Here is a 248,402-nt window from a genome sequence, read left to right on the forward strand (position 1 = left end):
GAATGGTGCAAAATACACCATTTTGAAATAAACTTCAAGCTGGCTTGTACTCCTAGCTTTATAATAAGCATACCATATGGTTCATTTAGCCATATAACATAGCTTCGGATACCTCAGTGATAGGGAGCTTGAGATAAGTTGTTCTATGTTTGGACAAGTTTCATAGAGTGCTTTTTCCCTTCCTTTCTTCCCTTAACTGCAGGAAAATCTGTCTCTTTAAATAGTCCTGGTGCTAACCTTTCCAGACGTAGGTAATTGCTCCTTTTCGGGTGCTCAAGGACGGTTATCATGGCTGATCTCAGTTTGTTCCAAGATAAATAGCTCCAAGCATATGATATATGGTGCATAAGCTTTAAAGTCCAATGGATCTACATTCAAAATCTCAGCTCCTACCTTCCCCTAAAAGTTATGTGATCATGGAGAAGTTACTCAGTTGAATCTCATCTTTCTAAGGGGTAAAGTGGAGATCATTCCCTTTGTCATTTTTGTGCTATGTATTATCTGGCTGTCCCCCTGGTTGATTAACCAGAATGGGTACCTGACCCAATCTGGACTGTCAGGTTCCTTTCCATAGGTATTTGGAATCAGGACTGAGAGTCGGTCTTTTCTATGTAGTTATACCTGAAATATGTAAATATGAGGCACTGAGTGACCAAATGAAGGTTGGGGAGCAAAGGTCACCAGTAAACAGAATGATTGAAGTAACTACAAAGCAGACAGACTCTTTTTTTTTTTTTTTTTTTAATTTTTAAAAAATTTGTTTATTTTGAGAGAGACAGGGTGCGCACAGGGGAGGGGCAGAAAGAGGGAGACAAAGAATCCGAAGCAGGCCCCAGGCTCTGAGATGTCAGTGAAGAGCCTGATGTGGGACCCAAACTGAACCCAGGAACCGTGAGATCATGATCTGAGCGGAAGCCAGACGCTTACCCAACTGAGCCACCCAGGTGCCCCACACCACCCTTTTTAAATGTTGCTAGTATTAGTAACCTTCCAAATTTTTTCTGTGTATTTAACATATACACAGACTTGTACACCTATAGACACATATGTGTATGTGTGGATTTTGTAGGTTTTGTTTTGCTTTGTTCATAAATGGTACCATACTTCACGTATGGTTTTTTTTTTTTTCTGAAATTTATTGACAAATTGGTTTCCATACAACACCCAGTGCTCATCCCAAAAGGTGCCCTCCTCAATACCCATCACCCACCCTCTCCTCCCTCCCACCCCCCATCAACCCTCAGTTTGTTCTCAGTTTTTAACAGTCTCATGCTTTGGCTCTCTCCCATTCTAACCTCTTTTTTTTTTTTTTTTTTCCTTCCCCTCCCCCATGGGTTCCTGTTAAGTTTCTCAGGATCCACATAAGAGTGAAACCATATGGTATCTGTCTTTCTCTGTATGGCTTATTTCACTTAGCATCACACTTTCCAGTTCCATCCACGTTGCTACAAAAGGCCATATTTCATTTTTTCTCATTGCCACGTAATATTCCATTGTGTATATAAACCACAATTTCTTTATCCATTCATCAGTTGATGGACATTTAGGCTCTTTCCATAATTTGGCTATTGTTGAGAGTGCTGCTATGAACATTGGGGTACAAGTGGCCCTATGCATCAGTGCTCCTGTATCCCTTGGATAAATTCCTAGCAGTGCTATTGCTGGGTCATAGGGTAGGTCTATTTTTAATTTTCTGAGGAACCTCCACACTGCTTTCCAGAGCGGCTGCACCAATTTGCATTCCCACCAACAGTGCAAGAGGGTTCCCGTTTCTCCACATCCTCTCCAGCATCTATAGTCTCCTGATTTGTTCATTTTGGCCACTCTGACTGGCGTGAGGTGATACCTGAGTGTGGTTTTGATTTGTATTTCCCTGATAAGGAGCGACGCTGAACATCTTTTCATGTGCCTGTTGGCCATCCGGATGTCTTCTTTAGAGAAGTGTCTATTCATGTTTTCTGCCCATTTCTTCACTGGGTTATTTGTTTTTTGGGTGTGGAGTTTGGTGAGCTCTTTATAGATTTTGGATACTAGCCCTTTGTCCGATATGTCATTTGCGAATATCTTTTCCCATTCCGTTGGTTGCCTTTTAGTTTTGTTGGTTGTTTCCTTTGCTGTGCAGAAGCTTTTTATCTTCATAAGGTCCCAGTAATTCACTTTTGCTTTTAATTCCCTTGCCTTTGGGGATGTGTCGAGTAAGAGATTGCTACGGCTGAGGTCAGAGAGGTCTTTTCCTGCTTTCTCCTCTAAGGTTTTGATGGTTTCCTGTCTCACATTTAGGTCCTTTATCCATTTTGAGTTTATTTTTGTGAATGGTGTGAGAAAGTGGTCTAGTTTCAACCTTCTGCATGTTGCTGTCCAGTGCTCCCAGCACCCTTTGTTAAAGAGGCTGTCTTTTTTCCATTGGATGTTCTTTCCTGCTTTGTCAAAGATGAGTTGGCCATACGTTTGTGGGTCTAGTTCTGGGGTTTCTATTCTATTCCATTGGTCTATGTGTCTGTTTTGGTGCCAATACCATGCTGTCTTGATGATGACAGCTTTGTAGTAGAGGCTTCACGTATGGTTTTACAACTTGCTTTTTCTCTAATTCACTAAGTCATAAGGAATTTTTCATTGATCTAGATCAATGTAACATTAAGACTACATGGGAACTTTGTAACTCAGCTTTTGACACTGTTTACAGCTGCAAACAACATCTAACACTGAAGGGTCATGGTTAAGAATCAGACTTGAGGGGCACCCGGGTGGCTCAGTTGATTAAGTGTCTGACTCTTGATTTCAGCTCCGGTCATGCGTGAGTTTGAGCCCCGCATCAGGCTCTGTGCTGACAGTGCAGAGCCTGTTTGGAATTCTCTCTCTCTTTCACTGTCTCTCTCTCTCTCTCTCTCTCTCTCTCTCTCTCTCTCTCTGTCCCTCCCTGCTTGCGTGTGTGTATGCTCTCTCTCCAAATAAATAAACTTTAAAGAGAAAAGAATCAGACTTGAGTCATACCATACCGCTGGGGTTCTAATTCCAGTTTTACCACTTACTAGCTATGGGACCTGAGACAAAAAACCTCTCTCCGCTCCAGAGATAATAATTGTAACTTTAGGGGTGTTTTGGAGATTAAAATGAGTTGATAGCTAACACCCTTATCTAGTCCTATTCTAAACACTTCACATGTATTGGTTCACTTAAAACAATGCCTAGTACCTTGTATATGTTACCTATAGCAACATTTTATTTCCAATCACTACCCAGTTCAGAAGCTCCCCTGCCTGGGAGCCATAGTTTGGCAACAGCTATAGAGAAAAGGGGTCATATCTGTTGTATTTCCTCTTCCCCATGCTCACTAGTCTCTGCTCGCTGCTTGTTACAGGTTGAATTATATCACACCAAAAAAGTTATGTTGGAGTTTTAGCCCCCAGGACTTCAGAATGTGACCTTATTTGGAAATAGGGTCATTGCAGATGTAATTAATATGAGATAAGACTGGACTAGGGTTGGCTCCTAGTCTAATATGACTGGGAAGGTGATGTGAAGACACAGGGAAGAGACAGCATTTTACAAGCCAGAGAGGCCCAGAACAGGTCCCTCTCTGAGTCCTCAGCAAGAATCCTGCTGACACCTTTATTTTGGACACATAGGCTCCAGAACTGTAACAGGATACACTTTTGTGGTTTAAGCCACTCAGTTTGTGACACTTTGTTTTTGTTAGGGCAGCCCTAGAAAACTAATACATTCATGGAACAAGATAAAAGAGTCCTTTTCATGACTATTGACACAGGGCAAGAAAGAAAAGAGTTGGGCGGTTTTATGACTTTTGCCCCAGCGCTGTCATGAATATAAAGTGGTTGAGGTCTGTGCCTGTGGCTTGAACAGCATGAGCATTAATTAGTTCATGGAAACTAGTAGCATTCTGGGCATAGACATGTATAGTAGTTTTGTTTTTGTTTCTTTAATTGAAACCAACCAATGCAGATGTTGCAAATGTTGACCATTCAGAAAGAACATTTTACTCCAGAGACCCTGCTCTTATCTCTACATTATAGAATGATAGCATATTAACGCTGCCATATTATGGTGAACACGTTCAGCACAGACAAGTACAGACAGAAGTTGTTCTAATATGTATATATTCTAATACAGTGAAACCTTTGTTTGCAAGCATAATTTGTTCCAGAAACATGCTTGTAATCCAAAGCACTTGTATATCAAAATGAATTTCCCGTAAGAAATCATGGAAACTCAGATGGTTCGTTCCACAACCCAAAAATATTCATGTAAAAATGATAACAATACTGGGGGACCTGGGTGGTTCAGTTGGTTAACCATCTGACTTTGTCTCAGGTCATGATCTCGCTGTTCATGAGTTCAAGCCCCGCTTTGGGCTCTGTGCTGACAGCTCAGAGCCTGGAGCCTAATTCAGAGTCTGTGTCTTCCTCTCTCTCTCTGCTCCTCCCCCGCTCACGCTCTGTTTCTCTCTCAAAAAAATAAAAAAAAATTTTAATGATAACAAGATTGTAATATAATACAAAATAATAAAGAAAATACAAAATATAAAGAAAAATTAACTACACCTACCTTTGAAAACCTTCATGGCTGATGTGGGGAGACAACAAGAGAGGAGGGTTATTGTGTAGGACAATTTTCAATATCACTAACAGAATCACGGCTGTCTCTTGGCTCAATGGAATCTTTTTCTTTTTGTGCAGCTTTAACAAGGAACCTATCCAATGACCTAGAATGAAGCAAAGTGTTCCTAAGCTTACTCTTGTATGGAAAAACAAAGGACTGTCCATTGGTGCTTTGAAGTGACAAAAAATACACCAGTGCCAGTTGTGGGCACCTTCCAACATTCTGAAAAATCACTGATTTCTGCCAAACACAATGGGCTGAGACCCAGCATCAGAGCATGGGAGACATCACCCACAATCCCAGAGAGAGAGAGAGAGAGAGAGAGAGAGAGAGAGAGAGAGAGAGAAAGGAAGAATCTTTGGCTCGGTTGTGATCATGTGACTTTCAGCATCATGTACTACTCGTATTACAAGACTTAGCTCCTTTATCAAGTTAAAATTTATTAGAAATGTTTGCTCATCTTGCAGAACACTCACAGAACAAGTTACTCGCAATCCAAGGTTTCACCGTATACCCATTTTGATTTTCACACTACTCCTATGAGGCAGGTCCTATACTCATACACAGAGAGGTTTAATGACTTGCTGTATGAGTTTTCTAGACTTGCCCTTATAACAAATCACCACACAGTGGCTTAAAACGACACAAATGCATTCTCTTCTCCAAGTCAGAAGTCTGGATTAGATCTCACTGCACTAAAAACAAAGTATAGACAGGATTGTGTTTCTTCTGGAAGTTCAAGGGGGCGATTTGTTTCCTGGCCTTTTCCAGCTTCTTGAGTCCTCCTGCATCCCTTGGCTGATGGCCCCGACCTCCATCTTCAGATCTCTCTGACCACTACTCTGCCCCTGTCTTCCACTTTCCGGGGCCCTTGTGATCACACTGGGCCTGCCTGGAGAATCCAGTCATCTCCATATTTTAGAGTTAGTTGGTTAGCAACCTTAATTCCACCTGCAATCTTAACTGCCTTTACCATGGAACCTAACATCCACAACTTCCATGGAGAAGGATATGGGCATGGGGGGTGGGGTGACTGTTTCCCTCTCCACACTTGCCCAATGTCACTCAGCTAGTAAGGGGAATGCTGGGCCCAAGAAACTGGTCTACATGAGCTGTTCGCTTAAATTGGAGGCAAACCTCACGTTGCTGGAAGATTCTTTTCCCTCAATGTTACGGGCATTGTTCTAGAGCAACGTGGATCAACAATTTTTAAAACGCGCCCTTAGTAGGCCCGGCTACTCCGATAACAGCGCCTCCCGCCCAACCCGGGGACCTTCCTTCACCGGCAACCCGAGAGACGACCTGCTGGGCCCGCCCAGCGGAAACGCGCGGACGCAGAAGCCGGCTCGGGTCGCCGGGGAAGCTGGTAAGCGGTGCCGCCGCCAGGCACGGAGACTCTGGAAGAATGAGCGCGACCGCAGTGGCGGCCTGGGGCCCCTGGAGCGGGCGATGCCCTTGCGCGGCGGGTGCGAGCGGGAGACCGGCTCTCGGCGCTCGAGGATCCACACCCCCGCTCCGCCCCGGGCCTGGGCCGCTCGCCCGCAGGTCCCCTCCCCCCTCTCCCTCGCAGCCTTGGGTCCTTTGGGCGCCCGGCGCCGCGCAGGTGCACCGCAGGTGCAGGTGGAGGACTGCGAGGTGGCGCGGATTCTCCCGGAGGAAGGATTTGGGCGCGGCTGGCCTCCCGCATGGTGCGGTCACCGCACGCGACCCCTTCTAAACTTGAACGCCAAGGTTTTGCACCCGTGCTCCCATTTCTGGCCATTTGCAAATCACTTTTACTAGTTTTTGATTGGGAGAGGCATGCAAAGGGACTTTGTGACGCTCAGAGTATACACAGGTCTTTTACCGAAATATGGGTGTTAATATTGAGTAATGGGCAAATATGGGCAGAAAGGACCAAATAAATGCTGGTTTTCAGTTAAGAAAAATCAGTGGTTGCCCTTCCTCATCGGTTACTGTCTATTACATAAAATAAAGACCCTGAAGAATAAAAGAATAGGAACATGGGAAAACTTGGCCTCCTTGTTAAATCGGGTAGTACCAAGAGTCAATAGAATATGGCAAAGAACTTCTTTTCTTTCAGATCCCTGAATATACTGAAAACCTGACTGTTGCTGAAAAGAATTGGTTTTGAACACAATGCATCTAAGTTGGTCAATACAGAAATTTCTAGAGTTTCCTGGCCCTTCTATGACACGCATGAAAACAAATGGCATTTTACAGGTCCCTGTACTATGTAGGTTTTGGTTTGTGAGTTTTGCTTTACCTACGGTGCTCTCCGTGCCTCATAATTCTTTGTGGTGTGATTTTAAAACAAAAACAAAACTACAAGTAAGCTTTCTAAAAGCTAAGGTAATTCATTCTAGTGAGTTTTTTTTTCCTACAGTGAAAAAAATTGCATCATCTTTCTAAAATTGTAATAATAATAATAACAGCTGCCATTTATCCAGGGTCTCCTCTGTACCAGGCAGAGTGTTAGGAACTTTGTATTCTTTCTCCTTTACCTGTGATCCATCCAGCTAGCTGCTTCATCCTAGAAATAACAGAAAGGGACACTGAAGTTCAAAAGCTCTACGTATCTCTTCTTCTTCTTTTTTTAATGTTTCTTTAATTTTGAGAGAGAGAGACGGAGCGATCGAGGGAGGGGCAGAGAGAGAGGGAGGGGCATAGAGGGAGGGAAACACAGAATCCGAAACAGGCTGACAGCTCAACACAGAGCCCCACTCGGGGCTCGAACTCACCAGCCGAGAGATCATGACCTAAATCAGAGGCTTAACTGACTGAGCCACCCAGCTGCCCCACTACTTATCTTTCTTAATCCCAGGCATCTCCAACTCAACATGTCCTAAAATGAACATGTCTCCCTTCACCATGCCTTTCCCTGCCCCTGCCACACTCTCACTGCCAGAAACACACACACACACACACACACACACACACACACACACACACACACGTACACACACCACCACCACCACCATTGTGGTTTTCCTTTCTTTCAGGGAATGATGTCATTCACCCACTTTATACCAGAAACCTGGGAGTCTACCTTGTCCCCTTCTCCCAGCTTGTTCCCCATAAATGTATTGCTAAAACCCTTGCCAATTCTTTCTACATACTTCCTTCTTGTTTCTTCATCGCCATTGCCACCACCCTCTTCTACTCCATCATCATTTTTTTGCCTTTTTTATTGTTGGAGTCCCACTCCAGCCCTCAGGCCCCCTCCCCTCTGTGATCCATTCGCTCTGCAGCCAGAGTGAGTGAGTTTTCTAATATGCTCTCTTGATTAAAATCCTTCAGAGACAGCACATTCATTACCCCAAAGAGAAAATCCAGCTACCTGAGCTTGACATACAGTAGCTTTCATACAAGGCCCTGTCTGCCTCAGCAGCCTGTTACAGTTCTTTCACTTCCTTGAACTGAACAGAGTCTCTTTTGCTCTTAACATATGCCAGCCCCTCTGCCTACATCACTCTTCTCTCTTTTCCTGGCCAACTTCCATTCGTCCTTCAGACTTCAGTTAAATACCATTTTCCTAACTCCTCTGGATATTTCTGCCGTGTGCCAGCGTAACTCTGTGAGACTCACCACCCTGCATTTGTTGAGGTCGGAGGTCTCTGCTTTGGGGCACGTGCGATGGCAGGGACCATGAGAGACCAAAGTGCAGTGCTGTAAAACTGCATCTAGCACGGAAGTATGCAAACCACACTTGACCCTTGAACAACACGAGTTTGAACTGCTCAAGTTCACTTATGTATGGATGTTTTGATAAATGCAGTACAGTTCTGTAAATGTATTTTTAAAGTTTATTTATTTAGAGAGAGCAAGCATGATTGAAGGAGGAACAGAGAGAGAGGGAGAGAGAGAATCCCAAGCATGCTGTCGGTGTGGAGCCCAGTGTGGGGCTCCATGCAGGGCTCGAACTCAGGAGCTGTGAGATCATGACTGGAACCGAAATCAACTTGCTTAGCTGCCTGAGCCACCCAGGTGCCCCTGTAAATGGGGTTTTTATTCGGGATTATAAAAGCTGGCGTGAGTGTTCAGTGTCTACCTGTTCAATGGTAGACAAGGAATAAATTGCTGTCGTCCTATTAGGGTGATTAGAGCTACTTTGAATTGATTCTGCCTTCTGAAAATACATTTAGTTGTCAAAATTTCTGTTTTTGAATACAGGTTGGGAGAGACTGTGGTGACTGTGCGAGTGGAGGAGGGCTGTGGGGTGCCCCAGCATGGATGGCTACTTGGTCCTAAGAGTAATTGGAGAGGGCTCCTTCGGCAGAGCCCTTTTGGTTCAGCAAGAGAACAGTAATCAGACGTTTGCCATGAAGGAAATAAGGCTTCCCAAGGTACCTCCTGAAGCAATTAGCTCATGTCGAAAGTGTGCATGCAATTTGGCCAGGGAAATAAGTTCTTGAGATTTAACATGGAATTGCTTTTGTGAGCAAAAGATGTAATGAGTTTATTCGTTAGCTTTACAAGGTCTTGATATATCTGTATATATGCATGTATATATGCGGTATATATCATATATGTATATATATATCATATATATATGATATATACCCTATATATACATATATATGCATATATCATATATATATGATATATACCCTATATATACGTATATATATTTTTTTAAGTTGCATTTACTTAATACAACTTGTTAAATGTCTACACCCAACGTGGGGCTCAAACTCATGACCCCAAGATCAAGCGTCAGATGCTCTTTTGACTGAGCCAGCATGTCTTGATATATTTTATATGAATTTTTGGATATTGTAATTAACAATAAGGGAGAAAAATAGTCCAGGAGGCGATTGCTGTTGCTTTTATCTCAAGGAATAATTTGTAATAATTTCCAATTTTGCGTACCTAAGAGGGTAAGAATCTTTGCCAACAGCAGCTCAGGTGTCATATTAATGAAAATGGAGCATAAAAATGCCATGAAGAGCAAAAACCTAAAGTGCCAACCTTTGGTCTCAGGGAACGTATTCTGTGGCTCAGTTTTGGGTTTTATTTCCTTGTAAGATGAGGAAGGTGCTGACTTATCAGTGTTTATCATAGTTGTCAGAGAAACAATGTGTCATAGAAAAGAATGTGCCATGGAGGCAGCTTGATAATGTCTTGATCAAGTTTTTAAAAATACATTTTAATAAAATTCTCAGAATTGTATTTCCCCACTGCATTCTTGACCTCGTTTAGTGATTCTCAGCTGGGCTTCAGAGTCATCTGGAGGTGAAAACACAGATGGCTGCCCCCCCTTCTGGTTGAGTAGGTCCAGGTGGGCCTGTGAATTTGCATTTTTAAGGAGTTCCCAGATGGTGGCGGTGCTGCTCTGAGAACCCTTATGCTAGTATGTAGTCAATGGCAGTTTCTTAATTGAAAGATAAGTCATTCAGGATTTCGTCCTCGGAGAATAAGTGAGGGGACAAACAGCTTTGGAAGCTTCTTTTGTAAATCATCTCCTTCCATCCTTGCCACAGTAACGCATCAGTCTCCTTTTTCATCTGGGCCAGTGGTCTGGAAACGTAATGCAGACAGTAAAACATGACAGCCCCATGTTTTCTTTAAGGATAACTATTGTTAATGTCATCTTGGCTCCCCCAAAAATTTATGCTCAGGCTCATGTTAAAAAAAATGTTTTAGGGGCACCTGGGTGGTTCAGTCAGTTGAGCGTCCGACTTTGGCTCAGGTCATGATCTCACAGTTTGTGGGTTCAAGCCCCACGTTGGGCTCTGTGCTGCCAGCTTAGAGCCTGGAGCCTGCTTCGGATTCTGTGTCTCCCTCTCTCTGCCCCTCCCCCACATGTCTCTCATGTTTTTATTTATTTTTGACAGAGAGAGAGAGACAGAACGAGGGCAAGTTGGGGAGGGGCAGAGAGAGTGGGAGACACAGAATCCGAAGCAGGCCCCAGGCTCTGTGCCGTCAGCATAGAGCCCTAGGAGGACTTGAACCCATCAACTGTGAGGTCATGACCTGAGCAGAAGTCAGACCCTTAACCGACGGAGCCACCCAAGCACCCCTCTTAGACTGTATTAAAACTGGTTTATATTCTATGCTTGTAAGGATATAAGGGGTCAGCTTAAGCATAATACAGCCATAATTAAAAAAATCACCACATTTTCTCTTAAGAGTTTGATAAATATAAGTTGGGTCAAAGGGCAGTGCTTTAAAACTGCATCTAGCATTGAAGTATACAAAGCACACCTGACCCTTGAACAACACAGGTTTGAACTGCATGGGTCCACTTATATGAGTATTTTTTTGATAAACGCAGTATAGTAGTATAAATGTATTTTTTCTCCCTTGTGATTTTCTTAATAACATTTTCTTTTCTCTAGCTTTATTGTAAGAATACAGTATATAATACATAAAACATACAACGTGTGATAACTGTGCATGTTATTGGCAAGGCTATTAGTAGCTACATTTTTGGGGAGTCACATATCACATGTGGATTTTCAATTGCACGGGGGCCATTGCCCCTGACCCCCGTGTGGTTCAGAGGTCAACTGTATACTGTATTGTTGTAAAGCTATCTATTTTAACATGAAGTATTACATTTATGCTGTTTGAAATCTTTTTCTAGTCTTTCTCTGGTACACGGAATTCTAGGAAGGAGGCTGTTCTGTTAGCCAAAATGAAACACCCCAATATTGTTGCCTTTAAAGAATCATTTGAAGGTAAATATGAATTCCCCCAAATACATGCAATGTAGAATTTGATTTGTGGCCACCAGGCTTTCCTAAAGAGTCTTCTTTTTGTTTTAGCTGAGGGACACCTGTATATTGTGATGGAGTATTGTGACGGAGGGGACCTCATGCAAAAGATTAAGCATCAGAAAGGAAAGTTGTTTCCTGAAGATATGGTAAGAGACTGACTTATATAGTTTCTCTCAAGGTTTGGAAGCAAACTTTCCTTGTAAAATTTGTAGAAGTTCAAATAAAGGCATTGTACCTGTGATTACCTGATACACTTGTTAGATTCACACTTGTTAGAAACAACTCATTTCCAATATCAGTGCTACAGCTTTGTGTTCAAGATCTGGCTGCCTGAGATATCTTTAGGAAGTTAAATAGATATGTTGATAAAATATCAACATTAAAATTTTTTTTTTTAATTTTAAAGAGGGAGAGTGCAAGCAAGGGAGGGGCAGAGAAAGAGAGAGAGAATCTTTGGCAGGCTCCACACTCCTCGCAGAGGCCAACACAGGGCTTGAAGCCACAACCGAAATCAAGACCTGAGCTGAAATCAAGAGTTGGATGCTCAACAGACTGAGCTCCCCAGGCACCCTTGTTTATAAAATATCAAGGAATAAAACTTATGTGTTTAGAAGAATTTCAAAATTGTCTGATTCATATATTGCCCTATATATTTAAAATTCACAATTGTGTTATATTGAAATTTCAGAAGGTGGATGGATTTATTTTGCATTACAGGATCATCCAAAGAATGAAGCGTAAATTCCTTTTTCTTGAGAGTATGTATTCTCACTCTTTTTCCTTTTACAGATTAGCACATTCCTTTAAGTCTAGTACTTCCTGCCTTTTTAATGAAAACTTGTGTATTAAATACTATTGAAATGAATTGACGAAGGAAAATATTTAAATAAACAACCTTAATGAGATTTAGTTTGATTTAGGGAACAATGCATGTTATGAAAGTATATTGGTATAAATATTTTTCATTTAGAAGTTGTGGTATTAAAAATATGGGTTCCAGAGAAGGAAGTCAGCCTTGACTTCAAAGGAATGAATCTCCATAGCAAAAAAGAAAAAAAATCGGGGCGCCTTGGTGGCTCAGTCGGTTAAGCATCTGACTTCCGCTCAGGTCATGATCTCACAGCTGGTGAGTTTGAGCCCCATGTCAGGCTCTGTGCTGACAGCTCAGAGCCTGGAGCCTGCTTTGGATTCTGTGTCTCCTTCTGTCTCTCTGCCCTTCCCCCCAGTCTCACACTGTCTCTCTCTCAAAAATAAACATTTAAAAAACATTTTATTTTTTAAAAATTAAAAAAAGAAAAAAAAAGAAATCAGTTTGACATTTAAACATAGGCTTCCTAGGCACCTGGAGATTCTGAGTACTATTGACTAGGGATTTATGAGCAGAAAATGCTGACCTCACAGGATTGTTGACAATAGAATGAAATCCTTTAATGTTAACATATGAGCATTCTGACAAAGTAAATGAAAATCTGACATAATGATTACAAAAAGGAGTAGTATATTTATTCCTTAGTGATGAACTATCTTTATATACATATTTAAGAAATACTTTTATTTGGTTGAATTCAAGAAAACCATAGCGAGAGTTTTATTGAACTAAGTTGTTATTTAGATCATACATAAGATGATGAAACATGGGCTTCACGGTTTTTCTGAATTTCTCCAGGCAACATTGGATCTTAGTTGAACTATGTAATTTTTAGGAGTTCTGTATTTACATTATGGAAAACCCAGGTGAACTAAGGCCTAGAGACGATTCTTTGGGATTTGGGGTTAACATGAACCAGTTATTGCATTCCTGCAATTATTGCCTCCTTTTTCCTTCCAGATACTTAATTGGTTTACACAAATGTGCCTTGGAGTAAATCACATTCACAAGAAACGCGTGTTACACAGAGATATCAAGTCCAAGGTAAGTGGAATACCTTGTGGGGCCTAAAAGCAAAAACAGAAACAAAAACTGTTCCACTCAGTCTTCTTTCTGTGTTATTCTGTTTCCTTCTGGGACATTTTTATTTAGCTTAGAAATATTTGTCATCCTAATATTTATACAAGCCAGATAAGGTACTACCTGAAAAAGATCATTAAATCTCTTTAGTAGTATATGTTAATATGATCCATACTCTCTTTGTGACTGCTTACTGTGACCATATGATCTCTGATGGAAAATGGTCAAGACCTAAACCAGCCACATGGAGGCATCATGCTGACACAGGCTCCCAGGCGGTCCATCAGGCTCTGCTGATACAATCTTAAGCTCACTTGTTTGATTTCTAAGCAGGGATCCTGAATTTCAAAGCAGGGGAATATGTAGCTGTCAAGAGGGTATCTTGTCCTCTTGTGTTCCACTCAGGGACTCAGCTGTCAGCATCTCTCCCCTTAATCTCTGTCATCAGTGGGCTTTGAAAGACAGCTTCTCCGGAAATCTCTGCCTTATGTGTGAATGATGGAAGACATAATCTGAGGTCTTCTTTTTTAACGCAGAATATCTTCCTCACCCAAAATGGAAGAGTAAAACTGGGAGATTTTGGATCTGCCCGTCTTCTCTCCAGGTATGTACTTCTGTTCTGTAGCAATCAAAACCTCCATTCTTCAGGAATGCTCTATAATCATTCTTTGCCTTTTTATGGTTTCAGTCCTATGGCGTTTGCTTGTACATATGTGGGAACACCTTATTATGTGCCCCCAGAAATTTGGGAAAACATGCCTTATAACAATAAAAGGTAAGTAATGTATTTAATTCGATGCAAGCATGACCACTTGGCGACAGGCACTGCAGCCTTCAAGTGAAGTTTGATCTTTAAAATTACATATTTGAAAGCAATGTAGAATGCCCAGGCTTCTAAATGAAAGTCACAGTTTCCCAACTGTTTTAATCAGAGCTGAAAGGAGCCAAAGGTAAATGCTGAAGGAAAGGCTAGTCATGTCTAGGGACAGTGTGAATGATGACACTGCTTCTCACACTCTGCCGCTCCCACTTTTGAAAATCCCAAGGCACAGGTTACAGCTCTGCCCTTTACATCAGAATGTCTGGGGGTGGGAAGCAGGCATCGGTAATTTCCAGGATCCCCAAATGATTCCAATGTGCAGCAGAATTCGGGGACCGCTGGGTTATGTCAATGAGTTAACATTACAGGACTGGATAATGAGCACGTAACCGATAGGTTAATTAAATATAAGGAGAGAATATTAAGGCCTTATGGTTTAAAAAATAATATTTTTCTGAATACAAGTAATACGTGTCCATTGATGGAGTGGATGAGCAGGGAGAATTTTGGCAATAGAGAGATATATAAGAAAGGATATGACTGTCACTTTTTCCCTGCTATTAATAACATTTTGGTGTTTTTTCCATCCATTCACTTCCCCCCCAAACCTAGTTTATGTACTCTATTTGCATCTTGGCTTCCTGCTTTTTTTTTACTTTACATTATATCATATTCATTTCACTATGCATTTAAACTCTTCATAAATAGTGTTGTTGATCTAATGATAAATTTCCAATTTTCAGCATCACAAACAGTATTGTAATTAATATACCTGTTGTGCCTAAATATAGGTCATTATTTTCTACACATTCCTGGCATGAATTCCTAGAAGTAGAAACACCTCAAGGCTCTTGTTACCTTTTGTCGAGTTGATTTCTAGAAAGGCATGATAATCCATACTGAATAGGTTCCTTTAAGAGTAAAATTGAGTGGACGGGGCGCCTGTGTGGCGCAGTCGGTTGAGCGTCCGACTTCAGCCAGGTCACGATCTCGCGGTCCGTGAGTTCGAGCCCCGCGTCGGGCTCTGGGCTGATGGCTCAGAGCCTGGAGCCTGTTTCCGATTCTGTGTCTCCCTCTCTCTCTGCCCCTCCCCCGTTCATGCTCTGTCTCTCTCTGTCCCAAAAATAAATAAACGTTGAAAAAAAAATTTTTTTAAAAAAGAGTAAAATTGAGTGAATTGGGAATAGAACAGCTGTCCAGGAACTTATGGGGACAATTGGGGAAATTGGAGTTTGGACAAATATTCAATAATAGTACTGAATTAAGGTTACATTTCTTGGACATGATCATGGTTTTATGTTTATGAGGGAGAGTGTTCCTTGTTCTTAGGAGATACATGCCGACACGTTTAGGGGTAAAGGCTTTGCTGTCTGCAGTCTTTTTTATAAGAGGTTCAGATTTATATGGAAGAGGGTAATAGCCTGCAAACGTGGCAAATGTTAACATTGGGGAGTCTAAGAAAGAGCATGCGGGCATTTACTTTTCTGTAGGTTTGAAATTAAAAAAAAATAAAAAGTTGGGGGAAACGGTTGCTTAAAGCCATTAGTTAAAATGCAAAGAACATCACATAGAAAAAGTCTGGGGCATGGCAACCAGGCGGTGAGAGCGATGGAGGAAAAGGGGATGCTTCGTATGCAGAAGGGTGAGCGTGTGGAGCCAACTAGAGAAGTCAGTTTTCTGATTTTTGAAGAACTGTTTTGTGGAGGGATGAGTAGGCTTATTCTCTTTGTTTAGGTATGTGGAGCTAACACGGGGTGGTGAGGGTTCCCAAGAGACACATTTTAGCTTCTGATAAGGAAGACGGCCAGCCCACAGAGCCAGCCAGCAGGGGCGTGGGCCCCACCCGAGGTTGAGCGCTGTTCATCAGGGCCTGGGGCTGTACACAGGTCTGAGCGGGAGCTGCACTGCATGACTTCTAAAGTCCTTCCAACTATGCTAGTCTGAGTCCACAGATACACCCTCTTGTATCACATGCTGCTGAAATCATACCGGAACCACCCTGATTTGGGAGGGTAGGGGCTGGGGAACAGAGAGTTGTATTGTGAACATTCCTGTTAGTAAATATCTAAGTGTGAGACCAAACTTACCATATAGTTTATTTTATTTTTTTATTATTTTATCATATGTTTTATTTTATTTTATTTATTTATTTATTTATTTATTTTAATTTTTTTTTTTTCAACGTTTATTTATTTTTGGGACAGAGAGAGACAGAGCATGAACGGGGGAGGGACAGAGAGAGAGGGAGACACAGAATCGGAAACAGGCTCCAGGCTCTGAGCCATCAGCCCAGAGCCTGACGCGGGGCTCGAACTCCCGGACCGCGAGATCGTGACCTGGCTGAAGTCGGACGCTTAACCGACTGCGCCACCCAGGCGCCCCTATGTTTTATTTTAATAGCTAGGAATTACTTATGACACCTATTCTTATTAAAGGTAATATTTCATTTTTCTTTTTTTTTATATTTCACATATTCACTCATAACCCATTTGTCATTACGTTGCTTCTTTATGCTTCCAGTGACATCTGGTCCTTGGGATGCATTCTGTATGAACTCTGTACCCTTAAGCATCCAGTAAGTATGGTGTGCAAAATGGAAAAGGCAGCCTCTTGTCATGTCTGGCTATGTCCTCAGGAATGTACCAGATTCCACTTGGCAGTTGGCTTTCCTGAGTTAATGTAGGAGTGCTGACCGCATAGACTCCATCTTTGGCCTTCCGTCTTGTTCTTCCCTCTGGCTCACAGCTGGCACCACTTTAGATAACTGCCTTGTGGCCTCACCACCATGCCCCTCACTCCATAAAAGCTTGGGGTTAAGGTCAGCATAGCTGGGGAGAAGGGGTGAAGAATGGGGACAGAGAATAGTTGTGTGGTGCCTGGCTCTGCCTCCTGCCTCACCCGCCCGCCCATCGCCCCCGTCTGTAAGTTACCCTGCATAAAACTCGGTGTAAATGGTACCGAGTGACTTGCTTCGTTTTTCAGTACTAAAGTACCTTGTCAGTCTGGAGGATACATTACTGACCCTCCTCCAGCTTCTCGCGGATGAATTCATACACAAGTTTTCATTCCATTGGTATCACCTTTGCCTTGAGCCCCTTTTGTAGCATATACTAACAGGAAATTTCCAAGATTTAGTTTTTGTAGTTGTATATTTGGCTTGCCTGCTTGACTGCCTTCTTTCCTTCCTTCCCTCCTTCTCTTCTTCCCTTTTTCCGCTATTCTCAATTTTTTTTATGTTGGTAAAATATATGTAACATAAAATTTACCATGTTAACCATTTTAAGTGGCACCGATTACTTCACAATATTGTGCCGTCATTACTACTACCTATCTGCAGAACTTTTCCATGGCTCCAGACAGGAAACTCCGTACCCATTAAAGGATAACTTCTCATCCCTGTCCCTCCCCGCCAGCCCCTGGTGACCTTTAATCCACTTTTTGTCTCTGTGAATTTGCATATTCCAGATATTTCATGTAAGTGGTATTACACAGTACTTTTCCTTTGGGGTCAGAATTTCATACCTTTCTGTGACTGAATATTTCATTGTGTGTTTGTACGACGTTTTGTTTATCCATTTATCTGTTGTTGGACATTTGGGTTATTTTCACCTTTTGGCTATTGTGGAAAAAATTATTTTTATATTTATTTTTTCAAGATATTTTAAGAAATAATGTAGCAAAGAAGAGGTTAAATGACTTGCCCTGCTTATTGAGCACTTATTTATTAACACAGAACTAACAATACCAGTCCCTGTTAGGTCTTAGCCTTGCGTAGTAATAAATTCTGTTCTTGGGGCACAGATTGAAACGTGGCTCTAACCAAGCATTTTTTTTGATTTTTAATTTTTAAAATTTTAATTGAAATATGGTTGACATAGAGTCTTATATTAGTTTCAGGTGTACAACATAGTGATTCAACTGTTCTATACAATGGAAAATGCTCACCGTAAGTGTAGTTACCCTCTGTCATCACACAAAGTTATTACAATATTATCGACTATATGCCCCATGCTGTACTCTTCATCCCTGTGACTTATTTATTTCATACTTGGAAGTCTGTGCCTCTTAATCCCCTTCACCTATTTCACCCATCCCCATCCCCCTCTACCAAGCATCTTTACAGACGTGCTTGAGAACATATGAGAGTGAATGAAGGAGAAAAAGCCTTCACCACCATTAGGTGAGAGGAACTCACAGTGAAGGCACATGAGGTTAAGAGGCTGTCTTCCTTGAATATGTGTGGTTTATAACGCCAGCTGCATGATTAGAACAATTTGGGAAACCTTAAAAAATGGTGATGTCTGGGCCTATGCCAGACTAATTGAATTAAAATCCCTGATTGTGTCTTGGATGGTAGTGGTTCTAAAACAGTTAATTCTAATGTGTAGCTCAAGTGGAAAACCACTGTTGTATACAAATAATTTTTAAAATTCCAGTATCTTATTTAGGATTATATTCTTTATTCCCCTGATTTTGCCTTGTTTTTTTTTTTTTTTGTAGACTTTCATATACCTGTTCGTATTTTTTTCTAGCAAGAATAAGAATTCAGGAGTGTAGGGCCTCGATGTTCGGCACACCGTCTGTTCTCTCATCTGCTTTGAGGCAAAAGTAGTTCTCCAACCTTTAGGAAATGCAGAAACCTGGCGTAATGGTTCCAAGGCAGATTCACGCTTATGTTTCACTATCTGAATTTTTCTCTTGTAATATGTTGATTTTTTTCCTTTTTCGTATCTTCACCTGTATATTTCATCCATAGGGTAGCGCCCTTCCAAGGCAGAAGGCCAACATGTTCTTACTTGAGTATTACCGGGGCTAACCAACATCGAATCTTCATTCCAGTGTCTATTATGCAGTAGAGATTTTTTTAATGTTATTCTGGCATGTCATTTTGTATCCCATTCTATTGCTTATCAAATTTTAATAGCTACTTTGATGACATGAAAGGTAAAAGAGATTTGGCAGTAGAGGTCTAAAGCTGGAAAAGTCTGGAGTATGCATCACAGGGGGACAGGCCTGGGAGATTTTGAGGTTCAAAGGGATGTTACACTTATACTAAGGCTGTGAGTACCGTTGAGTTCTTAAAAAGCTACATGTATTTGATTTTTAAAATATGTTCAAAATGTGTATCTGCAAACACATTGATTATGAGTGAGAGCGTACCCAAAGCTGGCACTGATGCTAAGACTTTCTCTAGGTGGGGAAGTTTTGCACTATTTATGCTTACCTTTCTTCTGAACCCAACGTAAGATTTCGAATAGTACCTTAAGGAACCCCCTCCCCCAGGAAGAAAAATGACCAGGCAGCAGATACATTTATAAAATTAAAATGATTCATGAGAATTCAGTTGAGCTGGTAATTTCTTACTTCTCCTCTTCCCTCGTATCTGCTCTTATCGTTCGGTTTTACCTTTTAGTTTCAGGCAAATAGCTGGAAAAGTCTTATTCTCAAAATATGTCAGGGGTCCCTGAGGCCACTGCCATCTCAGTACTCCTGTGAGCTGCAGCATCTGATCAAGCAGATGTTTAAGAGGAACCCCTCACATCGCCCTTCTGCTACAACACTTCTCTCTAGAAGTTCCTTGGCTCGACTGGTCCGCCAGTGCTTACCCCCAGAGGTATGATACGTGTTGGATCCGCTGTGAGCAGTTTTCGAGTGTGGTAAAATGATTCGTTATCTTTTAAACACTGACGTGTTGTACATGCTTCTAAAGATGCAAATAATGCAGAACTGTATTAAAAAAATACACACTTCCTTTCCTTTCTTCTCTCCCTTCCGCAATGCTATTCCCTGAGAATAATCACAGAATCTGTCTGTGTAAGCTTTCAGATATTTTTCTAGACCTATAGAAACATCTACTTGTGTGCCTAAATGATATGTATTTTCTAAATGGCATTTTTACTTCCCTTTTTTTAATTAGAAAAGTTTTTTTAATGTTTATTTATTTTTGACATAGAGAAAGAGAGACAGAGTGAGTGGGGGAGGGCAGAGAGAGACACAGAATCTGAAGCAGGCTCCAGGCTCTGAGCTGTCAGCAGAGCCCGATGCGGGGCTCAAACTCACGAACCGTGAGATCATGACCTCAGCCAAAGTCAGATGCTCAAAATGACTGAGCCACCCAGGCACCCCAGTATTTTTACTTTTCAACTGTAAATATGATTGTGGGGAAGAATGTTGATAATTAAATGCCATTATGGCAATGTCTATAGAAAAGCATATTCCACATCTTTAAATTCTCTGCTTTAAATTTTCAGATCATCACGGAATATGGTGAACAGGTATTAGAAGAAACCAAAAATTCCAAGCATAGTACACCAAGAAAAAAAAGTAAGAATTTTGGACAGCTTATTTTTTGCTCGGTGTTCTTTTAAAATGTAGTATAACAAAAAATAAAAATATGATTTTCAAGTTACTGGAGACAATTTCAGACATACTCCTAAAAGTCAAATTTTTCTTATTGTATTTCTGATGTAATTCTGTACTGACTGTTATATATTTAGTTTGCTAGGAATCAGAAAGCCTAGTTTGGAGATTTTAGGGATGTGAAGATTGTTCTCTGTTTCATTATTAGTACCAAGTTTACTTTGGTCAGGTAGAAGGCTTCTGTGGGCTAGCCTAGGAATACAACCATGAAAATACAATGTTAATCTTCTAGGAAATTATCCCCAAGTTTCCAAAGAATCATCTGGTAACCAAAATTTTAAAAACAGCCTTTTTCGGAAGTTGGAACTGTGCACATAATGGCTGCACAGAATTTCCATACATGTTTAGTCAATCCTGAACAAATCTCAAATGTAATTTATTGTCTCTTTGGAAATTGTCATCTCTTAATTTTTGCAAAGCTATTATTGTCCCTTTTATTTAAAAAAAAAATTTTTTTTTAAGTAAACTCCATGCTCAATGTGAGGCTCGAACTTATGACTCTGAGATCAAGACTTGTTGTATGCTGTGCCCACTAAGCCAGTCAGGTGCCCCTGTTTTTGTTCCTTTTTATTTATCATCAGTGACTCAGACCTTCCATCTGATGAGATCCAACGGATGGTAGCTATGACCGGAATAAGAGAGGAGAGAAATAGAAATAGATCTTCCAGTCACTGTAGGGACATGTTGTAAAACCTCCATTGTTTGCTTCTCACTGTCTTCGCGTTGGATACTCCAAGAGAAACACTCAAAAACTGTGCTGTTTTCTGAAAGTTAAATTTTAAATGTTATTTTTGTAAGAATGTAATGTGAGCCCTTTGGTCTTGTAATTCAGCCTTTTCTCCATTCCTTCAGGGGTGGCCAGTGCCCTTTGTTTCAGCAGTTTGCTTTAGTGTTAATTGTACTTTACATACTATTTTGTGGCTTTTGTCCGCATCCCAGGGGAGTGGCAAATAGTTTTAAAATGCTGAGCAACAACAATAAAAAACAGTCTTAAGATAAGTTTCAAGATAGTTTGGCTAAGTGTAGTTTTACAACTTTCTTTCTTTCTTTCTTTCTTTCTTTCTTTCTTTCTTTCTTTCTTTCTTTCTTTCAAGTTTACTTACCTTGAGAGAGAGAGTGAGCAGGGGAGGGGCAGAGAGACACGGAGACAGAGAATCCCCAGCAGGCTCTGCACTGCCATCAGGGAGGCCGACGTGGGGCTCGTATACGTGAACCTTGAGATCACGACCTGAGCCAAAATCAAGAGCTGGACGCTCAACTGACTGAGCCACCCAAGCGCCCCTAGTTTTACAATTTCTAAAAAGAGGAATAAAGCAGTGGAGAAGTGCTGCCATGTCCGACCGTGTGTCTGGTGGCATCTCCACCCGATCAAGGGTCAGTGGCACCAGAACAGTGAACGCTATGTGAGGGCGGGGACTGGGTCTGATTTACTCACTGTCGTATCCTCGGCACCTGTCATCACAGATGCTCAATAGCAATTTTTTAAAATGTTGAATGAATGAGGAACATGGATGGCAGGGCTCTGCCAGGGAAAATCAGCCACTCTGACCGAAGGGACCTGGTGCCAGAGTTCTCCCTGACGGCTGCTAGTGCCTTGTGACGGAATAAGCAGCTCAATTTATTTTTCTCCAAATTTTAATTTAAATTCTAGTTAGTTAACATACAGTGTAATATTTGTTTCAGGAGTAGAATTTAGTGATTCATCACTTACATACAGCACCCAGTGCTCATCACAAGTGCCTGCCTTAATACCCATCACCTATTTTGCCCATCCCCCACCCACCTCTCTCCATCAACCCTCTGTTCTCTATAGTTAAGAGTCTCTCTCTTTTTAAAAAGAATTTTTTTGTTGTTAAAAATTTTTTTAATGTTTATTTTTGAGAGAGAGAGAGAGAGCGTGAGCAGGGGAGGGGCAGAGAGAGAGGGAGACACAGAATCTGAAGCGGGCTCCAGGCTCTGAGCTGTCAGCACAGAGACTGAGCGGGGCTCGAACCCACGAACCACAGATCATGACCTGAGCTGAAGTCAGATGCTCCTCACTGTCAGCACAGAGCCCGATGTGGGGCTTGTACTCACTAACTGCGAGATCATGAGCTGAGCCGAAATCAACAGTCAGACGCTTAACCCACTGAGCCACCAAAGTGTTCCAGTTAAGAGTCTCTTATGGTTTGCCTCTCTCTCTTTTTCTTTTCCCTTCCCATATGTTCATCTGTTTTGTTTCCTAAATTCTACATATGAATGTAATCATATGGTATTTGTCTCTGTCTGACTGACTTATTTAGCTTAGCATAATACTCTCTAGCTCCATTCGTGCCATTGCAGATGGCAAGATTTCATTCTTTTTGATGGCTGAGTAATATTCCATTGTATATGTATGCCAAATCTTCTTTCCATTCATCAATTGATGGACACTTGTGGGCTCTTTACATAGCTTGGCTATTGTAGGTAAGGGAGCAGCTCATTTCTTATGAGGGATACCTATTCCAGCTGCTATAATAGCAGGGAGAGCACAGACTGCATAGCTAGCCTGAGCTGAAGATGATAATGACCTTCCAGGTATGCAGAGTGTTTTACCTCCTAGTGCCTATATGGGCTGGCATAAGTGCGTACTGATGCCTTACCTTTAAGATGTTAACATTAGGAGTAAAACAGCAGAAATAGCCTCTTTTCTAATTACTAGGTGACTAAATCTTGATATCCCTATTCAGGCTAATGCTTTGGCCCTTTGACTTTAAAAACTTCATTTATCTTCACTTGTCTTTCAAGCTTTGTGCAAATCACATTAGGAACTTAAGAATGTGAGCCTGTACATGCTTTCTCTTCCTACCTTCTCTTTTCTTTTTTAGCAGACTCCAGCAGAATCAGGATAGCTTTGGAAAATGAGGCAACCACAATGGTAAGTGCTTTAAAATTACGTTTGTGAAACACCTGTCTACTGGGTACCATCCAGTGCCATGAGATGTTTATAAGACTGGGACCTGGTCCGTCCTGGCCGGTAGTTTTTCATCCTTTGGCACGTGAAGTAATTGGTGGCTGTTGTCCTGCACTGCCAGCTGAGCCACTTTAGGACATGAATCACTGGTTCATTTCCTTTGCTTTTTCTCTTTTCTTTGTTTCTTCTTTCTTCCTTCCTCCCTCCCTCCCTCCCTCCCTCCTTCCCTCTTTCTTTCTTTCTTTCTTTCTTTCTTTCTTTCTTCCTTCCTTCCTTCCTTCCTTCCTTCCTTCCTTCCTTCCTTTCTTTCTTTTCTTCTGCCCCAAACCCGTTTTTTTCATTTGAATTCTTGATGACAAGTGGTTTCAATATAGATGTAAGAGAACTTTGTTCTGCTTTCCATCATGAAAATTTTGTTTTAGTCTGGCTGTGGTTTGTTTTTCATTGTGGCAAAACATGTATGACATAGGATTTTACCATTCTAGCCATTTTTAAGCATGCGATTCAGCAGCATCAATTACAGTCACAGTGTTGTACAACCAGCAGCACACTCTGTTTCCAGGACCTTTTCATCCCCCATTACAGAAACTCTGCCCACTGTACAATAACTCCCCATTCCTCCCCGCTCTGCACAGCCACCCCAGCTCCTAGTGACCTCCATTCTACTTTCTGTCTCTATAAATGTGGCTGGTCTAGATACTTCCTAGGAGCGGAATCATACAATATTTGTCCTTTGTGTCTGGCTTCTTTTGCTTAGCATAGTGTTTTTAAAGTTCATCCATGTTATAGTCTGTATCAGAATATTCTCCTTTTTATGGCTAAATAATACTTACATCTCTGTTTTGATCTTGACATTTTTCTGTTCAGGAACTTTTAGTGCCTCCCCATTATCTGAGAAAGCAAGCTGACACTTTTCAGCCTGACATTCAGGGTTCTGTTTGTCTCGTTTTGCCCTGGGTGGCTGGGAGCTCTTTGATACTAAAACTGCAGTCAAGTCCTGAATAGGAACAGTGGGTCCGCTTCCTAGTGTTACCATACCCAACTCAGTAACTTGTGTCACACTGATGATTTTTTTCTTTCTTCAACATTTTAATCAACCTTTTAATTCCAAAAAGAAAAAAAATTAGCGCTAACAGCAAAATTTTCTATTTATGGAATGTACTAGTAATTAAACTTGTAAATTTTTGGAATGGAGATTTGGCTGTAAATAAATAACAGCATCCCACCGTTATGTGGCCAAATGGAATAGATCCTGCCCCTGTACTTTGTTTTTTAATTTGTGTGGGCATATCTATTTTTTTTCCCCAGCTTGATTGAGCCATGATTTATAGACAATAAAATTTACCCATTAATATAGAGTTTGATGAATTTGGAAATTTTATACAGTCCTATAACCACCACCACAATCAAGATCTAGACATCCCAGCCCCCTAAAAAGTTTTCTCTGGGCCCCTTGCAGACAATCCTGACTCCTCTTGTAGGTGACCACCACTGTCTATTTTATTTTATTGTATTTTGTTTTGTTTTTTGTTTTATTTTATTTTGTTTTGTTTCAATTTTTTTTTGAGTTTATTTTGAGAGAGAGAGAGAGAGCGCACGCACAAGTTGGGGAGGGGCAGAGAGAGAGAGGGAGAGAGAGAATCCCAAACATTGGTGTGGAGCCCAATGCGGGGCTCGAACCCACAAACTGTGAAATCATGACCTGAGCCAAAGTCAGATGCTTAACTAACTGAGTCACCAAGGTACCCCACCACTGTCATGTTAATACCTACCTATAGTGGACATATCCATGTGTTCTCGCAAGATGAAAAGGGGGCAAAATGTACGCAGATTGAAGAAAGAGCCAGAAAGTAAGCCGGCAAGATATGATGGCAGGAGGGCAGAGCTGAGTGGTGTGGAGCCACGAATGGTGTTGGAGGCTGCTGTCTGTGGAGCAGTGACTGTTAATGGGAATGGAACATCGGAATCCCCTCAAGGCTTTGTTTTTAAATATTTTATTAAGTTTATTTATTTATTGAGGGGGGGGAGGGGCAGAGTGAGCTAGAGAGAGAATCTCAAGCAGGCTCCATGCTGGCAGCACAGAGCCCAATGTGGGGCTCGAACTCAGTAAACCACCTGAGCCAAAACCAAGAGTCCCATGCTTAACTGACTGAGCCACCCAGGCGTCCCCCTCTCAAGGCTTTTAAAACTGCTCATCACCACTACCCAGCCGAGATTCTGACTTCTTTGTCTATTGGGGGTCCTTCGCCATATGGGGAGAGAAGTTTGAGAACCACCGTATAGAAATAAGGCACAGTGTGCCAGCTACAGCCTACTGTTTATTTATTCAACAGATCATTGAGAACCTATACGCTGGAAACTGTCGAGGCACAGGATATGTATTCCTTCTCAAATATATGCAGATTTAGTGGCACCTAGACAGTGTGTTGCTATACTTCATGAAATCAGAAGCTTAGATGATTTGGAAAAATACTGAAAAGTGGGAACATTTTATTTTTTTTTAATTTTTTTTTTAACGTTTATTTATTGTTGAGGCAGAGAGAGACAGAGCATGAACGGGGGAGGGTCAGAGAGAGGGAGACACAGAATCCGAAACAGGCTCCAGGCTCTGAGCTGTCAGCACAGAGCCCGACGCGGGGCTCGAACTCACGGACCGCGAGATCGTGACCTGAGCCGAAGTCGGCCGCTCAACCGACTGAGCCACCCAGGCACCCCGAAAAGTGGGAACATTTTGACTATATATAGCAACTTTATAAAAGATCTCACTTTGATATTCCAGCATGAAAAGCCCAATATAGCAAACCGTATTGAAAATTTTCATTCCTCATTGCTTCTGTGAAGGCCTCTCAAAGACGTCTGTCATTTTATATATCCTCCTCATAGTTGCAGCGATCAATATTAATGATTAGTAATGTGTATGACTTTAATATACATAAATAGGTATGTATGTGTTTTTTAACCTACATATGTATGATGTATATGGCTTCTACATACAGTTATATATGGGGTTCTATAGTTATTAATGTTTTTTTAATTCATTAATCTTTATTTAAAATTTAGGTAGCTGACTTTGCATACTTTACCTTGTTTATAGCAATTCAAGCATTGCTTCATCCTTATTTTTAATCTCTTTTCAAGCAAGGGGAAGAACAAAGTAGAAAGTACAGCGACACTGATTTAGAAAGCATTCATAAAAATTCAATTGAAAGTGCACTGAGGAGAGTAAATGAAGAGAAAGGTAAGTTATTCAAATTTGAGTCACTGTGTAAGTGAGGAACTGGGGAATATGGAAGGAATACTAACTTTCACCTTCCTTGGTTGTAGGTATCGTGAGCAAGTGGGCTGGCAGATTTTTGTTTGCTTATCTAGTGATTTATTTCTTGGTACAGGAATATTTTATTACTCACAAAAAAAGAGAATAGTGTTGATCAGTAAGAGCCTTTAGAAAAACAGTATTTGTTGCACTATCTACCATAGAAACCATGTCCAGAAGTATACAACCTCTCAGGGCTTCATTCTTTGTACATTGTATAATATATAAATATTTTTAAAAATTCACTTTAATGATTAGCTTTACTTTTTCATTTGGAGTTTTTTTTTTTTCCATTCCCTTTTCTACTTAGAAGAACATTGTTGTGAGTGGAGGTGAGTTTAAAGAGAAAAGAAAGACTTCCGTATAGTTGTTCAAGTATATGTGTGCATATAGATGAATAAATAATATGCTTAGCAGTCCTTTTTAACATTTTGAAATCAGATAAATCAGTCCATCCGAAGAAAGCCAGTTCACCAAGTCCTCTCAGGCGACAGTGGGAGAAAAATGTACCCGACACAGCTCTCACGGCTTTGGAAAATGCAGGCATCCTTGCCTCCAGTTTAGGGGCCGGGGATGATAGAGGTCAGTAGTCCGATCGAACAGTGTTATTGGAGAACATTTTCTAATGGTTGTTTAATGGGCTAGACGTCGTTCTTGTTGTTTTTATTATCACTCTGTAAAAGATCTTAGGTGTCATGCCTGAGAGCAGTGCTCATGGAGACAAGTGAAATAGATTTTAGTAGAGAGTAAAATATAATTAGCTTAAAATATGGTCTGGAAGATATATGCTGAACATCTTTTTTACGTGGCACTAACAGTTACCTTTTCACAACTAGGTGGTTCTGTAATAAAGTACAGTGAAAATAGCACCCGTAAGCAGTGGCTCAAAGAGACTCCAGAAACTTTGATGAACATCCTCAAGAATGCTGATCTCAGCCTGGCGTTTCAAACATACACAATATATAGACCAGGTGACTCAAGTCTATTACGTAACCGTGGAAACACTTTGATTTTTTTTTAAAGTGTGGTAAAATACGCATAAACTAAAATTTACCATGTAAGCCATTTTTAGGTGTGCAGTTCAGGGGCATTAAATACATATATGTTGTGCAGCCATCACCACCATCCATCTCTAGAATTTTTCCCATCTTCCGAATCTGAAATTACGTACCCATTAAATAATTCCCCATTTGCCCCTCCCAGAAACTTTGATTCTAAAGTTGTAAATGATTTTATTAAAAAAAATTTTTTTAATCTTTATTTTTGAGAGAGAGAGAGAGAGAGAGACAGAGAGAGAGTGTGAGTGGGGGAGGAACAGAGAGAGAGGGAGACACAGAATCCAGAGCAGGCTCCAGGCTCTGAGCTGTCAGCACAGAGCCCAACTTGGGGCTCCAACCTGTGAACCAGGAGTTCGTGACCTGAGCCGAAGGCAGACGCTTAACCGGCTCAGCCACCCAGGTGCCCCAGAAGTTATAACTGATTTTAAAGTTATGAAATGATTCAGAACATTGTATTTTTTAGGTTTTCTTGAGTTTTTTTTTTTAGCAAGTCTTGAGCTATAATTAAGATTTCCCATGGAGCTTCATTACTTTTATTTGGTTTTTATTTATTTTTTAAATGTTTGTTTTTGAGAGAGAGAGAGAGAGTGTGTGATAGCGGGGAAGGGCAAAGAGAGAGGGGGGCAGAGAATCTGAAGCAAGCTCCTCACACAGCACAGAGCCCGATGCAGGGCTCCAGCCCACAAACCATGATGAGATCCTGATCTGAGCCGAAGTCGGACACTTAAACTTGGACTAAGCCACCTAGGCGCCCCTTCATTACTTTTTATTTACTTGTTTGTTGGTTTTAACAAGGGTGGGACTACTTTGGAGGGTAGTCCGTTTTTACCATGCAGAATACACCACTGCTTTACTGACTTTAGTTCAGACTCCATCGTAGTAAACTTGGAGGAACTTCAAGATTTCTTTTGCTCTGTGCTTGAATTCTGCCGTATTGAATAGAGCTCAAGAAAGAGAAATCATTAGGATTTGATTTTCTTATTGTTTCTACAGACATTTTCACTAAAACTGCACGAAATCACCTTTTGTAATACTCTCTTTAGAAATCCAGGCCGAAGCAGTGCATTAAGGGTGTCTACATGTGTGTACATGTGTGTATAAGTTTGATTATTCAATTATTAAGCCACCTTGCTAGGTTAAGATCTAAGACAAATTATGCCAAGTAAAGCATGTAATGCTGTGGTAAGTCTCAACTGTGTTTACTGTAACAGATTTAGTTGTATTTGTTTATTTGGTCAGTGTTTATTGAGTGCCTAACTTATGCTAGGTTAAGATTTTAAAAAAAAAGAAGAAGAAAGAATAAAACACAGTTCCTTCCCTGAAAGAGTGTGGGGGGAACGTGGCCCTCACATCAGAGGTTTAGAGGAGTGTAGGTGAATTGTGGAGATGTGTCCTGATAGAACCGCCCCACTGTGTCACAGGAACCCTGGGTGCAGGTGGCTACACGGGACGGAGTGTTCAGGAAGGCTAACGGTTGTGAATTTTGTTTTAGCGATTGTAGGTCCTGGAGTTTGTTTTTGGTCCAATGATAAAGGTTTTGTCGTTTCAGGAAGGTCACTGTTCAGAAACTCTGCCATAGCTCTGTTTTGAAGGGTTTTATAAAGATTTAGCCCACATTGTTGTGTTAGGTTATTGTTGCGTGAGCAAAAAATAAAGCGATTGCCATCTGAAAAATTTCTTGAAGGGACGCTTGTGGTTGCCATTCCCTAATGTTCTTCTCCACCACTGGAAAAAGTTGGGGGTGGGGAGCTTAAAGGAAAAACAACTGTAATACAACCATCCAAAGGTAACTTTAATATAGGTTCTTATATTTGGAGGTTTTAAGTGTACTTTTCTGCATTCTTCTTTTGAAGAAAGTACTGCTTGTAAATTTAATAGTGATACTGATGCTTCATGGGCCTGTTTTGTGCCAGAAATCATGCTGTGTAATGTGGGGAGGCGCTACAGAAGAAATATAGGGCCTGGCATTGTCCTCAGTTAGCCAGCTGTCTTCTGGAGGATTTTAGTCCTATGTTCACTAAATAAGTAAATGCTGTTAAAATTGGCATAATTTCTGTTAATATTCCTCTTGAAGGCTCAGAAGAGTTCTTGAAGGGCCCCCTCTCTGAAGAAACAGAAGCATCAGACAGTGTGGATGGAGGCCACGATTCTGTCACTTTGGACCCAGAGAGACTGGAGCCTAGATTGGATGCAGAGGACACGTATGTTGGGATATACCTAGATGGTGTTAGTCGGTGCGCATGATGTCAATTATACCTTAATTTCAGGTTTAGCAGGAACTGGTTATATTACTTGACATCACAAATGAATATTTATATCTTGATCTTTTGTCTGGGATGGGTAATGTGTTTTACAGTATTATTACAGAATTCCTGACTGAGCGGTATTTTATGATCGTTTAGCTTGGACTTACTATTTTTTAATATGTTGGATTTTATTTGCAAATGTTGTAGAAACATGAAAGAAGCAATCCTGTGGAAGGGATAACAATGCTTTCCCTCCATTCGGTTGCCTCATGGAGCTCGTTTTCCAAAAATGTAAATATTGTGATGGTGGCGTTCTGTTTTGAGCCATCAAAAAAAATACTTGCTGTGCCCCTAATATGGAGGCTTAGTATCCAAATTGTTTCTTCACAGGGATTTTGAGGAGGACGACGACAGCCCTGACTGGGTGTCAGAACTGAAGCAGCGAGCTGGCTGGCCAGGAGTGTCTGATGGGTAACGCCCAAGAAGTGCTCTGTCGTTAATATCGCGTAGATGTTTAAAGTGAGGAATTAATGTTTGGATGGTACCAGCTCACAGGATGTGTATTTTTCTTTGGACACAGAATGAAGAGGGGGAAACTGAATATTTAAAACTGTTCCTGATGAGTGTCACAAGGTTTAAAATATCTGTAACTCTCGAGTTTTTGAACTCAAAGAGAAGGCGTGGAAGAATGGCTCTGAGCTTCAGGCTTGCACTCAGAACAGAAATGGGATGCCGCTGCTTACATTTTGTGTGATTGTGGGAGATTATTTAACCTCTTGGAGCCCCAGTGTCCAGAACTCTAAAACGAGGATAATAATGCCTTCCTCATAGGGATGCTGAACATAGACCATGGCAACGGCCCATAATGTTATTTCTGTGATTGTTATGATTTGTGTTTAATTGCTGCACAACTCTTTTTACATTTTGTAAAGGTTTGAGGATCAAAATAAATTTAATTAGACCATAATGATGTCGTCCAGTTTTCCAGTAAGACTTATTTCTGGGTAGTGATCCATGATCTTCAGTGATCTTCACCAACAATCCGCCATCTTTAAATACGGCCCCTCATGGCACCCAGGTCAGCGGATCAGCTGTGGGACGGGGTGAGGGGGCTACAGATCTTGTCTGCAGTTGGCAGTCCTGGGCAGGAGAAAGAAACAGGCCAGAGGCGGGACGTATTGGACACTAGAGTGTGCCGTGGAACTAAGGGGATGCCAGTATGTGTGGGGCATGACACACACGTGCTGGGGTCCCGTCATTCCATTGTCATTCCATACTGGGATGCTGTTGTGAGGTGACATATTTTACTATAGAAGAAAGAGGCTTCTCCCAGGGGATCTCCCCGAGCGAGTGTGCAACAGCAGAAGCCCGAGGCAGTACGGGGAGCAGTGCTCCAGTGAAGAATGGGAAAGCAGTTGAATCTACAGCAGGATGGTTTCTGAGCATCTCCTGAAAATGTGGAATACATGCATCTTGTAGATGTAAACCATTTTTTTTTTTAATTTTCAGGAACAAAAACCATGGTATAGCCCTTCACCCCACACATTTTATTCACCCTTAGACATCTAGTCAACCTGATTTGTTACTGCTGCTGTTAGCTTTGATTGCTTGACGGAGGTGATGTCTGCTACAAGGTTAAACTGTAAGGTTACTGGTTTTCGATTTCTGGGTCCTGTTCATTCCAAGTGAGTCACCAAGTCCAGCCCATACTCAGGTGCTGAGAAATTAAGCTGTACCTCCTGAAGGGGGCTGTCATCCAGAGCTAAGTCATTTGTATTTTTGCTTAAACTGTTCCAGCTTTGGCCATTGGGAGTTTTTCAGGTTACCTCTATGTTCCTTTGACATGCCCTCATTCTTTTGTGTTTTGGGAACACTTCCTGGTACTTTCTGGTACTACAAGAAGACGGTCTAGGCTCATCTTGAAGCGTCTCTGTCCCGACTTCAGAATCAGCCATGTCTCCGAGGAACCTTGGTTCCTGTCATGGTTTGAAAACCAGGATCGGGGTGCTGGGTGTGCTTGTTGCCACTGAAGTGTCACTGCTCCTAGGCCCTCTCAGCAGACAGAGCTAGGAAATCCATCTGTATTTACTGTCCTATGCACACGCACACAACTATAGTCTTTCTGTATCTCTCCATCTGTATGTATATTAAGCTAAGGGTGAGTTCATACTGATGTCCTTGCGTCTGATTTAGTACCAAAGGTTCACCCTGGCCTTTCCCCTCGCTCTTCTGTAGCTTCTCTCTCTGATAGTGAGAAACCTGGCCCGAACCATCCACTATCCACTTAACTGCTCAACCCCAGGATACAGATGTAAAGCAGTTTCCAAATAATTAGCCCATGCTCCCGTGAGAAGCAAATTTCCCAACTAGAGTACAGCATTTATGTGTTGTTCCTAGTGCTTTTAACCTTAGAGTTCCAGTTAAAACACCATTTCCCAGAGTTACTTAGGTTAGCTCCTTTTTAGCCGCTCTCTTGAAGACTTTTCAAGAATTAAGGTAGGCGGGGGTCACTTTAAGGATAGTTCCGGATACTCAGCTTCCATAAATAACAGTATTCAGTACCTCTTAGTCATCTCAAATTTTAGCATTGCCCCAGGGTGTAAATATTTCCAAACCACCAAACAAAGGGAACTTGGAATTATGTATAGTTATTGAGAGACTGAGTCTTGATTAGATGACAAATCTTTTCAAAAGTCAGATGGTTTGCAGAGTTTGCTTTTATTATTTAAAAATTTTTTTTTATTTTTGGGAGAGAGCAGGGGAGGGGCAAAGAGAGAGGGGGACAGAGGATCTGAAGTGGGCTCTGTGCTGATAGCAATCATCCCTGTGTGGGGCCTGAACTCATTAACTATGAGATCATGACCTGAGCCAAAGTCTGGACACTAACCGACTGAGCCACCCAGGTGCCCCAACAGAGTTTTGCTTTTGAGGTACACTTTTAACAAACCTTCCTATTATTTATTTAAATGAATGAGATTTCTTGATACTTTCATCTGGGAGGAAGGAAGGAAGGAAGGAAGGACGGAAGGAAAGAAGGAAGGAAAGAAGAAAGGAAAGAAAAAAGGACGGAGGGAAAGAAAAAAGGAAGGACGGGAGGGATGAAAGAAACGCAAGAGAATCATTGTTGAACCTTGTCGATTCTAGCAAAAAGTTAGCACTCATCTGTGGATACTAATTAGGAGGAAGAGAAAAATCCATTGACATCTTTAAGAGATGAATTTCCATAACAAATTTATTGTTTAATGATTATTTATCAGTGTGATTCATTTTATTTTTACCAGTTATATACTACTAGTAATGTTAATAATTCAATAAAAAAAATAAAAGCCTATGATCAGGAAATGTAAATTTCCATTTATATGATAAGGTGATCAATATAACTTTGAAGCAGAAAAACATTACCTATGGGGATATGAGTTTAAGGAGAGAGAAATGATGTACACTTTGTGATTCTCAAAAGAAGCTTACTTAAAAAAAAAGAATGATTGTTGGTTTCAAATTGCTGTAGTTTTTAGATTCCTTTGGATATGTCTTACTTGTGTCAATATTTATAATTGCTGGAAATTACATCCTTTTCAACTACTTAGACATGTAATGAAACGTTTTAGACAGCAGCTTGGTGTGCAATTGGGAATGGGGAATGGGGAGGAGGAGGAGGGGGCCTGTTTGCAGGCCTCAGGGCGGCATCCAGTTTTGTAAAAGAACCCGCATGGAGGCCGCCAGCTGTAGACAAAACAGTCTCCATTTCTTGACAGTATTTGAGACCTTGCACAAAAAACTCTCCTTGCCTCAGTTTAGCGGATTCTTAAAACTGGGAGACCACAACCTTGCTGGGTTGTTGCAAACAGAGATAAATATCAAAAACCACAAACCATGTGGTACGCAAGAAAGAGGCGCGGTGTGCTTGCGTGCTGGGATAGGCACTGAAGTCCCGACCTACGACAAAGTAACTCCAAACTCCCTGGCCCTGGACCCAACTTCTGGGTGGACTGCGTAGACCCCTCCTCTCGCAGCTTGCTCCCGGAGCCCCGCCTCCGTTTTCCCGGGCGGCTCCGCCCCAGCGGTCCGGAAGCGGGGCGGTCCGGGGACCCAGATTCCCCGGGACGCTTCCCAACCTGCGGAATCGGCTGAACAGGTATGCTGCGGGCGGGACGCCCCGGATCCTAATCCCGAGCTGTCCCCGGAGCTCCGGGAGCCGCGGGGAAAGGCACGAGCCCCTGCGGGGTAGATAGGGTCTGCAGGGGAGCCGTCCGAAGTCCTGGGCCCGCGTCAGTCTCCGTGGCAACGTGCGACACGCCGCGCTCCCGCCAGCGCGCAAACTCGGCGCAAGCTCGGCCGCCCACCCGGCGGCCGCCTCCTGGGGTGCTTCTAAGAGAGAAGGCTTGTCCCGAGAGCTGGGGGCTTCCACCCACTGGTGCTGTCTGGGCGGTGGGTCGCCGTCTCTCAGGTACGGGGCTGGTGCCCTCGAGTTCCGATTCCCCAGCCACCTTCCTCAAAACCCGATCCTCGGGTGTCTCAGGCCTCCCCTGGCAGCGGAGCTGGTTCCCAGCCCCATGCCACCCACGCAGTTGTCCCCCTTCCTACCCTGACACAAATTATCGAAAACATAACCTGCCTGCTCACGCAAGTTTTAAAAGTGGGCATGATGCCCTAATTGCAGTATAAAGAGGAAACGCAAGGGAACCGTTTACAACAAAGTCTGCATTTCAGTCTGCAAATGCTTGGGTTAGTCCACACTTGAAGACGTCGTGAAGTAGCCAAGTGCCCGCACCTGGGCAGGGAGGCACCTGACGGTGACTGCCGCCCGCTATTAGGTTTCGGCTACCAGGAGGAGCGCGGCCAGCGGGGGCGTGATTTTCCCCACCGGTGCACGGTTCTTGGTAATTTTCTAAACAAAAAGTGCAGTCAAGCCTTGATTTACACGCAGTTGCATTCCTCGAAAATTCAGTGTTTGTTAAAACTGCAAAAGAAAAAAAAATCTGTATTTACATGTAAAATGGAATTTGGTTCTAGCCGCAGGTAATTATAAACGGATTTTTCCACGCACCTGAATGTGTGTGGGGATTTGCTAAGGTTGTAAGGCCGCAGGATAATCCTTTAACTTCAGGACTGTTCCTCGCATCGCAGGACATTAGTATCTGAGGCCCAAGCCACTTCTAAATGCCAGAGTGCTTCTCCAACTCTGCCGAGAACAGGAAAACATCCACAAATACCCAAGATGTCCCCTAGGGGGCAGCACGTCCCCGGTGAGAAGGGCCGAACTGTAAAACTGCGCGAGCCTTGAAGACATTCCTGCTTTATAGAGATGCCAAGACCCGAGGTGGTGTATCTGATTCTCAGAACAATCTTGCACATATGGGAATTGTTATTTCCATTTTAGGAATTGGGAAAGTGAAGTTTTCAGAGATTAAGTGACTTCCCTAAGATTAAGTAATCTTCCCCAAGATTAAGTGACTACGCTGTATCAAAGCTGAGTCTGACCTGAGATTCTACCAAAAAGCAGTTTGATTTTGGTTGTCTCCTGTGGCCACAAGGAAAGTTATTTGACTGTCTTGGTGAGGTTGGTAGGAAAATTTTAGCAAAGTAAGTTCTTTTACGTTGAGTGATCAATTTTGTGACTTTATGAACAGTGTGTGATAAAATTTCATCGCTCTGATTTCAGGAGCCACCGTGCATTCGAGACAATGGATAAATACGATGTGATTAAGGCCATTGGGGAAGGTGCCTTCGGGAAAGCATTCTTGGCTAAAAGGACATCGGATAGCAAGCACTGTGTTATAAAGGAGATCGATTTTGCAAAGGTAAATTGAAGAAGTTCACATTCCTGTTCATTTTCAGTATTACATTCAACTGGCTTTTAATTAGGTATGAAAAGGAAACACATTTTTTTTTTGCTTGTTTGTTTTCATAGTATGAACTTTAAGCCTCAGTTAACTGGTTTACTCAAACTCCTAAGTCCGTGGTCCAAACAGCAACCAATGATTTTATTAGAAAAAGGAAAGGAGAGGAGAGGAGTGGGGAGGGGAGGGAAAAAGAGGAAAAGAAAAATAAGATTATAGCATCTGGCTCCTGTGGCACTTGAGGGTGGCCTGCAAGGCCTGTGAGATTTCTTCTGCTCTATTGCTTGACTTTTCTGTTTGGCCACAGGGTGGTCCTCTTCCTCTGGCTGTATCTCCATCATCAGGTCCCCTCCACAAAGACTCTTTCTCTAAACGTGCCAACTGAGGTAGCAACACACCCTCAATCGCTCCGTATTACACTGCCCCATTTTCTGAATGGCATTTATTTTATTTTTTTATTAAAAAAATTTTTTTTTTAATGTTTATTTATTTTTGGGACAGAGAGAAACAGAGCATGAATGGCGGAGGGTCAGAGAGAGAGGGAGACACAGAACCCAAAGCAGGCTCCAGGCTCTGAGCTGTCAGCACAGAGCCCGACGCGGGGCTCGAACTCACCGACAGCGAGATCATGACCTGAGCCGAAGTTGGACGCTCAACCGACTGAGCCACCCAGGCGCCCCTGAATGGCATTTATAATCAGGAATTACTTTGCTCACTTATTTCTTCATGCGTTTATGGTCTGTCTCCTTCAGCATGTAGGACAGTGCCTGGCACATGATAGGCGCTCAAAAACATTTATTGAATGCATTGAATGAATGGAGGAAACCATGGTACTTTTGTTAGCTTAACGATTTTGGAGACTAATGAAATATATTTCATTGAAAAGGAATCATTTTTGTGGAATTCCTCTCAGCATTTGTGTCACCCTCTCTAGTGATGTGTGCATTTCAAATGTTGGGACAACAATGCCCATCACATGCTAGAATTAATTTTTTTTTTAATTTTTTTTTTTCAACGTTTATTTATTTTTGGGACAGAGAGAGACAGAGCATGAACGGGGGAGGGGCAGAGAGAGAGGGAGACACAGGATCAGAAACAGGCTCCAGGCTCTGAGCCATCAGCCCTGAGCCTGACGTGGGGCTCGAACTCACGGACCGCGAGATCGTGACCTGGCTGAAGTCGGACGCTTAACCGACTGCGCCACCCAGGCGCCCCTGGAATTAATTTTAAGGCAAGTGTTGTTGGTTGTCTTCTGGAGGATTTATGATTGAGGGTAGCAGAAGACCTTCCATACAAAATGTCTGCAAAATGGGGCTTCTGGCTGGCTCAGTTGCTCAATCGGTAAAGCATGTGACTGTTATAAGTTCGAGCCCCACGTTGGGTGTAGAGATTACTTAAAAATAAAATCTTAAAAAAAAAACAAAAGCAAAATCCCCAGATGTGTGCAAAATGGACTTCATAAGTTGCACAGTGTGAGCGTACTTAATGCCACTGAATTTCTCATTTAAAACGGTATATATTTATGTTCTATATACTTTACCACAATTCTTAAAAGTTGCAAAGAAAAAAGGACTTCCCTTTCCCTTACGTGAAAGCTCAGATGTAAGTTTGCTGTATAAAACTCAGGGGCGCCTGAGTGGCTCAGTCAGTTAAGCATCTGACTTCGGCTCAGGTCATGATCTCACAGTTAGTGGGTTCGAGCCCTGCGTCGGGCTCTGCGTTGACAGTGTGGAGCCTGCTTGGGATTCTCTCCCCCTCTCTCTGCCTCTCCTTGACTCATGCTTTCTCTCTCTCTCTCTCTCTCTCTCTCTCTCTCAAAATAAATAAACAAAAGAAAGAAAGCTCTGGTGTAGATGGTTAGCCTCAGGGAGAAATGCTTTATTTACCAATATAAGTCCCTTTTCATGGCTCCGGTGGCATACTTCTACAAGTGTCCTATTATTCTAGAGGCCTGTCAGAGCTTCCATCTGCAACATTGTTCTGCTCACACTCTCTCGTTTATCTGACTGCTCTTTCTCAGGCCTCCCTGTTTCCTCATCCTCTGTCTGTCCCAACCATCTATTCTTGGCTGACACTCTTCTCTTTCCCTGGGCCATCGCCTCACTAAAGACCTCACCAGGTCGCAGGCCACACTTACAACTCTCTCTCCAATGCTGACACCTTCCAGCACCCTGGTTCTGCATTTCATCTGCTCTGTGCCACACTGTGCTCATGACATTAGTGTCCTTGTGATACCGAGGCTCAAGACTGAGGAGTCATCTCTGAGTTTTTTCTCTCTCTACATCCAATTACTTGCTAAATGCCATTGGCTCTTTCTCTCCCTCGAGTTTGTCTTATTCCTTTCACCAATTCCCTGGGTTACCCAGTAGCTTTGTCACGGCTCCAGCAACATTTTGATAATGCTCCAGTCATGTCCACAGACCTTCCCGTAGACAGAAGTCATAAAGGAAAAGATGGCTAGATGCATTGTCATCTTTGCGTAAAAACATCAAACTTCTGTATGACAAAACCCACCACGAATAAATTCAAAGTTGACAGAATGCCAAAAATATTTGCCAAGTATTGACCTAACGGTGCTAGCCTTTTGTAAATGAATAAAAAGAAAAAAAACCCATAACTGAAGAAGTAATCATACTTACTCCTTAGTAAACTAAGAAATAGAAGTCAAACAATTTCACTCTTTGGGTATGCATTTGGGAAGGATTAGAAGGAATATGAAAGTGGAGGAAGTGGGCACTGTCTCCCTCTACTGGGAGGAAGGTAAATTGGTATCACAATGAAGAGAACTCTGTACCAAAGCCTTGGGAGGATCCATGCTGTGTTTGTATTATAGGTCCGCAATATGTTGTGATGATGAAAACAAAATCAGGCCACCAGCACTTGTGTGTATGTGTGTGTGTGTGTATGTACTGTTAATGTTATACACACACACTAACTGATTATTGCTGAGTGATGGGATTTCACCCCCACCATTCCTTTCTGCAGTGTCAGAATTTTAAAATTTTTTTAACGTTTATTTGTTTTTGAGAGGGGAGGGGCATGCGTGGGGGAGGGACAGAGAGAGAGAGGGAGACACAGAATCCAAAACAGGCTCCAAGCTCTGAGCTGTCAGCATAGAGCCCAACACAGGGCTCGAACTTGGTTGGGAACAGGGAGATCATGACCTAGGCTGAAGTCAGATGCTCTACCGACTGAGCCACCCAGGTGCCCCGTGAATTGTATTATTTGTATAAGCAGGAAAGCTGTCTTCATTTTGAATTTTTTTAATGTTATTTATTTTTGAGAGGGAGAGAGAGAGACAGAGTATGAGCAGGGGAGGGGCAGAGAGGAAGACGAAGACACAGAATCTGAATCAGGCTTCAGGCTCTGAGCTTTCAGCATAGAACCCGGCATGGGGCTCAAACTCACAGGCCATGAGATCATGACCTAAGCCAAAGTCGGTTGCTTAACCTACTGAGCCACCTGGGCGTCCCTTCAAAAAGGAAAGGAAAAAAGTATACGTCCTAGGATCTAGTACATCTGCTTCTGGGGGTTTATTCAAAGGGAAATCTTCAGAGATGTACAGTTAGAAAGCAACTTAAATGTCCAACAGCTGGGGATTGGTTACATAATTTATGAAAAACAAAGCAGTTCTTAGAAATCATGTTGTAGGTGAAATATTGACATGAGAAATGTCATGGCTTCTGCTAATTGGGAAAACAGTATGTGCACAATGAGGCAATCTTTGTAAAAATACATATTATCTCTCTCTCCGTCTCAGTATTTATACACACACCCATATATTCACATACGTAAAAGGAAGATGTCCTAGATTGCTATCATGTAGGTGGAATGTGGGATTATACTGTACTTTTATATTCTTTCACTCTTCAGATTAGTTTTGACACTCTCGCTGATTTGTTCCCACATTCCATGTCCAGCATCCCTCCCCCGCATGCAAACCCTTTGCACCCTAGCCTCGGTGCTCACCCATGGGGCTCTTTCTTTCAAGAAAGTCTTTGCCCATCTCCAAGCATCAAAATCCCACTTGTTTAGGGCTGAGCTCCAGGAAACCTTCCAGGACCTTCCGACTCAAAATAATCTCTCTCTGTAAACTCCATAGATTTTTATCCATCATGTTGTTATGTGCTGATTGCCTTCTACTCTGATGTGCTTTGGCTGGTCTGTGTGTGCGTCTATGCCTTCTCCCCCTTATTAGACTGTGTTTTCTGTGCAGGCAGAATCCAGGCTTTATTCATCTTGGTATTCCACACAGCACTGGTAGGTGTTCAGTACGTTGTTATTGCATAAATAATTCAACTGATAGATACTTTCAGGCCTTCTAATTCTACCGTTAAGCTGGTACATACTTAGGGATTATAACACCATTTTAATTCTAAGTAAAGAAGAAACTATTTGGGAGGTGAACCCTCTTTAACAATGTATATTAATGCAGTTCATAGCATCTCTCCCATTCTTTAGTATACATAATAAAAAATTGACCATATTTTTCTAATACAGAACTGATTTTCTTTCATCCTTTTTCTCATGAACCACCCCGGTATCCATCCATCACTAAGGAGAATGTTATGTTAGGCCTCGTCCGTCTTGCTTTTTCATGTGTCTTTCTGTTATTAAATTTGCCTAGCAATGCCTGTGTCCCAGTATTAACATGTATTACTTCTTTCTCCCTTTTCTACCCTAATGTAGTTTTTCATCACTTCTCAGCTAAAGAAATCTATGTTTCTTTTCACATCTCCAATGCCTCTCCACGCGGTAAACTCTAAACACCAGAACGTGAATTGCTCATTTTCTTATAGGTACCAAAAATCTAGTATTTTTTTCTCTTATCATCCTACTATTACTAAGCATATTATTTTGATTCTTTTTTTTTTTTTTTTTTTTTTTTTTTTAAGTAAGCTCTATACCCAAGGTGGGGCTTGAACTCCTGAGATCAACCCTGAGATCAAGAGTCGCATGCTCTATTAACTGAGCCGGCCGGCCGCATTATTCTTTTGATTCTTGCTTCCAAATATGTGTTGTATATTTTCTTGATTATAAAATACAAATGTTCATTGTAGAAATTTTTGAAAAGAACCGAAGGGGAAATTAAGACCATTTAGGGGAAAATAAAAATCTTTTATAACCTTTCTCTTAATCACTATTAACATTATGGTGAATTTCTCTCCAGGCTATTTTAATTTTTTTTTTAGAGATTATTTATTTTGAGAGAGGGAGCACGTGTGAGCTGGGAGAGACAGAGGGAAAGAGAGAATCCCAAGCAGCCTCTGAGCTGTCAGCGCACAGCCTGATGCAGGGCTCAAACTCACAAACCCAGAGACCATGTCCTGAGCTGAAATCAAAAGTTGGACGCTTAACCAACTGAGCCACCCAGGCACCCCATCTCTGGGCTATTTTTTTTTTTTATTTTTAAAAATGTTTTTATTTATTTTTGAGAGAGACAGAGCACAAGTAGGGGGATGGGGTGCAGACAGAGAGGGAGACACACAGTTTAAAGAAATCTCCAGGTTCCAAGCTCTCAGCACAGAACCTGATGCGGGGCTCAAACCCATAAACCGTGAGATCATGACCTGAGCCAAAGTCAGACACTTAACCGACTGAGCCACCCAGGCATTACCCTGGGATATTTTTAATGCATAGATACTTTATAAGCTGTTGGAATGATTGGTGCCATGATGGATATACCCTTCTATTGCAGCTTTTTATTTTTAGCAATATATTGTATTTTCCCAAGTCATTCAATGTGTTCATATAAAATGTTCTCATAATATTAAATGTTCACAATAATAGTGATAATGGTTACCATTAACTGGGTGCCTATTAGACATTCTGCCATCCTGGGTACTTTACCTGTATCAACTTATTTAATCCTGACAACAACCCTGAAGGGAGATCTCTTGCTTCCCTGTATAGGTAAAAGAGCTGAGGCTCAAAGATGTTAAGTGATTTGCTTAACGATCTTTCCATTTCTTCCTCTGCTCTTTCTGCTCTAACACATTGCCTCCCTTGATTTGTGATGACTGCATAATACAACATCAGGTTAAAAACACTATCATTTAACTTCTTCTCTTTTTGGACATGTATGTTTGATTTTTGGGGTATGATTAAATACCATGTAATATGTAGAATAGGAGTCACTTCTTTTTTAATTTTATTTTTTATTTTTTTAAATTTACATCCAAGTTAGCATATAGTGCAGCAATGATTTCAGGAGCCCCGCACCCATTTAGCCCATCCCCCCTCCCACAACCCCTCCCGTAACCCTCAGTTTGTTCTCCATATTTAAGAGTCTCTTCTGTTTTGTCCCCCTCCCTGTTTTTATATTATTTTTGTTTCCCTTCCCTTATGTTTAGCTGTTTGAGTCACTTTTTACGTTTATTTATTTTATTTTAAGAGAGCGAGAGAGTGAGAGTGAGAGAGAGAGAGAGAGAGAGAACAAGTGGGGGAGGGGCAGAGAGAGAGGGAGAGAGAATCTGTGCTATCAGCACAGAGTCCAAGGCCGGGCTCGATCCCACAAACCGTGAGCTCATGACCTGGGCCAAAATCAAGAGTCAGACGCTTATCTGACTGAGCCACCCAGGCTCCCCTAATATGAGTCATTTTTATTAAACAGACTATGTGTGTTTACCTATATGTGCATTAAATAAAAAGGTTTAGCCTGGGTGGCTCAGTCAGTTAAGTGTCTGGCTCTTGGTTTCTGCTCAGGTCATGATCTCACAGTTATGAGTTCAAGTCCTGCATCAGGCTCTGCACTGATGTTGTGGAGCCTGCCTGGGATATTCATATTCTCTCTCTCTCTCTCTCTCTCTCTCTCTCTCCTCTGTGTACTCTGTCAAAATAAATAAATAAACTTAAAAAAATAAAATTAAAAGATTTATAGAAAGGTTTAGCAATTAACAGCAATTACTCCTACGGCATAAGAATTCGTGGAATGAGTGGGGTTGTGGACAAGGGGAAGTTTCATTTCCATTGCGCTCACTTCTGTCTGGCTTCAGATATTTTTTAAAATCACAAGTGTGTATTATGATAGTAATTAAAACACTAATAATAAGAGTGCCTGCTCAGTCACTTGAGAGTTGGACTCTTGGTTTCGGCTCAGGTGATGATCTTGCGGTTTTGTGGGTTCAAGCCCCTCATCGGGCTCTGTGCTGACAGTGCAGAGCCTGCCTGGGATTCTCTCTCTCTCTCTTGCACTCTCTGCCCCTCCCCCACTTGCACTCTGTCTCTCAAAATAAACAAAATCAACTTAAAAACTAAAATTAAAGAAATAAAAAACTAATAGTAAAACATGGTGATGAACGTTGTCATAGGAGAATGCTGAAGCACGTTTCTGATTATTTTCTTTGGATAAATTTCTTTTTTTTTTTTTTTTAATTTTTTTTCAACGTTTATTTATTTTTGCGACAGAGAGAGACAGAGCATGAACGGGGGAGGGGCAGAGAGAGAGGGAGACACAGAATCGGAAACAGGCTCCAGGCTCTGAGCCATCAGCCCAGAGCCTGACGCGGGGCTCGAACTCCCGGACCGTGAGATCGTGACCTGGCTGAAGTCGGACGCTTAACCGACTGCGCCACCCAGGCGCCCCTCTTTGGATAAATTTCTGGAAGAATTACTAAGTCAGACCCTGGAACATTTTTAAAGTTTCTTAGTACATCTTATAACACCTCCTTCCCAGAAAAATTTTACAGTTTATATACTTAACACCAGAAGTCTACGAGTGCCGTTTTGCTGCTGTTTGGATAACCCCGTGTACCAAAATTCTTTTTGTCTTTGACCATGTTTTTGATGAGACATGCATGATATCAAGTTTTGTTTTCATCCTTGCTCTTTTGATTATGGAGTGAGGTTGAATATTTTCTTTTCTCTTTATCAGTCATTTTTGTTTAGTTTTTGTGAGTTTCCCATTCGTGTATTTTCCCCTATTTCTATTGGCAGATTTGCCTTTCTTTTCTTGTTAATTTGCCAGGACTCCTTTATATAACTACAGAACTATTTGTCACATACATTGCCAATATTTTTACCTAACCATCAAAATGCAGTGACCTACCTGCATTTGCCTTTTGATTTTGTGTATAATGTCCTTTTGAAAAATAGCAGTTAAAGTAGTTGAGTAGCCAAGTCTATCAATCTGGTAAGAATACTTCAGTTTCTTTTTTTTTAATGTGTATTTATTTGGGGGGGGGAGAGAGAGAGAGAGAGAGCGGGAAAGGGGCAGAGAGAGAGGGTGAGAGAGAATCCCAAGCAGGCTTCACACTGTCAGTGCAGAGCCCAACACGGGGCTCAAACCCACGAACCACGGGATTACCTGTGCTGAAGTCGGATGCTTAACCGACTGAGCCACCCAGGTGCCCCAGTTCCTTTTGTTTTTGAAGCTCATTTGCACCAGCTGTGCAGTTTAATTGGGGTGGAAGGAACTGAAGCTGAGAAGCTTCAAAGGCCTTGCTGAAGGGCACACAGGTAGGAGGCAGTCAGGCTGGGATCGAGAACGTTAATTTTTACAAAATCCTTAAATCTCAGTGAGGATGAGAAATTTGGGAACTCCCACATCAAGTGTGGGCCAGTGTGGAAGAACATTACAGAGGGAGCAGTGAGAGGAACCGGGGACCTGCAGAGGCCAGAAGCCAGGGTGGAAATGACAGGGTGGAAATGATGGCAAAATGTGAGAAGGAGGAAGTAGAGGTGAAAGCGAAGGGTGGCCGCTGCCACTGACACCAACACCATTGAAAAATACTGGTCAGTAGATGATATATTGAATAGTAAGAAAGTACATCAAATCAGAAATGAAGTCACAAGAGACAGTTTTTATTTGCAAGTGAAAAATGTTGTCATCTTAACATAGAATTTTACTGGTCTGATTGATGTGATATATGACCTTCTTCTTAAGATTTCATTTGATTCTTCTCAGTAGCGATTGCTGCTGGAACATTGCATTTTTATAAAGAATGTCATTGCTGCAGAAAGATAAATATTCCAATAAGTTTCCTCTAGATGCCTGAATAATTAACACAATGCCACCAATGCAACTGAACCTTTTTTTTTTAATGTTTATTTATTTTTGAGATGGAAAGAGACAGAGCACGAGCAGGGGAGGGGCAGAGAGAGAGGGAGACACAGAACCTGAAGCAGGCTCCAGGCTCTGAGCGGTCAGCACTGAGCCCGACGCGGGGCTCGAACCCATGAACCGTGAGGTCATGACCTGAGCTGAAGTAGGACTCTCAACCTACTGAGCCTCTCAGGCGCCCCACAACTGAACCTTTAAGACAGCACACCTTCACCAGAAATATTTATTTTCTTGTTTACAATTGTCATAAACTATTGGTTAGATACAGATCTGCTCTAATTCTCAGGATGTCATTTCCTGCCACTGTCGATCAGTTTCAGAAGTGGAATTAGGAGCCAGTGAAATTCTGAAGAATTTCAGATGACAGTGAGCAGAAAGCATGTTCTCGAAAGCAAATTATCTCTACAGACTATTCTCTCTTAATATACTTTAGATGCCCACCCAAGAAAAAGAAGCATCAACGAAAGAAGTCGTTCTCCTGGCAAAGATGAAGCATCCCAACATCGTAACCTTCTTCAGTTCGTTTCAAGGTTTGACTTTCTAATGTGCTTCCAGGGTTTTAATAAAGTGTAGTCACGTAGACATCTATAAGGGATACGTTCCTGGGAACCGTGCATAAATTAGGTTTCGTAAACAGACTGGTTTTCCCGTTTACTTAAATGGTCATTTGAGACATTGACTTTACTTCTTCTCCAGTGAGTTTTCATAGACGACTTTTCCAAGTTTGCTCAAGTTTTCCTACCTGTCCTTGATTCTTACCATCTCAAATAGTTAATGATTGGTATGCTAATAACTCCTAGATTGTGGCCTCCAGTAATACACATGTATGTCTCACAATGCACGTTGGCTGTGAGTGGGCAGGGTCTTAAGTCTGGGGCCCAGGTGATGGAGCCGCCCAGGTATGGAGCACGCTGTTCTCCTGAGCCAGAGAAAAGGGCGAGACACAGGGTCCACCACGCCATCACCGTCAGAGCCCTGCTAGGATGTGGCCTGTTTCTCACGATCGTTCTGAGCTCACGGTCTTGTTGGCACAGCAGTCCCGATAACATGGTGACGAGGAATGGATATCCTGCCTCTGAGAGTCCTTGCATGCGCTGGGGCAACAGGTGGGCTGTCCAGTCCTCTTACAGAGAGGCGGCGAACAGCCACGCACCGTGGCCAAGCAAACAGCCAAAGCAGAGGGGGAGAAGCTTTAAGGAAGCAATTCCCTTCCTGTGGATGCCTGAATACAACATCTCTTCTGCCTTCATCCACCACTTGGCTCCAGAGGTAAAAATACAAAACACAACACGAAAGGAGCGTTGGTCAAAGACCATTCACTCACTTAACAAAGTTTTATTGAGTGCCCTCGATGCCAGGCGTTGTTCTGAGAGCCAGGAATATAACAGTGAACAAAACAGGCATAAGGTCCTGTCCTCATGGGGCCTCCATTCTAGGGGGAAGAGACAGACAATAAACACATATCCTGTATGTCAGGTGTGTGTAAGGCTGCACACGGTTCACCGTGGAGCATCCCTGTGCCAGCCCCCAGCACTGGGGTGGGTGCTTCAGTTCACACGTGCTGAGTAGTTAATGGAGCAGGAATGTTACCTAGATGCCTTAAAGCACCCTCAGGGGGTGTAAACATCAGTAAACAAATATACATAGTCCCTACTGTTTGAGCTTTTACACTGCGTAGGGCACTGTGTTTCTTACAATTTTTTAAATATTATTTTTAAAGGGGGGGGAGGGCAGAGAGAGAGGGAGACACAGAATCTGAAGCAGGCTCCAGGCTCTGAGCTTGTCAGCACAGAGCCTGACGCGGGGCCCGAACCTACGAACCGTGAGATCATGACCTGAGCGGAAGTCGGACGCTCAACTGACTGAGCCACCCAGGTGCCCCATGTTTCTTACAAATTAAAACCTCTGCATTCAGTGTGGCCCTCTTCAACTCCTGGGTATGAACAGGGTTCTTCTGAGCTCTACTTGGGACTTGAGCAGTACATCTGAGCAGGGAGTTGGGTTATTCTGAACAACTTCTAAGGGGCAGCCACTGAATAAGTCCCCTACATTTCTATTCATCGATGCCTAACAAGCCAGAAGACAATCTTTTCCTCATTCCTCGGGTTATTGCTGTTACTTCCTCTGTCTGGCTAACGCTCACGCTCAGGCCTTCTCCGAGATCACAGTTCCCGTCAGAGCCCCCTTCCTGACCTTGCACCGCACCTCTGCACTTGTGTGTGTGTGTGTGTGTGTGTGTGTGTGTGTTTACAGGTATGAACTGGTGTAAGATAGTCCCTGTAAGACAGTAGATCTATTGAATCCTTTTCACTGGATCCTCAGCATCTAACACATAGTAGGTGCTTAATATACGTTTACTGAATGAGTACACGGACTGGACCACTTTCACAGAGTGGAATATGTCTTTATGCAAGGTAGATATTTGAGGACCGTTGACATAGATACTGTTTTAAAATCAGAGGTCATTTGTACAGCAGAAATGACCTCTACTGAGTCTGTTTATATTGTAAGCTTAAACTTTCTTATGGCAGCTTTATTTTTTGTTTTTGAAGTGTGTGTTTAGGAAAACTAGAGCAATGAGGACAGTGGGTTTGCCTGCAGGTTGTTGGGACTTGAAACATGGAGCTTATCTGAAAGCCACAGAACCCTTTGTAGCCCGGGACAGCTCAGAGTCAAGATAAAGCCTTTGTTTACCCTCAACAGCTTGTCTCTGAACAGAACCGTGGCTCTAGTTCAGTAAATGTTTATCTATAAAAAGTATGAAGTTTTTGTAAGTTTGAAACAACATATGAATAATAAGGCGATGTAGTGAGATTTTTCCTGAAGCTAAGTTAATTCCATTTAAATTCTTTCAGTAAATATTTATCGAGTGCCTGTTATATGCTAGGCATGTTCTAAGTTTTAGGGATCATCGGTGAACAAAATTGGCCAGTGCCCCCCACACTGTTGTTTACACACTGTTGCTGTGTAACAGAACAAGTGACCACAAATTCGGTGGCTTGAACCAACACCCATTGATGTTTTCCTAACCTCTCTAGATCACAGGTCTGGGTTTGGTTCTCTGGATTCTCCGCTCAGGGTCTCTCTCTCCACTGGGTCTGCTGTCTCATCGGAGGCTCAGCATTCTCTTTCATGCTTATTCACGGTGCTGGCAGAATTCATCTACTTCACTGGGGTGGGTATGGGCTTCCAGAGGCCAGCTGCCCTTTTGTAGGCCTTCTCTCCCTTGGAATCTCTCACTTCCTCTGTCTCTGACCTCTAGACTTAGATTTGGATGGATGCTGTGTTTAGGTCAAGCCCACCGGTAAAATCTCCTTTTCTATTAACTCAAAGTCAACTGACTTCAGTTATATCTGCAAGATCCCCTTCGCTGTATGACATGACATAACCATGGGAGTGATAGCCCATCGTATTTACAGGTTGTACCCTCACTCTGGGGGAGGGAGTCCACAAGGTGTGTGCACTGAGGCCATCTTAGAATTCTGCCTGCTATCAACTGTGGAGTTTTATAGGCCCAGGGGAAAGGGGGGGGGGAGGGTTGGACAATAAATGTTAATTAATAAGCACATTGTGTCGTATACTAGAAGGTGATAAGTGCTGTGGCAAAATAAAATAGGGTGAGGCAGGAGTGAGGAAACAAGTTAGAATAGGGCAGTCATTTGAGCAAAGACTTGAAGAGCCATGCTAAACTCTGGGGAAGAGTTTCCTAGGACAGGGCAACAGCCACTGCAAAGGCAGGAGGCAAGAGCAGGCCTGATGGGTTAAAGGATTGGCCAGGAGGCTTTGGGGAGAGGCAATCTGCTATGGGCCCTGAGCATCTCACACACACTTGCTGGGTGTGCCAGGAACGCAGAGCCCTGACCGCTGTCTACCCAGCTACATATTGTGTTTGTAGTGAGCGACACTGACGGATGAGACACTTCCCCCAAGGCGGAGCTGGCTTGTTCACTGCTCACTAGAATGCAGCAGATTCCTCAAGGTCAGTGTTCCTTTCCTGTAACGTGGCCCACTGCAGTGCATGTGCTTGTCTAGGCTCACATGTTGTACCTCCGTGGAGTTTGGGGGACACAGAGAACGAGCGCTAACGTGAAGCTCTGACTCCTGCTTTTGCCAAGAGTAATAAAGTCCTTTGCCTCTGGCCCAGGAGTTGCATGTCCCGGCATCCGTGAAATAGTCACAGGCTTGTAAATAGTACAGAATCTCATACCTGGCACGGAGCCCACTGGGAAGTCAGTGTGAGTAGAGTACAATGAGCAAGGGAGAATAGCAGGAGGTATTTTTATTCTTTAGGCCGATTCTGTGTCCCTCCTTGATGTGGGGTGCTAAAATGCTTTTACTTATGGAATGATGGTGGTAATGGATGATATTTCATCAAATCTAGAGGCCATTAGTTACAAGATACACCATTCTGTGCTAATTACAAGAAACAATACTGTCAATTAGATTGTAACACACTGCTTTTTTATCACAATTTTGTATTTAATGTGTATTAAAAGAGCCTTTTTAGACTTATTTACTTTCTATTACTCTTGTGCATACATAAAAAGGCAACTATAAGCAAATTAAATCGGTTAAGGTGTAAAAGTTATGCAGGAGGTATAATAGCACCAAGACTGCTGGGCCCCCGGCAACCGATTAGAAGATGCCAATGTCTGTAAGATGCAATCCTAACTTTTTAAAAGTGCAGTTTAGAATGAATTAATTACAGCAGTTGTTTTTTAAGTGTTGGAATTTGACAACAGAAAAGTTGCTTAATGTCAGTCCCTACTATTAGTGTCCCTAAATAGTTTTGAAAGGTCAATGACCCATGAGCTCTATAGTTCCAGAAGTTGCTGCCCTACAGTATGTCTTGTACTTCCTTTTTAGAGAGCGTCCTTTTCCTCTTCTCTGCATTGTCAAATATTCTTTAAGACTAAATACAGTCTTAATATTTGCAGAAAGGGACCTCTGTCACCTCTGCTCTGAGCACCTCCAAACGCTTGCTCATGTGGCATATAATCTGCTGTATTATCGTGCCAGTGTATTGCATTCTTTATTTCCATCAATGGGATTGGAGGCCGTGAGAACAAAATCCTTTCTCATACCTCTTTCCCCTCCTACTGTGCTTATTCTTCTTAAACAGATGGAAAATTTGAGAACATAAATGATATTTCCAGACAGTTCTAACCCCATTTAAATATGAAATTAACAGTAGCTAGTGGGGAGGCCATGGATATTTAGAGCCAAATGATGCTCCTTGACCCAAATAGTTTTTTTTTAAGATGGCTCAGCCATGATTACTTCTGAACCAGCCAATTAATTTCTTTCACGGAAAGCCAGTGTAAGGCTGAGTGAATTGTAGGTTGGTGGAAAGTGAGTAAAATGGAACCCTTTGTCCTTAGCTTTCCTGACTTTGACTGTTCCGTGGTTTTGAGATTGTCATCCCTTCATCACTATGGCAGCCCTTTCAATGACTCAGCTATGAGAAACAGTAGCTCTCCTAAAAGTAATATGTTCCTGAAAATAACTGATCCCTAGGTTATTAGGTATGTCAGGAAATACCTTCTTAAGACCCTCGTAGACTCCCCAAGTCTGTCCTCGACTGGCTCTTGTCCCCTTTGCCCTCCAGGGCACAGACTTCCACTTAGCTCTTCACACGTGTACTCACTGATTTGCCAACTCTACGGTCCACGCCTTGTGCAGGAAGGATGGCTTATTTACCTTTTATTCTCAGCACCGCATTCCTTGGCATGTCCTCGGTAAAAGTCTGTGGATGAATGAATGGATCTGTCCCGTTTGAGGAGGGAGGTGGACATTGAAGTGTTATGTGAAAGGAGCACTGAGTTTGTGAATTAGGTGCAACCACAACCGAAAGCAGATGCTGTCAGGATGCTCGCGGCCACTTTAAAGTTGGTTTAAGCTACTTGGAAGAGAGAGGTAGCAAATGATAGCTATTTGGCAAGAGATTCTGGCATTTAGTGGATGTTCAGTCACTACAGGGCAAAACACTAGGGAGATTAACCCCTGATTTTGTGCCATGTTTTTGTGTTCCTTACATGTTTTATGAAACCACTTAACGAAACTTGATTAAGCCCCTTCCATGTGCCTTCTACTGTGCTAGGTGCAGGGAGTACAGAAGAGCAGAGTGTGGGCTCTGTCTGCAGGGAACCCACAAAATAGCAGGAGACGTGAATAACTGAGTAGGAGCCGTTTCCTAACAGGAGCCCCATTGGCAGCTGGCTGGTTAAGGGGAAAGGCTGGTTAAGCAGGAAATCATACAAACGTGTTTAATTTTCATCTATAAATGCACAATCACTTGCCAAACTTTTGACATAAGACCGAGGCCTCATCTTTGATTATGCGTTCATTGCATAGAGTTCTGAATATTCTTACATAGGCGACTCTCCTCCATTTCTTTTTAGAGCTTTTTAAAGCTTTCTTTTTAAAGCTCCAATCTTTTTAAAGCTTTCTTGGTTATTTTCCACTTGTCTTATCCAACGTTTAGGTCGATGGCATTTTTTTTTTTTAAAGCTACTCGCTTTTATTGAGTTCTCCACAGTATTCAACATAGGTTTTGTAGAAATAATCACATCTCTCTTTTTCCATTCGTATTTCATCAGTTCATGCAATAATTGTAATAACAAGTATAATTGGCCTAAGCAGATTTGGGAATGCACACGATGATGTTGGTGAGAATTAGTGGGAACAGAGGTAGTTGAGCAGGCTAGAGAGGCCAGTAGCCACGAGTGGAAACCCTGAGTGGGCAGCAGGAATGGAGAATGCCCATTACTCTAGAAAGTAGGTCAGGCAGAGGTCAATTGAGAAGAGTGCGTATTGTTCTCAACAACATAGCTGAGTAAGTGCCATATAAATAAAAGGTTATACTCAAGTTCAAAGGTCTATTAATTCTTCCTGGGGTTTTGGTTAAGATTCCTGGCTGCTATTTTACAGCAGATTTCTCACATCTTGCAGGAATGTGTTAATAACAATTGTTAACATTTATGGAACTCTCTTTATATGCGGGCATTGTTCTAAGCATCTGACATGGATTAACTTGTTTAACCTTTATGACAGTCCTGAGAGGAGTTTCTATATTATTATCTCCACCTTACAGATGAGATAATGATGCACAGAGAAATTTAAATAACTTGCCCGGAGTCACAGAGCTAAGAAATGTTAAGTGGTGAAGTGGGATGAGAACCCAGTCCATCATGATTCTACAGCCAGAGTTTTTAACAATTGCATACTGCATTTTTCTGTTATATTCTCCATCTTCGGGAACACGAAAGGTAATGAATGATGCCTTTTCTTACAGAGAACAATAGGCTGTTTATTGTGATGGAGTATTGTGACGGAGGGGATCTCATGAAAAGGATCTATAGACAACGGGGAGTGTTATTTAGCGAAGATCAGGTAAAAACACCTCCATTTTGCCTTTTAATTTGTATGAGGGGCAATTAGATTTATAGTGCTGTAAGTAATAGCCCATATTTATATACAGCATGATTGCTGGTAGAGAAAATTTAAATCATAAAACCGTGTATCAATATTCTTGATAGATTTAGTCCAGAGCGTGTTTGCAATTGAACTGAAATTGAATCTCTTTTTGAGAGTGAACTTTGAGAAACGATAGTGTATTTTTGGACAATCTCATGTAGGATGCCCTTGAGATAAATCTTCCTGGCTAAAAAAACGTGAATGTGGATGTTCCTCAGCCATTTCAAATGTGACATATTTATAGCTTTAGTCTTCTTCCTTTTACCATTTAGTATGCTGTTTTAAAATAGCTATCCCACTTTGCTAGGGAGCATGGAAGGCCTCCGTGGCAATTGGCTATTTAGTTTCATTGATTATGAAGAAAGAGGAGAGAAAAGGTGAAGAATAATGGCCTCAATTCCCATTCCCTCTTGGCACAAACACATTTTTCTTCCATACTCGGAGCTTCCTCTGGAACCCTCCTGGGAGCTGTACTCATGAAGGAGACAGCAAGTATGTGTGTGTGGAAGGGACTCTGAATCGGGCCTGTGTGATGGATAAGGCAGGCCACTGCCTGGAGCCATGCACAGGAATGGGCTGCCATCTTTCTTTCGGCCATTTGTTTCTTTGTTCTGTTTTACCATGTAAGAGCCTCATGCCTATATCATTTTCTACGGCACACAATAGAATAGTTTGAATAGACAGATGATTCAGGAATCAGGATCTCTAAAGTTTGCAAATTTAATCACGCATTCTTCCTATGTTCATTTACATTTTATATTAAATTCCGTATTTGTAGAAACCCTCCTTTCTTCCTATCCAGGTATTATTTTGCTTCATTTAATAAAAATACTTTTCTCTACAAAATTTTGAACTACATTTCCCTGTGTTGGAAAAGAATGAAAATTACAACTGAATCTTAGCATCTGGAGTATAGCTTTTTTTTCCTTTTGTTTTTCTTTTTCTGTGTAACCTGGCATCCAAAGAACCAATGAAATTTTAGAATAGTTTAAGGAAATCTTTACAGGCCTAGAACACATTTTTAAAAAGAGGCTCATGGCCAGCTACGAGAAAATAAAATCAAGACTAAGAAAGGAAATTGAGTTTTAAAAGTAAGATATTTCTTGTTTTTATATTAGATACATATATATTGATAATTCATTAAAGTTGTTAACAACCTCACAGATTCTCTGCCTCTTCTGCTTTCCCTCTCTGCCCTGGGCACCCTCTTTCCACTGAAAAGGAAACACTCATGGCACCAGGGTTATCAGGAAATGCTGCCTATCTACTGTCCCAGTGCAGTTAGCAGACCAGTGTTAAGAAAAAAGAAAATCATGAACTGCCTCCCTCTCTCCCCTGCTTCTACTTCTCTTTTTCTGTACTTTTTCTGTACTTTGATACCAGTGCATTCAAATTGCCTTTTGCAACCTCCATTTTTCTAGCTATAAAAAGAGAATAATGTGATAAGATGGTATTTCTAGTAGTTTCATTCATATAAGTTCGGACACACAAATGTGTCATTTCTCTCTTTTTGTACATTATCATGAAGACATTTCAATGACCACCAGACCACTGACCAGTTCCGTTTAATGTTCCCTCTACAGATTCTGAGTTGGTTTGTACAGATTTCTCTAGGACTAAAATATATTCACGACAGGAAGATCTTACACAGGGACATAAAAGCACAGGTAGGAGTTCAGAGAGAAGATCAAGACAGAAACCGATCTTCTTGTTTTCTTGAAATATCTCCCACAACATAGCCTTCTCTCTATTGATAGAACATTTTTCTTAGCAAGAATGGAATGGTTGCAAAGCTCGGGGACTTCGGGATAGCAAGAGTTCTGAACAAGTAAGTGCTTTTAAAAATCCTTTTTCTTTCTATTCATAACAGCCAAAATATGTATTTTTAGGTATCATGAATTAAGATATTAAAAGCTTGGTTTCCAGATAATTTGAGATAACTATTTCTATAAATGCCTTAAGTCATTCAGATGATACTTGGTCTGAGATTAAAATTTCCAAGATAAATCTCGGTATGATACAATGATGGTGGCAGTATTGTGTAGTGTGAGATAAGCCTATCACAGGAGATGTGACTGAATACGCACAAAGCTAGTGCATTTAGTGAAACAGGCAAATTCACACGTGCTCCGGGGAATGTATCGATGCAACTGCTTTGGAAGACAATTTAGTGGTAATAAGTATCAAGAGATTTTTAATCATTCTATTCCTGGGAATTTGTTCTCAGGGAATAGTTTGAAATTTGGAATAATTTAAATGCCTTATAATTGGGAAATAGGTAAATTTTATAAAACACGGCATAAGCGTGGACCTGAATATTATGTAGCCATTTATATTTATGATTTTGAAGACTTCTTGATGACATGGGAACAAACTTTGTCATATGAAGGCAAAAAATGGAATTCTGAATTTTAAATACTCTGTGATCACAGTCATATGAAAAATATGCCTGGAAAAAAGATGAGAAGGAAATATATCCAAATTTTAAATAATAGCTGTTTTGGGGTAGTGAGATTCTGGGTAATTTTTTTCTTCTTTATTCACTTTCGTGTTTTCCAAATTTTAAGCCATGAGATTGCATTACTTTGGTAATTGGAAAGGGGGAATTCTTTCTGCATGTAAGAGTTTTATAATATAACAATTGTACTTCTTTGTGGAGTCTTTGAGCCATAAATTTGTTTTATGTGTTGATTTGGGGGAGGTAAATTATAAACTTAAAAATCAACTAACTTCAAAAAAATCAACTAACTTTATTATTCTTGTTATTAGTATGCAATATGTTTGCTTTATTTCAGTATGTGCATTCATCAAATTTTGTGTTATCCATTTTTATACTTTTTTTCTTGCATGTCTGTGTCTTAAGCCTTTTCTTACTCCAGTAATAAACTGTGTTGTTTTATTATTTAATATGATTTGCTAGTTCCATGGAACTTGCTAGAACTTGTATTGGAACACCTTACTACCTGTCCCCAGAGATCTGTCAGAATAAACCCTACAACAATAAAACGTGAGTTACCGACTATTGGTTTGAAAGTCTCAGTACTAACGCCGGTAGGTTCTCTCTTTCTTATGGTACTTATGTAATTGCATTTTCTTCATGTGTGAAATGGGGACCCCAGTGACTATCTTGACCACTTCACTTAAAAATACAGGTGATAAAAGGAATATTGAAAATTGCAGTCACTGTGATGTCCGTCTTTCTATTTGCTCTTCATACCTTCTAAACGCTATTTAGCCAAATTCAGGAAAGTGTTGTGGATGGGTCAGATAGAAGGCAGGGAGGTCTGGTGGCAGAGCCCCGTCACCAACTCGACCAAGTCGGTTAACCTCTGTGGGCCTCAGTTCCCCTAGCAGTAACGGAGAGTGTGGGCCAGGTAATTGTTAAGGTATCTTCCAGCTTTAAAACCCAGCTAGTTTTATGCATACGATACTAAGCCCGCTGTTCAGGAGTAATATTGATATACGCAGTAGGAAAAGGTGAACATGAGGTAGTTTTTACTTCTATGTAAGAAGGGGAAAAAAAATCCACTTTTCAAAGCTGGCTGCCAGATGAACTTGTTGGCTTATCAGGAAGACTGAGTTCCTTCTGGGAGTTAATTTTCCATTTGTTTAGGAAAATCCCCAAGAGATGTTTGGCTGTTTGACTTTGCAAGAGATAAGTGGAGGGCAAAGCCCAGATGGCAGAGATTTCTAAAAAAGAATAGTAAACATTTCTCTGCATAGAAAAACAGGCTTTTTTTTTTTAATAGCCTCTAATACCAAGAGGGGGTTTGGCCTCAAGTTAAGCAGCAAGGCAGCTGGTGCAACCTGGGTGGGAGGGCAGACTGTCCTGAGAAGAGCCCTGGGTCAGCAGCATTGTTTTGTTTCCTTGTACTGCTTTTTAAGAATTTGAATCAACATTTAAGTAAACTGATTTGGTGCTTCTGATAATTGGAAATCTTAGCAAAAATCAGCTGGGTACCCCGCTTTAGCTCAGAAAACCAGTCCCTGGTTCACCATAGTCTGCACCACAAACAGGGTGGTGTAAGACTTGTAAATGTTCCCATCCGACCCGGTGGCTGCATTCCCTGTTGGACCACCCTGGCTATAGGGGGCACTCTGGGACAGGGGAGGCTGTGGACCTACAGATGACCCGGTGAAGACAAAATTCTGTGTGATCGTAGGAAGTGGGGCCAGTGAGTTTCTAGAAACTCTTAGAAAAATGCTAGGAAACAGCTGGAAGTTGTTTCCTACCTGTTCTATAATCATCACCCTTCATTTCCTCAAGCCGTTGGGATGTCTTTCTCGGCTCCTGCTGCACACAGAGGAAGTATTGCTAAGCAGTGGAACCCTTTTCCTCACTGTACTGAATCCTTGTTTTCACTTTTTTTTCACTTCTCATTATGTTTTCTTCAGTTTTTTAAGATTTAATGATGCTTTTTGTTCTATAAAGTAGCTCCTTATTAAACTAATCATATATAAGTACTAAAGAGCAAGTCTCCAGTCATGTATTGTTAGCACATTTTTCAGTTTATGGAGTGCCAACTGCTATGTCCTTACTTAGTAGAACTTTGGTTCTGTCAATAGGCTGGAGTAGAATATACCTTTGTAAATCAACCCGATTTTCCCCTTTGAATCAAAACAAATATGTGTTTCAGTCCTGCCTACTTCCTCTGAATTGTTCAAAATCCCATACATGCACACATTTTCTTTGAGCACATGAAGCTGAAGTAAACCCTGAGCCCTCAGACGGTAGCAAAGTTTGTGTATCTTTTCTCTGCTGGGATTCTGACCAACTACATATTGTTTTAATTTTACCTCTTAGGACTAAGAATAGATAACGTATCTGAACGCATTTGTAAAAAAAAAAAACTGGTCAACCTGTAAAATTGTAAAGATACACAAATACAAAGCACTGTAAGGATAAAGGCTTTAATTTGGAATTATGGATATTTCTTGGCGTGTGAACTCTTGTCTTCCCCAGGGATATTTGGTCTCTTGGCTGTGTCTTATATGAGCTTTGCACACTCAAGCATCCGGTGAGTATATTAATTGTCAAATTAATCTTGAATTATTGAAACTGTGTAAGTGAAATTAACTTTTGAGAGGAAAAAGGTTAATGTTTGGAGTTACTAGATTGTTAAAAATTATATGGACAAGATGTTAAGACAAATGGTCGACCTATACATACTGACATGGAAAGATGTCCAACTTAAATATCCAGGTTAGAGAATAGTATACATAGAATATTTTCATTAAAAATAAATCATGTGAGGGACACCTGGGTGGCTCATTTGATTAAGTGTCCGACTCTTGATTTCAGCTCCGGTCATGATCTCACGGTTTGTGAGTCTGAGCCCCACATGGGGCTCTGTGCTGGCAGTGTGCAGTCGGCTTGGGATTCTCCCTCTCCCTCTCTCTGCCCCTCCCCTGCTCACCTGCACGCTCTCTCCCTCTCTCAAAATAAATCAACGTAAAAAGTTAATTGTTAAAAAAATAAAAATAAATACATTGTGTGCGAATATAATCAGCAAAGGGGAAAGGTGCATGGGGTGAAGTCTATAGGAAACCAAGCACAAGCTTCTAAGAGCCTCTCCCAATGGAGTCACACAGGATACGCTAATTTCTCCAGCAACATGTTGTGACAGCACATGTGACATGTTGGCAACCAGAGAAGCTCTTTAGAGACCCAGTGCCCAAGGTTTTTATGTGGCACTGGTCATGTAGGCACCCTATATCTGGCATATACTAAGCTTCCAGAGTCCCAGGAAGAAAGCAGGTGTTCAGCGTAAACCATATTATTTGCACAAGTGGTATAGGCAAAGAAAGCCACTCTGAATATTTAGAGAGTGGTGGGAACTCTCCTGCCATGTGAGTTCCCAGATGCCAGCCAAGGTGCAATATAGTAAGCAGGTTCTTCTAAGGAGAGCAGTCCTTAACCTGCTGTGTTAACTCTTTTCTGCTGTTATTACTGTTATTATTAATTATTACTCTTATTGGCAATGGCCACACAGCTAGTAGGGGCCTGATCCAAACCGGATCTTTACAGCCACCCCAGGCTGCTGAGCATTATTATTATGTGTAAATAACCAATGACTTCACAAAATGGAAGGTTTTCTGGTTCATGAGGAATTTTTGAGGAAATGTTTATGTCATATTAATTTAGAAAGCAAGATGTAAAATTTCATGTTATTATGACCTCAACTCTGTAAACATTATTTTACTTTTTCTTTCTTTCTTTTTTTTTTTTTAACGTAAGCTCTATGCCCAACATGGGGCTTCAACTCACAACCCCGCACTGAGCCAGGCAGGCGCCCCAATAAACATTATTTTGAAAAAGACTAGAAGGAAATATACCGCTGGCCGGGAAAATCATATGTACTTGCCCTCTTTGTAGCTTCCTATACCTTCTCGTTTTTTAGAATGAATAAATATTATTTTGATAATAAGGAAAAATTAAAACTAAAAAAATCTTGTTTTACATAACATGACATCACATTGGGTAACTACCTATAATACCTACTCATGAAGTATTAGTTGATGACAACAATTTAGGGTGGACTATTGTGCTTCCAAATGAAGTTTAAAACATTGTTTTTTGTTTTTGCATTTTTTTTTAATTTTTTTTTTCAACGTTTATTTATTTTTGGGACAGAGAGAGACAGAGCATGAACGGGGGAGGGGCAGAGAGAGAGGGAGACACAGAATCGGAAGCAGGCTCCAGGCTCTGAGCCATCAGCCCAGAGCCTGATGCGGGGCTCGAACTCACGGACCGTGAGATCGTGACCTGGCTGAAGTCGGACGCTTAACCGACTGCGCCACCCAGGCGCCCCTGCATTTTTTTTTTTTTTTTGAGATTCAAATTCCACTTTGTTTATTTAAAAAGTCCGGATTGGGCAAAGGCAAAGGGACTGCTTTCACAAGGGCCCCTCAGCCAGAAAAGGGAAGGGCGGTCAGTTCTAGCACCCCCAGTTCTGGAGTGCAGGAATCTGAGGGCAACAGGCAGAGGGCCCCACCCCAAGTGTGAGAGTGTGTCCCTGCAGCGTGCCCGCCGATGGGGGCACAGGTGGTGAGCACCTGCTGGAAACTCTGTTTTGTTTCTTAGTATTACTTTACATGCAAGTACTGAATTCTTCTCTGACTTAGGATCGTTATTCCTTGTCCTTCCAGTTTGAGGGTAACAACTTACACCAGCTGGTTCTGAAGATTTGTCAAGCACATTTTGCCCCAATATCCCCGAGGTTTTCCCATGACCTGCAGGCCTTGATATCTCAGCTCTTCGAAGTATCTCCCCGAGATCGGCCATCTATTAATTCCATTTTGAAAAGGCCATTTTTAGAGAATTTTATTGCCAGACACTTGACTCCTGAGGTGAGCTCTGAGGTGATTCTGTGTGGGTTTTGACAGAGATTTTGGTTAGCAAGTCCTTGACACATGTGTTTCATCTTAGGTCATGCACGAGGAATTCAATCACAGCATCACTCATAAAGCAAGATCACTGGCTTCTCAACCTCCAGGGAAGAGGATCCAAGGTAAGAACGATTTGACCGTGTGATCAAAACACCTGTCTTATGTGCATCTCACACAGTGAGTTGGGATATATGGCTGGCAACATTAGTACGGAAATTCCACCAAATACACCGAATATGGATGTTTAAAGAATATGAGTAGTGGAAGCAGGAGAAAAATCATCTTGTTGAATGGTGACTAATGGTGGTGCCTGTATATCTAGCCAACGCGTGATCTGGATGACTTATGTCCTCTCTTCTCATTAGTTAGAAACTTCAAGAAGCAGTGGATTTACGAATAAAGAGACACTTGAAGAAGTAGAATCCTGGGGTGCCTGGGCGGTGCAGTCAGTTAAGCGTCTGACTCTTGATCTTGGCTTACGTCATGATCTCACAGTTTGTGAGTTCGAACCCCACACCGGGCTGTATGCTGATGGTGTAAAGCCTGCTTGAGATTCTGTCTCTCCTCCTTTCTGCCCCTCCCCAGCATGTTCTCTCTCTCTCTCTCTCTCTCTCTCTCTCTCTCTCTCTCTCTCTCAAAATAAATAAATAATTTTAAAAAAATTAAAAAAAAAAAAAAAGAAAGAAATAGAATCCTAACCTAACTTTTGCATAGGAAAGAGACAGTAAGAGAAGGTTCACAGACAGGCCTGGGACAATGAGATGAAGCTTATTTTTTAAAAACAGAGAGGATAGACTGGCGATTCGGAATTCTCTTGCAAAGGCCCCTTAGACCTGAAGTTAGTACCTCAAACATAATTGGTAATAGTGTGATCTTTATTATATGACCCCTGAAGGAAGCAGGTAATACTTTATGGTCATGATCAATAGAAAAACAATTTTAGTGGTGGTTTCAGGGGTCAGCTGATGATGTGCTCTGTGCATGTGTGTGTGTGTGTGTGTGTGTGTGTGTGTGTGTGTGTGTGAGAGAGAGAGAGAGAGAGAGAGAGAGAAAGACATTAAAGAAGACAAAATTACTAGTGTCATTGATGTTGTGAAATAAGAGCAGCATAGACTTAGTCATAACCAAATGTCTGAACGGAAAGGGTGAAGAGGAGGAGAAAATCTCCCCAAGGAGTCAGGGAAATCTATCTACTGTGATAGAGAAACTGAACTCGAGGAAAGTTGTCAAGGGAAGAAGAGTGAATGAGTCCCTCTGCCATGTGTAATTTGGTCTGGTGTAGTTATGTGTGGGCCTGGAATGAGGACATTTCAAAAGTGGATAAGTGGAGGGTGAGAAAAAGCATTCTGTCCACATTTCTAACATAAGAAAGAAAGGAAAACAGGAAAAAAGCCTGATGGTGACAAACACAGACATGTTAGAAACCTGCTCATACACTGAAAACGACAATGTGGCATGAGTGGTGTGGCCTATAACCCAAGCTGTGATGACTATATGTAATTACTTGTACATATCTAATTATTACTTGTACATGTCTGATTATTGTAAACATCTGGTTATTGTACATATCTGATGCGTGCTGTCTCTGTAAATGTTAGCATTAATCCCTAATTTTTTTAAAGTAGTGTTATATATTACTAGAAATATGTGAAGGAACCCTGGATAGAATGGTTTTCTCTGTTCAAAGAAAAAGCATGGTGTGGGGCGCCTGGGTGGCTCAGTCACTTAAGCGTCCAACTCTTAATCTGGGCTCAGGTCATGATCTCACAGTTCGTGGGATCAAGCCCCGTGTCGGGCTCTGCACTGACAGCGTGGAGCCTGCTTGGGATCCTCTCTCCCTTTCTGTGCCTCTCTCTCTCAAAAAAAAATAAGCATTTTTTTAAATGCATGGTGGTTTTCTATCAGCACTTCTCCCACTGGGTCTAAATATCTCTGGCTAAAGTGAGCTTACTGTGTTACGATATGTCCCTTATGTTTATACTCTCACAAGCATCGATACTAAAATGCAAACATTTTAAAGAAATTGAAGTTGTTTTATTTTGGTTAAATCAGATTCTAAAATACAGAAAGCGAGATTCCAGGGGAAGTGCCTACCAAGATCAAGGATATCAGTGCCTGTTAAAAGGAAGGAAATATTACATAGAAACGAATGGAGACCACCAGCGGGAGCCCAGAAGCCCATAGCCGTAAGTCGTACTAAACCCTTTCTCTAGTTTGTTAGCAGGTAGCGTGTTCTATGGATTTACTTGCACATGTTCGTGAAGTACAAGCTCATTACTTTGGAGTCTCCTTATTTTGTACTTTCAGTAAAATCATTCTGTAATGAGCATTCAAGTGGTATCTCATTAGATAACTTCTAGTTATTATATTTTTAAACACAATGCTGTAATTTCTTATAAGTAGTCTATGTACTAGTTTTAGTTTTCCTTTTACAACTCAAAAATCTTTAATTTATTTAAAGAAATAACATTTTTCTATATAAAACAAGTGAGTAGCATAACTGCAGAAAACATTATGCTTTTTTTTTTCTTTAAAGTAGGCTCCATGCCTGCGTGGAGCCCAGTGCAGGGCTTGAACTCATGACCCTGAGATCAAGACCTGACCTGAGATTAAGAGTCAGATACATTACCAACTGAGCCACCCAGGAGCCCCAGACATATGCATTTTGTTCTCTTAATTCTAACGTGTTATACATAATTGAGAAACTTTTATTATATAATCAGTGATTTTTTTCCTAGAGATTCTTTATGCTTATTTATCTGAATCCACATTAGCAGAGCATTGAATCTCTTAGTTGATGCTAGTGAAATGCTTCTGGTATATATATGATTAAATGGCTATTGTCTTTTAGTCGAAGAATTGTATTTTTAAAGAAGGCTTATGGTATAATTAGAGGACCATTTGGAAATACGTTTACTCAGGTTTACTTGCTATGTAGACATTTTAGAAAATGTGTGGTTTATAGATAGATTTTGAAACTATTTATGAAATTATTGTTCTTCATTTGATAGACCGTGGTTTAACTTTATTAAAGAAATTTAAAAGTCTCAGTCAGAAAAACACGTGACTCTTGATCTCAGAGTAATGAGTTCAAGCCCCACATTGGGTGTGGAGATTACTACAAAAATAAACAAATAAACTTAAAAAAAGAAATTTAAAAGTATGTTGTGATTTAGAATACTCTGTAGCAGACTCCTAGGAGAGAGAAAACATCTAAAAGATTCAAGGATGGATTAAGTTAGGAGAACAAGTTGATGTTTTTCTAATCAATCCATTGAAGGTTTCTGCTAATGCAATGGAATGAGTGGGTCTCCACAGGGACCACCTGTGGTGTTCTCATTACCATTGGGGTTTTAGACAAAACCCTAAAGAAGCTGTTAATTTTTCTCCCAATACTTGTCTCTATTTCTAGACATTTTTCAACAAGTCATTAGTAGGACCTTGTTTGGGGTTATATATAGGTAAAATTGCAAAACTAAGAAACGTAAGTCATACTTTAAAAGATTTTTAAAATGAATATATAATTTATGTTTAGACTAATAAACCAGATTTTATACACTTATTTTAATATCTAAATAAAACCATATGAAGTTGCCATTTTTTGTAAGTTAAAAATCGTCCAATATCTACAATTCGATGTGGTTCAATTAACATATATATGAACCACACAGCATTAAGAAGAACAGAGGAGGTAGTGTGTTACTTCTTCACAGTGAGGAAATTTCAGTTTAAACCATTTGTTTGGGTATTTATATTTCCAGCTACCAGTTCTAGTCCTTTCCAGTGGTTTGAACTTCTTTTACTCTTTTGTTATCATCTGTTCAGTAGGCAGAATTGTCCTGGTTAACGTTAAATTGACCCGAGTTTGCTGTTCAGCAACAGGGTCCTGACTGGTTTTCATGTGTTAATTTGGCCTTGTTCTTGTCTTATAGCTCAGTGGCCTTCACTTAACTCCAAGACAAACACTTGTTTCTGGTTCTCCTACCATTCTGTTTTGTTTGGGAAGGGTGGTGAGATGTAGTTGGGGTGATAATATGCCCGTGGCAGCTGTTACATGACTTTCCTTGTGTTTACTTGGGAAGAAGGACTGAATGATTCAGCATTTTCTTTCCTTCAAGTCATGATGACATTTTGTATTTAGTCAATTTATCAGAACCTAAAAATGTTGCGAATCCCCAAATTTGTGGGTGGCACAATACCATTTGTTCTCCCATAAAGTACAGCAAGATGTAAATAAGTTTATAAAAATATAAAGTAATAATTCTGAGTTTAGTTTCAGATCTTGGGTTGACTAGGCATACTCACTAGCTAAGTATTTTTGGTAGACCAATCATGACGTATGCAAGATTCCTATTCACACCTTAATAAAATGATAAACTACTGTGCTATAGTACTTAGACTTCTCAAGTATTTTCCAGTTCCAGGATTTGGGGATTCTAAGATTATTTACCTCTCAAAAGTAGTCTAGAGCAAAAAACCAAAAACATACCTTCAGTGCCTTGTCTTAGCTATGGTCACCATCAAACTGTCAATTATTAGAGATTTTAATTATGTGTCTTCAAAATCCTTCCTCTTCTTTTTGATCCTTCAGATAAAAATGGTAGAAAGGCCCAAACTTCCTGCACTCTGTGGTCATTATGATTATTATTATGCTCAACTTGACGTGTTGCGGAAGAGAACTCATGAACCAAGTTACCACTGTGTTCCTCCAAAAGATTCTGGAGTGGAGGAGAATTATAAACAGGAAGAAAGCCACAGTCCATCACCAGGTCAATGGTAATGTCAGAATCTTAGTTAAGCTTTGGTCCTCTGAAAATATCTTGATATATCAACATTTATTCTGAAGCCCTTCCAAATTTTCCTAAAACAAATAACCCAAGAGGAACTTCCAAACTCTTCATCTTGAATACTAGAGTCAGAGTTTCTTTTGCTCTTTCTCATCTCAAATCTGATGTAGCTTGTCTTCTTTTTCATGGAACCATGAACATGTATGTATATTATTTTCCAAAGAAATTATTAATATTAATCAATAACAATTGAATTGTAATCAGATTATCATTTGAGACATATTAAAAAGACATATTGAAAATTCAGCATGTATTTTCCTGGGATCTTTCATTTGTGCACCAGCATGAAGAGCCTTTAGAGGTACAGGAATGGCACACAACCATGGCGTCATGGAGCTCAGAGTGTAGTGCAGGAAATGGACAGGCAACTGGCAGTCAAATCAGGGGTGCAAGGCCATCAGTCAGATGCCTGCCCAAAGCGTGAGAATGTCATGGTATGGATTTTTCTTTTTCCCTCCAACATATTGTAGACCATGGATGGACTGATCCTGTCCTCAAGAAAAATCACTGCATCAGAATATGTTTCTGTTTTATCCTCTCCCGTATCCCCAATTGGTACAGTTCTCTTTGCTTCCTTTTCTTCCTGAGTCCACAGGATGCATTCTGTAACTCTGAACTACTTCTTGAACTCAGAACTTTAAGCCACAGGTGAACTGTGAATCGCATTCCTGAATTGAAAATCCACTCCTCAAATTGGTGCCTAAGTCTAGTAAAAGTTTCTACTCAAGCTGAACATTTTTATTTTCTAAGGCCTGCTGAATACCTTCAGAGGAGATTTGAAGCTCAACAGTATAAGCTGAAAGTGGAAAAGCAGTTGGTAAGTAAAATACCAATCGTCAGAGGCAATCAGGAACTTCCTGTTCACAGATATTCATGGGTCCTTATGTCCAAGTGCATTTTGCATAGAAGATGAAGACTACTCTCCACCTTCTCCAATTTTTATTTTTATTTTCTTTTTTTACTTTAGAGAGAGAGAGAGAGCGAGCAGGGGAGAGGGGCAGAGGGAGAGAGAAAGAGGATCTTTCACAGGCGCCATGCTCAGCATGGAGCCCTATGTGGGGCTTGATCCCACGACCCTGGGATCATGACCTGAGCTGAAATCAAGAGTTGGACCCTCAACTGACTGAGCCAACCAGGTGCCCCCTAATAGTTAAAGAAGAATAATGGGAATAGGCTTGAATCAGAGCTTGGGCGGCCTGGTTTCTTTCCTGGCTCTGTCCCTTGCTGTGTGACCTTAGGCAGGACATACAACTTCTCTGAGCCTCAGTTTCCTTTTTATAAGTGACAGTTTGGGAGTAGATGAGCTTTGAGGTCCCTTTCAGTGCTACAATTCTTTGATTCTATTTTATCAGAATACTACACATCTTTTAAAAAGTGACTATTGTATTTTATTTGAAATGAAAGTTAGCTTTTTAAAGTTTAACCTTTATTCTTTAGTGTCAGAGTTCCGGGGTGGAGGCTGGATACGCATTCTATTTCTATTACTCTTACTTTGAACTACTCAAAAGCTCTAGTTCTGTTCCCCTACCTAACCTGATGCTCCAGTGATGGCTCAACTTTTACAGAACTTTAATTTCACAATCATAGTTTACCAGTTCAGAAAATGAATCTGGGTGTCTCACATGGTAGCATAAAATATTGATTGCTTAGGATAACAACATAAGTGGCTTTATTAAATTTCTTTACTTTTTAAGTATTTCATATTTAAATTAAGAAAATTCTGCTCATCCCAAATAGTAAGTTTTATTCACAATATAATTCTTGTTTAAAGAAAAAGGTCAAATGAGAAGATGTTTCTAAGATGCAAATATGCTTTAAAATTATTTCATTTGAGGGGCACCTGGGTGGCTCAGTCGGTTAAGCGTCCGACTTCAGCTCAGGTCATGATATCATGGTCCGTGAGTTCGAGCCCCGCGTCGGGCTCTGTGCTGACAGCTCAGAGCCTGGAGCCTGTTTCAGATTCTGTGTCTCCCTCTCTCTCTGACCCTCCCCCGTTCATGCTCTGTCTCTCTCTGTCTCAAAAATAAATAAACGTTAAAAAAATTTTTTTAATAAAAAAAAAATAAATACAATTATTTCATTCGATTGATAGGGTCTTCGTCCATCTTCTGCTGAGCCAAATCACAACCAGAGACAAGAGCTAAGAAGTAATGGAGAAGAGTCTAGATTCCAGGAGCTGCAGATCAGGAGAAACAAAATGAAGGAACAGGTTAGAAGCAATCTAATTCCCGGGCTCCCACTGTACTTGCCATTGTCTTTTGTGCTGTTCTGTATATTACTTTTAGTGTCCCAACAGTACACCTGAAAGGCGGAGCTCCCTTGCCCAGTACTTGTTGGACACACTCCTGTGAACCTCCATGCTGGGAGTTCGAGGGGTTACCGAGACACATATTTCACCTCCTCGGAGAATGTGATGTGGTGAACTTCATAAGGCTTTTTACCTTGGATTGATAAAGTAACCACCCATCATTAACATTTTTGAAATATGTATTCGCTTTCTGGGGCTGCCTTCACAAAGTACAACAAACTGGATGGTGTAACACAACAGACATGTATTGTCTCCCAGTTCCGGAAGCTGGAAGTCCAAAGTCAAGATGGCGGCAGGGCCATGCTCCCTCTGAGAGCTGTGGGGGAATCCTTTGCTTCTTGCCCACTTCTGGTGGCTTGTCAGCAATCTTTGACATTCCTTGGCTTGCAGCCACATGACTCATTCTCTGCCGTCAACACATGGCATTCTCTTTCAGTGTCTCTGCCTTCACGTGGCTTTCTTCTTTAAAGGACCCCCCCCCCCCACCCATGTTGGGTTAGGGATCCGCTCTACTCCAGTATGACCACATCTTAGCTTAACCAGCTATATCTACAGTGACACTATTTCCAAATAAGGTCACATTCTGAGGTACTGGAGGTTAGGACCCAAAATAGCTTTTCTAGGGGGGTAAAACTCAACCCATAAAAGTGGATATATGAAGTAATTGTATGTCATGAGCACAGTTAGGGTTATATATAAAAGTGAGATCACCCCAAGCCACCCCATTGAAGTCACAGGGAGGGAAGTACCACAGCTAAGACATAGATTATCATCTTTAGGAACAATGGGTTTTCTGATTCTTACTGTTTGTCACACACTCTTTAAATCGTAGGCTGTATAAGAGATTACTTTGTTCAGTTGTTCACCAACATTTCAACCTTTTGAATTGGGATTGCTTTCCAGGAATATTGGAAGCAGCTAGAGGAAATACGCCAACAGTACCACAATGACATGAAGGAAATTAGAAAGAAGATGGGGAGTGAACTAGAGGTGAATACATTTTTCTCCTGAAGGAAATACGGTACTACTGATTTCGATCTACCTAAAGTGAGCAGGGTTTCAAAAGCAGCGTTCTCCTCATGGCAATTAGAAAATATTATCATGCAACCTTTTAATGGGAAAGCTAACAGATCTAACTGAAACTTTTAATATGGTTTACTTGAGACTACACACGATGGCGAGGGTATCTGAGATTCTCTGTTAGGAACGGCCATCCTTAAAAATACCTGTTCATTGTCTGCCTCGTGAATTAGTCAATACTGATTGACTTTACACCAGAACTAGGTTAGAAGCAGAAGGTAAGTCCAGGCCCATAAGATAGGAAAAAAGATGAGCACTTATTGAATTCAGCAATGCTGGAATAGCATATGCAGGGGGGAGGTTTGAAAGCCTGTATCAGGCCACATTTGAGTACAGTCAAGATGATTCTTGAAAATCTCTTAAAGGCGCCACTTTGGATCTCTCAGATCTCTGAGAGAGATCCATCTCTCAGATCTTCCATCTCTCAGATCACTGCTTTTTCAGTAGAGCTCCAGATGAGATAGCTAGCCTGTGTTTGTAGACCATGTTGCATGAAAAACACACGAATGTTTAACCAGTGAACCACCCTCACTGCCCTGGAATGCTGAGAGGCCTGAGGTTCTGAGGCCGGCTGAGCATACAGCTGGCCTCCGGCTCATGCTCATGAGCGGAACTGGCCACACTACTGGACTTGGTTTCTTTTGTCCCTCTCCCCCACCCCCGAGTGCATATAGATGAATTAATACAAATGAAGTGAGCATGTGGTACAATTCAGTTATACGTACGGGGCTCTGAACTGCAGTCTTCACACACTTTATCTCATTTTACTCCCCATAATAGAGAAGTTAAATAACTCACCCAAAGTCACTTAGATATTACCAGGCAGACTAAATATCTGATTCTGAAACCTCTACTCTTCTAACATACGTACTTCTCAAAAGAGTTGGAAAGATACGGCATGTATGAGCAGTGATCGAGTAAGACTGAATATAGTTAAGCCTTGTGCACAGGAGTAGATGAGCCCCGTGAGAGTTTTCATGGAAGAACGGAGGTGGGATCTAATCTGCTCTGAGAAGAGGAGCAGAGTTTGGAGAGACAGAGCTGACGGGGAGGGCATTCTGCAGGAACCACAAAGAGGTTCACGCAGGACTGGGGGAGCTGGAGCGGGGAGGGTTGGAGATGGTTCTTTCTAGAGCAGAGGCTTGGTTAATGGTGGGGAGTTTTGAGTCATCATCTGCCTTGTTTTTAAGGCAGGTCTGTGATGGGAAACCTGAGTCCAGGAAGACAGAGAGCAGACTTTTCTAGAAAGACCAGGAAAGATGCGTGTGGGGAAAGATGTTGGTGGGGGATGCCGAGGCGGCCACCGGGTGGGGGGATGGAGGAAGGGGGAAGGAGCGGGAAGGAGAGTGCTGTGCAGCCGTTCCCGCCGATGGTGCCTGCGCAGTGGGAGTGGAGCGTTTCCTCACTAGATCCCACTCAAAACTGGCCGCGATTCACAATGTGGACCTCAGAACTGACTGAGAACCACTCCGGTTGACTGTGTGTAATTTGTATTTTCAGGAGGACTCAAAAATAAGTTATAAAACCTATTTAGTGAAGAAAAGTGACCTGCCCGTCCCCCAAGAGGCACCTCAGGAAGAAGCTCCTGTACAGGTGATGGTTATTAGTAGGTGATAATGTGTTTCCCAGTGAGGTGGCTCTAGCCTGGGCGTTCTTTTTTTTTTTTTTTAAAGTTTATTTAATTTCGAGAGAGAGAGACAGAGCATGCGTGGGGGAAGGGCACAGAGAGATGGAGACACAGAATCCGGAGCAGGCTTCAGGCCCCGATTTGGGGCTCTAACCCACGAACCATGAGATCATGAACTGAGCCCAAACCAAGAGTCAGTGCTCAACTGACTGAGCCACCCAGGTGCTCCTCTAGGCCGGAAGTTCTTACCCCTCACTGTGCAGGAGAGCTGTGTGCGAAAGTTCTTAAAAACTCAACACCTAGGCTCTACCTCCAGATGGTCTGGGGTGGGGCCCAGGCATCCTGTTTTCAGAAGCCGGCTGGGTGATTTAGTGTGCAGCCATGTGTGAGAAGGACTCTCGTGTGTGTGTATAAGAGTTCAGCTTTCTGGATGGTGTTCGAATCGGTGTCTCAGACACCTTGGTCAGAAATCTGATGGTTAATGTCTTTACTTAAACCTTACGTTTTTGGTGGGAGGAGGGAACTGGGCAGAGATGAATTATCAAATGGCTCCCAAGAAGGTTTTTTTTTTCTTTCTGGGAGGTCTTTCACCTTTATCTTCAAGGTGCCACGAGGGCTTGGTTAAGGGTGGGTGAGGGGGGCCAGTGTTGGTGAAGACTGAAAGGCTCCCCGAGTGTTTTGCTTGGGACCTTCCACGACGTGATGCCGGGGAGCTCTAACATGAACCGACTCGGGGGGATGGGGCTCAGGAGTCTAAGATGGTTGTATTTTAAGGAAAATAAAGCCATAGGACACTTCTTGTACAAATGAGACAACCAGACCCCACAATCAAATCTAGACAGGCAGCTTCACAAAATCAGTAAGATACAAAAGTCACAGTCCTGTTTCAGAGTTCGTAATATTGCAAGGCAGAAACGTGCCCTTCCCAGGGCTGCAGGGGAAGCAGGGATTAATGATTCAAACTAACACCTGCTGTATGCAATGTACCTACAGATGAGGCAGCACTGAATTCTAAGGGAGAGATGATAGAGACCTCCTGTAACATGGCAGAGGGAAGAGAGCATTAAAACACACACACACACACACACACACACACACACACACACACACACACACCAAAAAGACTCCTGTGTTTCTGGCTTAAAAGTAAATATCATTAACTAAGATGGGGAAGAGTGGGGAGCAAGGTTGTGGCGGGGGGTTGTACTCTGGACATACTGAGTTGGAGAAAATCTGAGGGACTCCATGCCTGCTTCAGGGCTCCTCACACACGGAACGTGCTTTCCCCGGACCTTCATATATGCAAGGTGCAACATCATTCCAGGGATTCCATCACATGCCAGGACAGGCTTTTCCTGCATTACTCTCCTCCTCTCCTCTTTTTCTGTGCTGTCACCCTGTTTGATTTCCTTCATAGCGCATAGCACTTTCTGCAACGAGTTGCTAATTGAACTTACTTAGTACCTCTGTTATTGCAGTAAAATGGAAGTTCCATGTCATCAGGGATCTTTGGTCACATTCACCGCACTAACCCAACGTGTAGGACGGTGTCCGGCACATGGCGGGTTCTCTGTGTGAATGTGTGGAATGAATGTCAAGGTGAAGATGATGCTAAGTAGGCAGTTAAGTAGGTGAGCCTGCAGCTCAGAGGGGAGGAAAGAGCATCCCTGGAGGTGCACATTTCAGGGTCCTTGCATAAGGACCCTTAAATCCATAGCAACTGCTGACACCCTGCACTGAGGAAGAGAGGGGCAGAGGGCCCCGGACTGCCTCCCAAGAAAGCCCAGTACTTACAGTTCACCTCTCACCTGTTCCTTCGACAGTCTCGTCATCTACTTTCACAGTCATCTTCTCTTCTTTGAAATTGCCCAGCAATTTTTAGAGCCCTCTCCTTCCTTTTTACTATTGTGAGCAGTGCACTTGTTTTCCTGGTTACAGTCGTAAGCCTCTTAAGGGAGGGATCCTGTAGCCAAAATTATATTCTTGAATTAGATTAGTGGTACTGGACCAGAGTGATAAGCATTGTCACATTTTGGAATTTTTGCCATTGTAATGCCAGCATCCAATGTATTGCTATTTCAAGTTAATGGATGTTGTGTCCAAGTTTTTAGTGAATTATTATTAACTTTCCTTTACAAAGGCATGTTTTGATGCTCAAATTAATCATTGGATTCAATCCAGAAGTCAAGTAATGTAAACAGACCATGCTGTGAATTCAGGGGTTGTGCAACTATCATTGTTTGATCAATGTTAAATGCTAGATTTTAATTTTTCTCTAAACTTGCAGGATATTGAAAGAGACTTGAAACAAATTAGAGTTCAGACCATAAAGGAAAGTAACATTCCAGAACAGAACTGTAAAGCTAAGGTAATAAACATTTGGTCTTGTGGGTCATATTAAACAGCTTGCTGTTGGGGGGGGGGGGCCACACCTTGCAATCTGGGTTGCCTACAGGACTTTTCCCCCTACTATTTTATGGAATTGCCTTATTTTGTGATGTTCAGCTAACGGTTTTAAGTATCTGTAATGTCAAATAGGAGTTGTAATTTTAACACTTTTATTAGATTGCCAAACTAATATTATTTTCCTTGCTTCTAGAGAGGAGTGAAATTTGAAATTAGTTTAAACCAATGTATTTCTGATGAAAAAACCCTCCAAGAGGAAGAGGTATGCCATTAAGCATTTATTTACATTAATAGGTATGAGAAAAAAGAGTGTCTCAATAGCACATTTAATGAAGTTTTTCAATAGGCCATAGGGAGAATTTTCTTAAGTCTTCCTAGAAGGAACGCTGGTGTTCAAATGAGTCTTCCAAAAGGCTTTTTATCTTACCATTCTTTTTTTCATTGAGATTATTCCCTTAGACGGATTATTCCAATCTAATTTACTTTTCTCTTGTAAAGGAATTATTTTCTCATAATATTAACTGTTTGTCCTTGCCAAATTAAAATAGAAGACTTAATTATAGTCAACAACTAATATACTTACCTAAAACATTGAGCAGACATCCTGAAACAGTGCACATTTCTTTTAGGTCTTAATTAGTTATTGATAAGTTTCTGCTGGTCTTTGGATAAATCTCAGTTATGCACTTGGGCTCTCATTGACATAGTGATAAATGCACGAATACGGTGAACTCAAACTTCATTTTATTACTTGTATTCAACATCTTTTTTAATCCCACTTTTTACCAGACCTGTTCACAAAAATCAGAATCAACTGATTTGTGTCTCCATTTCACCTTCACTAACTCTGCCTTTTAAATTACCAAAAGTTACATGTAAACACATAGGAGCTATATCACGTCTGATACTATATTTCTTTCATTCATGTTCTTCATTAGCTGAAAAATTTTTAATGCTATCATTTCTTTTAGATTTTTTTGTTTTGAACAGACTTCATGTGTTAGAGCATTTTTGGGTCCATGGCAAAAATGAGCAGAAGGTACAGAGATTTCCCATCCATCCCTGGTTCCACACATGCACAGCCTGCCCCCCTCCCCGCCCCGGGGTGGAACATTTGTTATACCTGATAAACCTAGATGGGCACATCATAATCACCCAAAGTCCCTGGTTCACATTAGGGTTCACTCTTGGTTTTGTACATTCTGTGGGTTTTGTCAGACATATAGCGACACGTATCCATCATTATGGTACCATACGGAATAGTTTCCCTGCCCTAAAAATCCTCTGTGCTCCAATTACCTTTCAGATTTTTATTAGCATTTTGCCACATAGAGACTTCTTAGAGTGGTGATAGTTAATACTCACTTCTCTTTAACCACTAGGTGTCTTAGCGTCCCAGCCCTATGGGGACCAGAGGGGGCAGATCCGGGGACCTGTTTCAGGGCTGGAGTGGTACATCCACGGCAATTCTATGAAGCCAGGTGCCAAAGCTGGCCTGTTAGTATAAAGGAAGAGAGTAAAAAAAAAAAAAGTGTTATCTGTCAGGGTTCTTCACCCTTTGTTACTCGATGCTTTGATGTGCTTAAAACAGAGTGATCATTTTAGTATTGTTTGTGGAGTATTAGGAGCAGTTTTAGGGACCTGATTGGGAACATTGTGCACTTAAAGCAGGGCGTGGATGAGATAACCTTGAGAGTTCTATAGAATGGAACTGCAGGAGGATAGAATTCAAGGCAGGAAGTCTGGATAAAATCAAGTTGCCCTATGATTGGTGCTTGTCGCTGTTGAGAAAGAAGGAGAAGAAACAAAAACATTCCTGTTTCTATCTTGTTCCAACATAGTTCCAGTTTTAAAATGCTACTAACTTATTTGTTTAATATACATATGTTGAATATTTCTCACATGCCTTGGTAAATGTTATTACTGAGAACACACACAAAAAATTTTTAACGTATTTCTTTCCTAAAAATATGGCTTATTTGTCATGAAACACTGTGGAATTGCTTTAGGTAACGGATGTGCGAAATGAAACTTTGACCTTTGAGGATGACATGAAGCTTAAGGAGTATGAAGATTATACAGACAAAGCATTTGAAAAACTCTGTGGTCCAGAAGCAGGTACGTGTTGTGGCTCTTGAAAGCCGTAGATGAGAAAGAACGTTTCATTGGCGATCCATCACAGTCCCTCTCCTCGCTCACCTGCAACTCCGTGTCACCTTTCCTGCTCCATGGGCCCTAGCTGCCAGAGCCCTGGCTCCTCTGCCCCCAGAGACCCAGCCCTTTGTACCTGCTCTGTGCTGTCTCCTTGGGCACCTGCCCCCAGCCCGCAGCTCCACACCACCCACGTTCTCATTGTCTGCTGGAGTGTTCCTTGGACAAGTCCCACTAGCCTCTCGGATTCATCAGTTGTCACTTGAATTTCGGAGCTCTTCCTTCCCAGCCATCCTTTATTGTGGGGACTGCCAGCATCAGGCTGACCGTTCCTGCCGCACACCGCGGTGGGTTCTCCTCTGAGACATCTCTGGAGTTTCCCTCTTCCTTCAGCCCCTCGGCCACCGGTTTAGGGCCCGGTCGTCTCTCAGCAGTGTGGCGAGATAGTGAATGCGTGGAGTTTGGATCCAAGCTGCCACTGACACTTTCTGACTGTGTGACCTTTCACAAATGACTACAGTGCTCTGAACCTCAGCTTCCTCCTAGGAGCGGGGATAATAGTACTTGCCACACAGGCTTACTGTGAGGACAAAAGTGAAATGTGATATATCGAGTACCTGGCACATAGTAGGTGCTTCACAAATGCTATTTCTAACTTGTCTTTTTCCTGTGCCTCACTGCCCTGCCTTATTCTCTTATGTGTCCTTCTTTTCTCTAGTATTTTCCCCTTCATTCTCTAAATAGCTGCTGGAGTTACCTTGCTATATTACTCTTCTACTTAAACTTTTTCTGGATAATGCTTACAGGATTCCTCACAGTCCATTCCGCATAGTATCCTGTTTAACATTGTGGGACCGGAGCCTGTGCTCACCCACCTTTCCTGCCCCAGCACCCCTCTTTCCTACCACTGATGATGGGATGCACGCAGCCTCCTGGAGCACCCCTCTTCCCTTACAGCTGTGTGAGCATTTACGTGCCTTCGCGTGGCTTGGGGTCTTCTTCCTAGAATAATACACTTCACCTCATGTCCAGGTGATTCCAGAAAATAAACCTTTATTCAGTTCAGCAGGCATCTTACTGAGAATCTCCGTGTGCACAGACCGTGCGAGGTGGTAAGGAGCTCAGCGATGAATGAAAACGGAGTCTGCTCTTGACATCTCAGTAGCATCGAGCCAAAGAGAGGGGGGACAAAACATGTTTTCTGAGCCCGAATACTAATCATCATTATAGTGCCAGCTGGCTGGAGAGTCAGGGAGGTACCTGCTCCTACAGAGCTTGGCATGCTAAAGAGCTTGGGCTTTTCCTGCATGGTGACCTTCAACCAAAGGGAATTAAATGCTATTTGTGATGGAGAAAGACCAGGCTGGCTGCAGTGTAAGGATGGTGTGGATGTAAGTGGCCAGACTGCAGGCAGGAGACAAATAGCTCAGGTGTGAAATGACAGGTGCACAGGCCAGAGCGGTGTGGTGACAATAGACACCGAAGTGTGAACCCCTGAGTGTGGCGGTTGAGGAAGAGAAGGAGGTCAAGGATCCTCCCAGTTTTCCAATTCAGGTGGATGAAGCTGTTACCGGCCAAATAGGCACACACATCGCGCTGAGGGAGGTGAGCGGACATAGTATCACGCTCTAGATTTGGGACACATTGAGGTTTAGGTCTTTCTGAGCCTCGGCTGGAGATGCTTAGAAGATGCTAGCTGTGGAAGACTGAAGCTCTTGGACAAGTCAGGGTCTCCATAGTATACACACGGTATTATCATAATCACCTTAACGATGGTCGAAAATACCTAGGCAGAGGGACTAGAGTGAGAAGGAAGTAGAGCTTGGGACAGACCCTAACGATGTTTAGATAAGTTGTGGGAAAATCCAGAGAGAGTGAAGCCAAAAGAGGAAAGTTCTAGAAGGAGGTGCAGGGTTGGCAGCATCAACTGGAAAGGCTAAGGGAAGTGGGTTGAATAAGAACCTATAGGTTTGGCCGTCAGGATCTTATAGTGGCCTGAGCGAAAGTTGCAGAGGAAGGGACAAATTCCAAGGTTATTCTTTGCATTGCATAAATTTTCTGGAAAGAGGAGGCTGTAAGTTGTAGGTCTCACAAGATGTAGCTGCCTTTTTTTTTTAGATTAAAGAGATTTCACTTGGGTGGGTACAGAAAATGGTCTTTAAACTTCTCTGCATTCCTGTAATTATAATTCAGGTTGAAAATTTTTTCCATATGTTTTGATCATCCATATTTCTCTTGTGAATTATGTGCTTTCATCTTTCATTCATTTATCCACTGAAAATGGCATTTATTTTTCTCTTTATAAGACACTTGAAGTTAAAGCGTTACCTATAATATGTATCGCAAGTATTTTTCTCATTTAGTTTTCAGATCTCATTTCCAGTAACAACAGCAAGTGTGTGTGTGTGTGTGTACACATATATAATTTAGGAGTAAACTTTATAAGGGTTTTGCAGAGCATGTGAAGAACATTATAAAACCTTACTGAGGTAGTTAAAGATCACTTGAGTAAATGGGGAGAAATAACACTGTTCTATATTAGAAATATTCTTTCCAAATATACATATGGATTTTGTCAGTTTCAATCAAAACCACGAAAAGATGAGAACATCTTGGCAGTTTGGAGAATGTTGGAGATTCGAAGGGGCACATATGGCTTTCAAATGTCAAAATATATTCTATAAATTATAGTCATCGAAAGAATATGATACTAGCATCAGAATAGATAAAGCAGTGAAAAGAAGAAATAGTTTAGAAACAAATCTGAGTATGGATAATAACTTAGCATATGCTGAAAGTTATATCACAAGTTAGTGGGAAAGAAAGGCTCAATCAAATAAATGTTGCTAGGGCAATCAGTTAACAATTTAGGGGAAAGTTGTGAAGTCAGACCCTATATAATGATACAACAAAATGAAAATAAAAATTTAAAAAGCCAAAGAATTTATATGTAAAAAATGAAGATATATATTAGAAAGTTAATTAAAAGAACAATTGAAACTAAAGGAAAGCTATGGAATAGAGAAGATGTTTGCAAATAACATACCCGATAAAGGGTTAGTATCTGAAACATATAAAGAACTTGTAACACTCAGTAATCCAAAAATGAATAATCCAATTAAAAAATGGCAGAAGACATGAATAGACATTTTCCCAAAGAAGACAGACAGATGTCCAACAGACAAAGATGCTCAACATCACTGATCATCAGGGAAAAGCAGACCAAAACCACAATGAGATGTCACCTCACACCTGTCAGAACGGCTGGAATCAACAATACAAGAAACAACAGATGTTGGCGAGGATGTGAAAGAAAGGGGAACCCTTTGGTGGGAATGCAAACTGGTGAAGCCATTCTGGAAAACAGTATGGAGATTCCTCAAAAAGTGAAAAGTAGATCTAGTCCTATTAGATAGAAATATCCCAGCAATTGCACTACTAGGTATTTACCCAAACAATACAAAAATACTAATTCAAAGAGAGATATGCATCCCAATATTTATAGCAGCATTTTCTACAATAGCCAAACTATGGAAACAGCCCAAGTGTCCATCAACTGATGAATGGGTAAAGAAGATGTCACACACACACACACACACACACACACACACACACACACACACACAGTGGAATTTTACTCAGCCATCAAACAGAATGAAGTCTTGCCATTTGCAACAACATGGATACAGCTACAGAATATTATCCTAAGTGAAATAAATCAGAGAAAAACCAATATATGATTTCACTCATATGTGGAATTTAAGAAACAAATGAGCACTGGGAAAGTGAGAGAGAGAGAAAGGCAAACCATGAAGCAGACTCTTAACTATAGAGAACAAACTGATGGTTACCAGAGGTGAGGGGGCTGGGGGGAAGGGTTAAGTAGGTGACGGGGATTAAAGAGTGCACTTGTGATGGGCACTGGGTGATGTATGGAAGTGTTGAATCACTACATTGTATACCTGAAACTAATATTACACTGTAAACTAACTAGAATTTAAAACAACAACAAAAAAAGAAAAAGAAGTAAGAGAAAATATAGGTGTTTTTCTTTTTGGTTAGGGAAAACTATTCAAAATACATGGAAAACAATCATGGGCAAATTAGTAATAGAGTCCACGTTAGCAGTGAAAAGCTTTGGTAAAGCAAATAATCTAGCTCCTAGAATTGTCATCTTCTGTAGTTTTTCTAGGGTAAATAATCATGAATGTCCACAAACATTTAGCTACAATGATCTCATAGTATTATTTATAAAAGTGAAAAATTACTAGCAAACTAAACATCCAATTACAAAGAATTCTAATACATCCGCAAAACAATACTATATTTGCTTTAAAATGGGCATATAGAAGAGTAGCTAATAAACTGACTATGATATGTTACTCATTGAAAAGAGTAAGTTCTGAAAGTTACGCATAGTGTGAGGCCCATTTTTGTTTCAAAACACAGAATCTATATTCAAGGAGAAATTTTTAAATTTTTAATAGTCTCTAGATGGCGAGATTATGGGTAACTTTTATTTTCTTCTACTTATCTGATTTTCATATTTCCTGTAGTGAAACATAGTAGTAAATAAAAAGATTTTTAAATTAAGATAACAGAACTGAATGCATTTCCATGGAAACCGACTGAAGTAAAATGCTCAGAAGTACCTCAAGGAATTTGTCCATTCTTGTCACTAATATTTACTAACATTTGGATATATTGGCTAGTCAATCAAATATTACTAATGAAAATGGAACAGCTCGTAAGCCTGTTTAAAATTTCAGTCTTGTAAGTTATGATGTATGCCTTAGTCTGTTTGGGCTGCTATAACAAAATGCCATTAACTCAGTGGCTTATAAATAACAAACATTTATTTCTCACAGTTCTGGAAGCTGGAAAGTCCAAGATCTTGGTGCTGGCAGAGTTGGTGACTGGTGAGGGCCCACTGCCATGTTTTCACTGTGTCCTCACTTAGCAGAAAGGGTGAAGAGCTCTGCGGGGTCTCTTTTATAAGAGTACTAATCCCATTCATGAGGGCTCCACCTTCGTGACCTCATCATCCCCCTCCCCCGAAACCCCCCCTTCCAATATCATCACATTGGGCATTAGGTTTCCACATAGGAATCTGGGGTGGAGACTGGGCACAAGCATTCAGTCTGTAACAATCTGTGTTCGAATGAGGTGGTCATTTCTCTGTTTTTGAGTGTACCAGCTGATGGACTGCCTCCAGGGTTCCTGAGTACTATTTGGTACAATTAGTTGCACTTTGACTGCTTTTAAAATAACGAGTCATTTTCTCATACTCAGAGTTGTTCATTCAAGATACTGGTGCTGCTGCAGAGAACAGGAGACGGTGGGACGCACGAGCTCCTCAGACTCTCCTGGCGATGATGGCAGCGGGTGACATGACCTCCACCTGTTCCACTCTGCTGGGCGGGGAATCTACACTCGTTCAGTGTAAGTTGCCAGCAGGGGGAGACAAAGCCTCAGCTGCAGCTTTGTTGCTGGTGCTCAGCTTGATGCCACAGTTCTTTTAGTACAATCCCTATACATTTGGTATCAAATATATTTCAAAGACATTGTTCTGGTATCTGCCCCACCTCCTGAGAAACTTGCCTGCTAATTATGCTAGACAACTGATGACTCCAGTTCATGAGAATAGAAAGGAGGAAAGGTCCAGAATCCCCTTCCCTTGTGGGGAGGGAGATTGTCTAAGGAAGGACAGTTGGCTTGACTTGCCTTCCCATGCTAGCCCCATTACTTCCTTGGAATTTCTTGCAGGGGTTGGTTTTTTTTCCATCAATAAAATCTGAATTAAGATGATGGCTATCCACAAAGGTTAGAGTTAGCAGTACAAAAATACATAGAAAATTGCTTTGTAAACCAATGTGCTATTGAAATGTTAGGAATGTTTAGAATATGATATTTCCAACCTAAATTCCTTCGTTTACATCTGAGCTTCCGTCATAGTCTTTCCATAGGAGGTGTTCACGGCAAAGTCTGGGTGTTATTTTTACAGGTGGTGAAGATTTTTCTTACTTCCTATGTTCCTCTTGATAACATAGGGTTGGTGGAGAGCTGAACTTTATACCCATTTCATAACTTGAAATGTGTAACTATATCACAGACATTTATAAATGTGTGAGTTGACTTACATTTATACCATTAAAAAACACTAAAGTCCTCAAACTTGCAAGAGGGGGCTTGCAAACATAATACAATTTCATCTGTTTGAAGCCAATGAGATAATAAGAAGGAAAACCTAGTTTAAAATAAACAAGTGGAATAGAAATTTTAACATACCAGTGTGGCTAGTTTACAAAGCACAAAAGTGACTCTCCTACCCATCAGCCATGTGTCATAAGTCACTAACCTTTTCTGTATCTCCGTTTTCTTGCTGGTAACGTGAGAGGTGGGATTGGGTCACCTTCTAACATTCCATGATTTTATAAGAACTCAAATGAAGAAACATTTTTATTTTCAGTAACACAGTTTCCTCTTCAGGTGGCCAAGGGATTGTGACCGAAGGCGTTCCAGAAAATAGGAAACAGTGGCGGCACGAAGTGCCAGGAGCTTTAATGAACGCTTTGGCTGCAGCACGTCTAACAAGTAGCTCATTTTCTGCCAACGAAGGAGAATTGGGTATGCAGTTTATTTTTAAAAATATAACCAGTCGCCTGAGGAACTTTGTCAGAGACCTGTAAATGTAGAAAGGGGATAAAAATACCTTCAGCCCGGAGAGAGAACTGTAAAGGTCTCAGCCTTTGCAGAAGCTGATTTGCTTTGTCCGAGCCCGTTCCAAATGCTGCTAACAAAAGACTCGAGCTTCTGAGAAAAGTGGGGTAATTTTCTTTAATGTAATCAGTTGACAGCTGGTGAAAATAAGTAAGTAGGGCAAGTGTCTTTGTAGATGATCAGCTGGTCTTGCTTAGCTCTACCGGACAGTATATTTCTGACAGCTATTCAATAGACAAATTATTATCCTATAGGCAATGAAAATGCATCATAATAGAGTTTCTTGGCTTTGGGAGGTTTTTTTTTAATTTTGCCTCTGATTTTTAGCAAGATTATGTTTGTGTTTGCCTTATGGAAAGCCAACCATCATTTTCAAAAGTTTGAGGCAATTCCTATCACAGAGGGATTTTGTCTTTGCTCAGGTGTGCAATGCTACAAGGAAGTCGCCATATGCAGGCAGGTGCCTCGGCACAGGTGCGAGGTTAGGGACCCTGTGTTTCAGGGCGAGATTGAGGTGGTAAGGAGGCATAGATACAAGCTAGGTATAACAGAGGCTGATAAAGAACGATGCAAAAATGTGTACAACCTTGAGAATAATGTAAGATAGGCACCTCCCTACCCAAGAGTGAGTCGGCCAGTTTGTGAAGCCTAAACTTCACAAACTTTGTGAAATCTTTGTGAAAGTTGAGTCTTCAAGAATGTAGAGAAGAAAGAACGTATCAGGTGGGAAGGACATACAGGTACACGAGTCTGTGTCAGGCCCTGAGAAAAGCAGTTTGACTAAAATCTAGGAGAAGTAGAGGGGGCCAGAGTCCCTGAGTGTAAGAAGTCCTTCGAAATCCTTCGCTCTTACTACCTCTGTCAGTTGACACACTGTTGCTTAAAACTTAAGAGAGAGAGGGAGAAAGGGAGAAACTGCCTTTAAGACTCTCTTTCCAGTACTTTCAAATTATAAAAAGCAATGTAATTGCCTGTTTGTTTGCTCCCTTCCCTTCTGTGCTGGGCTAAAAGCATTGTCCCTGAGGATGGGACTGGAGGCGGTAAGGAGGAAGCTTTGGGCTGACCTGGTTTGGCCTGGAAGCCAAGGGCTGGGACCCCAGGCCAGGTAGGAAGGATGGTGTTCCTCTTTCAAGACACTGAGGTGGGGACATACTTGGTGGCTATGATGCCTCTGCTTCCATTTGTGCCTGTGATTCTTAGAGAGAGTCATAGAAAACCTTCATTTGGTCTGTCATGCTTAATTGATTAATTAGTTCATGAACTTCATGTATTTTTACATAGATGGCTTTACATTGGGCATGTATGAACAACTGATCTATCAAGTGAGAATGGAAATAGGAATTTGGCTCCGCAGGTGCATTCAAAGCAGAGTGCAGATGTTTTCTTTTGCAACCTGCTCAGGGCGTTGACACGCCTCCCGCCCCAGCTGTGCTCTGAGTGCTGGTGGCCTCTTGACTTCCTGTCTCTGGTCATCTTTTCTTCCTTCAGCTCAACCCTTTGCACTCCTGCCTGATAATCCTCCTCCTAAAAAAGACCAAATCTCTTTTCAGCTTAAAATCCTGCACAAGATTCTCTCTTACCCCCAGAATAAAATCCAGTCTCTTTGTGGACTCTAAGCACCTTAAAGATCAGGTCGGCCTGTTGCAATGCCAAGGTTTGCTTGCATTTCTCCACCATCATATACTCCTCCCTTGGTTTAGAATGCCTGCCTCTTTGATCAGAATTATACCTCCTGCAAGATTTCCCTCTGATGAACCTCCTACCATTTCTGTCAGTATGTTTCATCGGCGGTTACCCTTCTCTCCCTTCTTTTCCCTATAGTACTCAATGGGGCTTTTTGTAAAGGGGTCTGAAATAAAGTCGAACCTTGAATGCTCTTTTGCATGAGTGAGTGGAAGACCCTGTATCTATATTAATATGTTTCTCTTTAATCCAAAAAATTCTAGGAAGTCCTCAGGTTTGTCTACAGTCTCCCCACCTTTTCTCTTAGCTGCTTCTGACAATTTCACATTCATTCGGTCTGACACTTAAATTCATTCACGCTCAAATTATTGGTTAAACGCATGCAATATTGACCTTTCATCATTATATTTATTGTTTAAATTCATGTCATAAAAAAGATGCTGTCGTGAATTTATTTGCGTTTTTAATGATTGCTATGAAAAACCTGGATCTCAAACTACTGCCTGGGTCCTGCTGACGGGGAGCCACTGCTTTAAATGATTGAGAAAATATTTAAGCATGTTTCCCTTGCCTGCCTCTAGGTTTGGCTTCCCCGCTTAATACCCCACAAGACACTATAATTGTCTGATCATAAAACTAAAGTTCACTTTAATTTCTTATTCTTACTATCTTCCTCTCTAGACTATAAGCTTATGAGAGCTTTGTCTTGATTACCACTCTGCTTCGTCTCTCTATCCCTAGTGCCTAGAACTTAGTTGATGGCCATAGTCTTTGTGAATGAACATAAAACCACAGCACAGCTTTAGTATAACTTTATGCAAGGGCATGTAATTACCAATATTTGTATGGCCGTCAAGTTGGAGAGGGAAATTACAATGCAAGAAATAATTCTTATGGCTGTATAGAATCTTCATGAAGGCTTTCTGAGTGTGGAAGTTTTACTAACTTTGATTGCAGGTATAATAGACACAGTTTATAAAGGCTTGTAAGGATTAGCTATTGGTCATACATTTAAGCATTTTTCATATACCCTTCATCAGTCTTTAGCTTAAACTTCCAATTTCTTTCATGCTTCTAGCCCTGCATTCCATTAAAAAAATGAAACTTTATCAACTACATGTTTAATTTATCCTCACTTTAAGATAGCAAGACTTTCATAAAATCCTTTTCAATGACTCTTACTAATAAAAGCTACACTCTTTAGATGAGGACAAGTACTTTTTTTTTTTACATGTGCATAATTAATTCAGGTCAGTAATTTTGTTTATCATTTAACCACTCCAAGGGGATCCTTGGTGGGAAGGTAACCTCCATGTTTCTTGTGTAAATTTTCAGGCCACAGAGTTGCCTTGGTAACATCATGGTTGCACATCCTGATAACAGCTGATTTACATTTCTACAGTTAGCTATAGTCATTCTTTCTTCTCTCTTGTTAAACAAAAAATAAAAGCCTGCTAAAATTGTCTTCCTAAAACAGGAAACCAAAAACTATGAATCCCATACCAAGTGGAATATTCAGGCTGCTGTTAATCAACCAGACAACCTCATAGATGATATGTATCAATCAGTTCGTTTATTTTATAGTGCACTTTAGGAAACAATATAAGCTATGATTTGGGATGAAACATATTGATTAAAAATAGGTAAATATTTAATTACAGTGTGGTGAAATTTCTACTTGTAGTTATGTACGTGAATAGTTTACCAGAGAGAAAAAGCTACACTTTGTTTTTAATTTCACCTTTGGTGAAAAGTTACTATTTCTAATTCTACTTGTTAGCAGTGGGTGGGATTTTTTCCTGGAGACTAACGTGAAACACTGTTTAGACCCCTAGGAACCAGATGGTTGCAGAGGACATGTGGGAGACGTTGGTTATGGTGGGTTCCCAAAATGGGCATAGTCCTTCACTCTTCCCTTTATCTGTGCCCTTTTCAATATGACTTTGCAGCTTCTCCATCATTAAATGGCTTTTTTTTTCTTTCCCCTTAAATATCAATTGGCCTTTGTAATTTGCTTAGGCGGGTAGGATGAGTAGAAGTGGTGGTGTGCCAAATCTGAGTATTCAAGGAACCGCTGCTCTTTTTTTTTTTTTTTGGAACTCTGTCTATCTCTCAACTCCCTCCAGTTGGCCTGCTGGAAAATGAAGAGACCATGTGGAAAAGAGAGGCAAGCCACCCAAGAGAGGCCACAGTAGGCCAGCCAGCCTCCAGCTGGCCTGGCAAGTGACCACACATGCATGATTGGGCTCAACCAAGACCAGAAGAGCCAGCCAGCGAAGCCCAGTCCGAGCTGCCTAACGGCAGGGTAGTGACCTAAATAAATGGTTACTGTTTTAAACCACTAAGTTACGTGGTGGTTTATTCTGGAAAAGCTAACTAATGTAGACATGTATAACAAAATTCCCAAAGTGGGAGTCAAACGGAGGCTAAGACTTTATAGTTTTAAAGCCAGCTTAGGAAGCCAGCATTTTAAATTGTTTTGTAAACCATTTTAGTGTTTTAGATTTTAAGAAAATGTCTCAACATTGCTATTGATCGCACCAAGGTTGAAGTTATGCAGGAAAAAAGCCTAGACATCAATGATAAGCATATGAAAAGATGCTCAACATCACTCATCATCAGGGAAATTCAAATAAAAACCACACAGAGATATCATTTCACATCTGTTAGGATGACTGCTAGCCAAACAACAACAACAACAAAAACAACAACAACAACAAAAAACAGAAAATAAGTGTTGATGCGAAATAATTAGAACCCTTATGCACTATTGGTGAGATTGTAAAATAGTGCAGCCATAATAAAAAGCATATGGAGGTTCCTAAACAAAATTTAAATAGATTTTCCATATAATGCAGCAAGTCCTCTTGTGGGTGTATATCCAAAAGAACGAAGAGGTATTTTTGCACATCCATGTTCATTGTAGCAGTATTCACTGTAGTCAAGATGTGGGAGCAATCTGGAATGTCCATCAGCGGATGAATGGGTAAGGAGAATGGGGCATATTCATAGCATAGAATATTATTCAGCCATAAAAAGGAAAGAAAGAAATCACGTCGTATGCTACAACATGGGTGAAACTTGAGGACAGTATGCTAAGTGAAATAAGCCAGTCACAAAAAGACAAACACTGAATGAGTCCACTTGTATGAGGTATTTAGAAAAGTCAGACTCTTAGAAACAAAGTAGAATCGTGATTTCCAGGGGCAGGGGAGAGGGAGAATGGGGACTTGTTTAGAGTTTCAGCCATGCAAGATGAAAAAGTTCTAGAAATCTCTTATACAGCAGTGTGCATATAGTTAACAATACTGTACACTTAAAACTTGTTAAGAGGGTAAATTTATGTTACGTGCTTCTTATCATAGTTTAGAAAACACAGACATTAATGAAAGAATTATTCAGAATATCTTAATTGTCTCCTAAATCATTTTATTATGGTATCTCTGAATCAGGATCCAAAAATTTTGATTCATAATATAAAAAAATAATTCAAGGAGTTATACTCTGAATGTGAGGCATTTTAATTAAATGTTATTCAATTTGTTTAACTTATATTTTCCTTTTTAGGAATATACAAGACTGATACAATATTTAAAATGTATGCTTAGAAAGGACTAAAAGTTCTTTTAATAGTTTATGTTTATAAAATATAAATTCTAAGGGCTAAGGAATCATTTTGTCATTTTGTCAGTAACATTTTCTTTGCTAGTGGTGTGTAAAATAATAATGCATCTTATAATCAGTGGATTTAGAATAGTGTGATCCAATAAAGATGGCAAATCTTAAGTTTTTACAACAGAAGATTTTCTTAAATTTTCTATACAATCAAAGCATCTATCCCCAAAGTGGGAGTATTTTGTCTTTTCACCTCTCTCTCTTTTTTAAGTTTATTTATTTTGAGAGAGGAGGGGAAGTGGGACAGAGAGAGAGAGGAAGAAAGAGAATCCCAAGCAGGCTCCGAGCTGTCAGGGAAGAATTGGGCACGGGGTTCAACCCCACAAACGTGGTACCACAACCTGAGCCGAAATCAAGAGTTGGACACTTAACTGACTGAGCCACCCAGGCGTCCCTTGTCTCTTCATCTCTGATCCTGATTCCTCTCACTTCTCTTTCTGGTCTACCACCTTCAGACAACGTGCGATTGTTGGGATGTCAGTTGTCATTCCTGTCATATTCTCTGATTTAATGGAAATGATTCAAAGGCTTTACCTTTATGGTTGATGTTCAATACAGGATTTGGGTATACCCCTCATTGGGTATATAGGCTGGGATGTTTTAATCTCTCTTATTTCTTTAACAGTGGGAACATTAAAACAGTGGCTTCCTAGAGAAGATGAGGGAAATGTGGGAATGGTCCCTGGCATTGAAGTAGATGAGGAACAACCAAGATCGGACGATGATGATACGTAAGTAGGTCCTATCCAGATGCCTGAGTGAAGCGCTGGTAGAAAGTGAAAATGCTGTTGTTGAGACTTGAACAATAGTCTCAGAGACCTAGCTAAGGAGACCAAGTTTTACTACACATGTGGGTTTGTTTCCAGGCTCTCTGTTCTTTTCCAATGGCATTGTTTCCTATCTCTGCAGGAGTGATGTTCTGTCTTAAATTACTGCGCATTTACCATATCTCTTGGTATGTGGTAGGACTAGTTTCATACCTTCTTGTCTCCATATCTTTTTCTTCAAAGTTATCTTAGCTATTGTTGCCTTAAGATATACTTAACACATACATCTTTGCATTTTATTGTAAAGTGTCATGAAAAGCTTTGTTGGGATTTTGATGAGAATGACATTACATTTGTTGAGTAATTTATAGGATTTGACGTCTTTATGACCATAAATCTGAACATCCATGAATATAGTATAGCTTGCATCTCTTTATGTCTTTTCATAAAATATCCTTCAGCATTTTTGTAGTCTTATTCACAACATATAGGTACCACCTAACTTTTTTTGTTGTTGCTGTTGTCATTATTAAGGGGGTCATTTTTCTTTTACTGTGTTTCACCTTGGCTACCATGAGTGAATAGAACACTATTGATGTTGTATCCTATAACCTTACTGAATTCTCTTATTAGTTCTAAAACTTGGAGTCTTTTGAATTAAAAAAATTTTATCATGTACTTTTTAAAAAATTTAATCTTTTAAAATTGACATAGGTAATATAGTCACATGGCTCCAAATTCAGAGGTTAAACTTTGTCATAGTCTTCCTGCTATGACAATTCCTCTTCCCAGAGGCATTAAATATGCCTCATGTGCACACCTCCCCTGAGGAATTGCATTAAACTGTAAGCCAATATGTGTATCTTGTGTATGTGTGTATTCTTTTTCTTTTTTGTACGAAGTTTCATAGTGCACATACTCTCTTGCAACTTCCTTTTATCACTTAACACTGTAGCTTGAATACGTATCATAATGTACAAATAGTAATTTACATACTATTTGTATGTACATTTGTAATTGAATACTGTCAGATTGCCCTTCACAGAGGTTAACACCTATGAACATTTCCACTGACAGAGTACAAAAGTGCCTGTGACCTTGTACATTTTCTTGTTTAGTGTGTTACCAAACTTAAGGATGATTGCACAACTGATAGGTTAAAAAGTGACATTTAAGGTTACGTTTAATTAGCATTTCTCTTCTGAGTAAGGTTGTCTTTCCAAATGCTTAAGAACCATCTTTATTTCCTCATTGGAGACAATTATTCATAGCCTTAGCCATTTAAAAAATTAGGCTACTAACATTGTATTGATTTGGGGAACCTTGTCTATTTTAAGGAGATTAATGTTTTGTCTATAATATGGCTCTAGAATATTTTCCCCAGTTTTTTGTTTGCATTTTGATTTTATTTATAGTGGCTCATGATGTAGAAATTTCTTATTTTTTATCTAACTAGGTTTATCAATTATTTCATAAGAAATGATACCAGAATTTTTAAGTACTTTTATGATTTAATTTTCTGTTTAGTTAAATATTTTAATCCTCTTGGATTTCACTCATATTACACTGCACAGTGTGGCTCTAACTTTATTTTTTTCCAAATAACTCCTTCCTTACTCCAACACCATTTATTGAAAATCTTTATTTTTGCTACCAATTTAAAATGTCACTTCTATGACGTGCTACATTTTTATATGTGCTTGCATCCAATTCTTATTCTTGCTAGTCTAATTATTATATTATAAACATATTCATAATATGAATTATTATTTTGGAGCGCTAGTTCCCTTAAATACTTCGCTTTTGTCAGTATTTTTCTATCTAGTTTTGCTTGTTTATTTTTCCATACGAACATTAGAATCAACCTGTCTAGCAAGTAAAGGAGGGCAGGAAGGAAGGGAGGAGAGAATTTTCTCAGCCTGCTTCCTGGCAGTAGAATTTTAGAGTCCAGCCATTTCTTTTCAATTAGGATTGTCTCTGTCCCTTTTGGTTCAACCTGGCTATGTTTCTGCATATATATTTCTTTCAAAAATCACGTAGGTTTCTGCAAATCTTACTGGGATTCACTTCATTAGACAAAAGCCAGTTCCACAGATCTTTTTTACATAAGTGCTTCCCTGTCTTGAGCTTTTGCTTAGATTCTGAGGGACAACACCCTGAGGCTCCGTGGAAACCCTTCCGTTTGAGAATGATTTTGAGATTCTTCCACATTGACATGTGTATCAATTAGCCACTTCTTTTTATTGCTAGGTACTATTCCATTATATAGAATATATATAATTACATATATATATATATATAATTCCATTATATAGAATATATAGAATTATATATATATAAAATATATAATATATGTAACATATATATAAAATATATATATTATATATATAATATATAATATAAAATATATAATATATATATTACCACAATTTAGTAATACATTCACCTAACAATTGATGTTTGGATTGTTTCTAGTTTTGGGCTATTATAAATAAAGCTGCTATGAATATTTATGTACATGTCTTTGTGTGGACATAAATTCCATTTCTCATGAGTAAAACTGTAGGAGTGGAATGACTGAGTTGTTTGGTAGGTGAATGTTTAACTTCTTAAAAAACTGCCAAACTATTTTCCAAAGTGGTTGTGCCATTTTACATCCCCCTGTTGAATGGTGTATAAGATTTCTAGTTGCTCTACATCTTTATCAACACTTGGCATGATCAATTTTTAAAAATTTAACCAATTTTGGGGCGCCTGGGTGGCCTAGTCGGTTGAGTGTCCAACTCTTGGTTTCGCTCAGGTCGTGATCTCGTGTGTTTGTGCGTTCCAGCCCCATGTCGGGCTCTGTGCTGGCAGCCTGAAGCTTGCTTGGGATTCTCTCTCTCCCTCTCTCTCTGCCCCTCCCTCCCTCACACTGTCTCTGTCTCTCTCAAATAAGTAAATAAACTTTAAAAATAATAAAAATAAATAAAAGTAAGATAAAAATAAAAATTTAACCAATCTAATGGGTATGTGTGGTGTCTATGTAGTTTCTGAGTTACAGGCATTATTTAGATAGCCTTGCCACCAGTTCTTTGTTAGATATATATATTTTGCCAATATATATTGGCCAGTATTTTGCCAAGATTTCTGTCTGGGATTTCTTGTTATGGTATGATTCAGGTTTGAAGTTTCTGACTAATGCATTTTTTAATCACTTTCAAAAATCAGAGTTTCCAGTTTATTTGCATTTTGGACAGAGACCATATCTGAGTTTTAGTGGTTTGGAAAAGTTTATTGGGACTCCCTTTGCTATTCAGTGCAGTATTAATTTTATGACAGTTATATATGTACTTGAAAAAAATGCATACTCTTACTATTCTGGGGTACGTATGTTCTATATAATTATCAAACTTAAAACATTTTCTCGTTAAACTACTCTATGGATTTTATTTCCCCTTTATCACTTCTAGATAGAAGTACATTAAAATCTTCAGCTGTGTTTGTGGCTTTGATCATTTCTCCTCATATTTCTATCTCCTTTCAATGTACTTTAAATATATAGAAGCTGTGTTCTAATTTATGATTGTAATATCAGTTTGATAGAGTATCCCCCCCTTTTTACATTATGTATTGTAATTTTTGTCCCTATTAAAGCTGTTTGCCTTAAATTCTGTTTTGTCGGATATTGACATTGCTATTCCAACTTTTAAGTTATTTTATTTAACTTTTAAGTATTTTTCTGACGTGAATTTTTTTCTTTTGTTTTTATAATTTCTGTATGGTTTCATTATAATGTGTTTCTTATAAAATGCATGTAGTTGGTTGATTTGCTTCTTGTCCTGTAATAACCTCTGTCTCTTAATTAATTTAATATAATAAAAATCATTAGAATTATTGACATATTTTGGGTTCACTCTATACTTTAAGCTTGATTTTGTATTTTCTGTTTGTTATCATTTGTCATTCCCTTCCCCTCCTGTTTTCTAACCTTATGTTACAATCACAAACTTTTCTGTATTACTCCTGTTTTCTCTGTACTAGTTTTAAAGACACAGATTATATTTCTATTCTTTTAATAGCTAGCTTTTATGTACTTCCTACAGATTTATCTAACAAATTCAGAAGTTGTTCAGTTATCTTTTTTTCTTCCCAAATATGACGAACACCTTTAACCGCTAAAACCCTTCCATTCTAATATTGTTATCTAGGGTTACAATTTTACTTAAAAAACATTTTTTTATTGTGGAAAACTTCAAACATAGTGAAAGTATAGAGAACAGCATAATGAACCCTCTTGTATTCACCATCTTTACTGCCTGCACCCCGTACCCCTACACTTTTTTTTTAAGGTTTGGAACATTTTAAGTCTGAGACATCAAGTCATGTAATCCAATTTTACCCTTTTTTTTATGAAATATATATATTTTACTCTCAAACCTAACTCAGTTTGCCATTATAGTTTATCATTCTTTGAACTTGCCATGGTTTTTTCTAGTCTGTGCTTTTCTTCCTATTTCAGTTTTCTTCTTGCTGATGTATATTCTCTAATAATTCTTTAAGATAATATTCTCTAATAATTCGGTGGGTGGTAAATTTTGGATATGTTTGCATATCCAAAATTATTTTATTGCTTTATTTATAATTCAGCTGGGTACACAATTTTAGGTTGACAATGGTTTTTCTCTTGATCTTTATTATTGTTGATGAGAAATATGCTGATTGTTTTTCCTTTATAGATATGCTTACTTTCTCCCCAGCATGTTCATAATTTTCTTTTTATCTTTGTGTTCTTATGTTTCACTGTTATATGTCTGGGTCTGGATTTCTCTTTTATCCTGCTTGGCTCACCTTCTTGTGAGGACCTATGACTATCTTTAGTTCTGGAACATTTTTACTTACTACTTTTCCAAATGTTTTTCTTATTCCCTCCATTGTGGCCCTCAAAACAGATATGTTTTGGAGCTTCTCAATCTGTCCCCAGTAACATCTAATTGTACTTTTGTATTTTTTATTCATCTCTGTTCCATTCTGGGTGAATTCTTGAATACTATTTTCAAACCTATCTGGGTATCATCTATTAAGTTTTTTTTTAGTTTATTTATTTTGAGAGAGAGAGAGCATGAGCAGGGAAGGGGCAGGGAGAGAGGGAGAGAGAGAATCCCAAGCAGGCTCCATACTGTTGGCACAGAGCCTGATGTGGGGCTCAAACTCATGGACCATGAGATCATGACCTGAGTCAAAACAAAGAGTTGGACACTTAAACAACTGAGCCACCCAGGTGCCCCATCATCTATTAAGTTTTTAATTTAAATGATTATGTATCTCTAAGATTCATAATTGTTTATATATTTATGTGTTGTTTAATTATTGCATAATTATTTCCCCTAATTTGAAAACATTTTAAAATGGATGCTGTGCTTTAATTTCTTTTTGAGCATACTTACTTTAAGAGCATTATAAAAATCCTCCATAAAAGTAATAAATCTGGACTTAACCCCTGCTCCAACTTTAAATAAAATTTCTTGCCTATCTTTCTTACCATTAGATTTATTCATGTGTTTTGGAATTTTAGTTTATAGGCTTATTTTGTTTTAGAAGTTTCATTTTGAAGTTTTGTTTTTTAAATTTTCTTTCTTCCCTTTCTGTCTCTGTGCTCCTCCTGTGTATCTGCCCTGCATGCTCTCCCCCCATCTACCTCACTGTTGTCATGTGACCATGCCTCCTACCTCACAGAGATAGCACGTGGTTTGTAAGCGGAACGGTCTTGATTGTCTAGTTCCATAACTGCTCTGTCCACAGAAGTCCTCATTGCCTTCTCTCTCCCTATCTTCCTTCTCAGACAAAAAAATTGTCTCCCTTCCTGCTGAAAGCACATCCTGGCATGGGTACTCTGAATCCCAGCCTTTTTCAGAGAACTTGTTCCTGTCTTTTATCTGTCTTTCTCCCTTTTTTCTTTTTTTTTTTTTTTAGAGAGAGAGAGAGATAGATTGTGAGTGGGGCAGAGGCAGAGCGGGAGAGAGAGAGAATATTAAGCAGGCTCCATGGTCAGCATGGAGTCCAATGCAGGGCTCTATCCCATGACCCTGGGAACATGACCTGAGCCAAAATTAAGAGTTGGGTGCTCAACTGACTGAGCCACACAGATGCCCCTCTCCATTATTTTTAATGTCTCTCTATTCCCTACTTTCTCTCAGCATATAAACGTGCCCAAATCTCTCCCATCTTGAGAAACACCAAAAAATCACTGCCTTCATGTTCTCAAGTTAACACTGTCCTTTCAGAGCCAGGCTCCCCTCAGAGGAGTTTAAGCTCCTTGTTGTCACTTGCTTACCTCCTACTGCTTTCTTGATCCACTATAGAATCACTCCTGCCACACAGCAGGCCACAAATGTTCTTGCAAAGGTCATCTATTACCTTGAAATTGCCAGGTCCAACTGTCATTTCTGTCTTCCTCTTACTTGGCTGCTCCCTATCTGGAAATTCTCTGCCTCCTTGGCTTCCATGATGAACACTTTCTTGGCTCTTACCAGATCTTCCTCAGCCTCTTTACTTGCCATGTAGATATCTGGGATTGTTGACGTGGTTTTCTTGGTCTCTTGCCTTCTTCCCTTCTAAAAATATCAGTGTTGAGGTCTTAGATATAATTTCAGTTTCTCGTCCTACTAATTAGTATCTGTGAGACCTTGGGCAAGTTTTATTAACCTCTCTGAGCCCAGATTCTTAATAAATTGATGGTGAATATGTCTACCTCAAATTGTTGCTAGTATTAGATGAAATACAGTTATGTAAGTGCTCGAGGGCAGTCACTGGAATATAATAAGGGCTCACTATATGGCAGCTGTTTTTTATTCTTTTATTATTTTTTCTCTTCTTCACTTTTTAAACATAAGAGTAGATGGGTATTAATAAATATAATTAAAATTGTCAAACACAAGTCCAACTAAATAGAATACTGATTATCCCAACATTGGTTTTTTGTCATTCTTAGGAAAACCAGACAGATATAATAAATAATGCATTACGTAGGGGAAAATGCCATCTATTAAATTGCTCAAGTGGGAGTGGGAAATGAGAAGGGAAACTACCTTTCATATGTATTTTTAATTATTTTGATATCATAAAGTTGATTTTTAACTCTTATTTCAGAAATTTTGAAGAATCTGAAGATGAGTTGAGAAATGAAGTAATAGAATCCCTAGAAAAACTTGCTACTTCTAAAGAGGAAGAAAACAGAGAAGAGTCTCCTGGTTTTTCTAAGGGTGCTGGAAAGTTAGGAGGAGAGGAGATAAGCATACAGAAATATGCAGAATTCAGTGAAGGTTTAGAGAATATTTCTACTCGATCTAATGACAAAGTATGCATTGCTGATGAAAACCAAGAAACATCAACAACCCATCAAAATGTACAAGTGTGATTATTGTACTTTTTCTTAAGTGATAAGTTAGTATCTATTAGGTATAGCGTCTGGGCCCAAGTCATTAATATTCATTCTGTAAGAGTTTTCCAGTCATCCCAGGGGTTTATTAATTTTTCTCCCAATTTAGATAGTAAGGCTAATTTGAGTATAGAAATTAATATTTTTACTTTATTTTTTTTTTTAATTTTTTTTCAACGTTTTTTATTTATTTTTGGGACAGAGAGAGACAGAGCATGAACGGGGGAGGGGCAGAGAGAGAGGGAGACACAGAATCGGAAACAGGCTCCAGGCTCCGAGCCATCAGCCCAGAGCCTGACGTGGGGCTCGAACTCCCGGACCGCGAGATCGTGACCCGGCTGAAGTCGGACGCTTAACCGACTGCGCCACCCAGGCGCCCCAATATTTTTACTTTAAAATTTCTATCAAGAAATCTTTCAGACAGTAGATGTGATAGGCAGAGTAATAATGAGTCTCTCTTCCTGCCACCCCGCAGCACACCCAGTGATGTGAATATATTGTTACATGGTAAAGGGGAATTAAGGTTGCAGGTGGAAGTAAGGCTGCTACTCAGCTGACCTTCAAATAGGGGAGGGTGTTTTTGATTACCCAGGTGGGCCCAATGTAATCAAAGGGTGTTTAACAGCGGAAGGAGGCAGAAGAGAGAACCAGAGAGATGTCAGGGTGAGCGGGGATGAGCCTGGTGCTGCCGCCTTTGAAGATGCCCACAGAGGGAACACAGTCTTGCTGACATCTTGATTTTAGCTTCTGGAAATCCACTTTAGACTTCTGACCTACAGAATTGTAAGATAATAAATTTGTGTTGTTTTAACTAAATTTGGTAAGTTTAAATTTGATAAATTTAACTAAATTTGTTAAGACAATGGTAGAAAACTAATACAATGTGCAAACAAATTCATTTAGAATAATCTGTCTGCCATTATAGAAAACTGTGATTTGGGGATTTCTGAAGTCATACTGAATACACTTTTTTGAAGCTGATGTTGACACTCAAGAGAGTAGGGTAATTGAGCAAAGAGAGGATCAAGGCCCATCATGTTAATTACGCACCAAATATTCATTTTATTATGTTTTATTGAATTAATTTCTAATAGCTTCAAATGTATAGATTATAAGCTTCTTGAAGGCAAGAAGCCATCATCTTACTTACATCTTATATCTTACTTACATCGTACGCTGATCTTTTTATATATGGTGCTTAGCAGAGAACAATCCCAGTGTTGAACATGTGCCTGGAGTTTAATAGATATTTGTTGATTTATTGTGTTGCTTCTATGAAGGACAGAGTGGTTATAATTCTAAGTGGTAGAATTCTCCCTGAAATAGATGCTCTGGAATAAAAATAAAACTGAAATTACACATTAATACATTGCTAAGCCAATGAAACAAGGATGAGGAGGGGTTGGCCAGAATATTTCCAAGGTCTGCTTAGTATTTACATTTGATATAATTTTATTAAATGTGGGGAAAGTATCAAGATTCCCCTAACTGTCGGATGCATCCTGTATTTTCCTTGGTGAAAGTTCCTTTCAGCTTGGGTGTATAGGGTTTCAAGCTGCTCTTTAAGAGAGATGGCTCAGTATGGTCACATCATGAGGCTGAGAATACTTAAAAATTTCTTACCACTGTTAATTTCAACCGTGGTAACACATGACCCCGAAAGATTAAAGCATCATTAATCCTACTGACTCTTACTGGTCAGCGTATACGTGTTTTACTTTTGGAACATTATGTGGTTAAGGCATAATAAATCTGTTAATATGCTTCATTTAATCCTCATTCTAGATAGTAATTGAATGCATGGAGAATGAAACTTGGTTCCTGAAAATTCCAAAGATCCAAAGACCAGTCAGTTATATGCAGAGAAAAAGGAAAAAAAGAATGAATGTTTAGGGTCAATGTTTAAGGGGCGCCTGGGTGGCTCAGTCGGTTAAGTGTCCGACTTCAGCTCAGGTCATGATCTCCCAGTTTGTGGGTTCAAGCCCCGTATCGGGCTCTGTACTGACAGCTGAGCCTGGAGCCTGCTTTGGATTCTGTGTCTCCCTCTCTCTCTGCCCCTCCCCAGCTCTCTCTCTCTCTCTCTCTCTCTGTCTCAAATAAACATTAAAAAAAATTTTTTTTAAAAAAGGTCAATGTTTAAGCCTATCAAGTTTGCTCCAATGACAAGATGTGTGGCTAAAGTCTCCTTTAGCTAACAGCCACCAACCCTTATTCATTGTAAGATTTTAAAATCTTTGCTGTAAAGTAGGAAGTATTCATTGTGATAAGTATACATATCTTCAAGGTTTTTCAACCTACGTCAGCTCCTAATTCACCTTACCCATCTTACATACACTGTTATCTAAATCATGTTCTTGAGGCACAACTGACTACTTTATTCTGGGTTTAGACGTAGCTGCATTTGTTAAGTTGAAACTATTGATCACACCTGCATGTGTTTTTAGAATAAATTTTATTAAAAATTATGCATCTTAGTAACTATGTACCCTAGCTATCAAACTCATCATTCTTTAAATGTGTACAAACTTTTAACTTCCCTTTTAAGTATCTTGTACCATGGATAGTCCAAGTGAGCACGTAGCACTCGAATATTAGAACTGATGCTTCTTTGAAGCCAAGGGTGGCCTTAGATTTAGGGTGGGGACAGAGGAAAAAGAATTAGCTGAGGAACAGTGGGAGAGGTAGGGGAAATTACAGGGGCATAATGTGATTCTAGTAATTTGCAGAATTGCTTCTCATGGTTAACTTTTTTGTTGTACCCACTGAAAGATTTAGCACAGACACCCTATTCATATTAGAGTCCTGGAGTCTAGGGTACATTCACATAATTAAACACAAATATTCTGAAAGCACTGATAATTACAGGGGCTACTCTCTCAGAATTTTGTCTATGACTGTAAAAAAGAAACCCCAAAATTATTAAAACATAGGAAGTTCTGCAGTGTTTGGTAGGTCCGAAATATTCATTAAAAGGAAAAAGTCTATTAAACCTGACAACCTATTCTTCTTGGGTACTAGAGGCAAGACAATTTTACTTTATCTTTAAATTTTTCATTTTTATTTTTTAAATTCTTGGCATGTGGAGCTTAGAAGTACTGGTAGTAGATAACAGATAATTCCGAATTGAGAGCCTGCATGAGGGGACAAATACACCATATGCGGAAAAGTATCCAAGAGACTGAAAACCACTTCCTATCATACTTAGAGACAAACAGATTTTGTATCTATTAAAGGCATATTTAGATACAAGTCGAGATACAAAGAACAGGTATTTTGTTATGCACAACTGAAATAAGAATGTGCGTCCCCACTGCTGTGGGTTCAAAATATACTGTGTTTGGACCACTCAAAAACAATGTTTTACAGGAATAGTCACTCAAGAGTTCTTCAGACAGACAGCAGACATATTGCTTTGATGCTTTCCATGGTTATCAGTCCTTCCAAAAAAAAAAAAAAAAATGACATGTCCTATCACATTAGGAACAGGGAAGATGAACATATATGCAAATTATGTTTCCAGTGATGTTTGTGACAAATGAAAAAATAATTTTGAAGAAACAAGATTAAGAAATGCTTTATGGGATTTCAGAAACCTTTCTTCCTTTACTTCTTAGTCCCTTGCAATTTCTTTATCTTTATTCTCATGATTTTCTATGGGCTGATGGGTAAACTGAGGGGGCGGTGGTATGGATCTTACCACAAAAGACTAGCTGTAAGATAAGAAAGTGAACTGGGCTGGAGTCAGAAGTCCCAGGTTATAATCCCGATTTTTGTCCTTAAACAGCTTTGTGAAATGGAGTCTTTAGGTCTTTAAATGATTCTTGTCTGTAAAGTTGAAAGGAAGAAAACGGGATTAGAGGATTTGTAGGGTTCCTTCCAACTCCAATGTCCACTAGTCTTCTTTTTCTTTTTAAATGTTTATTTATTTTTTTTTTTTTTAAGAGAGAAAGAGCACAAACAGGGGAGGGCAGAGAGGGTGACAGAGGATCCAAAGCGGGCTCTGCGCTGACAGCAGAGAGCCTGATGTGGGGGACTCGAACTCATGAACTGCGAGATTATGACCTGAGCCAAAGTTGGATGCTTACCTGACCGAGCCACCCAGACACCCCCATCTTTCTTTTCTAAACTGAATCATCTCCACCCAAAGCTATGTTGGTGTGTCATATCATCCTGGGCCTCTGTTTTGCTGCTTTTTGACCTGATGACAGAAGGTGGCCTGTAGATGAGTCAACGACTGGAAGTAGACAATAAAGCTGGCCAGGTCGGTGACTGGATGAGAGGAGTTTGGAAGGGAAAAACATACCTCTTTCACATGCTCCTAACACAAAAATGTATCAGATTGACAGAGAAAGACAGATACATGATTTCACTCATGTGGAATTTGAGAAACTAGATGACCATAGGGGAAGGGAAGGAAAAATAAAATCCAGAGAGGGAGGCAAACCATAAGAAACTCTAAATACAGAGAACAAACTGAGGGTTGATGGTCATGGGTGGTTGAGGGGGTGGGGAATTTGGGTGATGGGCATTGAGGAGGGCACTTGTTGGGATGAGCACTGGGTGTTGCATGTAAGTGATGAATCACAGGAATCTACTCCTGAAGCCAAGACTACACTGTATGTTAACGAACTTGACAATAAATTAAAAAATATATATATATGCATATATATATATATATATATATGTATCAGACTGTGCAGGAGGTGGATTATGAACTAGAAGGAGCTAATTATGTGTGCAGAAAATGCCAAACGCTGTAGTTCTCTGTAATTGCATCTGCACAGCCACATACTTTTCGTGCTAGTTATTCAGCACAGAAGTCCCATTAAATGTGTACTGATTCGTAGCTACTGACTTAGTAACCACTCGCCTACACTGAACCCTAATGCATTAATAAGGAGGATTACGAAAGACATATACTATAAATTGTTATCTTTAAATTACTTTATAAAGGTACCTTTAAAAAACTTGGATAGTTATCCAGGTATTTTTCACATACTTTCCATCTCAGAATCACTAGGAGGTAGTGAGGACAGGTATCAGCATCTCCAGATTATGGATGTAGAATGTAAGTTTCAAAAAGATTAAGCAGCAGCTTGAGTATTAAGAGATCAGATGTTTGCAAATGATGACACAGGGATCAGGCCCAGGTGTTTTGCTAGTCCGGTGCTCTTTTCAAAGGCCACCTCATCATCTTACAAGGCATGATGCTGATAACGGAGACTGGGTGGACGGATCTGGCTACTCTATCATGGCTATCAGAAAAACAACTTACCAAGCGATCTCACTCAGACCTTCTGAACAACTTAAACCTAGCTTCCAGCCTCCTGCGATGTGGAAATGTGAAGGGATGATGAGAGCATCCTTCTCAAATGTACTGATAGCACCAAACAAAAACCTAATTTCACAAATATGGAGCTGTGGGAAGGATCGCTGGAGGCCTCCTGGCCCCTGCGAGCCGACACATGCCCACAGGGCGGTCCCAGTCCCTGCCTTTTCACTACAAGCTTTCAGAACATGATTAAGCCTGCCTAAAGTCTCTTTTCTCTTTTAAGAGAATCTTTAGATATATCCAAGAAGGTCACCCACAATTACTATTTAGGATTTAAATGGACTAGAATTTTTCCGTGTTCCCAAGATAGCAGAACATTTCTAAAGTACCAAACTATTAATTATCAAGTCTTCCATTTTCCTTTCGACATTTCCTTTTTTTCTAAAGGTAAATTCTCTTTCCTGGGTTCTAAAGTACAGTGATTTGACAAATAGGACTTGAAAAAATGTGAATTAGACCAAAATTAAGATGGTTCGTTCATTTTTTTTCTTTCAGATCCATATTTTTCAGAATTTGAGACAAAATCCTAATCTAAAATTTTTTCATTTAAACAATTTAGGTAATTTTGACCTTTGTCATTTTCACTGAAATAAACATCCTGTCTATATACATACTGCTGAGAGCACTGCTTAGGCTGACTTTATTACAATACAGAAAAAGCTTAGAAAAATTACTCACGAATGAAGGTATGTCGCCATTTTATATAAAATATCTTTCATCTGTACAGATATGACATTATTTGAATAAGCTCTCCACAGATGACAGGAACGCCAGTTCAAACTCCTGATCAGAGAATCTGCTTACAGATGCCCGAGCACTGCTTCGGATTTGGAGTCTCTTTTCCTCAGACATGGAAAGAATATGAGCCATGGTTTCCGCGTAGCCTTCTTCGCTTTCAGCCAGAAATCCAGTTATCTCTCCTTCATGAGGGACGACAATGTCAAGCTTGGGGCCCCCTGAATTGTGTGCGAGGATAATCGTGCCAGCTGCCATACACTCGACAACTCCTGAGAAAGAAACAAAATCATGTGGTCTTTGAACTTTCTGAGAGTGTTCACAAGAACAAGGATGAGCAGAAACCTCTATAAATTTTAGGACACTCATGAGAAATTTAACCACATGTCTGTTGGGCCTATAAATCTGCTCACTTAAACTTCCATGGTGTCAAGTAATTTTAAGTTTTTTAGTTTTTAGCCTTTACAATAATGCTACTTGGTTCTTAATTGAAACAGACAAGCAGGCGAGAGAACGGTCTGTAAAAAACAGATCCTTGCAGGTAATAAAATGAAGTAGACTACAGAATGCTGGCAAGATGGCAGACTGAAAGATAAAAGGTGTAAAGAGATACCAAAAGCAAAATTTCAGGAGTTCCAATTCCAGCATTAGGAGGTTGCCCTCTTCCCTCTACTTCTTCTTTTTTGCTGGCTCCTCCTCTTCTGCCCACTTCTGAACCCTGCTCGTTCTCAGCATTTTGCAGCAGGGGCCTCTTCTCACTGGGCACTTTCCCTAGGCCACCGGACCCTCTTCCGTGGGGCTTCCGTAACGACCCGGACAGCAACGAACTCCTCCGTCTGTGTTTCCTGGTCAGGTCCCTCACCTGCACTGCAGACTCGTAGAGACAAGTGTCCACTGGACACACCCACCTCCGTGTCCTGCAGATCATTCTAACTCTACCTGCTGGGAACCTGGCTCATCAACTGCCTCTCCTCTTGGGACTCTGTCTCGAGGTGACAGCCATCCACTGTTCATACATTTGCCTACACTCAAAACCCCAGGAGGTCCTCTTGGACTCTTCTCTCTCCTTCACGTAAGACGTCCAATTAATCACCACGTCCTGTTCAATCCTGCCTCAGAATTTCCCTCGAGCGTGTTCGCCTACCGTGTTTGTACCACAGCACGTCACCCAGGTTGCCAGGGCAGCCCAACACATCCTCCTGCCTTCCTCCCCTGGCCCTCCCTGCTCCTCACTGATCCAGCCCTCCACGGCAACCACAGTGAACTTGAGGAAATAGAAAGCTTTTAAATCCAATACTCAAAATCAGTCTATCTTTTCCCACTGGCTTCACCTGGCCCCGGCTCCCCTCTCCATCAGCGTGTTGTTCCTCCTGTGTGCTCCGGCCATACCGAACCCTTAGTTCCCTGAGTGCACCTGCTAGTGCCCTTATGGTCCCACCTGTCACGATGCTGTTCCCTCTGCTGGATATTCTCCCATCTTTTGCAAGGCTAACTTCTAATTACCATTCAGGTCCCAGCTTACGCATCACACCATTTCCTCAGGCAACTGTTCTCTGACCTCACAAATCTGTTAGGTGTTTCTCTTGGGTGCTTCAAATCACCCTGCACTTGCCCTGGCACAGCACTTAGCACCGTGTCCAGTAAAGTGCTGTTTAACTGGTCTGTATCACACACAGAGCTGGAAGTCTCAGAAGGGAACAACAGGTCCTGTCTCCCAGTCATTTTCCCAGCACCCGCCACGTGCCTGGCACACTGAATGCTCCCGTAAGTCTCCGTGGGAGGAGGCACAGGGAGTCAGACCCTGTGCAGAAGGTCTGAATCAAAAAGTTCTTGCTGTATGTCTGGGCTCAGTAATGTGCGACCCACTAGGGATAGACAGGAGGGTAAGAGAAATCATAGCCTTAGCACAGGAGACTTCACTTTATGTTTTTCCATTTTCCCTGAACACCTAGCAGTGTGGACACAAAGCAGCCATTTGAGAAATAGATGTTGAACCAAATTAGACACAAGACAGCAGTTGACTTTATGCCAAATGTATGCATAACAGGAAGTCAGGATATAGAGAGCAGCTTGTGCTAGAATAAACAAGAAAGGCGAAATTAAAGGCTAAGGAGATGAAAGTCAGACACTTATAATGGGTTTTGGCAGAAAAAGGAGGGTAGGCCATTTCAATAATGGGTAGGGAATCAACAGAAGAAACAACAGAATTGCCATGAGGAGCCCTGTCAGCTCAGCTTTTGGTGTACATGAAAATCACCTGATGAGGTTTACTGAAATACATCTACCTGGGCCCCACCCGGAGATTCGGATTTGGTCCTTCAGTGAGATTAGGCCAGGAATCTGTACCAGTCCAGACATAGGGTTAGGTGGGGCAGAGAAACTGGTAGGTAAGAGCAGGGGCTGAGTTAGGATCCAAGCTCTATCTCTTATTGCTAAGGCTGAACAAGGGCAAGTTCAAAACCTCTCTGTGCCTGAGTTTCTTTATTCGTCAAATGGAAATAACAGTACATCAAGCAGGGTTTCAGAGAGGATTAAATCAGATAATACTTGTAAAGATCTCAACAGTGACTTATGCACAGTAAGCTGTCAATAAATATCAGCTATTATTATTGACTACATACTGTTATGTCCTGCGGGGTCTCAAATGAAAAAAGTTTACTTGGCAGACTGGGAGAGGAGAATTAGACCTGATGTGAACTTCTAGAGTATTATTATTTTATCAAGACCGCTCTGGAAAGCAGTGTGGAGGTTCCTCAGAAAATTAAAAATAGACCTACCCTATGACCCAGCAATAGCACTGCTAGGAATTTATCCAAGGGATACAGGAGTACTGATGCACAGGGCCACTTGTACCCCAATGTTCATAGCAGCACTCTCAACAATAGCCAAATTATGGAAAGAGCCTAAATGTCCATCAACCGATGAATGGATAAAGAAATTGTGGTTTATATACACAATGGAATTCTAGGTGGCAATGAGAAAAAATGAAATATGGCCTTTTGTAGCAACGTGGATGGAACTGGAGAGTGTGATGCTAAGTGAAATAAGCCATACAGAGAAAGACAGATACCATATGGTTTCACTCTCATGTGGATCCTGAGAAACTTAACAGGAACCCATGGGGGAGGGGAAGGAAAAAAAAAAAAAAAAAAGAGGTTAGAGTGCGAGAGAGCCAAAGCATAAGAGACTGTTAAAAACGAGAACAAACTGGGGCGCCTGGGTGGCGCACTCGGTTGAGCGTCCGACTTCAGCCAGGTCACGATCTCGCGGTCTGTGAGTTCGAGCCCCACGTCGGGCTCTGGGCTGATGGCTCAGAGCCTGGAGCCTGTTTCCGATTCTGTGTCTCCCTCTCTCTCTGCTCCTCCCCCGTTCATGCTCTGTCTCTCTCTGTCCCAAAAATAAATAAACATTGAAAAAAAAAAAAAACGAGAACAAACTGAGGGTTGATGGGGGGTGGGAGGGAGGAGAGGGTGGGTGATGGGTATTGAGGGCACCTTTTGGGATGAGCACTGGGTGTTGTATGGAAACCAATTTGTCAATAAATTTCATATAAAAAAAAATTAAAAAAAAATATTTTATCAAGAGAACCCAAATGTCCATCTCAGGACACCAAACGAGTCGCTGAAAGGACAAACTCACCAATCCCAAAATGCTCGTTCCACATGGTGTGCAGACCAACTGTTGCTTCAGACAAGTAAGTCTTTAACTCATCAAATGGAATGTTTATTTTAAATTCCACATCTTCTTGAACTCCCAGATCCTCAGAAAGCTTTCTCAGTTGGTTTACCCTGAGCTCATCATCTTGGTTACGACACCCTCCAATGAGGACAAGTTTAAGGGAAGGAAGTGATCCAGCCACCTTCTTATTCAGCAACTTAGCAAAGGCTTTGATCTGCAAAGGATGATTCTTTTCAGGCCGGAACTGGCCAATGGAAACCAGCAAATGTCCTGGGGTTGTCTTTTTCTCATGTAAGGGAATGTCCAGAAAGGTCTGTACATCACAAGGTGGGTAAACAATATTAGTGCAATTCCCGACTTTCCACAGTGAGAGAATGTGGTTTAGTGTCCAAGAAGAATTGACCATCACTACATCACTGCAAGAACCCACAAGTCCATAAATAAAAGCAAATAAATAGTAATAGATGAGCTTTACTTTGCTGAGGAAAGGATTCCTGGTAATGAAGGCTGCGTTATTAAATCCGACATTTTGGTTCTTCACTACAGACAGCATATCAGTGCTGATCGTGGGATAATGAACGTAGCTGCCAATGCGACAACCACCTAGATACTTAAACAGAGGCAGTGTGAACGCGTATCCCATTGAATCGATGTAAACGTCAGGAACACACTGCATTAGAGCTTCCCAGCCAAGAAAAATGGATCCTAGACTTTGGCCCAGCAGTGTGAAGTGAGGATAGAGCGAATCTTCCACAAGGTAGCGTTTCCTCAGGAAAACAAACTTCACTGGGTGAGTGAGCCTGATGTTAAATCTTCGGAAAGCACCTTCTAGAATCTGTTGACCACTGACGTTCACGTCACCAGTATACACAACATAAATTGCTTCAGGATACCTAAAACAGAATGCAGTAAAGATTTTCACTGGTTTAGGTTAAAATCGAGCAGAAAAGTTGGAGATAATTATTTTGTCACAATCATAAAGAAGGTTATTTCTATATTGAAAAAAAATGTTTTCCACTGTTTTTCCTTCATTGCACTTGGTCTGCTGATCCCAAGTCCTCTGCTGTCCTGGGAGTTAAATGTTAGTCCTCCAAATGAGACTTCGAGTTCTTTGCTATTTCCTCTTCTGAGAGTTTTGCATGGAGCAGACATCAACAGAAATTGCTGACATTTCCGCTTTTATGAAATACACAGAAACTTTATTCTGACGACCTTTTCAGTATAAAATGGTAATATCAATAACGTACTCCTAAACAAGAGTTAAAACTTACTAAATGTATCTTTAGACAGGATCATAGATGCTAAAGCGTTACTCTATTTTTATCTGAGAAATGCAATAAGATTCTAAAAGCTAGATCAGGTGCCTGCATCAAAATCAGATAGGGTATAATAATAATGGAAGTCTTTAAAAGTATATATTCTTATGACTATGCTTTTGGCATTTGCTCTGATGGTGTTTTTGGCTACTGAGTCATAAAACATTTCTTAAATATCTAGTATGAGCTACTAGGTTCTGGGGATTCAGGGATTAGAGGGTCTCTACCCTCGAGGAGCTGAGTTCAGTGGGGAAAACAGATATAAACAGAAAACTGCAAAACTGTGATATGTGTTGATAAAGACAGCCATGGGATGCTGTGCAGACCCAAAGGATGAGCATCTAACTGCACTTCCCCACAGGCAGAATGATCCTTAGACTGAGGTGTTTTTTTGTTTTTTTTTTTAACGTTTATTTATTTTTGAGAGACAGAGAGAGAGGGAGAGAGCTTGGACACATGAGCAGGGAGAGGGGCAGAGAGACAGAGAGAATCGCAAGCAGGCTCCGCACTGTCAGTGCAGAGCCCAAAGCGGGGCTCAAACTCAAGAACCGTGAGATCATGACCTGAACTGAGATTAAGGGTCAGATGCTTAACCCACTGAGCCACTCAGGTGCCCCTGGAATGATCCTTATAAAACGTAAAAACGATTGTCATCTCCGATTGCTTAAAGATGGCCACAAATTCTTTGACACTTATCAAGTGGTGGGATCTATGTCCCTTCCCCTGGAATGACGGGCTCTGTGACTGCTTTTACCAATAGACTATGTCAAAGGTGACATTTTGCCAGTTTCTAGAGCCAAGTTCTATGGGGATGGTAATTTCTGCTTTGCTCTAGAGAAGTCAGCTGTCACATAAGACGTCCAACTATCCTGAGACTGCCATGTTGTGTGCAAGCCCAAGCGAGTCACGTAGAGAGGCTGCGGGCGACAGAGATGCCTGACCAGTGTTCTCCACCCTCACCCACTGTCACTGTTGCAATCATCCCAGCCCAGGAAGCAGGTATGTTAGTGGAGAAGCCTTCAGATGACTTGGAGCCAGCTGCCATCTAACTGCAGCAGCTTGGTATGCAGGATTTCAAACAGGGCCCATCAATCCCCAAACTGTGAAAAATAATGAGAAATTCTTGCTTTAGCCATTGCGTTTTGGGGTGGCTTGTCACGTAGCAACAGATAAGCAGAATATCATCTCTCTGTCTGAAACACTCATATAGTTTCCCACAGCACTTAGAATACCAGCTAGACTCCTCACTCTACTCACTCAAGCCCTGAATAATCTGGACCCTGCCTCCGCTCTCTCACGTACCCACAGGGTCAGCCAAACTGGATTCCTTTCTCTGAACGAGACAGGCTCCTTCCAGTCTTAGGGGACTTGCAAGAGTTGTTCCCTCCGTTTTGAACTCTCTTTTCTCATCTTCACTGTGTTTTCCTGAGGCAGACGGTATGGCATGTGATTTACAACATGGGCTCTGTAATGCAGTTCCCTTATCTGTCAAATGAGGGTAACTGTAACAATCTCGTAAGGTTACTCTGAAGATTGGGTGAGCTGACACGTGTAAAACACTTCAAACAATGCCTGGCACATAGTAAATGCTCAGTACGTCAGCTGCTTTTGTCATTTAAACTTCAGTGAAGTATCACCTCCTTGGAGATTTTCCCTACTTACTCAGTCTAAAGTATGGAATCATTCCCGGGGCACCTGAGTGGCTCTGCCGGTTAGGCATCTGACTCTTGATTTCGGCTCAGATCATGATCTCATGGTCATGAGATCAAGCCCCAAGCTCTGCTCAGTGCAGAGCTGCTTGGAATTCTCTTTCTCCCTCTCTCTGCCCCTTTCCCGTTCTCTCTCTCTCTCAAAATAAGTAAACATTAAAAAAATAAAGTATGGAGTCCTATTTTAATTTCTTGCGTAGCATCTCTCACCATTTGGTATTTTTCTTTTTAGGTATTATTTTGTCTCCTCTCCACTAAAATCTAAGATCCATGATCTATTTTGTTCACCATTCAATCTCAACTCAACAGTGCCTGACACACAGTAGGTCCCCAAGAAATATTTCTAGATCGAATGAAAAGTGTATTGTAGTTTATGCTGAGTCAGGAGAGGCTTGTAGAAATTAGCTGAGGAGAAAAAGGTCAGAAAAAAAAAAAAGGAACACCGTATGGAAAGGCAAGGAATCTATAGAGAGAGCCTGATGCTCCTAGTTCAGTGTGCTGAGCAAAGTATACATGAAGGAATGGGGAGGGATGAAAAATAAAATGTGGCAAGAACAAGATGAAAAAGTATCTTCTATGTTCTACTGAGGATTTGGACTTCTTTCCCCGCAGGTGACTTGGGAATAACAGAGTTTGCTGGGGAGTACAGTAGAGCTATCACAAAACTTGACCGCTGCCCTCAAGAGTGAGAGAATCCAGGTAGACAAGTTAATGCACAGAGTTAGGAGAAGGAAAGAGCAGTAGTGATTAGAGAAGGAGCAGGGAAGACCTCAGAAAGGCGGGCAGTAAGCTGAGATCTAAGAACACATTTTAGATCCAGGGAGTTATGGAAGATGGCAGAGGAAATACAAGGGTGGTGGCTGGAAGCCAGGATGAGCCAAGAAACAGAGATGTAGAATGAGGGGAATTCTGTTTGAAGGCTCTGGAACTGGATGAAGGGCATGTGCCAGGAAGTAGCGTAACCAGGGAAGAATAATAGTTTCCTCCTATGATAAAACCACAAATGGAATTTGTACTTTACTGTGTTTATTCCTCCTACGTTTGGACATGCAGGTGGGGAGAAGGAAGCCTAAAACATGAAATGACCGGGTAGCAGCATATTCTTTCGAACATGGTAACTTAAGACTAACTGGTAATGATATCAACATTAAAATCAGATAGATGCTCTCACAGAGATTATCTCCTGTGTGCCACTATGGACTAAATGTATTCAGGCTTAAAGTGTTCCTTGGTATTGCTTGATATATTTCTGTTTACTATTCAACTTCTCCACACGTTCTTCCAAGGTGACAGTTATCCCCGCTAAATTTTGCCATTAAAGGGTGGATACTTTCCCTTTCCATTTCTTTATCATATCAACTAAAATTCAACAGGATCTTGTAAGGCAGGCTGGCACATAACAGGAGCGTTTCCTTATTATTTTTTTTATTTTTTAATTTTTTTATTTTTTTAATTTTTTTTTTATTTCAACGTTTATTTATTTTTGGGACAGAGAGAGACAGAGCATGAACGGGGGAGGGGCAGAGAGAGAGGGAGACACAGAATCGGAAACAGGCTCCAGGCTCCGAGCCATCAGCCCAGAGCCTGACGCGGGGCTCGAACTCACGGACCGCGAGATCGTGACCTGGCCGAAGTCGGACGCTCAACCGACTGCGCCACCCAGGCGCCCCTGGAGCGTTTCCTTATTGAAGAACAATTAATTCCTGGCCACGAGTAAGGTGAGAGAAAGTTAAGTTTCTGGGCAATGATTTTTTTTTTTTTTAAAGGTAATACGAGAGCAAATGAGCTAAGAAAGATGCATACCTACTTTTTCTGCAGAGCCCTTAAGGCACACCACAAAACTCTTTCTCCTCCGCCACCAGCATTGCAGTACGGATGAAAAAATGCAATCACCAGTTGATTTTTCCCATTTTTGCTAGTTGCTACTGAGTCTTTCTTTCTTCGTACCAGCAGTCTGATTCCCCAGAGGATAATGAACAAACATATGCATAAAATTCCACATACTGTCAGGCCAGGGAGGAATAATGAATAAAAAAACCTGGAACAAGAAGGAAAATATGAAAATCAACAGAAACAACAAATTAAAGTCCACTTTTACATATCCACTTTATATATCAGTAGTAAAGAGAGATTTTTATACCTGGGAGTCTGCTAACGAAATACTTTTTAATCAGCAGTAAAAATCAATGTTGAGCCACTTTTCTCCTAACAGTGTATGTGTTAAGGGACTAAAAACAGGGGCGCCTGGGTGGCTCAGTCGGTTAAGCGGCCGGCTCAGCTCAGGTCATGATCTCGCGGTCTGTGAGTTCGAGCCCCGCGTCGGGCTCTGTGCTGACAGCTCAGAGCCTGGAGCCTGTTTCAGATTCTGTGTCTCCCTCTCTCTGACCCTCCCCTGTTCATGCTCTGTCTCTCCCTGTCTCAAAAATCAATGTTAAAAAAAAATTTTTTTTAAAAAAAGGACTAAAAACAAATTTATTAACCTAAGCAAGACATGATCAGGAATGGCATCTGACCCTCAAAAATCACAACACAGAACCCGAGCAGTATGTCTCTGAATGATCAATGAACATTTAATTAGTTAAAATGAACATTTAACTAGTAATGAACATTTAATTAGTTAAAAGTTTGATAAGGTAGCAAATCATTTTTATTCTTTCATTTCGCCTCAAATAGAACAATTTCTGGGGTGAGAGGAACTTAGATCTCTCCATTTCTATTACAAGTTCTGCATCTGATCTGTTTCTATGACCCTAGAACACTGCCTTTCCTTATGTGCCTCTAAATGAGTTGCCATAAATGCCCTGAAAATTCTACTCCATACTCACTCCCCCACTGACTGCTAAAAGGCTCTTACTGCCAGGCTGACTGAAGCTCTGCAAAGGCAAGGAAGGACCCAGGCTTGTTTACCACTGGATGCCAACGCCTAGCATAATGCCTGGCCCAGAGAAGGCATCCGTGTTTGTTGACTGCATACAAAATTCTTTACCTCTTCAGACGTCTCTTAGATAATGTTAAAATAATTTTTCAAAGTGTGTTTTTCTGTTAGCGTTGGGCAATATAGCTGGTATCTAGCTTCATATTTTTTATATCCTGCCTACCCTTTATAAAGGATCTGGGGAGCTTGTAACACATAAAAACACTAAAATACTAAAACTTAAATAATGAAAACTCAGGGCGGGGGAGTTCAAGTATTTGGTGGGGAGCAGTGACAGGTGGGGGACATAGATATACAGACTCTAAGTTTGTATGTGGTAGTGAAAAGCAGATTGGGCTCTGAAGGGCTTAATGATCCAAGCATGTATGGGGATATTTTGTGTACTTGCATAGTTTTCATTGTCCATAAGTAGAAGACATAAATTCTTCAGAGAAATAACTTTTTTTCTTAATTTTTAAAGTTTATTTATTTATTTTGAGAGAGAGAGACAGAGAGTAAGTGGGAGGGGCAGAGAGGGAGAGAGAGAATCCCAAGCACAGAGAGAAAATCTGACAGTGCAGCCTGACATAGGGCCATGAGAACCATGAGATCATGACCTGAGCCAAAACAAGAGTTGGATGCTTAACCGACTGAGCCACCCAGGAGCCCTGGCAGAAATAAATATCTTACTTATATTTAGTTTGGAAACAAACTTCTCATGTGGGATTTCCTATTGTGAATAAGTGCACTGTTTGAAGACGTATTTGACTTATTAGAATGATTGATCTCAGGATATCTTTAAACTCTTAAAAATTCCTGAAGACCCCATACAGCTTTTATTTCTATCAGGATTTCCCAACCTCGGCACTGCTGACATTTTAGACCACAATAATTCTTTGTCTGCAGGGACTGTCTTATGCATTATAGGATGTTTAGCTGCATTCCTGGTCTCAACCCACTGGATGCCTACAGTACCCTTCCAATCATGACCATAAGAATTATTTCGACATTGCTAAATGTCCTGCAGAAGTTAAAATCAGCCCTTGTTGAGAAATACTCATTTACATTGATTATATCTACCAATATTTAGCATATCGGAAATGAAACTGAGGAATTTAATGAATTATTCTGACAATGACAAATCCATTACAAGTTAATATAAAACATTTTTATTAAAAAAGCCCTTTTTTCCAAACAAACAAAAAAGAAACTCAGTAAGAAGGGTATTACTGTTTTAGATATTTGCAGACCTCTTTAATGTCTGGCTTAACAAAAGATAGTGGCTTTTAATATCTGCTTCTGCATTCAATCTTAGTGATATGTTGTTTTACTTGAAGTATATGAAGGAAATCTAAGCTCACTCAGATATGTAGTAGGAAAGGGGAGTGTGTTTAAATACCCTTTTCAGATGGTTACAGCATTTTTCTGTGATGTTATACCAAATTAGACAAGTGGTAATTTCTTAATTGTCAGGAGCAACATGGAGTTTGAAAGCCAATCAATGTCCTTTTCATACTGTGTTATACTGAAATCTTGTACTTTAAGTGGATCTCTTACCTATACATGATTTTGTAATGTCATGACTTGATTATTTGGAAAATATTGGTTCATGACTTATGCAGACTTTCCAAATGTGGGCACATTTTTTCATTGTATAATATCCCCAAATCACATTTGTTAATATCACTACCCATCTCTTCAGGAAAATCTTTTAATTATTGGAAAGTGGTCAAGCTTTGAATGGCAGATACAGGTTCTCCAAATTCTAATTTTCACTTGAGAGTTCCAACTTTATTATTAGCAATAAATTCTGTCACTTGTTTTCTTTGAACTGACAGGGTCACTTCATTCATTTTCAAAGCCAAGTCAGAAGAACCATACTTTGTCAGTCATTCTTTCAAGTAGAAACCACGTCCCATAAAAAAGTGTCTAATTCAGCTTTCAACTTAGCAATCATGCAAGAACTTTTCCTTGAGAGAAGCATCATACTTCACTATGAAGACATTATATATATTAAAAAGATATGTATTCAACTCAAGGTTAATTCTTAACAAAATTAATTTTTACTGTTTCATCAAGGACATTCTTAGTAAAACTGGCTTTAGCAAGTGCACGGTGGTGAAAAACACAAGACTTCTCGTATACTTTGATTTCATTGCCTCGATTTGTAGTAAGTAGCAGTTTTATCCACTATTACTTTTGCACCATTGGTGCAAATGTAAACATAATGAGAAAGCAAATGTTAGCATAAATTATTATAAAAATAGTTTTGATCTTGAAGAACTATTAAAAGAGTCTTGAGGACCTGTCAAGGTCTATGGACCATACTTTGAGAACTACTGACTTAAAGGATGAACAGGGTTTGACATAAGTGGTAAGATTTGTCAATTATTTAATGTTTGGAATATATCTGTTCATAAAAAGAATATTATACAGCTTTCCCAGGAAAAGTTAAAAGCCCATTTAATTTAAAATGAGGCTGATCCATAGAATCCAAGGATTTTTATGGCATTTCCTTCTAATGAGTTAAGTGGTAAGATTCATGTGATAGGATTTTCAAACTGAACTATTTAACTTAAAATCAGAAAAAATAAATCCTACTAATAACTAAAGTTGAGCCAGTCCTTTATTGAGTCTCTTAGTTTCAAAGATACAGACTATATAAATTTATTAAACATCCTACAGTACTTGCACATCAAAACTATCCATTTTAGAATTTGTTTAAATCTAACTAAAAATAGGGGCGCCTGGTGGCTCAGTCCAGTTAAGCATCCGACTTCGGCTCAGGTCATGATCTCACAGTTTGTGGGTTCAAGCCCTGCATTGGGTTCTGTGCTGACAACTCAGAGCCTGGAGCCTGCTTCAGATTCTGTGTTTCCCTCGCTCTCTGCCCTTCCCCAACTCGTGCTTTCTCTCTCTCACTCTCAAAAATAAACATTCAACTATACAGTATACACACACACACACACACACACACACACACACACACACACGTATATAAACTAAAAATATGTGCCATTAAATAATGTTTACCACAGAAACCCAAGGCTTTAAAAGATAACTAATCAACAGTGACTCATTCATTCGACAAACATTTATTTAGCCATTGTGATGCGCAAAGCACTGAGTCAGGGATATTTCAAATGTCAGGGAAGAATATGAAGCCTCTGAAAATAGACTTTCCTGTTCAAAATGTTTTAAATAATCATTATAGAAATTGGAGTAGAGGGGACAAAATGAAGAAACAATACCTGAATTTTGGAGAGGATATGTATACACTGCAGGATGCTATCATGTTAATTACAAATTTCAACCTGAACAAAAATAGGTAGGTGTTAAAAGAACTGTGTAGCTGGAATATAATAGGTCTTTTTTTTTTTTTAAATAAATTTAGGGCAAGTCAGGTAAAAAAACAGTAGTATTACAACAATAAAAGTAGGGGGGAAAAAGTCTGGGTTTTTTTTCACCAAAATGTTAACAGTAGTTATCTCCAGATGGTAGCACGCCTGGCCAGTTTTCTTTTTTGCTCCTCTATTTCCTAACTCTTCTATAAGAAACAATGTATTACCTATGTGATACAATTTTGTATTACTCCTACATCAACCGGAAATAAAGATCAATGGATGATCATGAAGATGATTCAACATAAACTTTTTATTTGTGAAAATAAAGAGAAATCTCACTAAAATGGAGTCAGGAGGCCAGAAGGGGGAACGCAGAGGAGCCCTATCACTCAAATGTCAATTTCATGAAGGACTGTCAATTACAGCATCCAACAGTAGAATCCTAAACACGATGGAATGGCCACTAACAGGCCCCAACAGGGAGAGATGTACGACGCATTTCCCACAAGAGTACTCCTGCAACTCAGCCAATGAGAAACCCTCACTACTCTTGCTTTTCTCCAGCCGACTTCAACCCCCCCCACCCCTTCAACTTCCTCCTTCTCCATAAAACAACGGTCCTCTCGTTGGTAGAACTTGCCAGGTATGGTTTTGTCATAGCTTGTATATCCAGAAATGCAATTCTCTGCTACTCCCGAAACAAACAAACAAAACCAGCCAAACCATTTTTGCCGGTAAGATAGCTGTTTTATTTTTAAGGTTAACATATTTAAGTGACATATGTTAACAGCGACCATTTTGGTGAGTGAAAGAGGGGAAACTAAGACGTGACAAGAGCCAGTTTATTCTTTACCAAAAAGAGAGACGATAGTGTGGAAAATGATCCATGGCTCAATTATAAAGGAAAACGAGAAATGAATATGGATAACTTATAACAGAATAGTTGGAGTGAGAACAAAAAAGAAAAAGGAAGGGAAACTGCACCCTTCAGCCAGAAGTGGGGCAGGCGAAGAAAACGCGGTTAACTGAGTCTTTAACCCAGTCTGCTTCAGTCTAATTAAAAGACTCCGAAGTGAGAACAGCGCTATCCTTGAGGCCTAAATTCGTGACTAGAAGATCCCCCTTCCCCGCAAACTTCAGTTGCCCTGGGCGGACAAGAACCACCGCGAAACAGAAAACGCCTGCGAGCCCACACCACCAGCTCCTCACCTCAGTAACTCGCACAAGCACCAACCCCCTTTGGTGGTCGCCATCTTCCCTCGACCCCCGAACTCAGGAAGCGCTTCGCTGTTCCTCTTCTCTATTGGCTCCCGAGGAAGCGGGCGGTGTTCTCTCCGCCCCCATGGGGCAGATTTCGCGTTTCAATTGGCTGCTGGTAGTAGCTTCCCACGGCCTTCCAGTCAATAGAATCTCCCGGGGAGGAGACAAGTTTTCGGCGTGGCGCACAAGGGTCCCGCCCCCCCAGCGGGCGGGGCCGTAGTGGGAGTAGGGCTGGAGAGGGCGTGGCCTGTGATAGACAGCCGGGCACCCGCCCTCGGCCCCCTCCCCCACTGGAAGCCCCCAGCCCGGGGCCCGCCGGCCGTTGAGACCAATGGGAGGCCCTTGCGCATCTCGGATCGATTTCCCAGGTGCGGAGTTCACTCCCGCGGCAGCTGCGGCATTTGGGCACCGCGACGCCCCGGAGCGAAGCGCGGAGCTGAGAGGCAGCTGTGCGGAGTGGACCCGAAGAAGGTGCCCGCCACGCCGCACCTCTCCGCCGGCGGTTGGCGAGCCCTGGGATCTGCATCTCCGGCTCGGGTCTGCGCCGCTCGCCCGCCCTCTTGTCCTTCACACGCCGGGGGCCTAAGACCGAGTCCGCAGCGTACCGGCCCGAGGTAGCGGAGACTTGGGAGGGAGGACCGGTCCCCGCCAGGGGCACGGGCAGGGCCGCCTCCGGGTGTGAATGAGGGTCCGAGGCCAACCCTCCGCCCTTGCGCTTATCTCCCCCCCCCCCCCCCCCAAGGGCCAGGGCGCCAGGGCGCGCAACTTTGAATTAGCCGGTGGGGCGAGGGCTGCTGATCCCCTGGTCTGAAATGCAGGAGACCTTTTTCCAGACCCTTCCCCGGGTGAGACAGCCGAACCGCAGAGATGCCACCCACAGCCCGCTCCCGGGGTTTTAACACCGCACTTCTCCACTAACCAGGTGACCTGTGGGCTCTGGGCGGATCACAGAAGAAATTGGTTCCTCCGGAGGAGGATGCTTGAGCAGGAGAGGCAGCTTACTGCTAGAGTAGGGGCCGGTTGGAAAGTAAGTTTCCCTACCCGAGCGCCGCGTGCTCACACCTACCTGGAGGACTTTCCACGCCCACCTGCCTGCCTTTCTCTGCGGCCTGGCTTGCTCGAGGAAGGCAGGGGGCTAGAGCCCTAGCTCCAGGAGAGCGCCCTTAGAAATGCTATGCCTTTCACGGGTTTGCAGGAACAATTTAAAACCCAGCACTTTCCCACTCCTCTTTATGTCTGAAGCTGGATTTGTAAAGTGAGCGTTGAGTTGCTGTTTAAGAGCCCTAATTGCCCAGGACGAGTAAATTAGTTACCCAGCGAAGTTATGCAGAGTGCGCGGGTCTCTTTTTATCCAGGTCCTGCAACTTTTTTTTAAAGAACTGTTTTGAATTCATTTTAATTATACAAGTAACGCATTAATGTGGTGACTTAAAAATGCAAACAGCACAGAAATATTGAGCATGAAAAGCAGATCTGCTTCCTAATCCTTTTCTGTACATTTACATATGTCATCCTTTGTTCTGCAAATATTTATTGAACACTTACTTACTGCATGTTTCAGGCATGGTACTGAAGAGCTGAAAATACAGTGGTTAAAAAATGTGTGTGTGTGTGTGTGTGTGTGTGTGTGTGTCTCCAGATAAATCTTTAGGTTTTGTATGTATGTGGTTTTAAAATTTTTGTTTGTTTGTTGTAAATGAGATCACATAGTGTGTATTCTCCAACCTTTCTTTTCTCCCCCCCCCCCCCCATAGAACTGTCTTTTGGAGATTGTTTCATATCAGTACATAAACATCTATCTTGTTGTTCAGTTTAACCTCTATACAGTATGGATGCATACCATAGTAAGTTTTATTTTTTCCCTGTGGGTGGACATTCTGTGTATTTCTAACTTTTTTTCCTCCCTTCACAAGCCATGCTGTAGAGGACATCCTTGTACATGATTTTTAATGCTGACACTTGAGTATTTCTTTAGGATGGACATGTAGGCCTGAATTGCTGGTCTACAGATTTCTAAAGTGAACTCAACAACATTATTTTGTGCCCTTTTGTAGTGAAATTTGTCTTAGGATCTGGTGGTACAGAAATGAAAGGTAAGTGGATTAATGGATGGGTAGACAGAGGCTGGTCAATAGATGCCTCTAAGTGTGATGGCTCTGCATTTAATGGAGGTGCAAAGAACACATGGGGGAGGGTGGCTCAGACAGGGGCACACTTCTAACTCCCTATGGTGCCCCCACCTCTCTACCCATCAGAACAATCCCTGTCATTCCAGATCAAGCTCAAGGTGCTTCCTCCTTGAAACTTTGGTGACTGCTTCTCCCTGTGTTGACCTCACCCTCTTCTGGATTTCTTAGAGAATAGTATTAGCTGATATTACTGAGCCTACTCCCTGCTAGGCACTGTACTAAGCACTTTATATTCTTTTATGTGCACTGTCTTATTTAATCCTCACAAAACCCTTTGATGTAGGTATTATTTTTTTGTTATCGCCACTTATTTAACAGTTGTTTGTGTTTTTTTTGGGGGGGGCATGAGTGAGTGAGGGGGTGAGAGAGAGAATCCCACATAGGCCCCACACTGTCAGCGCTTCACCTAAAGCGGGGCTCGAACTCATGAACAGTAGGATCATGACCTGAACCAAAGTCAGATGCTTAACTGACTAAACTACCCAGGTGCCCCTAACAATTTTTTTTTTTTTTTTTTTTTTTAGTATTTACTCTGTGCCAGCCATTCTAGGCACTGGGGATCCAATTAAGACTAAGACCCTGCCCTCAAGGAATTTATGTCCTAGTGGGAAATGCAGAAATAAAAAAGGGTAGACAAATAGTGTGATTTTTGGCACTGGTAAGTGTTGTGGAGTAAATAAATCCGAGTATGGGCATTAGGCAGGACATGGGAGGGGAGATACTATCTAGGGCAGGTCGTCAGGAAATTATCTCTGAGGAGGTTGTATGATTAGAGACCTGAATGGTTCAGATTTGGGAGAAGCGTTCTAGGTTGAGGAACCAGAAGGTGTCAATGTCCTAAGTCCAGAGTGAGCCGAACAGGGGAGGAACAGTAAAAGAGAGCCAGAGTGGCTGGATCAGAGAGAAGGAGAGGAAGTAGTACAATACGAGGTCAGAATTCATCCTCTTTACAGGTGGGGGGACTGAGGCAGAGAGAGGTGAAGTCACTTACTCAAGGTCCTACAGATAATAAGAGCTAGTAACAGGGAGACCTGGAATTGAGTCCTCGCCAGGCTGCTTTGACTTTCTTGGGTATATATTTTCTTTCAAACTTCCTTGACACCTGGTCATATGGTATGATTATTTAAACTTATCTGAATATAGCTTTTTTTTTTTTTTTTGACCAGCTGTGTGTTTCTTGAAAGCAGGGACCAGGTTTGTATCTCTTAAAAAACATTCTTCAGGGGTGCCTGAGTGGCTCAGTCGGTTGAGTGTACGATTCTTGATTTCAGCCCAGGTCATGGTCCCAGGGATGGAGCCCTGTGTTGGGCTCCTGGCTCACTGTGGAGCCTGCTCAAGATTCTCTCTCTCTCACTCTGCTCCTCTCCCCTACTTACCTGTTCTCTCTATCTCAAGAGAAAAAAAATTCTCCATAGCTATTATAATAGGTGCACCAGAGTTGTTCTTGAATGAATGAGTTATAGCAAGATTTTTCCCTACCCCCACCCCCAATGCATTGTTTTCTCTTCGGAGGCCTGTCTGGGGCAGCAGTAACCCTGAAAGGGAGGTGGTCCATGAGCTGGGTCATTCAGCCTTCACTCTACAAACATGGAGTGCCTTCTGTTTCTCTGACGCTGGGCCAAAGCAGAATAGAAGTGCAGTAGTGGCACAAAGATGAATAGAGGTCAGCCCCTGTACTCTTGGGGCTGACAGTCATAGGTGCCAGAACAAAGACGTCTGTATACAGCATAGCACGCACAGGCAAGATCGATTGGCCTTCCCTGGGAGGAAGGGATGCAAAAAGAACTTCAAGAAGAGGTATTTCATGACTGAGGTTTTGAAGGAGAAATGTGTCAACTGGGCACACAGAAGAATGAGAAGAAGGATGTTGCAGGTAGAGTCCGGCATGTGCAAAGGTGCAGAGGCTAGAAGTGGAAAGACAAATTTGCCCTGAGTGGCTTGACAGCCTGGAAAGTGGTTGTGGAAGGCTCTGTTTCTCAGGCCTTTGGACTTTATCCCACAGACGGGGGAGTTTGCACAGGGGGAAATGGTGTATGGTGCTCTTCGGAAGTAAAGGGCGAACTGGGAACAGAGGTGCTGGAGACCTGATTAGAGGCCTTTGCTGGGGTCATCCCATCCAGATCCAAGGTGGCCAAAGCCCTACAGAACTGGGAGTCCCGTTCCCAGTGTCATGTCAGGAGACAGTGGAGGTTTTCTGCACTCTTCAGTGTCCAGAGCATCAGAGGCAATGGTAGTCCTTTTAGCAACAACACAGAGAATAGTTGGTACAGGACTAACTGGGAGTAGACTGCGGTGGGGGAGGGGTGCCGGGGTGGTTCAATCAGTTAAGCATCCAACTCTTGATTGTGGCTCGGGTTATGATCCCAGGGTCGTGAGATCGAGCCCCACGTCAGGCTCTGCGCTGATAGTGTGGACCCTGCTTGAGATTCTCTTTCAAAACAAGGAAATAAACACTAAAAAAAAAAAAAAAGCTGGCGGGGAGGAAAGACAATTGGATTTTAAGTGCTTCTTTATCTGACATTTTCATTGCAAGGATGGAGATGACCCAAGTCCATTACTGTCCACTGATGCCATAGCACAGGTAGCAGAATGTGTCCATGTTCAAGCGTGTGCAATATTATTTTATCAGTAGGATTAGAAATCCTTACCCAGTGAAATTCTCGAATGTCTGACTTTTTTTTTTTTTAAACTAAGTTAAAGGAAAAAAATCTAAGCAGATCAAAGGTCGATGAGATAAAGTAGAGGGCAAAGCAGAGAGGGACTTTTCATTGTGATGTAACCAACATGGCAAATAAGATTTAAAAACACCAGTGGTTTGAAACCTGTGGATTCAGAATGCAGCAATTCTGTTGAAGCCTCCGTTCCCACAGAAACTAAAAATTACTATTATAAAAGTAATTTAATTCTGTGACTGTAATTTGGAAAATAAAGACCAAAAGGGGAAAATTCACTTTTATTCTTTCTTACTCTTAGGATGGCTGTTAGCGTATTTGTAAACTTCCTTCATTGCTTGCTTTCGCTGCATCAAGTTACTAATTTTTAGAAATAAATACAATCTTGTTTCTGAAAGATAACCAACATTAACGTCTTAGGCCTATTTCAGTCCAGTGAGCTCAGTCAGTCTTTCCTGTGTGTGTGTGTGTGTGTGTGTGTGTGTGTGTGTGTGTGTGTGTGTTTCTTTCTTTCTCTAAACTCAGTGGTGGTTTTTTTTGTTTTTTGTTTTTTTTTTTTTAATAGACTTTAAAAGCTACCCATCACGGAGGCTGTTATTATTATCAGTAAACTTGTATGCCCTCTCCCTATCTTGGACGACCACTTGGTGTAGTCTGAAGTTTCCTCCCAGGCTCCCTCCCGCTGCCCCCGCCCCCCAGTCCAGGGTCCTCCAACTGCTGTCCCAGGGCCCTGCTGCCACACCACAGGGACAGAACTGCTGGGAAATGCAGGCAACTCCCCCTTGATGCTGCTAGTGGTTTCTTGTTCCTCATCTCATCTGTGCCTGCTTTTCACTTGTTCTGTGTCAACTTCTTGCGACTCTTTCAAACCTTCCCTGCTTGCTCACCTCTGCCTTCCTTATTTTCAACAGATGACCTCAGTGCTTACTTCAAGAAAGCTGGATACCATTGTATATGGTTTTCTTCAACTTTCTGCCTCCCTCAGTGCATCTTCTTCCAGAATTTTATTTATATCTACAACGTATTTTCACTTTCTCATCTAGTCTCAGGACAGGCTTGCTTTCTTTTCAAGGTTCTCTCCCTGGCCTCAGTGCCCTTGTCCCGTATCCCTTCTTCTCTACCTGTTTTGGAGCCCTTACTGGTCATGTCCTTTCTCACTTCCAGTCTTTTCCTCTTTCTGCAGACTTCTCCCTTTGGTTTATAAACTCATGCCATTTGCCTTCATTTTAAAATCTCTCCCATTACCTGTGTCTCCCATTTGCTCTTGTACTATTTCTCCCCTCTCCTTCTTTCTCAGTCTTCCAGAAAGAATCGTCTTCATTTGCAGGTTTCCACTCACCTATTCACTTTAAGATTTTTCTTTTATTATTCTATCAGTTTATTGGACATAAAAGAAATGTATATAACCATATATGTAGTTATAAAGCATAGTAAGATAGAGAATGCCTGTGAACCTACCACCTGACCCAAGAACGAGAATGTTGTCCATGCCAACATGGACATGAATGGCATCCACTCAACTGTTCCTTCTCTGGTGTCAGCGTTAGGAGTACCCACTATAGAGGTAACTGCTATCCTGTTCTTTGTTCGTTGTAACTCAGCTTTTGTTTTTGTTTTTGTAAAATTTTATCACACATATATGAATGCCTGAACAATACATTATTTAGTTTTGCTTGTTTCTGAGCTTTATAAAAATTCTGTTGTCGTGTGTTTAGTCTTCTGTGCTAGCTTCTCTAAGTAGACATCACATTAAGAAAATTATTTATTTTAGGGGCGCCTGGGTGACTCGGTTGGGTGTCCCACTTCGGCCCAGGTCATGATATGTGGTCCGTGAGTTCAAGCCCCACGTCGGGCTCTGTGCTGACAGCTCAGAGCCTGGAGCCTACTTCGGATTCTGTCCCTCCCCCACTCATGCGCTCTCTGTCTCTCTCTCTCTTTCTCAAAAATAAACAAACATTAAAAAAATTAAAACAAAAAGAAAATTATTTATTTTAAATAAAAATTTTTAATTTTTAATTCCAGTATAATTAACATACGGTGTTTATGTTAGTTTCAGGTGTACAATATAGTGATTCCCCAATTCTCTACATTATCCAGTGCTCATCATGATGCGTGTACTCTTAATCCTCTTCTATTTGCCCATCCGTCTACCTACCTCCCCTCTGGCAATAGTTTGTTCTCTCTGTTGAAGAGTCTGGATTTTTGTTTGTCTCTCTCTCTCTCTCTCTCTCTTTTTTTGCTCATTTGTTTTGTTTCTTAAATTCCACATAAGAATGAAATCATAAAGTATTTGTCTTTCTCTAACTGATTTCACTTGGTAATATACTCTCTAGATCCATCCATGTCGTTGCAATGGCAAGATTCCATTCTTTTTTTTGTGGCTAATACCCCATTTCATATATATACACACATATACCCCACATCTTTATCCACTCATCTGTGGATGGACACTTGGGCTGCTTCCATATCTGGACTATTACAGATAATGCTGCGGTAAACATAGGGGTGCATATGTGTTTTCAAATTAGTGTTTTAGTTTTCTTTGGGTAAATATCCAGTACTGGAATTACTGGATCATATGATAATTCTATTTTTAATTTTTGAAGCAACTCCATACTGTTTTCCACAATGGCTGCATCAGCTTGCATTCCCACCAACAGCACATGAGGGTTCCTTTTTTCTCCACATCCTCATCAGCACTTGTTGTTTCTTATGTTTTTGATTTTAGCCAGTCTGACAGGTGTGAGGTAATATCCTATTGTGGTTTCGATTTGCCTTTCCCTGAAGATTAGTGATGTTGAGCATCTTTGCACGGGTCTGTCAGCCACCTGTATATTTTTTAGACATATGTCTATTTAAGTTCTCTGCCCATTTTTAATTGGATTATTTGTTTTTTTGGTGTTGAGCTTGGTGTGTTCTTTATACAGTTTGAACATCAAGCCTTTATTGGATATGTCATTTACAAATATCTTCTCCCATTCGGCAGGTTGCTCTTTTGTTGATGGTTTCTTTCGCTGTGCAAAAGCTTTTTATTTTGGTGGAGCCCCAGTAGTTTAATTTACCGGCCATTACATTTCTGAGATTCGTTGTTGTGCAGTATGCCATTGTGGGAATATAGCACCGTTTATCCATTTTGCTTGAAGGATACTGGGTGGTTTGGGTGCTTTTGCAATTATGAGCGTTCTCCTGGCATATACACTGGCGCTCTGTCCACTTCTGTTCCTGTTGCTTCACCTCTTGTCTGGAACCTCCTTTGTTGAGGATTCCATGAATGCCAAAGGCAGATCCTCCCTAATTCTTATTTTAATGGTGTCTCTAACTATGTCAGAAAAAAAAAACCAGCTTAGGGATGCCTGGGTGCCTCAGGTAAGCGTGAATCATCCCACTCTTGATTTGGCTCAGGTCATGATCTCTAGGTAGTGAGATCAAGCCCTGCAGCGGGCTGTGCACCGACAGCGACAGTGTGCCTGTGTGCTCGTGTGTGGGTGCTTTCTCTCTCTTTCAAAATAAATAAACACTAAAACATTTGAAAAACAGCTTTATTAAGATAAGATTCACAGGTACATGCAATCATCACAACAATCAGTTTTATAGTATCTTCATTACCTCAGAAACAAAGTCTACACCCTTCATCTATCACTCCCCACCTCCACATGGTCCCCTTGCCTAAGCAACCACTGATCCACTTTCTATATCTTTAGATTTGCCTATTGCAAAGATTTCATGTAAATGGAATCTTTGTCTATTTCTGATCTTAGGGGAAAGCTTCCAGCCTTTCGCCATTAAGTATGGGGTTAGCTCTTGGTTTTGCAGAGATATGCCTTACCAGGTTGAGGAAGTTCCCTCCAGTTCCTAGTTTGTTGAGCGTTTTTATCATGAAAGGATTTTGGATTTTGTCAAATGCTTTCTCTGTGTCTGTTGAGATGACAATGTGTCTTTTGTTTTTTATTCTATGTGGTGTATTCCATGAATTGATTTTGGATGGTAAGCCAGACTTGCATTCCTGGAAAGATCCCACTTGGTCATGGCATGTAATATTTTTTATAGGTTGTTGGATATGGTTTCCTACTGTATTGTTGAGGAATCTTTGTGTCCATATTCACCTGAGATATTGGTTTGTAGTTTTCTTGTGATATCTTTGTCTGGTTTTGGTATCCAGGTAATGCTGTCCTTATACATAGAATGAACTGAGACGCGTTCCCTTGTCTTTTGTTTTTTGGAAGACTTTACTGAAATTTTGTATTAATTCTCCTTAATTAATCTTTGATGGCATTCAGTGTTGAACCTGTCTGAGCCTGGGCTTTTTTTCTTGGAAAGCTTTCCGATTATTAATTCAGTATCTTACTTCTTAACAGTTGATTTAGATTGTCTGTTTCTTCTTAAGTCAGTTTTGGTAGTTTTTCTTTTTTTTTTATTTTTATTTTTTTATTTATTTTTGGGACAGAGAGAGACAGAGCATGAACGGGGGAGGGGCAGAGAGAGAGGGAGACACAGAATCGGAAACAGGCTCCAGGCTCTGAGCCATCAGCCCAGAGCCCGACGCGGGGCTCGAACTCACGGACCGCGAGATCGTGACCTGGCTGAAGTCGGACGCTTAACCGACTGCGCCACCCAGGCGCCCCGGTAGTTTTTCTTTTTAGAATTGGCTGTTTCCATCCAATTTACCTTAAATTGGCATATAGTTGTTTCTAATTGTATCTAATATAAACCTTATTTCTTTAAGATCAGTGATAATAACCCCTCTTTCATTTCTCATTCTAGTACTTTGAGTCTTTGTTTCTTTGGTCATTGGTCATTCTAGCTAAAGGTTTGTCAATTCTATTGATCTTTTCAAAGAGTCAGCTTTTGGTTTCAACAGTTTTCTGTATTTTTCTATTCTCTATTTCATTAATTTTTTTCTCTAATCTTTATTATTTTATTGTGTTGTGGGTTGAATGGTGCCCCCAAAAGATAGGTTGAAGCCCTAAGCCCTTGTACCTGTGAACGTCGTCTTATGTGGAAATAGGCTCTTTGCAGGTGTAATTAGTTACATTCAGATGAAGTCATACAGGATCCTGGTGGACCTTAAATCCAATTACTGCCCTCCTTATAAGAGTACCATATGAAGGCACAGAGAAGAGAAAGCTTCCTGATTACTGACACAGAGATTGGAGTGATGCTTCTATTAACCAAGAAATGCTAAGGATTGACAGTAACCACCAGGAAGTAGGAGAGAGGCATAGAACACATTCTCCTTCAGAGCCCCCCAAAAGGAAAATCTTTGACTTCTAACCTCCAGAACTAGGAGAGAATAACTTTCCAGTACTCAATTTGTGGTATTTTATGACAGCAATACTAGGATACTAATATAACTTCCTTATGCTTCTTTAGGTTTAGTTTAGTTGTCTTTTTTTCCCAGTGTCTTAGGCAGAAGGTTAGACTATTGATTTGAGATCCTTCTTTCTTAATACAGGCATTGACAACTATAACTTTCCCTCTAAGCATTGCTTTAGCTGCATCTCATACATTTTGGTAAGTTGTATCTTCATTTTCGTTTATCTCAAAGTATTTCCTAATCTCCCTTTTGGTTTCTTCTTTGACCCATTGGTTATTAGGAGTGTGTTGTTTAATTTCCACTTATTTGTGAGTTTCCCGGATTTGTTTCTGTTACTGATTTTTTTATTCTATTATGAGTGAAGAACAGACTTTGCATTATTTCCATTTTATTAAATGGGTCTGGTTGGTTTATAGTGTTGTTCCTGTCTTCTTTTTTGTGATTCTGCTACCAATTCCAGCATGTGGGTCTTTTTCCCCACGCCAAGCACTTCTTGGGCCAGCTGGGTGTTCTACAACCTAACTTAATTCGCTTTCTGGAGATAGCATCAGATCCCACAGGTTAAGAGCTCAATTCTGCAAGACTGAGTTCTAAAGACTCCTGCTTTGCCAATTCAGACACCAGTTGCAAGTCCAGACTGTTACCTGTGCTTCTGACTGACTGGCTGTAAGATGGAGGGTGCAACAAGCCCCTCCTTGGGTTCAGTTAATTTGCTAGAGGGGCTCACAGAACTGAGAGAAGTACCTCCTCACATCGTGTGTTGTAAAAGGATGTCACTCAGGAACAGCCAGGTGGGAGAGTTGCATTGGGCAGGGTATTAATGAGAATTTTAATCTGCCATCACTTAAGAGATTCCAAGGGCTTTAGGTTTCCTGTAAATCACAATGTCACATGTTTCCTTGTTGATATTCTGCAAAGTTTTGTTCATTTTTGAAAGTGGGTATTGAAGTCTCCAACTGTCACTGGTGAATTGTTTTTTTTTTTAAAAAATATTTATTTTTTAAAATTTCTTTTAAGTTTATTTATTTATTTTGAGAGAGAGAGAGAGAGAGAGAGAGAGTGAGAGAGAGAGAGAGAATATAAGCAGGGGAGGAGCAGAGAGATGGAGAGTCCCAAGTGGACTCTGCACTGTCAGCACAGAGCCCCATGCGGGGCTCGAACTCACACAATCATGACCTGAGCGGAAATCAAGAGTCGGACACTTAACCACTGAGCCACCCGGGCACCCCTGAATTGTCTTTGCTCTTCTCATTTCTGTCCGTTATTTTTGTCTGGGAATCCATTTTGTGTTCTGTTTTTAGATGTATATGTTTGTAATTTTTACATTTTCCTCATGGAATGACTTTTATCATTATAAAATGTACCTCTTTATTTCTGGTAACATTGTTTTCAAGTCTGTTTTGTTTGGTATTAGCATAACTACCTCAGTGTTCTTGTGGTTGCCATTTGCCAGATGTATCTTTCTCCATTCTTTCATTTTTAATCTATTTGTGTTTTTGAGTCTAAAGTTCATGGAACTTTTTGGATGTGTAGGCCATTATTATTAGTAGTAGTAATAGTAGTTTTTCATTAGATTTGGAGAAGTTTTCAGTCAATATTTCTTTGAGTATTTTTCCTACTTTGTCTTTCCTGGTCTCTCATTACACCTGAGTTGGCACGGGCAGTGGTGTCCCAAGTTTCTATGAGTGTAACCGAACCCAAATCCATCTGCCCAATACACAGCAGAACGGATCACCAAAACATTAGGTTTGCAGCCAGGAAAGGGTTTATTTGAGAGGCAGACAAGTGAGGAAACAGGAGGGCAAGCCTCAAATCGGCCTGCCTAAAAGAGGAGAGAACAAGTTTTTTTTTTTTTTTATAATTGTAGGGGTTGAGATTGCATACATATTGATGAATAGGGCAGGGAAACTTATGACTGTTCATGAAGTACAATGTAGCATGTGCGTTGAGCAGACATACATATAACATGTATCCCATGTTCACTTTAGAGGAAGACTTAATATTCAGCCCTGATGTCAACAGGTTATCTTATATCTTAGGACACGGAGATGGGGTGTGGGCATGCTCCAAGAGCTAGTATAAACTGGATGGGGTCTTGGCTTGTTATCTTGGGTAAGGAAGGCAGGGCCTTGCTTGTTCATAGGCTGGAACTGTATCAGTTGACCACGAGCCCAGGCTTCTGCAGAGACAACCTAGTGGGTTTGATAGCAGGGTCTGAAAAGACACAACAGGTGATTAGGGGGAAAGAGTTCTCTGAGAAACAAGCTTAAAACTTTATGCTAGTTTCAACCTCATTAACCCTGTGGGTCACAGTTTCATGAGGTTCTATTAATTTTTTTGCATTCTTTTTTTCCTCTCTGAGATGACATTATCTCTTTGATCTCTCTTCTTGTTGGCTGATTCTTTCAGCTCAAATCTACTGTTAAACTCAACTAGTAACTTTTCATTTCAGTTTCTATACTTTTCAACTGCAGAATTTCCGTTTGGTTCCTTTTTTACGATTTCTGTCTCCTTACTGATATTTTCTATTTGATGTGACATTGTCATCATCCCTTTCTTTATTTCTTTAAAACTTTTTTAATGGTTTCTGCCTTTGTATATTAAATCCTACGTCTGGTTGCAATTATAGGCTGCTCTTTTCCCCTGGTGTATGGGTCATACTCTTTTTTTGCGTGTCTCATAATTTTTTGTTAGAAACTGGACATCTTAGACAATTCTGCATGCTGCTACTCCCTCACCACCCCACCCAAGGGGTTGCTTTTTTTTCTTTAATTTTTTTAACGTTTATTTTATTTTTGAGAGAGAGAGAGAGAGAGAGAGAGAGAGAGACTGAGACTGTGAGTGGGAGAGGGGCAGAGAGAGAGGGAGACACAGAATCTGAAGCAGGCTCCAGGCTCCAAGTTATCAGCACAGAGCCTTACGCGGGGCTCAAACTCACAAACCATGAGATCGTGACCTGAGCCGAAGTCGGTTGCTTAACTGACTGAGCCACCCAGGTGCCCCCCAAGGGCTTGCTTTTTTATTATTTAATGACCTACTAGATTATTTTAGTGGAAACCTTTTTTTTAATGTTTATTTATTTATTTTGAGAGAGAGCAAGAGCAAGAGAGAGAGAGAGGGAGAGAGAGAATCCCAAGCAGGCTCTAGCCGATGTGGGCCTCGATCTCAATGACCATGAGATCATGACCTGAGCCGAAATCAAGAGCCAGACCGTTCACCCTGGCAGTGTTGAGCCTCTGTTGTTGTTTCTCAAGGGGCACAGCCCTGAGTGTGCCCTCAGTCACCTTGTAATAACAATTATTTTGTCTTTGTGGTTTTTCCTGGCTGCACCTAGCTATTAAGCTCCACTAATTGCTGGCTGATCTATTGTTTTCAGTAATGCCAGGGGCATACATTGCTCCACAGCTGGGTCCATTCAGACTCAGGCTCCTTTGATGGGATGTTCCTGAGCTCAGTGTTTTGAGATTTGTTCTGACCCTGGTCATATTCTCCCTCGTGGCCTCTTTTCCCAGGTCACTCCAGCAAACTGGCCAGCCTATAGTTTCGTCCATATGTCCAGTCGATCCACCTGTCTCCTCCCAGTTGCCTCTCCCAGGCACAATTTCTGAGCCAAGGCTCGAACTGGGGATGGCGACGATGTCACACTTTTCTCTGGCTCTCCCTCTTTTAGAGTTGAGTGCATGGAGAAGGGAATTCGCCAGGGGCACGGGGTCGGCAGTACCCTCCATTCTGCTCAGCTTTCCCCTCATGGGTTGGAACCACAATGTTACGAACCAGAGCAAGGACAGTTGAGGCCCCATATTCTGGGTGCACCATGCTCAAGGTAGAGCCTTTGTACCACCAGCGGGGACTAGTTGGAAGAAGGGAACCTCTACCTCTTGGCTGCATCAGCCTGCAACTTAGCTTCAACGTCAGGATGAGATGGACAGGGTAAGAAGTGCCGATGCCTTGCCCCTCCTGGGAAGAAAGCCCACTGACTGGTTGCTGGGTGGAGAGTGATCCCTGTGTTCTTGGCTGCACCAGTCAAGTGGAATTTCCACCTCGCTGAGTTCAGAGAGGTGAGGGAGTGAGGTCTTGATTCACACAGCGCAGACTCGGGGCTCCGGGGAGGGGGGCGGGGAGGAGGGCCTCAGTCAATTAAGTGATTAAGCATCTGACTCTTGATATCGCTCAGGTCATGAACTCACAGTTCTTCATCAGCACTGTGCTAGCCAGGAGCCTGCTTAGGATTCCCTCTCTCCCTTTGCTCCTCCCCCCACTCTCTTTCTCAAAACAAGTACATAAACTTAAAAAAAAAAAAAAAAAACAGCACAGACTCTTGCTGTTTTTAACTAATGTTAGTAGGTTTTCAAAAAAATTTTTTTAAAGTGCTTATTTTTGAGGGAGAGAGACAGAGAGAGAGACAGAGAGCAGGGGAGGGGCGGAGAGCGAGGCAGACACAGAAACTGAAGCAGGCTCCAGGGTCCGAGCTGTCAGCACAGAGCCTGACGTGGGGCTCGAACTCACGAACTGTGAGATCACGACCTGAGCTGAAGTCAGACACTTAATCGATTGAGCCACCCAGGAGCCCCTGTAGGTTTTCTTGAGTTAAATCATTTCTTCATTTGCTATATGTCTTTAGGATCATTTCCAGCTATTTTTCATATTTGTTTGGTTTCTTTAAAATAATTTTCAGAGGCACCTGGGTGGTCCAGTCGATTAGGCGTCCACTCTTGATTTTTGGCTCAGATAGTGATCTCATGGTTTGTGAGATCAAGCCCCGCATCAGGCTCTGTACTGATGCATGGAGCCCGCTTGGGATTCTCTCTCTCCCTCTGTCTCTGTCCTTCCCCCAAACAAATAAATTCAAAATAAAATAATTTTCGCCAATTTCACTGGGGAGCTGATCTGCATAACTCATACCGCCATGCCAGAAGTTCCTACTCCTGTACCGCATTTGACACTTATAATAGAATTGTATTGTGTTTGGCTGTGTATAAGAGAAAGCCCAAAGCAACGTGGCTGTCAGTGAAGTCTAACGGCATGTACCCCAGGTTGGTTTGGCATCTCAGGGTCATCAGGGATTCCGCCTTCCTCTTCTCTCTGCTCTAGCAAGCTAGGATGCAGCTGCATGTTCCTGAGACCTCATGGCCTTAAGCTGGCTGCCAGGACTCCAGCCATCTAATCCATGTTATACACAGAAATGAGGAAGGGGTAAGGGCAAACCCACTCTCTCTTTTAAGGCGCCTTCTCAGGAGCCCTGACAAACAGCTTTTCCTTATATTTCATTGACCAGAACTTTGTGTCTGTTTTCAGCATTTTTATTTTTTTAATATTTATTTAATTTTTAAATGTTTCTTTATTTTTGAGAGAGAAATAGAGAGGAAGAGAGCACAGGGGAGGGGCAGAGAGAAAGGGAGACAGAATCTCAAGCAGGTTCCCATGCTACTAGCCTGTCAAGGGGCTCAAACCCACGAACTGTGAGATCATGACCTGAGCCCAAATCAAGAGTTGGGCTCTTAACCTACTGAGCCACCCAGGTGCCCATGTTTTCAACATTTTTAAGTTAGAAGATTTTATTGTGTAAAATTTCAGCTACTTACCTTCTCTTGGAAACTCTGACAAGGCCCTTTGAAAATAATTGGCCAGAGTGCAGGAGTAACTGCCTCTTTTAGGTGGAGCAGGTTAACAAGAAAACCACAGGATCAAAATGGTGCCACTTAGGTTAAGGCCCCAAGACTGTAAACCAGGGGTTCCTACCTAACCTAAGTGAAGTTTCAACCTCCTGCGGAAATACAACCCTTAACTGGTTAGGAGTTTTCTGATAAGCGCCAGTGAGGTATTCTGTCACGCAGGTCTTGTCTGTCCCCTAAAGGAAGATGAGGTTTGGCACATAGTAAGACCCTCTCCCCTTCCCTCTCAGGGAAGATGATCTTGTCTGAAACAATCCTTTCAGTCTTTTCTTTTCTGTTGCTTACAACTTTCAGGCCCCACCCTCTTTCCCTTAAAACCTTCCATTCTGTACAACCCCTTGGGGTGCCCCTTTACTTGGTCGATGGGGTGCTGCCTGATCCATGAAGCATTCCATAAAGCCAATTATATCTTCAAATTTACTCAGCTGATTTTTCTTTCTTTCTTTTTTTTTTTTTTTTAATAAGTCCTGTTCTCAATAGTAGTTGAGTTTAGACCGTTGGCTTAGAGGAGAAAAGAAGTAAGGGAGAAGAGAGCCAGCTTAGGATGGGGTACCTTCTGAATGTTGAATACTTGTTTGAAAGTTTGGCAGTCTGTTTTTTATAGCAAAAAATTACGTGAGTTGTTTTTGTTTAGTTTTCTGTGTCATTCATTCAACAAGTACTTATCGAGAAACGTAAATGTAAGCACTGTTGTAGTGCTGGGAATACAGAGGTGAGTCAAGAAAACAGACAAGGGTTTCCTGCGCTTGTGAAACTGACATCCTAATGGAGAGACAGTCAGTAAATATATAAGTAAGTAAAATATATATTACCGTATCAATGGCAGTTGAGTACTCCAAAAACTTGGCAGGAAAGGATGGGCAGCGGCAGCGGGAGTGTTTGAAATGAAAAGGGGGTAAACGGGCAAGTCACTGAGAAGGTGACATTTGAGGAAGGGGAGGAAGTGAACCACCTGGATATGGGGTGTTGGAGGAGGGTTGTTTTTAAGCTGAGAGAGTAGAGAGTAGTGGGCACAAAGGCCCTGAGGCTGGAGCATGCCTTTTGCTTTGTTACAAAAACTGCCGGATCAGAAGAGATTTAGCCCAGTGAGCGAGGGGTGAGCAGTGTGTGGATTGGTCGCAAAGGAGACGGGAGTGGAGCTGACTGCAGTCGTCTGACTTCCCCTTTAAGGGGACTCCTCTGGTTTTTGTGTTGAGAATAGACTTTAGGGGCCAAGAACCACCTGGGGGATTGTTTTAGTACCGCGGGTGAGATGTGCTGGTGGTTTGGACCTGAGCTGTGTGTAGTAGGGGGTACACATGGATGCTGCACATACTTAAACACGGAACTGACAGGATTTGCTCAACATTTACTTGAGGGTTTGAATGCAGGACACAGTTCTTATCAAGGGTTAATGCAAGTGTTTGCGCTGGGCGAGTGGAAGGGAGGAAATGGGAAAGACGGTGGTAGAAGCAGGGAAGGGGCAGAATACTGGGAGCTCAGTTTTAGGCAAGTTCACATTAGAGAAGCATATTAAATAGCCAGCAGGGTGTGCTGGTTGAGCCTTTGGATCCCTAAGTGTGGAATTGGGAGTTACTGGGTATAAGTGGTATTTCTGCTGGACTGAATGAGTTCACCGAGGAATGTGTACAGACGGGGAAGGGGTCCAAGGGCTGAGCTGCAAGCCACTCCAGCACTAAGGGGTTTGGGGACCAGTAGGCTCCTGTGAAGGCCTCTGAGAAGAATCTATCAGGGGGGTGGGAGGAAACCCAGGAAGGGGTGGGTACTTGGAGCCTGACCTTGGGGGTAAGAACAGTTCATCCTACCGCCAGAGGGAAGGCGCTAACACAGGTGGGCGGATGGTTGAGATGTTGGCAACTTGTTTTCTGATTGCTTCTGTTATTTCAGCGTAGTAGAAAGCAGGCTCATCAGTGGAGAGAGACTGGAGCTGGGGGTAGGGAGTGGAGGTCAGAGGAGCAGCGGGGGTGGGGGGGGTGAGACGTCTGGCACGTCCTCCAGGAGAGTGGAGAGGGAGGGGACTAGGGAGGTGCACAGTTGGACGGCCAGCGGCCTCTCCAGGTTCATGGTCTTGAGGCAGCATGGCTGACCAGCCTGGCCATGTTTGGTGTCATCCTCATTCAGCTGGGGGCCGACAGACCCAGAGTTTGGGGTAGTCTGGGGCCGTGGAGGAAACCAGGGCTGGGGTTGCACCAGGTGGGCATCAGATGACCAGAGCAGCCAAGGGAGTTGAAGGTGTATGTAGTTAACTGTGGAAGTGAAACATTGGCCTTTACTCTGATAATCTCATCTGTTTCTCTTTTTGGCCCTGTCCAGTCTCTTTATGGTTTAGAACTATTGTAATTTTTTTCACTGTAGGCTATCAAGCCAGGCATGTTTTTTTTTTTTCGTTTTTGTCTCCTGCTAGCAAGCTAATATAAAAACTGTGCTTAGCTAACTGTTTCAGTCTCAGAAACCACCAATTCCTGGGGTGTGAGGAGCAGCCCCCCAGTCCTTCCCCTGGCAAGTCTCCCAGGGTAATTGGCCTGCAGCAACCCCTCCCACCCCGAACACCTAATGTTTGAAGGATGTCTTTTATACTTTCATACTGTCCTCTCCTGTTCTTCTCTCCTAACCTGCTAATGAACTCCTGAGGGCAGAGTATGTCTTGTGTCTTCTGTTGCACATAAGCGCCTGAATGGTTGGCTCTCAGGCTGTAAATTATATTCGTTTATTAACATTCCGCCTCCGTTGTGAGGGATGTGCTGTTTGTATTGCTCATGTTCTCTGTATGGGAACCTTCTGGGCCACTGCTTCCCAGCATATGGCTTAGTGTCAGGTTCTGTTGTCCTGTCCTGTCACAGGATCTGGGGTTCCTCTGCCTGTCTCGGGAGGACTGGCCCAGTGTTTTTGCTAAGAAGCCCCACCCAGGGTGAGCCTCAAGCCAGGCCAAGCTGGTCATCTTTGGAAAGTGCTGAAATATTTGAACCAGATGGCCCTCTTGCATATAAGGTCGTCTGTCCCGGAGGCCATGGAAACGTGAGCTGCCCATCTGCCTTTGGGCCCAGGATCCTCAGGTTGCAACAGGAGGGTTTAGGACATCAAAGGGATTTTTATTTTTATGCAAACAAGATCCACAGAGACTGGGAAGGTGAGTCGGAGATAAACAAGGGGAATTTATTTTGGAAAACCTGAGATAATTTCAGGAAAACCTGAGATAAATTCTCAGGATAATTTCCTGAGATAAATTCAGGAAAACCTGAATTTATTTTGGAAAAGCTGAGATAATTTGCACATGTGGGAAGCAAAATAGTTTAGCATGAGGAGACCCTTGAAGACCTGTAGTTCTGGAAGGAATACGTGAGAGGTGAATGTGCCCTTCCCCTGTGGTAAGGGGGACAAAAACCACCGTGCAGTTCTAGGTGGAAAGCGCATTCAGATCTGTCTGTACTTCATCTCTGTGAGCATGTATTTAACATCTGGGGGATGATATTTGTTCATCACCGTGTTAGGTAAGACGGAGGAACCTTGTCTTCGGGTGCTTGCAGTGTTTCCTGCCACTGGGCGCAAGGGCTGGTCCGGATACAGCCTCAGTGGAGAGAGAAGGCTTGGCCTCCTCTAAACGTAGAGGCTCCGTACCTGCCAGGTCTGTGGTGTTGCGTTAGTGACACTGGGATTCCGGTGAGGGAGAGAGAGCCCTGCTGGCGTGAATAGAGGCCAGTCCGCTGAGAGCAGGACTTAAAAGGATAAGGAGGATTAGCCGAACAGAGGAGGGGACCCGGGGGTCAGGTGTGAGGAAAGGGGGAGGCGCAGGAAAGAGGAGTTTGGACTTGATACTCAACCAGGGAAAATGGCTTATGCTTTGGCTGTTTGGCAGGTCCCCTAGAACTTATGGGAACAAAGGAGAAGGCACCGTGTTCACCCCAGAGGTACCTCCCCACCATTCCTCCTCATCTCTGCCAAACTGGAAATGTCCCTGTCGGCCTCAGGTCCTCGCCAGCTGTGATCACTTGATCGCTGAGCCTGGAGGCCCTCCTCATTTGTTTAATCCTACTCTTCTATTCATTTTCTCTGCTTCTTGTAACCTGATAGTCCCCTCTTCTCTGAGTCTTAGCTCTCATGCCTGCCCAAACTGTATTTCTAAGTCACAAATGATATAAGTCCTCTGTGTTAAAAATTGGCAATTCTCTGCTAAATCTAAACTTCATGCCTCTTCGAACCTGGCCCCCAGTCTCCTTTTTCTTTTCTTTTCTTTTTTTTTTAAACATTTATTTTTTGAGAGACAGAGACAGAGCGTGACTGGGGGAGGGGCCGAAAATGAGAGGGAGAGACAGAATCGGAAGCAGGCTCCAGGTGCTGAGCTGTCAGCACAGAGCCGGATGTAGGGCTCGAACTCATGAACGGTGAGATCATGACCTGAGCCGAAGTCGTACACTTAACTGACTAAGCCACCCAGGCGGCCCTCCAGCCTCCTTTTTCTAGCTGTGCTCTGGGTCTGAGTGGCCATTTAGGAGAGGTAAAAATATTTTACAGTAAAGCATTTATATTTTCCATAGGTCATGGAACAGGATAGACTCTTCAAAAGCACTTGGGATGTATGATGCCAACTACTTTCATTATTAACTATTCATATCTATAACACAGAACTAGTATTTATATTTAGAATGATCCCATATCACCAAGGAAAATTTGAAATATGGTTAGTAACTCAGCTTTTAAAAAGACAGCAGAAATACACGGCATCTTTGGGGGAGGATTTCTACCCAAAATGACAAAAATTTTTTAAATATCTGGTGCTTAGGGGCGCTTGGGTGGCTTAGTGGGTTATGTGTCCTACTCTTGATTTCAGCTCAAATCCTGATGTCACAGTACGTGGGATCAAGCTCAGAGGTAGGATCTGTGCTGGCAGCACGGAGCTTGCTTGGGATTCTCTCTCCTCTCCCTGCCCTTCTCCCCACTCACCTGTGCTGTCTAGTGCGCTCTCTCTCTCTCTCTCTCTCTCTCAAAATAAATAAACATTAAAAAAAAGATCTGGTGTTTAAAGAGATCAGATTAGGTTATCTGGAGAACGCACTTACTATGCCCAATAAAGGAAATGTGGGGGGGTCGGCAGGCACACCCAGACCCTGGGTCTGGACCTTATCGGGAAGACCAGAGATGAGCAAGATTTGAGTGATCGCGAGAAAGCAGGGGCAGATATACCGGACTCCTCTGTGCCGGCGGACCCTACATGGAGTTGGGGCCCTAGCATCACACATGCCGTTCCTTTGTTGTCACTGATTTGAATGGCACTTCTTAGAACTGCAGGCAGAATCTTTTTTGACTGAGCACCAGGAGGATAAGAAGCCAAGGGAGACACATTTTGGAGCTGGCTGCCTGGAGCGTTTTTCAGAAGTGGGAGCAAACACGTAGTCACATCCCCACAGGGTAAATAAGAGGCAGAAGAGGAACCGGGTCCCCTAGGACGTGTGGCTCATGGGCCAGTGGTGAGGCCGCCTTCCCTCAGGCAGAACAGGGCTCTTGCTCAGCATTTCTGGGGGCAGCAGTGGCAGTTTAACGGGGAGGAAGGGTCACTGTAGGCAACTCCTTAGGAGGCAGAATCCTCAGGGAGCTTGAGCAGAAGCGGATGTGTTCTAAATGCCCTCAGGGACCTGCCACTGTGACCTCACCCTCCCCTGCCAGGGGCATGTTCATTCCGCGAGAGGAATGTTTTTACCAACTCAATTCAGTGGGCAGCGTGGACGCTTTACACACACTGGCAGGGGGCGGCGTTGCCAGGATTAGTGGCTGGCGGAGCCTTTCCTTCCCGGGGGATGAGGTTGCCTCCTTCCCGGTCTGTGAGCCGGTGGGGGTGGGAAGGGAGACAGCGCTGCCCAGCCAAGTGGGAGGCTGCCTGGATTACCACACTGCCCCCTTCTCTTAATCCTCCTGTGGACAGCAGGGGGTAGCTGGAGAAGCCTGAATTGTGGGTTCGTTCCTGGCTGTCCTCCCACGTACAAAAAAGGATAACAAGGATGAGCCTTTGTTATCCAGTGCGTTTTTGCAGTCAGTTCTTACTGAAGCCAAGCCAAGTTGGTCCAAGGGAAAACAAAGCTGCAGGAAACATGGACCTTTCTTACACCTTCTTGAAAATGCAAGTCATGTTGCCTAGGAAATACTTCTGTCCCCTAGCGTGCTGCACACCGCCAGCATTGGAGCTATGGAAGAGGCCGCTGAAGTTATTCCAAGAAAGCGTTGGAAGTTTGGTAATGAAAGGAAGTGTCATCTCTCCCCTGCCTCGAGGCTGGGTTTCTGGGAGTGCACACGGCCAAAAGGAAACTGTGCTCAGCTTTGGGAGGTGACTGTGTGCCGGGCTCCTGCACACGCTGGCCGGGTGTCCTGGCAGGGCTGGGTGAGGGCACGCGTGGGGCCGTGTGCAGAGATTCCCAGGGCCGAAAGCAGTGTGGTGAGTGAGAGGGTGCCAATTGGTTGGAAGGATGTAGGTAAACAAGAGTAAATATACATACAGCAGTGTGCAGCCTGCCCAAGTTCAGAAGCTGGCTGCTAGACTTGGCCGGCAGCCTCTCCCCCGCTGGCTCCAGAGCAGAGGGGAATCTGCAGGACTGACGGATCACAGGTGCCTCCCCCTGCTAGTTAGGAGGACACTTTTAAAGCTTTTCCTTCTCACTCGACCAGGTAGTCTGGTGTGGGTGAACGGCTTGCTTGAATGGTGGGTAAAGGTGTGACTGTGGACACAGCGATGGAGAAAGCCGGGGGTGACACGCCCGGGAGCCCTGAGCCGTCCTTCCTGGCGACTCTGGGTGACCCACAGGTGACCCTCGTGTCCGTCCACAAGCGGTGGTCCTTCAGGAGGAATCCTGGGACCGGGGGCTCCACCAGGCCAGTGACTTCGGAGGAGGAAGGAGAGTTTTCACAGAAGGTTTTGAATGGAACACGGGGAATCCGTTCCAATCAGGTCAGTGCAATTGCAGAAGGGCTAAAAAGCCGAGAGGGAGTTGGACGGGCTTTCAGATGGAGGTTCCTCCCTTGTCTTACGAATGGGGGATCAGGGAAGCGCGGCCGGGGTGGGGAGCCAGAGTTGAGGTGATTCTCCAGACTTTATCCAGAGATAAAGTCCATCATGGTAACCGTTGGGTTTCTCGCTTGTTTTTAGGATATTTTGTAAGCCTCTGTGGGGCAAAAGTTTTCCGGAAGGCAGATCAGACAAAAATGGAGTTTTGCCCTCTTTTTGCTTTTTAAAACGTGTGCCTTATTTTGTTAATCTCCGTATTTCGACTAAATAAACATTTTGAATGTGTTGCTGCAAAACGAAGCTGTTCTTCTTAAGCAAATGAACATTTTGTTAACCCAGAGGTCAGGTCATGTTCAAAAGTAGGGCAGTGTAACGTTTTATAAGAGCCTTGTAGTAACATTTCCGGGTGGGACTGGTGGTTTGTGTGGGGTCTTTTTCATTGATCAGGGCAGATGAAAAAATACCAGTTAGCAACAAAGGAAAGTTTTGAAGTCCTTTGACCCTTTAAGAGTTATGTTTGTTTCTCCTGGGTTTTATTGTTTAAAAAGTCCCCACATTTGCTAAAGGAAATTTTGTGAAAAGAGATTTTTGAAATGTACTGTGCAAGAGATTTACATCTGTTGAAGGAAATCTCTGAATGCCCTTATGCAGTGCACGGTTAACTTTATATTTTTAGCTGAGTGTCTAAGACAGAAATATTGGATTGGGGTGGGAATGCTTAACATTGCTTTAAAATGTTCAGAATACTACGTCACAAAATCCAGCCTATGTCTGAGATATTTGAATGTGAAATATCCTAATTTTTAAATGGCCATTACTAATCTCATGTAACTAGGGGAGCAACCTGAACCTGGCTGGGGGAGCCTGTCTGAAAGGAGGACCCAAGTAGAGGCCCACGTCGAGGCTGTGGTCCTGGGGATCTGGTGCAGATCTGGGCTCTGCTGTTGTGGGTCTGGGGGACCTGGCAGGTGGGTCTGGGGACCTGGCAGCTCCAAATGCCCCACTGCAAAGTGGAAGTAATAAGTGCCACCTCACGGGATTGTGAAAGCACTTTGTGGAGTACTACGGAAATGCAAAATGGTATCGTTTCTGCCAAAATTATGATTTTCAGTAGAATTCCCAACTCAAGATGTGTTTGGTGCCCTCTGAATGTCTGGTAGAACTGTGTCAGCCAATTAATCTGTCGGAGCACAGTTCTAGCTATTTTTTTCTAGAGCTCTGATTACACAAGTAACATGTGCGCATTATACAAGACAAATTTCGGATGAGGCAGGGGGAATAGAGAAAAGTATTAGGAAGAAAATGTAAGCAACCGTATGCCTTAGCCATATATGTGTACATGTATCTATTTATTTATTTACAAACAGAGGATCAGGCCGTGCATAGTATTACGTACCTTACATTTTTTACTTAATATTTTGTGGACATACACCCACACACACATGATGTATATTCATCTATATTTATATACACATCTGTATCATCAGGTTTAATTGCAGTCCTGCTTTTAAATTTAGGATTACTTTTAGAAAGAATCTAACTATTCTCAAATGGGGGAAATTTGTAGTAGCTGGTTTAGGATGAGAAGAACCAAGCTAAAAGTCATTTGTAATTGAGTATTTGTTCATTGTCAACAGTGTATTTACTCAAAGTCTATTATAATCAAACTTTGGATCTACTTGAGAGTTAACTTGTTTAGTACTTAGTATGTCTTTTTGATGATAGCCATTTTAACAGACCTGAGGTGCTATCTCATAGTGGTTTTGATTTGCATGTCTCCGGTGACTGGTGACGTTGAACACCTTTACATGGTACCTGCTGGCGATTTGTACATCTTCTTTGGAAACGTGTCTGTTCATTTCCTCTTCCTATTTTTTTGTTTGTGTGTAAATATAAAAATAAATATAAATATAAATTTTGCTATTGAGTTGTATGAATTCTTTATGATTTTGGCTATTAACCCCTTATCAGATATGGGGTTTGCAAATATTTTTCTCCCATTCTGTGGGTTGTCTTTTCATTTTGTTGATGATTTATTTTGCTGTGTAGAAACTTCATAGTTTGATGTGGTCCCACTTGCTTATTTTTGATTTTGTTGCTTGTGCTTTTAGGTGTCATATCCAAAAACTCATTGCCAGGATCCATGTATGTCAAGGAGCTTTTTCCTGTATTTTCTTCCAGAGTTTTATGGTTTCTGGTCTTCCATTTAAGTCTTTAATCCATTTAGGGTTAATTTTCATGAGTGGTGTAAGATAGGGGTCCATTTTCATTCTTTTACATGTGAATGTCCAATTTCTTGAGCACCGTTTATTGAAGAGACTATTTTTTCTCTCCACTGAGTATTGGTTCTCTTGTCAAATATCGTTTGACCCTATATTGTTATTTTTTAAAATGTTTATCAATGATTTGCACTTCTTTTTCTGAGGATTATATTTCGTAGCAAGTTCCTATTGTGCATTACAGAGTAGCATACATTATAAATATGCATCCACACCTTAAGTCTTTCAAAGGAATATACTTGTTTTATGTTTAGCTGATCATACCTATAATTCTAGGCATAAACTTACATTTGTTAGCCATTCTAGAAGACAATTTTGTGTGATGAAATGCTAACTAGATTATTTCACCACATGTGACAATCACATGGAATTTATCAATAATGATGATAATAATAATAATAATAAGCAAAAATAATCCCAAGTTCATTGACTTCGGTCATATAATTATCTGAGTTCATAGTGTTGCTGTGACATTTCTTCTAACCAGTGGTACTGTTGCATATATTTAATGTAGGTCTTTTACATCCTGATCTTGTAATTCTAGCAAACGACCTAAGGGAATTATGACCTTATGATTCTGGCTTAGACCGTTTCATTCAAATATTAAAAAATATTCCAAAGAAAAAAATATTCCAAGATACTGACAGTTGCTTGGTAGTGACAGGCTCGTTATGTAAAATTTCTTTGACGGGAAGGGCTTGCAATGTAGTGTTCTCGGAGAAGCTGAAAAAATGCTTTTGATTTGGTAAAAGTCTGATGGGATATTTGTTAGGATAGATGTAAGTTAAAAGCAATGAAATTCTCTGAAACTGTTCATAGTAAAGCTGTTTGGAATGAGATTGCAAACAAGTTCTCTGAGGTAATAATCGTGAAGTGCTTCTTGGAGAGGTCTTAATCGTTTGTGAATTTCTAAATTTTATTTTGTTGTGTGTAGAAAACAGCATGCATCGTATGTATATATTGAGACTGGTTTATTTTATTTAACTTAATGCACTTTTTCTCCCAAGAAAATGGATGTACTGCACCCAGTTTCTCAGTAAGAGTTGATATTTTTCCTTGCTGTGGTCAAGAGAAGGAAATAGGCAATACATTTGTCCAGAATTTCCCAGGAACGACATAGTCAACCCCACAGCTGGGGTGGCCCTCGAGGGCAGAGATCCAAGTGTCACACACAGACAGCCCAGGTATGTAGTCAGCCCTCATCAGTGTTTGAATTAGTGCCTGAGTTTTGGTTGGTTCGTTTTTTCAGTAAATAAAGTTGAAATAATAGTTGGTGGAAGCTCTTTCTGGACGCTTGTAAGACATCCTGGAGGGACAGTTTGAAGGGGTTGGAGTGGGGGCTGGGGGATTATGTATACTAGTTTTAATCATTAGTTTTCCTTATCAGTTAAATGGTGGAAATAGTAAGTTCCCTGCCTACCTCCTTGGGCCACTTTTGAAGACCAAATGAGCCATGTGTGTTGTCATAGTCCCTGGCACACATTTATTATGTTAGCCTTTTAAATCTTTTTAGCTTTCCGGCCTTCCTGCAAAATTGTAGGGTGGGTATTTTTACTACCCCAATTTACATGGAGCTAAGAAAACTGAGTTTCGGGTTTGCTCAGACGTGGCTGGAATTCATACCTAAGACTGTCAGATGTACCCTCAGTAAATTCCCAGCAAGTAGGAAGGACAGATATTTACCCAAATATGTGAAAGTGTGTTGTAGAGTATGAGACCATGTATATCACGAGTGCATCATTGTTGTCATCTGTATCACAGTGATTAATAATGTTTACATCGTGTGGTTTAACAAGACATTTTCTGGGGCGCCTGGGTGGTTCAGTCGGTTGAGTGTGGGACTCTTGATTTCTGCTCAGGTCATGATCCCTGGGTCATGGGATCAAGTCCTGATTCTGGGTCCACGCTGGGCGTGGAGCCTGATTACGATTCATTCTCTCTGTCTCTCTCTGTCTCTGTCTCTCTCTCCCCCTCCCCCCATCTGTTCCTCTTCCCCGCTCACATGCTTTCTCTCTCCCTTGCTCTAAAAACACAAATATAGAACCCAAGGCATTTTCTTCTTTGCCTTAGAAAAAGTCCAAAACCATATGTGTTTTCTGATGGAAGCTTTTTTTTTTTTAATTTAAATTTTAAGAACCGAAAAACATAGACAGTCTCACCCACAGGTAACCTCAATTTTATGTATTAATAAATCTGCATACATACAGGTTTAGCAACAAGACATTGATTCTTCCTCAGTGGAGGTTTTAGAGACTGACGCCAGTCCGCCTGGGTGTTTCATGTGGGATCTTTTCTTGAGTCAGACAATCTCTTCGGACCCTCCCTCCCTTAGGAACCTCTGACATCCAGGGATTTCTCAGATAAGGGTAGGGCCTGGCAGTGACTCATTCACAATGTATTCCAGAGGATGTGGAAGGTCCCGGAACCACTGCCACCTCTCCTTGTGTCCTGCCTCCTCTTGCAAATGTAGTTGCCTTGAAATGCATTTGCAGTTAGGAATATTGAAGGGAGCAGAATGAGTGCCAGTGTTCTGCTGTAGTTTTTCTGAAGTACCAGAGACCCCGAGAGGTGACATACTAAGGGGCGAAGGCCCGACTCAGAAACCAGCAGCCGGGCTCAGGGCTCCCGGCTGCTCCTCTGCCTCCTTACTTTGCTCACTTGCTGAGGTGTTAGCCTGTTCCTTATGTGGCAGGTAAGATGTGGCTGTTTTTCCGTGTTTTTCCGCATTTTGCTTTTCTGCATTGCAGTCTCCTCCTGTAATTAACATGGCTAAAAGGAAAATGTAACCTTAAATGTTGTTTTTAAAAAAATAGCCTGCTGGACTTTTGAGCCGGATTTAAATCCTAGCTCTTACTTAAATTGCTTTGTGACCTTTGATAAATCGGAGTCTGTTTCCACAGTAAAATGGTGATAAGAATATCTCTTTGTAGAATTATCTTGAGCATTAGAGATATAAAGTGCCGTCCCCATAAAATACCACTGAGAACCATTAACTATTTTCTCTTATTGGATCTGCGTGCGTATGGAAGAACCAGGACTTCTCTGTATTTTGAAAGCTCGGGTGCGTAGAGTTGCGTGGGGTGGAAGTTATATGCTGGAAGAATTGCATGCATGTATATCATTTTTGCCTTGGAAGTTGGTAAGGGTGTCATACACCCTTCAAGGTGAAAGAAGTCTCAAGGATAAGTGGGTGAGCGGTGTCCTTAAGGTTGACGGAGATCCAAGTGAGACTAAGAGCTCTCAAAAGTGGCTCTAGCGGTCCTTGCTTTGTGCACACGGTAGAATTGCTCATTGATTTGTGGTCACGGGCATTTTCTACAAGGCATGCCATTTCTGGGCTTTTCAATTTCAGTCTGGCTTTGAAACCTTTCATCAAAGCGTGGCACCCCATTTCCAATTTCTTCATACCAGGCTGGCCTGTCTGCACATCTTCTTTTCCTTTCCTGGCTCCATCTTGGTGAATCGACCACTTGTATTCCTTTACCCGTCTTTTCTTTTACAAGCCCTGGCACTCACAGCAAAGTCCATGTGCCCTGGGTGTCCAGAGAGTAGCAGAGAATTGAAGTTCATGTTTGGATTCCCCTCTGTGGAATTTCCCCCTCCTCCTGTGTTTCCAGTCCCTTCTAATCCTGATGCCCAGTATACTGATAGTTTGTTAAAAATTCCAAAGTTAGTTCATCCCCAGTGTGTTGTTGGGCTTGCCAAAGAAGTAAGTCCCAGATGTCTGTTCTCAAGAAATATACAAGTCAGTGAGAATTAGGCAACATTAGGGCTTCCATAAAGTTTTCCCAGGACACACTTTGTTCCCTGGACCCCCTCTCCAATGTGCCCTTAAACCTCAACGTGTTTGTTTGAATTCGTTTGAGTTTCCCCCCTGACAAAGATTCTCCTCACTGAGGAATGGAATTAAAACCACACACACGTACCAATTGTATACACTTAAAAACTATCCAAACACCCAGCAACAGTTATGAGGTTGCTTCTAAACCAGCAGAGACTTTCGTGTTTCATAAAGTTGTGTTCCGTGCAAAGCAAAGCTTTGTCTTTCGTAACTGCTTGTCTTTAGGAACCTGCCTGTCTAGAAGGGGGGCCTCTGAGTATTGTTTGCTACAAACAAATAGCTTCTAACGCTTCTGCAAACCCTTTTGGCAGGAGCATAGAATCCATAATCCAGGGATTAAGAGCTAGCATTGTGGCCTGGGGGTTGGTGAGTTATAGCTAGATCTACCTAGGACCAAAAAAATAAGTTGGGTAGTAAATCATTAGGGATTTGTTTTTCCAACAGACTAGGTGATGGAGGGTTATGTCTTGTTTTAGGGAGGCCATTCTACTTATTAAGATACTGTATTAAAGCAAGTGTCCTTGATTATCATAGTTTTTCTTTTAGCTTTTTCAATTAATTATTTAATACCGGTTACAATCAAGTCACGGTTCTGGATCTCCTTTTACTCCTGTGTGTGGTTTTTTTTTCTTTAATTTTCAGTTTTAAACTAATTATTTTTTAGAATTTGGTAATGTGTGCGCATTGTACAATAGATTATACGTTGAAAAATAACTCTTCCTCCCCTCTCCTTGCCTCCGCCCCTGATCCTCCTCAGACTCTGTACCAGTTTCTTATGCCTTCTCCCAGAGCCCGTCTATGTATATACAAGTAGCTATGGGGATAATACTCCTTTGCTCACAAATAGTGCTAGCATGCTATGATAGAATGAACTTCGGTGACTCTCCCAACGAACTACAGCTCCTTGTATTTAAGCCCTTATATAATTCCTTCCCGTACTGACTGAGCTTGGCCATGTGCCTGGCTGTGGCCAATGGTGAGTTGGCAAATGTGATGCGAGCAGAGGCTTGGTAAGCGCTTGCATACTGGGACTTGTTCTCTGGGAATGTTCACTATTGTGACACTCCCTCCCGGAACCCAGAAACCACCAGCTGTGAGGTACCCAGCCTAGCCACGTGGAGATGCTCCATGGAAGAGAACTGAGGTCTCTGCTGACAGCTTCCAGACAGTCACCGACATCAACCTGCCAGCCATGTCGTGGACAAACCATCTTCTTGGAAGTGGAACCTCCAGTCTCACTGAGGCCGCCCCAGACGATGCCATGAGGAGCAGACAAGCCTTCCCCGCTGAGCCCTGTCCAAATTGAAAAACTGTGAGCTATCTCTCTGAGCCGCTAGATTTGGCTTGTCAGGCAGCAACAGATAACTAAAACACTGTATTCACCGTAAATTCTGTGTCTTGCTTTTGTTCACTGAATGATATATTTGCTCTTTCAGTATATTTAGAGCTGCCTCATTCCTTTTTTAAGAGCTGGAAAGCATTCCTCTGTATAACTGTGCAATAATTTCGTTAATTGGCCTCTTATTGATGGGCATTTACGTTTCCAGTTCTTTGCAGCGTTTAATATCTTTGTTGCATGCTTGATTTTATACGTGAACAAATATATTTATTGAGTAAATTCGTAGAGATAGAGTTGTTGGGCCAAAGAATATTTGGATTTGTCATTTTCATACATAGTGCCAAGTTGCCCTCATGAGAGGTGATGCCCCCACCAGCTCTAGGGACTGCGTGGATGGTGCCAGCCTGAGTGGTGAGAAGGGCCACCGTGCTATTGGAGTGTTACATTTCTTCCTTACTATTGTTTCTGCAGATGTTGAAAAGGCGTTTGCGTTTCCTGTTTGATGGACTGCCTCTTTTCTGTTGGATTGTTGGCCTTTTTCTTTTTAGAAGGAGCTCTTTACATTTTAACATAATTAGCTCTTGCTTAGTATGGAGCAAATCTTTCTCCCCCCCCCCCCCCCCCCCCCCACCGGTTTCTCATTTATCATTTTCCTTGGTCAGAGCCATATTTTCTCTTATTGTGGTTAGATTTATCAGTCTTCTCTAGCTTTTGGATTTTCTTGTTTTTCTGTTTCTTTTCTTGTATTTAGACTTGCCCTTGCCTGAGATTGTAATGGGTATTTTCCTGTGTTTTCTTGTATTATTACTATCTGAGGTCTCAGAAATATCTCTTGGTGTATAGGTCCCAAATTGTGTTTTTCCCAGTTATCCACTTAATACCGTTGTGCTAGGTCATCCTTATCGTATACTGCACTTCTGTACCACAGGTAATTTGATTTGTACCACAGGTAATTTCAGTATATTTATTGAATGCAATGAACGCTTGAGTGGCTATCCCGTAAATTACTTGTTTACTTTTTTTTCTCTACTATTTTAGGGAGTACTACAGTGAATGCTGTTAAAACAGTTCTTTATAATTATTAATCCCAGACTAGTTTCGGATTTCCTTTGTGGATGTACAAATGAACATTTATAGTCTGCTTTAGAAGTTATTTAAACTTTCTGGGCACCTGGGTGGCTCCGTTGGTTAAGCATCAGACTCTAGATTTGGGCTCAGGTCATGATCTCGTTCGTTGTGGGCTGTGGCCCCGCGTCGGCCTCTGCACTGACAGTGTGGAGCCTGCTTGGGATTCTCTCTTTCCCTTTCTTTCTGCCCGTCCCCAACTTCTGCTTTCTGTCTCTCTCAAAATAAATAAATAAACTTTTTAAAAAAAGGTTAAGGTTTGGTTAACGTTCTCAAAAAGCTGAAGTTGGAAAGATAGGCATTTTATTTTATGCACAGGGTTACGGAGAAGGTCAATCCATGTAATGGAGATTCATCTGAAGATCTAAGTAGGATTGTGTAAGCACAGAGACTGACATGCTTTTTTGTCACATACCGTATGTAAAGGCCTGTTCCCGAATTTCTGAAGCATGGAATAGTACTGGTATAAAAACTATATCTAATTAGGAGAGTGGTGAACCTGGGACCCTGTGAAAGGAGGATCTGGTTTTGTGAATGGAATAGGTGAAGCCACATCATTATGAGAAGTCAGGAAATTCTGCGTATGTACTCTGGTACATTAAGAAGATGGGTCCACTTAATTTGGTGAAACCCTTTTAATTTTAGGTAGCGACCACAACTGTCCTGAACACCCAGGAGGGCAGTGACGCTCAGTGGAGGCAGAACAGAGAAGTTCCCTCAGCTCTCCGCCTCCTCCCCCTCTTGGCCCAGCCACTCGTGCTCGTTTCCCTGGCTCAAGGAGCATACTGCCAGACCTTTTTCCCCAGGCATGTGGTCTGACCCCACGGGGCCTTGGAGGCCAGCATTCAGAGCAGGTGCCCTACAGTTGTTGAATTGAACCCCTGCTGAGAGAATGACAGGGACACCCCTAGAAGGAGATACAGAAGTCGGGTGTTGCCTATTCTGTGTCTGTGCATTGCAGCAGCAGCACCCCCAGCGTTTGAGCTCAAAGGACCACGTTCTGCAGGGAGATTTCAGGTATCAGCCAGAGGTGAGGGGGGCTCTGCTGAGAGCCTCCGCCCTCCCGTTGCGGGCCACTGTGCTGTCTGCCTCTGCTGGGGGCCTGCCACGCTCATTCTGTGCACATGAGCTGCATCACGCTCCCCTCCTTCCCTGTAGAGACCTCCACACCTTCGAGGTAAGGAAAACAAGGTGGGCAGCTGACTTCTAGGTTCAGAGTCACAGAATGTTCAAGCTAAAAGAAACCCACTGGAACCATTTCATTTGATAAATAATGTTTTTATATCTTCCTTTCCCTGCATTTAATGTTGTTATACTCTCAGGATGTTTTGACACCAGTGGCACCGTTTTCCATTTTCTCAGTGCCAGACAAGCTGGGATATTTTAGCAAATATTAAGCTTTTTAAAAAAAAATATTTATCTTTGAGAGAGAGAGAAAGAGAGAGAGAGAGAGAGAGAGAGAGAGAGTGTGTGTGTGTGTGTGTGTGTGTGTGTGTGTGTGTGAGTGAGTGGGGGAGGGGCAGAGAGAGAGGAAGAGAGAGAATCCCAACCAGGCTTCCCACTGTCAGCACAAGCCCGACGCAGGGCTAGATCTCACGAACCCGGGAGATCATGACCTGAGCCAAAATTGAGAGTCTGTCGCTTAACTGACTGACCCACCCAGATGCCCCACAAATATTTAGTTTTAAGGATGAAAAAGTGTTATTTCTTTTCCTTTTAGATCCTGCCTAAACATTCTTTGCCCGCTCGTGTCTGGGAGCCAGCAATGCAGCAGAAGCAGAGTTTCGCCTTTGACAATGTTGGCTACGAGGGTGGTCTGGACAGCGTGTGCCCCTCTCAGACGACCACCGGCACCATCAGCATTTCGGGCATGACTTGCCAGTCGTGTGTAAAGTCTATCGAGGGCAGGATTTCGAGTTTGAAAGGCATCGTGAGCATTAAGGTTTCCCTGGAACAAGGCAGCGCGACTGTGATCTATGTGCCGTCGGTCCTGAGCCTGCCGCAGGTTTGCCGTCACATCGAGGACATGGGCTTCGAGGCCAGCATCACAGAAGGAAAGGCCGCCTCCTGGCCCTCGAGATCCTCGTCTGCCCTGGAGGCCACGGTCAAGCTCCGGGTGGAGGGCATGACCTGCCAGTCCTGTGTCAGCTCCATCGAAGGCAGGCTGGGCAAGCTGCAAGGGGTAGTGAGGGCCCGAGTCTCCCTTGGCACCCAGGAGGCGGTCATTACTTACCAGCCTTATCTCATTCAGCCCCAAGACCTCAGGGACCACATAAACGACATGGGATTTGAAGCTGTCATCAAGAACAGAGTGGCACCCGTAAGCCTGGGGCCAATTGATATCGGGCGGTTACAGAGGACCAACCCAAAGACCCCGTTGACGTCTGGTACCCAGAATCTCAATAACTCTGAGACCTTGGGGCACCAAGGGAGCCGTGTGGTCACCCTGCAACTGAGAGTAGATGGAATGCACTGTAAATCTTGTGTCCTGAATATTGAAGAAAATATAGGCCAACTCCCAGGGGTTCAAAGTATTCAAGTGTCCTTGGAGAACAGAATTGCCCAAGTACAGTTTGACCCTTCTCGTGTCACCCCCGGGGCCCTGCAGAGGGCCATTGAGGCTCTTCCTCCTGGGAACTTTCAAGTTTCTCTTCCTGATGGAGCAGCGGGGAGCGGCACCGGTAACAGGCCTTCCACGCATCTCGCCTCCGCCCCCGCCCCCGCCCCCGCCCCCGCCCCTGCCCAGGGAACCCGGATGCAGGGCCTGTGCAGTACCGTGGTGCTTGCCATTGGTGGCATGACCTGTGCGTCCTGCGTCCAGTCCATCGAAGGCCTGCTCTCCCGCAGGGAAGGGGTGCGACGAGTATCAGTCTCTCTGACTGAAGGGACTGGAGTGGTGCTCTATGATCCCTCTGTAATTAACCCGGAAGGACTCCGAGCTGCTGTTGAAGAAATGGGATTCAAGGCGTCAGTCGTTTCTGGTACGTAGTTGACCCACGTGAAGCACACCCTGGGGTCCTCTCCTTTCTCCTTGCATCTTAGGACATAGTGACAGCGGCCATACTCACTGCTCACTGGCCAATGTTGGTGACAACATTCTGCAGCTTTTCCTTGCATGTCAAGTGTATCAGGATAGAAGAAGTCGAATTTCTGGGTGTATAGCTTTTGCCTCTCGTGTAGCTGGGAATAAAATGCTAAGTTCTTTGCATTTTTCTGAAGAGAACTCTGACTCTGTGTTCTTTTTAAAAAAGAGTGCTGTGGGGCCAGGGGGAACATCAGGCTCTTCTGTCTCCAGAAGAACCATCATCACACTCTCTGAGATTTCTCTGCCCAACAAAACAATAAAAACAGAACCGTAGTCTCACCTGGATCCCATTCTGTTGAAAGTGGGAATTGAGGGGATTCAGTGATGACTGCCCTTGCCCTCCTTGATGTCTGTGGGTAGAGGGGTGCATTTCTGCTGGGCGCCCGGGCCTGGGAGCGGTGGGCTGGTGAGCGAGTGAGACTCTCCTGAGAGCTTATGTTGTAGCCCCGTGTGAGCCGGTGAGCTCCAGGATGGGACGGGGATGCTGGAGGCCAGGAGGCAGCGCAGCGTGCTGGGGTTGCTGACAGGAGCCCGAGCAAGCGTGAGGACTCAGGAAGGTGGAGAGACGGGCGGGACAGCAGGGGGGCCGCTCTGAACGGGTCTGAGTGTGAGCTGAACTTGGACTTGACTGTAAAGGCCAGGGGGTCAGCAGTGGATTTTTTTTTTTAAGTTTATTTACTTCTTTTGAGAGAGAGAGAGAGCGAGCAGGGGAGGGGCAGAGAGAAAGGGAGAGAGAGAATCCCAAGCAGGCTCTGTGCTGACACTTGGGGCTGATCTCACGAACTGTGAGCTTGTGACCTAAGCCAAAATCAAGAATCGGACGCTTACCCGACCTCGCCACCCAGGCAGTGGATTTTAATCAGAGGAAGCGCAGGTGAGTTTGCACTTGAGCTGGCCAGTCGGTGTCAGTGTAGTGTGGATGGAGGCACGGAGGCAGTGTGGGAGGCTGGGTGAGAGGAGGTGGGGCTGGAGGTCAAGAGACGGAATAGGACGACATTCAGGAGGTTGGGTCCAGCAAGCTTGGTCCAGAGGAGGGGTGCGATGGGGCAGGCCGTGGAGGAAAGGGAGAGCCGGCGGGGAGCCCTAGGTGTGCAGTTGCCGGAGGCCAGCTTGAATTCCTGGAGAGTGGGGCTGGAAATGCAGATTGGAGTGGCAGGAGCCAGGGGAAGTGACAGAAGACCAGGGAAAGCGAGCGTGACCGGGGAAGGGCAGAGGGAGGAACGTGATGGCACTGGTGTGGAAGGAAGGGGTGTCCGGAGGAAGAAATTGTCACAGACAGGGACGGCACCCTGGAAAGAAAAGAAGCTGTTTCAGGGGCCTCAGGCTCCGTGCGACTAGGAGGTGGGGGAGGCTCCAGTGAGCCCAGCTGCATGGTAGAGCCGCAGACCTCCAGGAGCCGAGCCAAGCGGCGGTGGAGAGGTGATGGATAGGTGCGGGGTTCAGAGCCAGGCCGGAGATGAGGAAGCGTGGGACATGCCACAGCCAGCTGTGTGGGTAGCAAGGTTTTAACCGTTTGGGTCCCAAGGTACTGGCCCCGTGGGGGGGGGGGGGGGGGTGCGAGTTGCAGTCTAGACCAGGACAATACGGTGCCAGCTGCGGGCACTCAGACTGTGCTGCAGGGCGGTGGCCAGCCCGGCACCAGGAGGGGCTCGTGGGCAAAGCCCCCCGGCCGCGCCCAGGGCCAGCTGGACTGGGCCTTCCCACATGTATTTTGCAGCGGCCGCCGAGATAAAGTGCATCTCCTTGGAAAGGTCCCCTGTCAGTGGGGCTGGCCTGCACTTACACCCTTAAAGGCAGTGGGTAAGTCATGTGGAATGACTCGGCCCCGTTCTGTACTTTGTCTTTTGTACCACGTTTCAGGAAGGAGTTTGTTTTTAAACAAAAATCAGTAAGGAACACACAATGGAACAGTAAATCCTGTACTTAAATGGTAGGAAATGTAGTAGAGTCATCATCTGCTCTATTTGTATGAGGTTTCAAGTCTTTAAACAGTAGAGTCAGGTTGTTGGCAGTCAAAAGAAATTTGCATTGAACTGCATAATCCAGAATAATTGGATTTGACCAAGTAAGCCTAGAAAGAAAAGAACAGTGATTTTTATTGGACAGAATTATGTGTTTAGCCCAAGAGGTATTTAGTGTACCAGATTTAGCAAATAAAATATAGGACGCTTAGTTCAATTTGAATTTCAGATCAACAGTGACTAATGTTTTGGTATAAGTATGTCCCAGGCAACATTTGGGGCACGCTTATACTAAGAAAGTATTTGTTGTTTATCTGAAATTCACACGTAGCTGGGTGTCTTGTATTTCACCTGGCAGTCTTAATTTAGGATAAACCGTAAATGTCCCGGTAACTATCATTGTAGCCCCTTAGATATTAGAAAAGAATTACGTGTATTTGATTGGTCATTCCGGATTGACCAGGAAGAGGGGCTTCTTGAGCACAGTCTTCAAACCAGGTGATTTGTTTCTCCTTGGACTCAGCAGCACCCAGCACATAGTAGGTATTTGTGAAGGAAGCGAAAGAGAAAGAAAATAACAGGCTGTGACAAGCTGGGTCATGGGGTAGCTCAGTGACGGGATTTAATCCAGGAGCTACTCAGACATGTTAGAGAGCCGAATAACCAAACAGGGAATGGGAAGGAAACCCAAGAGATGGCTGGTGGCAGAAGCTAGCACCCCAGGCAGGAGGGTGCCACCAGAGCCCAGGGGCTGAGGTCGCCGGGTGGGAGCTGGCTCACCACCGGAGCTACTAAGGGAGAGGCCGTGGCCAGGAGCTGGGCTCCCAGTAGGTAGATGGGAAACACATTAGGTTTCCCCCATTTCTGTCCTGTTTCCCACTTGCTACCTCCAGTGTACCAAATTTAACCAGAAACCAGTTGACAAGGGAGCCTGGAAAAGTGGTTTTCCAGGGTCAGCCCCTTTGATAATGGAACAGGGAGAGGAAGGGGAATGATCAAGAGCATGTAGGCAAGTGGCAGGCACTGAATTTCAGTCAGCTTATTTGACAGCTAAAAATACATTAAGATCTGTTTTTTACCTAGAAATCAGCTCTGCATTTGTGCACTGGTTTGCCTGGTAAATATTTTTTGTATGAATGAATTAATGGACAGGTGATTGGATATATGAATACAGTGTGAGGAAAAGTCATCTATCATGTATGACATGTTCCCCTCAGCCTTGTAAATGGATAATGTCACTTCTGGGGCACTGTTCCCTCATCCCAGCACGTATTGAGGGTCTTCTGGGCCCCAGGCACTGTGCTGGCCGCCATGAGTACTCGGAGGCCATCCAGGACCCGCCCACATACAGCTCATACTCTAACAAGGAAGCAGATCAGAGACCCATCATCCAAGGCAGGTTGCAATACATGCGACAAGGCAAGTGTAGGTAAAGCACTCTTGAGATTCAAAAGATGAGAAAAGCCAGCATCTGGTTGTGGGGCTCCCAAAGACCGGATAATGGAGGTGACATTGGAGCTGGGCTCAGGTAAGACTTCAGAACGCGATGGCATCTCAGCAGGCAGAGAGGGGCAGGACCACACACCGGGAAAAGTCGGAGGAGACATGAGCTCCAGCTTGTCTCGGGAGCAGTCTGGCTTGGGTGGAACTTGAATATAAGTAGTGGAAGATAAGGTCAGACGGGCCAGCATCCTGGTACAAGCCACCATCAGCTGTGTCCACTAGACAGGCTCCGAGCTAGTCTCTCCTTCCCGCCTTTCAGCCTTACAGTCTGTTCCCTGCCCAGTATTCACAGTAATCCTGTTACTCTGTTAATACTCTGAAACCTTCCCATCTTAAGAGGGAGTCCTTAGGGTGATCTAGAAGCCCCCTCCCCCCCGGCTCCCTACCTTTCTAACCCCTTTCCAATCCTCATATCAGGCTTGTCCTCACCTCAGGGTCTTGTACCTGCTATCCCTCTGTCTAGAATATTCTTACCCCAGAATCCACATGGTGTACTTTATTTCACATATACTTTTCTGGGCTTTTCCAAAGCATGTGTAATTTATATTTAGAAATACATAGATTTGTATTATACATAGTGGTTTTGTAATGTCTTTCACCCCACAATTTATCATAAACATACTTATAGGTCCGTCCATATGTCTGCAACACCATGTTGAGTGGCTGCAAATCATTCCGTCATATGGATGCACCGTAACTTAGTCATAACAGGTTTCCTACTGCACTGTTCCCATCTACTTCATGTGCATGTGACTGTAAATAATACTGATGGGCATCTTTGAGGCTAAATTTTGTGCACACAGTTATTTCCTTACGGTAAATACCCGAAAGTGTAATTGCTCGGTCACAGAGAGTAAACATTATTTCATTCCATTACAAATACTTATTGTGCCTCTACTAAGTGCCAAGCAGTTAGAGGTACTGTTTTTGATAATATTTTCAGGTAGACTTCCAGAAAGCTGAATGCCCACCCATAGTATTAGCATAGATTGATAAAGAAAAACGACCCAATAACATAGTCTTGTTTGGGTCTTGGTAGTTTAATTCAACTTTCTTCAGCAATCTCCAGAAGCCCCGAATTTAGTTGAGTTAGATCTCAATGTGGAAGAAATGGCAATGTGTAAATTATAAGTTAGTAAGGGGGGTATGAAATTCTCTGTAATAGTACAAATATTAAAATTGTTGACCACAATATTTGGATAGACACGCAGGTGAATCCAGAAAACAGATGATGGACTGGGAAAATCAGGAGAGGTTGGACAGGTGCAGGAGGGTTCAGGGGTGTGGGAGGGGTTGATGGGTACAGGAGGGGTTGATGGGTACAGGAGGGTTGGACAGGTATGGTTGGGGTTGTTGGGTACAGGGGGTGATGGGTGCGAGGGCGGTGATGGGTATGGCAGGGGTTGATGGGTGCTGGGGGATTGATGGGTACAGAAGGATTGGATTGGTAAGGGAGGGGTTGATGGGTGCAGGAGGGTTTGACAGGTAAGGGAGGGGTTGATGGGTACTGGAGGGGTTGATGGGTGCAAGAGAGCTGGACAGGTAATGGGAGGGGTTAATGGGTGCTGGAGGGGTTGATGGGTAGAGATAGAATGTCGAGAGGCTGAGGCTACAAAACAGCTTTTGTGAATTTGAGATCCAAAGGCCAGAGTCATTTTGAACAATGACAAAGTCCAGGAGAGTACACCTGTGCTGATGGATGAGGTGTGGTCTCTGCTTCCGGAAGGTAGAGGGGTCCTGTAAGGCCAGGTCCTTGGAGGGTTTTCACTGAAGGTGCTGAAAGTGTTGATCAACCGGACTCTTAGAATGAGTTTCGGAAGTAGTTTTTAGCGCCTTTCAGAAAATGAGCAAAACATCCCAGGATGTGAGATTTATTTAGAAGAAAAACTTTGCAAAGTCATGGCCTATTGTCAGTACAGGTTAATGCCAACTTCTATCTTCTGCAGCTGTGGATTTTCAAATAGCGAGAGTTCATTTTTTAAATGATGTAATTATCTTTTGTATATACTCTTAAAGGTCCTTTCTGTTATCAATTCTGTTATCAAAAGGTCTGACTTTCTGGAGTGATGAAAACTTTCTACATCTTGACCTGGGTGATTAGTTACATATATATATGTGTGTGTGTGTATATATATATACATGCAGTGGGCAGAAAAACGGTCCCCAACAGCATCTGCACCCTCATCCCAGAACTCGGTGGGGGAGAGGATGGTCTTTTTGGTTTATGGAGCTGGTTCCACTGGATATCCAAGTAGAAAGAAATTAACCCTAACTCTTACCTCTTACCTACACAAAGTTAAAATGCAGGTATCATAGGCCTGATGGGGAAGTTCATTAAAATAGCAGCTTCTAGAAGAAAGCAGCATGAACATTTTCACTGTTTAGGTAGCACGAAACATACTAACCATGAAAGTTGGTTTAGTTGGTTGATAAGTCAGACCTCATTAGCATTCGGGACTTCTTTTATCAAAAGAGACACCATTAGATGAGAGTGCAGGTATGGAGCACAGACAGGGAGCAGACACTTGCAGTGCGGACCCACGACAAGGATTTGTGTCCAGAGTACGCACAGGACATAGGCAAACGATAAGAAAAAGGCAAGCAACTCAATAAAGGTGTGTTGGGTTGTTTTGATTGTTGTAGGGAAGGAGTGAAGGACTGCTAACCAGAATGTGACAGTGGTTAAAGGGACAGATCCTGGAGGTAGAGACCTGGTTTAGAAATAGCTTCCTTACTTATCACCTGAGGAATTCGGGGCACATTTTTAAATTTCTTGTAACTCAGGGGCGCCTGGGTGGCTTAGTCGGTTAAGCATCTGACTTCAGCTCAAGTCATGAACTCGCGGTTCTTGAGTTCTAGCCCCGCGTCGGGCTCTGTGCTGACAGCTCAGAGCCTGGAGCCTGCTTCGGATTCTGGGTCTCCCTCTCTCTCTCTTCCTCCCCCACTTGCACTCTGTCTCTCTCTCTCAAAAATAAAGAATAAAAAAAAATTTCTTCTAACTCAGTTCTTTATAAAATGGGGGCGATAGTCCTATGTACCACAGCTGTTTTAAAGGACGTGTGCTTCGCAGAGGGCCTGGTAAGTTCTTCTTGTTGTCATCATCTAATTAGAGCACTCATCCAACTGGAGCCTTCCATTCTTGAGTATTGGCATCTTTTCATGTGTCTGTCACTGTGTGCCTCTGTCTCTAGTTGTGGGGAGGTGGGGGGCAGTGATGGAAACACCAACCTTCATGGAGCTGTTTCAAGAACTTTGTCAGGCTTGAACCTCCTGTTGTAAAAAAAGTTCTTTGTTCTTTTAATCTGAATGATTTCTTCCATTTTATCCTAGAAAACTGTTACAGCAACCATGTTGGAAACCGCAGCGCAGGTAATTCCACAGTGCACACCACAGCTGGCGGACCTGTGTCTGTGCAGGGAACGGCTCCCCATGCTGGGGGGCTCCCTAAGAACCACAACCCCGGCAGCTCGTCAAAGTCCCCGCAGTCCTCTACAGCAGTGGCACCACAGAAGTGCTTTTTACAGATCACAGGCATGACCTGTGCATCCTGTGTGTCTAACATAGAGAGAAACCTTCAGAAAGAGGCAGGTAAGCCATCTACACACTGAACTGGGGAAGCTGCGTGTAGGCTGTGAGCCCCTTCGGTCAGCAGAATGGGCACTGTGCTCTCCCTTCACGATCCTCATTGACTCAGTTTGTCAGCAGCCCTGATACTCTGGCAGCAAGTTCATTAGGTGATGGTAGAGATGTTTGTCTGATGTTCTTGGGCAATTGGCATTCTGCTGCTTAGGAAGTGTTTAGTTTGTTTAAGATAAAATGTCTCCGAGTAAGTTAGTGAGGGGCAGTCCAGTTTAAAGGTCAGGGACATTCCATGGGTAACTTCCTCAGCTTGTCCTAGTGGCGGTCTTTATCTCCTCCACCCCCACCCCCAGTCCCATCCATCAGCCTCCAGCTAGCACATGAATACGTAGCCTGCAGTTTGCAGAGAAGTTGCAATTTTGAATGTTCTGTCCTTTGTCCCTGTAAATCATAGAGTGTTAACGGAAGTGCCCAAGTTTTGTCCTCTGGACTACATTTCCAGGACTGTCTCTGAAACCTGAAAGTGCAACAAAGATCCTGTCCCGCTTTTGTTTGGAAAATACCTTAACCACGATGACCTTGCCACCGGAGTCCCTTTCTCTCTTTCCATGTATCTCTCTGCTCAGATTCCTTGGCCATCACAGGCAGCCCCAAATTAGGGTGATGTGTCTCCAGCCTCTTGTTCCCTATGTTTTATTGTGGCTGGAGCTCTAGAAAGACTCTTCTCAAATTTAGGTATTCTAAGAGTTTCTTTGTCATCCATGGGCTGGCTGTTCATAAAATGTCCTACATCTCATGGTTCTTGTGTTTCTTTTCCTGACTTGCAGCCCTCATTTTTATTCCGTATGGCATCCTTTCTAAAGCACGTTTCTTTCTTTTATGTGAATGAGTCTTATTTTCCCCCTCAAACTCACAAATAATCTCGCTGGATATACAATGGCATCATGTCCCAGTCAATGCATCGTATGTTAAAAATATTGCAAGTCAAAAATGCATTAAAGCCTGGATGGCTCAGTCAGTTAAGCATCAGACTCTTGGTTTTGGCTCAGGTTCACAGCCCCATGTTGGGCTCTGTGCTGATAGTACGGACCCTGCTTGGGATTCTCTCCCTCCCTCTCTCTCTGCCCCTCCCCCCTACAAAAATGCATGAACATTTAAAAAAATGCGTTTAATACACCTAACCGACCAAACATCATAGCTTGGCCGAGCCACCCTGAAATGTGTCAGAATGTGTATCTGTCGCTCATTGTCATGATGGCGTAGCCCCAGGAAAGATCCAAATCCAAAATCTGAAGTCTGGTTTCTAACGAATGGGTATTACTCTCGCACCAAAATGAAGTTGAAAATTTTTAAGCCAAATTAATTGAGAGTCGGGGTGGTCTGTAATCTGTAGGATTTCTCTTCCACTTCTGAATGGGATCAGAGCCTGAAAAAGAGTAAGGACAACCACTTTTGAAAGAATTTTTTTCTCCGTGTATGAAAAGTGTCTGAGGGAAAAGGACACCATTTAGCTGACATTTAGTAGTTGCAAGCTGCAGACTGTACGTATCCCTTGCTGTGAGGTGTGGACACGGTCCGTGTCTTCTCCAGCCTGACTCAAAGCCACCCACCCCACCCCCCACCCCACTCTGCTGCCATCCCGGGGCCAGCAGCACAGGCATCACCTGGGAGCCGGGTGGACCTACAGAACCTCAGACCCACTCCAAACCTACTGAGCCGGAATCTGTAGTTTATCAAGGTCCTCGGTTGATTTGCCCATCAACGTGTGAGGAGTGCTGTTCTAGAACAGTGGTTCTCACACTTGGCTGGTACGTTAAAGTCTCCTGGGGAGCTTTACAAAAAGATGCCTGGCACCCACCCTGAGGGGTCCTGGTTTAACTGGTTTGGGTTTGGGGCCAGGCATGGTGCTCGTTAAAAGGCCAAGTGATCCTAAAGTGCAGTCCGGTTTGAGAACTCCTGTTCTAGAGGCTTCTGGGAGCAGATGTGTTTCTTTGTTAGGTTGTGTTGAATGTGTCATCCCAGAGGCCCTGCCTGGAGTGTTGTAACTGTGGCCCGACGGTTCCAGGTATTCTCTCGGTGCTGGTCGCCTTGATGGCTGGAAAGGCAGAGGTTAAGTACAATCCGGAAGTCATCCAGCCGCTGGAGATAGCTCAGCTCATCCAGGACTTGGGCTTTGAGGCTGCGGTAATGGAAAACTACACAGGCTCAGATGGTGACCTCGAGCTGATCGTAAGTGTAGCGGCCGGGCGGGCGCTGGGGCAAGAGGGCTGCAGGCATCTGACAGGGGCCGGGAAACTTCTGCCATTTTGCACGTATCCTTGTGTGTTGTCGGAGTTGCGTTCTCCTTTGAAGCCAACGACAACGACCTGTTCATTTTGTGCAGGAATGTCAGTTATGTCACAGAGTCTTAGGGGTACATCCCACTGGGCGCCTTCAAGGTGTGAGGAGGAGGAGCAGGTGGGTGGCGGGAGTGTAGGAGGAAGAGGAACTAAACGTGGCAGCCACCCAGAGCTTGGTTTTGAGACAGTTGAATATGACCACATTCCATAAGGCCCAGAGGGAAGCTAGAATGCAGAGATGTGGCAAGGCCAGGGGAGGTGAGTCGGTGTGGTAGCCAGTGTCAACCAGCGCCACCACAGCGGGGGAGGGCCGGCTCGTAGGCACAGGGGTGTCTAGAAGGTAATTGGCGACCGGCGTCCTGAAGCACACAGTCCAAGATGATCGGTAAGGGTGGTTGCTGTGCCTAGTGTGGGCGGGGAGGGGATGGTACGGGGCCTCGTTTTTCCTGTCTGTCTACTGTCATCTGCACATGATGGCAAATCACTGAAACATTGGGTATATCTAGTATTTCCGATATGCTGTGTTCACAGGCACTTCCGTACAAAGCTTTTTATGTGTAAATAAGGGGAGACTGTGAGTAATGCTGTTTTACTGAGGTGAAAGGGTCTTGCTTCCTTAACTGTGTTCAGTTACTGCTGTTAGTAGTAAGTAAATGTTTAAAGAGTACTAAGGACACGAGTGGCACTTTGAGCTCTTGATAAGTGACATTCTTTGTAGAGCAAACCCTTTGCCCTGGACAGACCTCCCAGTGTGTGGTCAGGTAACATGACCTGCTCTCTGGGTTCTAGCCCCGGTCATGCCCGCCACAGGAGCAGGACCCTCGCTGCAGACCCTCAGCCCCAAGGGGATGCCTCTGCCTCTCTCAGACTACTGTGGAAAATCTAGATCACAAATATCATTGGGAAAGGTGAAAACATTAAAAAAAGATTATTTTTAATGTTTATTTGTTTTTGAGAGAGAGAGAGCATGAGCATGAGCACGGGGTGGCAGAGAGAGAGAGACACAGAATCTGAAACAGGCCCCAGGCTCTGAGCCGTCAGTACAGAGCCCCAAGCAGGGCTTGAGCCCATGGACCTCGAGGTCGTGACCTGAGCCAAAGTCAGACGCTTAACCAACTGAGCCACCCAGGCACCCCGGTGAAAACATTTTTTGAACAGTGTTTTTTATCTTAAACTGAGCAGTATCAGTTATATCGTTATCACATGCTCAGACACCGGACATTTTATGTCTGTATTTAATTAGTATTCTGGGAAATGTTGACCTCTGATACTTGGAAGAGTGACTCATCTGACTTGCCTAAATACATATCCAGGGATGGCATGTCTCACTCCATGATGTGAAGACATGCAGCATGGCGTGGCAACAGTGGCCTCACGGAGAGGGTAGGGTGGCTCACGAAAGCCCATCACTGTCAGAGCTGGAAGTGAAGCCGCGGTCTATTGCCATCTGCTCAGTGACTGGCTACGTCTCTTGTCCCCGAGTTCGGGAAGAAGCACTGTTTCTATGCCCACAGCCCCTGGGGGAATGTTCCGGGTGTAAGTCCTGCACACAGGTCTGGAGATGGGAGTCCAGGGCCTCAGGAAGGGTGCTGTGGAAGGAGGAAGGGCTCGTGGCTGCCTGTTAACCCAGCCCCCCATGTGCCTTTGACGGGATCCTCTCAGTCCTGAGTAGTATTTTTGTCTTGTGCGGCAGATCACGGGCATGACCTGTGCATCCTGTGTTCACAACATAGAGTCCAAACTCACCAGAACGAACGGCATCACCTACGCCTCTGTGGCCCTTGCCACCAGCAAAGCCCACGTGAAGTTTGATCCTGAAATGATTGGTCCGCGGGATATTGTCAAGATTATCGAGGTAAGTCGTTCATTTAAAAACATTATACGAACTAAGGTAGCGTTGTGCATCAACTATACTTCAATTAAAAAAAATATACCTTCCTTTTTCAAAACAGTGATTTATACGCACTGTAGGAAAATGAGAAAATATAGCTAACCAAAAAAATTAAAAAGAAAAAAGTCACCTAACCTCTCCTTCAGGTTTTCCGATGGGAATAAAGGTGCATTGTTTTAAAATAACCTGTGAAATCAAGTCAATATCAGACAGTCTGAGGGTGAAAATCAGTGAATGGGTAAGAAAAAGGATATCATTGTCTTAATTGCAGATATTCCTGGAGAAACATCAGTATCAGCAGGATACCTGGCACATGGGGTTTAATTACCTAATTATAATTGTGAAGTATTATTTAAGCCTGGACCAAACATCTATAGACCGAAGGATTGTTGGAAATGAGACGAATTGTACTGCGTTTTACCACTATGTCAGGACTGTTCGTTGATGGGAGAGTTTGGTCGTTTCTCTTTTGGAAAATTACTTAGTGTTCATGCACTCCCTACCTCCGTTCCCTCCCTCGCTTTGTCCACAGACACCGCCATTTCCTTTTTAAGGCCCGTATTCTACCACACCGTGAGCGGGTGAACATTAGTGCTGAGCTGAATGGGTGAAGAGAGTCAAAACTCAACGAGATTAACTCGTAATAACTGATGGTCAGGATAAATGGAGTTCAGCAGGACGTTCTAACACAGGGAAGCGTCTTGTGGCAGGCCTGAAGTTGTCATTCATTTTCTCTTCACTGCGCGCGTGTTTAAGGGAGATGTTGTCTGTTGTGTGGCTTAGCAGAGCTCTTTGATGTGTGTTATTTAGGCTGCTGCCGCTGCTGCTAATAATTCTGTCCTAGAGGCACACAACACAGCTTCTTTATCAGATGGAGAAAGATCCCCAGAGAGGTTAAGTGACTTTGCTCGCTGGTACCCAGCTAAAGGTTGCAGGACTGGCCCTCAAACCCAGACCTTACAGTTCCAAGCTCAGCGGCCTTTCGAGTTTTGCCACACCACAGGTCTTACAGAACAGCAGTGATGTGGCCCTGATGAGGCTAAGAAGTCAGACTGTTGTGCTCATAGGCGGGAGAGTCCCAGGTGGTGCTTTGAGCACATGTCAGTCACCCTTCTTACTTACCATGCCCGTCCCGGCCCCCATTCTGCCCGCCGACCTCAGGGCGGTGCCGCCTTTATCCGTGTCTGAGGAATATTGCCAATGTCTGGCCTCCGTTCTTGCGTCTCTGGTGCATCTTTTCCTAATGTAATTAGGTTGGTATTAGTCGTAAAAGGATTTGTCTTTACACGGTCCTAGATGCTCTTTCTCCAACCAGAACTTTTCATTTTTGTGTGAAATCCCAAAGAGTCCAAGGCCCCTCTTTATATTGTGCTGACTCTTGGGACATTTCCTGACAGCTTTTCCTGTGTAATTTCATAAAGGGGTCAGATCAAATAAGGAAGAGAGGGTCAGGGAGCGAGGCTGCGCAAGAAACGCTGAAAAGAACCAGCAGATTGCGGTACAGTCCCCATCTGGCTTCAGTGGGAGCCGCAGCGTGCAGGTGTTGAGGGAGCCAGGGTCTGCTCAGTGGGAAGGGGCCTGGGCTGGGAGTCCGGAGACCTGAGCACCAAGCACTGGGCCTCGCTCTTCTGACAGCACGATGGCTCTGGGCAGGATCTCTAACCTCTGACCTTCAGTTTCCTCATGCAGGGAATGAGTGACCCCTCTATGTTTGGGGTTCTTCACACAGCAGTTCTGTGTGTCTAATTCAGCATTGATCAGCCTCGGGGCATGCTGAAGTTTCTTCCAGAACCTGCTGCCTTAGCCCACAGAAGGAATAGGAGTCGCTGTCTGGGGCCACCTCCTTGGGGATGACACAGTCTGTGAGCATAGCTGGTGCTGGACCTCTGACAGGACTTGTAGTATGATTTGGGAACGGAAGTCATGAACGGAAAAACCAATCCAGTCTTTTGAGCGATTTTCGAATGACTTTCTAATTTCAAAAGATGTAAAATGCTTTCTACCAACGCATGTTTTAACCAAGTGCCTTCCTCCCTCTTTCTCACTTTTCTTTTTTTAATAACAAGGAAATCGGCTTTCATGCTTCCCCGGCCCAGAGAAACCCCAACGTGCATCACTTGGACCACAAGGTGGAAATAAAGCAGTAGGTAGAACAGAAAAGATACGCTGCAGCTCTTGTCTAAGTGTCCCCCGCTCCGCCCGCCCCTTCTGGGCCTGACTGCCTCGTTCTGTGCTTAAGGGTGTCCCTGCCCGCCTGGCTTCCCACAGTGCCGTCCACATGGACTAGCTGCCTTACTACCCTTGTGACATTAACCCTCTAGAGGAGCGCTGTCCCGACAGACCTCCTCGCGATGACAGAAGTGTTCTCTACCCTCAGGGCCCAGTCTGGGAGCCACCAGCTGCTGAGCTGTTCATGGGACTAAGGAACTGAGTTTTTAATTTCATTTGATCTTAACTGATTTTAATTTAGATAGCCACTTACAGCTGGTGGCTAACAGACAGGACAGCACTTAAGTTGGGATGGGAGGGAGAGGGTGTGGGTTTTTCCTTTTACAACACAGTATCTTAAGACTTTATTTGAAAGGGTTCTAGAAGTGGGGTCTGAGGGCAGGAAGCATGGTCACTGGAAAGAAAATGGCCTGGGAAGAAGGAGGCCTGAGTTTATTCGTTGATGCAGATGTGCACTTACTCATTCAGCAAACACACGGGCACTGTCGTATGTAGGGCGCTATGCCTGGTGTTAGGAATGAGTGGGATACTGTCACAGCTGGGCTAGGAAAGAGTGGGTGGGCGGTGGATCAGGTGGGAAGCCAACTAGCAGGAGACACATGATCTGAGCCTCAAAGAATGAGTGGAAGTTTGCCAGGCAGTGGAGGTGGGGGTTGAGGTGAGAGTTCTCAAGGGGCATGGAGGTGACAGCGGGGGGGCCCCTCAGGGACTCCTGTCCTTTGCTCTGGTTGGCATGCCTGGAGGAGGCAAGGACTGAAAGGAGATGCACCTGGAAGGCCAGCGGCCGGGCTAATTCCAGGGCCCTGGCGGCAGCCTGAGAGTGTAGACTTCAGTGTTGTAGGCCAGGGTCTGTGGGCCAGGGTGGAGATGTGTCAGAGCTTCCACAACAGTCAGTGGGAATTGCATGGATGCTGACGCTGACAGGAGACCAGAGCTGTCACTGTGGTGTCCATCAAGAATGCTTTACGGTTCTCACTGACTCTTTAATTTGTTTTAATATTTATTATTTTGAGAGAGAGAGAGAGAGACAGAGAGAGAGTGTGAGCGGGGGAGGGGCAGAGAGAGTGGGAGTCACAGAATCGGAAGCAGGCTCCAGGCTCTGAGCTGTCAGCACAGAGCCTGATGGCGGGGCTTGAACCCACAGACGGCAAGATCATGACCTGAGCCGAAGACGGACGTAACCGACTGAGCCACCCAGGCGCCCCAGTCACTGACTCTATTTTGAAGGTCAAACGTATAAGTATGTTCATACTAATACAATTTTGCTCTTATCTGCTTTTTACTTGGGAGTCTGTATAAGATTTTATTTTGAAGAAAGAGCAGCAGGCAGCCATATGGACTGGGATGTTCAACTTCCTGGGTCTAGATTCTCAGTTCTGGGCCTCAGTTGCCTCCCCTAGAGATTAGAGGCAACAGGTCAGCCATGGGCAGGCAGAGGCTGTCTGTATGTCCCTGGAACAGCCCTGAGAAGTGTGAACGTTTAGATATCCTCTCAGGTGGCGGGCGTCAGGGAGAGAACCTTCCCTTCATTTTCGTACCCTTGGCCGGCCGGCCCAGACGTGTGCCAAAGGCAAGTCTTAACCTGAGCCCCCAGGAGGAGACTAGCCCATAACCCAGCTGGCAGGTGACAGCTAATAGGTTGCTGTGCTGCTTTGCTTTGCAGGTGGAAGAAGTCTTTTCTGTGCAGCCTGATGTTTGGCATCCCTGTTATGGGTTTAATGATCTATATGTTGGTGCCCAGCAACGAGCCCCACGAGACAATGGTCCTGGACCACAACATCGTTCCAGGACTGTCCATTCTAAATCTCATCTTCTTTATCCTGTGCACCTTCGTCCAGGTGGGTATCTTCCCTCCCTGCCTCTGTGTGGCCAGCAGATTCTCTGCCCTGTCATGCCAGACACAGCCCATCAGCTTGGCTTAGGCGGCATTTTATCACAGCTTTCCTGCAGGGGCTGCTGTTTTCCTTTAGGACCTGCGGGGGGCACTGAAAGGACCTGGTTTCGCTGTCACTTTCACAGTGGTTGTAGGTGGTTGTAGGTGTTGGTGACGCGGTGTGTCCCGTATTTGTTTATTGTTTAGTTTGCACTGCCTTTGTTGTCAAAAGCAGTGGCTCGTGCCCCGAATGACAGGGCTGTGGTTCTGAGGAAATTATAATTTATTAAAAAATTGTTTTTAACGTTTATTCATTTTTGAGAGACAGAGACAGAGCATGAGCAGGGGAGGGGCACAGAGAGAGGGAGACGCAGAATCCGAAGCAGGCTCCAGGCTCCGAGCTGTCAGCAGAGAGCCCGACACGGGGCTCGAACCCACGAGCCGTGAGATCGTGACCTGGGCCAAAGTTGGACGCTTAACCAAATGAGCCACCCAGGTGCCCCATGAGGAAATTATAATTTAGAAGAGATGGGCCTGCTGGAGCTTCTACTCTAGGGACGATATTTAGGAGCTGGCTGTGTTTCTGGTGGGAAGTGTGCCCTCCCATCTGTTTTAGAATAAAAAATAAAACTCCTGAGGTAACGTGAGAATGTCTCTGGTTTAAGACTGAGTGTAATTATTTGTCAGCTGAATTTGCTTTTCTCTGTATTTTCTTTTTAATTATAAATGTAATATATATTTATTGTAGATAATCCAAACCATACTGAGGTAGGAGAATCAAAAGGGAAGATACTCTTTCGCTAGAATCATACCCTGCCTCCAGCCCAATCCTGTTCCCCAGGGTTACCTTAGTATTATTACTGGTTGGGCGTGCATGTTTACAGATCTTCATCTATGTAGAAAAAATACTCATTTTCATGTATATGTATGTGTGTACATGTTCACATAATATAGACACACGGACTTTTTTTTTTAATTTTTTTTTTAAATGTTTGTTTATTTTTGAGACAGAGAGAGACAGAGCATGAATGGGGTAGGGTCAGAGAGAGAGGGAGACACAGAATCTGAAACAGGTTCCAGGCCCCGAGCTGTCAGCACAGAGCCTGATGTGGGGCTCGAACTCACAGACCGCAAGATCATGACCTGAGCCGAAGTCGGTCGCTTAACTGACTGAGCCACCCAGGCACCCTGGGACTTTGTATGTTTTAACGGAAATAGGATCATACTAGATAAACTGATTTATAACTGGCTTTTTCACTTAACCATGTCTCATGGGCATCTTTCAGGTGAGTGGTTTATAGACCTAGCACACATCCTCTTTTGGGACTGCATAGCACTATCCATGTTATAAATGAACCATGATTGATGTCACCATGGCCACCGTTCTCTGCTGATGGACATTCAGGTCATGTGCTGTGGGTTTGAAAGGTCCCCCATGACCTTGACCCTCCGTTCCTGTGGCCAGTAGTCTTATGAATCAGGAAATACTTTTCCTACATGTCACTCGCAGAGTAGAAAGTAATGTCCAAGCATTTGCAGCCCTGAGGGGCCTCCGGGTCTCTGGTTGCTCCTTGGACTGGATGCCTGCTCATGCAATGTTGCTGTCCTCTGTCTTTCAGCTCCTTGGCGGGTGGTACTTCTACATCCAGGCCTACAGATCTCTGCGGCACGGGGCGGCCAACATGGACGTGCTCATCGTGCTGGCCACGAGCATCGCCTATACCTACTCAGTCATCATCCTGGTGGTGGCCGTGGCTGAGAAGGCGGAGAGAAGCCCCGTGACCTTCTTTGACACCCCCCCCATGCTCTTTGTGTTCATTGCTCTGGGCCGGTGGCTGGAACACGTGGCGAAGGTAACTGCAGCTCCGGGGGAAAAAAAGAACTGTGTCTTCAGTAATATAAGTCTTAATTCATGTGAACGCCTTGTTTAGAATTACTAATTATACACAGTCTGGCAAAAGACTTAAAGAAATGTGAAACCGACATATAATTAGGTGTTCTGATCGCTAATCTCCAAACTGATTGCTACTTCTGAAATCCCAGCTAATCTGGTTAATTACTGAAACCTTTATTCAGGCGCATTGTGTAATGAAAAGAACTCCGGATTTCAGGCCCGCACGTATACTGCCTCTTCGTACATAACTGAGTATTTGGCTCATGAGTCTAGAAATCCATGTTTCCATCTTACGGTCAGGCCATATTTAACACCCTGCATTTTAATGTATTCTATAAAAGAGTAGGACTGAGGCCTTAAAAGAAATTAAATTGAACCTTAAAAAAAAAAAAAAAGAGGCAGTTAGTAGGCAGACTGGTCCTGTCTTTTCAGCTGAAATGTAATTCATAGAACTTGGTGGTATTGTACCTTCAGTGTGGAGATGACTGCAGTGAGTAACATCCATCCTGGAGGAGCCTTTTGATGTGCACTGTGTCTGTGTTATGAGGGGTCGGCCTCTTTCCGCAGGGGTTTTCTCTGATACCCGCCTGGTAAGCATTGGTCTGGGTTTGCACCGGTCAGCTTATGATAGCTTGTTTTCCATTCTGGCTGTTTCCTAGAGCAAAACCTCAGAAGCCCTTGCCAAACTCATGTCTCTCCAAGCCACGGAAGCCACCGTTGTGACCCTTGGCGAGGACAACTTGATCATCAGGTGGGTTGTCTTCATCCAAAGTTTTCGACCAATTTATATCAGACTTGTGTAAGACACCTGAGACACCCATTGTGTTCATGACCTTACACTAGACATTGTGGGGGCCAGCAAAGACTTGTATGGCCAGGTCCATCCTGTTGATCCAGGTAATTAATAAGGCGTTTACAGATTACGAGATCCACGAGAATTCAAGGTGGTGTGGTTTGCTGAATGACAAATGAGAGGTAGAGGTGATTCGTGTCTCTGGAATTGAGAAGAGGAAGGCTAGCGGTGGTCAGGGAAAGCTTCACAGAGCACGGAGCACGGTCCACACGTTGGGCCTTCCTTGCAAGACCTGAGGATTTACAAGGCTGAGGGATGAGGTTCAACTTGCCAAGGAATACAGATGGGAGAAGTATTTTTCTTCTTCATATAGTTAGCAGATACTAAAAATAATACGGTGGTTATTATTATTGCTGGAACTTATATAGCATTTATTGTCTGTCAGACACTTTTAACCTCTTTGTATTACATCTAAATTAAAAAAAAAAAACTGTAGGAGGAGGGGACTATTATTACCTTTATTTTGCAGATGAGGAAAGTGAAGTTCAAAAAGGCTAAGCAAGTGGCCTAAAGTCACACAGGTATTAAGTAGTGGAATTGAGTTATAACCCAAGCTCTTGGTTCCACAGCCCATATTCTTAACCCTTACACATACTGGCTTTTAAGGCATATTTGCTTATTTTTTTAAAAAATTTTTGGGGCGCCTGGGTGGCACAGCCGGTTAAGCGTCCGACTTCAGCCAGGTCACGATCTCGCGGTCTGTGAGTTCGAGCCCCGCGTCGGGCTCTGGGCTGATGGCTCAGAGCCTGGAGCCTGTTTCCGATTCTGTGTCTCCCTCTCTCTCTGCCCCTCCCCCGTTCATGCTCTGTCTCTCTCTGTCCCAAAAATAAAATAAACATTGAAAAAAAAAATTAAAAAAATAAATAAATAAATAAATAAATAAAAATTTTTTATGTTTTCTTATTTTAGAGAGAGAAAGACAGAGCATGAGTGGGGGAGGGGCAGAGAGAGAAGGAGACAGAATCCAAAGCAGGCTCCAGGCTCTGAGCTGTCAGCACAGAGCCCGACGTGGAGCTCGAACTCACGAACTGTGAGATCATGACCTGAGCCGAAGCCAGATGCTTAACTGACTGAGCCACCCAGGCACTCCAACGCATATTTAATAATACAGGCATTTTCACGAATTCAGGCTTCTGTATTTCCCTGGTCAGCCTCGTTTTCATATTCTAGGCAGTGCTTATTTCAGACCTTCACATTCCTGAATTCTCTCTCCAGCCCCACCACTCTCCCCTTTGGACTGTGATCTCACTCTGACTCCGGGGTGGGAAATGCATCAGTTTCCTGTCACTCAGCCTACAAAGCTGGCCTTCCCTCTGTACGCTCCCTTCCTCTCCTTCTGGGCCTCTGCTCAGGAACGTCCCTCTGTCAGTGTCTCATTGCTCTTCAGTGTGTCTGTCTTTGCTGCTTCTTACCATCCAGCATGACTTACAGTCCAAACTCCTGTTGTCAAAGCAGCCCTGTGCCCCACCCCAGTGGTACTGCCCGTTCTGCACGCTGTGGCCAGTGTGGGTTTGTGAGTGTGTGCCCCAGAATGGCCGTCGGAGGCTGAGACAGGCCCTCCTCCGTTGCTTCCCGAGGGGGTACTCGGCGAGTCTGTGCCGAAAACATGAATCAGAGAATGAGGCACCGGCAGACCACGGCCTGGAAGCACTGGTTTTTGCCCTGATGCTGGCTTTTGAATATGAGTCAGAATTACAGTAGCGATAGTTGAGATTTGAGAACTTACAGGATACCATTCCCAGTAGCGACCAGTAGGTTAAACTGCCTAATTTAACCCGATCACTCCCCTGGGAGGTGGGTGCTCCCACGGCCCCATTTCTTTAGGAAGAACCCGAAGCCCAGTGGGGTGGCGTGACTTGCCCAGAGTCCTTGGCGGGCGGGTGAGTGGCAGAGCTGGGACAGGCGCCCTCTCGGCCACCGGCTCACCTGTCTTGCAGGTGGGTGGACACTGTGTGACAGCAGCTGGCACGTGGGGGCTCCACGCACTCGACTGCCGTGGCTCCACAGAGGTTGCACACCTTGGCTTCTTTTTCTCACAAATTAATGACCTGGGAGTTTCTGAGATGCGGGAATGTTCCGGCTGGGAACAAAGCCACGGACCGGCCGCTTTTACTGGCCGCCTTTCATTTTGAGGTGCTCCTGAAGGCACTGGCTGCAGGTACAGGGACTCCTGCCTTGATTTGAGTGTGAGGAGACATGCGTCTCTGCCAGGAGACAGAAGCTACGTGAAATGGCCCAAGGATGCTGGGGCTCCCCCCGTCACAGCTCCGTGTTTTTCCAGAGATGGTGATTAGTATTTGCTTGTGGACACCCCGTGGGCCCTTCTACTGCCGTCATCACTGTGGTGGTGCCATTTTCAAAGCCAGAGTTCCTTCTGGCTTTGCCGCAGACGAGCTGTAGGTACCTTGTGTATTTTGACAACTCCGGGATTTGTACCTCTAGCTCTGCCCTCTTCTCTCAGCTCCAGTCATATTTTCTGCTCCCTACTTGACTCAGATAGGCATCCCAGACCCGACGTGTCAAATGAAGGTCTTTATTTCATCTCTTCTCTTCTCTCTCTGTCCTTCAGCGGCTTCTGCACACTTGTCTCCATCTCAGTAACTGAGAATTTCGAGCTCCTCTTTGCTTCTTTTCTTTACTCATTTAGCATATCTGCGTGCCCTGGAAATATCCTGGGTGTTCACGCCATCTCTGGCCCACGCCACTGCCATCTTTTGCTTGCCCACCTCTTCTCCCCGCCTCTATTATTGTCCCTGCCACCCGTGCTCATGCAGCAGCCAGAGCGATGACTTGAAAATGTGAATCAAATTATGTCACTTTCCAGTAAAACTCTTAACATTGGAAGCCCGTACTCTGTTCTAAAAGACTCAACGGGATCTGGACTCTGCCTGCTTCACTTCCTGTTTTTCAAAGGCACCCTTCCTTCCTGCCTTAGGGCCTTCGCATTAGCAGAGTTTTTCCCCTTGAACTTTCTTTCCCCTGTATGTTGGCCCTTCTTGTCTTCCAGGTCACAGCATGTCTTCCAAGTGAACCCCCCCCCCACCAAAAAAAAAAAAGAAAGACCTTGAGTCACATTATTTGCATCATAACACTTATTTAATACCTCGGACTGTCCTGTTCATTGTCTGTTTTTTCCGCAGAATTGGTCTTCATGAGGGTAGGGACTTTGCTGTCCTGTTCACTGCTGTATTTCCAGTGTCTAGTACAGCACCTGTCACTTAGCTGTGCACTAAATATTGACTCAGTCTGTAAATGAACAGATAAAATGAATACCGCCACTCAGTATAAAAGCCAAGAGTGTAACCAGTCCAACACGTTGTCTAGAACCCGACCCGGGTGGCAGACCAGCAGGGGTGAGCTCCAGTTAATTGCTGTGTGCGTAACTTGAGTGGCATTTGTTTCAGAGAGGAGCAAGTACCCATGGAGCTGGTGCAGCGGGGCGACGTCATCAAGGTCGTCCCCGGCGGAAAGTTCCCGGTGGATGGGAAAGTCCTGGAAGGCAGTACCATGGCTGACGAGTCCCTCATCACAGGTTAGGTGGCTTGTTTCATGTTCCCTTTGGGTGGGTATCACAGCACCTGCCAGGTCACATGAGTGCTGAGTGGGGCTGAATGCATGATGGTTGGTCTCTTTTCTCCCCCTCTAGGAGAAGCCATGCCTGTCACTAAGAAACCCGGAAGCACAGTGATTGCTGGGTCTATAAACGCACATGGCTCTGTGCTTATTAACGCCACCCACGTGGGCAATGACACCACTTTGGCTCAGATTGTGAAATTAGTAGAAGAGGCTCAGATGTCAAAGGTAATGAAGAAATTTAAAAAAATAACACAACTTCAGCTTCCTCGTTTTAGGAATGACTCCAAGAGCTTTGTAAAATCAGGCAGATTTTACGGAGTAGAGATTGATTAGTAAGTGTAGTTAACGAGGGGGCTCGGAACCCCAGTTCTTGCTCATGCTTGTGGTGTTTTATTTCTTTGTGGATTGTAATTTCCCCTGGTCTTGGTGTTTTGTTTTCATAGGCACCCATTCAGCAACTGGCTGACCGGTTTAGTGGATATTTTGTCCCATTTATCATCATCATTTCAACGTTGACGTTGGTGGTATGGATTATAATCGGTTTTATCGATTTTGGTGTTGTTCAGAAATACTTTCCTGTAAGTTGAATGCTTTGGGAAGTATGGTTGCTGTGTTTTAAATAACCTCTTGCCATTAATCCTATTCTCTCATGTCTTAGATTCATTGGGTTTTAATTACCCATTACCTTTATTTGCTTGTTTTGCTTACTTAAGGCAGCAAAGTCTTAGCCAGGATAGGATGATCAGTCACTCTGTTCCTGCAGGTTTTTTTTAAAGATCCTCTTGGCTCTTTAGTTAGATGATTATACAGATACCAGTTGGCTCTTGGTTGTAATGCTTAAAACATTTACATTATGTGATCTTGGCCATTTCTGGGGTTATAAGGCACATATCATAGGTCACTTCACAATTTTGGTGGCATGATAATATTACTTAACAGATATGTTACTTAACAGATGTTAAGAAAAATGTTTTTTTGCTGTCTATGTCCATCAATACCATCCTCAACCTCGCAGCTTCCCAAGCAACACTAAAGCTTCTTAATAACTAAATATTTATTAAACATAACATGAGACCATGGAATATACTTTCTTGAGTTAAAAACTGATGAATATGATCTTAGGAATTTCAGTTTTATCAAAACCCTTCCAAAAAGGGTGTAAAATACAAAAAAAAGCTTTTCTGCCTGAGAAATAGGAACTGTGGTGATTCTCAGTTGGGAGTAATTTTGTTGCCCCCAGAGACATCTGGCAATGTCTGGAGACGTTTTTGGTTGTCCTGACCGGGGAGGGAATACTACTGACATCTAGTGGGTAGAGACCAGGGATGCTGCCAGATGGCCTACCACACAGAGCACAGCCCCCCACAACAAAGAATTATGTGACCCCAATGTCAGTAGTGCTGAGACTAAGAAACCTTGATGTACATCAACAGTGAATGGCCCACATGGTGTAGTATTTGATAACTGCCCAGTGAGTGGAACAGTGTTTTATATTCAGCCAAGTCTAATGTGTATTTTACCTTAGGGCCATAATATAAGAAACATGGACCAGAGCATTTTTTTCTTAAAAAAAAAAATACCCATAATTAAAAGCACATCTTACATTCTCAGGGTGCATGTCATATACTAAGATGTCACTTTCTGTCTCCAGTTTCCTATCTTAAAATGAAAAATGTCCATGTTAAACTCTTCCTGACATCTTAAGGAGACCTCAGTGCTTTTAAGAGTAACCTGGGACTGTATTCCTAGAATTTTCCTGGGGCTATTATGGCACCTGACTGCCCCCAAATGTCCACTTTTGCGGGAGAGCAGCTCCTTGGCACGTGGCTGTGGGAAAAGTCATTCCCAAACAAGTTGGAATATGTGACTTTCTGCTGGTCTCTGCCTTTCCATCTTACGTTGGCTTCTTTTGTTTTTATCCGCAATATCAGGGAGGATGCTGGCGCATGAGGTACTGCATGTTCCTTTAAGATACTGTCACCCTGCTGTGTGATGTCACTTGTAGGGAGACGTTCATGTCACCTTCTAGAAGTCCACCCAGTCCCGTCGGAGTGTCCGGTGTTATTTTAACGAGAATTACTGTTTTTTTTTAATCATATCATCTTTATCTCTAAAAACCACAATTATGTCTTAAATACTGCGTCCTTCAATCTGAATGCAACTGTTTCTAATCAAAGTGAAATGACCCTTTAATAATGCACCTTATTTTAGGATTCTGCCTTTCAAAATCAAGGAATAAAGTATAGATGAACGCTAAAGAAATTGTGCTCTGTATCCTTGATTTAGAAGACATACTATAATTAAAGTGAATATAATGTCTCCTGATTGTACCTCAGAGACAGCCGCCATTTTGAAAAATAAACCAAGATAAATCACGATGTCAGAATGCAAAGAGTAACAACCTTGTGGGTCGCTAGGTAACTGGAAAAGAGACCCATATTTTGTTTGTTTGGAGTTTACCAAGAAAACAGTAGTGAAAAAAATAGAAGAAAATAAAGGTGGCTCCAAATCCCGTCCCTAGGAGTAACAGTTTTTTGCACTTTGGTGAACATCCTTCCAGTATTGTTGAAGGACTATGTAGAGATATGGGCAGATATTTCACACTAATTCAGTCACAACACATGCCATTTTGTGGTTGCTTTTTTTTTATCCAGCAGTGTTACTGATGTCTTTCCATGTCAGCAAGGATAGATACACATCATGATTTCAACAATTGCATAATATTCCATTATGTACATCATACCCACAATTATTTTTTTCATACCCACAATTTAATTCATTCCCTATGGGTTGTCTCTAGTTTTTTGCCATTATAAAAAACGCTGTGATAAGTATCTTTGTATCTTTAGCCACTTGCATGATTATCATCTAAGATTCCTGAGAGATCTATGATTTTTTAAAGTTTTCATAAGAATGATAAAAATAACATGTAATATTGTTACTATGTAATAACGGAAAGTGTAATAGTTACAATTTTTAGGTGCCTTTCTTCTGCTAGATATTGTACAATGCACATTTATATGTTTATATATATATATATATATAATCTCATTTAACCCTTATAACAACCAGCTGGGCATTATTGGTATTATTGTCTCCGTTTTGTATGTGAGGGAGCTGAGACCCAGAGAAGTCAAATTAGTGTCAGGGCCAGGAAATGGATATACCTAGTCCGATTCTAGAGTCCATGCTCCTTTCTCCAGCAGAGTTTCATATACCTCTCATCATGGCTCTCTCAGAGGAAAGCCTGTGGGATCAGGTTGGAAAACTGGGCTGGGGAACAGTGAATGAGCCATGTGATAACACAACACTGAGGCAGAGTGGAACGCACCATGTTTCCCAAACCCCCACTCGTCACACAGACTCAGGTCCCACTGCCTGCCTTGAAATGTTCTCATGTGATTAGGAGTCTATGGGATCCCTCATTTAACCCTCAGCCTGCCTGTATCTGTTTCCTCTTTTCAGACCCCCAACAAGCACATCTCCCAGACAGAGGTGATCATCCGGTTTGCATTCCAGACATCCATCACGGTGCTCTGCATTGCCTGCCCCTGCTCGCTGGGCTTGGCCACACCCACGGCGGTCATGGTGGGCACCGGGGTGGCCGCCCAGAATGGCATCCTCATCAAGGGAGGCAAGCCTCTGGAAATGGCCCACAAGGTTGGCCTTGCTCTCCTGCCTGTCCTTTGGGGTCTTGGCTGGAATGACTTTGTAGGTGTTGCTGTGTGATTTTTTTTTTTTTTGAAACTTAGTCCTCGTGAAAATGGTATCTGTTTAAATTCTGTATTAAGAGGACAACCTGGAAGAGGCTCGAGGGCACTCCGTTAATTAAATAAAACAGAAAGCCAAGACTGACTGGGAATGATAGCAACAACAGCTAAGAGTTATAAGATTAAATACAAATTGATTTCGTCTCATTAACAACTCTTTGAGGTGGGTGCTTATTATTCCCGTTTTGCAGATGAGGAAGCTACAGCGGGAGGAGGTGAGGCAATTTGCCCAAAGGCCTACAGCTTTGGCAGAGCTGGGACTCACACCCGGGGAGCCGGGCTCAGACAGTACTGGAGCACAAACATGTGATTAGCAGAGGGATCCTCACTCCCGGGAGTGGAATAGTCAGCAACCGTGTTTATGAAGAATCTTTCTTCGGCCCAACATGCCCATCCCTAACCTTCCGTCCCTCCGTTTATTTACGTTTGTTGAGTATTTACTTTGTGTGTGTGGGTCCTGTCCTAGGCCCTGGCAATGGCCATGGGCCTCTGCTGTGAGGGAGCTCACACGTTAGTGGGAGAGGCAGGTGTGGAGTATGCAGACCACAAATCCGTGAAAGCGTGTGAGGCTGGCAGGGTGGTTTAGCAGGGACCTAACCTGCACTTGTGTGTGTTGGCCTGGGGGTGAGTGGGTGCAGAGGCAGGAAAGGAAGTACAGGGGGTCCACCTGGGACCAACCAGTAGAGCCAGAGTGAGCCAGACAGCGGAGGTTGGGAAGGATGTTCTGGCAGTGGAACAGCCTGGGGAGGCTGTACTGTCCTATCATAGGCTCCATAAGATCAGGGACTGGGAACTCTTTTCTCACCGTTGTGTCCCCAGCATCTTGCCCAGGGTCCGGCACATCGGAAGCACTCAGCGGTTACTTGCTGAATAAGTAATGAGGAACCGGAAGGAAATGAGAGAGAGAGAGAGACTGACAGGAGAAGGGCTGCTGAGGGAGCAAGGCAGGGAAGGCAGGGCCTGGGAGTTTCTGTCAACTCCAGATTGGATCCGGAACTTAACCCCAAGAACAACAAGGGGCCGTGGAGGGGTGTGAAGCCCTGCAGGATGGCACTGGGTTACTTGTTGGGAAGACCGCTGTGCCTGCAGAGTGGAGGGAGGGACGAAAGGCAGCAAGAATTGTTGGAGGCAGAGCAGTTACGTGCGTTGCTGAGGCTGGCGCTCGGCATCAGAAACAAAGAGCTGAGTGTTGTTTGCTAAGTGAGGGAAAGCCGGGCCTGTGGGGCAGTCTGGGCACGGCGAGCAGCTGGCCTTCGACAGGGCCTGGGGCTTGGGGGAGTGTGGAGTTCAGGGATCGCTGGGCTGCAGCCGCGGACACAGGGACCGACCAGCAGAGCCCAGACCCGTGGGGACCACGGACCCAGTGGGACAGGCGGAGAAAGTGGCTCCGGTGGTTGGTTACATGGCCAGGGGCACCGCCTTCCCCCCCGCCAGCTGCAGTGTGAGTGCCTTATTCTCAGGCGGCCGCAGAGACACTGCAGGGCGCTGACACGGACAGATGTGCGTGGTGGCATTGCCCAGAAGACGGTGCCATGCCATCTCCTGTCACACTGGAGTGACAGTTTCTGGCTTGACCTGGCAAGGGTTAAGTCACAGCGTGGATTGTTCCAGCTGGACTGAGAGGGAGACAGTGTCTTTGTCGCAGGAATCGTGAACCCGGGATTGATCGTGGAGGATTGAGTTAATGGAGTCATGAAGGGATGTTACTCACTCGAGCTTAGTTGAGTGGAGTTCTGCCTCAAGGTTGTGTGGACTCTTCAAGTCCCTTCCACCTGTATACGTGATCACCAAGGTGTGGTTGTTTTGGCAGATAAAGACTGTGATGTTTGACAAAACTGGCACCATTACCCACGGGGTCCCCAAGGTCATGAGGGTCCTCCTGCTCGTGGATGTGGCCACGCTACCCCTCAGGAAGGTTCTTGCTGTGGTGGGGACTGCGGAGGCCAGCAGCGAGCACCCCCTGGGTGTGGCAGTCACCAAGTACTGTAAAGAGGTATGTCGACCTGGGCATTGCTCACCCCGCCCCGTGCCCTTCCCCCCCTCCACCTCCCCTGCTGTCACCGGCTGGGCTGGAAGCCTCCAAGCGCCTTCCTCCTCACAGGCCTTTTCTCCTTGGCCTCTGTAACCGGAGTCAGCTGCCTTCCGGGAGGCCTTGGCTTGTGGGGTCCGGAAACCCCTCAGCAGCCCCTGCGGAGCAACAGGTTGGAGATACGGCTCACAGCACTGGGTCCCTCATCCCGTTGCCAGATTATCACAAAAGCAGTTCAGCGTTAACACTCATTTACTGAGATCGTACCGAGCTTCTGTGCTCTGGGAGCTGGTGGTCGGGTGGGAAGGACAGATGGTGGAACAGTTCGGTCCCTTACGAGCACTTAGTGCAAGAGGGATACGAAACCAAATGAGGGGTCGGGGTGAGGCAAGGAGGGAGCCCTCAACTGGGGGCGGGGAAATGGAGAGGAACCAGCAGCAGTGAGCGAAACGCCCCGTGGGTTCTTGGCAGTTAATGGGGAAGCGGTCATCCTTCGACCTCTCCAGAGGAAAGGCCTGTGTAGTTTTCCGTTTTCAGTCTAAACATAGAGGCAGCGGGATGTGCCGGAATATGGCCCCGAAAAATTTTAAACGGTCTGGGCGAATAGGATTATGTGAATGTAGAAAGGTGGTGTGGATGCCTGGGGGAAAAGTGGACAGCTCCACCTGGACAGGGGCTCTTCCAGAAATCTCCTTTGGCATTTTGTGTAGGGTCCTTCGGACCACCATGTCCCCTCTCTCCTGATGTTTCAGGATGAGCTGTGCTCTCTCAGCCCTCCTCTGCTGTGTAGTTAACCCAGATGAAACGGCTCCTCAGTCCTTTCTCCTGCCACTGTCCTCATCCCCCAGGGTCTGTATAGGGGTGGTTACCCTCTTGCTGGGCTCAGAGCTGCTCTGTTACCATTTCCCCCTTCCATCGTTTTCATGAAATGATTTGCAACATAAAAATAATCTTTCCTCTTTTTGCTCTCCCACCTCCTTTAATTTGAGGCATTTGCTGTGAACTGCTCTTCTCCTTTCAGTCTGCCCTTTGTCCAGTATCATGAGGCATCAGTTTAATAATCATAGTGTCGGTGTCAGATAAGAGAAGGGATTGCAGAGTTACTAGTCCGTCTCCTCCCCTTCCCGGTCCTGCTTACCCCTCAGTTCTGGCTGGTGCTGTGCCTTCCTGCCCCGCTCCCCGGGGTCTGTCCTCCCTCCTACTCACCTCCCCTCCCTCCCTGCCTCCACAGGAGCTGGGAACAGAGACCTTGGGGTACTGCACAGACTTCCAGGCGGTGCCAGGCTGCGGAATTGGCTGTAAAGTCAGCAACGTGGAGGGCATCCTGGCCCACGGCAAGCGCCAATGGAGCACACAGGCTGGGGTCTCGAACGGCGTTGGCGGTGTCCCTGAGGAGACAGGTACCCCTGGCCCTCGTCTCTCTGCCCGGCCTGCAGCGGTGGGGTCCGGCCGGCTCAGGTGGTGGCATGCCAAACCAGGGAGCCTGTGCCAGCACCGCTGGGTCCCCTGCTATGGATGGGGGTGGCTCATGGCTGGGGTGCCACATGCCCGCCTCCCCCAGGAAGACCTGTGGCTTCTCTGTTGTGTTCTCTGATGCATCTGAGTCTTGACGCTACTGAAATTCATAGAGGGTTGTTTCTGCGACCCGTAATCTTCAGTCTCCTCTTTTTCATCCCAAGTGGGTCTTCTCCTAAGCTACAAAGCAGACAGATGGGAATTCTGCTTTTGCCCTTCCCGTCTTCCTCCCGTGCGGTGGAGCTCTGACGGGATGTGTTGTGTTTACAGAGCTGGCGGCAGAGAATGCAGAGGGGAATGGTCTGCCCAAGCCAAGAAGGGGTACTGTGTGGAGCAACAGCTGTCTTCAAATAGCGGCTTTTCTGACTCTAAGCATAGCTTGGTAGCCACCGCCGTAAGAGTGTAGAAACCCTCCCAACCCCAAAACCCCGTGTCGAGTATTCTCTCTTCAGTGCATTGGTAGTTCAGTCTTGCTTGGGAATGCATATTGCTAGAAGCCACCTGCCACCTTCTAGCAGTTTAGAACCCTAGGGTGACCCTTCCATTTAGTTCCGGGGACTGGTCTGTGTGGTGACACCTAAGTTAGTGGCACACAGAGTTAAAAGGTGACAGGAGATGGGGGTGCCTGGGTAGCTCAGTAGGTTAAGTGTCCGACTTCAGCTCAAGTCATGATCTTGTAGTTAGTTCAAGCCCCGCATCAGGCTCACTGCTGTCAGCCCACCCGCTTCAGATCCTCTGTCCCCGTCTCCTCCTCCCCAGCATGTGTATGTGTGTGTGTGTGTGCGCGCTCTCTCTCAAAAATAAATAAACATTTAAAAAGAAAAAGGGTGAGGGGCGCCTGGGTGGCTCAGTTGGTTGAGTGTCCGACTTCAGCTCAGGTCATGATCTTGCAGTTCATGAGTTCGAGCCCCGCGTCGGGCTCTGTGCTGACAGCTTAGAGCCTGGAGCCTGCTTCGGATTCTGTGTCTCCCTCTCTCTCTGCCCCTCCCTCCCTCTCTCTCTTTCTCTCTCTCTCTCTCTGTCTCAAAATAAATAAACATTAAAAAAATTTTTTTTTAGTACATCTTTAAAAAAAAAAAAGGCGACAGGGGAAGACTCACCTAGACTTTTAGGAGGAAAACCTTTAAGACATTTCCTAGATAGAGACTAGTTATTTGCTGATGCCCCTTGGGTCAGGCATCTGTACCAAGCTACAATTGCTGCTTCAAATCTCTGCAGAAAAAGAACCAGCAGATACCTCTTAAAGGCAAATAAGAACACTGCCTAATGGTTAATGGGCTCATAACATTTTCACACATACTGCATGTACCTTTTAATCCACCCCGTTTTAATCCACATGCTCACATTCCACACGTTAATTACTCTTTTTTCCCTGGTCCTTCAAGGATGATGCTACGAGAGGGGCTTACTAGGTACAGTTTTTCAGAACGGTTGAAAGGACATTCTGCTGTTCAAAGGATCCCACGGTTTTTAGTCCTTTCGCACAGTAAAATTGGACTCTTTGGGAATAACCACAAATTCTTTTGAACAGATGCAACCCCCCAGACCTTCTCTGTGCTGATTGGGAACCGCGAATGGATGAGGCGCAACGGCTTAACCATTTCCAGCGACATCAGTGACACTATGACAGATCACGAGATGAAAGGCCAGACAGCCATCCTGGTGGCCATTGATGGTAAAATGCCCCACCCACCCCTGCCTTCTGCTCTCAGAAACGAAGTTTCTTAGGGCTATCTGGCAAAAATAGACTTTCTCGGGTTTTTTTTTTAAATATATTTTCCTGTCTGTTAATTTAAATTCTATAGCCCAAAAGGCTGCCTTGACAGTTTTTCACTTCGTTCTCGGTCTGGAGGTGTCTCTCTCGTTGTGTCCATCCTTCCCTGACACCCAGAGCGAGGTGGTGTCGGCCTCCTTGGTCTTACGTTCTACGCTGCCCTCGCTATCATTGTCTGCGTCCGTCCAAGCCCGACGTTCGGTCACCCGCCTCCCCCATCACTGCAGACGCAGCCGCGGTTTGCTGTCCGGGAAGGTTAGCCGCGGGGTGCCCTCCAGTAGCGAGACCCACTGCCCCGCTCCACAGAGCTCTCCAGGATTGCATGTGTCTCAGTCCTCAGGTTGTGTCCGCGGCTTCACGCCTCAGTGGATTGGAATCTTCCTTTGCTGGTGTTCTCTCTTATAGAAGTGAAACTGTATGCAGATGAGCAACATAAATTATTCTCATTTTTACTGCTTCAACCAGATATGTCCTCTGTCACTCTTTTCTCCTGCTCACACCACCATGCCCTTTCCAAAGTCCTTATAAGCCCGCAGTCCCCTCAGCAACTCAGATCGGAATCTGCTCAGCTGAAGGGGCCGTGCCCTCGGTCACACCACTCGCCCGCATCTGTCCCCCCGCGCCCCAGTCCTCGAAAGCCTTCCTGCCTCAGGATCCAAAGATTCACGCAAAACAAAACAAAACACAACAAACAAAAAAGTTATACAGAGATGCGTTCTATAGGAAGGACTGATTTTCTGTTTGGACATTCATCACTTTTAAGTAGCGTTTATTGTACTCATTCCGATTGTCGTGTTCCAAAAACAATAGCTAACATGCATTGCGTTATTATGACCCAGACACTCTGCAAAGTGATAGATGTTCCTTGCAGAATATTTGGAAGATTCTGAGAACTATAAAGAAGAAAATGAAATTACTCCTTATCCTAGCCTTCGGAGAGCCACTGTTAGCATTTCATGTTCCTTCCAGACTTTTGTATGCATCTACAAATGTTGGTAACTTTTAAGAATGCAGAATCAAAGCCACGTTATGTTTTGTACTTCGGTGCTTTGCTTTCGCATGTGATGTTGCATTATAGAAACGATCACCGGTAGTGGAGCCTCCTTTATTTCCTCCTTTGCCCCTCGGGCCACCCAGCGCCCGCCATTGAGGACTCACCTGAGGGTGTCCCCTGCAGGCGTGCTCTGCGGGATGATTGCCATCGCGGATGCTGTCAAGCAGGAGGCAGCCCTGGCCGTGCACACGCTGAAGAGCATGGGCGTGGACGTGGTTCTGATCACTGGGGACAACCGGAAGACGGCCAGAGCCATTGCCACCCAGGTGGGGGCTGGGGGCTGGGGATCTTCCCCCTTTCAAATTGACCTTAAGCCCACTGGAGCAGTTTGAGAGGGAAAAGTCAGCGACAGCCAGCGCATCCAGTGCCCCACCTTGCGTCTGGTCTTTCCCCGCGCTGGGTGCGTTTCTCTCCTCATGCTCTGTTCTGGCCCGAGCTGTGCAGCATCCCATGGGAGATCACTGTGCTGCCGTTGCAGAAGACAATTCCAACGTCCTCTGCGTCTGTATCTCCAATGGGGGAAAAAAAAATCATGGCTTGAGAGTTGAAATATACAACTTTCTAGATTTGGGGTTTAAGGGAATGTTTTGTCAGCTCAGCTCTTTTTTTTTTAACGTTTATTTTTGAGTGAGAGAGAGAGAGTGCACGCATGAGTGGGGAAGGGCAGAAAGAGAGGGAGACATGGAATCTGAAGCAGACTCCAGGCTCCGAGCTGTCAGCACAGAGCCTGACGTGGGGCTCGAACCCAAGGACCGTGAGGACCACAACCTGAGCCGAAGTCGGACGCTCAACCGACCGAGCCACTTGGGTGCCCCAGCTCAGCTCTTCCCAAGTGTGTGCAGCTGACACGGCTGGGTCGCAGGCAGTTCTCCAGCAACGCTCACTCCTAGGCACTGCTTCCTGTCCGCCCGACTCCGCCCAGGCCGATGGCTCCGGTGCAAATTCCTAAAAATTACACAGCCTCCCCAAAGAGGTGTAAAGTGTATGTTTTTGAAAATGAACTGCTTCCTATAAGGGAAGCCCCAGTACCTCTCTAAACGTGGCCTTCCTTGCTAATGATGGTCTTGTCGAGTACCCATGCCTCTTCCTGGTTAAAAATCATTTATCAGTTCAGCAAGCACTTCCTAAGCACCACCTATGTGACAGGCCACAGAGCAGAGTGAAGAGGGCACCTGCCCTCCAGCAGCTCACTGCGCTGGGGGGAGGGTGGACCAGTGGCCAGGGTTGAACTGAGGGCTCAGTTCTCCAACAGAAAAGTGCACAGGACATGTGGGGGATGCCAGATCACACCCCCCACCCCCGCCCTGGCAAGGGCTGGAGACCCCTTCCCAGGGGAGGAAATGCTTGAGCAGGGGTGGTCAGATGAAGAAAAGGGGGAGGGATGGAGAAAGGGTAGCTGACGGATCCAGGACAGAGCAGGCAGCCTGAGCTCCCCAGCAGTGGGCTGGAGAGCTGCCAGGAGCCGAACGGGGCAGAGTCCAGGCTGGGCCTGCTGGGCCACAAGGCAGGAGGCCAGAGACACGAAGAAACCAGTTATAGGGGGGGCCTCGGGAGGCAGACCGAGGAGTGCGGTTGTTATCCTAAGGGAAGTGGGAGCCACTGGAAGTCTTTAAGCAGGAGAGTAGCGTGATCGGCTGACCACTGCTTCGGGAAGACCACGGTGGGCATAGGGGAAGGGGAGGCTGGGAGGTGGACAGGGAGACCCGCAGGGGCCTAAGCCTCCATGGAAGTGGGGGAGGGCACCAGGATGGGCACGCATGCCCTGGGATCTGCAGGGTTTGGTGACTGACGTCATCGACTGGACCGGGGGAAGATGACTCACACATTTCTGCTACTGTTCACCGTCCCTTGCCAACAGCAGGTGTCGTGTATTTGTTCCTTGACTTCTCTTTTCCTTTCCCTTTAGGTTGGCATCAACAAAGTCTTTGCAGAGGTGCTGCCTTCTCACAAGGTGGCCAAGGTCCAGGAGCTCCAGAATGAAGGGAAGAGAGTCGCCATGGTGGGAGATGGGGTCAACGACTCGCCGGCCTTGGCCCGGGCCGACGTGGGCATTGCCATCGGGACAGGCACAGATGTCGCCATTGAGGCTGCTGACGTTGTCCTCATCAGAGTGAGCTTGGCTCTGTCTTCTCCCGCCCTGTTGTCCAGGTCATGGGAGCGGTGAGGGCCGTGGGACAGAGCTCCTGACTGACCGTGTGTTCCTCCTACAGAACGACTTGCTCGACGTGGTGGCAAGCATTCACCTCTCCAAGAGGACCGTCTGGAGAGTACGACTCAATCTGGTGCTGGCATTGATTTATAATCTGATCGGGATACCCATCGCGGCAGGTAGGGTGGCTTTCACCTGTTTGCTGACCTTTGACTCCAGCTTCTTTGACAGCAGGCTTCTGTCTGCCTGCTGGGTTCCTGCCAGCCTAGTGGGTAACCCGCTTCACTGGCTGCCAGAGCGTTTTAGAAAGAGTTTGGTTTCATTATGTTCTCTGCTTCATAAGTCTCTAAAGGTAAATGAAAGCTGCAGAGAGGGTCCCTGGGGTTCCCTGCTCCCTTGGAGCTCCTCCTGAACCCGTGATGCATTTGGGGACCGTCCCAGGAAGGCCAGGGTGGGTGGGTGAGCCCAGTCCCTTTGACGGCACCCCTACCCAGCTCCGAGACTGCCTGTTGGCACATGGTCATGACGTGGCAGCAGGGGCTTCTGAGCCACCCCAAGGAGGAGAACTTCACAGTGGGCAGCCCAAAGCGGTGCCCCTCACCTCTGGGCTGTGGCGTGAGTGTTGTCCTTCCCTTGGCCAGGGGTCTTCATGCCCATCGGCATCGTGCTACAGCCGTGGATGGGCTCAGCGGCCATGGCAGCCTCCTCCGTATCTGTGGTTCTCTCGTCGCTGCAACTCAAGTGGTGAGTCCCTGGAGGCGGGAGCATGTGCCACGGCGGCAGCCCCCAAGCCTTCTCCCTCTACCCAGCCACCCCTTTCCCTCTGCCTCCTGGGCTGGATGGATGTGTGAGGTTCCCAGCGCACCCGAGGCAAAGACAGGACGGTGGAGCCATATGTGTGTGTGTGTGTGTGTGTGTGTGTGTGTGTGTGTGTGTGCGTGTGTGTGTGCGCGCGCGCATGTGTGTGTAATGACTTAATCAGCACCACGAGTAAGTAATTCTCCACCTCCCAGCCATCATCATATGCTCGGCTGTTATAGTTAGTCGGCTCAGGAGTTGTTGACGTGGAAATGTCATGTAGACATGGAATCCTCGTGCATTATTATTTTTCCTTTTTTGAAAAAGATATTTGTTCATGCTTTCACTTAACAAAAGTTAATGGCAGCCTACTATGTGCCAGGCATTTAGATAGCAAGTTTCTGAATCAGGTGAACGTTACCTGAATCCTAGGAGCTCAATACCCTCCCCTTTAAAATCCATGAAGTTTTGATACTGTATGTTATTGAAAGACTTTGATGAGAGGTCTTTGCCAAGTTTCCAAAAAGAAAAAAAAAAAAGCCTCTGTCCACAATGTCTCAAATGCTCTTGGATCCTTGCCTTGCAGCTATAAGAAGCCCGACCTGGAGAGGTATGAGGCCCAGGCCCAGGGCCGCATGAAGCCCCTGACTGCGTCCCAGGTCAGCGTGCACGTTGGCATGGATGACCGGCGACGGGACTCACCGAGGGCCACGCCCTGGGACCAGGTCAGCTACATCAGCCAGGTGTCTCTGTCCTCACTGAAGTCGGACAGGCTGTCTCGGCACAGTGCTGGGGCTGACGACAGTGGGGACAAATGGTCTCTGCTCCTGAATGACAGAGATGAGGAGCAGTGCATCTGAAAGCTCTGGGCAGGGACGGTCCCGGGGCTCGGTCTCCTTGCTGAATAGTCGGGCTGGCTTTCCTGGTAGACGAGGCTCGGGCCGGTCAAGTACGACACCAGCAGCAAGACGGACGAGGTTCCTGTCCGGCCTCGGGGACTTCCGCTCCCTGGACATTCCTGGTCATCTCTCCTAGCACATGCCGCATCCAGACGTGGCCCCTGGGTCGGCCCACCCTGCCTAGATCCCACTAGCACAGGGACCAGGCATCCTGGCCAGACCCTGCTGTTGGCACAGGCTTATCGGGAACGTGGCTGGACTCTCGCAGAGGAGGGGACAGCCAGCCCTCCGCACAGGCCTCTGCTTTTGTGTTTGGGATGATTGCTTATAAAAGGACCAAAAACTTGGCTGGGCCTTTCCTTAAAACTCATGAAAAGCCGTGAGTTTTGACAAGACCCACACACATCAAGTATCCGAGACCGCAGTTTACCTCAAATGCACCCCATTGACTTCTGCCGGCACGGTCTCTTCCTTTTCTGTTCTTCACACTGGGGATGTGCCTCCCCCCCCCCCCCCCCAAGCCCTGCCCGGTCTCTGAGAGCATGGCTGATGCCGTAGTGATCCCTGCTGCTGCTCCCGGGCACCTCTGCCAGACTCTGCTCCCTCACATGCTTGGCCGGAGAGCCTGCCATGCTTCTCTTCAGGTTGAGGAGAGTTTTCTTTCTCGCTAGTGTGCCGCTTGGCCACAGAGTCCTGGCCACGTGCTCAGCGGCCACGGTGGCCTCCTCCATGTCTGTGGTTCTCTCATCGCTGCAGCTCAACTGGTGAGTCCCGTGGGGCGGGAGCGTGCACCACAGGCGGCACCCACTGGGCTGTCTCCCCCACAGAATGGCCTGCTGTTGTGGATTGTCGCTGCCCCACTGGAGGGAGGGTCTCAGAGCCTGAGACCTGAGAAATTCTGCTCCCTGTGGGGTCCAGGCACTTGGGACCCTGGGAGGCCTGTGGTGCTTGAAATGGGTGTCCTACGGGGAGGTGTGTGCGCTCACAGGAACCTCCCTGCAGGCCTCCGGGAGCTTCAAATTACATGGTCTGCTGCGTGACCGTCACCTCGTGGCATTCATTCAGAACTCCTGCCAGGCATGCCCCTGGTGGTGTGCAACTCCAAGCAAACAACGATACCCAAATCAGAGGAAATCAGTTATTCTCCATGAGCTCCTACTTCTGCACCCTGAGTCAGTGCCTTAGGAAAGGAGTCACCACACCTTCCCCAAGAGAAAGTCTTTCACACTTTGAGTGGCTCTTTGTGATGGGGCAGGAATGGGGCCAGTTTTAGACTCTAAAGTCGGTGGTAGTTGACAGAACTACATGGGAGTAGACGAGTAGGATGAAATAAATTTTAAGGTAGAGCCCTGATCGCATACACAGAATAATTTTATTTATTGAGTATCAGTTATTTTTCAGGGACAATATAAGCACTTTCTATAGGTTACCTCTAATCCTCCCAGCATACCAGCAAAGTAGATACTATTGTCCACATTTTATAGGCGGGGCAGTAGGCCCAGAGAGGCTACGTATCCTGTCCAAGATCACACAGCCAGCACACTTGCCAAAACGGGGATCCAAATCCATGTCTCTTGGCTCTGAAGTCTTTTCTTTATTGCCGCTGCCACCCGAATATCAGTTTGGTAAGAATAAATAGGAAAAGGGCACTTGGCTCTTAGAAGAACAAAGCTGCCAGGCAATATACTCATTGTTATCAACTGGGCATGAAATTTGACCGTGGGGTCAACTTCCTCACCTTCTCCTTGGATGGTTTGTTTCCATTTTCGCATATGATTCCATTCTGTTGGGTCTTGCCCTCTAAAATGCAAGTGCAGGGTTCTGTAGTGCCTCTATCATTTTCAGTCTTCCTCTCCTTCCAGGCCCCTTCCCGTTCTTCCCTTCCTTTATTCCTGGCTGTGCTTGGGAGTGTTTCTTGTTTTCTTAACTAGGTTAATCATTGTCTAAAGAATCTAACTGCATTGATTTTTTTCAAAGGCTTTTAGGACCATAAACATCATGTGTATATGGCCATGAAAATATTTATATAATTGCACAGAATGTAACCTTTAGATGTTCAAGGGGTAAGAATTCTTGTGTGCGTCAGATAAGAGCAGTCCCTATTCCAAAAACTTTCCATGCTGTATTAGAATAAAGTTTATTTTTATTCATCTGAAAGTCTGCCTCTTGCTGGCTCCACGTGTGTGAGAAGCATAATTGAGGCCAGTGTGGCTCCGTCTTCACTGAGAACTTCTGCAAGGTGCCGGCTTTGTTCTGCCTCATCAGGGCACAGAAGGGCAGGGTTTTAAACCGTGGAGGCCGTGGGGGGTGGCCAGACCCTCTGATGTGCCACCCCTGGCACCATGTGGGCCTCTCTCCTGGATACAGGGCCTGCCTTGGCGGTGTGTGGAGAGAACCCTGGGGGGCAACCCCATCCAGGTATCTGTCCCACCGGGCCAGACACAGGCCTCGATCTGCCCCATTAGATGCCCCTCTCTCATCGAGAGGAATTGTCAACAAAATGCTGCGTCAGACACACGTGTTTTAATCCGGAGGGATGTGTTTTGGGTCCCTTGGCCCTAAGGGAGCGGGGCAGGGGGAGTAGTCGAAGAGTCTGGACGAAGGGGCTCTGCTGGGAAGGCTCTGTGGGCATCTTGAGGTGGCGAGCGGGCCGCAAGCGAGCTCCAGCTGAGGCCGAGGTGACAGAGTAATTTATCATCCAAACCAGGACACTTTTAAGAGTGAAAGGAGGCGCTATTAATACTTGGCCAGGCCAGCCGGCCTGCAGTGACACTAGCCAGCAAACTGGGACGCGTGGTCACCTTCCCAAAAAGGGAGATAGACCTTGTGAAGTCACTGACACAAACTGCATCATTTCAGAATGCTGCTCTCATTGTAGATTCTGTGGACATGTTGGTGACATATCCTTTATCCAATTTGAGATTTTTCCCTCTGTCATATCCTGAGACCAACGCTTCTCCGTAGAATCACTGAGGTGGTCATCTTTGTGGCCCAGTATGACCACATCAAGAACCAGTCACAGATGTGTCACACTTCCTGGTGCCCTACGGTTTCTCCAGCACACCATGTAGGACTTCAAGCCAGGCACCCTTGACTGTTTTTCTGGAAGTCCAGGTGTGGGGGTTTCGTTGTATGCATGTCTCCTTGTGGGAAGAGAGGATTCCATTTCTTTAAGAAATAGATCTTTCTAAAATTTGAGCAGATGTCCCTGATACGATTCCACACGCACCAGAATAAATCACAGCGTCTATCCATTTCTGATAAGTTTTCAGCCTTTAAGATCTTCGTGAAGGCTTGTGAAGGACAGAATCTACAATGAGAGCTTATAGGGGTCACCCTATGAGCAAATAATAATTGTAGTTTTCTTGGTAAAGATGGCACCGGGAAACTGACGTGTCAAGAGGTAGATACTAAAGTTGTTCTGCTAGTTTACTAAGAGACCAAGATTGGGGTGCCTGGGTGGCTCAGTCGGTTAAGGGTCTGACTCTGGATTTTGGCTCAGGTTATGATCTCACAGTTTATGAGTTCAAGTCCCACATCAGGCTCTGCACTGACAACGTGGAGCCTGCTTGGGATTCTTTCTCTCCCCCTCTCTCTACTCCTCCCCAGCTCAAGCTCACGCTCTCTCTCAAAATAAATAAATTAAAAAAAAATTTAGAAACCAAGAATAATAAAAGTGGCCTTAATTTTAAGAAAATCCAGCATAGACCAAAATCAGCCCACCAAATAGGTTAATTAGAAAAAGATTATTTGAATTAGAAGGTATTTTTTTTATGTTTTAAAAAATTCATGTCAATATTTCAGTAGGTAAATTCCCTAATGCATATAAAGTTCTCCTTGAGTTAGGAAAGTTTTATTTTGCATACAACTTTTTCTTAACTGCATCTTTTATTTAAAGACAACAAGCAGATACAGAGGAATGCATATACAGAGAAATGCTCTCAGCAAGCATTCACGCTGACTCAGTTTCCCTTTGCAGATGACCCTGTATGTGGGAGCGTGGATCTAGTTTGGAATGCACTGTGGAGCTGCTGGGAACAAAACCACTCTGCTTTCTGCATTTTCTCACTCAGCTCAGGCAGGGACACATACGCCACTGTGTGGGTTTATCCCAGAGGGAGATGTCTACTTGTCTGCTGTTCTCCTTTGTGTGAAGACAATGGCAATGGTTGAAATTACAGGATAGAGTACGAGAATGTTAAATAGTGCCACGAAATCCCAGCGTCTCCTTTATTCGATTCAAAGAGATGAATAAACACATGTGAAATCATCCAAGGGCTAAGATGAAAACAAGGATTGATGGAAATGTAACATTTTTTCCTCTGAAAAGGAAATAGCTGTTACTTCTTTTTACTTCCTATGAATGTGTCAACCACTTACAGCAAGATTTAAGCATAGAGATCTGTAAACTGGGGAGGGTGGGGGGGGGGGGGAAATAGCACCGAAAAGGAAACCCCACGAGCATGATTATGTGGAGGGTGTCCTTCGTGGGAGAACCACATGGAGACCCTGAGGGAGCAAAGCCTGTCTGTCTCCGGGGGCCCAGCGTCCTGATCTAGCGGAGGGAGAGGTGCTGTAATGTGCCGGGGACGGAGCTGTTGTGAACCGACTGGTACCCAAGACCCCGTGACAACGTTCAAACCCTGGGAGGCCAGGCCGCCAGCTGTGTGCTGGGGCCACAGTGGGCTCTGTCTTTCCTGCTCACCCTGTCCTCGCAATGACAGTAAGAGCGGTGGGCATCAGTCAGTCTCATTTCCTCAGATGGGGGTGACCAAGCTGAGGGGCCTCCAGCGGACTGTCCAGGGGACAAAGCCGGGAAGGGTGTTCAAGCCCACTCAGCTCTGGCCCTGTGGGGCCCACCCACCTCCCTGCAAAGGTGATGCCCAATGCTCTCGGCAGGAGAAGCTGGGCCTCCCTGGCACCCCTGGTCCCCGTCACATGCTTGGGGGAAGTGAGTGTCCTTTCACAGGACTGTGTGGTTTACCTCAAGAGCCACCAGGTGTCTCTCTGTCCAAAACAACCTCCTAGTTGGCAGCAGGATCCTAAATTCTCTTGATCATTTTTTTTTTTTTTTTGGAGCATCTGGAAATTCAAATAAACCTCATCAAAATGAAAATGGGAGACGTGGCAGAAGGTGAGGCTGGAGTCTGGCTCTGGCAAAGGGGCCTCTGAACTACGATGTATTTGTCTGTGCTGGCAGCCCGCATTTAGCCGTGCGGAGTACATGGTGGGGACGACTCGGCAGTGAATTTCTCCATCACCATGTGCGTCTGAACTTCATGCTATTTCCAAGTTAAGGCTTTTTTTTTTTTTTTTAAGCTTGAACATTAAAAAAAGAAGAAAAAAAGAGTTTTAAAGGCTCATAGTGATTTTCAATGGCCCCTAGCTCTAAGTTCTGAGACTCCTGTGTTTGCCTTGGGTTTATAGGACTCCACCCCAACCCCCTGGGCAGAAGTGTGTTCCCCGCAGTGTCCAAATGACACCCTTGGGGGGGTCACTTGATCCTGAGCAGGGCTTTCCTGCTGCGGACCTCTATTTCTTCTTCTATTTGGTGGGGAGCCCCACCCTCTTTCCTGTCCCGAGATAACGTGGATAAGGGGCAGTCCGTAGGAAACCCCCACACAAGTGCAAGGTGGCCGATGGTCTCAGGAACCTTACCAGGCAATGCAGGTGTCTTCTATAGAGTCTCCTACCTCGTTGCGATTGAAAAAATAACAAAGCATGACCTGGGGCCTCGGCTCTCTCATCTGTACAAAATGGGCAGAATTACAGTTTCCACTTCCCAGGATCATGTGAGGATACAATGAAGTCATCTGAGGAAAGCACATCCTCAGCACGCCACAAATGTCAGCTGCCGTCGTTGATGTCACGGGTGATGGTGGATGTCACGGTAGATGTCATCTAAGATGAAAACAACTCAGCCTTTCCTCACAAGCAGGTAAAAATCACCCTATATATTCCCTCACTGGGCCGGAGGAAGGCCCACTTACGGGTCTGCTGCTCAGACTTCATGGACCATGTGGCTTGCTTTAAGAAATTTTTCAATGTGTATTTATTTTTGAAAGAGAGAGAGAGAGAGAGACAGAATGAGCACAAGCAGGGGAGGGGAAGAAGGAGAGGGAGACACAGAATCCAAACCAGGCTCCAGGCTCTGAGCTGTTAGCACAGAGCCTGACGCGGGGCTCAAACTCCTAAAAGGAGCACTCTTGTCCAGATGCCGGGCACCGGGCTTGACTCCCGCTTCTCAATTCCTGGTGGTTCTAGAGTCTGATGCTCTGCCGTGGCATGTCCAAAGTTCCAGGAAGAACAGGGCAGGGGGAGGCCTTACAGTGGAGGAGAGGGTAAAAGCATCCACTTTAGACCTGAGTTCAAAGCCTGATTCCATCCCATGAGAAGGTCACTCTGCCTTCTGAGCTCCCAAATCAATAACTCCTACTTCACCTGCTTGTGTGGCCCAAATGGAATTGTGGATGTATGTATTGACAGTTTGCATGATGCACAGTGGGAATTAGGGAAATAAGTTAAGGGTGCTAGTGAGCAAGAGGTGTGAAAAAGGAAAGTGGCTTCTTTTTTTGGTCCTATCAGCCTGGTTGAAAAGGCAGGACCTTGTCTCAATTCGTCTGCGTCCTATTTAGGACTCTGAGCATTTTTACCAATCTCTCTTGATGTCTTTCCTTTCTCTCCAGGGCAGAATTACATCACTTCGGGTATGGTTTCCTAAAGAATATACTGATATTTGATTAAACAGAACAAGCTTGCTCTACTGTTTCTGATGACTCAGCTTTGGTGGCTAAATATGCCCCAGGCAGAGGTGTGCTACCTCCGTCACAGAAGTAGAGAGGCCATGACGTCATGTGGATTTATCACAGGATAACCTGCCTTTAATAAAGGTCCACTGCAGGGTGGGGGCAGAGAGGGGATCTTGTTTTCTGGAAGATTATACATGTTTTATAAACTTCTGTTTTCCCCTTCCTGTTAAATGGTCAGAATTAAAGCTAAAATCCATATGAGCTTAGAATCCAGCTAAATCTTGGAATTTATTACTTTGGGGATTCTAAAAGAAGCTTATACTGCCAGTCCCTGACTTTAGGGATACTTAAGTTTGGTTCTAGTGGGGTGTCCACTAAAGTGCGAAAAATACTAGACACCTCAGGGTGACAGCTTTGTTTTCCATTTAAGGCTCCACCCATTTTTAGGTAATGTTTAGTATATATGTGGTTTTCACCATCAGTTCTCATTGCTGTCCTGTCCACTTGAAGGACAGTCAATGCAAATAACTCCTTCCTTCCTCCTCCTCTTGCCTCCCCAGTGTGCACACAGACACACACACACACACACACACACACACGGCCCTAATGGGCAGAAATCCTCTCACAGGATGGTGATGACCCTCAACAGCCTGCCTCCTCTCCCAAGAACTGATAAGGAAGGCAACAGTTGGGGAAAGAGAGTCCAACGGCATCTTGGCTCCAATCTCCAGATGGTCGCCCCGGGTGGCCCAGGGCGTGGGCGCTGAAAGGCAGGGGACACAACAGACTTGTCCATATAGAGTCAGAGGCTGAGGAAGGTGTGATTTCCAGACTCAGCTAGATAGGAAGTTCTTCCTCTTCCCTACCTATCCGTGAGCCTGGAGTGGGACTGATGTTCCTTCATTCATGAAGTTCAAAGGATGCTTCTTCCCAAAGCAGGAACAAAACAGATACACACGCAGAAATATGGTTCAACTGGGTACATTCGGGCTAGAGTGAACCTGTGGAAGGAGATACACCTGCCATGAAAGCTGAAGAGCCTCCTGGCTTCTCAGCTCTGCAGGAGGATGGGCTGAGGGCCTGGGGGAGAGGTTGGCGGCGGGGCGGGGGGGGGGGGGGAGTGGTTGGAGGGGCTTTTCATCCCCTCTCCTTCTACCCTTCCCCTCCCCCCTCTTTTCCTTTTCTTTCTTTTACTCCCCCCTCCCCTCTCTCCCTCCCTTCCTTCTTTCCATCCTCCTTTTTTATCTTTCTTTTTTTTCTTTTCTTTTTTTGCTGTTATTTTCTTTTCTAACAGGCAGCTTTGGAGTTGTTTGTGTCACAGGATTCTTTCAAGTCCTGGTCCTCAGTCCTCAACCTCAGTCACAGGGCAAGCCCACTTTCAAGAAGCGCCCCCCCTGGGGAGCTGCCCGCGTGGACCCCAGAGATGAGGTACTCTGGCTGATGCCTTTCCCAAACCTCAGTGTGGATCTGGCATAGCTGATTCTGTTTTTGTTTCTCCTGACATTAACGAGCCACCGGTTCCACCGCTTCCCCGGCTCGTCCTGACCCGGGACGCAGAGGCCATGTCAGGTCCACAAAGCCAGCTCCTCATTGGCCCATTTGTATCTGATTTCTTGAGACACTTCATCAAATAGCTTGGAAGCAGGGCCTCTACAAGAGGTAAGGAGGCCCGAGTCACAGCCCAGATCTCAGAGTCTAAAACCAGGGCGGGTTTGTGAAAAGTTTGTCCCTCTATCCCTGCTGGCATAGGTGGGCTGCAATGTTGAATTCCCAAAGCCCCATCTGAACTTGCCAACAAAGAGGCTTGTCCAAGAAGGCCACCCAGTCGGCTCCACATGAGGTGACCTGCCACCACCTGAATCTAGTCAAGGCTTCAAACAGCCCACTTCATCCCTCCAGTGCCACACACTCTGGTCGACAGAACAGTGGTCCCCACTGATGTGCACACCCTCGTCTTCCAACCCTGTGAATGGGACTTTGCGGGCGTGATGGAGTGAAAGGTCTTGAGGCGAGGAGAGAGTCCTGGATGACCCAGCTGGGCCAGTATCCTCATGAGGGTCCTCACAAGCGTGACACAGGAAGGTCAGGGTCAGAGAAGGGCATGGGAGGACAGAAGCAGGGGTTAGGGTGTTGTGCTCGAAGCTTGGAGGATGGGGGCTCCAACCAAGGAATGAAGGTGGCTTCAAGAAGCTGGGAAAGGCAGGGAAATGGACTCTTCCCTTGAGCTTCCAGAAGAAAACAACCCTACCGATGTGTTGATCTTAGCCCATAACACCCATTTTGGACTTCTGACCTCCAGAACTGCAAGATAATAAATTTGAGCTGCTAAGTTTGTGATAATTTGTTTCAGCAGCCATAGGAAACAAAGCCACCCCACTAAGGTCACCGAAGTCCCCTGAGCCAACCAGTGCCAGCAGTCACAGCCTAAGCCTGCCCCCGGGCCCACTCAAGCTTCTCCAAAGAATCTCCGGGAGCCAGGTGAGTTTGGAAAACCCTGGTGTATAAACAGGACTCCTTCATGGAGACTCCTTAATGGAGCTCTCAGAAACTCTCGTGTATCTGTCTAAAAAAGAATAGGGCACAGGCAGAAGTTCTCCTGATGCAGTAACTGTGAAAGTATTTCAGGCAGTAACTCCAGGGGGTGGTCTGTGAAAGACTGAAGAGTTGTCCACCTCTCCCCAGCCCATTTGTCTCCACCCCATGACCTCTCCTGCATAGAGGCCAGTGTTGCCCGGAGAGAGGTGGGAGGGAGGACCGGGAGAACGACGTCAGAAGTCTTGCTTTTATATTTCAAAATGGCCCAACCCAGATGAGTTAATGGGAAGACTACACATCAGGCTCAACTTGCACACCTTTCCCAACACACACACACACACACACACACACACACCACAACCCCCCACACTGGTCAGAGGGAGGGATGATGGCATGGAAGTGTGAACCAGGAGAAGGCTCACCTTCGGTTGAATTCAGAGCAAATGCTCTGGACTCTGCCCCCACCCCTCACGCTGCCCCTCCTGGCTGAGTTGGAGAGAGGGAAGAGGAGGGAGCATATATGTGGGAGAAAATGCTTGAACCCCTTTAGTTCTGATGGCTCAAAAGTAGAGCAGCCCATCCCCCTCCAGGCTGCGTTTTGCTGCAGTGGCTGGGGGCTGCTCAGAGCTCCCCTCGTGGCCGGGGCAAGCAGAAGACAGGTGCTGCCTGGCTGTCAGTCAGGTGGGCTTGTGATGGCACTTCCGAGGCAGAGGCCACCTGGCGTGTCTTAGAGAGGGACAGCCCCAGGACAGCCAAGCCTCAGAGGATCCCCTCGCCCACACGCAGCCTGGAAATGGACTCCCGGGCACTGCTGGGAACTTAGACACTGAGGACTGAGGAGCCAGCCTGCCAGGCTCAGGAACAGAGAGTCCCTTAAGGCTCCTGGATTCCTGTGTAGAATGACTGACATGTAATTTCTAGCCAGGTGGAATTGGCAGTTGCAAAAGCAATTACCCGGCAGACCCACGTTTATGGACAGAGAGGAAACTGCTAGATATCTGAATGCCTACTCCACACCAGGTATTGAAGGAGAAACGCAGGCTTGCCACCCCCCCCCCCCATCCCCTGATATAAGCCTTTAGTGCTCACAGTGGCCACACAGACTTGACAGCCTGACGATCTGTGGCCACTTCTCGGTCCTCAGGTCAAATATCTGAGTGTCGAACAGGATGGACACTCCAGACAGCTTCCTCTCTGCCCGGCTCCTCGAGGCTTGCTGGAACTGTGAACTACACATATCAGAAGCCAAACCCAGCAAGTTCAAGCCGTGGGGGGATTTATAAACGGGATGTAGGGGTGTTGAGGGAACGCAGTCGAGCCCCAGGAATATTTGGGGCTGGGAATCTGAAGGCCACCTGGAACCCATTCCTTCCTACAACAAATACTGACTAGGCACCTATCCCAATTGTGGGCGTTGGGGCTACAGCAGGGGAATGAAACAGACAAGGCCCATGCCCTTCAGAAGCTGAAATTCTGTTGCGACAGAGAAAGAGAGCAGTAAACAAACAGATAATATCATCTCTGCTAGTGCAAAGTGCTGCAGAGACACTGTAGCAGGACAGTAGGGTCGAGGTGATGGTGCTGAGGGGTGGGGACGGGATATTTTAGCTAGGCAGCAGGAGAGGTGTCCCCGCAAAGGAGTCAGTAGAAAGATGTAGCCCTTTGAGTGTGAAGGACTTGGGGGACCCAGCTGGGAGAGTCCCCGGAAAGTGCCAGAGAGTAAGAGGAAGCATGGTTGGAAGGGTAGGGCCAGATCTCAAAGGGGCGTGCTCTCCAGAGCAAGAAGCTGGCCTTTCATTCCAAGGCCGATGGAAGACATCAGAGGGTTTGGAGGAGAGGAGTGACGTGATTTCATTTTTCTTTTAAAAAGACCAATCCAGCTGCTGTGTGGGGAGGGGACTGCAGCCAGGACGCCACCTGAGAGCAGCAGGCAGGACGCTGCCTCATTGTGGTCAGAGATGGAGAAAGGCGGGCTTCATGGCTTTCGCCTAAGCCCAGCTGTAACCCAGATGGGGGTACCTGGAGCAGACAAATGGGGCCCTTGGGACCTGTCCTCTCTCCTTGCCTCCTGTCCTGCATCTCCCCTGTGTCTGCTTCCTTCCTTCAAAGGGCTCTCTTCCTTCAAAGGGCTTCCCCTGACCCTGGTCTGACAGCATGGCTGCCCCAGTGTGTGGTCCTGAGTCCAGTCTCATGGAGGGACCAATCCTTCTTTAGCTCCATCTGCTCTGAGGTCCTCAGTCCTGTCCTTGGCTTCCCCTTGTGCACAGTGTTCGAAGATCTCCCCTGGGGCCAGTCCTGTCCCTGCCCTGGCTGCCCAGACCTCTTGTGGGTCTGATGTTCCAGGCCTTACCTGTCCAGGAGACAACCTGTACCTGTAGGAGGTTAGTGAGTGACCCCACCACCCAGCAGAGCTCTGAAGAAGCCCGAGACCAAGTCCATCCTGGGTGCCACCCACCCCCACCTGCCAGCCAGTCAGTAATTATAGCTCTAGTGACTTTCACAGCGACCCCCTTCTCATCCTGAGGCCTTAGTCCAGACCGCCCTCAGAGTTCACCTGAGCTGTGCCTGGCACAGAAGTTAAGTGCACGTTTGCTGAATTACCATGAAATCTTGTCCTTTATCTGTCTACACTTGGCTGGCTGAAGACAATGCAGTTGTTCTTCATCTGAAAAACTACACGCAAGACTCTAACTATACCCGGCTTTTATCAGAAGCCTAAGTACCACAAAGTACAAGCAGTGGCTCTCATTTTTTTCTACTGAGAAGTAGAAAGCATGCTGAGAGGATGCTGTTTGATCCTAGGCATATAAATCACTATTACAATGCCTCTTGGACTCCTCACTACCAACTTCATACCTGAATTTCCACGAAATAATGCCCCTGGCTGCCTAAGTCCTTTGATCTTGACCTTGGTGGTGGGAAGTTCTATGACTTCCTTCCCTCCTTCCCTTCCTCCCTCATGTTAATCCACTATGAGTTAGGTATGATGTGATAATAGCAGAGAGATGAAATGAACGTATTCTGCTTGGGGTCAAGTGGGCGAAACATAAAGCGAACCAGCACAGCAAAGTGTTGAGGGCCTCCGGGAGACGATCTATTGTGTAGATGCTCACGAATGTGTGCACAGGGAGACAGTCATTACGGCATTGTTTGTACAGGGAACAGCCAAGGTGTCCGTCAAGAGGGAAAAGGGTAGACGACCTCTGGCATGTGTCATACAGCAAGAGGAACGAGCTAAGTCTGCAGGTATCAATATGGAGAAATCTCAAAAGCACAATGTTCGGGGAAAAAAGTTGCAGATGGAAAAATGAAGTGAAATTTCTTTGTGTAAATTTCTAAAAGAAAATAGTTCCATATATTGTGGTAGACACAGGCTTTTGTAGTCCAAGTATAAACATGGTGTGGAAATATATGCTGAGTTCAGAACAGTGGTTTCCCCTGAGGAAAGAAGGAAGAGGAAGGGGTCTGGAAGAGTCTGAGAGGTATTCAGGCTCTTCAGCTATATTTGTAACATGTTATTTCTAAAAATATGAAGCAAAAATGTCAGCACTGGTCAAATCTGGTTGTGAGCACATTGGTTTTGTTTTATTATTCTACTTATATATATTTAAAATATGAATAAATTTTCCAGATGTTTATTTTTGAGAGAGAGCAAGAATAGAAGAGGGACAGAGAGAGGGGGGGACAGAGGATCCAAAGTAGGCTCTGCACTGAGAACAGAGAGCCCGATCGTGGGACTCGAACTCACGAACCATGAGACCATGACCTGAGCCGAAGTCGAATGTTTGACTGAGCCACCCAGGCACGCAAAAATATGAATAAATTAAAAAAAATACATGGGGGTCTGGAGTTTGGAGAGAGGCCAGGCCCAAAGCTGCAGACAGAGGAGGGGTCATCTTTACCAAAAGCTCGGGTTGAGCTGCGGGATAGATGCACTTGCCCAGGCTCTGCGCCTTGATTCGCTACACTGATGGGAGCAAATACCTTGGGAATCACTTATTTTTAAGGGAGGATCTGGTGGTAAAGCAGAGATAGGTCTCAGAAGGGGACTCAGATAAGGAAAACAGCCAGGAGGGATGATTGATGAGGAGGTCCAGGAAAAACACATTTTTTTTTCCAGCTCAGTATATAGAAACACAGAGAAGAATGCAGTGAGTCTCCATACACCTGCCCTTAACCTCTCCTTGAATTAAATAATTTTCAAGATTTTGCCAAGATTGCTTCTTCCCTTCCCCCTCTTCTTTCCTTTTTTGAGTTGCTGAAGTGGCTTAACATTTTTTTTAAGTTTATTTATTTATTTTGAGAGAGACAGAGATAGTGCAAGTGGAGGAGGGACAGCGAGCCCGATGGGGGCTCGAACTCACGAAACTGAGAGATCATGACCTGGGCTGAAACCAAAAGTCAGATGCTCAACTGACTGAGCCACCCAGGTGCCCCAAGTTGCTGAAGTAGTTTAAAGCAAATCCCAGACACTGTGTCTTTCTGCCCCTCCATACTGCAGTATGCGTTTCTAAAATATCCAGACATGGAGAGAGATTTTTAAGGAGGGAAACATCAGCAGCATTAATTGTTGTAAAGGACTTGAGAAAGAAGAGGACCTAGGGGCTTTCACCAAGGTTCCGGGTACCTGGAGGGGCACACCTGGGGGGCTGTGGTGGCAGGGGAGGGGTTGACCCCAGAGGCATGGCTGGAATTGGCAATAGAAGGTAGTGGAGGCTGCCAGCTACGAGAAACGCAGCTCATCACTTCAAGAAGCGTGATGGCAAAAAGGAAGCAAAAGGAAACAGCATGTGAGGGTGGCAGGGAGGAGGAAGATATTTCCAGGATGGAGAGACATCACTATCTCGGGGCTCAGAGGACAGATGTGAAAAAGGGAGTAAAACTGATGGAGCAAATTTCTGGGGCAGAGGTGAACGAGGCAGAGTACAGTGGGGTTAATTCTTCCATAACCAGGAATGAATCACTCAAAGATCTGGGGGTGGGAAGAGAGAACGTTGACAATCTTTGAGGACACCGAGTCTGCTGTTTGGGACATGCGAGTTTGGAGTTCCCCACGGGCAAAGGGACCAGGGGTCAAGACAGGACGGTGATAATACTGTGATTTACTTGGCACCTGATGCAAGTCAGACACATTTGTGAATCTCATTTAATCCTCGCACACTTTACAGTTTGGGAAAATGGACTCCAAGGTGTAAGTACTAGCACACACACTTCGTAAATCACAGAATTGCTGTGACCTCAGGGCTCTTCTGCACGGCCCTGAGGGCCCGTTGTCCATAAATTGCAGGACTCCGGGAGGCACGGCTCAACCCCTAGGAAACAGCCAGCTGGAGTGGCTCAGGTGTGAAAGTACCTGGGACCCGGGCAGTGTGGAGGTGGCAGATTGCAGATCCAGGAACTTTGGGCTCTTCTGTCTTTGCTCTTGACCCGATCTTGTTCCAGTGTCTCCCTCTCTTCCCTCCCCCGAGCATCCTCTCTGGGGCAAGCAGGACTGTCTGGGCGCCCCTCACACCCTCACACCTGGGCTTAGCTAACCTTGCCCTTCTATCCTGCAGGGTCACATCCCCACTGGCTTGTCCCCTTTTGTTTAGAAAGACCACGCCCACGGATGTTGCTGATCTGTTGGAAAGCCTTTGAGAAATGGAAGGAAAGATTGCTCTGCCGAGCTCCATTGTGATATTTGTCCCTTTCAGGGGTATGTTACAAAACAAACAGGTGTAATGTGGGGCTGGGAGGTGCGTGGGCTGTGATCCATAAACCACATCCTCTTTGTAAGAAGAGTCTTGGCCTGGCCAGTAGGAGGGAAACAGAGCCTTGCCCACAGTGAGTGTTGAGTGGGGGGCTTGATGGTGCTCCTCTAGGCAGTGGAGTGGACCAAGCACTGGATTTGGACACAGGCCAGCGTTTAAATCACTCTACAGATCACTTTGGGCGCATCAGTCAGTGTTCTGGAACCTGAGGATAAAGGGAGAATGCTGCATGCCAATGCTTGGAGGGCAGATGAATGAAGAAAGGGGAGGAGGGTATGAATGGTCAATCAATGCTTGCTGAAGCTAACTGGAATGGACAGAGTATGTTTGATATGATCTTGAGAAGCAAATCACCGAGGTGAAGGAGAAATTTCATGTGGGTGACTTAAATGCTCAAATTTATTTATCTACCTATTTTTAAAGTTTATTATTTTGAGAGAGATGGAGACTGTGAGTGGGGGAGGGGCAGAGAGAGAGGGAGAGAGAGAATCCAAGCAGGCCCCGCGCTACCATTCTCGAAGCTGTGAGACCAAACCAAGAGTCAGACGCTTAACCGACTGAGCCACCCAGGTGCCCCTTAAATGCTCAGATTTAAAGATTCCTTGGGTAACTGGCCTGAGGTGACCCTGCGGGACTCTTGGCCGAATGTTCTCCAGGGAGCCAGGCCCTGCCTGGGAGATACACCCTGGGATGAGGGGCTGGCCTCGTTCCTGCTATGAAGGCCACAAGTGCCAAAAACAAGTCAGAGCCTGGCTCCAGGTGACTTTTTTCTCTAACCTGAAATGCAGCTTAGAAGAAAATGGGTTTTCCAACAAGGGAAGAACTGGTTGAAAATAGAGATCACTAAATGAGTCTTAAACATGTTAGTCACCATGCTATGTACGAAGAAAGGCTTTCTGTGTCTCTTCTGCCCATTTCTCACACAGCCACGTGTAAAATACTGCTGTATTGGAGACTACAGGGGCCCTTCACTACGAGCCAATGCAGCTTCAGCTTCAAGGCCCCGCTGGTGCACAGGCCCCTGCTGGCCCGGGTAGGGGTCCCTCATCATGTTCTCACGGTCGTGTGTTTTGTAAGTTTTGCAAAGCAAGTTATTTCAGTTGCAAATGGTTGGGGCCAGTCTCTCTTTCCACATGATGTCCCCTCTAGCACATGCTTCCTGTGTCAGGTGACATTGGATGATCACAGTAAGTTTTGGGGTGAGGGGATGTCAAGTACAGCATACGCTGACTTCGAGCAGAGTAAGGTAAGTTTGCAGTCACTTCTGAGTATGCTTCAAGCCAGCTCCTTGTGTAGATGGCTCCAAGGACGACTCTCCTGTCCAACTTTCTGACTCACCCAGTGTCATGGCGGTACGAGGGTTGCAGTATATGTGGAGCCATATGGATATTGGCAGAGGCACAGGTCTGGACGCTCAAAGCTACTCTGTGGAGAGTTCTCCCAAAATTGCTAGCAGGGAAGCTGAGTCTCATCGATAGAAGGTCTCTCCTGTCAGGAATATACTTGATAGTGCGGTCTATACAATTATAAACAACTGTCAATGATGAAAACATTCCCATCAACCATCAACTGGAGGAAAGACTGAATTATCTTTTATAACGTTGTCATATGAAGAGGCAATCAGAACCCTCAAATAGAAGATGAAGGTATTACACAAGGGTGTTCATTTATTTTTCTGGATTGTTCTGGATTGTTGGTGTTTGTGGCATTTAATACAAATGGCTATTCTTGTGTCAGCTCTTTAATATTTATAATCTGTTTGCATTCTAAATTGTCACTTTCGTACCTAATTTTTTGTTTGTAATTTTACAGCCCTTCTTTTTTTAAAAAATGTTTAATTTGCATTTTATTATTACTATTATTTTTAAGTAGGCTTCATGCTCAGCATGGAGCCCAGTGTGGGGCTTGAACTCACGACCTTGAGATCGAGTCCTGAGCTGAGATCAAGAATCAGACGCCTAACCTACTGAGCCACGCAGGCACCCCGAGTCCTTTTCCTTAAAGAGAATATACCCAACCACATAAACTTCAGGCCACACAAGACTTGGATCTATCCCTAATAAGGTCATTAAGTCACAGGCTGAAGTCATAGCCACAAAGTGGTCCAAACAGGATTCAAATCCAGAGTCCAAGCGCTGGCCTCACAGTGTCTCAGACTCCAACATGCACTGGTTCACCTGGGCTCTTGCTAAAATCAGATTCTGATTCAGTAGATGTGGGCTGGGGTCCCAATGGCATGACGGCCATTCTGTGGGCAGCACTCTCAGGACCCAGGGTCTCTAAGCTAATGCACGATTTGGCCAGCTCTCAAGTGGTGTGATTGGGTCACTAGAACTGCATCCTTAGGAACAGGGTCTAGCTCATCTGATTTCCTCAATCCTGGAGGCATGTGTGGCATTAAGAAGTTGCTCGAATACCACTTTTCACTACCTAACTTCCCTCTCACACATTTCTGGAACGCCTATGAGTGGTCGAGTAGTTTCTGTTGACCATCACTATGGCTACAAGGGGGTATATTCCCACCTTGTGGACGAGGACACTGCCATCCAGGGAGATCACGTAACTTGCCTGCGGTGGCAGGGTCAATGGTTGAACTCACATCTCCGGCCCTTCTTCACCTGGTAGCAGGGGGCTAAGTGGGGAATCCAGAAGTCAGCCTGTGTTCCCAAGGAGCATTTCCCCACCAGGTCCCTACTGTCAGGTGGGAGCCACTTGTATCTCTCCTCTCTCTAGGTGTCCTCTGCCTTGGGATGGGCCCTAGATGCTGTATTCCTCCATTCCTGTCCATTACATGGGCTTACTGTGACCACCTCAGAGAATTTTATGGGGATTACATGAAGCTTTACCTGATGGGGTACATGATACCACTCATGCTGGCCCAGAACCCCCATCAAAGTGGTCACTGTTGTCCCCGGGATAAGCTGACCTTGGCAATCAAGTGGGTAATCCTTGCAGCTTGTACCCCGGGCTTGCTTTCTTCCTGGTGTGTGTTAAGAAGAGACTGTGTTAAAACACAAGGACATCTGGAAACATCTCCAACCCTGCAGAGAGCTGAGCAGAGAAGGGCTTGATGGCAGCCACTTGTTCCCTGGCAGATGTCAGTTTTGCCTGTCGGGCCCTCTCAGTGTGTTTGCAGCCCAGGAGCAGGCTGACAGCCTCCGGCGTCCCCTTCCTGTCTTGGTCCTCCCAAACGCACCCAAAGCCCAGCCACGCGGCTTCATCACCGCAGGCCCACCTAATGACAACATGCTGCAGTGATGTTGTCATCTTCAGAACACGTGAGGCAATGTTATTTTCAGAAACTTCCGACACTTGTCCTGTGGATACATTTTCCAGGAGAAAATGCCGACGGATGGGGACAGGCTGCGTTCTTTGGCCATCCCCATCCTCTGGAGGCTTCTGTTCATTAGCATCCCCTCAAAGGATATATGCCATAATGGCTGCAGACTCCGGGTGGTCCTGCCTCAGGCTCTGTAGCCCAAAAGGTCCGACTTCCACATCCGCATGCAGCCTGGCCTGGATTTGGGTTATTTTAAGCTGCCCCTGCAATGCAGCTGCAAATCCAGAGAAAGAGGAACGCGGGTCCTGCACACCAGGGAACAGCTCGCTAAGCACACGCTGTCACTGGCCTGGAGAGTAGGCAGACAATATAATTACAGTCATTCCAAGAGATGCATTCTGCTGAATTGCCCCTTTAGGGCCACCCCTCCTATTTCTTTGGTACCGGTACAATTTTTTTTCAAACCCTTTGGTAAATTTCAAAGTGTTACAGGTAAAAGCAAACCTCTTCACTTAGCTTCTTGGTTATCTGTTTAGGATTTTATGTATCTCATTAGAATTTTTTTTTTTTTTTTTTTTTTTTTTTTGCAAATGGATTGAGGCCCCTGGCCCTGCCTTTTGGGGGAAAGAGAGGGTTCCAAGAGTGGAGCAGGGAGATGACCTCAACTGTACTCCACGTGGAACCTTAGCTTCAGGACAACAGTGTAGACCAAGCCCTGGGGATGCAATTTGTTTTCCCCTCTGGTTGTTAATTTGGTGTCTGAATCAACAGGCTTTGCACCAAGAAAGAGGAAGAGAAGAAGCCATGGAATGTCTTTCCTTGGAAAGCTTTGTCTAACGGACACCTATTAGCACTGGATGCCAGACAGCGCTCTGGGCTCTGGGGGTGAATTTCAGAACCCTGAAGTCCTTTCTCCTAATCATTTCCATCAGTGTACTTTATAGATTCCAAAGTATTTCTCCTGCTTCATCTGTTCATGTATTCATTCATCTGCCCAGTGAGCATTTATTGCATGTGAATGGATTTATTACAGGTGCCGGGATGGCACTGGGCCCTGGGGATACTGTCCCTGCCTCTCAGCTGGCTATAAGCCAATGTGGGAGGCAGACACACAGAAAGCATAGTACTGCTCTTGGGAGAAGCCCAGGGTGTGGGGTGCATGGGGTGACACCTACTGAGTGTAGGGGGGCATATGAGGCTCCCTGGAAGGGACCTGGATAAATAAGTAGGGGGTTGCCTAGAAAGAAACTTTGGGGAAAGAACAAAGATATTTAAAGGGAGATTTTAAAAAGTGTGGCCAAATGATGTACCATGGAAACCCTCTTTCCAATCTCACCATGGTCTTTAGAGACCCCTCTCTGTGAATGCACTGTGGCTGGGGGCTCTGTCCAGGATGCACAGGAGGTACTGATCTTGCTGCAAGAAGGGTGTGAGTGACACCCGAGGCTGCCACTTCCATGTGAGACAGAGAAGGCTGTTTGCAGAGTGGTCACGAGCAGCCACACCAAGATAAAGCCTGTGAACACAGGTCACAGGAACTCTGCGTCCCTTGCATTTATTCAGTCTTTTCATATTAACTGAACACCTGCTGCATGCACTGTGCGAGGCACCCAGTGAATACCCCTGGATCGCTGCCCTGTCAGACCCTTATGTAATATGGGGGAGGTTAATCGACAGACAATTACATCTATGGTCTTCCAGATGGTGATGGAGGAAGACAAAGGATGGAGACGAGACAGGGTAGGGCTGAAGTGGGGGTGGGGGCACACCCTGGCAGGTGACATTTGAGCAAACACTCAAGGGAGTAAACTGTGTGGATACCTGAAGTAAATGAGTCCCAGGCAGAAGAAATGGTAATGCAGAAGCTCAGGCAGCAGGGAGAGGCAAGGGGGGTCGGGAGTGTGGTAGGAGAGCGGGGGGGAGAGGCACCGTGAGGGGGTTGCCTTGGTAGCTCTGCATCTGAGCAAAGTGAGGAGCCAGCGGAGGTCTGGGCAGAGGAGTGGCATGATGTGACTTTGTTTAATAGCCTGTCCACTGTCAGGTCAGTGGGGGCCCCGTCTTCAGAGCAGCAAACTGGTGCCTAGCAAAGAAAAATCAGGGGCCTACAGAAACTGATTACACAAAAATATTTCTAGAATGTCTAGTATATGATGGGTACTTTGCTAGGCAGTCTTGTCCCTATCCTGAGGGAGGGAGCCCCCTGGGTGAGTGGAGGACATGGGCACACAGGGAGATGACAATTCAGCACAGGGCAGTGCTTTACATACATTCAGGGAGGTGCACAGTCTCAGAAACGGCACCCAGAGCGGGTGGGTGTGCCAGCAGCCCCTGGAGCGCCTTGCGTCTTCTTCTGGGGATGGGCTTAGTGTGTGTCACTTGCATGTGGGATCACTGAAGCTCATGTTTGGCAGATGTGAGCCACTCCACCCTCTGCCAAAGGGGTAAGTCTAGAGGGTATAATCTGTCTCACTTGGAAGGGGCTAAGTAAACAGCTCTTCAATAAAGCAAAGGTCAGTAACAAAATTTGAATTTTATTTATGAAACTACCTACCAGGCTTTGCCATGAAGAGTAATCTCAGTCAAGCACCCAAATCAATGATCTCAGACCACAAACACTGAAACACCAAAGTGATAAGGTGCTGGGTGCTTTGGTTAGCTATTGTGACTTAACGGATGACCTCAAAACTTACTGACCTAAAACAACAATTTATTATTCCTCATGATTTGGTTCTCTGGGAGGTTCTTCTGTGGGTCTTGTCTGGACTCACGCGTGTGGCTGTGTTCAGCTGGGGGGGCTCAGCCTGGGGATGCAAGCAGGTGAGATGCTGTGTCATCTGGGCCTTTCTCTCCATGCAGTATTGTCCTAAAATATAGGTTTTATTGTTACTCAAGCATGGTGAGGGCAAGCGATCAGGAGATGATTGACACTGAAAAGCTGGTTTGTTATACTCACAAATCCCCAGAGAAGAAGGCATGCTGGGCCACAGAGGGCTACCCAGGGAAGCATCAGGGTCAAGTCAGGAGGCAGAGGAAGTGAAGGGGAAATGTGGGCAAGGGCCTTTGTTGTGGTTTCCATCGGAACGAATGGGTGAAGCAAGGCAAACAGATTTAGAATCGGCAAGTTGGAATAATTTCGGTAGGCTCTGGGGCATAGGGACTGTCCCGACTTGTTTGGCATGATTCAGTCAGGTGGATAATGGCCCAGAGCATGAGAGCCAGATAAAGGAGGGGATTGGGGTGTGGGCCCAATCTGTATGTTTTCTGTATGAAAGGCACGCTCATGGGAGAGTTGCTTACTGTCTCTCACAACTGACTGGCCCTGGGAGGGGAACCCCCTCAGGGTCAGCAAGCCAGATGTCAAAGCATCAGAATATAGAAAACAAAAGACATGGTTTGTACAGGTCTCAAGGCCTTTCTCCACATGCTCTCTCAGTAAGAGCTGTAGCATGGGCTTCCTTAAGTGGTGGTCAGGGCACTCAAGGGAGCAAGAGCAGAAGCCACAAGGCCTCAGCTTGGAAGGTGTGCAACATCACCTCACTGGGTCACAGAATCTCAGAGACGCTCCAGAGTCACGCCCTTGATGAGAGGAGAGGAACACTTACTGTGCCAGCTAGGACAGTTGTTGTAGCCATCTTGTCACACAATCTGCCACAGGTATGCTTCTAGAATATTGCCAAGGCCTTTTTGAATTGATCAGATCCAACAGGAAGGACAGAAGGATGTGGACTTTTAGCTCCTTTGTCTCTACTGGTGTGTGGAGAGAGCGTGACCTCTTTCCACTGTGGGTTCCAGCCTCCAAGGTCCGTTAGGTATTTGCCCCAGAGTCCACAGGGACCTTTTCTACTTTTAGAGGAGGGTGGGCGTGGTTCTGAGCAGCTCTGCCTCAAATGGCCTGGAGGCCTGGCCCCCCAGGGAAGACCCTGCCTGCTCTGGCAGGGAGCCCACGGCTGTTTGCAACCTGTTTGAAGGCCGAGGGTCAGGCTGTCTCGTATTATTTTTCCTATGGAGTGAAAGTAACCCCATTACTTCTCCCACAGAAGTGCAGATGCTTTATTATACACATGCTGTTCATACAGCATGTGGAGTTTGGCCAATAGAGCCACCTTTCACCTCACACTTCAGACCCATGAAGCATTTTCTTACGTGTTCTTTCATGTGTTTTCACAGGCCCCCACGGAGGACGCATTATCCTGCTTTTTCATAGGAGGATACTGTGGCTCCAGGGTCTCAGGGACTCACCGGGTGTCTACACTGGCTTGGGCCTCAGGAGGTGCCCTGGACCACTCGCTCACTGGGTGAGGCTAACGGAGCCTGACAAATGCTCTCTCACTTCATTCACATGGGGCTTCAGTGAGTCACTTCTGCCTCCTTTTACTGCTCTCCTCTCTGGCTGTTCTCATTAGATTATTTCCCCCTTTGAATCAGATGCTTCAGAGAGTCCCCTTGTGCCCTGAGGAGTTACCCGTGGCCAGGAGATACCGCCCTGACACCCCTAGAAACAGCCCGGCCCTGCCCACTGCTCCACCCAGCTCTTGCCCCAAAGTCCCCAGCCAGGCTGGCCATTTGCTGGGAGCAGATTTCAGTCCCTCAAGAACACACAGCCTGTGGAAAGCCAAGCCGGCTCTCCACTCCGGACCCCTAGATCACCTCCCTGGTACGGGGGTGGGATTCATTCAAGTAAGTGAGTCATTTGTTCTGCTAAGAGTCTGAGCTAGACACCCACCTGTTTGCTTCTGAAACCCAACAAGTGAGGCGGTGCCTGCCAGTCCGTCTCGAGGTAAGAAGACTGAGTCATTGCTGAGTCAGTATCTAGCAGAGTACCATGGGCCACTTTCTCCAGACACAACAGGACCTTCACTGAGGATAATGAGGGCAGAATCTCTCAGTTAGATCCTGTTTCTTTGGAAACCAGAGGGCCGTCTTTCTTAAAGGCTTCACATCCCACGATCACATTCTGCATTTCCTGGAATGCGGAGGCTTCTACAGTCCCTCCCGGACTCCGGGGGAGTCCAGAGCAGTGGCCACACCTCAGGATTCCATTTCCTGCTTGGATGCTGACTCAACCGTGAGGATTTGCCTGTTTGCCTCTGTTCTCTCGGGGCTTCCTTTGTGAACAGAGGTAACTCACTTGCCACAAAAAGATTTGACAGAGCTGCTCATGAGGAATCCAGGTTTCCCTTAGGACATCCTGAAAAAGATTCTGTCTGAACAAAAGGGTCCCAAGATGCAAAGGCATCTCCCAGACTAGGGCCCAGGGTGGGGTGCAGGCCCAGGCCACAGGTGCTGAGACTTCTCCAAAATCACGCACTTCCGTGGCTGTGGCTCCTAACGTCATGTTTATGGGTCTTGCTCCTGTTGATGGTTATTTTCTCCAGAGAAGGACAGTCTCTTCCTGTACAAGCTACCCACAAAAGTCAGGCTGGGACCAACACTGCTTTGCAGTGTCTGCCTTCCCCTGAGGGTTCTCAACCAAGGGTGATTGTGACCTGCACCGGGCAATATTTGGCGGTGTCTGGAGACATTTCTCCTTGTAGATGCTGGAGGTGTTACTGGCATCAAGTGGACAAAGGCCAGGGATGCTGCTAAACATCTTACAGTGCCAGGAATGCTCCTGGCTGGCTCCCTTGAAGGAGCCTGTGACTCTTGGTCTTAGGGTCATGAGTTGGAGCCCAAGCTGGGTTTAGAGATTGCTTAAATAAATAAACTTAAAAAAAGAAGAAGAAAGAAAGAAAAACTTAAAAGAAATTATCCAGTCCACAGTATCCATGGTGATGAGGGCAATCTTCACCTAGCAATGAAGTCCAAGAGTCCCTCTCCATCAACACTTTTCATAATACTTCGAATGTGGGCTGTGCTTGTTTTCTCTCTTCTGAGCTACAACCTCCTTTTTTCCATGCTCATACTAGCAATTCCCAGTCAAGCCTGGGGAAAAGTATCCATTACCATTATTCATTACTGTCCATTAGCTACTGGAGGCCAGGTGATAATTTCCCCGATCTACCTCCTACTCTCTATCATCACCACCATCATTGACAACAACAAAGACCTCATAGTTGTCATAAGTATTGCCTATAAGCTAGCTGACGGTCATCAGTCAATTGCCCGTTGCTGGATGTCACTTGAATACACTTCCTGCCAATGCGTACTTCTTAACTCTAAAGTAGGCAGTACCAAAACTGTCCACAGGCTCATCAACAACCTCATTTCATCATCATCAATACCAGTGTTGTTGTTATCTTTACAAGCCAGCCAACAGGCAGTCTTTAAGTCCATGATGATGGTGGTGGTGGGGAGTGGGGAGCGGCTCTGTAGAGCATCACTGAAGTTCCAACAGCCAAATGCACGGACATTCTGCTTGAGTTCACTTTTGTCCAGTGTGAGCACGTTTTTATTAGGAGTTATTGGCATCTGAGCCTCAAGTGACCAGGTCCTATGTTCTGCACACACACACACACACACACACACACAGAGTGCTTTGTCTTTTTCATTTCTCAGTTCCCACTAGTGGAGCCTGGTAATTGCTTCCTTCTCTGGTCCCCCAGAAATTGAGACTTTGGGGTGTTTTAACTTAACATTTGACTCAGTGAAATGCCCAGGGCCTCCTGCTTCTACACCCAGGGACTGGGACAGAGTATGTTGGAGTAGGGGTGGGATAGGTAGAAGGCAGTTTGCCCTCACTTGGTGACTTTCTGGATCTATCCAGTGGAGATAGCACCCAGAACCCGAAATGACAACTGAGGCATTGTCAGCCACAATGTAGAGTCCCTTCCCCCCGCCCACTCTTCTCTGTGCCTCCCCTCCCAACCTCCCATAGCGCACTTAGGAATGATTTATGAAGTGTCACACTGGGGAGCAGACTTGAATAGTAATGAGGGGAAAGCACTAGAGTTAGTTATTATTGATCATCTCTGTATGCACTTTATATATTTGCAAGCACCTTTCAGGACCTAGTTGGTAATAAATAAAGTGCCTCCAGATCACCTTGCTGCTTCCCACCGCTCCATTTCTGCTGACACTCTTCATGAATGCAATTTTAGTTGTGTGCCTCCTGGCACACAAACTAAGGACACGGTACCCACAAACAGCATGTAAAATACTTCCATGGTAGTGAGTGTGTGTGTGCACACACAGAGCTGTCAAAATCCTCTTTAGTTTATAATCAACACCCACAGTGGATGCAATTGGCACCCTGCCCAGGTCCCCTCCACTTCCCCCATCTTCCAGCTTCTGTGACTATTGGCTCACAGCAGCTGTCCCTTTCTGGAAGAACTGCCCTTGACAGAATAGGAACCACAATGCTCAGAAGGTTATCTGCTCTGGTATCCCTCAACCAATGATTGATTGTTGCCAGGGCTATAGTAGCTATCTATTTCTCAAAATAATGACTCCAAAACTTAGTGGCTTAAAATAACTTCGGAAGTTTAAAGGCTTATTTTTTTTCTTTGTAACAGCTTTATTGAGATATAATTCACATCCCATCAAATTCATCCCTTTAAAGTTTATAATTCAGAGGCTCTTACTATATTCATAAAGTTATGCAGCCATCACCACTTCTGAATTTTAGAGCATTTTTAGCCCTACCCTTTAAAAAAACAAACAAACCCTGGTGATCGTGAGGACCCACACCCTATTCTGTGGTGACCATGAGTCTACTTTTTGTCAATTACGTATTTACCTATTCTGGATATTTCCCAAAAAGGTAGCCATACAATAATGTGGACTTTTGTGTCTGGCTTCTTTCACTTAGCATAATGTTTTATCATTTCATCCATGTTATGGAATGTTGTAGCATTCCTCAGTTTGATGGATATTCGGGTTGTTCCTACTTTTTGGCTATTATGAATAATGCCGTGAGCATTTTCAAGCACATTTTTGTGGGGACATATCCTTTATTTTGCTGGGGTAGACATGTAGGAGTGGCACTGCTGGGCTGATATGGTAACTCTTAACATTTTGAGGAATCAGCACATCGACTGCATCATTTTACAAGCCCATCAGCAATGTACGAAGTTTCCAGTTGTTCCACATCCTTGTCAACACTTATTATTGTCTGTCTTTTTTATTTTAATGAGCGTGAAGTGGTATCTCATCATGGTTTTGATTTGCCCTTCCCTAATGACTAACGGCGTTGAGTATCTTTTCACGGGCTCATTTGCCATTTGTGTCTTCACAGAGAAATATCTATTCAAATCCTTTACTTATTTTTAAGTTGTATGATTTGTCTTTTTATTGTTGACTTTTAAGAATTCTTCATAGAATCTAGACTGAAGGCCCTTATTAAATAGATGGTATGTCTTCTCTAGCATCCGTGGAACTGTAAGGTTAACCTGTGGCCGACTAGCTCCTGTCAAGGTGCTCATCAAAATCACCTGGCGAGGAGCGTCAAAATCCGTACTGCTGGGGTTCCACTCCAGCCATTCAAACTCATTAGATCTGGAGTGTTCGTTAAGTTCCATGCATGATTCTGATGCACACTCCTAGCGGTAGTCAGGGAGGCAGGCCTAGGAGTCTGGCGGAGCTTCTGACAGGAAATAGGTCACAGTCAGAAGGATCCAGCACGGTTCTAGAGACAGTGAGAAGGTGGGTGCGATGGTGTCCCATAGGACAAGATGGGCCTCTCGGACAGTATCGGATTCTGCTTGGTAACACCTCGTACCTCTCTCAGGGCATCAGGTTGGGTGAGGCAGCATGGATTGTGCACCCACAACTTCTCAGTGAACAATTGCTCCCAGAAGGCAGTGATGGGGCTGCCCGTGGGCCTGCCTTCAAGAATTTTAGCTGGAAGGGTGAGGGGAGAAGAGGGTGGGGATGAAGAAATGCGAGATCTGTTGGGCCTCCACAGTTCTAGCTGCAACTCTGTTTGGCAAGACTCTGTGTCAACGTCCCCAAGTGGATCCTGCAGGGGACATTCCACGCCTCCCCCTCCCACCCATTTCCTGCCTGAAGCATAGAGAATCTAACTCGAATCGTTTGTCGTGAGGCTAGATTCCCCTGCAGTTACTACCACATGTGATCCGCACGTGCAGGGTGACCTCTCCACCTGCTGAAGGATTCAGAAAGCCACCTCCAGAGGCAGCTCCCACCCAAGGCAGCCGCTGAAGGGGCAATGCTCTCAGAGCCCCTGTCTGCTTACGGGTTCCCTGCCTCACCTCACAAACCACCGCAGAAAACCACGGGCATCCCAGCCAGGCTGGCCCTGCCTTCTTTTTTCTCAGAGTGACTGTAATTTCCATCCACATATTTGGGTTTGCCCTTTTGCCAATTTTTCAGCCTTGAGGCTACCAGGAATACGGCCCCCACCCTCCAGGTGGGCAGAGCTTCGAATTACATGGACACATGACTCCTACGCAGCTAATCTTCTTCATCTTATCCTCAGACACAGGGATTGGCTGGAGGGATGAATATGTCACCCAAAACCAGCCAATCAGAGTTCTAGCGAATTTCCACCCCCTTGGTCCTCTCCTGCATCTTGGCTCATCTTTAGCTGGGAAGGCATAAATCTGATGTTACCTGTGCTGATTCCCCTGTCCCTTGACACTCTGATTTGAATGGTTTCTGTCACTTCTAACCTCTAAAGTTGTGATTAATACAAATTTGTTTCCTATGTGATTTCCCTGTGCAGGTGTTGGTATGTCTCTATCCATTTAATCTCTATTTGAAAATAAACAAATGTTGCTGGCCTACCTCCAGATCCTTCAAGCTCTGTTCTGTGTAATGAACCCTTCCTTCCTCACTCTGCTTACAGCACTCTGCTGTTTTTGATGATTATTATTATTACTGAAGTCATATAAAGTTCTGTATTGAGGATTTAACATGTTTTCTGCACAAGATAACACACTTCTTAGTGATGACTTTTAAAAGCAGCTCCCCCAGGACTGACCTTAATTCTGGGCACATATCCAATGTATAATAATATCAATGAAATGAGAAAGATTTTTCAAAACACAGAACTTCTCAGAAGTATCACACTCCCCAGCGATCAAGCCCTTGGCTGGTGGCGATCATTTGACTATTCATATTCTTGGGTTGGAGCAGCTGAGCCGAGGTACAAATGGAAAAAGGCCAGAGGAAGAGATTTTTGCACAACTTTTCTGAAATAAAAATTGTCTTTGGAGAACCCCAGTAAAGTGCACATTCATTGTTTCTGACCAGTTGCAGGACCAAAGTGATTGTGAGGCAGCGAGACTTGGTTAGCTAGAAGAAGGGAGGGCAGTCTGGCATGGGGCTGGTTGGGGGTGGGGCAGGGGGGCGAGGGGGCGAGGGGAGGGTCTGCTTCACTGGAACAACCCCCTGGCTGAAACTTTGACCTCTTCGTGACCTGTCTATAGAAGGCCAAAACTTTCTGATTTGGGATCTCTTTTTGCTTTTACTTTCTTCCTGAGGGAGACAGAGCTTTGATGCATTTAATACAGCAAATTCTTTTTAAATGGCTAGAATAGATACAGTTTAAATCTTCTTGATCCCTTAAGCAAATATTTGAGAAATGCCAAGAAAGCAAATTAAGCCAGTCTTCACTCAAGAAGGTCTTCCTTGGTGCCTTCCCTTCTGTAAACCCTTGGAGAAATGGAAGCCTAGTGCAAAGCCCCTGCCAGGATGTTCAGTCATTACTGCAAGACAGGTGGGTGTTTAATGAGCGTGTGCCTACAGTTTAAGGAGAAGGAAGGATGGACTTAAACACCGTTTGTCAGAGAATAGAAAGAGATGTGAACAAATGAGCTAAGAACTGGGTTAACCCTTGTGTTTCAGTCTGGGTACAGTCAATAGAGCAGATCCCCGTGCCCATGTGATCCAAAGCTCAGTTTAGTAGAAGGAACTGAATACAGCAGGCTAGTTAGGAGGGTGTTACAAGAGCTGAAACCAGGGTGGGGGGAGGGAACCCAGAGATTAACAACTGCAGGAAGGCACTACTACTCCTAGGGCTGGAGGAGATTGAGCTCTCAGACCCCATGCACCAGAGCTAGAACCATCTAGTAGGTGTTGCACAAGGGGCTACCTGGAAGCCCCATGGTTTCAGCTGTCAGGCAAGAGCTGTGGCTGCAGGGACAAGGCCATGGAGGGGATGGGGTGCAGAACCAGGGCAGGGGCTGTGTGGGCACACCTGGGTCCAGGCAAGAAAGTGGTCACTGCCAGAGATGTAGCTACTAAGACAAGACTGAAAATGTGGGTAGGCAGGATGAGCAGGGTTATACAAAGTTCTCCTCCTCTGCCACCCATGCCCTCCCCCACTAGCCCAACCTAACAGAAAGCAAGTGGGCACAGGGACTTAGTTTGCAGGGGTCAGCCCCCAGCAGTCTGAGCAGAACAGGGAAAGCGGGGGACGGGTCTGAAAGCAAGTAAGCAGGTGATCTGCCCATTTGTGCCAGCTATTTCCCTGCCACACAAGTCTGGGGTACTTGGGGGCATAGGGGGTATCCCTGATGCCAAAGTGGCAGGAGGAATTGGCGATGGTGAGGGAGAAGGCCGTATCCTGGAGAGTGAGTGATCTTGCTTCCAGGCTTCAGGGAACACGACCCGCTCTATTGATAGATGGCTTATGGGAATAAAAGATCCCAGTCTTCCAAAAGCCTCAGACTAATCCCGTCCTCCCCCAGTTTCACCACAGCTAGTGCTGCTTCAGGGATTCAGATGAGGTAGGGAAAGAACAGACTTTCAAATTCCCTCCCTGACGTAAATGTTCTCCACTCCTTCTACCTCTGGGCATGAAAATGAGCCTTTCTTGGTATGAAATAAACAAGCAAACTGTAGCAAAATCTTTAAAAATGATTTTGCATCACAGTATGAATCCATCTGATCTTCAGAGTTCTGGTTAACCCAATTTTACAAATATTTTTCAAACCTTGTTGACCTTGGGGTGTCCGGATGGCTCAGCTGGTTAAGTGTCCGACTTCAGCTCAGGTCATGATCTTGCGGTTTGTGAGTTTGAGCCCCGCATCAGACTGTCTGCTGTCAGCACAGAGCCTGCTTCAGATCCTCTGTCTTCCTCTCTCTCTGCCCCTCCCCTGCTCATGTACTCTCTCTCTCTCTCTCTCTCTCTCTCTCTCTCACAAATAAGCACTAAAAAAAATTTGTTGACCTCACAAAGCTTTTATTTGACTTTCAGTTCCATTCCATAGACTGTCCCCTGCCCGATGCCTCAACAATAGTCAAGATCACCCTCTCCACCTCCAAATATTCTATCCAAAAACATTACTTGAGCATCTACTAAGGACTAGAGGCTGGGAATTCGAAAATGAATAAGGTGCAACCCTGCCTTCTTTCTCTGGTTTGCCTATAATGGTAGTTGGCCCTTCTCCCCAACCCACCCCTGAAGTATCCCTCCTGCAAATGTCTTGTCACTGAGAAAAATAATACACAAAGCTAGGAAGGTGCAGCCAGGAATGCCACCTGTCTCCAATCCCTGTCTCACCCCTTCCAACTGTGGAGCTGGGGTAGGTGGGGGAGGGGGGCTCGGGGGGCCCTAAGGCACATTCAGTTTACAAACTCCTGCTCCAGGGCAACCAGTGAAAGAACAGAGACTCTTTAGCAAATCTATTTGGGGACAGAAAGAACATAAATTAGACTTGTCATAAAATTTGCTAAATTTTCCTTTCTGTGTGCCCTTTGGCAAATCTGAGTCTGACAGCTGAGGCAAGTACTCCCTAAACAGGGGGTGAGACTTTGTAGGAAAGAACCAAATGAGATAATCAGTTTGAAAGTGGTTTGCAAACTGTGAGCTTTAAACAAGTATCAAGGTTTTTCTTTTGGTAATTTTTCTTCCTTGACAGAACTTTCCAAGGCTGAAGAGAAAGAGAATGAATGCAAGAACCTCATAGCGGGGGCTTTTCCTCTGGTTCGAGCTGGTGGAATGATCCCTGAGTTAGGGATGCCGGCACATTCCATGTAGGACCCAAACACAAGCCCCTTACTTTAGGTTCATGTCCGCTCAGCAGCTTGGCTGCTACCCTCATTACAGGCCTCCTGAAAGAGACGTGGCCACGGTGACACCTTCCTTGCGCCCTCACCGCCACCCAAGAGACTTACGCATGACATTCACAGAAGGAAATCTGTACGCACGCAACCCTGGGTGTTCACGCACCTTGTTTCTGTACTCAGTGGCCCTTGCTGAACCCTTCAGGCTCTGGGCATGCACCGCGAGAGGGCTCTGAGAGATCCCTCCACGCCCACCCCCTCCTCCAGCATTGGTACCCTCTCTCTGGCAGCTTGCCAGAAGCAGGGCTTCCCATGGGGGCTTCACACACTCAAGTTCACTGTTCTAAGATTCTTCCTCCTTCCCAGCATGGAGGACGTGGACCCGGGTGGAACAGTGGGGACGGTCATGTCTCCAGCCCAGGCTCTCCTCCTGTTTTCCCTCCTAGCTCTGCCCTCCAGCCCAGGGAAGGGTTTGTTGTTTGTTTGTTTGTTTGTCTGCTTTTTTAAGTCTCCTCTCTGTCTGGCCCTGACATCATGATGTAAAATCTAGATTTAAAATTCTTTAGGTTCTGGTGGTAGGTATTATAGGAGAGGAAAAGTAATTTTCTCTCTACCCTTCGGAGCTGTTGGCTGAGACTCCCTGTAATAAAAGACAGATCTACAAACAGAAGTGTTTAACACTGTTAAAAGATACACTGAGGCATATTTAAAATGTTGAGAGTTTTGTGGACAAAAATGAATTTGAATTGGACAGTGCCGAGCCAGAAGTGGTTAGGAGGTGTTCCACAGACAGAAACTGAGGAAGGACGTTTATGAGAAGACACGGACATTATGAGACACGTTTATGAGAAGACACGGACATTTATGAGAAGCAAGGACATTATGTGATGGGCTGTAGCTTAAAGTAATTGATTGCCTTTTTTGGGAAAACACCAGTTGGCTACCTTGAGGCATTCACAGGTTTGGGTGAGGTATTAGAACTACCTCAGTCTACTGGCCTCCTTGTTTAATTAATTTAACAATTCCCCCTTTTTGGTCATCCTCTCACACAGGAGAGATCGAGCAAAAATTTGGTATTAGTGCCACTCTCAGTCGCCATCAGGGTTTTGTTCTTGTCTCTTGTGAAACGTGTGGCTTATGATGTGAGTTTCCTGGAAGAATTGTTTTTGCTGTTCATCTTGTTTCTGTTCCTCTAGGCTCAGTGAGACCATCCGATGTACTGCCGATGACCCTGAACACACACTGAAGACCTTGGAGAGAACACACCACACCGGGGAGCACGAGGTGATGACCATCATGAGGATGATGCCAACAGACTGGAATATGGTCCTTTGTGAGGGCTCCTTCAAGCGAAACCAGGTGTTCCAAATAAATGAGAGAATGTACCTGAAGGATGTAACCTGTTCTAGCCAGGCTTGTTTGTCAATTTTTCACATTTGCAACAATACCAGAGGTGTTGATCCTGGTACAGCAGGAGGTATTTGCTATGGCACATAGCTCCTTGTTCAGCCAGTAAATCATCTAAAGCGGTACTATTATCTAAAACCACCTTAGCAAGAAAGCCTGGGGACTTCCGTTGTGTGACTATGGCCTTTCTGGTAGATCCAGTGATAGTTGCCAGAGTTAAGGAGGCTTGTTTCCCCATGCATTAACAGAGAGGAAAAGCAAGTAATGAAACGACAAAAGGAATACAAATTTCATATTGATGAAGGTCTTGCTCTGTGATCCTAGGAGACCTGCTCACTGCATGATGTCTGCTTCCGAGGAGGAACCTCCCTTGTCCGTTTTAATTTTAGATCTCCCACTGCTGTGCAGTTCCACGAGTCTGGAGATATAGACCCAAGGTTCAAGACCCCAATGTTTGACTGTGGTCTGGAGGTGAGGGGGATCTGGTGTATGGTCCCTTCTAGTGAGATTCAAGGCCAGTCTTTGTTCCAGTTCAGTGGGGATGATCTTAAAATTATCAGCAATCTATCTTTTAGGGTACTTGTCAAGATCTTTTCCATGAGTCTCTCTGGAGATGAAGCACTTTTACAAAAGCATCAAAGTAAAACAGTAACTGTCTGTAAATGACAAAAAGGCCTTCAAAAAATAGCCATGGTTAAAAATCTGATAAAAGTTTATTCTATAAGGAATTTCAGTTATTTCTGGAGCAGAAAACAATTTAAGATCATAATTGGACAATGAGGGTATTGAGAAATTTCTATGAACTTCAAACAAATTCTGGAATGCCAGAATAACCCTCGTGCCAGAGAGGCATATTTTGGAGTGGCATATTCTGCCGATCTTCAGAATCTATACATGCTTGTTTCTTTTTTTTTTAAGCACTTTTTTTTTTAAGTTTATTTATTTATTTTGAGAGAGAGAGAGAGAGAGAATGCAAGTTGGGGAGGGGCAGAGAGAGAGAGGGAGACAGAGAATCTCAAATAGGCTCCTCATTGTCAGCACAGAGCCTGATGTGAGGCTCAGTCTCATGAATTGTGAGGTCGTGACCTGAGCTGAAATCAAGAGTCAGACGCTTAATGGACTGAGCCACCCAGGTGTGCCTCTACTTGTTTCTTTCACGATGCTTCCAAATTAAAAATACTTTGGTCTTCAATACTCCTGCCTCAGCTTTGAATTTCAGGAGGCTATTTGAGAATAAAAATAAAACTTTGGGTCTTTTGTTCATGCCATAATCTTTTGAGTTTTCTCTTCCCTAGAGCCCAAGACTCAGACTCATGATCCAGTTTTTATGTTGGAAGGGGTATATAATAAAACAGAATTAAGGAAAAGAAAAATACATAAGATGACATTTAAAATAGTGTCCTAATCAAAGTGATCAAAGCAGCACTGCTGAGGTTAATGTAGAAGTCTAGGGCTGACATTCCCCACTCTCCCACCCCTTCCCTGTCCCCTGGGCCCTCTGTGAAACCATGGAAAACCATTGTACCATCCACAAGCTTCAGTAGGGGAAGGCCATGCACCACTCACAGTTAGTAGCACATAATAGATGTTCAATAAATATTTGGGAACCATGTCTCTATATTTCACAATATGTTTAACTTAAAAAAAAAAAACACCAACCACACCAGATTTTTTTTTACTTAATAAAATTGAAATTAGAGAAAAATTTACTTTTTTGAGACGTATTTTAGTTTGCTTTGACTGTGGGAAAGAGGGATATAAAGTAAAGGGCTGGTAAGGAAAGGATGTGCGTGAGTAAGGAGGAGAGGTCAAGGATGAAACAGGCTATGTTTAAATCTAATGAAGAGGATTCCAAGGCGGGATCAGGGGGTCAGTAAAGAAAGGTGGGTGAGGAGGGGAGGAGCCAAGATGGAGGAACAGCATGGAAGTTTTTTGTGTGTCTCGCATCCACGAAATACAGTCAGACCAACAATAAACCATCCTACACATCTAGAAAACTGATTGGAGGATTAACACAACAATCTGCACAACCTGAACCACAGAATTCAGCAGGTACACGGCATGGAGAGGTGAATTTGGGGAGCAAGAAGCCACGAAAGGTAGGGAAGCTCTTTTGGGGGCGGAGAGAGGATGGAGACTGGGGAGGGGGGCAGAATACGGGAAAAGCACCCCTCCCCAAAAGCAGCTGGAGAGAAAGTGGAAAATTGGAAACAGCCGCAGGGACTAAACTAAAAAGGGAGAAAGGAGAAAGGAGAGGGTTTAGATTCCATTAAGACTGTAAACAAGGGGAGCGCAAAGGCTGCAACTCCGCAGCTCGGTACCTGGCGGTGCTCTGGCGGGAAGGGCGAATCCCCAGGAACAGAGCGGGGTCCGGGAGGTTCTCGGGCCACACGGGGAAAAGCGGTTCCACTGCCGGAAGGACATTTGGTAGAGACGGTTGAAGCCACCTGGTCCCAGCAGACCCTGGAAGGCAGCCACATTCGCTTGCGCTGGGGCAAGGTCGTTGAGGGTGAAGCCTGTGCCAGATGCGTGTTGTGATTTTCCATAATCCCTGAACGCTGCTGCGACACCATCTCGCAAACTTTTGCTGGGACGGGCTGGCACCTGGCCGCAGTCTCGGGGTGCCAGCAACAGCAGGGTTCAGCAGGCATTCCTGAGTGCAGACGACATTCAGCCATTGCTCATTCGGCCATTGCTGGGTGAGACCCTCCCACAGAGGGGCAGAATGGGTGAAAGCCCCAGTCCTTCGGAAGCAAGGGGCTGGGGAAAACAGCCACATCTGAGACAAAACTCAGGAGAGAGTTGCTGCCTGGGGCTTGGTCACAGACAGTGAAGAAGCGGGGAGTGGACGAGACCTGAAGACAGAGGATGGGTGCACAATTGCTGATTCGGGAGAACAGACTGGGTGGCTAGGTGGCGCCATTTTTCACTGCTCCCGTGCATGCGCACACGCACCTATGAGTGCCGCCAACACTCCACCCCAGGAGGCTAGCAGCGCCATCTAGTGGAGAACAAACCATTACACTGAACCCCGCCCAACTGGGCCAACCTTGCCCTCAAAACCACAGGTCTCACCATGGGCTTAGTTTATGGACTATAAAGCGCTACACAGACTGACCTCTAGGGGGGAAAATGAAGCAATTTCAGTCCTACTTCAATCTGTTAGCAGGTTCATCTATTCAATTTTCTTTTTTTTTCCTTTTTCTCTTTTACACTTCTTTTCTTTTTCTTGAATACAGAAAGAGAAAAAATTCATTTTTATTTTCAGTTTCTTTAAAAACATTTTTCTTTAATTTTTTTTACTATATTCTTTACTTTTGTGTATATTTTTTCAAATTCCATTTTACCCCCATCATCTCATTTTAGTCTACTTCAGTATATTCATTTTTTTCAAATTCTCAAATGATTTCCTTTTTTTTCTCCCCTGCTTTTTTCTCTAATCTGTCAAACCACTTTCAACACCCAGACCAAACACACAAATAGATCTAGCATCATCTATTTGATTTGTGTGTGTGTTTTTAATATTTAATTTTAATTTTTTTTAATTTTAAACATTTTTAAATTTCAATTTTTCTACTTCATTAATTCCTTTTCTCCCTTCAAAATCACAAAATGAATGACTTCACCCCAAAAGAAAGAGCACAAAGAAATGACAGGCAGGGATTTAACCAACACAGATACAAGCAAGATGTCTGAACCAGAACTCAGAATCACGAAAATAAGAATACTAGCAGAAGTCGAAAATAGATTAGAATCACTTTCTGCAGAGATAAAAGAAGTAAAAAATAGCCAGAATGAAATTAAAAATGCTATAACTGAGCTGCAATCATGGATGGATGCAGCAGCGGTAAGGATGGATGCGACAGAACAGAGAATCAGCAATATAGAGGACAAACTTATAGAGAATAACGAAGCAGAAAAAAAAGAGGGAGATTTAGGCAAAAGAGCACGATTTAAGAATTAGAGAAATCAGTGACTCATTAAAAGGAACAACATCAGAATCATAGGGGTCCCATAAAAGGAAGAGAGAGAGATAGGGGTAGAAGGGTTATGTGAGCAAATCATAGTGGAAAACTTACCTAACCTGGGGAAAGACACAGACATCAACATCCAGGAAGCACAGAGGGCCCCCATTAGATTTAACAAAAACCGACCATCAACAAGGCATATCATAGTCAAATTCACAAAATACTCAGGCAAAGAGAGAATGATGAAAGCAGCAAGGAGAAAAAAAGCCCTAACCTACAAGGGAAGACAGATCAGGTTTACAGCAGACCTATCCAAAGAAACTTGGCAGGCCAAAAAGGAGTGGTGGGATATATTCAGTGTGCTGAATCAGAAAAATATGCAGCCAAGAATTCTTTATCCAGCAAGGCTGTCATTCAAAATAGAAGGAGAGATAGTTTCCCAGACAAAAAAAATTACAGGAATTTGTGACCACTAAACCAGCCCTGCAAGAATTTTAAGGGGGACTTTCTGAGGGGAGAAAAGATGAATATATATATACCAAAAGCAACAAAGATTAGAAAGGACCAGAGAACACCACCAGAAACTCCAACTCTACAAACAACATAATGGCAATAAATTCATATCTTTCAGTACTCACTCTAAATGTCAATGGATCAATGCTCCAATCAAAAGATATAGGGTAACAAAATGGATAAGAAAACAAGATCCATCTATCTGCTGTTTACAAGAGACCCACTTTAGACTTCAAGACACCTTCAGATTGAAAATAATGGGATGGAGAACCATCTATCATGCTAATGGTCAACAAAAGAAAGCCAGAGTAGACATACTTATATCAGACAATCTAGACTTTAAAATAAAGACTGTATCAAGAGATGAAGAAGGGTATTGTATCATAATCAAGGGGCGTATCCACCAAGATGACCTAACAATTGTAAACATTTATGTGCCAAATGTGGCAGCACCCAAATATATACATCCATTAATCACAAACATAAAGAAACTCATCAATAGTAATACCACAATGGTAGGAGACTTCGACACCCCACTCACAGCAATGGACAGATCATCTAATCAAAAAACCAACAAGGAAACAATGGCTTTGAATGACACACTGGACCAGATGGACTCAACAAATATATTTAGAACATTTCGTCCTAAAGCAACAGAATATACATTCTTCTGCAGTGCACATGGAACATTGTCCAGAATAGACCATATACTGGGACACAAATCAGCCCTCAACAAGTACAAAAAGAATGAGATCATACTGTGCATATTTTCAGACCACAATGCTATGAAACTCGAAATCAACCACAAGAAAAAAATCAGAAAGGTAACAAATACTTGGAGACTAAAGAACATCCTACCAAAGAATGAACGGGCTAACCAAGCAGTTAAAGAGGAAATTTAAAAGTATATAGAAATCAATGAAAATGATAATACCACAACCCAGAACCTCTGGGACGCTGCAAAGGTAGTCATAAGAGGAAAGTATGTCACAATCCAGGCCTTCCTAAAGAAGGAAGAAAGATCTCAGATACACAACCTAACCTTATGCCTTAAGGAGCTGGAAAAAGAATAGCAAATAAAACCCCAAACCAACAGAAGACAGGAAAATACAGATTAGAGCAGGAAAATTAATTCTATCAAGACCAAAAAACAGTAGAACAGATCAATGAAACCAGAAGCTGGTTCTTTGAAAGAATTAACAAAATTGATAAACCACTAGCCAGTTTGATCAAAAAGAAAAAGGAAAGGACTCAAATAAATAAAATCAAATGAAAGAGGAGAGATCACAACCAACACAGCAGAAATAAAAACAATAATAAGAGAATATTATGAGCAACTATATGCCAACCAAATGGGTAATCCGGAAGAAATGGACAAATTCCTAGAAACATATACACTACCAAAACTGAAACAGGAAGAAATAAAAAATTTGAACAGACCCATAACCAGTAAAGAAATCGAATTAGTAATCAAAAATCTCCCAAAAAACAAGAGTCCAGGGCCATATGGCTTTCCAGGGGAATTCTACCAAACATTTAAGGAAGAGTTAACACCTATGCTCGTGAAGCTGTTCCAAAAAATAGAAATGGAAGGAAAACTTCCAAACTCTTTTCTATGAAGCCAGCATGACCTTGATTTCAAAACCAGACAGAGACCCCACTAAAAAGGAGAACTATAGACCAATTTCCCTGATGAACATGGAGGCAAAAATCCTCAACGAGATAGTAGCCAACTGGATCCAACAATACATTAAAAAAAGTATTCACCACAACCAAGCGGGATTTATACCTGGAATGCAAGGCTGGTTCAATATCTGCAAAACAATTAACATGATTCACCACATCAATACAAGAAAGGACAAGAACCGTATGATCCTCTCAATAGATGCAGAGAAAGCATTTGACAAAATACAGCATCCTTTCTTGATACAAACCCTCAAGAAAGTAGGGGTAGAAGGATCATACCTCAAGATCATAAAAGCCATATACGAAAGACACAATGCTAACATCATCCTCAATGGGAAAAAACTGAGAGCTTTCCCCCTAAGGTCAGGAACAAGATAGGGACGTCCACTCTTGCCACTGTTATTCAACATAGTATGGAAGTCTTAGCCTCAGCAATCAGACAACACAAAGAAATAAAAGGCATCCAAATTGGCCAGGAGATGTTGGCGAGGATGTGGAAAAAGAGGATGTCTTTTGCATTGTTGGTGGGAATGCAACCTGGTGCAGCCACTCTGGAAAACAGTATGGAGGTTACTCAGAAAACTAAAAATAGAACTACCTCACAACCCAGCAATTGCACTACTAGGCATTTATCCACGGGATACAGGTGTGCTGTTTCGAAGGGACACATGCACCCCCATGTTTATTGTTTATAGTAGCACTTTCGACAATAGCTAAAGTATGGAAAGAGCCCAAATGTCCATTGATAGATGATTGGATAAAGAAGATGTGGTATATATATATATATATATATATATATATATATATATACATATATATATATATACATATACACACACACACACACACACAATGGAATATTACTTGGCAATCAAAAAGAATGAAATCTTGCCATTTGCAACTACGTGGATGGAACTGGAGGGTATTATGCTAAGTGAAATTAGTCAGAGAAAGTCATATGAGGACTTTAAGAGACAAAACAGATGAACATAAGGGAAGGGAAACAAAAATAATATAAAAACAGGGAGGGGAACAAAACATAAGAGATTCATAAATATGGAAAACAAACTGAGGGTTGCTAGGGGGGTTGTGGGAGGGGGGATGGGTAAATGGGTAAGGGGCACTAAGGAATCTACTCCTGAAATCATTGTTGCACTATATGCTAACTAATTTGTATGCAAATTTTAAAAAATAAAAAATAAAATAAAAAAAAGAAAGGTGGATGATGAGAGGAGGCAACAGGCCTTAAAAAGTTATATGAAGAACAAGGTAAATTAAAATAAGCTAGAAAGAGAAAATGGAATAGTTTTCTCACTTGTATCTCTAGTTGCTTATTGCTAAAACAAAGAAAAATACTCAAGTTTGAATATTTATCTTCTAACCAGCCATCTTTCTTTTTTTTCTTTTTTTTAATGTTTTTTAAATTTATTTTTGAGACAGTGACAGAGACAGAGCACAAGCATTAGAGGAACAGAGAAAGAGAAAGATAGACACAGAATCCGAAGCAGGCCCCAGACTCTGAGCTGTCACAGCACAGAGCCTGATGCAGGGCTCAAACCCATGAATTGCGAGGTCATTATGTGAGATCATGACCTGAGCTGAAGTCAGTGTAACCAATTGAGCTACCCAGGCGCCCCTAACCAGCCATCTTTCTAAATCTCATCTTAAATTTAAGGTTTTTGTTTTTTTTTTTCAAACTAAAGTCTCTGAGTTTTCCAAGCATATAATCACATTATCAGCAGAAAAGGAGATATCTTGATACCATTTCCATTTCACGTTTGTTATTTTATTTTTTATTGCATTTGTTAGAACTTCAGACAAAATGTTAAATAGCTATTCATAGAGAATTGATCCTGAAAATTTATGAAATAGCATAGAAAAGCTAATGGAAAACAGGTGATTTTCAAAGCTACTAATTTGAGAATTCTAATCAAAGAGATGAAACCATTGGGATGCTAATTAAGATTAAAAAACAGAGCCAAAGTAGCCAAGATTAGGGATAAGAAAGGAACACAATAAAAAAAAACAAACCACAGAAAAGCATCAAATAGTTATAAAAATGTCATGGACAACTCAATGGTAAAAAAAAAATGGTTTGAAAAATTGGAGAAAAGAAAAATTTTCTAGAAAAATATACGTTTTCCAAATGTACCTCCTCCAAAATGATTACAGATAGAGACACAAACCTGTAAAATACTAAAAATAAATGTAACAAGGAATGCATGGGACTTAGATAATTAGGACATGGGATGGTACAGGGGCCTTATTAGCTTGCCAGGCTGTCATAACAAAATACCAGAGGTTGGGGGCTCAAACTAGAGAGACCCCACAGTTCTGGAGGCTAGAAGTCCAAGATCCAGGTGTCGGCAATTTGGTTTCTCCTGACACTTCTCTCCTTGGATTGCAGATGGCCGTCTTCTCCCCATGTCCTCACATGTGCACCTCTCAGGTGTCTCTTTCTCTTCCCATAAGGTCACCGGTCATACTGGGCTGGGGCCCCATTCTTATGACCTTATGTAACTTCAGTTACTTCTTTAGGGGCCTGTGTCCAAATATATTCACATGGAGGTTAGGGCTTCCATACATGAATTTGGGGAAGACAGTTTAGTCCATAACAGGGGGGGATATGAGGAAATGTGTAAATATCATAGCCTTTTAACAAAGTAATTTGATAATGTGTTAAATATGTTTTAAAAAAATACACTCTTCTGTGGGGTCTCTCCCAATCAGATGGGGACCTCCAAATGTGGGGCATTCCCACTCAGGAAGCTGGCAGCACAGACAGGGAAAGGGCTTACCCCAGACAGAACAAACTAGATAGAAGTTTATTAAATACACTGCAAGGGTGTGGCGGGCAGGACAGCAAAGGAGAGACTGCGACGAGGAGGTGGTAAGATGCCACAATTATAGGGCTGAGTGATGGAATGTGGGAGCGTACGGAGTTTTCCCTTTTTTGGTAACTGTGCTTGGGTCTAAGTAACCTGTTGGTCAGTTAGGGCCTATTGCTCTTTGGAGGTGGGTCACTTAATGAGCCTGTTTGCATTCAGCTCAGTGGTCACTGTGGGCCCTTTTGCCTTGCTCTACATTCCATTGCTCAATACTGCTGTCTAAAAGAGGCCTCTACAACGACTCAGCAATTTGTTCTTAAGAAATATGTCAGGGGCACCTGCGTGGCTCAGTCCGTAAAGTGTCCGACTCTTGATTTTGTCTCAGGTCATGACCTCACGGTTTGTGAGTTCGAGCCCTGCATCAGCCTTCGCATGCATACGTTCTCTCGCACCACCTCTCTCTCTTTCTCAAAGTAAATAAATAAACTTAAAAAAAAATAATAAATAAGTGTGTTTTTTAGAGAAATATCTCATAGCTAGAAAACCGCCAGTAATAAAGGACACATGTCCGAGGGTGCAGCAAAAAGCCATACCCGCACACACGTAAATGCCCATCAGTGGGAGAATGGTTACAAAATTACGGTGAGGTACACATCGCCAGAGATGATTCAGCCACGAAAAAGAAGGAATTAGAGCTGTATTGGAGGGGTTTCTATAAAATGTTGGTGTGGGAGAAAAGCAAGACAAAAGCATGCATACAGTGATTACAAACAATAATAATACAAGACTTATGTGTATCTCTGCTGGTGTATAACTGTAAGGGCTGTTAACATGGACTGCCTGGAAGGTGATGGGGAGAGGGACCGATGTGACGTGGTGAGGAACAGAGAAGCTGCAGAGGTAGGAGGAGTAAAGGAGAAAATGTTTTAAAAAGCACCTGGGGGGCTCAGTCGGTTAAGTGCCTGACTTCAGCTCAGGTCATGATCTTGAGGTTCGTGAGCGCAGAGCCCACTTCGGATCCTCTGTCCCCCTCTCTGTCTGCTCCTCCCCCTTTGCACTCTCTCTCCCTCTTTCTCTCTCTCTCAAAAATAAATATTTAAGTAGATGATAGATAGATAGGTAGATAGATGATAGATAAATGGATAGATAGATACATAGATAGATGATAGATGATAGATAGATAGATAGATAGATAGATAAAAAGGTTGCATCAAGGGGTGCCTGGGTGGCTCAGTTGGTTGAGTGTCTGACTCTTAACTTTGGCTCAGGTCATGATCCCGGGGTTGTGGGATGGAGTCCCGTGTCAGGCTCTGTGCTGAGTGTGGAGCCTGCATACCAATCTCTGTTCCTCTCCCTCTGCTCCTCTACTCCGCTTACACCGTCCCCTCTCCCCTCTCAAATTAAAAAAAGAAAAAAAACAGGTTGCATCAAGGAAAAATACAGTGTGTCTAATATCGCATTTTATCATTTATGTAAATTTAGATAGGCATGTATATTTTAGAGATATTTTTAAGGTGAAATTAAAAGAAATAAACTCAGCTCTGGCTGAGGAAGCTAGGATGGCTGGGTATTACAGAGTTAAGAGATAGTCATCAGATGAACAGGCCAGTTTGTCTTTCCTCTCGGTGGCCCTCTGTGGGCTGGTGGGCCTGAAAGGCTCCAAAATGGGAGAAGAAGGTAGAGGATAGAGAATCATTGACAGAGTCATTAAGAATTTACTGTCCCGGGGTGCCTGGGTGGCTCAGTTGGTTAAGTGTCCCACTTTGGCTCAGGTCATGATCTCATGGTTTTTGGGTCCAGCCCAGCGTCAGGCTCTGTGCTGACAGCTCAGAGCCTGGAGCCTGCTTTGGATTCTGTGTCTCCCTCTCCCCCTGCCCCTCCCCTGCTCACTCTCTGTCTCTCAAAAATAAATAAAAAACATTTTTAAAAATTAAAAATTTTACTGTCCCAAAAGACTCATGTTTTTCTCTCCTGCTGTGGTCTGGTTATGGAAACAAATACCTCTAATTCCCTTTAAGTAGGATAGAAAATGAGCCACATAAGGCTATACATTACTGGATTAACAGAAAGGAGAAAGCTCAAAGCCAGCGACTTTCAGTAATAGAAACATCCATTGTCTGGAATGTTCTCTTTGTCCTGGGCAGGCTTTCAGCTAGTAAAGCAGGTTTTACAGAATGATGGACTTAATTGTGAAAGGCAATGATTTTGTCAAGGTCATCACTTGTTATTCCAGAAAAGAAAACACTTCAAGAGAACTAAAACCAAGAAAGCTTGAATCACTCTTTGCCCTGAATCTCCTCTGCCAGTCCTGTGGCCCCATTTTTCAGACTTCTGCAGCCAAAGCATGTCTCACAATGGAACTGGTGCTCAGTCAGTTCCTTGATAGTTGACCAGGGTAGTTAGTTAATGGTGTTTATTGAGTAACTCAAGGGAGTATGGCCAACCAACCACCAGTTGGTAAAAGCATTCCCACTATCAACTAATGGCCCCCAAAAGATCACCAGACAAACCTACATGTCAAGCAAAGCCACGTTTATGACAGCCTGAAATGAGGAAGTACGCCACATTGTAGAAACAGTAGTGTCCGAGAAGGGGAACATATGGGGAAAATCTGTAGTGTAGAGTTTTAGGTCCTGGGCTGAGTGATTTTAAGGTAGGTCTTACAGGGGTGCCTGGGGGGCTCATTCTGTTAAACATCTGACTTCAGCTCAGGTCATGATCTTACAGTTCGTGAACTTGAGCTTTCGTGAGTTCCAGCCCCACATCAGGCTCTCTGCTATCAGCACAGACCCCGCTTTGGATCCTCTGTCCCCCTCTGTTTCTGCCTCTCTCTCTCTCTCAAAAATAAATAAACATTTTACAGTAGGTCTTATAAGTGGAGACCTGGTTGGAACTGGGTGGAATTTCTGACATCACAGCCTTGGATTGGTGAGCATAGTAAACGAGGATTTTGAAGTTAGTTTTGAGGGGCCAGCTAAGAATAAGTCAGCTATTTTAGTTGGGTGGCAATCTTATCTTCCAGAAACAAATGCTTCCCGGAGCAAATAGCTAAGGTAGATTTGCGCAGTCTCAGAAATATTTCACACCAGGACAGAAAACTGTTGGTTTCGGATGTCACCACTTAATCATTTGCCAGCCTGAAATTTTCAGTAACTGGACACTCGCTGCTGCTGGAACTCATGACAGTAAACTCCAAGACACTGCCCCAAGTCTTTGCTTGTAATGGGTCATATTGTAGTCACTACGTGTAGAGGCTGCTTTTAGGCAGCAGGCTTGAGCAATGGAATGTAGAGCAAGGCAAGGGGTCCACAGTGACCACGGAGCTGAATGCAAACAGGCTCATTAAGTGACCCACCTCCAAATAGCCATAGACTTTAACTGACCAACTACAAGCAGGCACAGTTCCTAAGCTTACCAAAAAAGGGGAAATCCCATATGTTCCCATAGCCCCTCACTCTGTCCTGTAACTGTGGCCCCTCACCACTGCCTCGAAGCAGACAGTCTCTCCTTTGCTGTCCTGCCCGCCACCCCCTTGCAGTGTATTCGATATACTTTTATCTCTTTTCTGCCTTGCGTGAATTCTTTTACTCCCCAGGCCACCAGCCCCCACCCGATCAGGACGCCCCACATTTGGGAGCCCTCATCTGATCAGGAGAGACACCACATTTGGTGGCTTGTGTATGGGGAGACTTTGTGGCCCTCCCAACTATGACTTGAAATAAGAATGATATGGGGAATTTAGGGGCGCCTGGGTAGCTCAGTTGGTTAAGCGTCTGACTTCAGCTCGGGTCATAACCTCATGGTTTGTGAGTTTGAGCCCCACGTTGGACTCTGTACAGGCAGCTCGGAGCCTGGAGCCTGCTTCGGATCCTGTGTCTCCCTCTCTCTCTGCCCCTCCCCTGCTCACACTCTGTCTCTCTCTCAAAAACAAATAAACATTCAAAAAATTTTTAAAAAAAAGAATGATATAGGGAATTTAGAAACGTTTATACCTATAGGAAAAAAGATCTTTATTTATTTAAGATGCCAGTTGTAGCAAAGTTAAGAGCATTGGTTCTGGAGATAGACTGCTTTCATTTTTTTTTAATATGAAATTTATTGTCAAATTGGTTTCCATACAGCACCCAGTGCTCATCCCAACAGGTGCCCTCCTCAATGCCCATCACCCACTTTCCCCTCCTCACCCACCCCCCATCAACCCTCAGTTTATTCTCAGTATTTAAAAGATCTTTATTTATTTAAGATGCCAATTGTAGCAAAGTTAAGAGCATTGGTTCTGGAGATAGACTGTTTTCAAATCCTAGTTCTGTCATTTGCATGCTGTGTGACTTTGAATGAGTCACTTAACAGCTCTGTGTCTTATTTTATTTATCTGTAAAATGCGAATAATATAAATCCCTGAAGTATTTAGGGGGTTAAGCGAGTTAATGTATGTATAACATTTAGAACATTGCCTGGCTTATATTAGTTATTCAACAAATGTAAATATTATTGCTTAATAACTTGAGGGTTAACATTATTTAAAACTAAAACCAAAGTCCATCACCTGCTGGCTCTTAGACCCCAGCTTTTCCATCAGTGCTTCCTTCCTTTTCTCCAGACTCTGTAGTCATTTGGCTACTTGCCACCCGCATCAATCTCAGTCACTTCTCTCTCTAGATCACCCATGCCACTCTCCCAAACCAGTATCATGAGACTGAAAGCTTTACAGCAAAGAAAGAAGTAGGATAGTTTCCACTGGAGGTCCAGGCACCAGGTGGGGAAGCTGAGCATGCAGGGAAAACCTTCTGAAGATTAAAAGGTTCTTGCTATCCAGAGCTTTGAGTGACCCATGTAGCCTATCTTCTCCAAGTTCTTGTTTGGGACATAAGACAAGCTTCGTATATGCCCCTTGCCATAGTTTTTAACAAACTTTCTGTCCTCGTTAGACATTTATTTGCTGGGCTTGATTTCAGGTGGGCCAGAGACTCAAAAATGGGATCCTGTGTTTGGGTAACAAGCATGTGTTTCTAAGATTTCTAGTTCCATAAGATCAGCATGTGACTGTTAATATCCAAAAGGAAGGGTCCCTCAGAGGACACCTCCTTCCGTAAGAAGATGAAAGCCAGTCCCATGCCCAAGCTTCTTTATAAGTGTTTTGGTCTACAGAAATTTTATTTGACTGTAATTTACTGCCAATCACCAATTTTATACAATTGTATCCACTCATGGGCTCGCCATATGAGAATTACATATGTAATGGTGCTCCATCCAGATGCCAATCAGAGATTGTCTCCCCCTGTGGCTCTCTCTTAGGACAGGTGAAAGATTCCATGGAAGCCTCTAGCAGATTTCAAACCTTATTAGACAGAAATGGGTCAGATGCTCATTCCTAAACCTGTCAGTGGCGAGGGGGTGGAATGACCATGACTGACTCTGACTGACATAGAATAGGACTCATGCAGCCAGCCACAGTGGCCCCTGAAAGCACCTGCTATGCCCCAGGCATTGTGTGAGGTGCTGAAATATTATTTCACTTAGTCCCATAGCAGCACTATGAGCTGGGTATTATTTTCCCCATTTTATAAACACAGAGACAGAGGCTTGGCAGTTGTAATCATCATCATCCTCATTGAGCATTTACTGTGCTCCAGGAGACATCCTTCGTGTTTTACATGCATCAGTTTAGTTAATCTCCACCGTTACCTTTTCAGATAAGTTCTGTCGTTCGTTCATGTTGTAGATGAGGAAACAGGGACACAGAGTAACTTGTCAAGCTACCACAGCTAGCTGGGGGCAGAGTCAAGATTCAAACCTAGGAAGTTTGGCTCCAGTGTCAGGGCACTTTGTCACACACTGCTGAGGTCACACAGCTGGCGGGTGGAGGAGTCAGGAATCACAGACAAGTTGGTCTGGTTCCAGTGTCCAAAATGTCAGTCTATCCTGTATTCCACCCCCCGCCCCCTCGCCATTCATCAGTACAGTGCTGTAAGGTTATCAAAAACACAGTCTGCATGTTTGTTTAATTATCAAGTTAGCCCTGTGGAGTGCAGTATGGCACACAGAAGAAAGGGCTAAGCCTGGGAGCAGGTAAATAGAGTCACAGAACAGAATGGCAGAAGCTGTTCTTGAACCATGACCCCAAGAGCTGTCATGACATGACCACAACCAGCTTGCCCTATTCTGATTCCCCGTCTGTGGATAACATGAGCTACATCTTTAATCTTGTATAACCCTCAATACAGGTGCTGGGCATTCCCTTATTTACTATAGAAATTATAGGAGAATGAGTGAGTAGGTTTTTCTGCAGGCAAACCGTAAGCGTGGCAAAATTCTGGCCAGAGTCTGCATCATTTATTAGTACTGCATGCATACTGGTCAATAATCAATAGTGATTATGTACTTGCTATCACTAGTCGATAGTGATTAAATCCCTGATGGCTCCAGGATGCTGTTTCCCCTGCACTTGGAACCTAGGAAAACAACAACACAGATTTTCATTTTGACATCATTTACAAATATTTTTAGTTACAAAGAAGAAAAAGTGGAATAGATGATATGACAAAGGAATGGATGGACCAAGGGAGGCACAGCTTCACGTGGAGGTGGGGGAGGGGCAGCTCACAAGTTCATCCGAGCCACACGGAAACGCAAGTGTCGCGTCACGGCCAGCCATGTTGTAAGCTGTTCGTGGTTTTTCTTGTCTTGTTTGATGAAAAGTTTGTCATATTTCTACTTTCACAGAGTAAATAGAACCATCACGTCTGAGTGAACCCAGAACCATCATCATGTCTCATCATTTCTGAAGCCACTTTTGTATGTTTGCGGAGGTTTCCTCATGGTTCTCATGTTTAATCCTCTCCCCCTCCCCTGCTCTTGTGTTCCTTCAATATTTTTTTAATTGCTGAGTTAGTTCAATGATTTAACTGGATTGTCACCTACTCTGAACATGTTTTGGTGTTTCTACTGGTCTGATATTTAATTCTTAGGAAGTTAATTTTTGCTTTAGCGACTTACAAAACCAGAGTTAAAGTCAATTGAAGGAAAATCATCTAGGATTCTAATGCTTCAATAAGCTGTTTAAGAACCAACAATAGACTCACCTTACACTTGGGGATAATGTATCCAGCTTTTCTTTCAATAGAAATTAGGAGGCACCAGCAACATAAAGGCCCAGCAGTCCAATTCCAAAAGTGTCACTAAGCATACATTAGGCAACGTATGTATTAATTATTGAATACACCCAAGGGTGACTAAATTACACAGTCACAGAATCTCAGGCACCGTGCTCAGCACATATCAGACATTTAATGAGGCTTTGATGAGTAAATGGCTGGCTACTTACAAAACCTAATGAGATCAGAGCCTCATGTATTTCAATCCCAGAACAATGTCACATTCAATGACACACAGTTCAGTGGTACAAAATCACGTAAAATAAATTTTTCTTTGTTATCTGTCTTTATGTTATTTAGATGAAAAACACATTTGGTAATCACCCACTCTTAACACCTAAGTAGCCCTGATAATCCTCTACATCCTCTGTTCTTCTTCTCTCTTCTCCTCATTCGTTAATCTCTTGGACACCCAAACCAGGTTTTAGAAAACAACCAATTCTTATTTCCAAATATTTTAGTACTACAGTCCCTCCAGGTAGTAACATCCAGGAAGGAGAAAGGTTACAGGTATGCTTCAAGAATTTCAACTGATTCTCAGTTCTTCTTTGTGCACAACTTAGCTTAGAATTCTTACTTTTTTTGGGTAGAAAGAATTGAATTTAAAAGTCAACAATCTAGGAACTTCACAATTACTGAGACCGCCTGCTACCTTCCAGAAATAAGCACCCATGAAGACTACAGATGCTACTATTTATTAACCATACTTGTTCTATAACTGAGGTTCTCAAATTAAATTTAAGCTTGAAAACAGACACTCCGCAGCTTTGTCAATCACCCCTGCCCACATAGCACATTAGGTCAGGCCAAGTAGAGCAGGGCAGAGTGGGGGTGACACGAATTCCAATTGTTCCAAGAGGATATTTGGAGCACCAGACTTGTTGCTGTTAGTGAGGGTGTCAGTTTGAGGCATCCATGATGACTTCATGTGACTTCACCCCATGTTTTATCCTTTCCTTTTTAAAAAAAAAAAAAGTTTATTTATTTTGAGAGAGAGGAGTGGGGTGGGGGGGGGGGGGGAGAGAGAGAGAGTCCCAAGCAGGCTCCATACCATCAGCACAGAGCCTGATGTGGGGCTTGATCTCACAAACGGTGAGATCATGACCTGAACCAAAGTCGGAAGCTTAACCAGTTGAGCCACTGAGGCGCCCCTGCACGTTAGACATTTTGGATTGTTAAAGTCTCTGTTGGCAGGTTTGGACGACACAGGGAACACCTTAGAGTCATCAGCCATGGTCCCAACCCCTTGTCTGATGGGCGGCTTCTGCCAACAGCCCCGGCAGCTCATCCAGTCCGTGGTGGAGACCCCAAGATCTTTGGTTTTGCACGATGGCAATTCTTGTTCCTTGGGACTTTTTCAGGTTCAGGAAATGGAAACCCACTTGAACTAATGTTCGCAAAACAGAGAAAGTCTTGTAAGGACACAAGAGTACCATGGAGAGCAGCCTAGCTGTGGAAGGTCAGGGGCCAGAAGGCCATGTGCTACAAGGAGCCCAGGAGTGCCCTGTCCCCATCTCTTTCTCCACTTCGCTAAGTATGTTTTGTTCTTTTTTTCCTGCAGCAGACTGTTTTTCTCCACTTCTCAGCCCCTGTGAACAGAAGATGCCCCTTGCCAAGAACTCCCAGGTCTACACAGGCTCTCCTCCCAAGTCTACACAGGCTCTCAGTCTAACCGAGGCCGGGCACTCGCTGTCTCCCGCCCCTAGAGGCCCGCTTCTGCTCATAGCCCCCTCCCCTGTAATTCCCATTTACCAAAGCGGCCACAAAACTCAAAAATCTTTCTACTGAGGTTGAAAAAAAAACAAGCGAAGGAACGTTTTTGCCTCTTGGTATCTGTGAGCTGTGGGGCCCACACCCAGGACCTCTCTTGCCTGGTTGAAGGAAGGGTGGCTGTGAGCCTTAAATTCCCTGAATCTCTGAGTAAATCAGCCTGGTATTAGAACCCAAAACAAAACCAGGAAGCCCAATATGTCATCATTTTTATGTAATGTCTTTTTGGAAATTCTGACTAATGTATTAAAGCATTAGATAGAAAGTATTAGATAGATATTGATACAAATATCAAATTACATACAAACTTCATATATAACAAAGAGAAAGGAAGAGTTTTTTAATATATTGAGAGGGAATTCCTAATTATCAATTCAAAACATATTTCTGTCCCTTACCTCTCTCCAATACCAAATACTAATTTAATTCCATGTACATTCGAGAGTTACACACTTCAAAATAAGCTATTGGAGGGGGAAAACCAGAAGAAAATAAAAGTGAAGATTTATCAAGTCTGTGTATGGAGGAGAACATTCTAAGTATAAATTTTCCAGAAAAAAAAAAAGCAACTGCAAGCTTTTTAAAAATTAAAAGTGACCAAGTTATCCCTGAAGTAAAATCATTCAGTAGAACCTAAATAACACAACAAACAGCAGATTGGGAAAAGAATTTGCAGCAATAAGGCAGGAGACAGTACCTTTAAGTGGGTAAATCTTCATTCCAATTGGTAGGAACAATGCTAAAAACTCTGTGGTTTAATAAACAAAGGTAGAAAGCTGACAATCCACACAGAAGAGGAAGTAACACTAGGAAACAATCATTAGAAAAGGTATAGTCTCACAAGTAAAATTAATGCACATTTAAAATCCAAAATAAGGCCCCATTTTCACCTTAAAATTTTTTTTTAGCTTTTAAAGAGAGAGTGGGGAAGAGGGGCAGAGGGAGAGAAAGAGAGACAGAGAGAGACAGAGAGAGAGAGTGAATCTTAAGCAGACTTCACGTTCAGCACAGAGCCTGATATGAGGTTCCATCCCATGACCCTGGGATCATGACCTGAGCTGAAATCAAGGGTCAGTTGCTCAACTGACTGAGCCACACAGGTGCCCCTGCACCTTTTTTTTTTTTAATGTTTATTTATTTTTGAGAGAGACAGAGTGGGAGTGGGGAAGAGGCACACAGAAAGGAGGACAGAGGATCCTAAGCAGACTCTGTGCTGAGAGTGGTGAGCCCAACCTGGGGCTCGAACTCACAAACCAAACTGTGAGACCATGACCTGAGCCGAAGTTGGATGTTCAACCAACTGAACCCCTAAGGGGCCCCTGCACTTTTTTTTCCAATGGCATTACTCAAATTTAATGAGTGAGTAGTTGTAGGACAATAAAAATATTATCGGTGTCTGACCCCAGTTCCTTGTGAGTTCCTAAGTGATAGGAGCATGAGGAACCTCTTTTGTTCTATCGATGCGACTCTCGGTGTGCTCCTGGTTGGCTCCTGGATGGGGCCTGGTCTTCAGAAGGACCAAGCCATAATTAGAAGTGGGAATTAGCAGCACCCCTCCTGCCTTCGACTTCCCCAGGGAGGGAGTGGGGCTGGAAACAGAATTAATAGTGGATCATGCCTAAGTGAGGAAGCCTGCACTGAAGGCCAATAACACGGGGTTCAGGGAACTTCCAGGTTGATGAACACACCCACATAGGGAGGGTGATGAACCCCGACTCATGAAGACAGGCACCCCTGTGCTCAGGACCCTCCCAGATCTCATTCTAGGCATTTCTTCATCTGGCTGCTCATCTGCTTCCTCTCTCCTATCCGCTATGAAACTGGTTAACGTAAGTAAGTGCTTCCCTGAGTTCTGTGAGCTGCTCTAGCAAATTATCTAACCTGAGGAGGGTCTGTTGGGAACCTCTGATTTATAGTTGAATCAGACAGAATTTTGGGGTAACCTAGAGACCCACTATTTACAACTGGCATCTGAAGTGGGAGGCGCTGAGCCCTTAACCAGTGGGATCTGATACTATCTCCGGGTAGACAATGTCACAGTGAATTAAATGGTGGGTTGCAGAGTATTGCTTGGTGTGGGGGAAACCTGGTCACATTTGGTGACCAGAATGGTCAAAAGTGAAGTGTGAGTGGTAAAAGAGACACAGCCAGGTGGAAAACTGAGTTTCTCTGACACGGTAGTAAAACCAACGCCATTTATACAGAGCTGGTAGAATGGTCAACTAATACAGACGTGTCAGAAAATAATTTAGGGAACTTTACCCCTTGACTCACAATTTCTTCCTTGAGTCTAAACAAAAGAAATAATCCAAAATAGGAACAAATATATTCATTGCAGTGATTTTTATAATAAAATATATTTTTAATGTTTAGTTTTGATAGAGGGAGAACATGAGCAGGGAAAGGGCAGAGAGAGAGGGAATCACAGAATCCGAAGCAGGCTTCAGATTATGAGCTGTTAGCACGGAGCCTGACGTGGGGCTCAAACCCACGAACCTTGAGATCATGACCTGAGCCAGAGTTGGATGCTTAACCGGCAGAGCCACCCAGGTGCCCCTATAATGAAAAAAAATTAAAAAACAAACATAATGTTCAGTGCTGGTAGAAGGGCTTAGTAAATTATGGTCCATTCTCTCATGACCACAAATATTTATTGAGCACCTACCAAAGCTTGGCTTATGGGCCAGACAAAATCCCTGCATTGCCTTACAGTGTAATGGGCTGTATTATATGAGGTGGAGGGGAGAAAAAGCAGGGAGTAATTTGTTGAGGAATTACTATGTGTTTGGTATTTTACATAGATGGTCACATTTAATCCTCTGAAGTCCTGAGCCACATAGTCCTTAAGTGGTAAATTGGGAACAGACAGGAAGAAGCCAACAGAGAGGGGTCACACTGTGCCCCTCTATGGAGCCCACCTGCATTTTGTCATGTTACTTTCTCTCTTCCATCCCTGGTGCTCACTTCGTGCTTTTCAGATCACTCCTGGGAACAATGGCGAGTGTCAAGTTTTGGCTGGAAGAAGGGGCTTTAGCTTCAGGCCTCTGTTCAAACTGAATCTCCATTCCCTTTGCAGGGTAGAAATTCTACCACCACCAGCTAAGAATTCCAAAGACTTTTCCCCTTAGCATCCAGATGAATTCCTCTCTCCCTGCCCCTGCCTTCCAACTTGCATCTCAAATTCACTATTCTGCTGACAAATGATGCTCTGTTTAACAGAATCCCGTCTTCTATAAGCTAGTTGAGGGAATAAATAGCAAAAGAAATTTTCGCATGCAAAAGCAAGCAAACAAATAAAAGCCTTTAATGGTTCTCTAATACCTAATAATAAATTTAGACTCTTAAAATGGGTTTTCTAGACCCTCCAATATGTGCTTTCTCATCACCCATTACTCCCCAAAACATCATCTCCATTCCAGCACATTCCATTTATAAGCCACTTTGCAGCCAATGGCTCAGTTTTAGAAATGAGGATATAAGCCATCATGATAATAAAAGTTAACAGTAAATGATAACATAAATGCAAATGAGGTGGAAAGAAGTTAACTGAGCATTAACCAAGACATAGGGTAATCTTTGGAGCATGTGTAGGTCCATACACATTGAAGGGAAAGAAAAATTCTTCTCTACCCTCAACGTCTTCCAGCTGGATTAAATTAAATTTACATGAGCCAGGTTAACAGAAAAAAAACCCAAAGTTTTATTACCTGTATGTGGAGGCCCAATAATGAAATTGAGACCTGAAGAAATGACTAAGGCAGGCAGTTTCTGTGCTTTTTAGGCGAGGAGACAGTAAGTCTATGAGGGCTTGACAGGACAAGAAAAACTTAACTTTGGGGACTTCAGTTAGTAAGGAATTCTAAAATGTTTTTTTAATTTTATTTTATTATTTTCGAGAGAGAGAGGCAGAGCACAAGTGCAGGAGGGGCAGAGAGAGAGGGAGACACAGAATCCAAAGCAAGCTTCAGGCTCCGAGCTGTCAGCACAGAGCCCCACATGGGGCTCAAACCCATGAACTGCAAAATCATGCTCTGAGCCAAAGTTGGACACGTAACCAACTGAGCTACCCAGATGCCTATGAATTAGTAAGGAATTCTAAACATCATTTGGGCTGGTGTTGTAAATTAGTAAAAAAAAAAAAAAAGTAACAAAGATTGTTTATACAGCCTTCTCAGCCCTGAATTTCCCATCTCTGGAGATAAGGATGTTTCTCACCTCCTGGTACAGGCAGGGTACCTCTCACATGGGACATTCATTTCATGCTTTCTGGGGGACAGAGGAGGGTCAAAGTGTCCTGCTTGCACAGGCTGTCTTTTAAGGAACTTTTATTTAAAATATTCAATATGACAAAGTGGTACATTTTGGGGCAGCCTGCCTTTGGCCCCTAGGATATGTAATGATGAGGAAGAACCTAACAGTATTTCTGGTACTCACAATGAAGCTCAGTTTCAATTTGGTGAAAGGCTAATGGAATGACTTCATGACTCCCTGAATTCCCTACCTGAGGACCTCTGGATAGACAGCCAGGGCTGACCGTGGTCTACTGACCACCCTTCAAGGGGCAATCCAACAGGGACTATTAAAAGGGAATATAACTTGGGAAGAGGTCAAGTTAGAGTCTAGGGAGGATGTAGGAAATGTTCCAGAAGCCAAGAGGCCAATGCTTTGGCAAATGGTTCCCGGTCTCCCTCTGGCTCCCTTCTTTCCCAGGGCACTCCCAGGACAGCTGCAAAGAATAAATTAGAAAGAGGGTCCGGGGCTGAGGATGAAAAAAAGGGTAGTAGGAGAGGCCCCAGCTTAGAAGAGATCTGTGCTAGGAAGGAGCAGCCCGGCTGATGAGAGGCAAACAGTTCAGTAGCTAGAATAGAGTTGCCAGGGGCTGAAGACCCAAGATGATGAAAGAACAGGTAAAAGGCTTTGGTTTTGGAATCTGGGTCTAAACAAATCTTTGTGTCTTGGTAGGAAGAGACAGCTGTCTACCACCAATCTCATACCCAGGGGCTTCATTAAAATGTATCCTGGGTAGTTTTCCACAGGCAAGCATGAACTGAAGCTTATCAGGGGATTGTATTTGGGCACTGGGGAGGGGTGTGGTCACCCTCCCCCCACCCTCCCCATGTCAGCACCTTCTGCAAAGAGATTCTTTCCTTCCACTTTTCTTTCCCCAGCCAGGTCCCTCGACCAGCCACAGATTTCCATCACCCTGAGCCAGGTTTAGCCTTGGGGACATCAGGGTCAAGAAATTACCTCTGGTCCAAGTTCAAGTTTAGCTGACATTCTACTGAGTTTGGAGTGAGGTGGGTAGAGGGTCAAGAGAATTGTTATCAGAATGTCTTTTGGTGGTGTGCTATGTGTGGTAAGTTCAATCATCGATAAGAGTACTTGAGATATGAGGGGCCTAAGAAGCTTAGCTTAACTTTTTATGGGGCTAAAGAACACACAACTGTCCATTGGAAGAGCTTTCTGTCTTCGCAGCAGTTGGGGACAGGTGTCCAGAATGGTTACTGAACAGGGCATTTTAACTTAATTAAAAAAAGGTTAGGTTCTAGAGCAGAGACAACCTGGGTCCAAATCCCCATTCCGTCTCTTACTGGTGGTGTCACCTGGGGCTCCCTGTGCCTCAGTTTCCCTATTTGTAATGGAAGCTAATACTAGTGCCACCTCCATGGGTTGCTGTGAGGGTTCACTGAGTATAAAATGGTGCACAGAACTTCCAACAGTGCCTAATGCAGAGTGAGCTCTTGACCAACATCAGCGATTATTCTCTCTTCTCAAGTCTTTGCTGGGGTCTTTCTTCTGCATTGATCAGGGAAATGTGGATCTCGAACTAGTTAAACCAGCATCTCATTTTGTTGCTAAGCAACCAACTCTGAGTTCTGCAAAAGTGCAGTGTGGCGTGCAGCGCCACAGCCCCCCAAGCAATCGAGCCTCAGCCAGGCTGTTGCCAAGCACTGTTGTGTGTTACTTAGAAGCTCATTTGAAATTGTGGACCAGAAGGGAGGCACACACAGGCAGCACAGTCATAACCCATGAGCAAAACCAGCCTTTCCAGCTGGAGGGGCTCACGATGGGCAAAAAAAATAAGAAAGCAAGTAGTGATGTGTGCTTGCACCCACCTGCGGGAGTTAGGGAAGTCACCCATGCAATTCATTCTGCGCTGGAGTTAAAAAGATTATTATAGTGGTATCTTCCATAGACCAAGGGGGTATCTTTCCTTCACCCCGTTTGGATCTGGAGTTGTCAGGTCTGAGTGCAAACTGGGTTATGTGGCTCCAAGTTGAGGAAGGGCAGGGCCCACAGGGCTCCCACACTCTTTCTCTCAGGGGCATTAAGGGTCACAGTCACTGACTTCAGGGGAACTGTTCTCCCCTCATTCATTCATTCACTGACCTGTTATCATTAAGCATGATTGAGTGCACTAAGTGCTCAAGATTCGCTAGGCACTGAGAATAGCCTAAAGCAAGACAGTTACTCTCTGCCTCGTTCTGGTACTTAGGCAAAAAGAACCAAAACCCACTCTGGCTAGTTTAGCAGACAAGGTATTATTGAAGGATAGTAAGATGCACTCAGAATTTCCCCTAAAGCCACAGAATTGGGGTTGGTGACTGCAGAGCTGGGAGCATTGCCTAGAATCCAGTTCTGGATTGACAGTTTGGCTGAGTACAGAACTCGTAGCTGGAAATCATTTCTCTCAGACTGTCGAAGTCATCACTCCATTGTCTTTTGTGCCATTTGGAGAAATCTGCAGCTATTCTGATTTCTGGTCTTCTGTGCATTGCTCTCCCTCTCCCACTACCCTTCCTCTCTCCTTTTTGGCTTTTAGTGTATTCTTGTTGTCCTCAGTGTTCTGAAATTCCTTATCCTGGTTTAGAGCTATTTTCATTTACTGTTCTGGGCACTCGAAGGCCTCTTCAGTCTGTAAACTTGTGTTTTGGGACATAGTCTTGAACTGTTTCTTGGATAATTTCTTCTACATTCTTTTCTTTTTGGGTCTCATTATTTGGAGGATGGCAGTTCTGGGTGAGGCATTCATTCATTCATTCTTTCATTCATTCATTTTTAACTTCCCCTGACCTATTTTCTTGTCTTTTTGCTCATTTTTCTCAGCTAATTCTTCAGTTTTTTCTTCCAACTCACTTCTTGCACTTTTTATTCCTGCTAGGTCATATTCCCAATAACTCTGTTGATTTTCTAAAAATTTCTGACCTCTTATTTATTCTTGTTTCAGCTACTCAGTATCTTCTCTTATTTCTCTAAGGACATTAATGACAATTTATCTCTCCCTGCATATTCTCTATTTCCTCCAAATTACAGTTGTATGTTAATTTTAGCCTATGCCATATTAGAGGCTTTCTAAAGTACCTGGTGATCCTTGAACATCTATTCATATTTAAGGAGGGCAATACAGAGTTAGCTGGGAGCTCTGTGTGCAGAGGGAAGGCCCCAGGGCTACACTTTTAGGCCTACTCTCCTGGAATGGTCAAATTTCCCTGAGAAAGCTCTTCCAGTCTTGTGCCTAAAAGGTACAAGCTTGGCTGACAGCATTCTGGAAGCTGAGTGGGGAGAAAAAGGGTGTGTGTGTGTGTGTGTGTGTGTGTGTGTGTGTTATTAATCTATTGCTGCATAACATTACTCCAAAACCTCATGACTTAAAAAAAAAAATTATTATCTCACAATTTCTGTGGGTTAGAAATTCAAAGATAGTTTGAGTGGTTCTGGCTCAGGTCTCTCATGAAATTACAGTGAGATGTGGGTCTACAGTCTTCTGCCTGGGCCTGGAGGTTCTGCTTCCAAAGTGGCTCACATTCCTAGCAAGAGATGCTAGCTGTCGGCAGAGGCCCATTTCCTCCCCATCTGTCCTCATGACATGGCAGCTGCCTTCCCCCAGAATGAGTGATTTAAGAGAAAGCAAGGTAGAAGCCATAGTCTCAGAAGTCATGCTTTGTCATTGTTCACACATCCTACTGGTTACACAGATCTGTTCTATTCAGTGTGGGAGGGAACTACCTCAGAGCATGCATAGGGGAAGAATCACTAAGTGCCATCTTGGAGGTTGGCTACTACTAACTAGGGTGGGGTAGGTTGGGGAATCTCAACACTTTTAATGTACATTTTTACTTTTTAGTCATTTTTAGCAAGTAATCACCATCTTTAGCTATACTCAATGTCTCCAGTTCAAGGACCCAGAGTTTTGTCCTCTCCAAAGAAAAAATTTCCAAACCCCTGCAAAATGAAGGAGCAGCAATCTCCTGGCTTCACTGATTGGGGAAGAGGGTCTGGGAGTTTGCTTCTTAAAAAGACTTTCATCCAGTCTTCCTGTCTTTAGCTCCCCCTTAACCCATTCTGAAGGAAGTATCTGGCCTGCAAATGCCTGAGTCTTTGAGGGAGGGAGGTGACTCTGCAGTATAAATTGGATTGGTTCTTGGCTTTTCCCACTGCCAGTTTAAAATTCAGCTTTGCTTCTGCTAAGTCAGCTCTATTCATCCATCTACTTTTCTGCTTGCAAAATTTTGTTGTTATTGGCCTTTCTTTTGTTCTCTTTTTTCCTATGGATTTATATCTTTCTAATAATCTCTTTGCCATTCTTGACTGGGACTTAGGGAGGGAGTAGAAGCTGGCGCATGCCTCCTTTTTTTGTAAACTTCAACTGGCTATATGCCTCCTCTTTTCATCCTTGCTTTTTCTGCGCTGGGCCTTTTGATTGGAAAATTCTCTTTTCTTTTTTTCCCACCTCTCATAAAGCTTCTGAAATGAATCTTAAAAAAATTTTTTTTAATTTACATCCAAATTAGTAAGCATGTAGTGCAACAATGATTTCAGGAGTAATTCCTTAGTGCCCCTTACACATTTAGCCCATCCTCCCTCCCACAACCCCTCCAGTAACCCTCAGTTTGTTCTCCATATTTACGAGTCTCTTCTGTTTTGTCCCCCTCCCTGTTTTTATATTATTTTTGCTTCCCTTCCCTTGTGTTCATCTGTTTTGTGTCTTAAAGTCCTCATAGGAGTGAAGTCATATGATATTTGTCTTTCCCTGACTAATTTCACTTAGCATAATACCCTCCAGCTCCATCCACGTAGTTGCAAATGGCAAGATTTCGTTCTTTTTGATTGCCGAGTAATACTCCACTGTACATATATACCACATCTTCTTTATCCATTCATCCATCGATGGACACTTGGGCTCTTTCCATACTTTGGCTGTGGATGTGCACTGGCCGTACATTGGGGTGCATGTGCCCCTTCAAAACAGCACACCTGTATCCCTTGGATAAATACCTAGTAGTGCAATTGCTGGGTTGTAGGGTAGTTCTATCTTTAATTTTTTGAGGAACCTCCATACTGTTTTCCAGAGTGGCTGCACCAGCTTGCATTCCCACCAACAATGCAAAAGAGGTCCTCTTTCTCCACATCCTTGCCAATATCTATTGTTACTTGAGTTGTTAATGTGAGCCATTCTGACAGGTGTAAGGTGATATCTCATTGTGGTTTTGGTTTGTATTTCCATGATGATGAGTGATGTTGAACATTTTTCTGTGTGTCGATTGGCCATCTGGATGTCTTCTTTGGAGAAGTGTCTATTCATGCCTTTTGCCCATTTATTTTTCACTGGATTATTGTTTGGGTGTTGAGTTTGATAAGTTCTTTATAGATTTTGGATACTAACCCTTTATCTGATATGTCATTTGCAACTATCTTCTCCCATTCTGTCGGTTGCCTTTTAGTTTTGCTGATTGTTTCCTTCACTGTGCAGAAGCTTTGTATTTTGATGAGGTCCCAATAGTTCATTTTTGCTTTTGTTTCCCTTGCCTCCAGAGATATGTTGGTTAGAAATTGCGGCAGGCAAGATCAAAGAGGTTTTTGCCTGCTTTCTCCTGGAGGATTTTGATGGCTTCCTGTCTTACATCGAGGTCTTTCATCCATTTTGAGTTTATTTTCATGTATGGTGTAAGAAAGTAGTCCAGGTTCATTTTTCTGCATGTTGCTATCCAGTTTTCCCAGCACCACTTGCTGAACAGACTGTCTTTATTCCATTGGATATTCTTTCCTGCTTTGTCAAAGATTAATTGGCCATACGTTTGTGGGTCCATTTCTGGGTTCTCTATTCTGTTCCATTGATCCGAGTGTCTGTTTTTGTGCCAGTACCATACTGTCTTGATGATTACAGCTTTGTAATACAGCTTGAAGTCCAGGATTGTGATGCCTCCATCGTTGGTTTTCTTTTTCAGGATTGCTTTGACTATTCGGGGTCTTTTCTGGTTCCATACAAATTTTAGGATTGTTTGTTCTAGCTCTGGGAAGAATGCTGGTGTTACTTTGATAGGGATTGCATTGAATATGTAGATTGCTTTGGTTAGTATTGACATTTTAACAATATTTGTTCTTCCTATCCAGGAGCATGGAATCTTTTTCCATTTTTTTTTTGTGTGTGTGTCTTCTTCAATTTCTTTCATAAGCTTTCTATAGTTTTCAGTGTATAGATTTTTCACTTCTTTGGTTAGATTTATTCCTAGGTATTTTATGGTTTTTGGTGCAACTGTAAATGGGATCAATGCCTTGAGTTCTCTTTCTGTTGCTTCATTGTTGGCGTGTAGGAATGCAACCGATTTCTGTGCATTGATTTTATATCCTGCAACTTTACTGAATTCATGAATCAGTTCTAGCAGTTTTTTGGTGGAATCCTTTCGGTTTTCCATCTAGAGTATCATGTCATCTGCAAAGAGTGAGAGTTTGACCTCCTCCTGGCCTATTTGGATGCCTTTTATTTCTTTGTGTTGTCTGCTTGCAGAGGCTAAGACTTCCAATACTATGTTGAATAACAGTGGTGAGAGTGGACATCCCTGTCTTGTTCCTGATCTTAGGGGGAAAGCTCTCAGTTTTTTCCCATTGAGGATGATATTAGCTGGGTCTTTCGTATGTGGCTTTTATGATCTTGAGGTATGCTCCTTCTATCCCTACTTTGTTGAGGGTTTTTATCAAGAAAGGGTGCTGTATTTTGTCAAATGCTTTCTCTGCATCTATTGAGAGGATCATATGGTTCTTGTCCTTTCCTGTATTGATGTGAAGAATCACGTTAATTGTTTTGCAGATATTGAACCAGCCCTGCGTCCCAGGTATAAATCCCGCTTGGTTGTGGTGAATAATTTTTTTAATGTATTGTTGGATCCAGTTGGCTACTATCTTGTTGAGGATTTTTGCATCCATGTTCATCAGGGAAATTGGTGGTGTATAGTACTTCTTTAGTGGGGTCTCTGTCTGGTTTTGGAATCAAGGTCATGCTGGCTTCATAGAAAGAGTTTGGAAGTTTTCCTTCCATTTCTATTTTTTGGAACAGCTTCAAGAGCATAGGTGTTAACTCTTCCTTAAATGTTTGGTAGAATTCTCCTGGAAAGCCATCTGGCCCTGGACTCTTGTTTTTTGGGAGATTTTTGATTACTAATTCGATTTCTTTACTGGTTATGGGTCTGTTCAAATTTTCTATTTCTTCCTGTTTCAGTTTTGGTAGTGTATATGTTTCTAGGAATTTGTCCATTTCATCCAGATTGCCCATTTTATTGGCATATAATTCCTCATAATCTCTTATTATTGTTTTTATTTCTGCTGTATTGGTTGTGATCTCTCCTCTTTCATTTGATTTTATTTATTTGAGTCCTTTCCTTTTTCTTTTTGATCAAACTGGCTAATGGTTTATCAATTTTGTTAATTCTTTCAAAGAACCAGCTTCTGGTTTCATTGATCTGTTCTACTGTTTTTTGGTTTTGATAGCATTAATTTCTGCTCTAATCTTTTTTTTTCAATATATGAAATTTATTGTCAAATTGGTTTCCATACAAAACCCAGTGCTCATCCCAAAAGGTGCCCTCCTCAATACCCATCATCCACCCTCCCCTCCCTCCCACCCCCCATCAACCCTCAGTTTGTTCTCAGTTTTTAAGAGTCTCTTATGCTTTGGCTCTCTCCCACTCTAACCTCTTTTTTTTTTTTTTTTCCTTCCCCTCCCCCATGGGTTTCTGTTAAGTTTCTCAGGATCCACATAAGAGTGAAAACATATGGTATCTGTCTTTCTCTGTATGGCTTATTTCACTTAGCATCACACTCTCCAGTTCCATCCATGTTGCTACAAAGGGCCATATTTCGTTCTTTCTTGTTGCCATGTAGTACTCCATTGTGTATATAAACCACAATTTCTTTATCCATTCATAGTTGATGGACATTTGGGCTCTTTCCATAATTTGGCTATTGTTGAGAGTGCTGCTATAAACATTGGGGTACAAGTGCCCCTATGCATCAGTACTCCTGTATCCCTTGTCTGCTCTCATCTTTATTATTTCCTGTCTTCTGCTGGCTTGTGGTTTTATTTGCTATTCTTTTTCCAGCTCCTTAAGGCATAACGTTAGGTTGTGTACCTTGAGATCTTTCTTCCTTCTTTAGGAAGGCCTGGATTGCTATATACTTTCCTCTTATGACCACCTTTCCTGCGTCCCAGAGGTTTTGGGTTCTGGTGTTATCATTTTCATTGGCTTCCATATACTTTTTAATTTCCTCGTTAACTTCTTGGTTAGCCCATTCATTCTTTAGTAGGATGTTCTTCAGTCTCCAAGTATTTGTTACCTTTCCAAATTTTTTCTTGTGGTTGATTTCGAGTTTCATAGCATTGTGGTCTGAAAATATGCACAGTATGATCTCATTCTTTTTGTACTTGTTGAGGGCTGATTTGTGTTCCAGTATGTGGTCTATACTGCTGAACATTCCATGTGCATTGGAAAAGAATGTATATTCCACTGCTTTAGGATGAAATGTTCTAAATATATTTGTTAAGTCTATCTGGTCAAGTGTGTCATTCAAAGCCATTGT

The 248,402-nt window shown here is 43.7% G+C and overlaps 4 protein-coding genes and 1 long non-coding RNA gene across 19 annotated transcripts; 3 read left to right on the forward strand and 2 right to left on the reverse strand.

The window, feature by feature from the left end:
* The first annotated feature begins 5,940 nt into the window (after positions 1-5,940).
* Positions 5,941-31,043, forward strand: NEK3 (NIMA related kinase 3). 5 transcript variants are annotated; one of them, XM_047870732.1, is made up of 17 exons: positions 5,941-5,983; positions 8,791-8,963; positions 11,207-11,300; positions 11,388-11,485; positions 13,168-13,251; positions 13,824-13,891; positions 13,976-14,062; positions 16,628-16,682; positions 19,521-19,721; positions 20,359-20,431; positions 23,374-23,423; positions 26,598-26,697; positions 27,214-27,354; positions 27,609-27,743; positions 29,905-30,031; positions 30,467-30,547; positions 30,657-31,043. In XM_047870732.1, the coding sequence occupies exons 2-17, from the start codon at positions 8,847-8,849 to the stop codon at positions 30,682-30,684; spliced, it is 1,539 nt and encodes a 512-aa protein (XP_047726688.1). In that variant the 5' UTR covers positions 5,941-5,983; positions 8,791-8,846; the 3' UTR covers positions 30,685-31,043. The 5 variants fall into 5 exon arrangements, with proteins under 5 accessions (XP_047726688.1, XP_047726680.1, XP_047726670.1 ...); XM_047870724.1 differs by lacking the exon at positions 5,941-5,983 and adding an exon at positions 6,739-6,853; XM_047870714.1 differs by lacking the exon at positions 5,941-5,983 and having other exon boundaries at positions 8,506-8,963.
* A 2,991-nt stretch (positions 31,044-34,034) lies between these two features.
* Positions 34,035-94,742, forward strand: NEK5 (NIMA related kinase 5). Of its 4 annotated transcripts, none has more exons than XM_047857803.1 (23): positions 34,035-34,211; positions 35,739-35,877; positions 45,411-45,507; positions 52,272-52,369; positions 54,037-54,120; positions 54,211-54,281; positions 55,374-55,460; positions 57,417-57,471; positions 59,603-59,803; positions 59,883-59,964; positions 61,895-62,028; positions 64,434-64,618; positions 65,440-65,506; positions 66,782-66,898; positions 67,901-67,987; positions 69,578-69,670; positions 71,992-72,072; positions 72,304-72,372; positions 74,120-74,228; positions 79,554-79,703; positions 80,751-80,888; positions 86,965-87,070; positions 94,235-94,742. In XM_047857803.1, the coding sequence occupies exons 2-23, from the start codon at positions 35,761-35,763 to the stop codon at positions 94,500-94,502; spliced, it is 2,496 nt and encodes an 831-aa protein (XP_047713759.1). In that variant the 5' UTR covers positions 34,035-34,211; positions 35,739-35,760; the 3' UTR covers positions 94,503-94,742. The 4 variants fall into 4 exon arrangements, with proteins under 4 accessions (XP_047713759.1, XP_047713773.1, XP_047713768.1 ...); XM_047857812.1 differs by having other exon boundaries at positions 34,162-34,523; XM_047857817.1 differs by lacking the exon at positions 54,037-54,120.
* LOC125165234 (uncharacterized) lies at positions 66,696-80,761 on the reverse strand. The gene is made up of 4 exons (XR_007152031.1): positions 80,620-80,761; positions 73,476-73,605; positions 71,513-71,667; positions 66,696-66,865 (listed from the first exon to the last, which is right to left on the reverse strand). It is a non-coding gene; the product is annotated as an uncharacterized LOC125165234 (long non-coding RNA).
* Positions 94,743-97,558: 2,816 nt separating the features above from the next.
* ALG11 (ALG11 alpha-1,2-mannosyltransferase) lies at positions 97,559-114,975 on the reverse strand. Of its 2 annotated transcripts, XM_047857848.1 has the most exons (6): positions 114,761-114,975; positions 109,101-109,331; positions 104,230-105,161; positions 100,534-100,862; positions 98,221-98,348; positions 97,559-97,960 (listed from the first exon to the last, which is right to left on the reverse strand). In XM_047857848.1, the coding sequence occupies exons 1-4, from the start codon at positions 114,802-114,804 to the stop codon at positions 100,591-100,593; spliced, it is 1,479 nt and encodes a 492-aa protein (XP_047713804.1). In that variant the 5' UTR covers positions 114,805-114,975; the 3' UTR covers positions 97,559-97,960; positions 98,221-98,348; positions 100,534-100,590. The 2 variants fall into 2 exon arrangements, with proteins under 2 accessions (XP_047713804.1, XP_047713795.1); XM_047857839.1 differs by having other exon boundaries at positions 97,559-98,348.
* A 160-nt stretch (positions 114,976-115,135) lies between these two features.
* Positions 115,136-187,117, forward strand: ATP7B (ATPase copper transporting beta). 7 transcript variants are annotated; one of them, XM_047868524.1, is made up of 22 exons: positions 115,136-115,425; positions 115,734-115,838; positions 147,951-149,211; positions 156,110-156,367; positions 158,424-158,587; positions 160,391-160,552; positions 162,655-162,731; positions 164,481-164,655; positions 166,310-166,543; positions 167,244-167,335; positions 170,842-170,969; positions 171,084-171,238; positions 171,457-171,591; positions 174,479-174,673; positions 176,594-176,776; positions 178,044-178,212; positions 179,859-180,002; positions 181,279-181,421; positions 183,062-183,265; positions 183,366-183,483; positions 183,946-184,048; positions 184,689-187,117. In XM_047868524.1, exons 2-22 carry the CDS (start codon positions 115,788-115,790, stop codon positions 184,960-184,962), a joined length of 4,425 nt encoding a protein of 1,474 aa, XP_047724480.1. In that variant the 5' UTR covers positions 115,136-115,425; positions 115,734-115,787; the 3' UTR covers positions 184,963-187,117. The 7 variants fall into 7 exon arrangements, 6 of the variants coding, with proteins under 6 accessions (XP_047724480.1, XP_047724499.1, XP_047724449.1 ...); XR_007154228.1 differs by lacking the exons at positions 115,136-115,425; positions 115,734-115,838 and adding an exon at positions 137,323-137,589 and having other exon boundaries at positions 184,689-185,765; positions 186,004-187,117; XM_047868543.1 differs by lacking the exon at positions 115,734-115,838.
* Positions 187,118-248,402: the final 61,285 nt, after the last annotated feature.

This window comes from Prionailurus viverrinus, chromosome A1 (assembly GCF_022837055.1).
Source record: "Prionailurus viverrinus isolate Anna chromosome A1, UM_Priviv_1.0, whole genome shotgun sequence".
NCBI classification, from domain to species: Eukaryota; Metazoa; Chordata; class Mammalia; order Carnivora; family Felidae; genus Prionailurus; species Prionailurus viverrinus.

Excerpts from the sequence above, each read along its gene's own strand:
- NEK3 (XM_047870732.1), top strand. The coding sequence starts at position 8,847 with ATGGATGGCTACTTGGTCCTAAGAGTAATTGGAGAGGGCTCCTTCGGC. Across the intron at positions 16,683-19,520 it reads TCTGTACCCTTAAGCATCCA|TTTCAGGCAAATAGCTGGAA; the intron begins GTAAGTATGGTG and ends TTTACCTTTTAG. Across the intron at positions 23,424-26,597 it reads AAAATGAGGCAACCACAATG|CAAGGGGAAGAACAAAGTAG; the intron begins GTAAGTGCTTTA and ends TCTCTTTTCAAG.
- ATP7B (XM_047868493.1), top strand. The coding sequence starts at position 137,341 with ATGGTGGGTAAAGGTGTGACTGTGGACACAGCGATGGAGAAAGCCGGG. Across the intron at positions 170,970-171,083 it reads TGACGAGTCCCTCATCACAG|GAGAAGCCATGCCTGTCACT; the intron begins GTTAGGTGGCTT and ends CTCCCCCTCTAG. Across the intron at positions 181,422-183,061 it reads CCAGAGCCATTGCCACCCAG|GTTGGCATCAACAAAGTCTT; the intron begins GTGGGGGCTGGG and ends CTTTCCCTTTAG.
- ALG11 (XM_047857848.1), bottom strand. The coding sequence starts at position 114,804 with ATGGCGACCACCAAAGGGGGTTGGTGCTTGTGCGAGTTACTGAG. Across the intron at positions 109,332-114,760 it reads TGCTTGTGCGAGTTACTGAG|GTTTTTTTATTCATTATTCC; the intron begins GTGAGGAGCTGG and ends TTCTTGTTCCAG. Across the intron at positions 100,863-104,229 it reads GAACGAGCATTTTGGGATTG|GAGTTGTCGAGTGTATGGCA; the intron begins GTGAGTTTGTCC and ends TTTCTTTCTCAG.
- NEK5 (XM_047857803.1), top strand. The coding sequence starts at position 35,761 with ATGGATAAATACGATGTGATTAAGGCCATTGGGGAAGGTGCCTTCGGG. Across the intron at positions 55,461-57,416 it reads AAACCCTACAACAATAAAAC|GGATATTTGGTCTCTTGGCT; the intron begins GTGAGTTACCGA and ends TGTCTTCCCCAG. Across the intron at positions 74,229-79,553 it reads ACTCTGTGGTCCAGAAGCAG|AGTTGTTCATTCAAGATACT; the intron begins GTACGTGTTGTG and ends TCTCATACTCAG.